This window comes from Sarcophilus harrisii, chromosome 1, assembly GCF_902635505.1.
Source record: "Sarcophilus harrisii chromosome 1, mSarHar1.11, whole genome shotgun sequence".
NCBI classification, from domain to species: Eukaryota; Metazoa; Chordata; class Mammalia; order Dasyuromorphia; family Dasyuridae; genus Sarcophilus; species Sarcophilus harrisii.
Window position 1 is genome coordinate 221,624,475 of NC_045426.1, and position 288,358 is coordinate 221,912,832.

Below are 288,358 nucleotides of genomic sequence, written 5' to 3' on the forward strand. Positions count from 1 at the left end.
CTTGATAATTTTTTGAAAGATGATGTCCAAATATTATTGTTCTGTAAGAAATGACCAGCAGGATGATTTCAGAAAGGCCTGGAGAGACTTACATGAACTGATGCTGAGTGAAATGAGCAGAACCCAAAGATCATTATATACTTCAACAACAATACTATATGATAATCAATTGTGATGGACGTGGCCCTTTTCAACAATGAGATGAACTAAATCAGTTTCAATAGAGCAGTAATGAACCAGCTACACCCCGGGAAAGAACTCTGGGAGATGACTATGAACCACTACATAGAATTCCCAATCCCTCTATTTTTGTCCACCTGCACTTTTGATTTCTTTCACAGGCTAACTGTACAGTATTTCAAAGTCCGACTCTTCTTATACAGCAAAATAACCATTTGGACACAAACATACACACACATAAACGCACACACACACACACACACACACACACACACATATATATATATATATATATATATATATATATTGTGTTTAACTTATACTTTAACATATTTAACAGGTATTGGTCAACCTGCCATTTGGGGGAAGGGGTGGGGGGAAAGAGGGAAAAAGTTGGAACAAAAGGTTTTGCAACCGTCAATGCTGAAAAATTATCTATGCATATATCTTATAAACAAAAAGCTATAATAAAAAATAATTTAAAAAATAAATAAAACCTACCTCAGCAACAATAACAACAACAACAACAACAAAGATGATGTCCAGGATCTTTTTTTTTTGGTCATGACTTTTGGGTAGACCAATAAATTTTAAATTATTTCTCCTGGATCTGTTTTCCATGTCAGTTGTTTTTCCAATTAGATATTTCACATTCTTTCCTATTGTTTTCTTTTTCTTTTGTTTTATTTTATCTTGATTTCTCATAGTTATTAGCTTCTATTTTCCATTAACTCAATTTTAATTTTTAAGGAATTGCTTTCCTCAGTGAACTTTTATACCTCCTTTTTCAATTGGCCAATTTGCTTTTGAAGCCTTATTTTTTTCTCATTTCCTTTTTCTATTACCTATTGTGCCATTCTAATTTTTCCCTTTCCTCTATCTTATTTGATTTTCAAAATTTCTTTGAATTCTTCCATAGCCTGAGATCAATTCTTATTTTTCTTGAAGGTTTCTGATGCAGGAACTTTGACTCATTATCTTCTTCTGAGTGTGTATTTTGTCATCATAGTAATATTCAGTGGTCAAACATTTTTCCTATTGTCTGTTCATTTTCCCAGCCTATTTTGACTTTTTACTCTTTCTTAAAGTAAGGGTTTGTTTCCAGGGTGAAGTGTTCATTGTCCCAAACTTTTTATAGGTTTATACAGATCTTTTTCAAAGATTTTTATGGCAACATGCTCTCTATTCTGCCCTAGAACTATTAGGAATGTCTCCATCCCACTGTAGATGAAAGATCTAGTGTGCTAAAGCCACAGAGTCCTGTAAAGTACCAGAGTTGAGACAAAGACTGGGGCCAGGACTGTGCAAGCATGCTCTGCCCTGGATTTGTGGACTGGCATGCCACACTATTGTCATAGACCTTTTTTGTTAAATGTTCAAGTTCTCTTTAATGTTTCTTGGCTGAGGTCTGAAAACCACCAGTACTGTTTCTGATTCAGAGGTCCCTAGAACAATCCCTGCTTTACTGGCATGGGACTGAGCATGGGCTACAACATGTACTAGGACTGCATGCTTAACTCCCACACTAATGCCACAGTCCCTTTTTCTGCTTATATTCTAGTTATCTTCAATTAGAAAATGTTCTTCTACATCTTTTTGATGGTCTGATGCTCTAAAATTTGTTTAGAGTCATTCTGAAAAGGAATTTGGAATGATATGGGGGAGATTTGGGAGAGTTCCTGCCTTTATTAACACCATTTTGGCTCTTCCTCTTTGTATTTTTTTTCAATAATGTGGTGATTCAAGTTAATTCCAATAGACCTGGAATGAAAAGTGCCATTTACATCCAGAGGCAGAATTATGTAGATTTACCTTTGTTGATGCTGTTGTTTTCTTGTTTGTTTTTCTTCCTTATGTTTTTTTTTCTTTTGATTTAATTTTTCTTGCACAGAAGATGATTATGAAAATAAGTTGAGAAGAACTGCACATGTTTAACTTATATTGGATTGTGTGCTGTTTTGGGAATGGGAGAGGTAGGGAGAGAGGGAGAAAAATTTGGAACACAAGGTTTTGCAAAAGTGAATGTTGAAAATTATCTTTGTGTTGCATTTTTGAAACACAAAATACTGATATAAGGAAATGCTGTTATATAAATAGCAATATAAACATAAGTTATACAAAAAGTATATATATAAATATATTTTATTTAATATATTATATATAATTATATAAATTTAAATTATACAAAAAGTAATATCACTATAAATTTATATTTACCTAAATATATATAATACATATAATGTATTATACATATATGCATATGTATATACATACATACATATATGTACATATATGTATATGTGTATATATATATATATATATATAATATAAATAAGGAACACTATTTTAAGGAGGAAAAAATTCAGGAAAAAGGTTAATTGACAGCCTCATATTACTCATATTTTCAGTTATCATTTGTATTAGAAGGTACATTTAAAATGCAAGACTAAATTGTTCAACTTCAAAATGTGTTGTATTAATCATATACAGAAGATGATTATAAATGGTTAAAGTGAGAGGCAAAATATGAGATTTTTAAGAAAAACAAAGTTAGCAAGTAGGTTGGATTCTAGCACATAGATTGTGTCCTCCAAGGATGTATGAAATGATATGAATGAGAATAGTAGCAGAAATGAAGTAATGAATAGATTTTGATTTTTTAACTATATCCATCAAGGGAACAACCACCAGGATTCAATTAAGGTGTCAAATTCTGACATTATTTATCTGACTTTTTTATTAATGCAAAGCTGACTAAAGGTATTAAAATCTTCTCTAAGTCACTTTCCCATTCACCAGAAAACAAAGAAATAAGAGATTGTGATAATTGAAATATACATGAAGTTTTAGCATAACCTTTTGACTTTCAAAAATAAACTTAATCAAGGAACTATATATGTGTGTGTGGAAAAATAACACTAATGTAATATCTCCTCTTTTTCAATTAGAAATAGGACTCAATATCTATATGAAATAGGCCCCTTGTATTTAATTTTATAATTTTAGAGTTCCTGAATAAACCTATCACTACATGCTTTTTAAACAATCACGAATTTAGACAATTCATTAAACTCATCATAGTGTTCACTCTTTAAGATGTTTGTATTAATATTATTGTTTTTTCTAATTAAATATATTTTTTATCTAAAATATTTTATATAGACTTTAACTCAAAGAACCAGAATTTGACTTTCAACAACCAATAACTATTCATTTCCATGTATAATGTCCCAGCTCTTTATAGGAGATTCATGTTTTAACACTGTCATTGCAAAGTATGCTTCTCCTTAGCTCTGAGGTAATGGCACTATTTGCTTAAATAATTATGAAGATATACACACAGGAGTGAATCTCCCAAAAGTGAATCTTCCCTCTCTTCACTGTTATTCTGGCAGATGGTTAACAATTTTCTTCCACACTAACTGCAACCTCTTTTCTTATTCCCTTCAACTTTGCAAAAGTTTGCAAACATTTTAATGAGCAACTAAAGACTCTGGAGATTTATGCTTTACAGCCTTGTTTGAAGGGGTGCTTGGAATAAATAAATACATTAAACACCATACAAGGCTTAGTCATCTATCTTAAGTTGCATAAGTCATGCTTGCACAATTGATAAAAACTACTGATTCTGAAAATGGAAGCATTTGGCAGAGGGATGAGAGTAGGCATGAGGGAAAAAGCCGTTCAGAAAGCATATGTCTAGTGATACTGAGGTGATAGCTGATGTGTAATGATTTACCAGGACAAAAACAAAACAAAACAAAACAAAAAAAACCAAACCCTGCAATGCAGATACAGCCTAGCTGTGTAAACTACAAAAGTATTGGACCATGTACAGATTGAGTGAGTGTGGAGAAACTAATTCAGGCCAAGTGGGAAATTATATTCACATAATTGGTCTGTTCCACTTTTGTGGAACTCGTTCCACATTTGTGTACAGTGATATTTATCTTTCTCTCTTAAGTTCCCATCATAGCCTGGGTCACTTCTGTCCTTCAGGCACTTTACAGCTGGCATTTTATTAGTGAAGAAAAAAAATATGACTTGCTGAAGTACTGAATCAAATGACTAAGTGTCACCAGGTAAAAAGTACTTCAGTGCAAACCAAAATAGTCTCATTGACAACCAAGACTTCTGTTACCTCTAAGTTGTTGTGATTTTAATTGGAAGCAGGGAATATTAATAACATTCTGGAAGTTGTTCTTTGCCTCCTTATACAGAAGACATGTCAGGACTTCTCTGATATGTTTTAGTCTGTGCCTATAATAGAAAGATAAAGAACTTGAAATGTTTTTCCTCTCAGGAGACAAATGCCTGTGATAGTGCCATTTTCTGCAAGAACTAAATTATTCTTTCTCTGTCCTAATTAGCTACCCTTGCAGGCATAACTGTTTATATCATATCTAGGACCTTTTGTTGATGTAAGACAAGTTTTGTTTGTTGTGGTGGTGGTGGTTGTTGTTTAGTTGTTTAATGGAAGCCTAGACATTATCTTTTTCTTATCCCTTTTAAAATTCAAAATCACATACCAGGGTTGTAAGCACACTTGTTAAGGGGTATACATCCATTAACTGATCAATTGGTAAGCATTAATTAAGCACCGACTAAATTAAAGTAAGGAACTCTGCCATGAACAAAAGACATGGAGACAAAAGGGAAAAAAAGAGGGAAAGATCATTAATCAGCTTTCTACATGAGAAAGAAACTAAGCTATTGTTGAAAGGAACAATCTCCTTGCAGAAGATAAAAGGCAAAGGAAAACAGTATAGAAGTGGAATGACAGATAACATTTTCAAAGGTATAGTGGTGAGAAGTAGAATATCAGGTTTTGGGGGACAGAAAGAATATGGTAAATACAAATATGTAAAACACTCTATAACTGCTACTATAACTATAGGTTTTTTATATATATGTTTATAAAGCTATATCAGCTGCAGAAAGGGATTTTCTTATGCTTATGTAGTTGGAGGTCTTAATCCTCTATTTTTTATGGAATAAAAATGAGGAATAGTAAGGACGGAGTCACAGGGCCAAAGAAAATTTTATCAATAGACTTCAGTGATTTTATGAGAGGTGAATTAGAAAAGATTCAGTAAGTAATTTTGGAACTTTAGATCCAGACCTTTTGTCCCTCTACTTTTCTGAAAGTGAGAATCATGTGGCCCTAATCATGTTGGAAATAGACTTGTTGCGACTCAAGATCTGCTGATGGAAAGAAAACCAATCAATTAATCAAAAACAAAAATTGTTAAGCATTTCTTTGTGACAGGCACTGTGCTAAGTACTAAGGGATGCAAAGAGAAGAAGAAAATAGTCTCTTCTGTCAAAGAGTTCAGAATCTAATGGCAAAAATCATGTGCCGACAAATATATAAAAACGAAATATATTTAGAATAAATAGCAAATAATTAACAGAAGTCATTAGAATTCATTGAGGTTGGGAAAGGCTGCCTGTAAAATGAGGGAATTATATTTGTGACTTAAAAGAAGTCAGAGGAGTAAGAAGGCAGAGATAAGGAATAGTACTATTCTGGATATAAAAGAGAGGTAGAGAAAATGTCTGGAGCTGAGAGAGTGTCTTCTTTGTGGAACATTTGGAAGGCTATTGTCATTGAATTGTACAATATGTGACAGGAAGTGATGTGTAAAAGACTAGAAAAATAGGACACTAATTTATGATTGAATAAATACCAAATAAATTATTTTGTATCTTATCCTGGAGATGATATAAAATCATTGGTACCTTTATAAGAGAAAGTGATATACTCAGACCTGTGTTTTAAGAAAACCATTTTGGTAGCTGGATATGCATTACAGTAAGACAAGACTTTGGGCAGGAGCCTGCACAAGAGTATTGACAATGTTAAAGGAGAGAAGGGGGTTATTTGAAATGTTGCAAAGATGACATTAACAGACCTTGGCAAAAGGATGTGATGAACAGTGAAGAGATGAGGATGACTTTTAGGATGAAAATCTGAGTGACTAGAAAGATAGTTTTGCCCTCTACCAAATAGGAAAGTTCAGAGTGGAATGCAGAAAGGTGTAAGGAGAAACAGTGAGTTCTGTTTAGAGCATATTTAATTTTACTGAATATCTAGTTTGAAATTTCTAAAAGACAATTGGTAAGGTGAGTTTGGAAACTGGCAAAAATCTAGAGCAGAATAAATAGATTTGAGAATCATCAGCACAAAGATGGTAATCAAATACATAGAAATGAATAAGATCACAAAGTGCAATAATATTGAAGTAGAAGGAAAATGGTTCCAGACCTGAGGCCTTAGGGACAATTGTGTTGAAAAAAGGACATGGTTTGGATAAGGATATAGCAATGGAGATCATGAAAGTGAAACTTAGGGAAGAATTCTTAGAAGAAGATGAGAATGAGCAAAACTTATGGACAAAAAGTTTCATAGTGAAATCACATGTATGAAAATGAAATAGCTAACATCAGAGTCCAAGTCAAGAAATGTGCCCTAGCAAACTTCTCAGAGGGACATAATCTAAAACTTCCCATCTTTCATTTTTTTTCAGAATAGAATGTATTAACCCCAAACCATCTCAACTTTTTAAACAATTTTTATATCTTTGTCAGTTATCCTACTTAAATAATTTGGTATGATTATATAGAATTAGTAGTTCTTTTTTTTTTCTCATCTTTTGTCTGTATATTGACTTTCCTATATATTTGATCCTTAAATGTATGCACCATAATTTGAACTTCTTATGAAATTTTCTTTAAATGTTCCCTATTTCTCCTTGTTTTACAGTGAGGTGAGATCTATTTTTTTTATTTCTTATATGGTTTTATTGATCATACTGTTTTACTGCCTTTGGTAAGATTTTATAATTATTCATGCACTAATGGTATTGTGATTGGCTACAATATATATTTGACAAATCAGGCAATATGTGTTACCTGAGATCTCTTTATTATAACAGTTGTTTACTTGGCTTAAATTCTGCATAAGATTTCTATAGTAGACATCAAAGACTTTTCCTCCATCTATATCTTATTCACAATAGCTCTTGTCAATAATGAATTATGCAAGTCAGATTCAATTTGGTTTGAATGCACATCCTATCCATTTCTTATTTTTTTAGTCTTTATATTTTATTTTGTTTGTTGCTTTAACTAGTAAAAAATCTGAATGTGCACTAATAGCTAACCTCAGAAAAGTTTACTTTCCTAGCTGCTAACCAGCTATATGACAAAATATAAGCAATTTATTTTTTGCAATATTATTCAATCTAGTATTTCCCAGATTTTATAAAAAGATATTAAAAATGTATGGGATAAGTCTTCCTTACAATCTTTGTAACAGTCTTTGACCTAGTTCATTCCTCATTTTTGTAACTCCACTTTGGTCAAATTCACAAATTCCTTTTGAACTAAGATAGCTAAATATCAAACTTTCTGTTGATATAATGTGTTTTTCTTTACCTGATTTATAGAGAAAAGAACATAGAGTCAGAATAACTGAATTTCAATCTTATCTTAAATATTTTCAAGTTATGTTACTCTAGGGAAGACACTTAATCCTTTTTATCTTCATATTTCTCATTTCTAAAGTGAAGGTAACAGTAACGGCAAACTCAGAGTTTTTGTTGTGATTATCAGGTGAGATAATGCACATAAAACAAATTTTAAAATGATACATAAATGTTAGCTGTTATTATTTTTGTGTTCTACAATAAATGCATAAACTGTAGTTATTTTCAAGGCTGTCTTTTTTGTTTTTAATCAAATACTTATCAGAAGCACTGCCATAAGAGAAGACAGAATATCCATAAAATGCTTTTTCTTTTTGGGATACATGATAACAAACAAATCTTCCAATTTGATTTTTTTTTTTTTTTGCCTCCACAGGGAGAATTTATGAGCCATCAATCCATTTAGCTGCAACTTTGTTTTGCTCTGAAAAGGATAAGCATTTATTAATCAATTACTACATGCAAGGATATGATGCAATTCTCTTTTTAACATGTCCTTTCATTGAATACTATATATAGATTTCACATTAATTTCATATTTAGTGTATCAATCTCTGGATTAATTTTTTTGGGGAGCATGGAGAGAGGTAACTGGTCACTAGCAGGGGAAATCATAATGACGATAGAATTGATAGCAATCACTTCCTCCACTCTGCAAAAATACGCAAGGGAAGGAGTTGGAATGACCAGCCTACATATGGTGAGGAGTTTAACACAGAGATTGAAAGGGTCTTGAGATAGTGGAATGCTATTCTAGGGGGAGAAATGTCATTTTAGTTCCTTTAGGCAAATTCCCAGTCAAATCATTCCTTCGTAAAGGCCCTGATGATTTTAGATAGTCAGCACCAAGGGGGATTCCTCATTTTATAGGTACCAAGAAGCTAGACAATGACTAAATAGGAAGAAGAGATGAAAAAAGAATTGTGTGTTGCTTTGAAAGGATGTGAAGCTCATTTTCATAAAAATCAACATTTAAAAATCAGGCAAGACATTCATGCTTTCACACATATCCCTCTGGGTTTGTTATTTTATCTCCTTTTAAAGTTATTCCTCTTCCAAGGCTGCTTTTATAATTCATTTTAATCAGATTTTGCTTCTAAGAAAAAATGGGCATGGTCTATATTAAATTTGAGATTTAATGTAAGAATAACTTTCAGAGGAGGAGAGAAATCACTAGTTGTATAATTTAACTTACTAAATGAGGACTTAATATTGTGAACTATAAAATTCAAATAAAAAATAGTTGCCCAGAATTTTCACATTAAAAAAAATAATGAGATGATAATGAACTATATAATGTTGTACCTTTGGTGTGTATATACCTAATATCTTGTTTATGATTGGTTGGATTGTTTTGATTTGGAATCAAGTAATAATAACTAGTTATGCTTTCTGGTCAAAATACTAAACAATTGGATCTGCCTTCATTTGAACAAAGAATTTTGAATCCAATATACACAATAAATTAAGCAATTTTCAATCAATTGTATGTTGCCAAATTTTGGGCTATAATTTTGAAATCTTTTTTATTAAGGGGATATTATTAGTATACTGATTTAGTTAAGTGAACATCCTTTAAAATTATATTGCTTTTATAAAGTAAACTTTTAGTGATTCCATGGAAAATTTCTTCCCAAATTATATACCTATAAATAATTTATTTTAAAAAGTGAGCCATTCTGCCATGCAAATTACATTTACACATTGTGATGTAAACATTTTAGAAATATCAAAAAGTCATGTATTTTATTTTAAAAACTGTAGCCATTTTTAATTATATTCAATAAAATTAAAATGGAGCCATGTCTTAAGAAACTCACCCTTCAAATGAAATAATAGCATTAGAATTTTTATCTTGTTTACTTTTCAGAGAAGCTATGAAAGCCTGTATGTTTAGAAATGATCACTGAATATAATTCAGATAGCTTCAGGAAGTAATATCTGTTCTTTAGAAGAATAGTACAATTATACAATTTAATATATAAAATATATTTGGTAGTAAATTAACAAGATTATTTCTAAAATTCACATATCTAAGAAAAATAAATTAAATCCTTATATTACTGTTGAAATGATTTATTGAACAATTGAATCAACTGTTAAACCAAGCCAATAGACTTTTATTAAGTGTCTCAGAGCCAGATATTCTATTAAGTATAGGAAATTCAGAGAAAAGCCAAAAACCAAAAACTTTCTTCTATCCGAATTTGCAGTCTAATTGAGAAAACAATAGGAAAGCAACTTATGCCCACACAAGATAAATTGGAGATAACCAATAGAGAGAACACAATAACAACAAGGATTGGTAAAGACTCTATGTAGAAAGTTGGATTTTTAAGTGTGTCTTGATGGAAATCAGGGAAGCTAAGAGAGACATGACAAGGGAACGAAATACAGAAATGGAACACGGCCAGAGAAAATGCAGTCTGGAGCTATAGTGTTCTAAGTGAACAATAGTCAGAAGGTCAAAGTCACAGAATAACAGATTCCTTTAGGTACAATTCAGGAAAAGCAGGAAAATTATGAAGGATTTGGAATGCCAAACATAGAATTTTATATTTATTCTAGAGATTACTACAGTTTATTGAATTGATGGTATTGTGGTAATAACATAGCTAGTGTAGAAGATCCATTTGTTAGCTGACTGGATGGTGGAGTAGTGTAAGGAAAAATCCGAGGTAGGGAAAATAAAGCAAAAATAATTACAAAAGTACAAATATGACATTATAAGTACTTGAACCAATATTAATACAAGTTTATAAACTTGATAAACTTCAAAAAAATCTAATAAGGAGAAAAAGCAAAATTGGCCAATGGGGAAAAAGCTATAAAAACTCACAGAAGAAAATAATTCCTTAAGAATAGAATTGAACAGATGGAAGCTAATGTCTTGAAAAATATAGATACAATAAAACAAAAACACCAAAACGAAAAAAAAAATAAAAAAAATGTGAAATATCTCATTGGAAAAACAACTGATCAAAAAAATAGATTCAGGAGACATAATTTAAAAATTATTGGTCTGAAAGTCATGATCAAAAAAAGAGCCTGAGCATCATCTATTTAAAAATTATCAAAGAAAACTCTCCTGATATTCTAGAACCAGAGGGTAAAACAGAAATTGAAAGAATCCACCAATCACTTCCTGAAGGAGATCCCAAAATCAAAACTCCCAGGAATATTGTAGCCTAATTTCAGAATTCCTAGGTCAAGAAGAAAATATTGCAAGCACCCAGAAAGAAACAATTCAACTATAGTGGAGCCATAGTCAGGATAACATAAGATTTAGCAGATTCTACAAAAGACAAAAGTGCCTGGAATATTATATTCTGGACAACAATGGAACTAGTATTGCACCCCAAGAATCATGTACCCAGAAAAATTTAATATAATCCTTCAAATGAAAGGTGGTCATTCAATGAAAGAAAATTTTCAAGGATTCCTCATGGAAAGACCAGAGCTAAATGGACAATTTGATTTTCAAATAGAGGACTCTGGAGAAGCATAAGGAGATAATCAGGAAAGTGATATCATAAGGGACTTAATAAGGTTTATCTGTTTACATTCCTACATGGCAGGATGATACTTGTAATTCATTAGAACATTCTTATTATTATGGCAGTTAGAAGAAGTATATATAGACAGTATACAAAAATGAATTGAGTATGAAGGGGTAAGACCTTTTCTAAAAAATGATGTAACTGGAGGCAAGCCAAGATAACTGTGAGGTACCAGTACACACCTTTCAATTTGGCTAAGATGACAGGCAAAAATAATGATGAATGTTGGAATGTGGAGGTGTGAACTGATTCAACCATTCTGGAGAGAAATTTGGAGCTATGTCCAAAGAACTATGAAACAATGCATGTCCTTCAATCCAGCATTGTCTATATTAAGTTTGTATGCCAAAGATATCATAAAGGAGGGCAAGGAACCCACATATACAAAAATGTTTGTGGCAGCCTTTTTGTAATGGCAAGAAACTGGAAACTGAATGGATTCTATCATTTGGAGAATGGTTGAATAAGTTATGATACATGAATGTTGTGGAATATTATTGTTCTAAAGGATCAGAAGGATGATTTCAGAGAGACCTAGAGAGACTTAGATGAACTGATGCTAAGTGAAATGAGCAGAAACAAGAAATCATTGTACATGGCAACAAGATTATGTTATGATCAAATATGTTGAATGTGATGAAGAGAGCCATCTGCACCCAAAAAGAAGATTGTGGGGACTATGGATGACAACATAGTCCTTTCACTCTTTTGTTGTTGCTTTCTTGCATTTTGTTTTCTTTCTCATTTTTTTTCCATTGGATCTGATTTTTCTTGTGCAGTATGATAATTGTGGAATATGCATAGAAGAACTGCACATGTTTAACATTTATTGGATTATTTTTGTCTAAGGAAGAGGATAAAAGGAAAGAAGGGAAAAAATTGGAACACAAGGTTTTGTAAAAGTGAATGTTGAAAATTATCTATGCATATGTTTTAAAAATAAAAAGCTTTGATAAAAAAAGAGATAATATTAAAAATCGTGAAATTAAGGGGTTAGAGAGAAATATATTGGGAGAAAGGCAAAAGAAGAAGTTGAATGGTGCAAATTATTTGCCATAAAAAAGAAGCAAGTAAAAAAAAGACTTTTATAGTATAGGGGAAGAGGGGAAGGAGAGAGTGAGTGAGCTTTAGCCTCATCAGAATTTACTCAAATAGCAACTATGTTTTAACTATAGATTTGAATACTTTCCTATAAAATGTTTTATCTAAGTTTATTTCTCAAATTCTAATCAGAGGAATTTTTTTTTCAGTATTGCAATAAATCAAGTTTTTATGAATATCTACCAAATTCTGAATATTATTTCACCAGCAGTGTAATAGACCAGGATGGGGGAGGGAGGGATGAAAACACATGTTTCCTGACATTTTGTTTATGATTTAGTTAGGGAGACAAGGTTATTCTCTCATGAACAAAAAGGGAACTATATTAATATACAAGAATGTGTTATGCAAATAATAAAACATATGTCATAATACATTATTAAGGAAAGTCGATGACAGTAAACAAGTTAGAAAAGAGGGGAATAACTTTATGAGCCAGTCAGTCAAGAAGGATTTAATAAGTACCTCTCATTACCGGACATTGTGCTAAATGTTAGGGATAAAAAGAAAGAGGGAAAATAATGCCCGATCTCAATAAACTCATAATCTAATGGATTTGAAAGGTTTGAAAAGTAAGTATTAAAGTAAGTACTGTTACTTTTTCTTCTTTTTCTCTTCCTCCTCTTCCTCCTCCTTCTTTTTGGTGAATATAACAATTGTCACAGAAATTAGAATTTATTGTGTAATCTATCCTCTGTGCAATCAGTTTTAGAATATACTAAGTCAATTTATACAATTAGCAAATTAGTTCATTTTTCTTCTAATGTCTTAGAAGAAATCCCTATTTCTATTTTTAAATGATTTCATCATGGAAGAGTCTTTAGGCTTCAATCAGGATGAAAGATAAACAAGTTGAAACTTAAGTTTCACTGTTTTCTCTTTGTAAGTCTGGTAAAACTTTCATGGGAAAGGAAAAAGAAACATAATAAAGTTAAACTGTCATTCACTTTGTGGATTTTACATAAATAATGCCAGATTCTTAAAGAATGTTCTTCTTGGTTATTTAAACATAAAATACAATTAGAAGGCTGAAAATTTGCAAGTTTCCTTCTGAGGAAATTGTTGAAACCCAAGCAATGTATTAATTTACTGATATATGAGTATTGAACTTTCCTGCTGCATTATACCTTTACTGACTGCATTGAGTGGACTTAGAGGTTCCTATGGGACAGTCACTTTCCTGAGAGCCGAGATCTTTTGAACTAACAGTCAATCCTTGCAATAAGGGGGATGGATGGCTTGTGAAGTAGCAATTCTGAATGTGAGAAAAAAGGTAGGGGTCTATAAATTTAAGGAAGACAATTAAGAACAAGTCAGCAAAAGATGGCAAGGTATTTTATCAAGGAAAACTAGTATGTCAAAGGGCAACTAGTGACATTTTATCAAAGAAGGACAAAGAAAAGCTTCAGTTGAATAGACTTTATATTTTTTAACTATTTGATTCAAAATATAACAATATATTTAGTTCTCTTAAAAATTATTTTCTGTTACCAATCCTTTTAAATATTTAAATAAATTATTGTTATTGCTGTTGTTCTTCAGTCATGTTCCACTCTTTGTGTCCCCATTTGAAATTTTCTTGGCAAAGATATTGGAGTAGTTTGCCATTTCCCATTCCACCTTATTTTATAGATGAGGAAACTGAGGCAAACAGAATTAAATGCCTCATTCAGAGTCACACAGTTAACAAGTATCTGAGGCCAAATTTGAACTCAGGTCTTCTTGACTCCAGACCCATACTCTATCTCCTAAGACACTTAGCTCATTACCGTTCTTTATTGAAGAGCATGATGAAGATAGCATCATGGTAAACTTTTGGGAAAGATTGTGTGTAAATTGCAACTCTGGGTGCCACAGCAAGTACTACAGCTCACTTAAGCAGATTAAAGACCTTTGTTTTGGTTATATTGATTACATTAAAATTCATTTTAACATATTGGGTGTCCCATTGATATCTGAAGACCCTGGCCCAGCCAGCCCCCATTTTGAGCCTATACACCTGATGCCAACAGGAATCCTTTGTTTTGTAGTCTGAGTTCAACTCTGTGGCTCAGTCTGGTGAGTGAATCTCTCAATTTCAGATCTCATGTCTCTCTATCTTTTTTTTTTTTTTTTTTTTTTATTTCTAAGAGCTCTTTGATGATACCTATATGTAACTTGATAACTTAGGTCTCCTCTGCCAGGTCCCACTAGAAAAGGAGGGCTGTAGTTAATAATTATGGACCATATATGGCCACTCCAAAGGGTTCTCAAAAGATGGCTGCCCAGCTCTGTTTTTAAATTATGGACTATATACTTGCAAGTACTTTGAACACTAACAGAATTTAATTAAATCTGATTCCAAACACTAATGGCAAAATAGGGCCTTTGTGGGGGGCTTATTCTTGATTCTGCTGGCCCTAAGATTTAGGGCTATGACTGAGATATCATTTCCCATTGGTTCCCCTTTCCTCTGACAAGAGACTCCCTCTATAAAAGACTAATTAGTGTGACTCAAACTGATAGGACTTTGATAATATATAGGGGGAGGTAATTTGTATTTACTAAAGTATTTTAAGAATCTTTAACATTACTGTTTAACATTATTCTCTGTCCTTGAGGTATGATATTTGTGTTAAAATGTTTTGTGTATATGTGTATGAATATTGTATGTGTGTATATATCCCTTTCCCCACCCACTAATTTGAAAAAAACCCTCTATCTTGTACTGAGTTATGAAATTCTCTCTACCACTAAAACCAAATTTTCAGAAAAGTAATTTACACAAAGTCAATTAAATGGTAATTAACACTTGATTGTTTTAATCTTTTAAGAAATTTGTTAGAACTCTAATTGGAAATCCATCTCCAATATTTGAAATTTAAATCTAAATTTATTTGAACCCTCACAATTTGGTTTTTGGGTCATGGTCAATTTTAACCTGGGGAGCTGTCTGGTTTCTCAGTCACCATAGTTTTAAACTGGGAATTATCACCATGTGTCTTTAAAATTAATTTTTTGATAAAAATAGGCTCTTTTTGAGCCCAACAATAAAACTATGCCAATAGTAGAATTATAAAATTTGGAAATATAGATCCATTCGTAATTGAATTCATTCTAGTCTTAGTGTAAGTGTAAAATTCTCTTAATATGCTTTTGAAAAGGCAGAATTTATTGTGATAGGTGTAATTAAAAGAAATTACTTTCAAATTTCATTGATCTGGAAATCAGTTAATTGCATGATTTCAAAACAAGTTACTTCAGTTTATCAATCTAACATGGATATCTGATAATTTTAAATCAATATTCTTTTGGTTATAGATCAAGCTGTTATAAACTCAGTTGTTAAAAGAATGATATCAAGAACAATATTTTTTTTTTTAACATTTACAGTGAATTTGAAATGGCAGGACTATCTTTAAGATGTCCCCATCTTAGCAGAGATCTAGGATCTTGCCTGTCCTACAAACTGTATTAGTACAATGGTTTGGTTTTGGTTGAGAACTAAAAATTGTGTGGGACAAAAGTAACAACTAAAAAATTTAGAGATCCCAGATTAAGTGTAGGAAAAAGTTTGTTTCTTTCTCTTGAAAAAGGGTGCCCAGTCTCTGACACATAAAGTTTGATTTTAGAGTGAGACATAAATACAAGTGAAGGGCATTTCTTTTTTTATAGCCAATTGAGAGCTTCCTTCCCTAATCCCCTAGCTTCTTTCCCCATTGGCTAGGGATTTCTAAAACTCAGCTTCTAAAAAATGAGGCAAGAAAGCCTGAGACTATAAAATGCTTTACAGTGTAGGGTGTTTCCCACCCAATCCAGTCCCTGTCCCCAAGGAGTTTCATTCTAGAAGAGGAAGATAACAGTGGAAAGGTAGGGGCAAAGGTTAAAAAATTCTTTTCAAATCTTGTCACCATCTATAAATACAAAACCCAGTCCGAGCCCCTAAAGGGATTACATCCTTATATTCTTTAGGGGGAAATAACCTCTACTCTTCATTACCCTCCCAAATCTCCCTGGGAGTTTTAATTTTCTAATTTAAGTTTCATTTCTCCAGTTTACTTTTTATAACTTTGGGAACCAAACAAATCCATTTCTCACAAAGTTAACAAGAGGAAAGATTGTGATGTAATGTGATTTTGTGGCACCCTGACCTTGGGAGGCTTCTCTTTTAATGGATCAGTGATCTTGGGTCTTCTGGCTTTAAAATCTGCCTCAGGAAACTCACATACCCAATATATCTAATTCTGACCACTCCTTAGCCAGATAGCTTCTGGCCTCAAGAAACTCCCATAGATCAAACTCCTGAGGCAATAGTGTATAAGACCACTCCAATTCATTGCTGACTGGTAATGATGGCCCAGATAAGCCATCTCCCAGTTTCTTAGGTTGTTCCATCTATAGGATTGAGGGGAAAAAATGGAGAGTTACCTGAAGGAGGGGATGAGGCCAGGGGAAGCCAGACTTTATCCATACAGGGCCACCAAGTATTGAGAATTAAAAGGAGACCCCAAGAAGTTGAGGTCACAGTTTGGTGCTTCAAGGTATCTCAAAAGAATTTGTAGACTTGAACTTATCCCTAAGTCAAGGGGCAAAGTTTATTGTAATTGTAACACCAATGGAAGTGGGCTAAGTTCCAAATGGATTTAGCAAAGAACCAGGAGTAAGGGAACAAATTTATGTAACTGATCTTTATGTAACTGATGTGATAATTTTATGGCCCAGAGGTAAAATTGAGGAGTGGTCTATTCACTATTGTCTCAGGAAGTTGATTATCTTTGACCAACAGATTATCTATCTGACAGTCAGCAGTGTTTGCTGGACTATCCTAAGGCCAGAAGATTTTAGAATCATTAACAGACATTGTTAGAACAAAAATACTCTGGCATCATAGGACCTCATCACTACTATGTTTCCCCTGGAAGCTGTATCCCCTTCAATACCCCATACCAAATTAAGGTCAAAATGGGTACATGATTTGGGCATAAATGGTGATACCATAAGGAAATCTGGAGAGCAAGGGACAATTTACCCATCAGATCTTTGTGATGTGAGAAAGATTCCTTTCTTTGTGATTCCCAACCCTTCTCCCCCTCCTTCCCCCCAGTTAATGTAATTACCCTTTAACTCACAAATCCTGGTCCCTTTGTATTCCAGTAGAAGATCTGGGCCTGTCCCAGCCCCACCAGGACCTGAGCCAACTTTGGGGCTATACCCAAAAGCCCCTCGAGCTAAATCTCCCATTATAAAAGGGACACGCTGGGACCCCCTCTTTGCAGAGGTCCCAAACATGCTAGCTGTGTGGTTCAGAAATGGTGAGGGATCACCATTTTAATAAAAAGCTGGAGAGATCTCTAGAAGCAAAGCAAAGTTTATTATACATGAACGAGATGAGGTCAGATCTTTCAAGACATTTGTGAAAATCGAATAAGGCTTCATCTGTTTCAAAGTTTGAGTAGGCCTGAAGGACTTTAAGCATTAAGTCAAGGGCATACTTAAGTCCCCTCCCTGCTATCCCCTAAGGGAATACTTAAGTCCCCTTCTTGTTATCCTCCTATGACATCAGTGTCTTTCTGTTTTGGTCAAATATGGGCAACTATGTACTTATTAGTCAAGTTCAATTTCTTGGGTAGTTTCTGCTAGAATGTAAGATCCTCAGCCAATAAGGATGAGGGTCAGTGGTGGGAGGGGGTATTTGCGTTAGGGATTAAAAGTGTTGACCCTGCCCCCTACTGTGCTTCCTCCCTTCGATTGTCTGCTGGATGGGTGAGATGCCCGATTCTCTCTAGAACTTATAATAAACTTTGCTTTGCTTCTAGAGATCTCTCCAGCTTTTTTATTAAATGGTGTCTGAACCACACATACATTCTCGAGAGAAGGGTAAAACTGGGAGAGGGTAGACTAGGGGGAAGTACAGGTATCAAGGCCATTATATGAGAAATCTCCTGGTTTCCAGCTCCCTTGTCCTTCTCATATGCTAATTTATTTCCCCCTTGCATCAAAAGAATTTCCCATCTACCACTCTAGAAGATCCATCTATAAACCAATTTACTCCCCCAGGCTTTGGGGATTCTTGTAAATCTAACTCTAAACAACAATATTCCTCTTCTGTTCCAGGAGACAAAAAGGAGGCAGGATTAAGATTATCAACATTCTAGGGGACACTTACTATAACACTGCCTCCAAAGATGAGCTTCCTAATCTCTTCTACCAAGAGAGTGGTAGCAGCTACTGCTTGTACACAGGCCAACCATCCTTTGGCTACCAGATCTAATACTTTAGAAAGGAAAGCCACTGGTCAGGAGCAAAGGATCAGCAATGCAACATGGGCAGCTGGAGTGAATTCCCCTTCATTTCATTTTCTCCTCGTATTTGATGGGGAATTGTTTGGGTGTCAAAAGTTCTCTTTCTATATACCCCCCTTCCCCTGCCCATGATCATGCAAAACATGAAAAATGCATCTAAAGACAATATAGATCTTTGATAAGTAAGTCAGGGGCCTAGGATTGGGGTTCCAGAGATAGCCCTGCCTTCCATCAACATATAATGTGTAAAAGGCTCTAGGCCTAAACCTTAGCCTAATCAAGGCTGATGAGATTCCCAGCTTTCCTCAAAGAACAAAATGCAAAGTGGGAGTGGCCCCAAGTACTTGGGCGAAGTAAGCCTTTAGAAACTCTAGCCCCAGGAAGTAAAAAGGTTAAAAGATTAATAGAGCAACCAAAGTCTGGAGGGCAAATTAAAATATCTATTTAAGGCAGTTTTACTTCAGGTAACCATCCTTAAGTTTTAACCATTCCACCTTATGACCTATGCAGTCATATCTGAATTCAAAACTCCCAGTAAATATTAGCTACAGTCCCAAAAGATTTTATCTCCTACAGCAATTATCATTAATCAAGGCTTCAGATGAATCTAGTTCTCAAGAATCATAGTAAAGGGTTCACAGTTTATACAACTTGTCTTTCTTATCTAAGTAGATAGTTCTAAGTTTAACATTACACAGATCATTTTGCCTTTAAAATACTCAAATACAAAGAAAAAAAATTCTAAATCTCATGTTGTCTATCCCATTTCCACATAAAAGAAACTTTTAGATCTTTCAGATTTAACATTAATACTCTCTTCATTCTAAAAAAAGAATTAAAATTTTGGAAATAACCCTATCAAATTATCAGATCAGATTAAAATCCTGCTGTAGATTTTTTATCATTTTCCTTAAACAAGGAGACTATCATGCATGTAAATAAGCATTAAATAATTTGCTTTAGACAGATGAGCTCTTAGTAGAAATAAATCGCTTTCAGGTAACTTAGAGTTCCAACAAACTTCTTAGAACAGCTATAGACTTGAAAAATAAAAATAAAACATTCAGTTATTAACACCATATAAATGTAGGCTGTTCCTTTAAACAGTAGAATCAATTGATATCCGAACCAGCAAGGTATTGTAGTTGTTAAAAAGCCACCATACTTAATGGGGAAGGGGGATTAGATCACCTGACAAGGTCCCTCTCCACGTGGCCGACCTTCCCCACTCCACCATACTTCCCAACCCTAACTTATCACAGCTAACTTTTTAGGGTGCCATTTCCACAGGATCCAATCTGCCAGCTCAAGACAGGCCCCAACCTCATGGGATCTATCTCCTTTTCCCATGGCAAATGGCAGATTCCCTTGGGAATTGTGCCTTTGTCTTCCCCATTTCTGGAGAGCTATTTTCCTCTCTTTCTCTCACACCATCTCTTCCTGTGCCATCTCTCTCCTTCCAAAGCTTACTTGCTTCAGCCTTCTCCAACATATGTTAAACACTCCCAAATCAATACTAGATGCTCCATTTAAACTATTAATTGCTTTTGCTAATCAATCTTTCTTGTCCCTTGTCTTTAAGTCAGAGAAAAAACAACTTTTAAACTACCAGCATTTTGTCTTAATAACCTATATTTTAACTTAAAATCCCAAACACGGCTTAAAATTCCCAATAATATAAAACCACTTTTGCCATCATATTTAAAATAATGAATTTCACCAAATAGCAGTTTCTTTCCCTTGGTCCCACATGGCCCTGCTGCAGTCAGGACCCATGGGACGGAAAGGAAAGAAGCTACCATCTTCACTCTCTCGATCCCACATACTTCCCCGATGTATAGGGTGATTGTGATCCCAATTGGGATCTGCGAAAGGGTATTTCTGGTTAGCTGAAACTACTCTTGCAGCTGGAGGGTTTCTCCTGTCTCACTCCTTCATAGTTGCACCTCTAATTAGTCCCCTTTCCTCTAGTGAGAAGAGAGAATTCAAAATAGACATAAATTCTCCTCCTGGCCCCGAGGGCTCTTGGAGGGGCTGATGAAATTAAATACTTTCCTTCTCTTTCAGGTACAAATTTAGTCTTTGGCACATCCAATCTTCAATTGAGACTTCACCAATTTTTATCTTTTGTCACCCCAGACAAAACAATACTTTATCATCTTTTTCTTTTTCCTTATATATTTTGGCAGTTCGTTCCAATTACTTAATTTATCTCCCAAGGGACTATCTACGGGTATTTTCTGATCATTTTTCTCATTTCTCTCCAAGAAGGCTGACTGGGACTGGGCCACACCCATTGAATTTTGGACTGAATCTAAATTCCAAAACGCCCAAACATGCCAATTGTGGCCTATCCTGTCCAGAAACCCAGAATTTAAGACTCCAGGCCTCATAGGGTCCTGTCCAGGAGACCCCTCCAGAGTTTATACTCAAGGGCCTCATAGGGGGCTTCTTATCCTGTCCAGAGACCCAGAGTTTAAGACTCCAGGCCTCACAGGATCCTATCCAGAGACCCCTCCAGAGTTTATGACTCAAGGGTCTCACAGGGGGCTTACCTCTGGGTTGTTGTGCAACAAATTGTTTTGATACCTGTCCTCTACTGAACTGGTCCAGATTTTTACCATGGACTTTCTCCCTTTGCTTTGCTCTGAGTTTCTCCACTTTGGGCCCACTTTACTTTGGGGAGTAAGGAGAAGCCCTGGACACTGGAGGGCTGCCTAAACCAGGGCAGGGAGTCATCCTGCCAACATCCCAAGGTTTCACCTACTCACCACAAGTAGTGTGATCTAGACTAGACCCCAAAACGGTGTAGTTCAGAAATGGTGAGAGATCACCATTTTAATAAAAAGCTGGAGAGATCTCTAAAAGCAAAGTAAAGTTTATCATACATTCTCATTAGAAAGGCAACCCACTCATGGAGTAGACAATTGAAGGAATAAAGCACGGTAGGGGGCAGGGTCAACACTTTTAATCCCTAATGCAAATACCCCCTCCCACCACTGACCCTCATCCTCATTGGCTGAGGATCTTACATTCTAAACGAGGGAACTACCCAAGAAATTGAACTTGACCAATAAGTACATAGTTGCCCATATTTGACCGAAACAGAGAAACACTGATGTCATAGGAGGCTAACAAGGGGACTTAAGTATGCCCTTAGGAGGACAGCAGGGAGGGGACTTAAGTATGTCCTTGACTCAATGCTTAAAAATTTTCACAACTGTCTTGAAAACTTGAAAGATCTCACATCATCTCTTTCATAGCCATGGGAGGACCCTCTGTCCATGTGCCCTCTGTCCAGTGTCCTCCTGCCCTCTGTCCAGTGTCCTCCTTATCTCTACCTTCACCTATCTCCTTAATTCCAAACCCAATGATAAACCTCTTTTATCAATCTAGCTCTTGGGCCAATAAATGCCTTTATTGGGGACTTGTGCCACTAGTAGACCTCATTTACCGCCATATCCTTGAGCCAAATCAAGAGGGTTGTAGGTGAGCTCTGTTTTACTCCCTGTACCCCAAACCTGCCACTGGACCTCAACTAAACCCTAATTTCATTTAGGTACCCCAAATCTAGACCTCAACATTTGGAGAAGGAAGTAATTTATGACCAAAGGAGAATTAGAGAACATTATGAAAGGCAAAATAGACAACATTGATTTCATTAAATTAAAATTTTTTACACAAACAAAACCAACACAGACAAGATTAAGAGGAAAGTATAAAGCTGGGGAAAAAAATTTTAATAGCCAGTTTTTCTGATAAAGATCTCATTTCTAAAATATATAAAGAACTTTGTCAAATTTATAAGAATACAAGTTATTCCCCAGTAGATAAATGGTCAAAGTATAAGAATAGGTAAATTTCAGATGACAAAATAGGTAAATTTCAGATGACAAAATTAAAGCCATTATAATCACATGAAAAAATACTCTAAATCACCACTGATTAGAGAAATAAAAATTTAAACAACTCTTAAGTACTATCTCACACCTCTTAGATTGGCTAAGATGACAGAAAAAGATAATAATAAATGTGGGAGGGATTGTGGGGAAACTCTAGCCATTCTGGAGAGCAATTTGGAACTATGCCAATATGGCCACAAAGATGGATTTCATCATCACAAGGCACTACATCATAAAGGAGGGGAGAAAAAGACCCACATGTGCAAAAATGTTTGTAGCAGCTCTTTTTGTGGTAGCAAATAACTGAAAAATGAGTAGATGGTAACAGGAAATCAATCATCAATTAAGGAATAGCTGACTAAGTTGTGGTAGGTGAATATAATGGAATATTTCTGTTCTGTAAAAAATGAATAAGATTTTAGAAAGGCTTCTAAAGATTTACACAAACTTATGCTAAATGAAACAAGCAGAACCTGAAATACATTTTACACAATAACAATAAGAATGTGCAATGATCAATTATGAAAGATTTGGGTCTTCTCAGTGGTACAAGGATCCAAGGCAATCCCAATAGACTTTGGAAAGAAAATGCCTTCTGCATCCAGAAAAAAGAATAATGAAGATTGAATATAAATCAACTCATTTTTGTTTTATTTTTCCTCTCCCATTTTTTTCCTTTTGTTTTGATTTTTCTCTTCTAACATCATTCATAAAACAGTATATATTAAAAATAAGTTAATTAAATTAAAAAACAAAAGAATTATAGGGAGGAATTACAGTTTAAATAGGTCTTTCATAGGGAAGTATAACTTCAAGGGTTGATATAATTTGACTTTAGGAGGGATTTTTGTGAACCCTAGGATTTGGATAATTTTGTCATTATAAGGACCAAAAGACCCTGCTTAAGAATAAATGACTATAGGCAGCTAGTTCATGCAGTGGATAGAACACTAATTCTGAAGTCAGGAGGACCTGAGTTCAAATCTGTTCTCAGTCACTTAACACTTCCTAGCTGTGGGACCCTGGGCAAGTCACTTAACCCCAATTGCCTAAGCCAAAAACAAAAAACAAAAAAAAAAAAACAAAAACAAAAACAAGAACAAATGACCTACTTACCTACTTATTAGTACCAGTGATCCTCCTTTAAATCTATTTAGCTGAAGGGTCTAGGATCTTCTCCACCCTCATGAAAGCTATGATTTATTTATAAATCAGCTTATAATTATGTTTAGCTGCATTAAAGTTTTGTCTTAATTGCTAAGTCTAAAGAAACCAATACTCTAATGGAGTTTTTAAGTATAGCCATCACAAGAACTTAAAAGTGCCCTGCCATACCAAATACAAGGCCATGTGACTTTGGTGTGCTTCTCGTTTTAAGGACGTAGGGAGCCAGCAGCCCTCCATCCATTCCCTATACTGTTTTGCTGCTGAAAGGCTAGTATATCTGGTAAAACTCCAGAATACTATTGCTGAGAAAATGCCATCATTCCTTATTAATTACTTGTCTTTTGTATAATAATCTAAGGTCTTGGTCCAGAAAAGACTAAGTAGAATGGCTTCTAGGTAGGATCAAAACCTGGGGAAAAGAAGTGGTCTTGCCAAGGTTTTCAGGAATATTGGGAACCTGCTGGGTTTACAACCCTGAACAGATAGCATAGAAAAGTAATTTCTCTCTTTTGCTTTTAAAACTTTTTTAAATTAAAAAAAAAATAGTCATTTTAAATGCACTAGTGAAATGTATCATCCTTCTACATTTGTATTATTCCACAGCTTTCTTCTTTACTATTTGCTTGTGATCTTTACATTTTCTTAATATTAGTGTTATTTTCCAAAGGGCAAGGCATTTTCTTTGCTCTGGTATATTATCTACTCTTATGGTTTCAACTATCTTCTCTATGCAAATGAGTTTTGGACTCATATCTCTGGCCCTGATTGCTCATTTTCAAGCTTTAGGCTCATATATCCTATAGAACATCTGCATTTAGATATTACACCACCAATTTAAATTCAATATGTTCAAAAATTGAGCCCATTATATTTCCTTATAATATCCCTTATCCTTCTGTCTTCTCTCTGTCAGTCACACAAATATTTAATTCATTGCTCATATTTTCACATTCATAATCTTTTAAGCTTTGGATAAAAAAACCTCATTTTATTTAACCTTTATTCTTTTTATTAATTTTTTTAAAATTTTCAAAATATATGCATGGATAATTTTTCAACATTGACCTTTACAAAACCTTGTTCCAAAATTTCTCCTCTTTCTTTTACCCACTCCTCTAGATGGGAAGTAATCCAAAATATATCTTAAATATAACATCTATACATATACAATATACAATTATCTTGCTGCAAAAGAAAAATCAGAATGAAAATGAAAAAAAAAATGAGAAAGAAAATAAAATGCAAGCAAACAAAAACAGAGTCAAAATGCTATGTTGTGATACATACTCAGTTCCAACAGTCCTCTCTCTGGGTGTAGATGGATTTCATCATCACAAGATCATTGGAACTGACCTCAAGCATCTCATTGTTGAAAAGAGCCATGGCCATCAGAATTGATCATCATATAATCTTGTTGTTGCTGTGTACAAGGATTTCCTGGTTCTGCTCATTTCACTCAGAATCACTTCATATAAGTCTCTACAAGCCTCTCTGAAATAATTCTGCTGATCATTTATTATAGAAACATAATATTTTATAACATTCATATGCCATAATTTACTCAGCAATTCTCTAGCTGATGGACATCAGTTTCCAATTTCTTGCTGCTACAAAAAGGGCTACCACAAACATTTTTGCACATGTAAGTCTCTTTCCCACCTTTAGGATTTCTTTGGGTTATATATCCAGTAGAAACAATGCTGTAATCAAGGGTATGCACATTTTGATAGCCTTTTAGGCATAGTTTCAAATTGCTCTCCAGAATGATTGGATCAGTTCACAACTCCATCAACCATGTATTAGCATACCAGTTTTTCCACATCCCCTCCAACATTTCCTGTCTTCTTAGCCAATCTAAAACGTATATGGAAATATGTCAGAGTTTTCTTAATTTACATTTCCCTGATCAACAATGATTTAAAGCACATTTTCATATGACAAGAACAAGTTTCAATTTCTTCATCCGAATATTGTCGTCATAACCTTATGCTATTTATTAATTGGAGAATAGATTGAATTCTTATAAATTTGAGTCAATTCTCTATATGTTTTAGAAATAATGCTTTTATCAGAAGCCTTAAATGTATAACTGTTTTCCCAGTTTATTGCTTCCCTTCTGATCTTGTCAGAATTGATTTTGTTTGTACAAAATCAGTATTATCTACTTTATGTTTAGTAATGAACTCCAGTTCTTTGGCCACAAATTTTTTCCTTTTGCACAGATCTGAGAGGTGAATTTTACTTTGTTCTAAATTGCTTATGATGCTTTTTATGTATAAATCATGAACTCATTTCAAGCTTATCTTGGTATATGATATTTGGTGCAGATCAATGCCTAGTTTCTGACACACTAATTTTCAATTTTCTCAACATTTTTCAAAATAGTAAATTCTTATCCCAAAAGCTAGGGTCTTTGGGTTTGTCAAACACTAGATTGCTATCGTCATCGACTATTTTATTCTTTGAACTTAACCTAATCTATTGATTAACTGCTCTGTTTCTTAGCCAATACCAAATAGTTTTGATGATTGCTGCTTTATAATACAGTTTTAGATCTGACAAAGCTAGGACACACTCATTTGCTTTTCTTTTCATTATTTCCCTTGAAATTCTTGACCTTTTGTTCTTCCAGATGAATTTTTTGCTGTTTTTTTCTAGGTCGGTAAAATAGTTTCTTGGGAATTTGATTGGTATAGCACTAAATAAATAGTTTAGATAGTATTGTCATCTTTATTATATTCACTTAAGTTTTCCAAGAGCCCTTGATATCTTTCCAATTGTTTAGATCTGACTTTATTTGTGTGGAAAGTGTTTAGTAGTTCCTGACCCTCCCTTAGCAGATAGATACCTAAATATTTTATCCTATGGATAGTTATTTTAAATGGAATTTCTCTTTGTATCTCTTGCTATTACACTTTATTGATAATAAATGAAAATGTTGATGATTTATGTGGATTTATTTTGTATCCTGCAACTTTGCTAAAGTTGTAGATTACGTCTAATAGTTCTTTAATTGATTCTCTAGAGTTCTCTAAGTATACCATATCATCTTCAAAGAGTGATAATTTGGTTCCTCATTACCTACTCTAAATCCTTTAATCGGAAAGGGACCTGTATGTGCACGAATGTTTGTGGCAGCACTTTTTGTAATGGCTAGAAACTGGAAACTGAATGGATGTCCATCAGTTGGAGAATGGCTGAATAAATTGTGGTATATGAAAATTATGGAATATTACTGTTCTGTAAGAAATGACCAACAGGATGATTTCAGAAAGGCCTGGAGAGACTTACACGAACTGATGCTGAGTGAAATGAGCAGGACCAGGAGATCATTATATACTTCAACAACAATACTAGATGATGACCAGTTCTGATGGATCAGGCCATCCTCAGCAACGAGATCAACCAAATCATTTCTAATGGAGCAGTAATGAACTGAACTAGCTATGCCCAGAAAAAGAACTCTGGGAGATGACTAAAAACCATTACATTGAATTCCCAATCCCTATATTTATGCACACCTGCATTTTGATTTCCTTCACAAGCTAATTGTACAATAATTCAGAGTCTGATTCTTTTTGTACAGCAAAATAATGTTTTGGTCATGTATACTTATTGTGTATCTAAGTTATATTTTAATATATTTAACATCTACTGGTCATCCTGCCATCTAGGGGAGGGGTGGGGGGGGTAAGAGGTGAAAAATTGGAACAAGAGGTTTGGCAATTGTTAATCCTGTAAAGTTACCCATGTATATATCCTGTAAATAAAAGGCTATTAAATAAAAAAAAAAAAAAAAAATAAATAAATCCTTTAATCTCATTTTCTTCTCTTATTGCCAAAGATAGCATTTCTAATACAATATTTCTAATAAATTCTCCTACAATATCTAATGCAATATTCTAATACAATAATTGTAATGGTGATAATGGGCAACCTTGTTTCACTCCTTATCTTATTGGAAATGGTTCCAGTTTATCCCCATTACATATGATGTTTGCTGATAGTTTTAAATACATAGTATTGATTATTTTAAGGAAAAGTCCATTTATTCCTATACTCTCTAGTGTTTTTAATAGGAATATGTATTGGATTTTAATAATTTTTCTTTGCATCTATTGAGATAATCATATGGTTTTTGCTATTTTGATAACTGATATATTGAACTATGCTAATAGTTTTCCTAATATTGAGCTAGCCCTGCATTCCTGGCATAAATCCTACTTGGTCATGGTGTATCATCCTGGACAAGATTTTCTGTAATCTCTTAGTATTTTATTTAAGATTTTTGCATCAATATTTATTAGGGAAATTGGTTTATAATTTCCTTTCTCTGTTTTTGTCCTACCTTGTTTAGTTATGAGTACCATATCTGTCATAAAAGAAATTTGGTAGGAGTTCTTAATTTCCTAGTTTTTCAAATAGTTTATATAGTATTGGAGTTAATTGTTCTTTAATTGTTTAGTAGAATTCACAGGCAAATCCATCTGATCCTTTTTTCTTTTTTTGGGGCAGCATCTGGGGATGACCGTGTCCCTGACTATCTGGACTGTAGATCAAGATAAGAATGAAGTTTAAGCTTTTCCAAATCTCTTAACTATCTGTCCTAAAGTTTTGTACTTAAAAAAAATTCTTTTGGGGGGTTTGAGAAGAGAGAGTAGGTTCCTTGGTGATAGAGTTCTCAAGAGTTCTTTTCTTTTTCTTTTTACATTTTTATGCTTTGAGTTCTATATTTGATAATGTATTATTTTTTTAACTTTTTTAATTACCAGCCCAATTCAATGATCTTATCTTTCTCTATTTTATTCACGGAAGCATTTAGACACATAAAACTTTCCCTAAAAATTGCTTTGACTGCATCTCATAGATTTTTAAATATTGTCTCATTATTGTCTTTCTCTTGGATGAAATTATTATTTGGGTCTATTATTTATTGTTTCACCCACTCATTTATAAGGATTAGATGAATTAGTTTCTAATTAATTTTTGGTATATTTTCCCCTGGAATTTTATTGCTTGTAATTTATATTTCACTATGATCTAAAAAATGCATTTAATATTTCTGCCTTTGTCCATTGATTTTGAGGTTTTTATGTACGAATACATTGTCAGTTTTTGAATATACTCCATGTACTGCCAAGAAAAAAGTATATTCCTTTCTCTTTCCATTCAATTTTCTCCAAAGGTCTACCACACCTAACTTTTCTAGAATTCTATTTTCCTCCTTAACTTATTTCTCATTTATTTTTTGGTTTGCTGTATCTAGTTCTGAGAGAACAAGGTTGAGATCTCCCACTAGTACAGTTTTTATATCTAATTCTTCTTGCCACTCTCTTAATTTCTCGGATGGTAGACTACTTGGTACATATAGAATTTGTATTGATATTACTTCATTATCTATGGTACGTTTTCTGTAAGGTGTGGTTTCCTTCTTTATTTCTTTTAAGTATGTCTATTTTTGCTTTTGCTTGATCTGAGATCAAGATTGCTATCCCTGCCTTTTTTTTTTTTTTTTTTTTTTTTTACCTTAGCTGAAGCATAATAGGTTCTGCTCTAGTTTTTTACCTTTATTGTAAATGTATCACTCTGATTTAAATTTGTTTCTTATAAACAACAAATTGTAGGATTCCTGCTTTTAATCTAGTTTCCTTCTGGCTGCTTGCAATATTTTCTCCTTGATGCAATAGTTCTGAAATTTAGCTACGATGTTCTCTGGAGTTTTCATTTTGGCTTCTCTTTAAGGAAGTCATCAATGAATTCTTTCAATTGCTAATTTAACCTCTGGTCCTAAGACAAGTTTTTCTCCATGATTTCCTAAAAGATGATGTCTAGGCTCTTTTTTTTTTTTTTTTTTAAATCATGGTTTTAAGGAAGTCCAATAATTCTTAGATTGTCTCTTCTAGATCCATTTTCCAGATCAGTTGTTTTTCAAATGAGGTATTTCACATTTTCTTCTATTGTTTTAATTTTTTGTTTTGTTTTGTTTGGCTGATTCTTGAAGTCATTGATTCATTCACTTCCATTTGTTTAATTCTAATTTTTAGTGAATTATTTTCTTCAGTTAGTTTTTTTTTTTTTTTTATTTCCTTTTGCAGTTGCCCATTGAATTTTTCAATGAGGAGTTTTGTTTATTGCATTTTTCTTTTTCTATTTCACAAATGCTGTTTTCCAACAAATTGTTTGTTTTTTCATATTTATTTTGTAAGGAGTAATATGCTTTTTCCATTTCATCAAGTCTATTTTGTAAGGATTTGTATGATTTTTAACTTTCACTGGGTCTATTTTGAAGTTTTCCTCAGATAATTTCTTTTTTTTTTCTTTCCTTTTCCAAACTCTCTTGTCAATTTTTCATTTCCCTTCACCATTTTTCTCCTCACTCTGTTTTAAGATCCTTTGTGAATTCTTCTAAGACAGCCCTGTGAAATGGGGATCAACTTATATCACCCTTTGAGCTTCATCTGGTGATGATTTGCCTTTAGGTTCCTCTGGTTCTGAAGTCTGTTCTTTTTCTCTGTTAAAGCTATCTATAGTTAGAGTTCTTTTTGCTTTCTTGTTCTTTTTTTTAACATGTTAAGATGCTCTTAAGGTGTTGTGTTATGGGAGCCACCTTCCAGTGGCTGCTGGAGGTCTAATTCAGACCTGTAGAATGGATCTCTTCATGTGAGAGGATGATAATGATACAAGAAGACTGAGAGACTCTGACCTCTTTCTTCTTCCTTCTTGCCTCTAATTTATTTCATTCCCAATCCACAAGGAACACCTACATAATTAAAGGCTGCTTTGCAACTCCTTCAAGTTTTATGATTCACAGCTGTGGAGGCTGTTAGAGAATTTACTTGCCCCTTCACCTGGTCCTTAACAATTCTCACTTTTTGTTTTATGGAAACACGATTATCTCCCCCACACAAACACACACACACACACACACACACACACACACAGCATGGTCAGTAAGTTTGTGCATTAACTGTTATCTGAGTTTACATGCTAAGATATCTGAGTCCACATGCTAAGGAGGGCAAACAGCACTATAACAGGTGTTGAATCTTGTGAGATGTCATGGAGGCAAACTTTCAAATGGAGAAGAGGACTATAGTCAGAACAGGTATTTTTCATAAGTTTCTCATCAGTCTCTTGGCTCAGACCTTTAATGTGTTAGCCCATTTAATTACCTCGACTAAAAATGTCTTACCAGGTCTCTTCTCCTTTTCTTTCCCCACAGGTTATTAAAGGAATTCTGGGAGGATCCTATTCATGAACAATTCTCAAGCGCTGCTGCTTCTTTGTTTCTTGTTTTTCTTATGCCCCACATTCAGACACCATAATGTAATGTCCTTCTGGATGTCCCTGTTTGGGCCCCAAAATGTAGTGTATTTTATAGAGCCCCCAAATTGAGGTGCCAAAATATACTATCCAGACTAGCTCTCTGAAGGATCTTGGGACTAGATTTGGTCTTAGTGGAGGAGTGAAGAAGGCAGGGAGACCCATCAGGATAGTCAAATATGGAATGTCCTTATTTCCAGTCTTCTCAGCCCTTAAATACCTCAATATAATTACATTATTACAGCACACTAAGCATATGCCAACTAGAGAACCACTATGTCATTACACCACATGGAGCAAGTGCTAACTATAAGCACCCTAATATGTAAATGCCTCTTACTGTATCCCTTGCTTTAAGTAGGACACAGGTGGTCACACCCTCTTTGACTTCTCAGGAAGGATGAGAACACCAAAGGGATGTGGGGAGTCAAACCAGACATTTTCAGCAGGTTTCCTCTGGGCTGAAGGGTCTTATACCTTACCCAGAATTTCCCCATTATCTGTGGCCCTCTACATTAAAGTAAGGGAACAACAGGCCCTTCAGTTTGCTCTGGGCTCAGTGCCGCTAAGTGACTTCTAGGGCTGGGTAGGTGTCTCCAGGTCTCATGTTCTTCTGGGGTTCAGGGACTCACTATTTGCTTTTTGTATTTGATTTGTGTTTCTTACAGATAATCTGATGATCCATTGGCTTGGAACCAGTAGAAAGTAGCCTAAAAGCCTTGCAGTAGATTCCCAGTGGATGCTGCATCAACCTGGCTCCCTGTCCCCTTATCCTGGGCTCCTTGAGTTTCATCTGCACTTGGCAGCCTCTCCTTCTTCCCAATTGAAACAGATCTTTCCTGAAGTTGTTCCAAAATATCTTCTTCTGGAAATTTGCTACACTCCAAATATTTGTGGATTCTGTCACTCCAAAACCTGTTCAGAAGCTTGATCTGGTATTGGTCTGAGGAACACTAGTAGGAGCTCAGATAAATACATGTCTACTCTCTGCCATTTTGTCTCCACCCCCTGAAAAGTAATCTTGAAATCAGGAACACCTGGGTTCAAGTATACTCTCTGGGATGCTTCCTTGGCTTAATGAATGTTTGACCAGTGACAAAATCATTTGGCCTTTCTTGTAAGTAGCAAGAACATTTTAAAAATCTAAAATTTATAGGCTTCTTTAATAGGCCAGGTTATACTTCATCGATGATATTGATGATCTGACTTGGACCTTGTGACACCCTTTTGCAACATGTTAAGGTACAAAGATATGTCCCTGTCAGCTGGCTATTTTTGTGTGTCCTGGTCCCATATCCATTGACTGTTCCTTTGACCTTATTATGTATCTCACTCCTGAAAGTAGAAATTGACCCAAAACCTTATTCCTTTCCAAACCATGTCAGCCAGTTTGGCTTCCTTCCAAAAATCCTCCTTAAAAGTTCCCCCATCTCTCAGCTATTTTGCTGGATCTCAGTTGAACTATCTTCTCTGAGTCTAGATTACTTTTCTTTTGAATTAATAAAGCTTTGTGACTACAAGATAATTTCCTGGTATATTTTAAGCCACCTCTGAACCATCTGGAGGGCATATCAGCTATATTTGACAATTGTTCTCAAATGCTTTGTTAAGCAAGTACTTACAATCAGAACAATCATATGCTATTGATTTATTGCACATACTAATAATGGCATGATAACTAAAAACAAACTTTAGTTTTTTGTATTAGTTTTACAGGTGTTGCAAGTTTCCATACTTCTATCATTCAAATGCTTTGTGCATTTGATACTTTTTTGTTGACATGTGCTTTCATAATAGGATGTTCAACTGGAATTTGTTTTATCATTATGTGGTATTTCTACTAAAGCATGTTTATGTTATTTTAATGTTTTATTTCCATTAATATTACTTCACCTCATTGCCTGATTTCCAAAGTTTCATAGTATTCACCTACTTTTTAAATATTCCCCTAACTTGCTTGCTGTTATGGTACTTTTAGGCAAATAGTACTTTCATATTAAGTGTGATATATCAGAACCAACCTTAATGAGGTATTTTCTAGATTTATTTTTTTTTCTTTTCTATCTAAAATGTATAGTTATTGATTAATTTCTAATAAAAATTGTAATTATATTATACCTTTAAAGCAAAATACTATGATTAACTTTCATCACTGCTTTAAGCAAAATAAAAAAAAATTATTTAAAAGACCATCCCCTTGTTAATTTAAGCTATGCTACTACAAAGGGATTGAAGAGATATTATATATTCAAATAATTTCATATTTAGAAAATATTACTTAAATAACATTCAAAATCTTTCTGCATTTTCATATTGACTTTAAAAGGGACAGTAAGCTTCTATAAGAACTTATTTAGATCAATATTTTGACATTAGCTGGGCTAATACATTGAAGTACCAAAATTCCTGAATCATTTCTTTGCTATACCCATTAATAGGGTTGGAGTTTACTACCATTAGCATGATATAATAATAAGGCATTTTAGTGACCATCAAAAATTTGGTTATGCCAGTGAAGATGCCTGCCTGTTGTAGTCATCTATATAGATATAGATATAGATACATAGATTAGTAGGTTCTTTATTGAATGCCTTGCAATAATTTAAAATAGAGCACAAGTACTGGGGTTCTAATTTTAATCATTAGCTTTCTTTTGATATATTCAAACAACTTCCTTACCATCAAGATTTCTGCTCAGATTCTACTGCTCAGACTCACTCATTTTTTTTTTTTTAATCTTAACTGTCTTGTTTCTCAGGACTCATTTTTCTAAGGACTTAATTCTGAATCAGGTTACTTTATAGTTGGAACCCAGAGAATAGGTCTATTGGAAAATGCACCAGCACAAAGGTTCCCTGAAGCCCAACTGAAATAGCTTCTACTAAATCCTTTTGACCAATTCTTCCAATGCAAAGTTAAAGGGAACTGACAGCTATGGAATATCCAACAACCAAGAGAAAAGAATCTGATTACTGCAGGGGTAACACAATTTCCCAAAACAATGATCTTGTAAAAAATATCCTGGTTATCCACTGTCTTCTGGACTAAAGTGATTAACTCAATATGTTCAAGCAAAACATGGAGCCTTTGTTGTTTTTTGGCTATCAATGAAATTCCAGAATTCCTCTTGACCAAGAGGAGGAAAAAAAAAAAAAAAAAAAACTCAGTTGACTAAAAACTGACTGAACCCTTGTTTTCTCTATTCCCAGGCCAATCAGTAACCTGGGACTGAGCAGAGTTTGTCAATTCCAGTCTATGATTATCTTGTGGATCTCCCAAATTCTCCTTTTCCATAACTTCCCAAGTTTTCTTTAAGGACTTTTTCTTGTTATTTAAAACAATTTACCTCTTGAAACTGAGAGATATGCCTAACAAGTCCCATCAGCAACTTATTTTCTCTGCTTTTGTACCCTATATAAATGCTGTTCCCAAACCCTTCCTCTTGTACTCCAGCACTCACTGTGTAGCACACTGACCTGCAACTCACTTGTCCCATTAAAGATCTCAATTTTTGTTATATTGACTATATAACTATATGCTCATATAATCTTCTCTTACTATAACATAATTATGAAGAGAAACTACTTATTTCATTCAATTTTTTCTGTATCTTTCTCCACTCCCTCACTTTAGTTTCTTTCCACTCTTAAAAAAAATAACAATTCTGGAGGTTTTTATTTTCTTTATTCTCTCTTTTACTCTTTAAGATGTTGATGGGGATTCTCATTAATGATAAAGATAATTCAAACAAAAAGTATTCCTTGTTTCATATCTGTACTGAATTCTGCCTAAACCCAGTCACTGGAATCTTCCCTTTCATCTTCCCTCCCCTCCTTCCCCCCTTATTGTCCTTATTAAGCTTACAGCAATTACAAAAGTTCCAAATGGTGAACTGGTTCCTAAACAAATTTCAATAAAAAGAGTTCTTCTGTGTTCAGTGAGGCTTCTACCTAAATCAGATTTTTTGAGGCTGGGAGCATCTCATGAGGTCAGCCATGTTCAAAAGGAATTTTATTAAAGCTTCCCCCATTGTTATAAGTAGAAGGTCTACAATGATCCATGACAATTCCAAAATGACAAAAAATGAAAAAGGCTATCAATGTCCAGAGAGAGAACTAATAAACTCTAAGTACAGAATGAAACATATTTTTTTCATTATTTTTCTTGCTAATTTTTGGCAACATGGCTAAAATAATGATTTGCATGATTTCACATGTGTATAACATATATCATTGTTTGGGGGAGGAGCAGAAGGGAGAGAATTTGGAAATGGAATTAAAAAATTTAAATATTTGCAAAAAACCCCCCCAAAATAGCAAACTATCACAGGAAACTTAAGATTCCCCCTGATCTTTTCAATCACATCAATAAGATAATTTTGCTTCCATACTTATAATATTCTCCTCAATCATCAAAAATTGGAACTTTGAGAAGTCAAAATCATCACCATACCTTTGTATTGTTGATATATCTTCGAAACCTTGATTATACTTCCTTATATTTTCTACTTTCTGGAATTTCTGTGTTTGAGTAGGTCTATTAAAATGGTCTGGTAATCAAGACTCTTAAATAATAGATTCTTAGCATCTTCCACTAGCATGGGGTTATTTTAGCTGGTCTAGGCATGTGCTTAACTCCCATAATATTTCAACTGGTCTTTAACTTATTTGGATGGTCCAAAAAAAAGTACTATTTCTCAGAAGGCCCCTTTCCTGTATTGCTGTCATCTTTTCCTTCATACAGATAGGGAGAATCAGCAAGTAATGCTCCTTATAGAATGGGTTAGTTTGGGCAGCCACTGCAACAGTAGTATGGGTCATTATCTTACCCAATTCTTTGAGCTTATTTGCGTTTCTCCTGTGAGATATGGGGTCATTTGAATAAGAAGGGTGATGAATGAACAGTCTAAGCATTTCCATTTTCTAGGGGTAATTGATATATATATATATATATATATATATATATATATATATATATATATATTGTCTATGGCAGTAATTTGGTCTGTGGATTCTTTGTAATTACTCAACTTCTGGTGTATAATTTCTTCTTGAAGGTTTGAAGATTTTGAAGTTAATTTCTAGACTTAAGAAAATGATGAAGAAAAAGTTATTAAAATTAAACTTAAAAATTGTATCACACATACTTTTTTTCCCCAGAATCAATTGCTAACATTTACCAGAAAACTCCTAGATGCTCACATAACTAAATGCTTTATGGATTGATTCTCAATAATTTTAAAAATTTTAAAGGGGTCTTGTAACCAAAAGTTTGAGAACCATTAAATTATAGTCAATCAATGAGCATGCAATTGAATATTGATTCCTTACTGTATATTGGGCACTCTTATTGAGGGAAGAAAGGATAGATAAATAATGGGAGAAAGAGAAGGAATAAGCGCTAGCCTCTAAATTTCTTTTTTTTTTTTTCATTTTTTATTATTATTTATTTTTAATAGCCTTTTATTTACAGCTTATATGTATGGGTAATTTTACAGCATTGACAATTGCCAAACCTCTTGTTCCAATTTTTCCCCTCCTTCCCCCCACCCTTCCCCCAGATGGCAGGATGACCAGTAGATGTTAAATATATTAAAATATAAATTAGATACACAATAAGTATACATGACCAAACCGTTATTTTGCTGTATAAAAAGAATCGGACTCTGAAATATTATACAATTAGCCTCTGAAGGAAATCCAAAATGCAGGGGGGCAATAATATAGGGATTGGGAATTCAATGTAATGGTTTTTAGTCATCTCCCAGAATTCTTTCACTGGATAGCTGGTGTAGTTCATTACTGCTCCATTGGAACTGATTTGGTTCATCTCATTGCTGAGGATGGCCAGGCATCAGAATTGTTCATTATATAGTATTGTTGTTGAAGTATATAATGATCTCTTTAGCCTCTAAATTTCTTAACCCCATCCTTTCACACCTATTGTGATAAGAACAGATATCCCTTTTCCTCCTTTCTCTTGTTTTTCCTGCTCAACCACACAGAGTATCTTTTATTAAAAAGGCAACAATGTTGGCCTTTACCTTGATATAGTATCTTGTTACATAAAAATGTAAAAAGTCCCAGGCAAATCCTGTCGCAGACCCTGTGACTTGTTAGATTCCCAAGAATTACACAAATTTCTATTGGCTACACATTATTCCATATTGAGGGTGGGGAGGTGGGAGAGGGAGTGCCCAAAGAAGCTAAGTCATACTTTATTACTTTTGCATATTTTTTTCTGTGTTATAGCAAAGGAAATATCTTTTTTGTTAATTGTTAAATGAATTATAAATTTCATAGACTGTATAACTGGTTTACCTACATCCTTTCCTATCAAATTTTTTTACTGATACTTTTCAATATAAAGCAAGATGAAAATCAATGTTCAGTAGACAAAATCATAAATTAAAAGGGTAAGCATTCAGTACCTATTTACAGTAAAAAATCAATTGCTAATTTTATATTTCAACTCACTATAACCAAATTATATGTTGATAATGTCTTATTCCATATATGTTAAAGACATTTGTTTTCAAAGATGAGACTACTATCAGTATGGGATTGGAACAGATTGGAACAAGGTATGATCAATAATAAGAACAGTTTGTTCCACACTATATATATGAAGTTTGTCTTCTGATTAATGGAGACGATGAATAGTTGGTAATTTAGAATTGCATAAGCTTAAAGATTTTAAATGTTTGAGGAACAATTTTAATTTCTACTTTGAAGAAAATGAGTTGGTCTTGCATGGAATGCATGATGGGAGATGAAAAGATAAATGAAAAGTGATATACATATTAAACTTTAAATTTAAAAAAAAGGGGCTCAGCATGAGATTCTGACCATATGTGAGATAAACTGCTTGTAAGATGATTGGTGGAGAAATCATGGGGTTCAATTGATTCAGCACAACAAAGAATAAGGACTGAAGTCTTTCTTTTTAGGACAGACAAGTCATAAGGTCTTCACACTCCATGTTGGTCACTGGATATGATTAACTAACATAATGATGTTAATAATGATGACCAGCCCAGAAGGTTGAGGGTCTAGGTCAGTTTGTTTTAAAAGACCTTTCTGTTAAGGATCATATCTGGGTAAAGGGGCAGGTCAATTCTCTGAGAGCCTCCACAGCTGTGAATCATAAAATTGAAGGAATTGCAAAGTAACCTTTGCAGATGTTTCTTGTGGATTGGGAATTAAATAAATTGGAGGCAAGAGGGAAGAGGAGAGAGATCAGACAATGTAATTGCCTCTCAGTCTCCTTGTATCATCTTCATCCTCTCACATGAAGAGATCCATTCTACAGGTCTGAGTTAGACCTCTAGTAGCCATTGGCTCCCATATCACAACACCTTTTTTTTTTCCCTTTAGAAAGACAGAGTCTCATTAGAACAGTGGTACAGAAAGTAAAATTGGAAAAATTATCCCATAAGAGGAAGGTTTAATTTGTCAAATATTAAGAAGATTTTAAGTGGAGAAATTGGAAAACCCCCCAAAATTTCTTTTGACATTAATTATCAAATTGTATAGTTATGAAATAGTAATTTTAAAAGATTTCAGAGATTATTTAATAGAATCCTAATCTGCAGTATAAATCTATTCAGAAACATCCTCAGCAAAATTTTCTGTTGTGTGACTGGAGCTTCATTTGATGGTGTTGAATAAGATTTATTTGATTTGATCTCTTTAAAAATTTTGTCTCTATACATCAGGTTGAAAAAAGCTACTTTAAACAATATTAATTGTTATAACAAACCAATTTATGTCATTAGAAATTACAGTAATTGACCTTAAATGAACAATTTAAAAGAAACTTTTCATAATCAATACTTATACTCTGTAGTCAGTTGAACTTACTAAAAATATAATCTAATAATGTTCCAATACAGTAGGAAATTTTCTTTCATACTAAATTTATATTTAAAATATTAAAAAGGTATTAAAATATTTAATTCTTCATCATAAAATAAATTTATATGGGAATCTTTAATGAAGCTTCATAGAATTGCAAATTTATTGATTTCTTTAATTTGCTTTATAGATTAGTTCTTAGTAAAGGAAAATTCCTGTTTTGAAAATAGAATTAATAAATAAATAATTCATTAATAATGTTAACTTGCAGTTAATGCAAACAATTCATGTACTATTTGGCAATTTTAAAAATTTACACTAAACTTGATAATTGAATTTATTAACATTTATTTCTGAAATAATTATGTAAGCATTCCTTAGCTTGAAGAACGATTCTGCCTTTGAGCTTTCCTCTTTATTTGCTCAATACTTAAATATTTTAAGTAGTCTTCCTTCTAACAATGTAATGTACAATCTCTCCACATCTCATCCCATGAGATTCTTATCTGTGTACTTCAATAAATTCTCCTTGGAACATTTACCCAATATTACTTACTAGGGGTCTATGTCTTTATGTCTACTTCTCTATTTCTACCTGAGAGACAATTAGTTAGTTTTGGGTAAAATGCATGATGGGAGGTGAAAAGATAAATGAAAAGTGATGTACATATTTTACTTTAAATTCAAAAAAAGACTCAGCATGAGATTCTGACCATATGTGAGATACACTGCTTGTAAGGTGATGGAGAAATTGATAGCGTTGAATTGATTTAGCACAACAAAGAACTTATTCTTTCCTTATTCAGTCCTTATTAGGACTGGGGTTTTTCTTTTAAGACAGACAAGTCATTAGGTCTTCACACACTCTATGTTGGTCACTGGATCTGTCAACCATCTGTGGGATCTAGCATAGAACTTGAGCAATTAAACATTTATTCCTCAATACTGATGTATTATAAGGTCATTTCTTTGATGATTACTTCCCCAAATTGCATCTATATCCTCTGCATGTGTTTGCATGTGTGAATATGTATGAATACATCTTGTACTGAAATAATAAAATATATCTCCAAATTAAAATTCAAACAGCACCCTTTTAAAATTGCATTCCTTAAAAAATGTTTATAGATTAAGGAAAAGAAGGGTATGTTTTAATTTTGATTGTAGAGTAATGATGAATGTGAACCATTCATTGCCTTTGATCAGAGGTTTTAGTTTTTTTTTTTTTTCCCATAAAGAATTTATTTTTGCAAAATGTGTTGATAAATTTACTTAGTGATTTCCCCAGTGAGTTTGATGGGGTCATAAGGCATGAAATTTTGTTTAGAGGAATCTAAAGGATATTTCCCATGTAATGTAGGTATGAACATTGATTCCTTGCTGAAAGCATTTAGAAAACTTATAATGATTGGTTCATTAAAACTTAGGGCCTGGACTTTAATTAGAGAAACTGCCTCTCTCCATGGTATATAAAATCAAAATGAAACTGAAACACTGTTTCTTTCTCTCTGTTTCTCTCTTCCACTTTCTCTCTCCTAGAAGAGACATATCAGCGCACAATAGAAGAGTTTTTGCCCACTTCATCCTTTATAAATGGCAAAGGTAGACATGTACTTGAATGTGCCCAAAAAGCACAATTTTTTTTTTCCTTACCAGGAACAGTTGGTGATTTAATTCATCAAAAGAAATCCAAAAGGAGAGTTATTGGACATCAAGTTTCTCATTACCTTCTACCTTTCTATTTCATTTTCTCAAAATAGGTCAAAATAGATCAGCGAGCATATAGAAACTTGTTATTTTATTTGTTTGTTTGTTTTTGTATTTAATAAAATAGAAGCAGCTAGGGCATTGGGGATGTTCCAACAAAATCATATGGCAAATGTGCAGAGAAAATGAACTTATGTAGCCTTAAAAAAATTAAGTCATGGACTTAAGTCAAGACAAAATCAAGACTCTGGGACTCATTCCTCAAGGGAATAAACATTTCATATCTCTGAAAAATAAAGCATCATCAATGTGGCTTCTGTACCTAAAGGACTAAAAGTAAGTCACAGGGGAGGCAAAAGATAATGCACCTTTTTTCATTCTTCATTCTTCCCATGCAATTACAATTAGCTACTAGGACAATGAGTTGTTTATTCAATAACCAATCCCTCTAAATACATGAACTTTCTTTTTTTTTCCAACTTTAAAAAATATACATTTTAAAATAAAAAAAATCAAATAGAAAAGAAGAAAAATTCCCATGTATATAACAGAACTTAAGAGGGGATTCAAAATATGAGAAAATAAATTTTCATTTCAAAAAAGAATCATATAAATAATGCATAATGTTCCGAATTGTCCATTTTTTGTTTGCTTTCTTATAGATTTTCTTTTGTTCTCTGCTATGCACTTTTTATTTTATTCTTTTGCCCCTTTTCTCCTTCCTACTTTTCCTAGGAAGGCTACAATTAAGTATACATATACATACACACATATACACATAAATACACATACACATACAGATATATAATTTACATACACACATATGTATGTACATGTGTGTATGTATATGTGTGTTTATATACATCTATATAGTATTTTCACATACTTCTTCATAACACTGTCCTATGTTTGTTTGTCATCTATTTTTCTGAAAGTGGATAACATCATCCTTTATAAGTTCAAGTCTTTCCCTATTTTTCTATATCTACCAAAACATTATTTCTTTCACTATGGCAATATTCCAGATTTATACTATTTAGTTATTTTTTAATAATCTAAAGCAATACTGATTAATATAGCTGGCATAGAATATAGTTTTCCTATTTTACTTTGATTAAACCTCTTTTAGCTTTTACTTTGAGAACAATAATTACTAGTCTTTTTTTTTTTTCAAATAAATTCTACTCCTGTTTTTGTTATTATGTTTATGTGTGTCTCATATGCCCTATCCTTACTCACTCTTGGTTTTACTTCTATCTATTACCTTGCTTTGCTATTATTTAAGCTACCCCTTTCCTCCCAAAGATCCCTGCTCTATCATCTATTCATATTTTTGTTTTTAGTTATCTTTTCTTGTTGTTAGCAACTTCCTTATAATAAAGGCACAAAATTATAATTTCTGGACTCAAAAGTATAACAGCTTTGGTAAATTTTCTTTCATAAATCTAAACTGTTGTTCAGGTTGTCTGCACTAATTTACAGTTCTACCAATGAACCTATTTAGTCAATTCTAATGTAAGATTTAGCTATTTTCTATCTTTTTCAATATTTGCCAGCTTGATGAGTTTGAAGGGATAAAATAATTGTTTTACTTTTCAATTCTCTAATTATTAGTAATTTGGGAAAAGTTGACAATGCATAATATATACTTCTTATTTTTAAACAATGTTCATATTTCTAACCATTTTTCTATTGGAAAATAGCTAAACAGTCCATTTTTTCCTCTTACATATAAGTGATCAGTTTAAAATCTATAAAACAATGTTATTTTTTCTAATCATCGGCCCCTTACCATTTTTATTGGATAGGATAAGTATGGCGAGAGAGATAAGAATAGAGAACACTCTAATCTGAGTATTAGTGTTAAAGTTTTCAAGTTAATTGCACTAAATTATTTCCTGTGTAAAGTTAGTTTTCCCACTCATTCCTAATATATAGCCTGTATATATTTATACTTTATAAAGGATTTACTAATCAATAGTTATTTCCTAAAATTATTTCTAAATATTGTTCTATAATCAAAATATTGAGATATATGTATGTGTACATAAATTTATGTAACAGAAATTACACATTACAATAATTTATAGTTATATAGACATTTTGCAATACAAAGCAGATATTGATTTTTTCAAATGGCAGAGGTTTCTTAAAACAAAAGAATAATATATGAGTTTTTCAGAAACATTTTGTAGAATCTGGCAAATAGAGAAAGTAACAAAGAGGGTATGCAATAATAATATATAAAATGCAGTTCTCCAAATGTGCTAATAATAAAAGAGATGAATAGAAAGGATTACCTGAAAGGATAACAATAAAGGAGGAAAAATTTGCACTTTGCAATCTTTTATGAAGGGTTACTCTTTGGTTTAGTCTTATTTAAAATTATTACTGATAAACAATGATAAAAAAAAGACATTCATTTTGTAAATGCAATAAAATCTGAAAGAATAGAAAACATTACTGAGAGAAACTATTTCAATAATTATACTTTATACAATTATCTATCATCTTTCTTCTGTTACCATGCATGCACCATTCTCCTCTGAGAAGTCTATTTTTCTTTTTTTATTTCATGGAATAAAAATACAGACTATACCTATTTATTTATATTTATCTTGATGCAGATACAAGCCAAGCTTTATTTGGCATTTGAAGAAGTGTCACCATATAAAGTCATTTTAAAATAAGTTTTTATTGATGTCATTTTTCTGCATCACCATAGTTTCTCCCATTATCCTTCTCCTTACCCTCTCAGAGAACTATCCCATGCAATATAGCAATATTTTGAAGACAAAATAACAAGAAAAAAATTAGCATAACTTGATTAGTAAGTTATATGATTCAAGAAAATATGTTGAATTTGTATTTATGGACCTCCCACTAAAATGGGAGTGTTTTCTCTAATTTCTCTTTTGATATATGCCTGTTCCATAACTAATATTCCACACCTCCCTTAGATCTAATAAGTTGAATATTGGCTTTATGATTCTATTAGTATCAGGAACTCTCAGGTGAAGAAAATCTCTCTGGATTGGATTTAGCTCTACATTCATGGTTCATTTTCATATACCATTTTGTTTTGTCCCTTCCTATTAAATTTACCATATATTATAAATATATTTGTATGTTTCTTATATAACTTCATCATTTCCTATCTGAAATTCTTTGGTATAAGTATCAAATACCCCTTGCTCCCAAAAGCTCTCTGAATGGAGCGTAGAACATTTCTCCAACTAATATCTAAACCTACTCCTCTGTACTTTTTCATCGTGTCCTTTCCTCCCTATTCTGCTTTCCAGTTTTTTTTTTTTAATTGTCTTTCTCCATTAGATTTCAAGCTCCTTGGAAGCAGGAAAAATTTTTTAAAATTCCATTTTATTCTCACATTTGTATTTTCAGTACTTAGAGTAGTGCATAGGACATAGTTGAGACATAATAAATGTTTATTGACTGAATTCCAGACTGTAAACTCCCTCAGGCCCAGATCTATGTTTTAGTTCAACTTCATATAGATTCAGCTAAACCTAAAGTAAATATTTCTTTTTTTTTTTTCATTTTTAAATTTTCAACTCCAAATTCTCTCCTTTTTACTTCATCTTCCCTCCACTAAGAAAGTAAGAAATACAAAATCCTTTATAAAAAAGGGGAGAATTAGAGGGGAGAATAAGAAATATAAAGAAAATGAATGGGAAAAAAAACTTGCTTCAATGTACTCTTAGAGTTCATCAATACTCTGGATAGGAATAGCATTTTTCAGCATGACTCATTTGGAACTGTTGATCATTATATCAGATCAACTAACTTACATATGATCAATTTAAAAATATTGACATTTTTATAATTTTGCTATATGTGTACAATGTTCTCCTAGTTCTACTCACTCTACTTTGCATCAGTTTGCATAAGTTTTGCAAGGTTTTTCTAAATGCAACCTGCTTAACATTTCTCATAACACAATTATATTCCATAATAATTATATATCAAAACTTGTTCAGTTATTCCTCAATTAATGGGTATCCCTTCAATTTTCAATTCCTTGCTATCTATTGATAACTCTTTTTAGAGCTGCTTTAAATATTTTTGAACAGATAGTTAAATTTTCTTTTTCTTTAATTACTTTGAGGTGCAGACCTACTACTAGTATTGATGGATAAATGGAGATATATACTTGTATAGTCTTTTGAGCATATTCCCATATTATTTCCTGTCCAGAAGTGCTCACTAAAAGATTTTGGTACCACCATGAATTCTGATCATGGGTGAGGAGTGACGGACAGAACTCACAAAGATGATCAAACAGGAGTCCATTTATTCAAAAATTTATTAGTCTGTTATACCCTAATATACACATACATAAGTATAGCTCACTGCCCATATGCTAGATATAGGTTTCTGTGCATGCAGGACCTCGTAAACAACTTGCTATTGTGTGTAGATATTTCCTTGCCACTTTAGTATAACTCTGATTTAATTACACCTCAGGTTTCAATGCCCCCTGACTTCCTAGGAAGGCTAATATATCCCTGGGGGGATATGGGAAGTCAAACCAGACATGTCATTAGGATTCCTTTTTTTTTTTTTTTTTTTTTTTTTTTTGACTAAAGGGTCTTATACTTCACTTAGGATTCCACACTATGTCTGGCCCTTTACATCTCTCTTTTGTTTTAGTTGAAGCAGGTATACATTAGTGGTTAAATCCATAAAACAAATTTCAACATGGGAGGAATCACACAGGGAAATAGGAATATAACAAGAAATATAGTATCAAGATATCAAGTATCAAGAATATCAAGATAAAATAAAAGACTTCCATGAGTCCCAGGACTGTATAGAAAATAACTATTAATTCACAATCATTCATATACTTCCTTCAGCAGCCAAGAGATAGGCTAAAGCCAATCTTATTGTCCATTACTTCATATGTAAGGAAATCCAATGATTCCTGCAGGTTTTCAAGTCCTACATCAGTCTCATTAGCAATTATTTTTATAGTCATGGTAATATATGTTAATCAATTGCCATACTCATAGGGCTAACAACCATACTATTTTAGTGGTAGACATAGTGAGAGATGGAACCACCTGATGTTTCCTGGGTCTTCTCTTTTGTTTCAAGGGTCTTCTATTTTTCTGTCTCTGATCAACAAAGAGAATATGGCATATTGGTACCCATTGGATTCATTCTCTATTTGTAGAGACATAAACAAACCCTCTGCCCCAAGCTGTTAACCTGTCTGGTCCCTTCCATTCACTGCTCTCCAGATCTCTTCACATCACGGGGCAATTATCTAAAGATACCAGAGCTGTTCACCCTGGACATTGCTTTTCAGCAGGTTATGAAACTTGACTGCGGTAGCCAGTGCATTTTCATTAAAAACCAAAAAATTAATAGTTTAAAGGGTTAAATTTAGAAGGTCTCAAGGGTTACCAGTGGCTCCCCCTCTCTTTTGTTTTTGAAGGAGCATCTTGATATCTAGGTTCCTCCTCTCTATTATTGCCTGTTCTTGAGGATTGAAAGGTATGCCAGTAGTGTGTGTAATCTGATACTATGTACAAAAGTGTGCAAAATGTTTAGAAGTATATGCAGGTCCATTATTTGTTTTTTTGCCTGTGGCATACCCATAACTTCAAAGGCCTGTGTAAGGAATTCAGTGACCATCCAGGACACCTCTTTTGCCACTGGTACTGCCCAAGAAATTGTCCACAGCAACATGGAAGAAAGACAGATGGCCAAAAGATTTATAATGAGTCACATCCATCTGCCAAATTTCACTGGGACTCAAATCAGGAACAATCTTCCCTGGAGAGAGTGTAGAAATGTGGAAAGGGAGGCAAGGTGTACAGGGTTATTACTATGCTCCTAGTTTCCTCTTTTGTTATCCCAAATTGCAGACATAAAGCTTGTGCAGCCTGCTTATATTTAGAATGATATTCTTGGGTGACCTGAAATAGGGAGTGTTGGCTAACATGGTGAGAAGGTGATCTACCTTTGATTTTCCATTTAAAAAAATAGGTCCTGGAAGACCAGTATGAGAGGGGACATGCAAGAGATAATACTTATCTGGGCAGTTTCTCACTTGCTCCCGAAGTTCTTTAAAAAGCTGAAATATGTTGGAGGATATGTTTTATTTGAGCTGAGCCAATTCTTTGTACAACCAATTCTTGTGTTGAATAAACTGAATCAGATATTATATTTACATGTCCTGGGTAATAAGAGCTAGAATTAATTACATACAACTCATTCTGCTGAATGACTGAAAGGAAGTTCTGACTATTCTTTTAATAGCTAAGTTAGGAGAATATGCAGCACAAATGTTATATTTGGATGCATCTATAAAGATGGTTGGTCCTTTAATAGGAATCTTAGAAACCTTTTCTTCAAAAACCCATGCCCAATTATATAATAGCCAGGCTATCTTTAAGGGGAACACATGCATAAAATTTGGAATTGTAGTTAATAAAAGTTGCCACTTTGGGATGGTTTCACAGCATACATTAATTTGTACATTGATATAAAAGTTATATATCTTGTTTGGCCCTATCCCAAATAATTGTATTACTCATTTAATAGCCTTTAACAAAATTCTAGCCACAAGCACTATATAAGGAATAAGGCTTTGGTCTGGTTGTGCTGTTTTTGCTATGAATTTCTAATTATTAGGGGTTAGGATTTCATAAACCAAATTTTCTAACAGTATTCTAACATAAGATGATGTAGACCCATAAAGAGTGCAAGACTTTTTCAGATTTTTAATAACTTCCAGATTAAAAGGAGTATGTCTTCTCTTGATTTGAGAGATTATAACAATTACCCCTCAATGCTCACTCAAATTCCATTACCTGTGGCATGTTAGATCTCATAGGGAGTGACAATTATTACTCCCAGACTTTAAATAAATTCTAGATGACTCCTAAATTGTAGTGCATAAGCTCGTATCACCATACTTCTTAAAAATTAGAAAATAGACTACAGATTGCTTAGCAAAGGCAATAAATCATTTCTCTCATGTGAAAAATCTACACCAATAACTCCCACTTGAAAGTCCATAGAAGAACACATGCAGAGAAAAACCCCACAAATGCACATGGGAACGGTATATTTGGGTATTTGCTTGTTTTGATGAACTAACAAGGCGTTTTCAAACACATGTGATTAAACTCTTCCACTGCCTAGACTATGACAGAAGTATTTTTTGTCTGATTATCTTGTTCTACATAGAAAATGCCACATGCTGAATTTACTCATCTCCTGTATCAGTTCCCTTCTTTTCCAACTCTCATCATCTCCCCCCTTTCTCTTTATTTTAACATGTACATTTTAAGTTTGATTCAACTAATATGAGTCACTGAGTTTATACCATAATAACTTTCATGTGTTTAGTAGTAGATGGTATCTAATCCTCCTTTCTTTTTACCTTGAGTCAGACCTAAAGAATGTGAACACCTACTCCCCACAGGGGATGCTAAGCAAACCTTTTCTGTAGATATGTGAGAATATATAAGTAAGGGAATGTGTAAGTTAACATAGCCATTTGTCATTTCTCTATGTATTCAGTCATCATATATTGACAAACAGAAAAATGTATTATAAATACAAAATAAATAAATAAATCATTTTCCTCATGTCAAGGACTAACACACCAAAAGACCTAGAATGCTGGAGGAGAAGAGAGAGAACATGAACTTACATTAAATCTAAGTGATATATAGATTTAATGCATATTCTTGATTAAACTAGTCCACAACTTGAGAATTTCAGATCTTTGATGGTGTTTCCCTCATGAGAGTTTTTTTTTTTAATGTTTGCTACATGTATCATTGTTCTTTAGTTGGGCTGGCAGTTATGATCAAGAGCATCATCTTTGTAATCTGGAAAAGACTAGTCTCAGTATGTAGGACCATGGCAAGTTCCTTACATTTAGCCTACATCAATTTTTTCATCTTTAAAATGGGGGTGATAAAAGTATATTATGTAATAATAATAATAGTTTCTACTTCCAAAAGTTATTTTGAGAACTACTTTCTGAACTACTTTCTATAATAGTAGGATAATGATTCAGGATCTCTTCATAAAGTTAATTTCCAAAATAGATAGGTGGTGCAGTGGATAGAGGGCTAGTCATGAAGTCAGAAAAGCAATTGCTGTATAATTCTGAGCAAGTTATTTAACCTCTTACTGCCTCATTTCTGTGAACTACAAAATGGGATATAATAATAGCATTTTATCTCACAGAGTTATGAGGATCAAATAAAATAACATTTTCAAAGTACTTAGCACACTGCCTGTTACCTACTGAATTTTTAAGTGCTTTTTCCCCTTTTTACTATTCCTCATCTCCAGCTTTGGGATATCCATTCTGCTGGTGTTGGTCTTAATAATTTCTTTTATTAATTTTATATCATGAAGTACTAATTAATTTAGATTATAAGTTGTGTTGCTTGTCTAAGGCCTAGCTTCTTTAACTCTGGGTTGTGACCCTATGTGGGGTTGCATAACTAAATGTGTGGATTGCAAAATTATTATTTATTATCATGAAATGTTAGATTTATAATTTCTTGGGTAAAAAGGGGTCACGATTGGGAAAAAATTAAGCAGTATAGATTTAAGGTACAAAAATTAAATTGCTAATTAAAACTATACCTTGAAAACTATATATATATGATCTGGAGAGATAGAAGTAGTCTGTGGCTTAAGTAGCATCTTCTTCACTCTGGATAGAATTCTCACTCAGGGTAATTGGCATTCATGCCTCTTCAGAACATGAAATTGCATTAAATTCTGACTTTCCAATGAGATCCTCCTTGTTTAAGCCATCCAGTAGTCCTAAATTAATTCTTTAAGTGGCAAACATGTTTTGCTTGAGATGCATTTCTTTAATTTTCCCTTTCCCTATCTTCTCCCAGGGTTGTTGAAAGATAAAATGAAGTAATATTTTTTAAAGCACTCGACAAAACTTAAGTTCCAAATAAATGGAAGCTATAATTATTGTTGTTATAATTAATTTAATAACTATTGCACAGAATCTGCCTAACACCTTGGTAAACAATATGCTATTGGGATACTTTGTCTTTGCCCTGATTTGGTGCTAGCCTTCACAGTACTTGATAAATAGTGATTAACTTGAGCTTTCTTGAGGGAACTAATATTTTGGAGCAGGATCCCATCTTCTGGCTGTATCATATAACAAGTTCAGGCAATATACTGTTATTCTTCTGAAATCTTCTCAGGTGGCATCATAGATAGTAGGCCATCTTCAACTGGTCTTTCAAATGACATGCTGGTTATAAAACTTTGTAACTCATCTTCAGAAACTCTAAACACAGGACTATGGTAATCTCTGATGTTTTATTCAATTTTCAATAGATACTGATTCAAGACTACCCCTTATTGTCATGTCTACAGCAGAATGAACCAAAAACAAGGTGATATATTAACATATCTTATTATAACCACTTTTGCTAAACAGAAAGATGGTGATGGTCTGTGGAAGATGGAAGAAGAAGGGTTATAAATGAGGAGAAGAATGAGAAGATTCATTCATATGTCTACAGAAGACAATATCTTATAGCAAACAATCAATAATATATATATGTATATATATTATAAATAAGGTTATACATGTACATTTGTTTTTACATGTATCTGTAAGAGTCATGTTGAGAGAGAAAAATCAGAACAAAAAATTAAAACCATGAGAAAAAAAAAAGGTGAAAATAATATGCTTCAATCTGCATTCAATCTCCATAGTTCTCATTTAAGATGCTGATGGATTTTTTGAATCCAAAGTTTATTGGAATTACTTTGGATCAATGAATTGCTGTGAAGAGCCAGGACTATCATATTTGATCATTACAAATCTTGTTGTGGTGTACAATGTTTTCCTAATTCTGTACAAGTACTTAAAAAGTATGCACGAGTCATGGTTTATAGTTAGTTTGAAAAAATTCAGAGATTCTCTTATGGTCACAAATGAATTAATTGATGCTATAAATAGTTGGAACAAACTTTGAGAGAATTTTGCAATTAGAAAGAATTTGGAGAGTTTTGTGTACTGAATTTGGGACTTCAGCTAGCTTGTTAATGATTTCCATGCACAGAGCAAGGTATAAATAAGGGAGGAGCCAAGTTGTCTTTTCATACAGTTAAGGAGATCTGATGTCTTTTAGTAAAGTATTGTTATTTATGGAAGGAGACAAGTAAGAAATCAAGATGTAACTTTTATAAAAAAGACAAATAAGAAGTCAGGATCAGGGGTTTACAGGTGATAAATAAGGAGCAACAAATTAGAGATTTTATTGCTCCACATTTCTTAGCTAGATGCAGTTTTGAGTAGACACTGGGCTCTGATCCACCATCTCCACCCTTTTTGTCATTTGGGGAAAGGAAATTCTGAGGACAAGGGCTGATGAACCATCACTTAGGTCCCATTAAAAAGAAAACCAATCCTTCTACCTCAGGCTGTTATCCCAATTTGAAATATCTTTGTACAAGACATTCACAAATACCTAGCCATTATTTTCAGTGGTTGTACTTCTATATAGCAAAGAAAATTTATGTTATAGATCAACCTAGGAATAGAGATTAGTTTTATGATATTTAATAACAAACTATAATATTAAAACTCAAATTATAGTCTGTATTTTAGGCTAGAGATTACTTTAAGTTTTCTTTCATCCTTCATGTAATTGCATGTTAAATAAACACTACTGCAAGTGTCTCTGCCACCTAATCCTTTGAGCCACAAAAACAATATATTTTGTTATATATGTTATATGTTATATATATTGGCATTTTCATGAATGTTTTTCATAACTATATAGCTTTTGTGAATAATAAAATAAAAATTCACTTAAAAGTGTAACCAAATCCATTTTAAATCCATTTTGTTAATCACCATATTAATAGGGAAACTACTTGTGTTGTGTGGCACTGCAAATCCCAAAGTTCAGATAACAACTTGGATCAAGTAATTAATTAATTAGCATTTATTGAGCATTTACTTTATACCAAACACTTTGCTAAGTGCTTGGAGATATAAATTCAAAATGTATAACAATCCTTAACCTCAAGGAGTTTAAAAATCTGCAAAGAGAGAGGTAATTCTAGGGTAGTGGTGGCTAGGAAGTATTGTTGGGTATTAGATAATCATCATTAATACTTGATTAAAAAAAATAAATGTTAACTCTCCCATCCCACAGTAGCAAATATCTTTGCTGAAAGAATGTTATCTATAAGATAAACTTCTATAGCTCCCTTTGTCCCTCCTGCCATATATTTTCTCCTCTGAGTTTTAGAATGTTGTTCTTTGTAGATGCTTGAGCTGTTATTCTCAATTTCCTTTGCTGGCTAACCATCTCTGTCTCTGCCCTTTATGTGTTGGTATTTCCCAGGGTACTCTTCTATTCTCCATCTACAACACTTTTCTTGAGTTAAACATCTGTGTGCAAATGATCCAAATCTCTGTGTCACTCCAACTCTTTCCCTAAGTTCTAACATTGCATCACCAACTCTTTCTTGGATACAAATTGACACAAATATATATATATATATATATATATATATATATATATATATATATATATATATAATTGGACAGGAATTATGCCACCTAATCTGGCTTCTTTAAATTTACTAATGAGAAAAATGAGTTTAAGGAAGGTTAAATCACTTTTCTGTGGTCCCACAACTAATAATGAGAAGAAATAAAACTCAAACACATTTCTCTGATCTTAAATTCAACAGACTTTTCATTGTAACACACTCAGAACTAATGAATGGAAGTTTCTCTGAATAGAAGATGGTGACATGATACACACAGAGAAAGTCCCTCAAAAGCACTCCATGAAGACTTAGAAATGTATCATGGTACTGGGTTATAGTCACCACATTATTTCTTTGCCAAGTACTCAATGCTTTATACTACAGTATTATTGTTATTCTCTTGGATTAAATTATGTATTTATTCTAAGATTTATTTTTAACCCATTCATTCATTAGGATTAGACTGTATAATTTACAATGAGTTTTTAGTCAATCATTCCCTGGCCCTTAATTGCATGTAATTTGTATTGCATCAAGATGGGAAAAGGATACATTTACTATTTCTGCTTTTCTGCATCAGATTGTAAGGGTTTTTTTATATCCTAATACATAATCCATTTTATGTAGCTGCCATATACTGATGAAAAGAAGGGATATTCCTTACTATTTCTATTCATTTTCTCCAGAGTACTATCATATTTAAATTTCCTAAAAATCTATTCACCTTCTTGATCACTTTCTTGTTCATTTTGTGCTTAGATTCATCTAATTCTGAGGAAGGGGGGGTTGAAGTTCCCTACTAGTATAGTTTTGCTGTCTATTACTTCTTGTTACACATTTAACTTCTCTAAATTTTTGGATTTTGTATTATCTGGTGCATATGTTTACTTTTGATATTACTTCAGTGTCTAGCATACTTTTTTTTTTTTTTACTGAGACAATTGGGGTTAAGTGACTTGCTCAGGGTCACACAGCTAGGAAATGTTAAGTGTCTGAGGCCAGATTTGAACTGAGGTCCTCCTGACTTTAGGGTTGGTGTCTATTCGCTGCACCACCTAAATGTCCCTCTATCATACTTTTTAGCAAGATGTAGCTTCCTTCTTTACCTCTTTTAATTAGATCTTTTACCTCTTTTAATTAGATCTATTTTTGATTTGACTTTGTCAAGATCAGAATTTCTATACTTTTTTTTTTTTTGCTAAAGGATTATATTCTGCTCCAGGTTTTTACCTTTACTATGTGTGTGTCTGTTTCAAATGTGTTTCATGTACTTTCATCTTTTTAATTTTTCATTTTTTTCTGATTATGCATATATATATATTAACTTTTTAAATATACATTTCTTTTTGAAACATAATGGAATGGAAAATCAGAAGAAAAGGGGAAAACCAGGACAGAAGAGAAAAAAAAAGAAAAAAAATGGAACATAGGATGTGTTGATTTACATATAGTCTCCATAATTCTCTTTATCATTTCTGCACATGTCAGAGCTTTTCTATCTAGTATTATTTCCTTGGGATACAGACCCAGTAGTGGTACTACTGGGTCAAATAGCATGAACTTTGGGCATAGTTCCAAATTATTCTTCATAATAGTTGGATCAATTCCATCAACAATGCATTAATATCACACTTTTTCCACATCGCTTCCAACATCTATCATCTTTTCCTCTCATCTTCACCAGTCTGAGAGTATAAGGTGGTATGTCAGAGTGACTTTAATTAGCATTTATCTAATCAATAATAATTTGCAGCATTTTTTCAAAAGATTTTAGATGGCTTCATTTTACCATCTGAAAAGTATGTGTTCATATCTTTTGACCATTTATCAATTGGAAAATGACTAGTATTCTTAAAAATCTGACACAGTTCTTTATACATTTTAAAAATGAGGCCTTTATCAGAACCTTTGAATGTAACTATGTTTTCCCAGTTTATTGCCTTCTAATCTTGTCTGCATTAGTTTTGTTTGTAGAAAAGATTTTTAATTTGACATATTCAAAATTTTCTATTTTGTAATCAATAATGATCTTTAATTCTTCTAATTCTTCTTTAGTTACAAATTCCTTCCTCTTCCACAGGTCTGAGAGGTAAAATATCCTATATTCTTCTAATTTATTTATAATTTCATTCTTTATGCCAAGATCATGAACCCATTTTGACCTTATCTTGGTGTATGATGTTAAGTGTGGGTCAATGCCTAGTTTCTGCCATTCTACTTTTCAATTTCCCCAGCAGTTTTTGTCAAACAATGAATTCTTATCCCAAAATCTAAGGTCTTTGGGTTTGTCAAAACTAGATTATTAAAGTTATTGACTATTTTGTCCTGTGAACCTAATGTATTCCAATGATCAACTAATCTATTTGTTATTCAATACCAAATGGTTTTGGTGACCGCTACTTTATATTATGGTTTTAGATCTGCTAGACCACCTTAATTTGAATTTTTTTCCCCCACTGGTTCACTTGAAAATCTTGACCTTTTGTTCTTCCAGATGAATTTTATTGTTATTTTTTCTAGGTCATTAAAATAGTTTTTTGGGAATCTGGTATAGCACTAAATAAATATATTAGTTTAGGTAGTATTGTCATCTTTATTTTATTCACTTGACCTATCCAAGAAGACTTAATATTTTCCCAATTGGTTAGATCTGACTTTATTTGTGTGAAAAGTGTTTTGTAATTTTACTCATATAGTTCCTGACTTTCCCTTGGCAGATACATTCCCAAATATTTTATACTATTGGAGTTACTTTAAATGGAATTTCTCTTTGTATCTCTAATGTTGGATTATGTTAGTGATATATAAGAATGCTGATGATTTGTGTGGATTTATTTTGTAACCTGCAACTTCGCTAAAGTTGTGGATTATTTATAATAGCTTTTCAGTAGACTTTCTGGGTTTCTCTAAGCATACCATCACATCATCTGCAAAAAGTGATGATTTGGTTCCTTCATTACCTACACTAATTCCTTTAATCTTGTTTTCAAATCTTTTTGCCAAAGCTAGCATTTCTAATACAATATTGAATAGTAATGGTGATAGTGGGCAACCTTGGTTCATTCCTGATCTTATTGGGAATGCTTCCAGTTTATCCCCATTACATATGATGTAAAGCATTATATTTCTAAAATACATGCACAGATAATTTTTCAACATTGACCCTTGCACGGCCTTGTGTTCAAAATTTTCATCTCCTTTCCTACCCTACCCCCTCACCTAGATGGCAAACAATCAAATATATGTTATACATGTTAAAATATAAGTTAAATCCAATATATATAAGCACATTTATATAATTATTTTGCTGCACAAGAAAAATCACATCAAAAAGGAAAGAAAATGAATAAGAAAACTAAAAACAAGTTAACAACAATAAAAAGAGTGAGAATGTTAGGTTGTGATCCACATTCACTTCTCATAGTCCTCTCTCTGGGTGTAGATGGCTCTTTTCATCACAAGATTATTTAAACTAGACTCAATCATCTCATTGTTGGAAAGAGTCACATCCATCAGAATTGATCATTGTATATATTGTTGTTCCATGTACAATGATTTCTTGGTTCTGCTCATTTCACTTTGCATCAATTCATGTAAGTCTCTCCATACCTCTCTAAAATCATCCTGCTAATAGTTTCTTATAGAACAATAATATCCCATAACATTCATATACCATAACTTATTGAAGCATTGTCCACTCAGTTTCCAGTTTCTTGCAACTACAAAAAGGGCTGCCACAAACACTTTTGTGCATGTGGGTCCCTTTCCCTCCTTTAATCTCTTTGGGATATAGGCCCAGCAGTGTTTCTATTGGGACTATATTTTTTGAGCATAGTTCTAAATTGCTCTCTAGCATAGCTGGATCTATTCACGATTCTACCAATAATGTATTCAAGTCCCAATTTTCCCACATCCCCTTGAACATGCATCATTATCATTTAATGTCATCTTAGCCAATCTGAGAGGTATGTAGTGGTATCTCAGAGTTATCTTAATTTGCATTTCTCTGATCAATCGTTATTTACAGCACCTTTTAATATGACTAGAAATGGTTTTGATTTCTTCATGTGAGAATTGTGTGCTTGTATTCTTTGACCATTCATTAATTGGAGAATGCTTGGATTTTTATAAATTTGAGTCAATTTTCAATATATTTTAGAAATGAGGCCTTTATCAGAAACTTTAAATGTAAAAAAAAAAAAACAAAACTATTCCCAATTTATTTCTTCCGTTTTAATCCTGTGTGTATTAGTTTTGTTTGTATGTACAAAAACTTTTTAGGTCAATATAATTAAAATTATTTATTTTGTGTTCAATTATGAGTTCCAGGTCTTTGGTCACAAATACCTTCCTTCTTCCAAAATCTGAAAGGCAAACTGTCCTATGTTCTTCTAATTTGTTTATAATATCACTCTTTGTGTCTAGATCATGAGCCAATTTCAATCTTATCTTGATATATGCTTTTAGGTGTGAGTCAGTACCTAGTTTCTGCCAAATTAGTTTCACATTTTCCCAGCAGTTTTTTTTTTTTTCAAATAATGAGTTCTTATTCCAAAAGCTGAAGTCTTTGGGGTTGTCAAACACTACTTTGCTATAGTAATTGACTATTTTGTCTTGTGAATCTAACCTATTCCACTGATAGACTACTCTATTTCTTAGCAAGTACTAAAAGGTTTTGATGACCACTGTTTTATAATATAGTTTTAGGTCTGGCACAGCCAGGCCACCTTCCTTTGATTTTTTTTTTCATTAATCCCCTTGAAATTCTTGATTATTTGTTCTTCCAGATGAACTTTGTTATGATTTGTTTTTCTAAAATTGTAAAATATCTTGGGAGTTTGATAGGTATAGCACTGAATACATGAATTTAGGTAGTATTGCATTTTTAATTTATTTGCTCAGCCTGTCCATGAGCACTTGAAATTTTTACAACTTATTTGATCTGACTATTGGTGTGGAAAGTGTTTTGTAATTCTATTCTATTCACACAGTTCCTGACTTTTCCTTGGCAGATAGATTCCTAAATATGTTATACTATTTTTAGTTATGTTGAATAGAATTTCTCTTTGTATCTCTTGCTGCTGGAATTTATTTCTTATTTATTTTGTCATTCAATTTATCTGATTCTTAGAGAGCAAGGTTGAGATACTTCACTGGTATAATTTTGCTGTTTTTTTTTTTTTTTTTTTTTTTGCACCTCTCAACTTCTCCTCTAGGAATTTGGATGCTATATCATGTGGTACATTTATGTTTAGTATTGATATTACTTCATTAAGTATGGTACCCTTTAGCAAGATCTAGTTTTCTTCCTTATATCTTTTAAATAGATCAGTTTCTTTAATGTGATCTGAGATCAGGATGTCTAAGCCTGCTTTTTTTTTTTTTTTTTTTTTTTTTTTTTTTTTTTTTTTTTTTTTTTTAAATTTCACTTGAAGCATAATAGATTCTGCTCCAGCCTTTTATCTTTAGTCTCTATGTATCACTCTGGTTTAAATGTGTTTCTTGTTAAAAAAAAAAAAAAAGAAAAAAAAACATATTGTAGGGTTCTGGCTTTTAACTGAGTCTACTATCCATTCCACTTTATAGGAGGATTCACCCCATTCACATTTGCAGTTAAAATTACTAATTCTGTATTTCCTGCCATCTTATTTACCCCAAATTGTACTTTTCTCTTTTCTTTTCCCCTTTTCCTTCTCCCCATTATTTTACTTATGAGCATCACTTGCCTCAAGCTGCCTTCTCCCTTTAGAGCCCTTCCCCTTTCTTTTACCTTTTTCCTACTATTTCTGTTTTCCCTTCTATTAGGCTATCCCTTCCCTTTTCCCCCTTTTCCTCCCAATTTCCTATAACATGAGATAATTTTGTCTGTGAAACCAAATATATCTAATATTCTCACTTTGAGCCTAATCTGATGAGAGTAAGATTCACACAATGTTCATTCCCATCCCCCTTCTTTAATTCAATTATAATAGTTTTTTTTTTTCTTCTTTGTTAGATATAATTTCCCTCATTTTACTCCACTTTCTCCTTTCCCCAGAACAATCCCTTTTCCACCTCTAGTTTCTTTTTTTATAACAGTAAAATCAAATTATACAGGCATTCTTTATGTATACCCATAACAGAGATACAGTTCTCAAGAATTTTTTTTTTCATTTTACCTTTTTATGCTTCTCTTGAGTTCTATATTTTTCAGGTCAAATTTTTTGTTCAGTTCTGGTCTTTTCATCAGAAATAAATGGAATTCACCTGTTTTGTTGAATGACCATCTTCTTCCCTAAAAATACTTAGTTTAATGGTGTAATTTATTCTTGGCTGCATTCCAAGTTGCTTTGTCTTTCCGAATATCAGATTCCAGGCCTTTCAATTCTTTAAGGTGGAAGCTGCTAGATCCTGCGTAATCCTTATTGTGGCTCCTTGATATTTAACTTGTTTCTTTTTGGATGCTTGCAATATTCTATTTTGGTCCAATAATTCTGAAATTCAGCCACAATGTTCCTTGGAGTTTTAATTTTGCAGTCTCTTTCAGGAGGTGTCTGGTGAATTCTTTCAATGGTCATTTTACTTTCTGATTCTAGGACATCAGGGCAATTCTCTTGGATGATTTCCCCAAAAAAATATTGTCTGGGCTCTTTTTTCATTATGGTTTTCAGGAAGTCCAATAATCCTTAGATGGTCTCTCTTAGATCTATTTTCCAGGTCAGTGTTTCCCAAGTAGGTATTTTACATTTTCTTCTATTTTTTTTCTTTTTTTTTTTTTTTTTTTTTTTTTTTTTTTTTGGTTTTGCTTGACTGATTCTTGATATCTCATTGAGTCATTCATTTTCATTTGTTCAGTCCTGATTTTTAGTGAATTATTTTCTTCATTTTTTTTTTTTTTACTTCTTTTTGTATTTGACCAATTTAATTTTTAAATGAGTTATTTTGTTCTACAGATTTTTTCCCTATTTCACAAATTCTGTCTTTCAGGGAGTTGTTTTCTTTTTCCATTTTGTGAAATCTATTTTTAAGGAGTTAGATGCTTTTTCCATTTCACTGTCTATTTTGCAATCAATCTTCAGATAATTTCTGTGTTTCCTTTTTCAAACCCTCTTGAAAAGTTCTCATTTCCTTTCCCCATTTTTCTTCTTGCTCTCTTTTAAGATCATTTTTAATTTCTTCTAGTAGAGCCTTTTGTGATGGGGACAAATTTATATCACCCTTTGGGGCTTCATCTAGAGACTATCTATTTTTAGTCTCCTCAGTTTGAAATCTGTTCTCTTTCACCACAAAAACTATCTATGGTCAGAGTTATTTTTGCTTTTTTACTCATATATATATTTTTTAAGTTGAGATCTGCTTTTAGGGCAAGGGACATTTTCCAAGCTTCCTCTACAAGCAGCAGTCGTAGGGCTGGGCCAGTGCTGACCGACTTCTGGTGTTGGGTAGGTGTGGCCAGGTCCCATGAGTTTGTGGCATTTCAGGGTTCATTTTTACCTTTTGTATTTGTGTTGGATATTTTATAAATTTTCTGCTGCACTATTGGCTTACAGTCAGGGCAGAGTAGCCAATAATACTGTACATTCCTTTCCATAGATTCTCCATGCACAGAGTCCACACTGCCCTGAGACTATGCACTGTCTGTATATACTTCTGTTCTTGGCCTGCTTGTGCTTGATCCACCTCCCACCATTCCTGATTGAAACAAACCTTTTCTGGCGATCTTTAAAATTGTCTTTTGTGGTAATTTGTTATACTCTCAACATTTGTGGGTTCTGCCAGTCCAGAATTAATTCAGAGATTAGATTTGCTAGTTTGAGGGTTGGGGGAAGATGTCAGAAATAAATGTGTGTCCTCTCCACCATCTTGGCTCTGCCTATTTTCCCATTTTTTGTTTTTGTTTGTCTAATTCTTGAAATTTTACTGAATTATTCACTTCAATTTCAGCAATTCTAATTTTTAGTGTATCATTTTTTTAAATTGCATCTTTTAGCTCCTTTTGTATTTGTCCAATTGAATTGATTTGTTCATTGCATTTTTTTCCCATTTCAAAAATTCTTTTTTTTCAATGAATTGGTATCTTTTTCATATCTATTTTAGAGGAGTTATAGGCTTTCATGAAATCTGTTTTTTTGTTTTGTTTTGTTTTGTTTTCCTTTTCCATACCCTCTTTCAAAGATCTTTCCCCTTCCCCATTTTTAAAACTCTCTTTTAAGATTCTTTTTGAAATCTTCCAAGAAAACCTTGTGAAATAGTGACCAGCTCATAACTCTGTTAGGGGTTTCATCTGAAATTGATTAACCTTTAGAAGACACAGGATTTGAGGTCTGTTCTTCTCTCTCTCCATAAAATGTGCCTACATTCCTTCCTTCCTTGTTTCCTTGCTTCTTTTCCTTCTTGCTTGCTTCCTTTGTTTGGTTTTTATGCTCATTTTTTAAGGGTTGATGTCTGCTCTTAACGCAAAGGAGTGGTAGGAACTTTAGTTTGCCCTGGGGCAGTTCTGTAATTGATTTGCCAGACCACCCACTTGTAAGCAGGACAAAGTAGCCTAAGAGACTCACAGAAGATTCCAGGGTGCAGGAGGCACAACACTCAGGCTCCCCACTCCAGCTCTTGCCTTGGGATCCCTGTGCTGCTGTCTGGGCTCAGCAGTGTCCCCCTTCCTGTTTGAAACATATCTGTTCTGAATTATTCTGAGGTATCTTCTTCTGGAAATGTGTTTTACTCCAAATATTTATGGGTTCTGTTGCTTTAAAACCATTTTAGAGGATATATCTACTATTAGTTTGAGAAAAGGTTAGAGGTCACAAAAAAGTTGTATCTGTTCTCCACCATCTTTCTGGTGGTTTTAGATAGATGCTGCTTATTATTTTAAGGGAAAAAAAAAATCTCTTTATGCACTCTATTGTTTGTAGAATTGATGTTGGATTTTGTCAACAGCTTTTTCTGCATATATTGAGATTTTGATATGATTTCTGTTGGTTTTGTTATTCATATGATTGATTATGGAAACAGTTTTGCTGATATTGAAACAATCCTACATTCCTGGTATAAATCCCACTTGGTCATAGGTTATTATCCTATTAAGAAATTGTTGTAATCTCTTTGTTAACATTTTATTTAAAATTTTTGCTTTGATATTCATTAGGGAGATTAGTCTGTACTTTTTTTCTTTGTTATTACTCTTCCTGGTTTAGGTATCAATACCATACTTGTGTTGTAGAAGGAATTTGGTAGGACTCCTTCTTAATCTATTTTTCCATGTAGTTTACATAGTGTTGGAATTAATTGGTCTTTAAATGTTTGATAGCATTCACTTGTCAATTCATCTGGCCCTAAAGATTTTTTTTTTAGAAAATTCATTGATGGTACGTTCATTCTTTTTTTTTCAAATGGGAGTATTTAAATAATATTGATTTCCCCCTCTGTTAATCTGGGCAACTTATGTATTTGTAAAAATGCATCCATTTCAATTAGATTGTCTGATTTGCTGATATACAGTTGGGCAAAATAGCTCCTCCTTATTGCTTTAATTTCTTTGTCACTGCTGGTAAATTTACCCTTTTCATTTTTGATGCTAGTAATTTATTAATCTTTCCTTTCCTTTTTCTAATCAAATTAATCAAAGATTTCTCTAGTTTGTAGTTTTTTTCCCCTTAATCCCCCTCTTATTTTTGTTAATTAGTTCAATAGTTTTCTTTGTTTTAGTTTTATTAATGTCTCCTTTGAGATTCAGATTTTCTAATTTGGTATTTAATTGTGATTTTTAATTTTTTTTCTTGCTGTTTTAGTTTCATGATCAATTCATTGTTCTCTTCATCTATTTTATTTATGTAACTATTTAGAGATAAAAAATTTCCCCTAAGAACTGCTTTGGCTATATCCTGTAGGTTTTGTTATGTTGTCTCACGATTGTCCTTCTCTTGGATGAAACTATAGATTGTTTCTGTGATTCTTTAGAATTCAATTATTTAATTTCCAATTGATTTTTTGAATATTATTCCCAGACCTTAATTTAATAATTTTTTTTATTGCATCTTGTTCTAAAAAGAAAGTATTTACTATTTTTGCCTTTCTGTATTTGACTGTGAGATTTTTATGCCCTAATACATGGACAATTTTTGTGTAATGCCATGTACTGCTGAGAAAAAGGTTCATTACTTTCTGATCCCATTCATTTCTTTTTCAAAAATCTATCATATCTAAGTTTTCTAAGATTCTATTAATCTGTTTCTTTCTTGTGGAATGATTTGTCTAATTCTGAGAGTTCCCCTGCTAGTATAAAACTAAAAAATTTGGCTGTGTATTTCTTCCTATAACTGGCTTAATATCTTCTCTATGATTTTGGTTTCTCTACCACTTGGTTCACATATATTTAGATCAATACTATTTCATTATTTATGGTGATCTTTAAAAAGATGTAGTTTCCTTCCTTATATCTTTTAATTAAATCTCTTTTTTACTTTTTCTTCATCTGAGATCAGAATTGCTACTGCTGCTTTTTTGCTTCAGTTGAAGCATAATAAATTATGTTTCAGTCTTTTACCCTCACTCCCTATGTATCTCTCTGTTTCACATGTATTAATTGTAAACAACTTATTATAGGATTCAATTTTTTAATCCACTCTGCTATTTGCTTTCCTTTTATGGTACAATTCATCCCATTCCCATTCACAAATTATGATTACCAGTTCTGTATTTCCCTTCATCCTATTTTTCTACCCAGTATATACTTTTGTTCTCTTTTTCTACCCTGTCCCTCTTTAGAAGTGTTTTGTTTCTAACCCACCCCAACCTCTCCCTGCCCTACCTTCTATCACCATTCTCCTTTTTCTTACCCCTTTCTTATACTGTTTCTGCCCTCCTTTCTATCCAGCTCTTAAATGTGTTTTTGTAAACAACATATTGTAGGATTTTTGATTTTTACCCATTCTATTTTCTGCTTCCATTTTATGGGAGAGTTCATTCCATTCACTTTCATGTTTATGATTACCAGATGTGTATTACTATCCATATTATTTTCTTCTTGGTTTATACTTTTTCTTATTTCCCATTCTATTTCTCCACACCATGTTTTGTTTCTGACTTTCATCCCTCAAGTTGCCCTACTTTTCATTACCCTTCCTACCTTTGAGTTCTGTTCTTTTTGTAAAAACAAAACAAGACAAATCAACCAACCAACAACAACAACAACAACAAACCAACCTGAAAGCATTTCAGTTCATCAAATATCCTTTTTTTCTATGCCCAGCTGAGCATGTGTGTTGTTTCTTCTTTGGGCCAAATCAGACATGATTAAGCTTTAGATGATGCTCTTGTCTTTCCCTTTGCTGTAGTATGTATATCGTGCTTCTTCATGTGTTCTAAAATTCCCCATTTTTCCTTCCTTTTCCTCTTTTTCTAGTATAATTTCTATAACCCTTGTCTTTTGAAACTATCATTGTATCAATGTCACCACACCCTCTGTCTATGTATACACCTTTTCTTGCTGCCCTAATAAAAGATATAGGTCTCAAGAGTTACAAATGTGATCTTCCCAATAGACAGAACTTTAAACCCAGGGTTTAACTCTAAGCCTTGCTCTTTAGCCATAATTTCATGTTTTCACTTAGATGTATGACAAAAAAAATCCATCACATTTTGTCAAGACATTTGAAATGGCTGGTCTATGTGGATATTTTTTGCATCAATAGAAAATGAAAATTTACTCTCTGAAGATGAATAGTTTGGTGAATGTTTAGTGTTTATCTTTGTGTTTTGAATGCCTAAAACAGTGCCCTATGTATAGTGAATATTTTTTAGTGTTTGTTTAAGGAATGGATTTCTTAATGCATCTTACAAAATAACTAATATTACAAACTTCCTGAAAATTAATCCTTTGTGGTTCTTCAAGTCAATGATAAAATAAAAAAAGACAAGTGGCACCCAAGGGCATCAGAATTTAGAGAATTTTTTTTATGAATTAAAAAAAATGCTATTTATTTTTTTTCCATTTACTTCTAGATAAAATTTGAATAAGATGGTATTCAAAATGATGGAAAATGGAGACTTATTTAAGAAATTCAAATGCACTATGTGAATTTCACTAACCTAAATATGTTGTACTTACTGTTCATATTATTTTCAAATCAAGGATTACAATGTAGATTAGAAGATGTATTTAATTCTAATTTTTTCCAGGCAACAAAACTGCTAGTTATATCCCAGCTTGTAGTTGCTTCAATAATGCTAAATAGCAACTTGGTAATTACCTACACACTAACTTTGTGAAATAAGAGCTTAATCTGTGTTTATATCATGATTAGTTCATTGAATTGACTGAAATAATCCCATTCAGCATGAATTCCTGTGCCCCCAACTCACAACAAAATTAAAAGTTTAGAGCTCATTACCATTTGAAAAACACCAAAATGATTCTCAATAAATTAGACTGATCAAATGTTGTAGTTCTTGTTTGATTTAATGGGCGGGGGGAGGGGTATATTGGCATGACTTTGAAAGAAGACTGTGTTGATTAGTCAATCAATAAGCATGTATTAAATACCTCCAGTGGTCTAGGCACAGTGCCAAATATTGAGATTACAAACACAAACTAATGAAGAGATACATCATGTTCACAAGTAAAAATATACATTATACACTCCTTCCAAAATACATAATCAATGGTGGTGAGGACATTAAAATCTATTGTAATAAGGAAAAACTGTGGGAAAAAAAATGATGGTTCAGTGGAGCTTTGAAAAGAGCCAGTCATTTCAACAATTACACAGGGAAAGGGATATTTTTTTTCTGCTTAAATAAAGATGTGAAGATAGTTTTTAAAATGCAGAATAATTAGCAAAAATGATAGATTGTTTGGACTATCCAGTAAATTTTATTCAATTCAATAAACATAAACTAAGTACTTATTGTGTGCCAGGCACTATGCTAAGTGACGGGAATATTTATACAAATAAAAAAAAAAATGAAAGGCAATTCCCTACCCTCAAGGAACTTGCTGAAAGCTGAAGAATGGGAAAAAAATAGAGGGACAAGCTGAAACTAACCAGAGCTTGTGAAGAAGAATGAAGAATTACTAAGAAAGTTCTAAAAGTTCACAACCTTCTATGAAAGAAGTTTTTCGAGGGATGTGGATTGCTTCACCCTGTAGTCCTCCAAGGAGATGCAAGAGGAAACAGGGGTTGAGAAGGAGCTGACTGTCAAAAACTGATTCTCTTAGCATGGTTATAATCCATTTATCCTCTTAGAGCATGATCTTCCATGGAACAGAAACAAAGTAGAAATTGCTGATGGGAAATGGAAACTTACCTGAGATGTTCATATATGAATTTTTAAAAGGGAAGGCTTTGGAGGAATTTATTGCTGTCCTTTGTATCACAATAAAGAGAACTGAAGGATTTGAGAAATTTTTAAGTATCAAAAGTCAAGTTAATCAGCCTAGTGTTTAGTTTTCACGTAAGATTAATGTGTAATCTGCTTGGTAAGAAAATTTGAAAAGAAATTGTGAAGAGCTTTGAAAACCTTAAAGCACTTCACAAATCTTTCAAAAAAGAAGGAAGGGCTTGGTGGAGATTTGAATCTTCAGTCATAATAGAGAAGAATGGAATCACAATTTTTTTAAAAAATAAAATTTGAATATCAATCAAGAAAGAGATGTTGAACTAGACATAGCCTGTAAGATTAGTTCTTCTTTATATTTTAAGTTTCAGTTACTCATTTTAACTTGAAATTGATTTTTTGAGAAAGACAGTTTTAGGGGCAGCTAGGTGGTGCAGTAGATAGAGCACTGCCCTGAAGTCAGGAAGACCTGTGTTCAAATCTGGCCTCAGACACTTAACATTTCCTAGCTGTGTGATCCTGAGCAAGTCACTTAACCCTAATTGTCTTAGGAGAGAGAGAGAGAGAGAGAGAGAGAGAGAGAGAGAGAGAGATAGTTTTAGGCAAAACCTAAGATTGAATCACTTGTCTAATAAACAGTGGGAAAAGAGTCCATTTCCCCCCCATTTTTATAGATAAAGGAAATGGGGAAGATAAAGAAGTTACTTATGAAAGGTTCACAGGAAATGGCAGAATCAAGACTTTAATCTCTATCTTCTTAGCTCTAGTCTGTGATGACGGCATTTAGCACCCAGAGTATGTTAAAATCAGCCAAAGTCAGAATAAGGGAAAATGCTTGATCTTTATTCTTTGCAGAGGTGAAGGGGAATAGTGATACGAAGTGAGAGCAATTGCAACATGAATCTGGCCAGCAGTTCCTCTGCCTCTCTCCACCCACCAAATTATCTCTGTCATCTCCTATACAACACATCAAAACTTGCACAGAGAGTGGGCGGGGCCATTCTTTCTCCAAGCATATATTAATAGAGTATTGTCCAATTGCTATTTAGTCTCATGTGCTTGGGACCTCAGTGCAACAACTCAGGAGTTCAGCCTAATACACTAGTTTTCTTTAACAGATGAAAGATACAGAACTCAGATCTTGGTTTAATAATCCAATTTCAGTGATTTTCTCATTGTACCATCTCTTATGTGAGATCAGTTGAACAAAAAATAAATAAACAAAAGTATATAGTAATCCAAATTCACCTAGCTATCACCAATGAAATGCTAACCTTAACTCACAAGGAATACACTTCTTAATATATACAGTGTTAAGTAGAATGGTGGTACTAATCTTATTCAACTTATATAATTTTAAATAATGTTCTGTGTATATAAAATTAAATAATTTATCTTTCAGTTCTTTTTTTTCAATGAAGCAATGAGTGACTTGCCCTGAGTCACACAGATAGTAAAATTTATGTGTCTAAGGTTCTATTTTTACTCAGGTCCTCCTACTCCAGGGTCCATATTCTAGCTGCCCTAAATTAAATATATTAAAGTATTACTTTGAAACATATATATATGGTCAACATGGAAAAGGAAAATAAATCTATTTCTAAGTATTTAAAATTTCAATTCACTCTATATACCTCTTTTAGAAGTTCTGCTTAATCACAAAATTTATCATTAACATATTTTCAACAATATATCATATTTCCTTTAAATTTTATTTACATTTTTCAAATCTGTCTTCAGCTATTTAAGAAAAGTTTTGCCTTATCCTTACATCACAAAGATATGGGTTGCATTCAAAAATGACTATCAGGCCAATTTTTTTTTAAAGCACATTCCATTGTAAGATGTTAAAATAAAAAAAAATAACAATTTGTACTGGGTTTTCATTTACAAATTGAGAAACTTAAATGGTCAATATTTCTTTTTGTAATATAAGGTTTGAGAAAATATGATTGGTATTGTAGTATTATCAAATAATTTGAAATTTTCTTCACCTAAAACTTTCAGAGCAAAAATAAAGGATTTGTCTTGAAATAGCTTTTTGCAATTGAACTTATATTTCTCTTTAAATCCTTAAATTTTTCAATAAGGGACTGTAGGTACATATTTATGTCTGTATGTATATGTATGTATGTCATTCACACATTGATGGACAGAGAAGAATGATTCAAAATTAAAATTTAATTTTTTTTTATGTTGGAACAATTTTTTTAAGCAAGAACAACTCACTTGCTATCTTTATCACTCCTGCCCCACCATTTTCTTCTCTATGAATTATAGTTCCAAAGTAAATCTCATTCAGTCAGCAGTTTCAGTTCTTGCACAATCTCTAAGCAGGTGCAACACCATCAGGATAGTATCAGGGAGTTTTTTTTTTTTTTCTGATTTTTACCAGCAAGAAAATATTGACACTCTGGCAAGAGAGAGAATAGTATAGTCTTTCCTGTGTCTTGTCATAGAAAAATACAATTACCTTGACTATTTATTATAGGATAGTATGAAAAGAAATTGTCTTCAATGTAGTTAAAATTTTCTGATATTTGAAGTTGAGTGATTTTTCTACTTCATCTATTACAGTGATTTTGATAAAAGGAATTTTGGGTTGATTAATAAATGCCAAATGGCTTATGAAGCCAAGTTCCCAGTATAAGTTGGTAATGGAGAGATTAAGATATTTGCATATTCATCATTTTGGGTAGTATATAATATAATTGCTGAGCAAATTTAAAAAATTAATATAATAATAGGGCCACAAAAAAAGCACATTATTGTATGACAGCTTTGATACTAGCAAGGGAGAGGGAGAAGGACAGATATATTTAAGATACTTTCCCCCTTTTTTGTTTTGTTTTGGAGACGTATTTTGACACCAAGGATAAGTGATTAACATGCCAAGGGAAGAAGTGATATTGATAAAAAAAATTGATATTGATAATAAGGCCCAAGGAAGGCTTTGAAGATACTGGATAGATCTGCTTTGACATTGAAAACCCCAAAAGGCTTTCAAAAGAGGTGTCTTGCAATCAACCGGCATTTATTAAGAAGCAGGGATTGAGAGACATTCTGGTGATACAGAGACACAAATGAAATGGTCTCTGTTCTCAAGTAACTTAATGTAGGACCTTTGGTGTAAATATATTCAGAATAAATTCAAAATAAACTCATGGTATATTGGGGGGGTGAGGGGAAGACACTATTGGGTGGGGTTAAGGTGTCAGATAAGCTTCATGGAAAGATGTTAAAGGTTGAATTTGCTGTGTTATAAAGAGTATTTTTGCTAATGAGAATACATATTAATGAAAGCATCAAAGTAGAGTCTGAAGTTTAAAAGTGAACTCCACAAAGAAAGGATCTAACTGATGTCTAGTGGAACAGCACTGATAATAAAAACAAGTTGAGCAAAATCAAATGCCAGAGAAATTATATTTCATCATCTATTTTCTGCAACCAAGATTTGACAATGCATTCAATAGGAGATCCACTGAGACCTCTAATTATTCTAGTTTCCCCTTCTTTGAGTGATATAGATCTATTGGCATCCCTTTCCTTCTTTCAAAATCTTAAGTCTATAGTAATAAAGACATTTTTAAGTAATTCTAATCTTGAGTCTCTTATTTGAAGTAATGCAGATCACATGAAGCTGAGCCTTGGTTTAATTCCCCCATCTGACTTTTACATTACCATAGACATATAACTAACCAAGAAAATTATTTAATAATGTAGACTGATTTCATTAACATTTAGTTATTATAACTCTGTCCTTACTATTTCATTATAATTATTTAATTCTTCTCTAAATCAATTCTTATTGTACTCCTCAGTAACTATCCCAAAACTTTTTTTTCTCTCTAAGCAACTAAATAGTTATATAGTGAAATGGATAGATGGGATTTGGAATTGGACTTAATTGGGATTTTGAAGTCAAACCCTACCACAAATCCTTGCTAGCTCTGTGACTTTGAGCAAGTCAATTATTGTTTCTTAGCCTCAGTTTTCTTACCATAAAATGAAGACAATAATGTGAGGATCAAATAAAACTTAAAAGCCTTTTAAAATTTAAAGTTCTATTCAAATGATCTTATTTTTTGAGTCATCTATGTAATCACTGTTCTCTCTCAGAAGATCATGTGACAATATTTCACTGAAAAACTGAGGTCATCTATCAGGAACTTCCTCCTTTCTCCTAAATTCTGTCCTGAAAATTCCTTTAACTTTATCCCCTACTATTTTCTCTTCTCTAATACCAGAAGCAGAATTTGAGTACAAAACAAACAAGCAAACAAACAAAATCAAAGAAAAAAAAAGGAGAATGATATAAGCCTTGGCAGCTAAATCTTAAAGAAGAATTTTGGGATATAATATTTCAAAAGGTCAATGTGCAGTCTTATAACTAATAATATTTTACTTGTGCTGTAAGACTGAATATTATTCTTTATGAGAAACAAAATGACTTTTAATAGAATATACTACTTTCAGATATTTCTGATAAAATGTCTGTGATTGATTAGAAATATTACAATGTTAATGCAACATTCTCAAGAGAAAAATAAAAAGGTGAGTAAATTTCAAAACTTGAAAGGGACTTATTGAAGATGAAATCTTTGCATTTTAATTAGGCAAATCTGCTAGTATCATCATAAGCAAAAAAAAAATGTTTATTCCTCTTTCTGGCCTAGTGTATCTAGAAATATAAGCAAAAGTACATCTAGTGAGGGTATATATGGACAAAGAAGCATAACCTTTTTGAGAAAGTCAAGTTTTCATGATTACATGGAGATATAAAGAACATGAGAGAAAGGGATTTAAAATTTATGAACATATTCAATGTCAATTTGACATTTTTGAATGTCAATGACTTCAAAGGTCACAAAATCAAACCCGGGGCCTACATTGTTTCTTTTTTGAAAAGTCATATTAAAATAAAAAAAAAAGTGTAACACTAATGACTACATTATGGAAGAAATGATAAAGAATAAAAGAATAATTTACTATTTCAAAAACAGAATGAATAAGAAAGACCATATATAAATTTGGAAGGTAAAGTAGGAGAAATAAGCATGACATAAATCTTACTCTTATCTATGTTTGTCAATATTAAAAATTGAAAGGTAAAATTCAAAATGGAAAATAAAGGATATGATTAGATATTATTTGTCCAATTAACATGAAAACAATATTGATAAAATTGAAATGGTAACTATTTCCAGGAATGTGAAAGACACATAAGCAAAGAAGATAAATGGATGAACAGATTGAATTAATCTTAGGAAAGCAGTTAGTTCACTATTGGTAAAGTTATTAAATTATAAATGATATTAATAAAATTAATATAAAATACATACATTCAAGAAATCAGTGAAATATTTTGGCAAAATAAAATACCTATTGTGGTGATTAAAAAATTCCAAGAGATATAGTTTCTGCATAATTAGTCATTTCATTAATAAGGACAGCATATCTATTTACAAAAGAATAGTCGTTTGACTGTCTTTCTTAAATGAAAGTTTTCTAATGGTGGTAGACTTACCATTTATATGTCCTTTGAAGAGTAGGCATTCCTGAGGTGTATTGATCTAATTGTGATTGGTTAACAAAATAGAATGTGGACTGTATTAAAATGGAAGTCTTCAGTTACATGACTTGGTCTAACAGACATCATTTTCTATATTACCTATCCAACAAAAGGAAGAATCAACATTTTTTGCCAAACCTTCCTGAACAAATAAAATAAACAGGAATATATTCATTAGCCCTAGAATTTATTTTACTGTGTGATGAGGTATTGATTTGGGTAAATCTTTTAGAGAGATTTCTCACATAGATTGGTTTCTGGATAAGGAAGTAGAAAGAGAGAAAACCTTGTTCCAAATACAATAATCATTTTATTATTAGTTATTGAATACAAGAGAGAAATATTAATTTCTCATACTTATTATGTTTAAAATTAATAAGTAAAGGAATAAGTAAGCATTCTCTTTAATATAAAAACAAACTTTTATCTACAATTAAGAAAATCACTGTTGTCCATAACAGAGAAGCAATCCAGTTTATTCCAATAAGATTATCCATTGTCATAATTATTATACATCTGGTTCTAGGAATGTTAGCCATAATAATAAGGCAAGAAAAAAGAAATTGAAAAGAGTAAGCATAGAAAAAGGGGACATATAATTATGATTTCTAATAGATAATGTGATTGTCAACTTAGCAAATATAATATATTTAAGAGAAATTATTAAAAATAATTGAAGTGAGCAAGCTACCTAGATATAAAATTAATTCACATAAACTAATTACCTTTCTGTTTATTATTAACAAATTCTGTCAGAAAGAGAAGATCTTGTTCATTCAGCATATCTTAGGCATGTGGAAAATATCTAGGATTTCAGCTATTACAACATATCCAGAAATGATAACTATAAAAGACCATTGGAGAAACAAACAAAAACAATAACAAAAATACAATTAAATGAAGTGAAACTAATTATGATTGAGCTGTTTGAATATTAAAAAGTCAATGATACTAAATTAGTTTACATATTAAATTTCATAACAAACTGCCAAAGGATAATTTTGAAGAATTAGAAAAATAATAGCAAAATACATCTGAAAGAGGAAAAGTTAGGCAGTACATTGAATAGAGCATTAGACCTGGAGCAAGGAAGATCTGAGTTCAAATCCAGTCTCAAATACTTAGTATCTGTATGACCTTGACAAGTTACTCAATCTCTATTTGCCTTAGTTCCTAATCTACAAAATGGAAACACATTGGAGAGAAACTGGGAATGAATACTAAAATTCTTTCAAGAAAACTCTGTGGACTTTTCATAGGATCAGGTTGAGTCAGACATGAATGAATGACTGAATAAAGACAGTATACGAGAGAACAAAATTTCAAGAATCTCAGGAGGAAAGTATAAGTGGATGGATGGATGGATGGATAGATAAATAGATAGATAGATAGATAGACATATTTATAGATATGTGTTGATATGTCCATCTAGCTAAAATTTTAAAGGAAGATGGATTACCAATTCTAGGTATAAATCTCAACAACAAAGCTGTAATCACCAATTTTTTTTTGGTATTGGTTAAAATATAGAAATATTGATAATTGGAACAGAAATGTAACAAGTAGAATAGCATTGGAGCAAATGTTTAAATTATGTTATTTTTCACACGTGAAAATATTCATATTTGTGCATGATTTCAAGTTTAGAATTATAAAAAAAACTTGCAATTAAAATTCAAATATATATGAATAAACACATGATTATTTTGTAGGGGAAATATTTTGTAATCAAGAAAATTCACATGAAGACAGAAATTAATCCAAATTTTTTTTAAAAGTACTGAAAAATATTTTGTATCCTAAGGATACATAGGAGATGTACATTTTAGACACAAGAGGTAACCTGTGGAAAACTGATTCTAGTAAAGCAAAAATATTGATTATTTAATCATGTGTACATAAAGTGATAAATGGTGTAGACAATATCATACACAACTATAATATTAATTCGCAAGATCAGCATTTGTGCTATTTCACTAATTATATTTTAAATTCTGTTAATATTCATTCTTGATATGTCACATTTAATCTTAAATCTTTTCATAGATTTTATTTGAAAACTTTAAAATTGCACTAAATGAGAATGTGTGGGTTATGTTCTTTTCCAATGAATAAAGAATGTGTGTATAAATATGTGTGTTTATATTCATTCTGTTAACAAATTTCAGATAACATGCATGCATGTTATCTATGGCAATTTGTTCTGAAAGCTTTACAACTTGTGAATAAAGAAAATTTTTCAATTTTCAATTGAATACTTCAATTTTAAAATGGATCAGTAATTTCATACTTGCATATATCTATAATCTCTATTTCTTTTTTACTTCTTTTCTTCCTTTCTGCCTTCCTTCCTCTCTCCTTTTCTTCCTCTCTCCCTCCTTCTTTCCCTTCCTTCCTTCCTTTCTTTGATCCTTCCTTCTTTCTTTCCTTTCTGGAGGAGACTTTCCATTCTAGATTTTAGCTGAATGCATAAACCTACGGTTAAATAATCAGGCCAGTTTTCTCAGAGCAAAAGGGAAATAGTAAATTAATTCCTCTCAATCTCTACAGACTTCCAGAAAACAAACTGTGACTGAGTAAAATAGCAATATATTGAAATTCAGGATAAGCTAAGAGACACAAATCTGAGTTAAGACTTTGCAGAGCTCATGAAAAGGAGGAAAGTGAATAGACCCCAAATCATATTATTATGGGAGCACTGCAACTGATCAGTTTGTAACTCCAACTGTGAATTAGTGTTTCAACTTTCCTATATCCTTCCAACATTTGTTACTTTTCTTTTCTTTCCTTTTAGCTTATTTGATAGTATAGAAGAATTATCTCCCATGTTTTTTGTTAGTTTGTTTGTTTTTGCTACTCTCTAATCAATAGTGATTTAGAGCATTTTCATATGATTATAGATAACTTTGCTTCATCTGAAATTTGCCTATTAATCTTTGATCATTTGTTAATTGGGGAATAGCTTTTTCATGTATTTGATTCAGTTCTCAACATATTTGGGAGAAAAAAAAACTTTGCTTTTTTTGGTTATGATTGTATATTCCCATCTATAATATTCCCACCCCTTTGTGCTACTCTCTCTCTCTCCTTTCACCTTTTCCATCCTTAAAAGAGTTTTGCTTCTGAGAACAATCTTCTCTTTTTTCTGTGACACTTTCTTTAACTTATCCCCTTTCCTATTTATTTTCTTATAAGGTAAGATAGATTTCTGTACCCAGTTTCATGTGTATGATATTGCTTCTTTAAGCCAATTCTGATAAGAGTACTCTTCCATCCTCACTTTCCCTATGTTTAACTTTAAATATTTCTTCTTTTATTTGACATAATTCACACCCTTTATTTTCTTTCTTTTTCCTCTTTTTTAACTTTTACTTTTTTTTTTCAAAAAAGATATTATTTTGTCATATTCAATGTATACTCATACCCTGTGGGTAAAGTCCTAACTGCCATAATAATGAGGAAGCAATGTTTCAAGTATTATTTTTCCATGTGGGAATATAAAGAGTTTAACTTTATTGAATTCCTTTCTGTTTTTTTTTCCTATTTACTGTTTTATGTTTCTCCTAAGTCAAATTTTTTATTCAGGTCTGCTTTTTTCATCATAAGTTCTTGAAAGTCCTTTATTTCATTAAATGTCTATATTTGGCTCTGAGCAATAATACTGAGTTTTGCTAAATAGGTGATTTTTTTTGTTATAATTCTAAATCCTTTGCCCTCTGAAATATCACATTAGATGATTTCTGATCTTTTAATTAATTTGCTATTAAATCTTTTGATATCCTGACTATGGCTCCACAGTGTTCTAATGGTTTCTTTCTGGCTGCTAGTAATATTTTCTTCTTGTGTTGGGAATTTTGGAATTTGGCTATAATATTCCTCCAAGTTTTCTTCTGATGATCTCTTTTCAGGAAATGACTATTGCATTCTTTAATTTTTTATTTTAACTTCTGATTCTAGAATATCATAACAGTTTCCATGAAAAAAACAATTAAAAGATGATGTTCACCCCACCCCACCCTTTTTTTGTCATGGCTTTCAAATCTATTTTCCAGGTCAAACTCTTGAAGCAATTATTAACAATAAATTGGGAATTAGATAATTTAATCCTAAAGAAAGAATAATTAGATTTAAAAATAAATAAAAATTAAAAAATTTTAAAAAATCAATAATTTAGCATAATGTAAATTAGACATCAATCATTTCATTAAATGTAATGAGAACAATTAATTAAACAATAAAATAAAATATGTAGAATTCAGTCCAAATAACAATCAGAGAAAAATATATCTCTAAACATTTTCATTAAAGGAAGAAAGGAAGAAAAGAAGTAAGGAAGGAAGGAAAGAAAGAAAAAATGAAGGAAGGAAGGGACGAAGATAAGAGTGGAGAAAAAAAGTGTGAGCAGATCATGGAATAATTAAGAAAATAAAACCATTTAGAAAAAAACAACAAATTAAAACACCCAACTAAATATTAATATGTAATCAAAAGGATTACAAAAATCAATGGAAACTAACAAAATTGAAGAGAAAAGAAACTATTAAATAGATAAATATAACTTCATCTTTTTTTTTGTTTCCTTACAGGTTTTCTTTGTTCTCTGTTGTTCATTTACTGCTTTATTCTTTTTTCCCTTTTCTCCTCCCCACATTTATATATTTACATAATAATAATATATACTATTATTATTTTATTATTTTGTGAAAGAAGAAACAGTTATTATATGTTAAGAACTTTTGCTTCTAGGCATATGCCTTTATCAGATGGCCATTTATGTAAGATGCAGAAAAGAAAAGCAATGTTCAGAGATGATTTCACAGCTACTAGCAATAATATATGAGAATGCATGGATAATGAACGAAAAGTTTATTAAGTACTTATTATCTTCAAAACATTATGCTTAGCAATGGAGATACAAATAAAAATGTAAAACAGCCCCTGCTATTAAGGAACTCTTACTCTAATAAAAGAAAGAACAAACATGGAAGATTTTAGATGCAAATCATATGGAAGGGTCCCAATGACTTTAAGGGTGCCATGGCAAAATACATGATATTAGCTTTTCTTTAATTTAATTTTCTCAGATAAAATCATATTAAATTGTGATATTAAACTACTTGACACAGCCAAGGGCTTTGGTCATAAGAACTTTCTTTTTTGAGTCTTTAATACATGTAGTATAGAACTTTCAGAAAGTTTCCAAGCTGAAGCTTGAGAGGAGTTATTTAATGGATGATGGTTTTGAATACTGTACTGAAAGGATTGATATACTTTTTCATGACACTTCCAAAAGATTGTGTGGGAAAAGACCATTTCAAAATAAGGAAAATAGCAAATTCTATAAAGTACATGGTAAATGGAAGTACTGTATTAATCCTTTACAAAATTATTTAAAAACAAATGTTTTGCTATTGAAAAGGTTTGGCAAAAAGGTCAAGAATTGTAGTATTTATACAGAGGATCAATCTCTCACAAAATATGCAAATAAAAATCTCACATTTTGTGAATGTTTAATTAGATAGAGAGTGTTAGCATGAAGATCTTACCAGAAAAATTATTTGTCTATTCAATGCTATTAGAGTATTCAGCAAACTCTTTTCAAAGTCTTTCTTCAGATATCAATTGAAATAACAAGTGGGGAAAAAAAAAACAAAAACTATCCATATAACTAAAGCAGAAGATTTTCTCACTTCACTTTTATAAATGTTATATGAAAAATTTTTTTCAATCTATGTTTTTTTTTTTTTTTTTTGAATGGTTATTTCACAGTGTGTGGTGAGGATCACAATTTGAAAGTTAGTGATCTTGGTCAGAAAATTTGACCTGAAGAGTTATTCTACCTACTTTGTAGCTCAAAAGGTTTACATAGGAAAATTTCACTAAATTCCATATGTTATTAGAGATTTTATAAATTAGTCATGATTTGAATCTTCATTGTTGCTATTTAAATGCTTAATAGATGTTATTGACTTGACCTGGATTTAAAATGAATAATTATCAAATCAAATCAAGAATAAGGGAAGCATTTTTGATTATGTGTCTAACTTAAAAGTTTACAATGTCTACAAACTTTTTTTTTTTACATTTTCAGGCCAATAATTGGATTATTTTATATTTTCTGATAATAAATTCTGGGAAAAAAGGAATGCAATAAAACATTAATGAAGACAAATATAGTAATTGAAGTTTCAAACACTGTTTGCCATAGCTTGTGCTTGATTGGTTTAAAAAAATAAGATTGCCAAACTCTAATTCTAAAAATGGAAATAATTTTAAACAAATGTTCTGTATCATTCTTTTTTAGCATGGTTAACGTTTTTAAACTACCTTGAACAATAGGTTAAATTTATACAAAGCCTGACAATACAGTTGATTGAATAAAGGAAGGTGTAAGTATTATTTTACTTTCTCTATTTGTTATTGCTTATTAAGGAATATGACAATCATCTATAAATTCATCACAAATTATCATAGAATGATATAAATTGGGGAAGAGAGAATTAGAAAAAGAAAAATATAATAAAGAAACATTTAATAGAATGTATGTTGCTCTATTCCATGTAACTACTCATATACAAAAATGTTTTGAATTGTATTAAATGAGAAGCATTTCTCATAAGGGAAAAGAATGACATTGCTATGGTCTAGAGGGGAGTGTTGCATAGGCTGACATGGGGAAAATAGAAATGATTAGGAAATGACCAAGAAAAGAAAAAAATAAAAATAATAATATAATATTAATATAAATAAAAATAAAATACTGCCAATAAAAAATTCTAGGAGAGAATAATTTCCAGTAATTAAAACTGGAAGCTTAAAAGCAATAGAATATCTACAAGAAATGTCTAAGGTCATTTGCAATGTCTAATAAAAAAAATTGGGAAGAAAAGAAAGAAGAAAAAGAAGGAAGAAGAATTGTAGGATAAAAGAAAGTGAGAGCAACAACAACAAAAATCAATTTAGTAAAGCCACAGTTAGAATCACACAATACCTAGAAACAACTGCACTAAAAAAACTGTAACTCTTGAAACTCTATTGAGAGCAAGAAAACTGAGATTTCAGTCAAAAATCTCACACTCAGCAAAGTTAAGCATAATCCTGATTCTAAGAAATGCATATTCAATGAATGTCCGGAATTTCAGGATTTTTTGTACATGACCTGAACTTAATAGAAAAATTTGACAAATAAGTTCTGAGAGATATAAGATAAATATCAAAGACTAATTTCAAGGGATTCAACAAGGACCAAAGACTGCTATTAATAATTGGGTAGTTTTGGACTTCTGGAATGGATAACTAAGATAGCAGAGTAAAGCCAAAAAGTTGCTCAAAGTTCTCCCAGTTTCCCTCAAAAACCGTGGGAAATCAAGCCTCTGAACAAAGTCTGACAGAATAAAATCACTCTCTAGCTCAAGATGAACTGAAAAAGCTTCGAGAAAGGTCCAGTCTCACTGGGATGAAAAGGGTGTTCAGACCAGTTCATACAGATTCTGGGAAAGTCTTATTCATAGCAAATCAGCAACTAAGACCCTCAGTCTTGGCTCAGGAGAAGAGCAGAGAAGTGAGACGCTTCCAGTTCAACCTGAGAACTCTGGCAAACTCTGGGAAATCAGGCAGTCTTCTGAAAAAAAATAAAGCAAGCCAAAGCTACTTTGAAAACACAAGGGGCACCTGTCCTCAAAGCTAAGGCTCAGAGATGCACAAGAAGCTTGGGACAGCACTGTCTTTACCCAGAAGCAGTGCTGTACCATAAAAGTTAAAAAAAGAGACAAACTAACAAAAGAAAAGCAAAGAAAATAAGCAAGAAACAGAAAAGACCCTTGATCACAGAAAGCTATCATATTGACAGGGAAGACCAAAACACCAACTCAGATGAAAACAAAATATTTACTGAAGAAATCTGAAAGAGTGATATGAATAGGTTTCAAGTCCAGATACTTCTTGCAGATGCTCATAAAAGACTTTATAAGGCAAATGAAAAGGTAAAAGAAAAAAATGAGGAAAGAAATTAGAGGTATGCAAGAGAGAGTCAACACTTGGAAGAGAAAGAAAAAAATAACTGAAGAAAATGATTTCTTAAAAATATAGTTGGCCAAAGGCAAAAAGAAAGAAAGAAAGGAAGAAATCCATGGAAGAAAACACAAAATCAAAAGTAGAAGTAACTTAAAGGAAAAAGAAAAATAATGGCTAATTGAAGAAAATCACACATCAAAAAGTAGAATGGGACAAATAAAAGCTAATGACTCCATGAGGGAGCAAAATCAGTCAAATAAACTAAAAATAATGAAAAAATGGAAGAAAATGTGAAATATTTCATTGGTAAAATAGCCAAGCTGCAAAACAGATATAGAAGAGATCAATTAAAAAGTAATTGCCTACTTGAAAGCCATGACCAACAACAACAACAACAACAACAACAAAAAAAAAAAAAAAAAAAAGAGTTTGGATAGCATTTTCAAGAGATCATTAAGAAAAACTGCCCCAATATTCCAGAACCAGAGGGAGAAATAGTATATTAAAGGATCAGAGAGCCTCAAATGCTATATTCCAGAAGGCAAAGGACCTAGCATTACTACCAAGCATTACCTAACCAATGAGAGTAAACATCATCTTTCAGGAGAGTATATGGATCTTAAATGAAGAAAGAAACTTTCAATCATTTCTATTGAAAAAAAGACAAATAAAATAGAAAATTTAATCTACAAACACAGGACTCACGAGAAGCATAGAAAGGTAAAAAGGAGAAAATATATTAGTTAAATGTAATGGGCTGAGGTTTGAGCTGATGCACTGAGGTCCCAAGTACATGAGGCTAGATAGTAATTGGGCTATACTCTATTAATATACATGATTGCCACACAACCAGCAGCTCGGAGTCTCGAACCCAGCCCAATCTCTCGCCACTTGTCTTCCTCACTCTCTCTCTGCCTCCACCCACCAAAATCGTCATTTCCTATACAACACATCAGGACTTGCACGGAAAGTGGGCAGGGACCATTCTTTATCCAATCATGTATATTAATAGAGTATAGCCCAATTACTATCTAGCCTCATGTACTTGGGACCTCAGTGCATCAGCTCAAACCTCAGCCCATTACATTTCCCGCTTTCTTTTATTTTAGAACACCGGTGGTCATGCCATCCCTGACTCCTCAGGGAGGTCAGAGCCCCCAAGGGGAGGTGATCACAGCCTCCCTAACTTCTCAGGGAAGGAGGTGAAAGCACCGAAAAGGAGGTGATCACAGCCTCCCTGACTTCTCAGAAAAGGCGGTGAAAGCACTAAAAAGGAGATGATCATGCCCTACCTGACATCTCAGGAAGGGAGATGAAAAGCACCAAAGGGAAATGGGGTTGCTAGGGTTTCTGGGCTGAAGGGTCTTATTATGCACAAACCCATCAGCATGGGAGGTATTACACAAGCACATAGCAATAACGCAGAGGCTATTAGGGATGACCCTCCCCTCAGTCAGTGCAGGCTCGATGTGGTGTAACAAAACATGAATTGTACACACAAGTAGCGGAATAGCAAACAATATAAATCAACATGGTGTTGAAAAAGATCGCCAGAAGTCCTAGAAGGTGGGTATGTAAACAACAGTCACACATACACCTTCTTCAGCAGCCAAGAGATAGTCCAAAACCAATCTATTGTCCATTGTTTCACATGTCAGGGAATCCAATGATCCCCCTGAGTTTTTGAAGTCCTGAAAAAGTCTTTTTATGTGTTAGGGAATCCAATGATTCCAGCAGATTTTGAAGTGTTGTAACAGTCTTATCATTTCTCAGAGAATCCAATGATTCCTGAGAGTTTTCAAATCCTATGTCTCAGAGAATCCAATGATTCCTGAGGGTTTTCAAGTCCTATGTCTCAGAGAATCCAATGATTCCTGAGAGTTTTCAAGTCCTATGGCTCAGAGAATCCAATGATTCCTGAGGGTTTTCAAGTCCTATGGCTCAGAGAATCCAATAATTCCTGAGAGTTTTCAAGTCCTATGGCTCAGAGAATCCAATGATTCCTGAGGGTTTTCGAGTCCTATGGCTCAGAGAATCCAATGATTCCTGAGGGTTTTGAAGTCCGACAATCTTTGATGTCCATGAGTCAAATGCCATAACTGCCACGCTCTATTCTTGCAAGAATGTAAAATAAGTTTTTCCTGCTTTCATCAGTGAGTCAGGGGAGTTTTTGTTCTCAGCGCCCAACCCAAGTTCAAAGGCTGATGGGAGAGAAAAACCCATGAAGAGGTTTGCTTGAAGGAAATTTGCTCAGTGGATGGGATCTTGGCTCACAGGGAAAGATGTTAGACCCTCTCTGGCTCTTTTTCAGCCTTCTGGCTGTGACTGCTGCTCAACTCTCCACTGAAGATATGGCTAAAGGATTTCTGGAAAATTTTACTAAAGCTGCGGAAGATGTGTCTTATCAAAGTTCACTTGCTTCTTGGAATTATAACACTAATATTACTGATGAGAATGTCCAAAAAATGAATGAAGCAGCAGCCAATTGGTCTGCATTTTATACTGTCCAGTCCAACTTATCCAGAGCATATCCTCTAAATGAAATTTCAGCATATCCTATCAGACTTCAGCTTAAGTCTCTCCAGGAGAAAGGAGCTGCAGTGTTATCAGCTGAGAAGAATGCACGGCTGAACACAATCTTGAATACCATGAGCACTCTCTACAGCACTGGAACTGTCTGTAACCCAAAGAATCCTCAGCAATGTTTGTTGCTTGAACCAGGTTTGGACAAAATTATGGAAGAAAGCCGTGATTATTATGAAAGGCTGTGGGTTTGGGAAGGCTGGAGATCTAAAGTTGGCAAAGAAATGAGGCCATTATATGAAGAATATGTGGATTTAAAAAATGAACTTGCCAAAGGAAATGACTATGAAGACTATGGGGATTATTATAGAGGAGATTATGAAGTTGAAGAATCAGTGGAATTTGACTATAGTCGTTCTCAGCTGAAGCAAGATGTGGAAAAGACCTTTTCCCAGATAAAAGAGTTATATGACCAACTACATGCCTATGTGCGGAAAAGGATGATGACCATCTATGGTCCTCTAATTAGTGAAACTGGGGGTCTTCCTGCACATTTGCTAGGTGACATGTGGGGCAGATTCTGGACAAATCTATATCCATTGACAGTGCCCTATTCAGAAAAACCAAACATTGATGTGACTCAAGCCATGAAGGATCAGAATTGGAATGCAAAAAGGATATTTGAGGAAGCTGAGAAATTCTTTGTATCTGTTGGCCTCTTTAACATGACCAAGGGTTTCTGGGAAAATTCAATGCTCACGGAGCCTAATGATGGCAGAAAAGTGGTTTGTCATCCTACAGCTTGGGATTTGGGAAAAGGGGATTTCAGGATTAAGATGTGCACAAAAGTGACAATGGATGACTTTCTAACTGCTCATCATGAAATGGGTCACATCCAGTATGACATGGCTTATGCTTCGCAACCTTTTCTGCTGAGAAATGGAGCCAATGAAGGGTTCCATGAGGCAGTTGGAGAAATCATGTCCCTCTCAGCAGCCACACCTACACATTTACAAGCCCTTGGTCTCCTACCACCGACTTTTCAGGAGGATTTTGAAACAGAAATAAACTTCCTGTTCAAGCAAGCCCTCACTATCGTTGGAACAATGCCTTTTACTTACATGCTAGAGAAATGGAGATGGATGGTTTTCAAGGGTGAAATTCCCAAAGAGAAATGGATGAAAAAGTGGTGGGAGATGAAGCGTGAGATAGTTGGTGTAGTGGAGCCCCTACCCCATGATGAAACCTACTGTGACCCTGCTGCTCTCTTTCATGTTGCTAATGATTATTCTTTCATCAGATATTATACAAGGACTATTTATCAGTTCCAGTTCCATGAAGCTCTTTGTAGAATTGCTCAGCCATCAGCTCTTCTTCATAAGTGTGACATCACCAACTCAACTGAAGCTGGGAACAAGTTGCTTACTATGCTAAGCATGGGAAAAGCAGAACCTTGGACAAAAGCATTAGAAAGTGTTGTAGGAAAGAAGACGATGGATGCAGGACCATTGCTCACATACTTTAATCCCTTATTAACATGGCTGAAAGAACAAAACAGAGATACTTCTGTGGGTTGGAATCCTGCCTGGAGTCCTTATTATGACCACAGCATCAAAGTGAGGAAGACAAGTGGGGAGAGATTGGGCTGGGTTCGAGACTCCGAGCTGCTGGTTGTGTGGCAATCATGTATATTAATAGAGTATAGCCCAATTACTATCTAGCCTCATGTACTTGGGACCTCAGTGCATCAGCTCAAATCTCAGCCCATTACAGTTAAAGATGAAACTGTTTACATTATTAGATAGGAAAATGGCATCTTACGTCTTGACTACTGTACTGCAGACAGAGGAGGTATCACATGGACTGCAAGTGTGATTGTAATGGAGTCTGATGTGATGATGTCAAAGAAAAAGGCATTAAGGGATGAAAAAAAGGTCTGTACTAAAAAAAAGATGAAAGTATAATTGGACAAATTAGATCATAGAAAGAGGTATAAAATGTGTATTATAATCAATGAAAAGAAGGCAGGGGGAATGAGCATTGCCTGAAGCTTGATCTCATCAGTTTTGGGTCTAAGAGGGAATAACTTAATTATTCATTTTGGTACAAAATTTTCTAACCTTATAAAGAAGAGGAGAAAGAGGAAAGAAAAGCGAGGAAGTGAGGGACAGGGGAGAAGGGAGGGCAGAAACACTAGGGGAAAAGTGGAGGTGGGAAGGGGTGATAGAAAATAAGGTAATGGGTTGGGTGTGTCAAAAAAAAAACTGCTAAGGATAGTGTGGAAAGAGAGAACAAAATTCTATATAGGGGAGAAAATATGATGGAAGAAAATCAGAATTGGTAACCATAGCTGTGAATATGAATGGGATGAACTCTCCCTTAAAACAAGCAAATCTGACAATTTAAAAGAAATGGAAAAATATTTACAAAAAATATAAATTTCCCAGATTAATAGAAGAGGAAATAAATTACTTAAATAGTCCAATTTTAGAAAAAAGAAATTTAACAAGCTAATTAACTTCTTAAGAAAAAAATTTCAGAGCCAGATGGCTTGACAAATGAATTCTACCAAACATTTAAAGAACACTTAATTCCAATCCTTTCTTAGGTTTTGCTGTGCACATGGATATTTTTTTCTTATTTTTATTTATTATTAACAAATAAAAAAGATAAAAAAGAAAGTGAAAGTGGAAGGAAGAAAAGTAGATTATGATTGAATAGATAGAAAAATACTTGATTAAAATTATAGATATGAAGTTGTCAAATATATAATTGAGTATGACATAATGAAGGAGAAAAAACTCTCATAATTTCATATATACAAAACCACTTAAAATTCAGAGTTTAATATTTCATTAAAATGAGAAATTAGAGGGAAATGATCAGCTTTATCTGATGTTTTAAAACCACAGCAATTAAAATATAACTTAATCCAACCATCAGCAATTGAAATGAAGCAACCTAATGTTTAAAAATGGTAATGTATAGTAACCAAATTCACAGTCAATAACATTTCTGTTTAAATACAACTTCTTACCCAAACCGTGTGACCGTGTATGAGTCACTTAACATTTTTGTGTTAAAGGCAGCTTTTTAGGAATGTAAGAGGAAGTAAAGGCAAAAGCTTGAATTAATAAGTGAAATTTCCTCACCTGGGATTAACTATATCAAAAATATCATGAGTTCAATTGCATCTCCTCCAACAAAAAAAGCATATGCTTAGGAGAAATAATTTTTAAAAATATATTTTTCTTAATTATACCATAGGAATGAAAAAAGCATTATTAAATGTTTTTCACTTAATTACACTGCATGTGACTGTCGAAGGGCTAGTAATTACAAACAGATCTACATGAAAATTTTAGAAAAATAATTGATTAAAAATAACATGGGGCACATTTCTTTTTCTCTTACAACATCAAATCAACATTTTAAAATTCATCAAAAATAGTAAAAACAGGAAGAAAAAATATCCTAGAATATAATTGTTACAGAAAAAGTAACAATCAGACCATCCATTTTTTCTCATGTATGCATGAAATTGGATCCTTCTTGAAGCTAGGGCAACTTCATTTTTAGGTAGTGCCTTTTAGTATCAATTCCTTATCTGTGCCCTAATATAAACATACTCCTAAGGAAAGAAATGAAACAATCTCAAGCCAGAAAGTAGAGAAAGTAAAAGGACAGATGTAAACCTAAGTGGCATCCAAGCACAGGGTAGAAATAATACTACTTGATGTTTTATGAAAGGATAAAAGTAATACTAGAAAGAGTAACAGAACACTAGAGACCCAATTACCAATGTTTCACAGAACTGTCTCTCAGCAGTATTCAGGGAAAACTTTTCTCAGAACTTTTATGACCAGTTTCACCCTAGAATCCAATTAAGGATTGAGGCAAATTAATTTCAGAGAAGGCATGTGTCCCAGAAGAGTAGAAACTGGCAATGTGGATAATAAGTCTATTCTTCATAAATTGTCACAATCTTCTTGAAATAACATTCAAAATGTTGAGTTTCAAGGCTCACAGTTATTGCCCATCACAGTGGACTAAAGAAAGAGAACAAATATTGAGAACTGAGGAAAAAAATTACACCATAGCTCAAACTTCTTCAGTTTGTCAGTTAAAACAATTATTGTCAGTAAAAACAAAAAATAATTTTAAAAAATGTTACTGAGAAAATAACAGAAAAATCAGAAAGTGCAGAATAAGTAAATGGATAGGAGACAAAAACATCCAAAGAAGAGACAGTTAAATGAGCAAACACATTAAAAGAATTTTGAGTAAGAAAAAAGCAAAACAAATTCTGCAAGCATCCTTTTAAAAAAAAAACCCTGAAATAATTAAGTGAAATCATTAAAGAAATACATAAATGAATACTTAAAAAAGAAATACTTCTAACAAGAGACTGGAGAATGTAGTCCCCAAATACATATATTATTTAAAAAAGTAAAATCTCTGAAAAGCAGAATCACAGAATTTCAATGCAACATATTAATGGATCCAGGAAAGCTATTTTCTTAAAATAAAAATATTGAAATAATACATGAGAATGCTACAAATAAGAAAAGTGTAATGAGTGTAATGAGAGGATGAGAAGAGAAAATAAGGATCATATACTTTCCAGGATAAAATAATGAGAAAAAGAAACCACAATAATACAGTACAAAAAATACATATGGCAAAATTGCTATGAAGTAGGGGAAACAGTCGCTAGAGTAAACTTGAAATAAAGCATAGAACAAGACAGGTAAAAAAAAAATCCCAAATTATTTCCACCAATTTAATAGTACTGATATCATATAAAACAAAAATTATTGCAGCAAACCAAAAAAACAAAACAAAGAACTTTTTTTATGTTTAGAGGAAAAAATACCAACTATTCTCAGTGGTACAGGATTTCTCCATGTTTCTGGTTATTTTATTTAATTAATTCTTCATCAATATTTTATTTTCCTCAGTTATATGTAAAAACAACTTTTAACATTCATTTGTAAAACTATGAGTTCCAGATTCTACCTCTTAATATCTTTCCATTCCTTCTGCATTCTCAATGAGAATTAATTAAGAAAAACATTTCCATAAGTCATGTTGCTATAGATAGCAGGCTAAATAGAAAAAAAAAAGTAATAGGAATAAGAATTATTGTTGAAGTAGTAGTAATAAAAGAAGACTTTTAGAAATAAAGTTTACAAAAATATAATTCAAATTGCATTCAGACACCATTCAGTTTTTTTTCAGGGTATAGATAACATTTTTCATCATAAGCCATTTAGAGTTGTCTTGGAGGAAAACTCAAGAAGACAGAGCCAAGATGGTGGAGAACAGACAGGTATCTATGCGACTTCCTGCCAACTTCCCTTAAATTAATTGTAATTGAGTGAAAGAGGGAAGAGGGATGACCATTGTGTGAATCTTACTCACATAAGATTTGGTTCAGAGACTATCAGACCTATTTAGATCAACAGAGAAACTAAATTCCCTATAGGAAAGTATGAGCAGAAGGGGGAAAGAAGCAGAGAGGCTAGAAGAGAGAACAGAAGTAAAAGGGGAAAGGTATAAAAAGGGGGGGGGGCTTCAAATTGGAGAGGGAGGGGACAATCATTGAAAAAATAATGGGGAGGAGGGAAATGGGGAAAGGAAAGAGAAAAGTACAATTGGGAGAAAACGAGATGGCAGGAAATACAGAGTTAGTAATTTTAACTGTGAATATGAACGGGATGGATTCTCCCATAAAACAGAAGTGGATAGCAGACTAGATTAAAAATGAGATTCCTATGATTTCTCGTTTACAAGAAACACATTTAAAGCAGAGTGATACATTCAGAGTAAATGTATAAAGCTTGAGCAGAATCTATTATGTTTCAGGTGAAGTAAAAAAAAAAAAAAAAAAAAAAAAAAAAAAAAAAAAAAAAAAGTAGGGGTAGCAATCCTGATCTCAGATGAAGAAAAAGCAAAAATTGATCTTATTAAAAGGAGGGAAACCACATCCTGCTCAAAGGTACAACAGATAATGAACTAATACAAATAGTAAACATAAATGCACCAAGTGGTATAGTATCCAAATTCCTGGAGAAGTAAAAACAGCTGCAAGAAGAAATAGACAGCAAAATTGTACTAGTGGGAGAATCTCAAACTTGCTCCCTTAGAACTAGATAAATAGAACCACAAAATAAATAAGAAAGAAGTTAAGGAGGTAAATAAAATCCTAGAAAAGTTAGGGAAGACAGACCACTGGTAAAAAAAAAAAAAAATGAATGGAGACAGAAAAGAATATATCCTATTCTCAGCAGTACATGGAACCTATATAAAAACTGACTATGTATTAGGGCATAAAATTCTCAAAGTCAAATACAGAAAAGCAGAAATAGTAAATGCATATTTCTCTGATTATGATGCAATAAAAATTACATGTAATAAAAGGCCAGAGGAAAATAAACCAAAAATAATTGGAAACTAATTAATAAACCTAAAGAATGAGTGGGTGAAGCACCAAAGCATAGACACAATCAATAATTTCATCCAAGAGAATGACAACACTGAGACAACATACTAAAATGTGTGGGATGCAGACAAAGAGAGTATCAGAAGAAACTTTATATCTCTAGGTGCTTACTTGCATAAAATAAAGAGAAGATCAATGAATTGGGCTTGCAACTAAAAAAAAATTAGAAAAAGAACAAAAAACCCCAATTAAATAACAAATTTGAAATCCTGAAAAAAGGAAGATTAATATAATTAAAAGTAAAAATACTATTGAATTAATAAAAAACCTAAGAATTTGTTTTTATAAAAAAGCAACAAAATAGATAAAACTTTAATTAATTTGATTAGAAAAAGGAAAGAAGAAAATCAAATAATTAGTATTAAAAAACAAAAACAGAGAACTTTCCACCAGTGAAGAAGAAATCAGAGCAATAATTAGGAATTATTTTGCCAACTATATGTCAATAAATTTGATAATCCAAATAAAATGGAGAAATACCTAAAAATATAGATTGCTGAGATTAACAGAAGAGAAAATAAATTACTTAAATAGTCCCATTTTAGAAAAAGAAATAGAACAAGCTATTAATCAACTCCTAAGAAAAATTTTTGGAACAGATGGATTTATTTACATGTGAATTCTATCAAACATTTAAAGAACAATTAATTCCAATACTGTGCAAATTATTTGAAAAAATAAGGAAAGAAGGACTTCTACCAAATTCCTTTTATGATTACAGATATTGTGTGAATACTAAATCAGACAGGGTGAAAACAGAAAAAGAAAATTATAGACCAATTTCCCTAATAAATATTGATATAAAAATCTTAAATAAAATACTAGCAAAGAGATTACAGAAAGTCATCCCCAGTATAATACACTATGAACAAGTAGGATTTATACCAGGAATGCAGGACTGGTTCAATATTAGGAAAACTATTTACATAATTGACCATATCAATAATGAAAATAATAAAAATCATATGATTAGCCCAATAAATTCAGAAAAAAACAATTTGATAAAATCCAATACCCGTTCCTATTATAGGAATAAATGGAGTATTCTTTAAAATAATTAGGAGCATCTATTTAAAACGATCAGGGAACCTCACATATAATGGAAAAAATTAGAACCATTCCCAATAAGATCAAGGATAAAACAATGTTATCCACTGTCACCACTACTATTCAATATTGTATTAGAAATATTAGCTTTGGCAATAAGAGAAGAAAAAGAGATTTAAGGAATTGAAGTTGATAATGAAGGATACAAAATAAATCCACAGAAATCATCAGTATTTTTATATATTAACAATAAAGTGCAGCAACAAGAGATAGAAAAAGAAATTCCATTCAAAATAACAGTTGATAGTATAAAATATTTAGGAACCTATGTGCCAAGGAAAAGTCAAGAACTATATGAACACAACTACAAAACACTTTCTATACAAATAAAATCAGATCAAATAAGCTGCAAAAATATCAAGTGCTCATGTGTAAGCCTGGCAAATATAATAAAAATGACAACACTACCTCAATTAATATACGTATTCATTGCCATACCACTCAAACTCCCAAGAAATTATTTTACAGATTGAGAGAAAATAATAACAAAGTTCATCTGGAAGAAAATAATTTCAATGGAATTAATGAAAAAAAAAGTGCAAATAAATGTGGTCTAACTAGGCCAGACCTAAAATTATATTACAAAGCAGTAGTAATCAAAATCATTTGGTCCTGGCTAAGAAATAAAGTAATTGATCTGTGGAATAGGTTATATTCACAGAACAAAATAGTCAATGACAATAGAAATCTAGTGTTTGACAAACCCAAAGATCTCAGCTTTTGGGATAAAGACACACTATTTGACAAAACAACTAGGAAAATTGGAAACTAGTATGGCAGAAACTAGGCATTAGCCCACACCTAATACCACATACCAAGATAAAGTCAAATTGGGTTCATGATTTAGACATGAAATGGATTATTATAAGAAAATTAGAAGAACAAAAGATAGTTTACTTTTCAGATCAATGGAGAAGGAAATAATATGTGGCCAAAGAATAATTGGAAATCATTATTGAGCAAAAAATAGACAACTCTTATTATATTAAATTAATAAGTTTTTGTACAAATAAAATTAATGCAGACAAGAATAGAAGGGAAGCAATAAACTGGGAAAACATATTTACATTTAAGGGTTCTGGTAAAGGCCTCATTTTAAAAATATATAGAGAATTGACTGAAATTTATAAAAATTCAAGCCATTCTCCAATTGATAAATGATCAAAGGATACGAGCAGATAATTTTCAAATGAAGAAATTGAAACTATTTCTAGTAATATAAAATGATTCTCTAAATCATTATTGATCAGAGAAATGCAAATTAAGATAAATCTTTGTACCTCTACACACCTTGCATAGTGGCTAAGATGACAGGAAAAGATAATGATAAGTGTTGGAGGGCATGTGGGAAAACTGGGACACTAATACAATGTTTATGGAGTTTTGAACTAATTCAACAATTCTAGAGAGCAATTTGGAACTATGCCCAAAAGGCTATCAAAATGTGCATGCCCATTAATCCAGCAGTATTTCTACAGGGTGTGTATCCCAAAGAGATATTAAAAGAGGAAAAGGAACCTAAATGTTCAAAAATGTTTATGTCAGACTTTTTTTTGTAGGGGCAAGAAATTGGAAACTGAGTGGATGCTCCTCAGTTGGAGAATGAGTGAATAAGTTATGGTATATGAATGTTATGGAATATTATTTTTCTATAAGAAACTATCAGCAGGATGATTTCAGAGAGGCCTAGAGATACTTACGTGAATTGATGCCAAGTGAAATAAACAAACTAGGAAATCATTGTACATAGCAACAACAAGATTATATATATATATATAGATCAATTCTGATGGATGTGGCTGTTTTCAATGATGAGATGATTCAGGACATTTTCACTGATTTTGCAATGAAAAGAGCCAGCTACAACCAGAGAGAGGACTGTGGGTACTGAGTGTGGATCACAACATAGCATTTTGACTCTTTTTGTTCTTGTTTGCTTGCATTTTATTTTCTCTCTCTCTCTCTCTCTCTCTCTCTCTTTTTTTTTGCTTTTTGATTTGATTTTTCATGTGCATCAAGATAATTTTAAAAATATGTATGCATATTTTGGATTCAATATATATTTTACCATGTTTAATATATATTGGATTACTTGCCATCTAGAGAAAGGGATGAGGGGAATGGGGGGTGGGGAATTGAAGCACAAGGTTTTGCAAGGGTTAATGCTGAAAAAGTATCTATGCATATATTAAAAATTATAGAGCTTTAATAAAAAATAAACTCAAAAAATACAATTGTCTTACATCATTGTGTTGCTGAGAATAGTTGTGCCAGTCTCAGCTGATAATATTGCAATGTTGCTGTTACTTTGTACAAAGCAAATTTCACTTTGTATCAATGCTCCTGAAAGTCTTTCAGGTTTTTCTGAGAGCATCCTGCTCATAATTTTTTTTTAAATTTTTAAAACACATGTAAGGAAGATTTTTCAACATTGCCCTTAAAAAATTTTGTGTTCCTTTTTTCCCTCCTTTTCCCCATGAGATGGCAAGGAACCAAACATATGTTAAACATGTTAAAATGTATATTAAATCCAATGTATACATACATATTTATACAACTATCTTGTCCTTTGAATCTAGGCCTATTCCATTGTTCAGCTACTCTGTTTCTTAGCCAGGATTAAATGGTTTTGATGACTCCTACTTTATATTAGAGTTTTAGATGTGTCACAGCTAGGCCACCTTAATTTGCATTTTTTTCACTGATTGCATTGAAATTCTTGACCTTTTGTTCTTCCAGGCGAACTTTGTTATGATTTTTTTTTTTTCTAGATTTATAAAATATTTTTTGGGGGAGTTTAAATGGTATAGCACTGAATAAAAGACTGAGGCATTATTGTCATTTTTATCATATTCACTCAGCCAACCTATGAGCACTTGATATTTTTCCAATTAATTAAATCTGACTATATTCATGTGAAAAGTGTTTTGTAGTTGTGTTCATATTGTTCCTGACTTTGCCCTGGCAAGTAGACTCCCAAATACTTCATAATAATATAATGCAAATTATTTTAAATGAAATTTCCCTTTGTGTATCTTACTGTTTGGACTTTGTTGGTAATATAAAAAAAAAATTGTGATTTCTTTGCATTTATTTTCTATCCTGCAATTTTGCTAAAGTTATGAATTGTTTCTGGTAATTTTTTTGTTGATTCTGTAGGATTCTCTAAGCATACCATCAGATCATCTACAAAAGTGATAATCTGGTTTCATTTTCTACTGCAATTCTTTCATCTCTTTTTCTTCTTTTATTGCCAAAGCTAATATTTCTAATTCAATACTGAATAGTAATGGTAATAGTGGATAACCTTGTTCACCCTTGATCTTACTGGGAATGATTCTAGTTTGTCCCATTTCATAAGATGATGGTTTAAAATAGATGGAAAACTCCATTTATTGCTATACTCCAGTGTTTTTAATTGGAATGGGTATTGAATTTTATCAAATGCTTTTTCTTCATCTACTGAGATGATCATATTTTTGGTTAGTTTAGTTATTGATAGTCAATTATGCTAATAGTTTTTTTCTAAAATTGAACCTGCATTCCTAATATAAATTATACTTAGTCATAGTGGGCATGCTGGGGATTACTTTCTGTAATGTCTTTGCTAATATCTTTTTAAGATTTTTGCATCAGTATTCATTAGGGAAATTGGTCAAGAATTTTCTTTCTGTATTTTCACCCTACCTTGTTTAAGTTTTCACACCATACCTGTGTCATAAAAGGAATTTGTAAAACTTCTTTTTTCCTGTTTGTTTTTTCCAAATAGTTTGCATAGTTTTGGAATTAATTGTTCTTTAAATGTTTGGTAGAATTCACATGTAAATCATTCTGGTCTTGGAGATTTATTTTTCTTAGGGAGTTGATTAATAACTTGTTCAATTTCTTTTTTCTAAAATAGGAATACTTCAGTTATTTATTTCCTCTTCTGTTAATCTGGGCAGTCTATATTTCTGTAAGTATTCTTCCATTTCACTTACAATATTAGATTTATTCACATATAGCTGTGCAAAATGACTCCTAATTATTTTTCTAATTTCCTCTTCATTGGTTTTGAGACTAACCATTTGATTTTCTTCTTTCCTTTTTCTAATCAAATTAAGAACGGTTTATCTAGACTAAAAACCATTACATTGAATTCCCAATCCCTATATTTATGCACACATGCATTTTTGATTTCCTTCACAAGCTAATTGTACAATAATTCAGAGTCTGATTCTTTTTGTACAGCAAAATAATGTTTTGGTCATGTATACTTATTGTGTATCTAAGTTATATTTTAATATATTTAACATCTACTGGTCATCCTGCCATCTAGGGGAGGGGGGGGGTAAGAGGTGAAAAATTGGAACAAGAGGTTTGGCAATTGTTAATGCTGTAAAGTTGCCCATGTATATATCCTGTAAATAAAAGGCTATTAAATAAAAAAAAAGAAAGGTTTATCTATTTTATTTTTTTTTCATAAAACCATCTCTTAATTTTTTTTTATTAATTCAATAGTTTTTTTTTACTTTCAATTTTATTAATCTCCTGTTATTTTCAGAATTTTGAATTTGGTATTTAATTGGGGGTTTTAAATTTGTTCATTTTCTATCTTTTTTTAGTTGTTAGATCAATTCATTGATCTTCTCTTTTTTTCTCTTTTATGTAAATAAGCATCTAGAGATATAAAATTTCCCCTAATAATTGCTTTGGCTGCATCCCAAAAATTTTGGCATATTGTTTCATTATTGTAATTCTCTTGGATGAAATTATTGATTGTGTCTAAGATTTGGTGTTTCACCCACTCGTTCTTTAGATAGAACATTTATTTTCCAATTAATTTTCTTATCTTTTTTTCCCTGGACCTTTATTTCATGCAATTTTATTGCATCATGATCTGGAAAAAATGAATTTATTATTTCTGCCTTTCTGCAGATTTTTGATTTTGAACTGATTATGCCCTAAGACACTATCAATTTTTATATAGGTTCTGTGAACTGCCAAAAAAAAAGTGTATTCCTTTTTGTCTCCATTCAATTTTCTCTACACATCTCTCATACCTAACTTTTTAAAAATTCTACTTACTTCCTTAAATTCTTTCTGATTTATTTTGTGGTTCAATTTATTTAGTTCTGAGAGAACAAGGTTGAGATCTCCTACTAGTATAGTTTTGTTGTCCAATTCTTTTTGCAGCTCTCAACTTCTCCTGTAGGAATTTTGATGCTATACCACTTGGTGCATAAATGTTTTCTATTGATATTGCTTCATTACCTATGGTACCCTTTAACAAGATATAGTTTCCTTCCTTATCTCTTTTAATTAGATCTATTTTTTTTTGGTTTTACTCCATCTAAGATTTGGATTACTACTCCTGCTTTTGTTTTTATTTCATTTTGTTTTGTTTTGTTTTACTTCACATGAAGCATAATAGAGTCTGCTCCAGCCTTTTACCTTTGCTCAGTATGTAGCCCTCTACTCTAAATATGTTTCTTTTTTTTTTTTTTAAATTTAATAGCCTTTTATTTACAGGATATATGCATGGGTAACTTTACAGCATTAACAATTGCCAAACCTCTTTTTCCATTTTTTCACGTCTTACCCCCCACCCCCTGCCCCAAATGGCAGGATGACCAGTAGAAGTTAAGTACATTAAAATATAAATTAGATACACAATAAGTATACATGACCAAAACGTTATTTTGCTGTACAAAAAGAATCAGACTCTGAAATATTGGACAATTAGATTGTGAAGGAAAGCAGAAATGCATGTAGGCATAAATATAGGGATTGGGAATTCAATGTAATGGTTTTTAGTCATCTCCCAGAGTTCTTTTTCTGGGCATAGCTGGTTCAGTTCATTACTGCTCCATTGGAAATGATTTGTGATCTCGTTGCTGAGGATGGCCTGGTCCATCAGAACTGGTCATCATATAGTATTGTTGTTGAAGTATATAATGATCTCCTGGTCCTGCTCATTTCACTCAGCATCAGTTCATTAAGTCCCCTCCAGGCCTTTCTGAAATCATCCTGTTAGGTCATTTCTTACAGAACAATAGATATTCCATAATATTCATATACCACAATTTATTCAGCCATTCTCCAACTGATGGACATCCATTCAGTTTCAGTTTTAGCCACTACAAAAGGGCTGCCACGAAACATTCGATTGCACATACAGGTCCCTTTCCCTTCTTTATAATCTCCAGGATACAAGCCAAGTAAGAAACACTGCTGGATCAGAGGTACTAATGCAGTTTGATAACTTTTGAGCATAGTTCATAACTACTCTCCAAAATGGTTGGATTCGTTCACAACTCCACAACAATGCATCAATGTCCCAGTTTTCCCACATCCCCTCCAACAATCATCATTATTTTTCCTGTCATCTTAGCCAATCGACAGGTGATGTAGTGAGTATCTTAGAGTTGTCTTAATTTGCATTTCACTGATTAATAATGACTTGGAGCATTTTTCATATGACTAGAAATAGTTTCAATTTCTTCATCTGAGAATTGTCTGTTCATATCCTTTGACCATTTTCAGATTGGAGAATGGCGTAATTTTTATAAATTAGAGTTAATTCTCTATATATTTTGGAAATGAGGCCTTTATCAGAACCTTTGACTGTAAAATATTTTCCCAGTTTATTGCTTCCTTCTAATCTTGTCTGCATTAGTTTTGTTTGTACAAAAACTTTTCAGTTTAGTATAATCGAAATTTTCTATTTTTGATCAGTAATGATCTCTAGTTCTTCTTTTGTCACAAGACCTTCCCTTCCACACGGTCTGAGGAGTAAACTATCCTGTGTTCCTCTAATTTATTAATAATTTCATTCTTTATGCCTAGGTCATGAATCCATTTTGACCTTGTCTTGGTGTACGGTGTTAAGTATGGATCAATGCCTAGTTTTTGCCATATTAGTTTCCAATTTTCCCAGCAATTTTTATCAAACAGTAAGTTCTTATCCCAAAAGCTGGGGTCTTTGGGTTTGTCAAAGACTACGTTGCTATATTTGTTGACTGTTTTATCCCATGACCTAACCTATTCCACTGATCAACTAATCTATTCCTTAGCCAATGACCAAATAGTTTTGGTAACTGCTGCTCTATATTATAATTTTAGATCTGTACTTAGCTAATACCCTTCATTTGATTTTTTTTCATAGAATTCCCTTGAAGTCTTGACCTTTTGTTTTCCATATGAATTTGTTGTTATTTTTCTAGGTCATTAAAAATAGTTTTGGGGGTCTGATTGGTATAGCGCTAAATAAATAGATTAGTTTAGGTAATATTGTCATCTTTATTATATTTGCTCGCCCTATCCAAGAGCATTTAATATTTTTCCAATTGGTTAGATCAGACTTAATTTGTGTGAAAAGTAGTCTGTAATTTTGCTCATAAAGTTTCTGATTTTCCCTTGGCAGATAGATTCCTAAATATTTTATATTATCAGTAGTTACTTTAAATGGAATTTCTCTTTGTAACTCTGACTATTGGATTTTGTTAGTAATATATAAGAATGCTGATGCCTTATGTGGGTTTATTTTATAACCAGCAACTTTGCTAAAGTTGTGGATTATTTCTAATAACTTTTTAGTAGAATCTCTGGGGTTCTCTAAGTATACCATCATTTCATCGGCAAAGAGTAATAATTTGGTTTCCTCATTGCCTATTCTAATTTCTTTAATCTCTTTCTCAGCTCTTATTGCTAAAGCTAGTGTTTCTAATACAATATTAAATAGTAACGGTGATAGTGGGCAACCTTGTTTCACTCCAGATCTTATTGGGAATGGTTGCAGTTTGTCTCCATTACATATGATGCTTTTCCTTAGATATGCTTTTCCTTAAAATAATCAGCAGCATCTATTTAAAACCAAAATGGTTCTAAATAGATGCTGCTGATTATTTTAAGGAAAAGTCCATTTTTTCCTATACTCTCAAGTGTTTTTAATAGGAATGGATGTTGGATTTTATCAAATGCTTTTTCTGCATCTATTGAGATGATCATATGGTTTTTGTTAATTTGGTTATTAACATGGCCAATTATATTGATAGTTTTCCTAATATTGAACCAGCCCTGCATTCCTGGTATAAATCCTACTTGATCATAGTGTATTATCTTGGAGATGATTTTCTGTAGTCTTTTTGCTAATATCTTATTTAAGATTTTAGCATCAATATTCATTAGGGAGATTGGTCTATAATTTTCTTTCTCTGTTTTCAGCCTACCTGGTTTAGGTATCAGTACCATGTTTATGTCATAGAAGAAATTTGGTAGGACTCCTTCATTCCCTATTTTATCAAATAATTTATATAGCATTGGGGCCAATTGTTCTTTAAATGTTTGGTAAAATTCACATGTAAATCCATCTGGTCCTGGGGGTTTTTTCTTAGGGAGTTGTTTAATTGCCTGTTCTATTTCTTTTTCTGAAATGGGACTATTCAAGCAATTTACTTCCTCCTCTGTTAGTCTGGGAAGTCTCTATTTTTGGAGGTAGTCATCCATTTGACTTAGGTTATCAAATTTATTGGGGCAAAATAACTCATTATTTCTCTAATTTCCTCTTCATTGGTGGAAAGTTCTCCCTTTTCATTTTTAAGACTACTAATTTCATATTCCTCCCTCCTTTTTCTAATCATATTTACCAAAGGCTTATCTATTTTATTGACTTTTTCATAGAACCAACTCTTAGTTTTATTAATTAGTTCAATAGTTTTTTTACTTTCAATATTTTTAATTTCTCCTTTTAATTTTAGAATTTCCAATTTAGTATTTGATTGGTGGTTTTTAATTTGGTCTTTTTTTAGTTTTTTTAGTTGCAAGCCCAATTCATTATTCTTTTCTTTCTCTGTTTTATTCACGTAAGCCTCTAAGGATATAAAATTCCCTCTTATTACCACTTTGGCTGCATCCCACAAATTTTGGTATGATGTCTCATCATTGTCATTATCTTGAGTGAAATTATTAATTGTATCTATAATTTGCTGCTTCACCCAATCATTCTTTAAGATGAGATTGTTTAGTTTCCAGTTACTTTTTGGTCTATTTGCCACTAACTTTTTGTTGAATGTAGTTTTTATTGCATCATGATCTGAAAAGAAAGCATTTACTATTTCTGCTTTCTTGCATTTAATTTTGAGGTCTTTATGTCCTAATATATGGTCAATTTTTGAATAGGTTCCATGAACTGCTGAGAAGAAAGTATATTCCTTTCTATCTCCATTCAATTTTCTCCATAGATCTAACATACCTAATTTTTCTAATATTCTATTTACTTCTTTAATTTCTTTCTTATTTGTTTTGTGGTTTGATTTGTCTAATTCTGAGAGTGCAAGTTTGAGATCTCCTACTATTACAGTTTTGTTGTCTATTTCTTCTTGCAACTCTCTTAACTTCTCCTTTAGGAAGTTGGATGCCATACCACTTGGTGCATATATGTTTAATATTAATATTGCTTCGTTGTTTATGCTACCCTTTAGCAGGATGTAGTTTCCTTCCTTATCTCTTTTAATTAGATCAATTTTGCTTTTGCTTGATCTGAGATAAGGATGGCTACCCTCTTTTTGACTTCACCTGAAGCATAATAGATTTTGCTCCAGCCTTTTACCTTTACTCTATATGTATCTCCTGCTTTAAATGTGTTTCTTGTAAACAACATATTGTAGGGTTCTGACTTTTGATCCAGTCTGCTATCTGCCTCCTCTTTGTGGAATTCATCCCATTCACATTTACGGTTAGAATTACTAAATCTGTATTTCCTGCCATCCTAATAACCCCAGATTATGCTTTACTTATTCTTGCCTCCCCCAGCCCTCTTTCCCCCTTTTAAACTTATGTACCCCTCTTGTATCACGATGCTTACCCTCTTTTATAATCCCTCCCTCCCCCGCTTTGAGTCTTTTCCCTTCCTTCCCTTATTACTCTTTTTCTTTTCCCTTTTCCTCTCCCCCGTTTTTAATGAGGCGAGAGAGAATTTTCTCTAAAACTAATGTCAATTATTTTTTCTTTGAGCCAACTCTGATGAGAGTAAGATTCACACAATGTTTCTCCCCCTCTCTAAATTCCCTCAGATATGATAAATTTCCTTTGCCTCTTTGTGGGATGTGGTTTCCCTCTATTTATCCCTCCTTCCCACCTTATTCTGCCATCATCCCTTTTCCATATCTACTTCCCTTTTTTATGTTATATCAGTACAATCAAATTATACATGTATTCTTTTTGTATATCCACATCAGAAATACAATTCTCAAGAGTTATTTTTACCTTTTCTGCATCTCTTGAGTTCTATGGTTGGAGATCAAATTTTTTGTGTAGTTCTGATTTTTTCTTCAGAAACAAATGGAATTCATTTGTTTCATTAAATGTCCATCTTCCCTGGAAGAAAATGCTCAGCTTAGCTGGGTAATTTATTCTTGGCTGCATCCCAAGTTCTTGTGCCTTTCGGAAAATCATATTCCATGCCCTTCTTTCCTTTAATGTGGAGGCAGCCAGATCTTGGGTGATCCTTATTGTGGCAACTCGGTATTTAAATGGTTTTTTTTTTGGCTGCTTGTAAATTTTTTTCCTTAATCGGATAGTTCTGAAATTTGGCCACAATATTCGTTGGGGTTTTTATTTTAGGGTTTCTTTCAGAAGGTGTTCGATGAATTCTTTCAATGCCTATTTTACCTTCTGATTCTATTACATCTGGGCAGTTCTCTTTGATGATTTCTTGTAAAATAGTATCTAGGCTCTTTTTTTATCATAGTTTTCAGAAAGTCCAATAATCTTCAGATTATCTCTCCTAGATCTATTTTCCAAGTCTGTCATTTTGCAAGTAGATAATTCATGGTTTTTTCCAGTTTGTCCTTTTTTTGTTTTTGCTTGACTGATTCTTGCTGTCTCAATGAATCATTAGTTTCTATTTTTTCAGTTCTAATTTTTAAAGAATTATTTTCTTCATTAGCTTTTTTTACTTCTTTCTGTATATGTCCAATTGAGGTTTTTAAATGTATTGTTTTGGTCTGTGAGATTTTTTCCATTTCACTAATTTTTTTTTTAGTGAATTATTTTCTTTTCAATTCACAGATCCTACTTTCTTGCGAGTTCTTTGTCTTTCAATTCACAAATCCTACTTTCTGAGTGAATTCTTTTATTTTTCAATTCACCAATTTTGTTTCCCTGCACTTCCTGGAATTTTTAACTTTTCCAATTCGTATTTCAGGAAGTTGTTGCTCTCTTGTAAGGCTTCTCTTTCCTTTCCCCATTTATCTTCTAACTCTCTTTTGAGACTTTTAATGGTCTCTTCTATGAGAGCATCATGTAAAGGAGGACAGTCTGATGCATTTTTGCTGTTTGATGTCTCTTCAGGTTTGCTGACCTGCTCTTTTTCCTGCATAGAAGCTGTCTATTGTTCTTTTCATCTTTTTATTCATGTTTTAAAGCCTTTAGGGTATGTCTCCTAGGCAAGGGGGTTACCAGCTTCCTCTGCAGAGCAGGGAGAGATGTAAACCGATTTCTGGCTCTGAGGTATGGGAGTGCTCTGAGTGAGAGTTTTCCCTTCCCCCAACAGGAAGTGGATTCAGCACTGGCCGAACTATCGAAGTGCCCAGTAGGGCTGTGTGGGTTAGCGATTGCCCTCGGCTAGAGACTAAGGGGTGAAAGTGTCACTGCCCCAGGCCAGAGCCTCTTGTGGGACTGTGAGTATTAGCAGCTGACCGCTGACCTCCATTCTACTGAACTCTGCTCCGAGCTCTGCCTGATGCAAATCGACCTTGGGAAAGCTCTATGGCCCCAAGCCGAGCCCAGCACTGCAGCAGATTGGAGGCTAACCTGGACTGTGTCCTCCTGCCGTGCAGGATCACAGCTGCCCCAAGGAAAAGCCCCATACTGCGGGTTGGATCTGCTTGTGCTGAGATCTGTGCTTTCACTTTCGGTTTGAGACTCTCCTCGGAACCTAATTTCTCTCCCAGTCTGCGCTGATCTCCCCCCTGGCCCTGGAACCAACCTTTTTTTGGAGAGACTGCAGATTTTCTTCGGCCGGTGAGTTGTTCTACTTCTTATCTTTATGAATTGTAGCAGTCAAGAATATTTTTGAGGCTCGATATAATATTGATAAAGAGGGTAAGAGAAGAGCTTAGAAAGTTGCGTGTGTCTTCTCCCCCTAAATATGTTTCTTATAAACAACATATTCTAGGATTCTGATTTTTAATTTATTCTGCCATCAGAATGTTTTATGCGAGAGTTCATCTCTTTCACATTCACAGTTAAAATGACTAATTCTATATTTCCCACTATCTTATTTATCCCAAGTTATGCTTTTGTCTTTCCTTTCCCACTTTCTCTCTTCCCCAGTATTATGCTTCTGACCACTGTTCCCCGAAACAGCACCCTCACTTTACAGCCCCTCACCCTTTTTTATACCTTACCCCTACTTTAGTTTCCCCCTTTTCTTTCCCCTTTCCCCTTCCACTTTCCTATTACATGAGAGAAGTTTCTTTGTAAAACAAAATAAGTTTGATATTCTCTCTTTGATCCAAATCTGATGAGAGTAGGATCACACAATGTTGATCCACCTCCCTTCATTTCTTCAATTATAATAGGTCTTTTTTGCCTCTTCATGAGATGTAATTAACATAATTTTACCTTAATTTCCCACTTTTCCCAGTATAATTCCCTTTCCACCTCTAATTTTTTTCATATTATCATAATAAAATCAAATTATACCTGTTCTCTCTAAGAATATCCATAACAGAAATATACTTCTTAATAGTTCTTTCCTTTTTAAATTTTTATGCTTCTCTTGAGTTCTATATTTGGAAATCAAATTTTTGTTCAGGCTGTGGTATTTTTATCAGAAATAAGTTAAATTTACCTGTATCTGTGAAGTCCAGATTAGCTCCCTGGAGGCCTCAGAATGAGCCAGAGTTAGAGTAAGCAAAAGTCCTTGGTCTTTAGGGGGAGAAGTGAAGGAGATCGACAAAACTGCCACACGTTTTCCACCAACCGACCTCCCTTCTCCTTATCCTCCTCCAAAATGATTCTGGCTTGTCTTACTCCACCCCCTAATCCCTCCTATGATTATCTATATACATCAAAAGATTGAGCCAACACGGAATAATGAAAAGGGCCATTTCTCCAAGCATATGTTAATAGAGTATTGTCCAATTATTAATTAGACTTAGGTAATTAGAGTTTTGAATTTGGGTAAATAGGGTTTTGAAGTCCTACAACAATCTTTTCATATCTCAGGGATTCCAATGATTGCTGAGGGTTTTGAAGTCCAACAATTTTTGATGTCCATGAGTTAATCACCATAACTGCTGTGCTCTTTCAGTGATGGGCAGTGAGAGACAGAACTACCTGAAGTTTCTTGGGTCTTCTCCTTCATTTCAAGAGTCTTCTCTGTTTCTCTCCAAAGGAAAAGGTGAATACAGCTTGTTGGAACCCAACTGATTCATTCTCCATTTGTAGAGTTATAAGCAAACCCTCTCCCCCAATCAGTTAGCCTATCTGGTCCCTTCCATTCTCCACTTTCTGGGTCTCTCCACATCACATGGTGATTATTCAAAGATAATGGAGCTGCTCACACTGGACACTGCCCCTCCTGTGGGTTATAAAACCTGTTTGCCAGAGCCAGTGCATCTTTGTCAAAAATCAAGAAGTTAATAGTATAAAGAGCTAGATTTAGAAGTTCTCTAGGGTTACTTGTGGCTCCCCCTTTCTTTTGTTTTTGGAGGAGCATGTTAATGTCTCTGTTTCTCCTCTCTCTTCTTGCCTGTCCTTGAAGATTAAAGGGTATGCCAGTGCTGTGTAAAATCGGATACTGTGCACAAAAGTATACAAAATGTTTAGAAGTATATGCAAGTCCATTTAGAAGTATATGCAGGTTTTTATTGTTTGTGGCATACCCATAATTGCAAATGCTTATATAAGGAATTCAGTGACCATTCAAGCTGTCTCTTTTGCTGCTGGTATTGCATAAGTGAATCCTGAAAAGGTGTCTACCACAACGTGGATAAAAGACAGGCGACCAAAAGATTTATAATGGGTCACATGCATTTGCCAGATTTCATTGGGTCTCAAACCACAAGGGTTCTTCCCTGGAGGGAGTGTAGGAGTATGGAAAGGAAGGCAAGCTGTACAGGTTTTTACTGTGCTCCTATCTTCCTCTCTTTTTATTCCAAATTGTAAACATAAAGCTAGAACAGCCTGATGATATTTAGAATGAGATTCTTGGGCTTCCTAAAATAAAGGTGTATTAGCCAACATGGTTAGAAGGCTATCTGCCTTTGAACTACCATCAAAAATAGGACCTGGAAATCCACTATGAGAGTGGACTTGCAAGATATAAATCTTATCTAAATGTTCTCACTTGCTCTTGAAATTTCTAAAAGAGGTTTTTGACTGTGGCAATTCTTTGTACCACACCTACTGAATAGGCCCAATCAGATATTATATTTATATCTCCTGGATAATAAGTAAGAACTAGAATGATTGCATACAATTCATTCTGCAGAGTGGATTGAAAAGGAGTTCTGACTACTCTTTTTATAGTTAAGTCATGAGAGTATACAGCACAAATACTATCTTTGGAAAGATAGTTGGTCTTTTAAGAGGAACTTTAGGAACCTTTTCTTCAAGAATCCATTACCAATTATGTAATAGTCAGGTTATCTTTAATGGAGACTCGTGTGTAAGATTTGGAGCTGTGGCCAATAAAATTTGCCATTCTGGGATGATTTTACAGCATACATTAATTTGTGCATTAGTATAAAAGGTATATATCTTGTCAGGTCTCATCCCAGATAATTGTACTGCTTGCTTAATGATCTTTAATAAAATTCTAGCCGCAAGCATTAAATAAGTAGTAAGGCTTTGTTCTGGTTGTGCTGGAAGGTTCACCCACTCTATCACACTGTCTTCTTGATGAAGGACTGCTGTGGATGCCTCTTTTGTAGCAAGAACTGATATTTCCAAGAGTTTTTGAGTGATTCTTTCAACCACATTGGATAAAGCCAGTTCAACTTCTATCAAAGCCTCTGGAGCTTTTTTTGTAAGCTGGCATTCTTTTTTTTCTATAACTTGCAGGATTCTTTAAGGCCAATTGTATTATGTTGTATATATAGAATCTTTACTTAGAAATTGGATCAGGACTTTTATCATTATAGTATTCACATAGTTGATCTCCTACTAGTTTTCAATTATCTGTCTCTGCATCTTCTTCCTTTAAGAACCAAAGGGACATGAATTCTAGTGTATCCAAGAGTCCACTAATCTGCTCCCAAGTTACAAGTAAACCTTGTCTCTTGATCAACTTAAATATGTTTTCTATAGCACCCCCTTGGGATGGGGGTGAAACTGGAGTTAGGGGAGAATCTTTCCCTAATATCTGCCCCATTTCAGTTAGAAAGGGTTACTAGTTTAGCCCTTAACAAAGTAAGTTCTCTGTCTATTAAAATAATCACCCTATTTCCTGATCACTGGAGACTTCTTCAGTGAAATTAGGGTCCTTGGTTCACAAGTTGGGTGCCAAAATGTGAAGTCTGAGTTAGCTCCCTGAAGGCCTCAGAATCAGTCAGAGTCAGAATAAACAAAAGTCCTTGGTCTTTAGAGGGAGAAGTGAAGGGGATCAACAAAACTGCTTCACATTCTCCACCGACCAACCTCCCTTCTCATCCTCCTCCAAAGTGACTCTGGCTTGTCTTACTCCACCTCCTAATCCCTCCTATGATTATCTGTATACACTAAAAGATTGAGCCAGCATGGAATAGTGAGAAGGGCCATTTTTCCAAGCATATGCTAATAGAGTTGTGTGATTCAGAAACGGTGAGGAGTCACCATTTAATAAAAAAGCTGGAGGGATCTCTCCAGCAAAAGCAAAGTTTATTATACATTCTCAAGAGAAGGTTGTCCCACACATCAAGCAGACTATCTGAAGGGAGGAAGCACCTCCTGAGGGCAGGGTTAACACTTCAATCCCTAACACAAATACCCCCTCCCACCACTGACCCTCATCCTCATTGGCTGAGGGTCGCACATTCTAAACACGGGAACTACGCAAGAAATTGAACTTGATCAATAAGTACATAGTTGCTCATATTTGATTGAAATAGGGAGAAAATGATATCATGGGAGGATAGCAGGAAGGGGACTTGGGTTTGCCCTTGGATCAATGCTCAAAGTCCTTCAGGCCTACTAAAACTCTGAAGATGATGAAACCTTACTCGAGTTTCCCAACTGTCTTGAAAGATCTCACTGCATCTCATTCAGAGTACTGTACAATAGGTAATTAGCCTCAAGTTCTCAATTGTTTCATTCCAGTGCACCTATTCAGAATTTCAGCCCTTTACATGTATCATCAAATATCCAGATTCTTCACTATTGAAAGATAGTGTTCAGTTTAGGTGGATAGTTATTTCTTGGCTGCAATCCAAGTTCCTTTTGCCTTTCCCAATATTACATTGCAGACCCTTTGATCCTTTAATGTGGAAGGTACTGAGCAATCCTGATTGTGGCTCCTAGACATTTGAATTGTTTCTTTCTCGCTGCTTGCAATATTTCTTCCTTGATCTGATAATTCTGAAATTTGGCTGTGATATTCCTTGAAGTTTTTATTTTGGTATCTCTTTCAGGAAATGATTAATGATTTCCCTAGCTATTTTACCTATGATTCTAGAACATCCAGGCAGTTTTTCCTTGATGATTTCCTGAAAGATGATGTGTAGGCTCTTTTTTTTTTTTCATCATAGTTTTCAGAAAGTTCAATAATTCTTAAATTGTCTCTCCTAGATCTATTTTTCAGTTCAGTTGTTTTTCCAATGAGGTATATTACATTTTCTTTTTCTTTTTTTTTCATTATTTTGATTTTGTTTGTGTGATTCTTGATGTCTCATCTAGTCATTCATTTCCATTTGTTCAACTCTAATTTTTAGTGGATTATTTTCTTCATTTACCTTTTATTAGTTCCTTTTGTATTTGGCCAATTGAATTTTTAAATGAGTTGTTTTGTTCAATGGATTTTTTTTAATTTCACAAATTCTGCTTTTCAAGGAGTTGTTTTGTTTTTCCATTTTATCAAATCTATTTTGTTAAGGAGTTATATACTTTTTCTATTTCACTAAATCTATTTTGTAAGGAGGTTTCTTCAGATAATTTCTGTGTTTCCTTTTCTAAGTTTTCTTGAAAAGTTCTCATTTTCTTCCCCCATTTTTCTTTTAACTCTCTTTTAAGAGATCCTTTTTGAATTTTTCCAAGATTGCCTTGTGAAATGGGGATCAATTCATATTACCCTTTGGGTTTCATCTGGATATGATCTATTCTTAGTGTCCTCAGGGTTTGAAATCTGTTCTTCTTTTTCTCCATAAAAAAAAAAAAACAACAAAAAAAAACTATCTATGGTCAGAGTTCTTTTTGCTTTTTTACTAATTTTTTAAATGGTTAAATGGTTTAAATGGTTTAGGGTAAAGGGGAGATTGCCCAGGCTTCCTCTACAAGTGACAGTGGCTACACTGGTTTGGTGTTGACTAACTTACAATGTTGGATGGGTGTAGCGAGATCCCATGAATTCTGGGTTTTAGGGGCTTACTATTTGCCTTTTGTACTGGCTTGCTACCAGGACAGAGTAGTCAACATTGCTATACATTCCTTCTTGTAGAATTCCTGGGACGTAGAGCCCACACTGACCTGTGTCTCTGCATAGCTTCCAGGGTAAAGGGAGGATACTGTTCCAAACTTCATGTATTTTATGAACTGTTTTCAGAGACACTTCTAGGAAACTGTAAGTTTTCAGTTCCTCCAGGGTATATGATCTAAAGACAGTTATGTTTAGTGCTCTCATGGTCTATGCTCTGAAATTTTGAGGAGTATCTCTGTTCCACTGTGGCTGCAAGCTGTTGTATATAGTACTTCTCCTCACCCTGAGACTTCTACCCAGGAGTATGATCCAAATTCAAATATTGGCAAAGCAAGAGTTCTCCCTCAGTGCTAACAAAGAGACCCTAATAATCACCATCAAACCAGTTGTTTGACCAACTTACCATTTGTGATGAAAAATTTCCAGAATTAGCAATTGATTCATAATTTTGAAACTGGAATGATGAAAATGACAAACATTTTGAGTACATTGGAGGCAAAGAGCCCTAAAGTTTTACAGAGTATCTTCAGGACTCTGTACTTAAAAAAATACCGATTCAAATATTGTAGAATGCATTGTTACAGGGAATTACTTGATTCTGTGAAAGCTGTGTTGTACAGAAAGGAACTATTTACCAAAAATCCAGCAAGGAAGGGGGAGAGAAGAGATAGTATTATTGCTTACAGAAAAAAAAAAATCCTATAAAAACCCAAAAAGCAAAAACAAAAAAACAAGCAAACATTTTCTATCATTTTATAATACTTGTTTTCTTTTTTTTAATTGTCAGAGACATAATGGCTTTCAAATTTCCCTCCTTTTCCTGAAAGATAAAGGCAAATTAAAAAATAATTAGTCTTCCTGGAAGTTCCATTAAATTGGTAGCAGTTCATAAGGAGAGCTTTACCTTTACAATGACTTAAGGTCAGTCAGTAAAAGCACCCACATTGAAGAAACTTGAAAAAAATACCTGAGTCATGTTTTTTAGTAGTATTCCATACTACTGAATGGTAAGTTGTTGGCTGTAATGTTCTGGATAACTCTCTGGTGGGCCTCGGGGTCAGCCTGAGGCCTTGGGCTGAGTGGGGGAGTGAAGTGAAGGAGGCAAGAGCAGGTCAAAGATGGAGTCTGGCCTCTGGAGTCTGGAGCCTGAAGTCTTCTCTGTGGCTGAGATCACCATGGCTGAGAGTCCTCTGTGACTCCTTTAAGTACTTCAGTACAATCACATCACTACCTCAAACAGAGTATGTCCAACTATACTTGATTATGAGCCAACTTGTCAAGAGAGTCATCACATCACCATATTACCTTAAGCATATATACTTGACTAGAGTGCATACATCAATAGCTTGAGAATTATTATCTCATCAACTAAATTGAATCTTAAATATACCTTTTCAGAGTTCCAGACCTCTACATCTCTCCCTTTCTTTTGTTTTAGAACACAGATGGTCATACCTTTTCTGACTGATCAAAAAGGTGAGAACCCCCAAAAGGAGGTGATCACTACTTCTCTGACTTCTCAGGAAGGGAGATGAAAAACATCAAATGGGAAATGGGGAGTCAAACCAGATACTGTTAATGAATTTCCTCTGGGCTGAACTTGAAACAGGATTATATAAATCAATCAGCATGGAGGTATTACATGTGCACATAGTAAAATAACACAGGCTAGTAGTTATGGTTCCCCCCACAGCTGGTGCAGTCTTAATGTGATGTAACAAACATGAATTATATATACAAGTATTGATATAACAAACAACATGAATCAGCATATTACCTTAAGTATATGTACTTGACTAGAGAGAATACATCAATAACTACAGAATTATTATCTCATCAACTATACTGAATTTTAAGTACCCCTTTTCAGAGTTCCAGCCTTCTAGAGTTGGCATCTCTTGCATATACTTCCTCAGTAGAAGAATGACATATATACAGATTTTATGCAGCATTATGTCAAAGGAGACGAGTGATGAGAAAAACATGTAAAGAACAAGGCAGTTTGTGTCAGACTTCCTATTTCTATAACACTCTATAACATTTTCCAATGCCTTCCTTAAGTTTAAATACTTTAGTATTCTAATCTAGAGTATGCTAGAAATTGAAAGGAGCAGTGAATTGTTTGGAAAGAAAGCAACACTTATTGGAAAATTTTATACAGTCATGTTTCTAATGGTGTGAATAAATTAGGTTGGTATCTTGAGCAAAAAGGTATACCTTTCATCTGAGCTAAGAAAAAGAGAGATAAATCAAACCAAAAGAAAAAAAAAGGAACTAGAAGCAGATGTAAATACAAGGAATTTAGGAATTTAGGATTGTATAAGCTAATAGGAAGACAGCAAAAGGAGACAAGATCCAAATCAAAATAATGGAAGCTAAGCAATATATGTTGATTTAAAGGAGGATTATAAGAGGGATGAGACAGAGAAAAAGTGAATGATAGATATTCCCTGTCTCTGTCTCTGTCTGTCTGTCTCTCTCTCTCAGAGGAACTGGAGTGTATCTTTCAGGAAATCTTCAATGAAAACTATCTTGATGTCCTGAATCCAAAGAGCATTGAAATTATCTACTGATTATCTCAGGAAATATACCAAAATGAAAATGTCAAGGGACAATACAGCCAAATTTCAAAACTATCAAATGAAGGAAAAATACTACAAAAGTAACAATACAAAAACCAGGGAATCACAATCAGGAATACACATTTGGCCATCACAACATTTAAGAATCAGTGGTCATAGAAAATATTCCATAATGCAAAGGAGCTAGAACTATAACCAAGAATCACTTACTTCACAAAATTAATCATAATACATCAAGGTAAAAAGTAGTGATTCAATGAAATAGAAGGAGTTGAAGTTTTCATAAGGAGAAGTCCAGAACTAAAGCAAGTAGTTGATCTCCAAAATCAGTACCAAAAAACAAACAAAACAAAACAAACAAAAAAAAAAAAACATGAATTGGTGCAAAAGAAAAATAAATATAAGGAATTTATAGGATTTATCCTATAGGATTAAATAAATTCCTATAGGATATTTATAGGATTTTATCCTATAAATCCTTATAAATAGAATTTATAAATAGAATTTATAAGGATTTATAGGATTAAACTGGTAACATCCATATTCAGAAAGATGACAATTTTATTCTTAAACATGTTGTATCACAAATAGTACAGTGAGAATACATATGCATAAAGGGTATGGGTATAAGGTGATTTTGAGGGAATCATTTTAAAAAAAAATAAGTGATAAGAAAGAAGAGTACACTGGATACAGAAGGAAGAGGTAGAATGGTATATATTATTTCCCTTGAAGAGGTCCAAAGGCTAATTACAGTGGAAGTGTAGTTCAGTGGAAGGGTGTTCAGCCCAGATCAGAAAGGATCTGGGAAAACCAGGGAAAGAGACTTAAACATAGGAGATCAGCAACTGAGATGCTCAGTCCTGACTCAATGCCAGAGCAGACAAATGGGGTAGTCTCCAATTCTGCTTTAAAAGGCAATTTCTGGGAAACAAGACTGTTTCCTGGGAAAAGCAGGTAGGGATACTCCCTGCTATGATCAAAGCACCAAACACAAGGACCCCTATACTCAAAGTCAAGTCTCAGAGTTGCACAGGAAGATTGGGACAATGCACTTTCTATTACATGAGCAGAGCTTGACCATAAAAGGCAAAAAAGCAAAACAAAAGAAAAAAACAAAAACCAGGAAATGTAAAAAAAAAAAAAGAAGGAAAAAAATGAGCAAGACACAGAAAAGAATCTTAACCATAGAAAGACAAAAATACCAACTCAGACAAGGACAATATAACCAGAGAGGAAATCTGAAAGAGTGATATCAATTTGTCTCAAACCCAAAGAGCCTGCTTGGAAATACTGATGAAAAAATTTAAAAGGCAAATAAGAGAGATGGAATTTTAAAAATGAGAAAAGAAACAAGAGATATGCAAGAGATAGTAAACTGCTTAGAAAGGAAAAGACAGAAATTGACAGAAGGAAAAAAAATCTGTTAAAAAAAATACAATTGGTCAAATGCAAAAAAAAAAAAAATCCTGAAGAAAATAGTACCTTGAATAGTAGAGTTATTCAAAGGGCAAAAGAGACGCAAAAGCTAATTGAAGAAAATTACACATTAAAGCCTAGAACAGAGTGAATGGAATCTATGAGTCATTAAGAATCAGTGAAATAAATTTTAAAAAATGAAAAATAGAAAAAAATATTAAGTATCTTACTGGAAAAACAGCCAACCTGTAAAATAGATTCAGGAGAGAAAATTTAAAAGTTATCCATCTGCCTGAAGATCAAAAGAAGAGCCTGCATAACATTTTTCAAGATATTATCAAGAAAAACTGCCCTGATATACTATAATCAGAGGGGGGAATAGTCATTGAAAAATCCATTGATCACTTCTGGATATAGAGGAGAATGATAATTGTCTGAAGTTTAATCTCAGTTTTGGCTTAGTTAGGGAATAACATAATCACTCAATTGGGGATAGAAATTTATCTTAACCTATGAAGAGGATAACAGAAAGGTAGAAAGATGATAAAAGTTAGGACTGGTAAATGGTTAGAAAAAAAATACTGCTAAGGAGCGACAGGATGAAAAAAGAGAATAAAAGTAAATATAGGGGAGTAAATAAGATGGAGTGAAATACAGAACTGGTAATCATTAACTGTAAATGTGAATGGGATGAACCTTCTCATAAAAGGAAAGGGAATAGCACAGTAGATTATAAAACATAATACTACAGTATGCTTTTTTACAATATAGTTAGAAAAATATCTGGAGCAGAATTTATTCTGCTTCAGCTGAAACAAAAAAAAAAGCTAGGGTAGCAATTCTAATCTCAGATAAAATAAAAGCAAAAATTGATATAATTAACAGAAACAAGGAAGAAAACTACATCTTGTTAAATGGCATTATAGACAATGAAACAGAATTGATATCAAGTGCATATACATCAAATGATAGACTATCCAAATTCTTAGAGAAAATATTAAACCAGTTTCAGTAAGAAATAGACAGCAAAACTATATCAGTGGGGGGCTCTCAACCTCCGCTTCTCAGAATTAGACAACTATAACCACAACATAAACAATAAAGAAACAAAGAACATTAATAGAATCCTAGACAACTTAAATATGATAGCTCTCTGAAGAAAATTGCATAGGGACAGAAAGGAATACATCTTTTCCTCAGCAGTATATGGTATATCTACATAAACATTGACCATGTACTCTAGCATAAAACCCTCACTATCAAGGACAGAAAGACAGAAATAGTAACTGCTTCCTTTTCTGATCATGATGGAATAAAAATTATAGTCAATAAATGGCTAGGAAAAGATAAACTAAAAACCAATTGGAAATTAAATAATCTAATTCTAATGAATGCATGGGTCAAACAAAAAATCACAGAAACAATCCATTATTTCATCTAAGAGAATGACAATAATGAGACAACATATCAAAACTTATGGGATATTGTCTGGAAAGGGAGAGCTATGGATGCCAGCCCCATGCCCTGATTCCTAGACAAGAACTGAAGAGGTGGGACTAAGCAGAGTTGTGAAAACAGGAGTCAAATTTATTCACGATTAGAACAGTGCTAATATAAATGTATCTAAGGTTTATGTAATTGGTAATAAATGCCTAAATTCTCAGTTAGATTATCACTACATCTGTATTTTAACAATAGTCAGTACTTTATACCAAAAGGTATTCAGAAAGCAGATAACATAATAAAATGTCTGCCAGATGTCTTCCAGACACATTTCTTTAGAAGTCAGTAATCCTACAAAGATTTTTGATACTAGAAATCATCAAGGTTATACACTTCTTCTAACTTATTGAGAAGGCCTGCAGGGAGGTGGGATGGGGGGAAGCTGAGTCAGATTTGATTTAGCAAAGTTCTCTGAAGACAAAAGGGTATTGTACCTTTTCCAAGGATCCCTTTATTATCAGTGACTCTTGACAGGATGCAGTCAAAGCAGTTGCTAAGGGGAAATTTTATATCTTTAATAGTTACAGGAATAAAATAGAGAAAGAGGAGATTGATGAATTGGACATGCAACTATAAAGTTAGAAGAAACATATTAATCCCTCCAATTAAATACCAGACTAAAGATTCTAAAACTCAAAGGGCAATTTATAAAATTAAAACTAAGAAACTATTGAACTAATTAATAAAACTAAAAGTTTGTTTTATGAAAATACCAACACAATGAATAAACTTTTGCTATTTTAATCTCCCTCTCCCAATTTTTAGTAAATAGAACAATATTTTGTGTAAAACATTTACTTGCAAAAACAATCAAGCAAGCAAATAAATAAAGATCTGTTGATTAATGCTTAGATGAATATATGAGATTCAAGTCAGAAATATCTCCATCAACAATTATTAAATTTAAAGAATATAACTTTAGATTTCTGGGGAAATTCCCTCATTCAGGGAAACCAATTTTTTTTTAACTATGCGGATAATCTTGATAGTACTCTGCAAGAAATCTGAAAAAAAATATTTTGACTTTCCATGGAAATCTCTTAAACTTCTCATGGAAATTTATATTTTCCAAGGATGTAATAAATATAGGGTGAGACACAACTCTCAGAATTTATAAATACATAAAATTTCTGGGACTTGACATATTTCTTACTAAGATATTGGACGAAAAACTATAGACATTTATCCACAAAATTAAATAATGACTCTTCTTATTCCAGATGTTGTCAAAAGGAACTTGATCCTCTTATAATTTGGTTAGAATCTTAACAGCTGCCCTAAAAGAATCTTTAAGATGATTATTTTGACTTTCTTTCCCCATCAATTTTTTTTTTCCTAACTATAAAGCATCCATAGTCACATAATGGATAGTATCTGACTATACTCTTCTTCAAACTTTTTCTCTCATTATTTTTTCCTTTAAACAAAGCTGGAGCAGGAAATGAAATTGCTTAATGTGGCATTTTGCATCTTGATAGTATAGGCTGATGTTTTGTTTCAAGCATTTCACAATAATTTTCCATGTAATTAGTCCCTTAACACCAGATGTTAAGCAAATACAATTTTAGACTTGGAAGTTTTAGGCTTCAGGAGCATGATGGTTAGTGCTGACTTCTATCTTCCCTAGAAGAATTGGTATTGGGAAAATTAAAATATTTCTAAAAATTTGAAGCCTGAAAATATTATATTTCTATTTTAATGTTGACATATATATATATATATATATATTTGTCACAATCATATAGTTTGATATTTGTTCCTTTAAATTATCTTTATGAAAATTAATTTGTCATTGAAACAGATTTTAAGTTAAGACATACTTGGTATCTTATCTAGTATAATTTGAGAAGTTTAAGACCAAGAAAAGTTTGTACTTGCAAAAATTCACAGAATTATTTTCTTTTTTTTTCTGTTCTTTTCTTTTTATTAAAGCTTTTTATTTATAAAACATATGGATGAGTATGACCCTTGCAAAACCTTCTATTCCAAATTTTTCCCTCTTTCTCCCCAACCCCTCCCCTATATGGCAAGTAGTTGTTATCTGCTGCTCTTGTGATTTACCTAGAATTGTTATCTCTTCTTGTGAATGAATGATGATGATACAAGGAGACTGAAAGGCAGTTGCTGTTCTCTGTCCTCCCCACTGAGAGGCCATTGCACTGTCTGACTCCCTCTTCCCTCTGCCTCCAATTTATTTTACCAGTCCACAAGCAACACCTGTATCAGTAAAGGCTGCTTTGCAACTCCTTCAGATGTTCACAGTTGTGGAGGCTTTCAGAGAATTGACCTGCCCCTTACAATGCACTTAGACATGGTCTTTAACAATTCCCCATTTTTTGTTTTAAACGTGATTATTTCCTCCCACAGCATGGATAGTAAATTTCTGCATGCTAGGAAGTGCAAATGGCACTATAGCAGGTGTTGAATCTTGTGAAATGACATGGAGGCAAACTTTCAAACAGAGAAAAGGACTATAGTCAGTACAGGCATTTAGGTCTCTCATCAATCTCCTGGCTCAGCCCTTTGATATATTGGCCCATTTAACTCCCCATTTCCCTTTTTGGAGTTTTCATTTCCCTTCTTGAGAAGTCAGGAAGGGTGTGATCATTTTTTTTTTTTTTGGTGTTTTCATTTCCCTTCTTGAAAAATCAGGGAGGGCCTGACCATCTGTGTTTTAAAACAAAAGAAAGCAGGAGATGCAAAGGGCTAGAACACTGAAAAGGTGTACTTAAATCTAGGTCAGCATGGTGCTTATAGTTAAGTACCTATTCAATGTGAGATAATGGTTCTCCATGGTGATGCAATGTTTGCACATGTTCAGTGTGGTGTAGTGATGTTATTGTATTTAAAGGCTGGGAAAACAGGGACATCCTCTCAGCCACAGCTCTCAGCCACATTCTCAGCCACAGGCACAAAAGAAGATGCCAGATTCCAGACTCCCTCTTTGAACAGCCACATGGCAGCTCTTCTGCCTCCTTCACTCCTCCACTAAGACCAAGGACTCAAGCTAATCCCAAGGTCCTCCAGAGAGCTACTCCAGACATTACAGGTAGTCTAATACATGTTAAGTATGCTTAAATGTATTTAAAATCCAATATGTGTATAGATATTTATAGGTATCTTGTTGCAAAAGAAAAATCAGATCAAGAAGAAAAAAATGAGAAAGAAAATAAAATGCAAGCAAACAACAGAAAGAGTGAAAATACTATGTTGTTGTCCACACTCAGTTTTCACGGTCCTCTCTCTGGATGTAGATGGCTCTCTTCATCACTGAACAATTAGAACTGGTTTGAATCATCTCATTGTTGAAGAGAACCACGTCCATCAGAATTGATCATCACATAATCTTCTTGTTGGTGTGTATAATGATCTCCTGGTTCTGCTCATTTCATTTAGCATCAGCTCATATAAGCCTCTCTAGGCCTTTCTGAAATCATCCTTCTGGTTGTTTCTTGCACAACAATAATATTCCATAACATTCATATACCATAATTTATTCAGCCATTCTCCAATTGATAGGCATCCATTCAGTTTCCAGTTTCTTGCCATTACAAAAAGGTCTGCCACAAACATTTTTTCACATGTGGGTCCCCTTCCCTCCTTTAAGATCTCTTTGAGATATAATCCCAGTAGAAACACTGCTGGGTCAAAGGGTATGCAAAATTTGATAACTTTTTAAAAATATATTTTATATTTTTATTATAGCTTTTTATTTACAAGTTATATTCATGGATAATTTTACAGCATTGACAATTGCCAAACCTTTTGTTCCAATTTTTCCCTTCCTTCTCCCCACCCCCTCCCATAGATGGCAGGTTGACCAACACATGTTAAATATGTTAAAGTATAAATTAAATACACTATAAGTATACATGTCCAAACAGTTATTTTGCTGTATAAAAAGAATCAGACTTTGAAATAGTGCACAATTAGCTTGTGAAGGAAATAAAATATGCAGGTGGACAAAAATAGAGGGATTGGAAATTCTATGTAGTGGTTCATAGTCATCTCCCAGAGTTCTTTCACTGGGTGTAGCTGGTTCAACTCATTACTGCTCTATTGGAACTGATTTGATTAATCTCATTGCTGAAGATGGTCATGTCCATCAGAATTGATCATCATATAGTATTGTTGTTGAAGTATACAATGATCTACTGGTCCTGCTCATTTCACTCAGCATCAGTTTATGTAAGTCTCTCCAGGCCTCTCTGAAATCATCCTGTTGGTCATTTTTTACAGAACAATAATATTCCATAATATCCATATGCCATAATTTATTCATCCATTCTCCAATTAATGGGCATCCACTCAGTTTCCAGTTTCTGGACACTACAAAGAGGGTTGCCGCAAACATTCTTGCACACACAGGTCTTTTTCCCTTTAAAATCTCTTTGGAATATAAAGCCAGTAGTAACACTGCTGGATCAAAGGGTAGGAACAGTTCAAGAACTTTTGAGCATAGTTCTAAATTGCTCTCCAGAATGGCTGGATGTATTCACAATCCCACCAACAATGTTTCAGTGTCCCTGTTTTCCAACTTCCCCTCCAACATTCCACATAATCGTTCCCTGTCATTCTAACCAATCTGACAGGTGTGTAGTGGTATCTCAGAGTTGTCTTAATTTGCATTTCTCTGATTAATAATAACTTGGAGCATCTTTTCATATGACTAGATATAGTTTCAATTTCTTTGTTTGAGAATTGTCCATAAGTTTGATAACTTTGTGAGTATAGTTCCAAATAGCTCTCCAGAATAGTTGGATCCATTCACAGTTCCACTAACAATGTTATCAGTGCCCCAGTTTTCCCACATCCCCTCCAACATTCATCATTATCTTTTCCTGTCATTTTAGCCAATCTGAGAGGTATGTAGTGGTATCTCAGAGTAGTCTTAATTTGCATTTCTCTGATCAATGCTGATTTAGAGCACCTTTCCATATGATTAGAAATAGTTTCAATTTCTTCATCTGAAAATTGTCTGTTCATATCCTTTGACCATATATCAATTGAAGAATGGCTTGATTTCTTATAAATTCAAGTCAATTCTCTATATATTATAAAAAAAATGAGTCCTTTATCAGAACTTTTGAATGTAAAAATGTTTTCCCAGTTTATTGCTTCTCTTCTAATCTTGTCTGCATTAGTTTTGTTTGTACAAAAGTCTTTTTTTTTTTAACTTGATATAATCAAAATTTTCTATTTTGTGATCAATAATGATCTCTAGTTCTTCTTTGGTCACAAATTCCTTCCTCCTCCATAGGTCTGAGAGGTAAAGTATCCTATGTTCTTCTAATTTATTTATAATCTTATTCCAAAAGTTTTATTTTAAATAAATGTTACAGAACTTGCATACTTTCTTGAACTAGCTAAATCTCTGTAATGAACAAAATGGCACAATCAACCTGTTCCTTGGCTTTTCTGGAATATTTGTAAAGTGCATCAAAATTCTATAAGAACATAATCCAGGAAATCTAATTTATTATCTTTGAATTATTTTTAATTGTAATGTTTCAGTATAATTGGTCTTGTTATTTAATGCGTGAACTTTTCTTAATGCAATTAAAAACATCATTTCAAAAGTAAAGGTATAGTTTTCATCAAGATGCCAAATAAGTGCTTGACAGAAAAGGGTAAAGAAATATTGCTTCAGATGTAATAGATTTCATTGTTAAGAAACATGGTTATATTTATACTTTGTGAATGTCACTTTGAAAGATTTATAGGGGAAAATATTGGAAAGAGAGAGATGTGATAAAGAGACCAGTTTCTAATTCTTTACTGTAGTAGTCCAAATAAAGTTGAAATTTCGACTAACATTGTGTTGATCTGGGAAGAAAGATGGAAAACTTTGTGAAACTTGACATCAACAAATAATCAGATTTGGCAGCTGATTGAGAGGTGGGAGGATGGAGAGTAAGAAGTTAAAGGTGACTCAATGGTTTTAAACTGGTGTAAGGGGAATGATCATAGTACTCTAAATAGAAAAAGGAACATTTGTACAAGAATGAATTCATATTGAAATGCCTATGTGGGGCTCCAATTTGAAATATCTATGTTCTTTTGAATTGATCTGGGAATTCTGGAAAACCATTTGTAACTATGTCAAGAAATTCAGTAAACCGTGTATATCATTTAAACCAGGGAGAACTCTATCCAGCTATATATAAAAGAAATTAGAGAAGCAATTATGAAGGAAGGAAGAAAGAAAGAAAGGGAGGAAGGAAGGAAGGAAGGAAGGAAGGAGATAAATTTTGCACACTAGCTCTTTAGAAGACTATTCAAATTTAGACCAAAATAACCTAAATATCACATTTAAGGGGAAAATACAATAGCTCCACATTTTGAATATTCCTCAAAGCAAATGAATTGAATTTTAAAAATTACTGTCAAAGAAGAATCCCATGCTTTAAACTATAAGACTTACATTGTTTAAATGTAACTATTTCAGTCACAGATACTAAGTTTTGAAAATAGTACAGTGATGAAAGATTTTCTCTTATAAAGAAATTCTAATCTAAGGAATATAGAATTGATTAACAATTTGAGAATCAGAAGAAGGGAAAGGACTAGTTTATTCTGAAAGGTAAAGAATATAAATATACAATTCAAAAATATATTCAGAAAGCAGAATATCTTCTTTATTTTTTTTTAAAAGAAAAAATGTAACTTTAACAAAATTCTGAGGTATTTGAAGAATTCCTTGGGAGAAAAGAAGCAAACAAAATATATGATTGTCAAATAGCCAAGAAAGTAAAGCATAAATAAATCCTATTATGAAGAAACAATAAGGAAAGAAATGAATTCTCTCATGCTTAATCTTTTCCAAAACAAATTTAACTGAATTATTAAATGAAAACAAAGGCAATCAGCTCATAAAGGGGCAAAAGTACAAAAGGGGTTGTTGTTTTAAGTAGAAATTAGAATAAAATGTGAAAGAGATGAATTAATCCTACATTAATCAAATCATGTAATCTCTAGGAGTAAATAAAACAGTGTTGTTGTTATTGTTGTTGTTGTTTTCCAATATGGGCAATAGTACCAGAACTTATATGAACAATGAAATGGAAGGTAAGAGTCAGAAGAAAATTGAAAATATATCCCCAATTAGTATATATGTTAAGATAAGAAAGTATAGTTATTGTTTTTAGTCTCTCCACAAAACTAGATGGTATTTTTAATCATATGAAAAAATGCTCTTTTCACAATTGATTAGCTAAATGAAAATTAAGACAACTTTGAGACACCACTTCAAACCTCTCAGATTGGCTAAGATGAAAAGAAAAATAATGATGCATGTTAATGGGGATGTGGGAAAACTGGGACACTAATAATACATTGCTGGTAGAATTGTGAACTGATCTAACCATTCTGGAGAATATTAGAATTATTTCCAAAAGCCAGTCAAACTGTGGAAATCCTTTGATCCAATAGTGGCTGTACTGGATCGGTATCCCAAAGAGATCATAAAAAAGGGAAAAGGACCCACATGTTCAAAAATGTTTGTAACCGTCCTTTTTGTAGTAGTTAAGAATTGGAAATTGAGTGCGTACCCATCAGTTGAGAAATGACTAAATAAGTTACAATATATGAATGTAATGGAGTATTATTGTTCTATAAGAAATGATCAGTATGCTGATTTCAGAAAGTCCTGGAGAAATTTACATGAACTGATGCTATGTGAAATGAGCAGAATCAAGAAAGCATTGTACATAACAAGATTATGTGATGACAAACTGTGATGGGCTTGGTTCTTTTAAAAAAAAATGAGATGATTCAGACCATACAATAAACTTGTGATGGAGAGAGCCATCTGCATCCAGAGAGAGGACTATGAAGACTGAATGTGGATTATAACAGTATTTTCCCCTTTGTTGTTATTTGTTTGCTTGTATTTTTCTTTCTTTCTCATTTTTCCCTTTTTGATCTGTGTGTGTGTGTGTGTGTGTGTGTGCGCAACATGATAAATGTGGAAATATGTTCAAAGGAAAAATATGTTCTTCTCTACATTCTCCCTATTGCTTTAAATTTATTACATATCTATTATACCAATTCCATATATGTTCCTTGAAATTTAGCTTTACTGATTAAATGGGGATTACCAGAAGACAAAAGCAAAGTCACAGAAATTAGGACATACATATGGTTGACACTTTGATGGATATATTATTTATATTTCATAGAAATGACTAAATCTTGTTCAATATTCTAAATTTTTAAAAAAGTATTCAAAAGTTATAGATGCTATATAAACATAGGATACAAGTGAGGAAAGGGTCTGGAATAGGGCTCAGTATGGAATGGAAAAAATGATAGCGTACCAACAGAGAACTGTTATTTTAGAGTATATACTTATAGGAGAGGTAGGGATATTAACATAAGTTTCCTCTAATGGAAATTCATATATTAGTCCACCTTTTAAAGGAATTGGTTGTACTTTTCAGGACTATATCTTGTTAAAGGAAAAGGAACATAATGCTTCACAAGAGAAACAGCATTAGTGGGGTTGGGAGAACATACAACCATAGATTTCATAGAGTGTGACAATAGTAAAGGTTGGCTATAATACAGGGAATAGATAACCCCTACAATAAGATATTATTTCCTTTATATATTGTTCAAGATTTTTTTTCCATGAATGGATATTTATGGAAGTGAGGAACAGCACAAAAATGGGCTAGTGAGCATAAATACAATGAAATAAAAATAGAATGAAGAAGGGAGTTCAAATTTGATATTACACAAGATCTACCCTCAAGAGGGATAGAGAGTAAACTAAAAAAAGAATAAGTGAGAGTGTTGCCCATAAAATAGAGAACATAATTCAGAGTAGACTGACAAAAGAAGGAAATATGAAGGTTAATAAATCAAAGAAAATCATTTGGAAAAGACACCATAAAAGAATAATTCTTGAATTATTATTTTTTTTTGTAGGAACAGCAATGTTTTGAATTATATACTTAGCATAGTGGGGAAGGAAAAGAATTGAAAGAAGGTAGAAATAAATTGAATAAAAAATAGTTTTAAAAGGTAGATAAATTTAAGGAATTGAGGATAAAATAAGTAAATTGAGACTTTAGGAGTGCCTATGAGAATACAGTTAAGTTAAAGTAGTATAAACAAAATTAATTGAAGAAACAAAACACTGACTAAATTGGATATAGGTGAAAAGCAAAGAGAAAAAAAAACATTATTGCAATAAAAACCTTAAAATTAAATGTCAATGGATGGAAGAACCAGATTAAAAAATAAAACAAACAAACAAACCCCAGCAATTTTTTAAATAAATGAAACATATCTAAAATATAAAGACATAGCAGATGAAAATGAAATTTAATTTTTCAAATATTTTTAAGAAAACTCCATCATTCTATTAGGCAAAACATAACCAAACGTGTGTGTGTGTGTGTGTGTGTGTGTGTGTGTGTGTGAAAGAGAGAGAGAGAGAAAGAGAGTAAGAGAGAGAGAGAGAGAGAGAGAGAGAGAGATGGAAGTAGGGAAATTTTAGAACTGACCAATTATCTGAAAATTTTATGTTGTATTCTGGATGACATTAAAGAATATACCTTGGGACTTCCGACCAAGATGGCGGAGAAGACATACACATCTACTTAAGCTCCACATTTTCTCTCAGAATTTATTTCACAACAAGCCTTGGAATTAGTGCTTGACTGGAAAAAAAACACAAATTATTACCAACAGAAGAAATCCTTGAAATTTGCCAGAAAAAGGTCTGTTTTTTTGCTCGAGGGTGGGGACCTGTAGACTGGGCACAGGCTGAGAGCAAGCAGCAGCAGTGAGAGCACAGCAGGCAGCTCACACTGAGCAGATTGCAGGGAGGTGGGGTGTGATCTCAGCCATCTCTATAGGGAGAGCTTTATTACATTATTGATTACTTTGCCCTGGCAGCAAGCCAGTAGACAAGCTTGCTGCCAGGGCAAAGTAATCAATAATGTAGTATTGCAGAGAAACTAAAACCACAAAGGGTGAAGACTATAAACCTGAAAAGCTAGGGTCTCTTGGGACCTGGCCACACCCATCTACAGTGTCTCTGCACAGCTGTACTGCTAGTGCCTCGCTGTTGTCCCCCACAGTCTGTAGAGGAAGTTCGATAACACCATCCAGCGTCCTCCCCCTGCCCCCCCCAAAAAAAAAAAAGCAGGCTGCATTTGATTTTTTTCTGCTAGGTTTGTCTTCTTTGATTCTTGTCTGACAAAATGAGCAAAAAAAAAAAATTGAACAATCCTTAACCATTGATAGCTTCTATATGAATAGAGAGCAGACTTTAATCTCTGAGGAGGCTAAAAACAGACTGTCTCCAGATGAATCACCAAAGGGGAATATGATCTGGTCCTCAACACATGAGACTCTCATAGAAGGTATTAAAAAGGCTCTTACAAGAGAGCTAGAAGAAAAATGGGAAAAGGAAAGGGGAGCTTGGCAAGAGAGTCTGGATAAGTCATCTCACTCATTTAAAGACAGAGTTGATAAAGAAATTAAATCCTTGAAAAACAGAATTAGTGAGTTGGAAAAAGAAAATAACTCTCTAAAAAATAAAGTTGAAAATAGTGAAATAGAAAAAAATTCCATTGAACAAAACAACTCAACTAAAAACTCAATTGGACAATTAGAAAAAGATATTTAAAAAGTGAGTGAAGAAAAGATTTCACTGAAAATCAGAATCAAACAAATGGAATTGAATGACTCGAGGTGACACCAAGAATCACTCAAGCAAAACCAAAAAAATGAAACAATGGAAAAATGTCTAATACCTTCTTGGGAAAACAACAGACCTGGAAAATAGACCTAAGAGAGACAATCTGAGAATTATTGGATTCCTGGAAAAATATGATGAAAAAAAGAGCCTGGACACTATTTTCCAGGAAATTATCAAAGAGAACTGCCCAGAAGTTATAGAAACAGAGGGTAAAATAGAAATTGAAAGAATTCATCAATCAATTACTGAAAGGGATCCTAAAATCAAAATACCAAGAAATATAGTGACCAAATGACAGAACTATCATTCAAAGAAAAAAATACTTCAAGCTACTAGAAAAAAATTAATTCAAATATAGAGGAGCCACAATAAGGATTACTCAGGATCTAGCAGCGTCCACATTTAAGGATTGAAGGGCCTGGAATATGATATTCCAAAAGGCTAAGGAACTTGGTATGCAGCCAAAAATAACTTACCCAGCCAAAATGAGCATCTTTTTCCAGGTAAGAAGATGGACATTCAACAAAATAAGTGAATTTCACCTATTTTTGATGAAAAAAATGGAACTTAACAAAAAGTTTGATCTACAAATATAGAACTCAAGAGAAACCTTAAAAGGTAAAAAGAAATCTTGGAACTATATTTCTGCTATAAAGATATATAAAGAACACATGTATACTTTGTTCTAGAAAATAGAAGTGGAAAGGAAATTGTACCCGGAAAAGGGTAAATAAAGTAGGGGTACTACATGTCACAAAGAGGTAATGGAAACCTATTATATCTGAGAGAAAGAATGGAAGGGTATGAATATAGCGTGTATCTTACTGCCATCAGAATTGGTTTAAAGAGAAAAATATTAGACATATTTCATTTATGGTAAAACTTGTCCCACCTCATTGAAAAGTGGGAGGAGAAAAGTGAACAGGGAAGGACTAAGCTAAGTGGAAGGGAATACAGAAATTGTGAGAAAAAGGAGTAAGATAGGGGGAGGAACTCTAAGGTGGAGAGAGGGATACTAAAAAGGGAGGGGTGTGAGAAGCAAGTGGTGCTCACAAGTTTAATACTGGAGAGGGGGAGTAAAGGGGAAGGAAAGGAGAAAAGCATAAACAGGGGTTAACAAGATGGCAAGTAATCATAATTGGTAATTTTAACCATAAATGTGAATGAGATAAACTCCCCCATAAAGAGGAAACAGTTAGCAGAATGGATTAAAAGCCGGAATCCTACAATATGTTGTTTATAGGAGACATACTTGAAGCAGGGTGATACATACAGAATAAAGGTAAAAAGTTGGAGCAGAATCTTCTATGCTTCAGGTAAAGTAAATAAAAGCAGGAGTAGCCATCCTCATCTCAGATCAAGCAAAAGCAAAAATTGATCTAATTAAAAAAGATAAGGAAGGGTACTATATCTTGCTAAAGGGTAGCATAGATAATGAAGCAATATCAATATTAAATATATATGCGCCAAGTGGTGTAGCATTTTAATTCTTAAAAGAGAAATCAAGAGATCTGGAAAAAGAAATATACAGGAGAAGTATAATAGTGGAAGATCTCAACTTTGCACTCTCAGAATTAGATAAATCAAACCACAAAATAAATAAGAAAAAAGTCAAAGAAGAAAGTAGAATACTAGAAAAGTTAGATATGATAGATCTTTGGAGAAAACGAAGTGGAGGCAGAAAGGAGTACACTTTCTTCTCAGCAGTTCATGGAACCTATACAAAAACTGATCATATATTAGAACATAAAAACCTCAAATTCAAATGCAGTAAGGCAGAAATAGTAAATGCATCCTTTTCAGACCACGATGCAATGAAAATTACATTCAATAAAAAGCCAGGGGAAAGTAAACCAAAAATTAATTGGAAACTAAAGAATCTCATACTAAATAATGATTGGGTGAAACAGCAAACCACAGAAATAATTAATAATTTCACCCAAGAAAATGACAATAATGAGACATCATACCAAAATGTGTGGGATGCAGCCAAAGCGGTAATAAGGGGAAATTTAATATCTCTAGAGGCCTACTTGTATAAAATAGAGAAAGAGAAGGGTAATGAATTGGGCTTGCAACTAATAATGCTAGAAAAGGAACAAATTAAAAACCCCCAGTCAAACACTAAACTTGAAATTCTAAAAATAAAAGAAGAGATCAATAAAATTAAAAGTAAAAAAAAAGAGCTATTGAATTGATTAATAAAACTAAGAGTTTGTTCTATGAAAAAAAAATAGACAAACCCTTAGTAAATCTGATTTAAAAAAGGAAAGTGGAAAATCTTGTTAGTCTTAAAAACAAAAAGGGAGAACTCGCCTCTAATGAAGAGGAAATTAGAGCAATAAGTAGGAGTTATTTTCCCTAACTTTATGCCAATAAATTTGATAACTTAAATGAAATGGAAGAATACCTTCGAAAATGTAGTTTGCCCAGATTAGCAGAGGAAGAAGTAAATAGACTAAACAGTCCCATTTTAGAAAAAGAAATAGAACAAGTTATTAACCAACTCCCTAAGAAAAAATCCCCAGGACCAGATGGATTTACATGTGAATTCTACCAAACATTTAAAGAACAATTAACCCCAATGCTATATAAACTATTTGAAAAAATAGGGATTGAAGGAGTGCTACCAAATTCCTTTTATGACACAGACATGGTACTGATACCTAAACCAGGTAGCTTGAAAACAGAGAAAGAAAATTATAGACCAATTTCCCTAATAAATATTGTTGCTAAAATCTTAAATAAAATATTAGCAAAAAGATTATAGAAAATCACCCCCAGGATAATATGCTATGACCAAGTAGGATTTATACCACGAATGCAGGGCTGGTTCAACATTAGGAAAACTATTAGCATAATTGACGATATCAATAGCCAAATTAACAAAAACCATATGATCATTTCAATAGATGCAGAAAAAGCATTTGATAAAATCCAACATCCATTCCTAATAAAGACACTTGAGAGGATAGGAATAAATGGACTTTTCCTTAAAATAGTCAGGAACATATATTTAAAACCATCAGTAAGCATCATATGTAATGGGGAAAAACTGGAACCTTTCCCAGTAAGATCAGGAGTGAAACAAGGTTGCCCCCTATAACCATTATTATTCAATATTTTATTAGAAATGCTAGCCTTGGCATTAAGAGTCGAGAAAGAGATTAAAGGAATCAGAGTAGGTAATGAGGAAACCAAACTATCACTCTTTGCAGATGATATGATGGTATACTTAGAGAACCTCAGTGATTCTACTAAAAAATCTGTTAGAAATAATTCATAACTTTAGCAAAGTTGCATGATACAAAATAAATCCACATAAATCCTCAGCATTTTTATACATACCAGCAAAATTCAACAGCAAGAGATACAAAGAGAAATTCCATTCAAAATAACTGTTGATAGCATAAAATATTTGGGAATCTATCTACCAAAGAAAAGTCAGGAATTATATGAGCAAAATTATAAAATACTTTTTACACAAATAAAGTCAGATTTAAATAATTGTAAAAATATTAAGTGCTCTTGGATAAGCCAAGCAAATATAATAAAGATGACAATACTCCCTCAACTAATCTATTTATTTAGTGCTATACCAATCAGACTCCCAAGAAACTGTTTTAATGATCTAGAAAACATAACAACAAAATTCATATGGAAGAACAAAAGGTCGAGAATTTCAAGAGAATTAATGAAAAAAAAATCAAATGAAGGTGGCCTAACTGTACTTGATCTAAAACTATATTATAAAGCAGCAGTCACCAAAACCACTTGGTATTGGCTAAGAAATAGGCTAATTGCTCAGTGGAATAGGTTAGGTTCACAAGACAAAATAGTCAATAACTATAGCAATCTAGTGTTTGACAAACTCAAAGATCCCAACTTTTGGGATAAGAATTCATTATTTGACAAAACCTGCTGGGAAAACTGGAAATTAGAATGGCAGAAATTAGGCATGGACCCACACTTAATACCATATGCCAAATAAGATCAAAATGTGTCCATGATTTAGTCATAAAGAATGAGTCATAAATAAATTAGAGGAACATAGGATAGTTTACCTCTCAGACTTGTGGAGGAGGAAGGAATTTGTGTTCAAAGAAGAACTAGCGATTATCATTGATCACAAAATAGAAAATTTTGATTACATCAAATTAAAAAGCCTTTGTACAAACAAAATTAATGCAAACAAAATTAGAAGGGAAGCAATAAACTGGGAAAACATTTTTACAGTTAATTGTTCAATAAAGGCCTCATTTCCAAAATATATAGAGAATTGACCCTAATTTATAAGAAATCAAGCCATTCTCCAATTGATAAATGTCAAATGATATGAATAGACAATTTTCAGATGATGAAATTGAAACTATTGCCACTCATATGAAAGCATGTTCCAAATCACTATTGGTCAGAGAAATGCAAATTAAGACAACTCTGATATACCACTACACATCTTTCAGATTGGCTAAAATGACAGGAAAAAATAATGATGAATGTTGGAGGGGATGCAGGAAAACTGTGACACTGATGCATTGTTGGTGGAGTTGTGAACGAATCCAACCATTCTGGAGAGCAATCTGAAATTATGCCCAAAAAGTTATCAAACTGTGCATACTCTTTGATCCAGTAGTGCTACTACTGGGCTTATATCCCAAAGAAATACTAAAGAAGGGAAAGCGTTCTGTATGTGCCAAAATGTTTGTGGCAGCCCTGTTTGTAGTGGCTAGAAACTGAAAAATGAATGAATGCCCATCAATTGGAGAATGGTTGGGTAAATTGTTGTATATGAATATTATGGAATATTATTGTACTGTAAGAAATGTCCAGCAGGATGAATGCAGAGAGGGTTTGAGAGACTTACCTGGACTGATGCTAAGTGAAATGAGCAGAACCAGGAGATCATTATATACTTCAACAATGATACTGTATGAGCATGTATTCTGAAGGAAGACAAAAAGAAGATCTAATCCAGTTCCAGTTGATCGATGATGGACAGAAGCAGGTACACCCAAAGAAAGAATACTGGGAAATGAGTGTAAAATGTTTGCATTTTTGTTTTTCTTCCCAGGTTTTTTTTTTTTTTTTTACCTTCTGAATCCATTTTTTCCTGTGCAACAAGAGAACTGTTCAGTTCTGCACACATATATTGTATTTAGGATATACCATAACATATTTAACATGTATAAGACTGCTTGCCATCTAGGAGAGGGAGTGGAGGAAGGGAGGGGAAAAGCTGGAACAGAAGTGAGTGCAAGGGATAATGTTGTAAAACATTACCCAGGCATATATTCTGTCAATAAAAAGTCACAATTAAAAAAAAAAAAGAAAAAAAAGAATATACCTTATCTTTTATATCTCAGTATTGTACTTCTTTAGTTAAATGGACCATGTGCTAAGCCTCAGAGAAATTATAAATAATGTTAAAATGAAGACATAAAAAATAACTTTTCCCCACCCCATTTCTCTTCATATTGATTAATATTTAAGATGCACCCTCTCCCTCAGCACCGATGCTTAATTCTTAGGTGGCTCATTCTCAACTTCTCTCTCACATTTTCCCCAATCTAATTTCTTGCCAAATTGTATTATTTATCTTTGATCTGTTTCTTGTATATGATCCCATCTCTTGTCAGTCATTGTTATCACCTTGAAGTAGATGCAAATCAAATCACTTTTGGATTATCAAAATAACCTACTACTTTAGCTCCCTGTTTCAAATGACCCCATTCCAATTCCATTTTCTCCTCAGCAAAAATTGAACTTTCAAGTATTACCATATCATTTCTCCTTTCCTTCCTTCCTTTTCCAATTCATTTAATTCCAGTGATTTCCTATTATCTTAATGATCAGTACAAAATCCTCTTTTAAAACCCTTCATTGAGTGATCCTTTCAAACTTTTCCTGTAGACTTAACATTGTATTTTGTAGAAGTTCTTTAATATATGCATGTCTGTATACAAACAAGCTATATAATACATATTTTTTTTTTTTGTCTATAGTCTGTTTGGACATATATGTTTGCAGGCTGCCTTTCCCATTAGACAGTAAGTTCCTTAAGAGAAGGGGTTATTTTTGTTTTTCTTTCTATTCCTTGCATCAGTAAAGGAACTGGTACTTATTAGTTACTTAATCAGTGTTCTTTGGCTTGTCTTGATCCTTAGTAAACCACACATCACTTTTTAAAGGAGTAATCAATAAAAGGAATAAAATCAAAAGACATAGTTTGAAATGGAAAAATACTAATTATATCTTGAAAAATGCCTGTGTCAAAGAATGAATTTTAAAATAAATAATGAATCAATATGTAAAAGAAAATATAATAAAATGCCATAATTTCTAGATCAAAAATAAAGCAATTTTCTAAGGAAACATTTTATCTCTTGAGACATGAATTAACAAAACAAAAGAAAAAATACAGAAAATTCATGCATTATATATGTATTTTTAAAAGACTAAAAATCAAAGAAATTCAAAATAACAAATGGGAAAATTTTGAAATTTGGAAAAGTAAGCTAAATAAAATAATGCTATAGAAAGTATGGTCAAATCTAAAAGTTCTATTGAAAAGAGCAATGTTATCAATACACCTTTAATTAAGTTCAGTAAAAAAAAACAATAAAATAAAATTAATAAAAATGTGAAATCCTTAAGTGTTTAAGTAAAAATGATCAAGAGAAACAATTACATTAAAATTCATACTTATAAAATAATGTTAATGAAATATATAATTAGCTTAAAAATTAAAAATATCTAATCTTTTATCATCTGAAATAGAAATTTAAACACTTTAATCAAAAAAAATGAAATTGAATAAACTATAAAGAAGCTATGAAGTTGAGGAGAAGGCAATCAGTCTAGTCAGATTTATAAATGAATTCAGACAAAAAATAAAAAAATAATTGAATGAGTATCTCAAATGATTTAGTTAAAAAAACTAAGAAAATCTTTTTTTTCCTTTGATAATCCTAAAACAAGGAGAAAGAAAAATGAAGTATAAATGGATATTACTGATCAATATTGATACAAAAATCTGAAAAAAATCTAATTAAAAGCTGACCCCTAAAGTGGGTCAGCTTTTAAAAGATAAAGCAGATCACAAATTATCAAAGAGATGATTTTCAGCATGTGAAACTGAAAAGCTTTAATTAAAAAAAAAAAAACCTAATATAATTGGAATAAGAAGGGAAACGTGTGGCAAAAACGTCTACATAAAATATCTTTGAAAACAATAAGATCTCCTAATTAATACAGGAAACTAAAACAAACATGAATAAGAACCATCTCTCATAAAATATGTTTTCAATATTATGAACAAACTATTTTAATTATTTTCAATTAATAGTGTTTTTCACTTAATATTTTCCAATTATATGTAAAACAATTTTTTATATTCATTTTTGTATGATTTTGAATTCTAAATTTTTTCCTATCTCTCCTTTCCCTTCCCACTGCTAAAGATAGGAATGTAATATAGACCACACATGTACAATCATATTAAACACATTTCCCTATTTCTTCTTCTTAAAAAAAAATAAAAGAATCAGAACAAAAGGGAAAAGTCGCACACACACAAAAAGTTAAGTGAAAATACTATGTTTTTATCTTCTCCGGATATGAATGGAATTTTCTATTCTAAGTCTTTGTTTTCTTGGATCATTGTATAGTCAAAACGAGCCAAGTCTATAATAATTGATCATAACACAACGTTTCAACTCATGTTTAAATATTCTTCTGGTCTGCTCACTTTTCTCAGCTACAGCTTGTGTAAATTTTCCTGGAAAATTTCTTAATACTTGCTTTGTTGACAAGGCCAAAAACCATTCCTTGGAGGATAAAACACGTCTGTTTCTGAAATATTTCCTCCCAATATTGGCACTCAATATTGTTATTGGTGGCTGCCCTAGTTGCCCATTTTATCTACACCTAATGACTCTTATCAAGCCTCTTTTCACTCCCCAACTACTATTTTCTTTTCAATTTCTGATGTATACAACTTATCCCCACTCCCATTACCTATTCTAAAACAATGATCCAATCAACTATCACTGCTGAAAATGATTTCTCATTTTATTTCTCTTCAGTCCATTCCTCATCCTTTGAATTTTTGAAACAATATATCTGTTCCCTGGTCATTTGTATTTTTATCCCCAGAATTTAGCATCACATTTGATAGATGGCAAGGAATTCTTAAATAAATTTTCACTTTATTCAAATGAAGAATAATAAATTATTAACAAAAGCATGTGAATAATTATTCCAAATCACTAAAATAAATGCAAATCAAAATAACTTTGGTGCTCTATCTTAAATTAAGCAAATTATAAAGAAGTTGTTAAAACTCTTGGAAATAATGAATATTTGAGAAGCTGAAGAGGCCAAATTTAAAAAAAAAATAATTGTTGAATTAGTGATGAAGCTGAAAAGATGTCAAGTTAGTTTTGAAATATTATTCCTTTTCTTCAAAGTTATTTAAAAATCTGTATTTGGTTTTGAAATCCCATGACTGATCATATTACTAATGTTAGACATAATGCAACAAAGTAAAAACTAAACAAAAATAAAACTATTTACAACACAGTAAGTGAAAAATTATTCAAAACATTATTTTGTGGTATTAAAACAATTGGAAAGACTAAATTGTGCACAAATTTGCTAATTGTTGAAAATTGAGGGTACAAAAATATTTAGTGTTCTATTTGATGAATTCTAAGAAAAGTTATATGAATTGATCCAGAATGAAGTAAGTAAAACCAGGAAAATAAAGCATGCCCTGGATATATGAAATGAATTTAAACAAAAATAATCAGATAAAGAAAACTGAACAATATCATTCTTATTAAAAATCAAGTTTAATTTCAGAAAAGGGGTTAGAAAAAAAATATTTCTTTCTTTATTGCAAATGTCTGAGGAGCCATGACTGGAATTTTGTAGGTGTTATAAAATATTCAAATTGTGTTTTACTTTTTCTTTTGAAATCTTCTTTAGAAAGGAAAAGTCTGTACGTGGAGGAGAGAAGAAAGATCTCAGGACACATATGTAACACAAAGGTCTAAAAAAGAGAAAGGTAGAGCATTATATTAGAAAGATGTAAGTTCTCAATTGCTTAAACTAAAACTAATTCAACTAGTTTTAGTTAACTAGTTTAATTAAATTAATTTAGTTAAAACTAAAACTTGAAACACAAATTAACTATGTAGCCATGAGTCTTACAATTCATAATGGACTCCAGACAATTCTCTGATAATAGAAACTAAAAACAAGTTATATGTTGTTATTATTACATGGAGTTTTCACATGAGGAGTCAACAATAGCAATGAAATCCCAGGTCCATAGATTCCTTTCTTACTCCTCTACTTTATAAAAGTGATTAAAGATAGTGAAATAATATATTTATTTTAATTGTGAAAGGAAAGATAATTTATTTCTCTAAAAGAAATGAGTTATTAGAAAAATCATAAAGATGTTTAGTTACATTGCAAATAAAATAAATTTGAACATTAAAAGCACTATTAAGAATGGAAATATTGGAATATATTTCTGGAAATATATTCAATACTGGAAATATTTAATATGAAAAAATCCTAACTTAATGCCTATAATATTAGATATTTTTGTTTTGTGTGTTTTGTATTCTATCATTTTTCAGTTTTGTCCAATTCTTTGTGATCCTACTGGGATTTTCTTAGGAAAGGTACTGATGTGGTTTACTGTTTCCTCCTTCAGTTTGTTTTATAGATAAGGAAGCCTAGGCAAACAGCATTAAGTTACTTACCCAGAGTCACATAAGTGTCTGAGACTAGTGTGAACTCAGGAAGATGAGCCTTCCTGACACCAGACGGTCACCTAACTGCCTTATTTAAAATATTAAGCAAGCTTTAAAATTTATAAGATGGCTTCTATTCTATAAGGAATGATCAGTCAAAGCAAGAAAAAAGATATAAGCAAGAAAGGTCCAACAGACATGTATACATATATTGTATTTAACTGATACTTATATAATTATAAGTATATACAAGTATAATAAGCTAGTATATAAGTATAACATGTATACATATATTGTATTTTTACTTATATTTAACATGCACTGGTCAGTCTGCCATCTGGGGGAGGGAGTAGGGGGAAGGAGGGGAATAATTGGAACAAAAGGTTTTGCAATTGTCAATGCTGAAAAATTACCCATGCATATATCTTGTACATAAAAAGCTATAGTAAAAAATAAAATAAAATAAAATAAAAAGAAAGATCCAAAAGATGACAACCAAAACATTTTGCCTGAATGATTGTTAATTGGATATATTCTGAACCACATGAATAAGATTTACTTCAAAATAATTTGTGGTTATATTTTCATAAAAATAATAATTTGAAGCAATATAATTCAAAATTTTTTTGATTATTTAGAAAAGATATTCATCATTGCTGAACAGAACTGCAACATAGTAAAAATATATTTGTTGAGCAATTTGGAGGTAGACAGTAACTGTTACCAAAAACATCTTTTCTTTTGACATGATAATTCCATTGTAGGAATACACTCAGAAAGTGTTATCAAAAACAATCATAAAACAGACTATCAGTTCAACAATTGCCACAGCAGCACTTTTCGAAAATTGAAAAACTGGAAAATGGTGAAATAAAGGCAGGTAACCCTGAGCTCTCCCCCAAACTCATACATATACTTTTAAATAATTACCTTAAACATATTCTAGAATAGCACTATCCACACCAAAAAAAAACTGATGTGAAATAATTTTTCAGCCCAGGACAATATGGAAGGTCAGCAGGAAAGTTTTGTTGACTCAGGGTGAGGCAACGTCCCCGTGGCACAACCCTGGCTCTAGCAGACCAGGAACAGACATCAAGGAGACTGAATCAGTGTCAAAAGTGGCAGTTTCTAGACCTCATCTCACCGATGCCAAAAAGAACTTAGAAGCTTGGCAGGAAAGATTTGTTGCACTTGGGTAAGTAAGCATAATCTGGCAGAACAACCTAGGCCCCCAAAACATGAAGTAGGCATTGAAAGCAGTATATGAGGAGCCACAACTCTAGCTTTTAGAGTTCTTACTACACAGAAGTTAAAGAAGTCAAACACCTGGTCAGAAAAAGATGGCAAGGTTCTCTTTGTTACATAAAGGACTCTGTTGCTTTTCCTATACTCTGGATTTTACTACTAGGTAGAGTCTTAAGGTTAGGAGCATCACTATCAGAGATTGTAGCTGCAGTGAAATAAATACCACCTTCTCAGTTTCAGGAAACTGGAAAAAAGGAAAAGAGAGCTTTTGGTCACTTAAAACTAGAGCAAAGGCCAAGAGAGTAGTAAACACAACGTTCCTTAGATCATATCACTTTGGAAGAACTGAAAACTTAAAGGTCTCTAGAAGTATCTCTGAAAATATCAACAAAAAACCCATGAAGCATGAGACAATGCATTTTCCTCCTTGGAAAAAGAACCCTACTTTGACAAAAAAATTAAAAACAAAGTAATAGGCTAGTAAAACAAGCAAACAACAGGAAAACATTCTGATGCTACAAAATTGCTATAATGACAAGGAAAATCAAAACACACATTCAAAAAATAACAAAGTCAAAGCTCCTTCATCCAAAATCTCATATATCTTAGAGGAAAAATTGGGAAGATAAATGAGAATGATGCAAGAAAACATGCCCTAACAAGTCAATGGTTTAATAAAGAGAGACAAAACTACTGAAGAAAATAACACCTTAAATAACAAAATCAAACAGTAATAGGAGTACAAAAAATCCAATGAGAAGAAGGACATAAAAAGCAGAATTTTCCAAATAGAAAGGCACAGAAGTTAACTGAAGGAAAAAAATATCCTTGAAAAGTAGAATTGGTTAAATAGAGTAAAAATTCACTGAAGAAAACAACTTCTTAAAAAACTACAATTGGGCAAATGGAAAAGGAAATACAAAATCTCAATGAAGAGAATCTTTAAAAATTAGAATTGAGGGGTGGAGCCAAGATGGCAGAGAGGACAGCATGCTTTTTTTCTGATCTTCGTCCATGACTCAGACTAATTAGCAAATCCAGCCTCTGAATTAGTTCTGGACAGCAGAATTCATGAATATTAGGAGTGCAACAAATTACCAGCAGAAGATAATTTCAAAGATCACCAGAAAAGATCTGTTTCAATCGGGTATAAAGGGAGGTGGGCCAAGTGTAAGGAGGCCTAGAACAGATACGGAGCACAGAGCAGAATACTGGGGTGGTGAGAGCTCAGCATGGTGGAGAATCTGCAGCAGTGTTGGCTATTCTGCCCTGGCTGCTAGCCAATAGATCATCAGGAAAGTTAGAAAACATCCAAAACAAACACAAAAGGTAAATAATAAAGACTGCAAATGCCAGAATCTCACAGGACCCAGCCATGCCCACCCAGCACTAGGAGTGAGTCAGCACAACCTCAGTGCAGCCAAAGCTGCTTGTAAAGGAAGCTTGGACAAACTCCCCTGCCCTAAAAACAGACCTCAACTTAAAAATGAATAATAAAGCAAAAAGAACTCTGACCACAGACAATTTGTATGGTGAAAGAGAAGCGATTTCAAACCTTGAGGAGAGTAAAAGCAGATTGTTTCGAGATGAAACCCCAAAAGGTGATAGAAATGGTCTACATCACACAAGGCTCTCCTAGAAGAAATTTAAAAAAGGATTTTAAAGGAGAGCTAGAAGAAAATTAAGGAAAGGAAATGAAAACTTTGCAAAAGGGTTTGAAAAAGGCATATAACTCATGAAAAGATAGCTTGATGAAACTGGAAACTGAATGGATGTCCATCAGTTGGAGAATGGCTGAATAAATTGTGGTATATGAAAATTATGGAATATTACTGTTCTGTAAGAAATGACCAACAGGATGATTTCAGAAAGGCCTGGAGAGACTTACACGAACTGATGCTGAGTGAAATGAGCAGGACCAGGGGATCATTATATACTTCAACAACAATACTAGATGATGACCAGTTCTGATGGATCAGGCCATCCTCAGCAACGAGATCAACCAAATCATTTCTAATGGAGCAGTAATGAACTGAGCTAGCTATGCCCAGAAAAATAACTCTGGGAGATGACTAAAAACCATTACATTAAATCCCCAATCCCTATATTTATGCACACATGCATTTTTGATTTCCTTCACAAGCTAATTGTACAATAATTCAGAGTCTGATTCTTTTTGTACAGCAAAATAATGTTTTGGTCATGTATACTTATTGTGTATCTAAGTTATATTTTAATATATTTAACATCTACTGGTCATCCTGCCAGCTAGGGGGGGGGGTGGGGGGGGGTAAGAGGTGAAAAATTGGAACAAGAGGTTTGGCAATTGTTAATGCTGTAAAGTTACCCATGTATAAATCCTGTAAATAAAAGGCTATTAAATAAAAAATAAATAAATAAATAAATAAATAAATTTAAAAATAATAATAATAAAAAAAAATAAAAGGCAAAAAAAAAAAAAAAAGAAAAGATAGCTTGATAAAATGGAAAAAGAAAACAAATACCAGAAAAACAGAATTTGTGAAACAAAAAAGAAAATATCTCCAAAAAAACCCCAGAATTTATGAAATGAAAAAAAAAATTCAAAGAACAAAACAAGTCATTGAAAAATTCAAATGGATAAATACAAAAAGAATTTTACAAAGTAAATGAGGAAATAATTAACTAAAATCCGGGAACGAACAAATAGAAATGAATGATTCAATGAGACAACAAGAATTAGCCAAGCAAAACCAAAAAAAAAAAAAAAAAAAAATAGAAAAAGTGTCAAATACTTAATTGGGAAAACAACTGACCTGGAAAATAGATCTAGGAGAGACAACCTTAAGATTATGGGATTCCCTGAAAACCATGATGAAAAAAACCAAGAGAGCACAGACAATATTTTTCAAGAAATTATCAAAGAGAACTACCTGGACGTCACAGAATCAGAAGGTAAAATAGCCATTGAAAGAATTTACCAAACACCTCCAGAAAAAGACTACAAAATATAACTCCAAGGAATATGGTGGCTAAATTTCAAAATTATTGGACCAAAGAAAATATTATAAACAGCCAGAAAAAAACAATTCAAATACTGAGGAGCCACAAATGATAACCCAGGATTTAGCAGCTGCTACCTTAAAGAAATGAAATGGCCTGGAATCTGGTATTGTGAAAGGCAAAGCAACTTGGAATGCAGCCAATTACCCCACTATACTGAGCATTTTCTTTCAGGCAAGAAAATGCACATTCAATGAAATAGGTGAATTCCATTTATTTATGATTAAAAGACCAGAACTAAACAAAAAAATTGGCCTCCAAATATAGAACTTAAGAGAAGCATAAGAAGGTAAAAAGAAAAGAACTCTTGAGAACTGTATTTCTATTATGAGTTTACAAAAGAGAGTGCATATATAATTTGATTTTACTCTTATAATACAAAAAAGAAAGTAAAAGTGGAAAAAGGATTGTATTGGAAAAAGGAGAAGGTGAAGCTAAAATGAGGGAAATTACATTTCAGGAAGAGGCAAAGAAAACCTATTATAATTGAGGGAAAGAAGTAAGGAACATTGTGTGAATCTTACTCTTATCAGATTTTGCTCAATGTGAAAATATTAGATATATTTGATTTCACCCAGAAACTTCTCTTATCTTACACAAGAGTGGTAGGGGAAAAGGGAAAAGGGAAGGGTTAAGCTTAATAGAAAGGAAAATAGAAATAGTCAGGGAAAGGTATAAGAAAGGGGAGAGGCAAGTAGTGCTCATAATTAAAATACTGGGGAAGAGGGAAAGGGGAAAAGGAAAGAGAAAAGTATAATTTGGCATTAATAAGATGGTAGGAAATACATAATTAGTAGTTTTAACTGTAAATGTGAATGGGGTGAACTCTCCCATAAAGTGTAAGTGAATAGCAGACTGGATTGAAAGCCAGAATCCTACAATATGTTGTTTATAAGAAACACATTTAAAGAAGAGTGATACATACAGAGTAAAGGTAAAAGGCTGAAGCAGAATCTATTATGCTTCAGGAGAAGCAAAAAAAAAAAAAAAAAGAAGGGATATCCATCCTTATTTTAGATCAAGCAAAACCAAAAATTGATCTAATTGAAAGATATAAGAAAGCAAACTATATCTTCCTAAAGGGTACCATAGATAATGAAGTAATACCAATAGTAAATATATTTTTACCAAGTGGTATAGCATGGAAATTCCTAAAGGAGGAGTTAAGAGAGTTGCAAGAAGAAATAGATAGCAAAACTATAATAGTGGGAGATCTCAACCTTGTTCTTTCAGAACTAGATAAATCAAACTACATCAAAAAAAAAATAAGAAAGAAGTTAAAAAAATAGATATAATATTAGAAAAGTTAGATATGATAGATCTTTGGACAAAATTGAATGGAGACAGAAAGGCACTTCATGAAGCCTATACAGATATTGACCATATATTAGGACATAAAGACGTCAAAATCAAGTGCAGAAAAGCAGAAATAGTAAATGCATTTTTTTATCAGATCACAATGCAATAAAAATTACATTCAATAAAAAGCCAGGGCAAAATGGACCAAAAAATAATTGGAAACTAAATAAGTTAATCCTATAAAATGAATGTTTCACCTATACTCAGGTGAAACAGCAAATCATAGACATAATCAATAATATCATTCAAGCGAATGACAAAAAATGAGACAATATACAAAAATTTGTGTGATGCAGTCAAAGTGGTAATAAGGGGGAAATTTCATATCTCTAGATGCTTAATTGAATAAAATAGAGAAAGAGAAGATCAATGAATTGGGCTTGCAACTAGAAAAGCTAGAACAAGAACAAATTAAAACCCCCCAATCAAATACCAAACTTGAAATTCTAAAAATAAAAGGAGAGATTATTAAATTGAAAATAAAAAAAATATTGAATTAATAAATAAAACTGAGTTGCTTTTATGAAAATAAAACAAAATAGATAAACCTTTAGTAAATTTGATTAGAAAAAAAGAAAGAGGAAAATCAAATTGTTAGTCTTAAAAATGAAAAGGCAGATCTTTCCATTAATGAAGAGGAAATTAGAGCAATAAATAAGAGTTGTTCTGCCCAACTTTATGCCAACAAATTTGAGAACCTAACTGAAAACTATAAAAATATAGGTTTTCCAGATTAACAGAATACGAAATAAATTACTAAAATAGTCCCATTTTAGAAAAAGAAATAGAACAAGCTATTAATCAACGCCCTAAGAAAAAAATCCACTAGATCAAATGGATTTACATGTGAATTCTACTAAACATTTAAAGGACAATTAACTCAAGTATTTGAACAAAATAGGTAACGAAAGACTCCTACCAAATTCATTTTATGACACAGACATGGTATTGATACCTAAACCAGATAGGACAAAAACAGAGAAAGGAAATTAGAGCTCAATCTCCCTAATGAATATTGATGCAAAAATCTTAAATAAAATATTAGCACTGAACTTGCTGAAAATTATGATGAAAAAATGAGCCTAGACACTATTTTATAGGAAATCATCAAAGAAAACTGCCCAAATGTAATAGAATTAGAAGGTAAAATAGGCATTGAAAGAATTCCTCAAACATCTTCTGAAAGAGGTCCCAAAATAAAAACTCCTAGGAGTATTGTGGCTAAATATTACAAGCAGTCAGGAAAAAAAAAATTCAAATACTGAGGAGCTACAATAAGGATTTACCTGCTTCAACATTAAAGGATTGAAAGGCCTGGAATCTGATATTCCGAAAGGCAAAAGAACTCTGAATGCAGCCAAAAATAAACTACCCAGCTAAGCTGAGCATTTTTTTCCAGGGAAGAAGACAGACATTAAATGAAACAGGTGAATTCCAGAGCTAAACAAAAAAATTGACCTCCAAATATAGGTATCAAGAGAAGCATAAAAGATAAAAAGAACTCTTGAGAACTGTATTTCTGTTATGTGCATACATAAAAAGTGCTTGTATAATTTTATTTTACTGTTATAATACCAAAAAAAAAAAAAAGGGAAGTAGAAATGGAAAGGGAATATTATCAGAAAAAGGGAAAAGGGGAGATAAAAAGATGGAAATTACATCCCATGATAGGCAAAAGAAACCTAACATATCTGAAGAAATTCAGGGAGGGAAGGTAACATTGTGTGACTCTTACTCTCATCAGATTTGGCTGAAAGAGAAAATATTAGACATATTTGGTTTACAGAAAAACTCTCATCTCATTAAAAAGTGGAAGAGGAAAAGGGAAAAGGAAAAGAGTAATAAGGGAAAGATCTAAGAAAGAGAAAGTGACTTAAGAGGAGTAGGAGGGATTCTAAAGAGGGAAAGCTGTGTGAGGCAAGAGGTGCCCATAAGTTTAATATCGGGGAGGGAGTTAAGGGGGGGGCAAAAAAAGAAAAGCATAATCTGGGGATAATAACATAGCAGGAGTAATAAGTAAGATGGACATTAAATGAATATCTTCTGAAAGATATCCCAAAATAAAATTACAAACATTAAAAGGTATAGGAATCAATGGAGATTTCTTTAAAATAGTAGCATTTATTTAAAACCATCAGCAAGCATCATGTCTAATGGTGATACACTGGAACCATTCCCTATAAGATCAGCAGTGAACAAGGTTGCCCACTATCACATTCACTATTCAATATTGTATTAGAAATATTAGCTTTGGCATTAAGAGAAAAAAAATTTAAAGTAATTAGAGTAGTTAATGAGGAAACCAAATCATCACTCTTTGCGGATGATATGATGGTATACTTAGAGTATCCCAGAGAATCCAACTAAAAAGTTATCAGAAATAACCCACAACTTTAGCAAAGTTGCAGGGTATAAAATAAATCCACATAAATCATCAGCCTTTTTATATATCACTAACAAAACCCAATAGCAAGAGATACAAAGAAAAATTCCATTTAAAATAATTGTTGATAGTATAAAACATTTGGGAATCTATTTGCCAAGGGAAAGTCAACCAGTATATTAGCAAAACTACGAAACAGTTTCCACACAAATAAAATCAGATCTAAACAACTGGAAAAATATTAAGTGCTCTTGGATAGATTGAGGAAATATAATAAAGATGACAATTCTACCTAAAATAATCTATTTATTTAGTGCAATAGCAAACTTTCAAGACACTATTTTAATGACATAGAAAAAAATATCAACAAAATTCATCTGGAAGCACAAAACATCAAGAATTTCAAGGGAATTAATGAAAAAACAAATTAAGGCATCCTAACTATAGATCTAAAACTATATTATATAGCAGCAGGCATCCATTTGGTACTGGCTAAGAAATAGAGCAGTTAATCAGTGGAATAGGTTAGGTTTACAAAACAAAATAGTCAATGACTATAACCATCTAGTGTTTGACAAACCCAAAGACTGCAGCTTTTGGAATAAAAATTCACTATTTGACAAAAACTACTGGGAAAATTGGAAACTAGTATGGCAGAAACTAGTCACTGACCCACACCTAACACAGTATACCAAGATAAGGTAAAAAATGAGTTCATGATTTAGACATAAAGAATGATATTATAAACAAATTAGAAGAAGACAGGATAGTTTACCTCTCAGATCTGTGGAGGAGGAAGGAATTTGTGGCCAAAGAAGAAGTAGAGTCATTATTGATCATAAAATAGTTTTGATTATATAAAGTTAAAAAGATTTTGGGCAAACAAAACTAATGTAGACAAGATTAGAAAGGAAGAAATAAACTGGGAAAACACTTGTATATTCAAAGGTTCTGATAAAGTCCTCATTTCTAAAATATATAGAGAAATGACCCAGATTTATTAGAATTCAAGCCATTCTCCAATTGATAAAAGGACAATTTTCAGATAAAGAAATTAACACTATTTGTAATCATATGAAAAGATGCTCCAAATCAATATTGATTAGAGAAATGTAAATTAAGACAACTCTGAGATACCACTACGCACCTGTCATATTGACTAAGAATACAGGAAAGGATAACGACAAATGTTGTAGAGAACATGGGAAAACTGGGACATTGATACCTTGTTGGTGGAACTGTGAATGGATTGAACCATTCTGGAGAGCAATTTGGAACTATACTCACAAAGTTATTAAATTCTGCATACCCTTTGACCCAGAAGTGTTTCTACTGGAATTATATCTCAAAGAGATCTTAAAGGAGGGAAAGGGATGCATGTGTGCAAAAATGTTTGTGGCAGCTCTTTTTTTGTAGTGGCAAGAAACTGGAAACTGAATGGATGCTCATCAATTGGAGAATGGTTGAATAAATTATGATATATGAATGTTATGGAATATTATTGTTCTGTAAAAAATGACCAGAAGCATGATTTCACAGAGGCCTGGTGAGCCTTACCTGAGTGGATGCTAAGTGAAATGAGCAGATCAGATCATTATACATAGCAACAACAAGACTATATAATAATCAATTCTGATGGATGTAGCTCTCTTCAACAGTGAGATGATTCAAACGAATTCCAAATGTTCAGTGATAGAGAGCCATCTACACCCAGAGACAGGACTGTGGGACCTGAATGAGGACTATAAGATAGCATTCTCATTCTTTCTGTTGCTGTTTGCTTGCATTTTGTTTTCTTTCCCCTTTTTTTGCCTTCTTGATCTGATTTTTCTTGTGCAACAAGATAACTGTATAAATATGTATACACATATTTGATTTAACATATATTTTAACATATTTATCGTGTATTGGACTACCTGCCATCTAGGGGATCAGGTGGGGAGTAGGGCATAATTTGGAAGAGAAGGCTTTGCAAGGATCAATGTTAATAAAATTCCCATGCATATTTTTATTAATAAAAGGCTTTAATAAAAATAAAAAAAAATTAGAATTGAGAAAATGAAAGCTCATGACTTTACAAGAAATTGAGAAACAAAAATCCAAAAGAATGAAAAAAAAATTGAAGAAAATGTAAAATATTTTGTTGTAAAAACAACTGATTAGGAAAATAGATCCACCAAGGATCATTTAGAAATTATTGGAATACCTGAAAGTCATGGTCACAAAAAAGTGGAAAAGGAGCAAAGATATCATCTTTCAAGAGATTATCAAGAAAAACTTCCCTAATATTCCATAACCAGAGGATTATAAGATCAACTGAAAAAGATCACAAATTGAAAATCCTCATGAATATTACTGGCAAATCTGAGTTTTCATATCAAGGAGAAAATATTGCATATAGCCATGAAGAAACAATCTATGTACTGTGAAGTCATAGTCAGGATGACACAAGTTTTAACAGTTTTTTTTTTTTTTCATTTAAGTTGCAGAGGACCTGGGAAAAGATACTCTGGAGGAAAAAGGATTTATAATTATAGAATTATAATGAAGAATGACCTACCCAGTAATAGTAAGTATAGTCAATTTTTTGGGGGGGGGCATGTAGGAGGATGGACATTAAATGAAATACAGTATTTTTAAACATTCTTGATGAAAGAACTAGAGTTGAATAGAAAACTTGACTTTCAAATACAAGACTCAAGAGAGTCATAACAAAGGTAAACAGGAAAAGGAAATTAGAAGAAACATAATAATGCTAAACTTTTCATATACCTACAAAGGAAGATAATACTTGTAACTCATAAGAACTTTCTCATTACTAGGGAAATTGGAAAGAATTCAAATAGATAGAGGGAACAGGTGCTAGTTGAATGTGAAGGAAAGAAACTAAAAAAAAAAAAAGTAGGGGTGAGAGAGAAATTTATTTGGTGAAAGGGAAAAGAAAAGGTAGAATGGAATAAATTATCTTCCATAAAAAGAGACAACAACCAAAAAACCTTTTACAGTAGAGAATAAGAAGGGGAGAGAAAGGTTGAGGGGAGGACTAAGCGAACTTTACTTGATCAGAATTGATTCAAAGATGGAGCAACATCCACACTCAATTAGATATAGAAATCTATCTTACTTACTAGATAGTAAGTGCGGAAGGAAATAGGGGATAGAAAGGAGGACAGATTGGGTAACACAGTAGTCAGAAGGGAGATTAAATTGGAGGAGAAAATAGAAGCCGAACACTTTTGAGGAGGGACAGGGTGAAAGGAAAGAAAGAATAAGATTAACAGTGGGATAATAAAATTAACAAGAATTTTGAAAAAAAAATTGAGGCAAGTTTCTCTGATAATAGCCTCAATTCTCAAACATATAGGAAACTATGTCAAATTTATAACACTAAGAACCATTCCCAAAATTGATAAGTGATCAAAAGATATAAACAGTTTTCAGATAAAGTAATCACAACTATTTATAGAAATAAGGAAAAAAAATGCTCTAACTCACTATTTATTGGAGAATTGAAACAATTCTGAAGTACTACTACATGCCTATTAGTTTATAAGACAAAATAGTGAAAATTACAAATGTTGCAGGGGTTGTTGGGTAAATGAGAAATTAATTGGTGGAGGTGAAAACTGATTTAATAATTTTATAAAGCAATTTGGAAATGTGTCTAAAGGTATATAAAACCATACATACCTTTGACCTACCAATATTACAAGTAGGTCTATATTCCAAAAGAAATTAAAAAAAAAAGAAAAAGGAACTATATGTATAAAATTTACATATTTATGGAACCTTTTTTCTAGCAGCAAAAAATTGGAAATTGAGGAGATGACCTTCAATTGGGTAATAGCTGAATAAATTGTGACTTGTTATTATGGAATACTATTGTGCTGTAAGAAATGATGAACAGGATGCTCTCAGAAAAAACCTGAAAAGACTTTCATAAGCTGATGCTAAGTGAAATGTATTATGTTCAAAGTAACAGCATTATAATATTATGAGTTGTAATTGGCATAACTATTCTCAACAATACAATGATCCAGGACAACTCTGAAAGACTCATGATGAAAAATGCTATCTACAGTCAGAGGAAAACCTGATGGTTTTTGAATGCAAATTGAAGCATTTTTAAACTTTATTTTTCTAGTTTTTTTGGTTTGGTTATTTTTGTGTGTATGTGTGTGGTGATGATGGTGGTGATTTTTTTTTATTTGTTTTATTTGCCATGTGTTTTCTTTCACAACATGACAATTATAGAAATGTTTTGCAGATATAATCTATATTAAATTACCTTCATTCTTAATAAGGGGCACTGAAAAGGGAGTAAAGGAGAGAATGTGGAAATCAAAGCTTTAAAAATGCATGTTATATTTAATATGTATTGGTCTACCTGCCATCTGGGGGAGGGGGGTGGAGGGAAGGAGGGGAAATATTGGAACAAAAGGTTTTGCAATTGTCAATGCTGAAAAATTACCCATGCAAATATCTTTTTTAAAAATTTCATTTATTTATTTATTTATTTATTTTTTATTATAATAATTTTTATTGACAGAACCCATGCCAGGATAATTTTTTTTACAACATTATCCCTTGCACTCACTTCTGTTCCAATTTTTCCCCTCTCTCCCTCCATCCCCTTTCCTAGATGGCAAGTAGTCTTATATATGTTGAATATGTCACAGTATATCCTAGATACAATATATGTGTGCAGAACCTCTCTTGTTGCACAGGGAGAATTGGATTCAGAAGGTAGAAATAACCCAGGAAGAAAAACAAAAATGCAAAAAGTTTACATTCATTTCCCAGTGTTCTTTCTTTGGGTGTAGCTGCTTCTGTCCATCATTGATCAATTGAAACTGAATTAGGTCTCTTTGTCAAAGAAATCCACTTCCATCAGAATACATCTTCATGCAGTGTCATTGTTGAAGTATATAATGATCTCCTGGTTCTGCTCATTTCACTTAGCATCAGTTCATGTAAGTCTCTCCAAGTCTCTCTGTATTCATCTTGCTGGACATTTCTTACTGAACAATAATATTCCATAACATTCATATTTACCCAACCATTCTCCAATTGAAGGGCATCCATTCATTTTCCAGTTTCTAGCCACTACAAACAAGGAGGCCAAAACATTTTGGCACAGGTCCTTTCCTTCTTTTAGTATCTCTTTTGGGGTATAAGCCCAGAGTAGATGCTGGGTAAAAGGGTATCAAGTTTATAACTTTTTGGGCATAAGTCCAGATTGCCTCGAATGGTTACTTCAAAACTCCAAACAATGCATCAGTGTCCCAGTTTTCCCCACCCTCCAATATTTTCTTAATTTTTCCTGTCATTTAGCCCATCTGACAGGGTGTGTAGGGTACCTCAGGGTTTAATTTGCATTTTCTGATTAATAGGATTTGGAACTATATGAGTGGTAATAGTTTCAATTTAATCTGAAAATTGTCTGTTCATATCCTTTGACCATTTACCAATTAGAGAATGGCTTGGTTTCTTATAAATTAGAGTCAATTCTCTACATATTTTGGAAATGAGACTTTTATCAGAACCTTTAACTGTGAATATGTTTTTCCAGTTTGTTGCTTCCCTTCTACTCTTGTTTGTATTAGTTTTGTTTGTACAAAAACTTTTTAATTTGATGTAATCAAAATTTTCTATTTTGTGGTCAATAATGGTCTCTAGTTCATCTTTGGTCACAAATTTCTTCCTCCTCCACAGGTCTGAGAGATAAACTATCCTATGTTCCTCTAATTTATTTATAATCTCATTCTTTATGCCTAAATCATGGACCCATTTTGATCTTATCTTGGTATACGGTATTAAGTGTGGGTCCATGCCTAATTTCTACCATACTAGTTTCCAGTTATCCCAGCAGTTTTTTGTCAAATAATGAATTCTTATCCTAAAAGTTAGGATCTTTGGGTTTGTCAAACACTAGATTGCTATAGTTGACTACTCTGTCTTGTGAACCTAACCTGTTCCACTGATTAACTAATCTATTTCTTAGCCAATACCAAATGGTTTTGGTGACTGCTGCTTTATAATATAGTTTTAGATCAGGTACAGCTAGGCCACCTTCATTTGATCTTTTTTTTTTCATTAATTCCCTTGAGATTCTCGACCATTTATTATTCCATATGAATTTTGTTGTCATTTTTCTAGACCATTAAAATATTTTCTTGGAAGTCTGACTGGTATAGCACTAAATAAATAGATTAGTTTAGGGAATATTGTCATCTTTATTATATTCACTCGGCCTATCCAAGAGTACTTAATATTTTTCCAATTATTTAAGTCTGACTTTATTTGTGTGGAAAGTTTTTTGTAATTTTGCTCATATAATTCCTGACTTTCCTTTGGCAGATACACTCCCAAATATTTTATGCTGTCAACAGTTATTTTGAATGGAATTTCTCTTTGTATCTCTTGCTGTTGGATTTTGTTGGTGATGTATAAAAATGCTGAGGATTTATGGGGATTTATTTTATAGCCTTCTACTTTGCTAAAGTTATAAATGATTTCTAATAGCTTTTTAGTAGAATTTCTCGGGTTCTCTAGGTATACCATCATATCATCTGCAAAGAGTGATAGTTTGATTTCCTCATTGCCTACTTTAATTCATTTAATCTCTTTCTCAACTCTTATTGCCGAGGGTTTTTAATACAATATTGAATAATAATGGTGATAGTGGGCAACCTTGCTTCACTCCAGATCTTACTGGGAAAGATTCCAGTTTTTCCCCATTGCATATGATGCTTACTGAAGGTTTTAAATATATGCTCCTGACTATTTTAAGAAAAAGTCCATTTATTCCTATACTCTCAAGTGTGTTTATTAGGAATGGATGTTGGATTTTATCAAATGCTTTTTCTGCATCTATTGAGATGATCATATGGTTTTTGTTAGTTTGATTATTGATATAGTCAATTATGCTAATACTTTTCCTAATATTGAACCAGCCCTGCATTTCTGGTATAAATCCTACTTGATCATAGTGTATTATCCTGGGGATGATTTTCTGTAATATTTTTGGTAATATTTTGTCTAAGATTTAACATCATTATTCATATTACTGTTCTGTAAGAAATGACCAACAGGATGATTTCAGAAAGGCCTGGAGAGACTTACATGAACTGATGCTGAGTGAAATGAGCAGGACCAGGAGATCATTATATACTTCAAACAATACTAGATGATGACCAGTTCTGATGGATCAGGCCATCCTCAGCAACGAGATCAACCAAATCATTTCTAATGGAGCAGTAATGAACTGAACTAGCTATGCCCAGAAAAAGAACTCTGGGAGATGACTAAAAACCATTACATTGAATTCCCAATCCCTATATTTATGCACACCTGCATTTTTGATTTCCTTCACAAGCTAATTGTACAATATTTCAGAGTCTGATTCTTTTTGTACAGCAAAATAACGTTTTGGTCATGTATACTTATTGTGTATCTAATTTATATTTTAATATATTTAACATCTACTGGTCATCCTGCCATCTAGGGGAGGGGGGGGGGGGGTAAGAGGTGAAAAATTGGAACAAGAGGTTTGGCAATTGTTAATGCCGTAAAGTTACCCATGTATATATCCTGTAAATAAAAGGCTATTAAATTAAACAAACAAAAAAAAAAACATCATTATTCATTAGGGAGATTGGTCTATAATTTTCTTTCTCTGTTTTCAGCCTACCTGGTTTAGGTATCAGTACCATGTCTGTGTCGTAAAAGGAGTTTGATAGGACTCCTTCAATCCCTATTTTTTCAAATAGTTTATATAGCATTGGACTTAATTGTTCTTTAAATGTTTGGTAGAATTCACATGTAAATCCATCTGGTCCTGAGGATTTTTTCTTAGGGAGTTGGTTAATAGCTTGTTCTATTTCTTTTTCTAAGATGGGACTGTTTAGGATATTTACTTCTTCCTCTGTTAATCTGGGCAAGCTATATTTTTGAAGGAATTTTTCCATTTCATTTAAGTTGTCCAATTTATTGCCATAAAGATGGGCAAAGTAATTCCTAATTATTGCTCTAATTTCCTCTTCATTAGTGGCGAGTTCTCCCTTTTCATTTTTAACCCATGCATATATCTTGTAAATAAAAAGCTATAATTAAAAACAGAAAGAAATGCATGTTAAATTTTTTCATGTAACAGAAAAAAATACAAAAAAATTAAAACTAGGACCAATCTATTTTGATATTTTCATGAAATTTAATAATTAAATTAAAGCTAGATACTACAGTACATATAGATTGCTCAGCTTGGGAGCAGGAAAACATATCCATCATGTCCAGTCTCAGATGCTTATCAGGTATATAACCCTGGGCAGATCATTTACCTGTTTGCCTTTGTTTCTCATGTGTGAAATGAGCTGGAGAAGGAAATAGCAATTCAGTCCATTATATTTACAAAAAAAAAAATAAATAAATAAAATAAAAAACTGCCAATGGGTTGATGAAGAATTGGATGCAAGCGAAATAATTACAAATACACACACACAAAAACACACACTTTGTAAACCCTAAAGCTCCATATAATACATATACAAATATACATTCATCATATATGTATGTTGCTTGTTCATTAATTTATTTAACTATATATATGTGTGTGCTTGTCTTTGATCCTTCCAAGATTTTTGTGAATAAAAGGAAAACAAAATATGTGAAAAGAATTATTCATGAAATAGTGCAAAGCAATAAATGAATGACTGAATTAATAAATTAATTGTTAGGAAGTTGAATAAATTAATAAACAAACAAGTGAATAGGAAGGGAGGAAGTAAAAGGAAGGATGCAACTAAGGAACAATAAAAAGAATGAAGGAGCAAGAGAAGGAATGAAAGAATGAAGGAGGGAAGACAGAATTTAAAAAGAAGACCCAGAAGAACAGTACACATATAGTAGGTAAAGTTAATGAAAAGAAATTAACAAACAATCTTGTTGAAAACTTAGTGGAAGTGATTGGAAAGTTATAAAATTTTATTAATTAACATATTCTTTTAAATATATACTGTTGAAAAGCTAAAATTTCCCCCCATATTTAAAAAAATACCAATATATTCTGAATTTTAGACTAACATATAATCAATTTTTCAACTGTATATAGAGAGGTAAAATGGATTAAGGAGAAAAGAAGAGGAAGAAGAGGATGAGAAATGACTAGCATGATTAATATTTTTGCAACATCCAAATGGAAACTAATGATTAAAGGTACTGCCATACATTGAAACAAAATGCTGACATAATAACAATTTTATATAAGAATCTAACTGAGATCATTGGAAATTTTACTATTGCTTTGTTGCTGTTATTTTTTGTTTTCATTTTGATTTCACTTATAGTGTAATTATTGAGATAGTCTTATAAAGAGCATAGCACAATATTACTACAACTTCCAAAGCTCAAAATGATTCTATGGAAAAAATGAGACTCATAGGAAAATGCATTTTTTTGTCTTCTTACAAAGCAACATCTCTATTACTTTAAGAAAACTTTTATGTATTTTCATTGCAATTTATTTAAAGGATTGTATTATATTGTCTGCTACATTATTACTAACCCAATGACATAACATTTAGAAGGGAAGGGAAAGAAAAAAAAAAAACAGGGAAGAACTATTATCAGCTCCTATTCTTTTCTTTTACTTCAGACACACTTTCTTTCTCAGAAAGTACATCTTTACATCAATGAACACCATATATCTTCACTATATCTACTTCCCTATATTCACTACTTTGATAGTTTGATTTCTATGGGCCTTAATTTTTGTGAATTGTTCTGATAATCTATGTTTTGTCATCCTAATGTGATTCTTCACTCTAATGTTCTATAAAATGTTCATAGTAAATCTAACTATCATATCTTTCTTCTTCTAAGTTATATATTTATTAGATACTAATGAATTACTCAGGTTGACCATTTATTGTTCCTTTTTCACTACTGGAATAGCCCACCATCTTTTTTCATGGTTTATGTTCTTTGTATTTTTCACATTTTTTTGCACCATTATTAATAACCCAACATCTCTTAAATTTATTGTATATGTTTTTTTCCATTACTTTTAAGGATACTTACATTTTTGACTCTTTTAAGATAGTACTATTAGATGAAGAAGAATAGAATTTTTATTAGAAGGAACTTCACCTATTCCAATTCATAGCTAAATGATATTTTGAACCAAATTATCAACAACTATTTATGCAGCATTGATTTGAAGGCTTATCAATTATTGGAGGTGATAGACTCCAAATATGACAAATATACTTATGAAAACAGGTCATCATAAAATACTGGTAGATTTATTCAAAATCATTTTAGTGTCTCCTCCCTCTTTTAATATGTAATTCTTTCAAAAAAAAAACCGTTTCAAATATCTTAGCAGTTTCTTTTTTTCTCAACTCATTTTTGTGTGAGATAATAATTTGTATTCATCAATAATTCTCTGCAATTTTTTTTTCAGTTTTGTGAATGAGAAAAAAATTTCACAACAGAAAACTGACAACTTTCACAATACAGTTTTGCATAAATAACTTGGGAAAAGAAATGTTTTTTATATGGCTTCATCATGTATTACCTGTCTTTGTATATGCTTTTGCTGACATGACTGACTTAGAATATTTGACCATATACACTTGATTGAACTAGTTTTCTTACTTTGAATAAGCTCTTTTTTTCAATCAACAAGGATTTATTAAGCACATAAAACATGCCAGGAACTCTTGCTAGGTACTAAATACAGTTAAATGCTCGATTTTGTTATATTAGTAGTCATGACAACATAGATCCTTAACTTTTGATGAAAAATGTGATTCACCTCCAGAAAAATAATCGATGCAGTCTGAATGCAAATCAAAGCATACTTTCTTTTAGTTGAGAGAAAGAGAGAATGCAAAAGTAAAAAAAAAAGAGAAGGAGGAATGGAGGCAGGAAGGGAGGGCGGGATAGAGGAAAGAGAGAGAGAGAGAGAGAGAGGCAAAGGAAGGGAGAGGGGGGAGAGAGAGAAAGAGAGAGAGGGAGAGAGGGAGGGAGGAGGAGGAAGAGAGGGAGCGAGAGAGAGAGAGAAAGAGAGAGAGGGAGAGAGAGAGAAGGAGAGAGAGAGGGAGGGGGAGAGAGAGAGAGAGAGAGAGAGAGAGAGAGAGAGAGAGAGAAAGAGAGAGAGAGACAGAGAATGGAAACAGATATGAAAAAATAAAGATATACAAACCTCCAGAAGGATCAAAAGATCATGTTTTTTCTTTATGAACTTAAAGGGAAGAAGTACTTACACATTAGGGAACCATTTGCTCTTAGGAGTTGTGTTGCACTATTCCTTTCTATGATCAATGATAATGTGCAGATCCAAAAGAAAAGCATAAGATTCCTGCCATTTATAGAATTTACTTGAGACTGTCCAAGTAAGAAAACAAATCTTCTTAACTATTGAAGAGGTAAAGTATCGATGTTGTCTTGTATTTTCTATTGATTTAAATAAAATCTACTATATAGTGAATATCTTTTTTAACCTGAGGACTCTCAAAGCAACTGAAAGGAATTGCATAGGAAAACTGGTCTTTTGAGAAACCTTGAGTGGGTAGACCAAGGAGGTCATTATTGAGAAAGAGTCCCCAAAGAAAAGCCAGTCTCTGATATGAAAACTTGTACTCTCATTAACACAAAATTTATACATTTTAATCATAATCATATTTAGTACTGGAAAGAAGATTTAAGGTCATCTAGCCCTTTCAAATTGCAACTGAAAAAAGAGACCCAAAAAGATTAATTAACTTTCTGAATGTTACGTAAGTAAAAACACAGGAATGGAATTTGAAGTCAGGGATCCTGGTCCCAGTACAGTTTCTAAAGCAGAACCCCACTTGTAGAGACTATGTATAGAATGGATTTGTGTCCAGACAATCTGAGTAGCTCTTAGGGAATATATGAAATTATAGTGTGTCTCTTTTGCTGAAGATGAACAAGTCTTAGAGTAAATAAGTGTACATGGTAATCTGTGAACAGAGGTTTCTAGAAGAAATAATAGCTATGGGAAAGGAGTTCTGGGTTCTTTGGCCATGAGAGATAAATATCAGTAGAAAGGTGGTGAGAGAGGCAATAGCAATTGCTTGATGATTGCTGATGACACTGTGGGTAAGTTAAGAACTGGTTCAGCTGTAGGTCTTATGGGGAGATGATAATGACTGATGAGAAATGGGTTCAAGAAGTGAAGATAAATGGTTAAAGGAAGCCATGAAATTAATGCTGAGGAAAAGGAAAGAGGTAATAGGGAGTCAGATACTCTAGATTGTCACAGGGAGCTGCATTTACCTTAAGCTACTATTGTAATTTCACTTTCTAATACAAGTTTTTGTTGTTGTTTATATTTTTTTAAATTATTTTGTTTTATTTTCCCTTGAATTGTGATGGGTTGAGAAAAGAAATCATATTTATCAGAACACAGGCCATTCTCTTCTGAACTTTGTTTGGATAGAAATATTGTTTTCTCTTTTTCACAGATTCTTAATAAATCTGTTCTATTAAAACAATAACAACAACAGATTTTAGAGGCATGATTATAAATAGATGGGAAGTTTGAATATAACTTAAACTGTCTTGAAATATTTTAAAAGATAGTATTTTTAAAAATCTACTTAATCACCTACACACACACACACACACACACACACACACATCTTTTCATTCTGAGAGTGGAATTAGTAATGCTAATAATAATTAAGTGATTAGTCAACATTTGGGATGGGGGCATTTTTTCATTCAGTGGTATTTCAGCCTGTAGTACTCTACTCCACAGTTTTTGGTGAGAAAAAAGGTCCTTGATCCCTAAAATTAAAATCAATCAATCAATCTGATGTTTATATAGCATTGTGTTATCTCTATTTTACAAATAAGGAAATAAAGGCAAACACAGGTTGAGTGACTTGCTCATAGTCATATAGCTAGTTACTGTCTGAGACCAGATTTGAATTCAGGTCTTCCTGCCCCCAGGACTGGTATGTATTCTCTGCCACTCAGAAGCCTAAATTTAGCCATCTGCCACCTTAAATACATGTTTTTTGCTACTGGCATGTTTTTGCTGTTTCTCAGAAGTAAATGAAAACTACCAGGTCTGAATACACTGTTTTGCTCCTTAAATGCCATCTTTTATATTTCTTCTTTCCCTGTAGGGGTCCTCAAACTATGGCCCACGGGCCAGATGCAGCACCTGAGGATGTTTATCCCCCCCATCCAGGGCTATGAAGTTTCTTATTTAAAAGCTCACAAAACAAAGTTTTTATTGTTACCATACAGTCTGAGGGACAGTAAACTGGCCCACTATTTAAAAAGTTTGAGGACCCCTGCGTCTAGGGTTTGATCATCTAGATATAGTTATCTGGGACTTAGCATAGGTCAGAGTCTGGGGAATCAGTTCCTGACAAAACACCAAAGTAGGTTCTTATTGTATCTCAACTGTTCTACTTTATGCTTTTGGATCTAGGAAAATAGACCAAACTTTTCACCGAAAATACTCAGTCAGCAATGATGTTAATTATGCATTCAAAACATATAAAACCTTGTCAAGGGATCTCTTGGGTTCATTTAATGCTCCCACAAAATCTATTGATGAATTAAAGTGAAGTTCAGCATGTTATCTCCTTCACACCAACAACAATGTCCTCAATTTAACCCTAATCTCCTCCCAAATAGAGCAACAGGCTTTTAGAAGGAATCTTAATCCTCCACTTTTTGGTGTCTTTGATCCCAGTGAGTGAGAACTCTAGTCAACACCCAACTCATTTTTTAAAAAGATGATTTGATATTATATCTTGTACTTCCTTGGGCACAGAAATTGCTATGGTTATATTATGTATCATGGGTTGTGTGAAGGTTTTTTTTTCAGTATAATGAATAATTTTTTTGGAAATTCCTCTATGCTTAAATTCCTAAAATTTCTAAAAAATCTAAAGATTAAGTATCTTTAAAACTATATGATGCCTTGTTTTCCATTTCCTCAGATGAGTAAAAAAGCAGAAAGAATAGGAAATTTCATAAAAAGATATGAAATAATTTTTAAAATTGATGGACAAAAACTTCCTTTGTCATTTTTCTGCCTATATATTAAATCTCTAAAATCATACAAGATGATAAGAAAAGCAAGCAAAGAAGGAATAAGGACAAGGAAAAACAGAACATTTCCAAAATATTGGCTCTTGTTGGAAGTCTTTCCCCCCACCTTTTTGTTTTTTTAAATTGATGAAACCATATAGATCTGAGAGAAGAATTTTGTGCAATTTGCAAGGAAAATGTTGGGGGGAAAGAGGCTGATCTCTATACCAATCAGAAGGAATCCACTGTTTTGTGAGAGAATAGTCATACATGAAGCTTTTTCTTAACTATGGATGGTAGATATTAGTAGAGGAAGAAAGAGGAAGAAAGAAAATGCAATGTCTCTTTTCCTACATGGGTGGGATTCCCTAGCTCCTCTTAAAAAAAAAAAAACCTTATTATTAATATCTTTCTGTTTTTATATCACCTTCCTTTTCAAATACACACTTCTGGTATCGCTCAGCAATATTCCATACACATAATTTCCCACAACAATAAAAAACAGAGATATTTATTTTCTGAACCCTTTTCTGGGACCAAGTTTAGCCTTTATAATTACAAGGTATTCAGTAAGATTATTTTTAAAAATATTTCCACTTAACATTGTTGTAACTATTGTGTATATTGTCTTCCTTCTTTTGCTTACTTTCTTCTGCCTCAATTAATATAAAAGAATTCATGCCTTTATTTTCAAAAGAGAAAAATTGTCCACCTTATAGGACTATCCCAATATTCTCCATTGTTCTTTGTAACAAATCTGGCATCCAGAAAATGTCTTAGAGCTTCATGCTCCATTTCTCAGTTGTCTTTGGTTGAGTGGTCAGGGTATTACAAACAATACATCTAGCATATTGAGTGCTTCCCTTAACATCATTTCCCTCAAGTACTGATGGATGTGCATGGCAACTACGTGACCTGTAGGTAGGCATAGGGGACTTCTTGGCACCATAAAATGCACATTCCCTGAAAAAGAAGGATGTTTTGTAAATACTCCAGTGACTGTGAAAAGAAAGAGCATGCCACCAGAGCAATATTTATCCTTTATTTCCATAAAGTTTGTAAGAGTTTTTAGAGAAAGAGGGAAAAAATTTAAAATCATTTCTGACCTGAGTCTGTTCTGTGGTTCTAGAAACCATTTGACTTTTAAACCAGCATGAATATATGAATAGCAACTAAAGTAAAACTATCTAGTAGAGCATTTCATGGATCATCAATTCATATACCTTAGTCACATGAGCTAATCATTACTTGTTGGCAGGAATAAATTATGCCTAGTAATTAAGGGCAAAGGAGGGCACTATTGACCACTCAGGGATAGAAGATTTAAATGGGTCTTTAAGCTGTTTTTACATAGCAATTCTAACATCTTCCCCAATTGCCTATTTGTACTAGAGAGAAAAACAAACAAACAAACAACAACAACAACAAAATGGGTGACTACCAGTCCCCAAAGAATAAAGCAGATGTTCATTAGCTATTATTATAAGGAATACCATGGCCTCTGTTGTGTTGAAATCATGATCACTAAAATAATGAGAGAAACAAGGAGCATTAGGGATTTCTGACTGAAAATGTAAAGTTGTTGGAACCTAAAAAGAAATCATTATTATATTTAATTAATTAATTAATTAATTATATTTATTTAATTATATTCTAAATTCCTCTCAAGATCACTGATCACTGACAAAATTAAATTATCCCCAGAGGACACTCAGAGCTTCCTAGGGACTTACAATTTAAATTTTATATATATCATTTTTATACTTATCTACTACTTATGGAACAGTATAAAGAACAGACTTTTGGTCTTGAAACCAAGACCTGGAATCAACTCTTTGAAAATCCTTACTAAGAAGACAAAAGGCAAATATGTTGCTAAAAATACTATCTATAGAATATTTGAAATCTGCATTGGTATACAGTACATAAACTAGTAAAAATGGGGAGCTATGGCATTTTATTTTTCATTAAAATTGGAGGGTTTTGATAGGGACAGTAATGAATTGTAATAAGTGATAATTTGGCAACATAGTGATTTGTCTTATCTCCTCTGTCAAAAGCAGTTCAATTTTACTAATTAGTTTAGTTTTACTAATTAATAAACATAAAATTTCTACTATGTCAATACCTTCAACACATATTTATGCATGATTTTTGTTTTGTTTTGTTTTTAAGAAAAATGTTTCCTTTTGATTTCATAGCATAAAATTTTCCCTTCAAATTTTTCTCACTCCCATTATTATTTTGTTGAGGCAAAACAAATAATAAACCATATAACTATCATACAGAATGATGCATATACAAAATGTTGCATATGTAGTACCTATTTCTCTATTTAGAGAAGAAAGGCTTGTTCCCTTATCTATTGCAAAGGATGATGATTTCTCATTACAACCTTCTCATTGTGAAAGGGTAAATTTAAGAGCCCCAACATGGTATGATAAATGTATATTATATATGTACATATATATAAATAATAAAATATTATATTCATATTTATATATAATTAGCACATGGCTAATTGTTTGAATTATGATTCTCATGCTTTCAGAGACAGACTCTAAAAATGGAAATGATCCTAGATATTATTTTAGCGAATCTAATACTTGAAAAAAAAACTCTTAAAAACACCTGAAAGGAAGACAAATTTTTGTTTAAACACTTTTAGTGAGGTCAAATTTATAATTTCTATGCCCTCTATACCACTTTTGATTAGTTTTAAGTTTTCTTTCCTAACAAATCTAAATTTGCCTTTTTGAGTTTTCTAGTTCATAGCTCTAAAGCTGAGAAATATCTCTGAGGTAATCTAGTTCAATTACTCCTTTGAATGGTGTGAAAAGTAAAGTCTAATGAGGGTGTAGTGTGTGTGTGTATGTGTGTTTGTGTTTGTATATGCCTATATACACACACACATACATGTGTGCTTATATATGTGAATGCATATACATGTATGTGAATATATTCTCAAAATCCTTTATTGTCTAATTTGATCCTCCTCTGGGCACTGTCCTTACCTTTGGGACCTCCAGATCTTTCTATGGTCTTGTGGTTGAACCTTGAAATTGTTTTCTCTCAGTTTGAGATATTCAAATGCAGGGTCTTTCTTTTTCTATTGGTATCCTTAGCACATGGCATTTTCCTTTATATCTAGTATTCATTTTTTTTTTTAAATTCAGCCTCTACTGTTTATCACTAAAAGGCAGAAGAAGAAATAAAAATAATACTCCAAGTGTGGGATGTCCAGGGTATACAAAAAAAATATATTAAATGTTTTAGATGTTTGGCCCTATGCTAAACACTGGGGAAATGAAAACAGAAGCAAAGACAATGTTTATTTTCAAGGAGCTTACATTTTAAAGAGAGACAACATATACTTAGAAATAGTACAGAGAAAATAATTATAGAATAAATGGAAAGTAGGTTTAGAGGTTCAACTAGGGTTTGCTCAGGAATGTATTTGGAGGCAGCACTTGAACTGAATCTTTAAGGAAACGATCATTTAATGAAGAAGTTAAGAGGACAGACATTTAAACCTGCAGGACAGCCAATTCAAAGTCAACGACCTGGAAGATATATATGTTGTGTGGAAAGAAGTCAACCACTATGACTATGACTAGACAATAGAGTGTATAGAGAGAATTAATAGTTTAAAGGATTGTAAATAGGAAGAAGGTGAGTTCTCAGTTAAGTTAGACACAGACAACTCAGGCTTCTTGATTGAATCAATCAATTAAATGTATAAGCTGAAAGAAACAAATTCTTAATTAATTTGGGAGAAATAAAGAGGGAGAAGAGGATAATGGTAGAAACACTTATGAATATTATCTCCTTTAATCCTCACAACATCTCTATGAGATAGGTGCTATTAGCATCCCCATTTTATGGTTGAGGAAACTGTCAGAGTGAAATTAATTGACTTATTCAGGATCCCATAGCTAGTAAGTATCTGAGGTGGGATTTGAACTCAGAGCTTTCTCAGTCTAAGTGTAGCATTGAATCCTCTGTGCCATTTAGCTACCCATCTAGATGCTTTGTTCATTAGATAAATATAAATATAAGTAGGAAATTAACAAAAAAAAATCAGAGATACTACTGAGTATATTATAGTTTAACAAGCCAGTTCAGATTTTTGTATTTTAGCAGCAGGTGGTTCAACTGATGGAACAGTTTTAGAAAAGGCTGGGAAGGACATGTTTGGGGCATGGGAAGGACATGTTTGGGGCATGGGAAGGGAGAAACAGGGAAAAGGAGAGTTTATCTCTCTGCATGCCTTCAAATAAGTGTGAGTTTAGGAAATCCATCAGAGTCACCAAAGTTCCTACCATTAGGCAGAAGTCATTAGCCTTGCCTCCTTGAGTATTAGTATCTGATAGCCTCATTCCATTGAGACTTGAAAGACCTACCAAGGATAAACTAGACACATTGAGGAAAAACAGCTTCCAGAACATAGGTAGAAACATTTTCAGAGCCCAATAGAGAACTTAATCTAAGGGGAACATCATGAAAACTCTTTAAGGGAGAAAGACTTCCAGTAAATAGGAGGCATGAATTAAATCTTTGACCCTATGTGCTTTCTAAATTTGAACCTAATTCTCTAGGATTTTAACACATAAGGGGAGAGTGTGTTGCTGGTTTAGGTGTATATTTCTGTAACAACTGTCCTTAATATAGCTACTCAATGCTTCCTGAAGCCTAATTAAATCTGGTAAATAATCAATGGAAAGCACAATGAAAAAATTTTTGTAAAGCACAGAACTAAAAATGTCATCCCCTCAAGGATTCTCCCAGGACCTTGAGGGGAAAAGTATATAGCTTTCATGTGTAGCTTTGGTGAACCAATATTTGTATGATTTGGAGAGGTAATCACAATATATATATTATATTATACATAATATAATGAATAGGAAGGGGTGAACTTCTGATCATGCTTTAAATGACAAAGGAGGTTATATTTTAACCTAGAAATAATTGAGGTTATTGGATATAGGTGTGACATCATCAAAACAACACTTTAGGAAAATCACTTTGGCAACTGTATGGAGAATCAATTGCAGTGGGAAAAAGGAAGCAAGGAGTTCAAACCTATTGTTGTTGAGCTAATAAGTGATTAGAGTCTGAACTAGGGTGGTGTTTCTGAGTGAGAAAGGGAACTTATGAGAAATGTGTGACAGAGCAAGAAATTACAAGTTCTGACAACTCAATGAATATATACAGCGAGTTAGAGAAAAGAACTGGTGATAACATGAGTTTGCAAAACTGTGCCTGCTAGGATAATGGTGTTTCAATAATAATAGAGAATTCTAGAGAGTTGGGTTTGAAAGGGGAAATAATAATGAATTTTGCTTTGGAAATGTTGACTTGAGATTTCTATAGAATCCATAAAATAAAATGCCTAAAAAACTAATTGATGATAAAGGATCGGAATATTTGGGATAAAGACTGTATATAAATGTATTGTGCCACAGTTTCCTTTTATTGTTTTGCCCCAGTTTCTCTAATTTTCCTGCTTTAGTTTCCCTAAATTATCCTGCCTCAGTTTCCCTAAATTGTTCTGCCTCAGCCTTTGAATTATTCTGCCTGAATCTCCCTGATTTCAATACCCCACTCCTGATCATTAGGGCTGATATAATTTAGGGCTGGCTACTCTAGGGTGATAAACTGCAAGTGTGTAATCTCAAGATAAGGGGGAGTTCAGACATCCTGACTCCTAAATCCTCCTAAGTTATCAAGCTTTTATGGTCCTCACCCCCCACCCTATCAGAACCGGATTGATGGTCCATTTCTGTAAATTCCCACATTTACCAGTGTTCAGACTCCATCTCTTTCTCTCCTGATCTTGGGGCCAAATAGATAAAAATCACTGGAATCTCACATTTGATGCTGAATTCTTTGAGATAAAAGTCTAATTCAGCCCTGAAAGGCAGAATGGATTCTGCTCTGCCTCCAGACTATCTCTCCCTCTCAGATATCCAAATAAAATATTAAAAACTCTCTAATCTCTACCTTGCCTCAGTTTCTCTGGAATGAAAGTTACATAGACTTTCATAGTATATGTAAGATCTATGTGTGGCTTAACTAAGCATATAGATGCAGTTCATGCCTGATATAAATCCATACAATTTTCAGAGAGTTGGTTTTGTAGCACAAGAGCTGAGCAAGGACAATTAAGCTTCAGATATCTAAGAGGAATAGCAATTTAGGATTATATTATATTCTACTTCTCAGGTTATTTCTAGTCTGGTGAAATGAGGTTGGTTTGAAGAGGAAAACCATTTCCTTTATCACTCTTATGGAAGAATGTAGCCATAAGTTTGCACTCAAAAGCTTAGGTTCTTGCTACCAAATGCTTGTTGCAAGTCACAATATCATACAAATCACTATATCACTCAATATCACAAATAAAAATGGCAAGTAAAGCAAAACAGTTAACTGAATTTGGGGAAATTTCACAGATTAGAGTACACCAGCAAGTACTCAAACCAAAACACCTCTCACAACCTAGTATCCATTCCCTAATCTTTATTGTTTCCATTATTAAAATGTAAGATCCTTCAAGACAGGGATAGGCTTTTTTTTAGAAGTGGTAATCCCCATGCTTAGAGCAGTACTTGACACAAAGTAAATTATTAAACAATGCATGTTAGTCATTAATTCATTCATGTTAATAAGGATACTGGAGATTTTGTAACACTGACAATAAACCATGAATAAATAGTTAGAACACACGCAAAGTATAAACACACACACATATGTTATGTATATATATATATATATATGTGTGTGTGTGTGTTTATATCTATATTTGTTTTACTTACTACATAGCAAATATTTGTCTACCACTACAGTTCAGTCTACCACCTCTGATTTTCTTAGCATCATCTCACATTATTTACAAATTATAGACATATTTAATTTCCTTTCCTTTGTCTTAACAACTTCCTTTTCCTTCTCAGATCTTATCCCTTTCCTAACACCCTGCTTTTTCTTCATCTTAAATAAATATTTTTCCCTTCAACCTAAGTCTTTCTTTGGTCCTTTTTCAAATTTTCCATCATTGAATGTAGTCTCTAGACTTCTTCCCAATTTTTTAAATTTTAAGTCTTCTTATCAATTTCTTTTTTTCTCTTTTTAAGCTCAAATTATCTTACAACTCCTTCTCCTAAAATATTGCTACTCATGCCAGAGAAGGAATGGAGAGTCACTCATCTGACTTTTGGGAAAAATCATGTAATATCACTAAGCATTCATTTCCTCATCTATAAAATGAGCATAATAATTATCTGAACCACTTTTTTTTTTACAATTATTGCAAAATAAATGCTTTGTAAGCCTTAAAGGATATTATATGAAATTATTTTTAATACTTAGAAAACATAGTCCCTTACCTCAGTATATTACAACCTAGAAGAGTAGAAAATAAGAAATCTACAATGAACATTGTCCTCTCTACTACTGAGTATATATTATCTTATGAGCTCAAATCCCACTAGAGTAACAAATTTGTGGCTTCATGTCTATTTTGCATTGATTATTGTGATAGAATTTACAGCTGCTGTTTGCAGGTCTTATAGCAATTTGATCAATTACAGACAATCTTGTTTTGTTTTCTGCCTTTTTTCCATAGTTCTTCAAAATTGGTTCAAATGATGATGACATAGCAGTAGCATATAGCTGAAACATTTTCCCTTTATGTATTCCCTGCACAGATATGGAACTTTCTGTAACAAAATTCAATCAAATTTATTCTATTATAACATTCTTCAAAAAATAACCACAGAATCATAATGACTTTCTGAAAGCAAAGGGGTAGATAGGTAATCCTTTAGGGCTGTACTATATGGTTGCTCTCTCTTGGTGAAGAAGAAAATATCAAAAAAGAAACAATAAAAGAATATACATAAAATCAGAACATTGATATTAAGGACATGAATTTCTTTCTTTTGTTTCTGCACAGCTATGTATCATAGAACAATCTGATACCTGGAAAATTGAAGTAATATGTTACCCCAAAGATAGTGGAGAGACACATGGTGTATATGTATTACTAGTAAAGGATCATGCTGAAAAAGGAGCAAAACAATATAACTAGAGAAGTTTAAGGCTAAGAAAAGAAGATGACTAAATGGTAAGAAGGTTGGATAACTGATTGAGAAGTCATATGCTTCTCTGATTTCAAAGTAATATTAGAGATCTATAGAATCACATGTGGCAAGAGATAGTTGTGGAGGATTTATTGGAAAATATAGCAAGGTTTCACTTGGATGAAAAGGCTTGAAAAAGTTATCTGGAAAAAAAAAGTATAAAAATATTTAGTGCAGGAAAGGTAATAAGGGGAACTTCTGATTTATTAGACTGAGGTAACTTCCATGGAGGTGTATGTGTACTCTGGTCATTTACTAAGAGATAGACACCTTGATAAAATAAATAATATAGCAGTATCTCATTAGACATAGAGGGCATTCCCAGACCATCAAACTGAGGGTTTCTCTTATATAATAATATTAAGTCAGAGGAAAAGAAATGAAAAATAAAACAGTGTTGGCACAGAGAACAGATGAGTTAATGGCAAAGTTACTAAATTTTAATTATAATTAGAATTAAAATCATAGTGCCTGATAATTTTATAATACATATGTAAAATCACTTTTCTCATAATGACTAGAACATTGATTAGATTTCCTTTAAATAAAAGGGGAATGCTTCTGCACAATACTCTTTTCCATTCTTGTGACATAACATATTGCAACCTAGCTTCCTAAAATACTCTTTCTGTAAGCTATAGATCTTTCAAATATTTTCAATTCACAGCTTTCAAAAGTCAACAGTCACTTTTGCAAATGGAACCGAGATCATTTAACACAGTTGGTATAGGATGACTTTATTGGCTTCGTGAAGAAAGGATTATAAAAGCTAAAGAAAATTTGTCAATGATTTGCTATATTATTAATGGAGCAATAATATTGATTGTGTATTGGCTTTTATAAGTGTTACATGGAATATAATTCTAAAACTTTTTCTCTTGACAAGAAAAGCTTGAAAAAGCAGTCATGACCTTCCAAGCTAGAAAAAACATTCAGGGACCCTGCCAGGAGGCATTCAGGCCCAGACAATAGTGCTTACTCTCCTTCCAAAAAGAAGAGTAGAGTAAATGATCTGTATGTAAGCACTAAGGAAAACAAAGAAAAAGAATCTTATTTTCTTAACTATTTTCAAGCACTTCCCACCAAACACACACACACACACGCACACACACACACACATAACACACACATACACACACACACACACACAAACATGACAAAGTCACAACTAAGTTTTAAGAAGATTAATCTTTTCATAATGTACAGAATGAATGTAGTGAACTTGAGGTAGAAAAAAAAAGTTAAGAATAGTCAAGATGGGAGTCAATTAATGTTTGGCTAAGTTTGATGGTACTGAAATAAATAAAAGGAGATTGTAGTAGGTTTTCTCTACTTGACTCAAATCCAGGTAGACGAAAATGAGACATAATTAGGTCAGTTAATAGGGCACAAAAGGATACATTTTTGATCATAATATGAAAAGGATATATGGCAAAGATTAACTAATTAATGTGGGTCTGTTTTCCCTGCCTCTGTTTTTGATCATTCTGGAATGCTAAATCAGAAGCCTGAAGGAAAAGCCAAAAAACACCTCATGCATAAAGGCCATTAGGAAGTTTTATTCATGTCTTGTAATATTAAGTCCCCAAGCCAATTAAAGCTTAAGAATATTTTTAAGGAAAAAAAAAATTAACCTGAAATTATGAGATAATGCTTTATAATATTGCTTCTTCATGTACTGAAGAGATTTTTGTCAGTGGAGTAATAGCAGAACATAGAATTTGTAAATAAAGTGATTACAAGGTTGCAAGTGAGGATGAGTGAAGCAGAAGAAAATGCTGAGAAATGAGGTAGAGTTAATAGTGGTTTATAAATGCATATTTTTAGCCTCGCCCCCCCAAAAAAAACTGTCTTAAGCTACAAATATTTACTTCAGTCTTTCTTCCTTGTTATTCAATCAATGTCTGAATTGGTATTTGCCTGAAATTAGACTCATAATATTTCTTTAAAAAATAGAACAACAACAACAAAAAAATACAACAAATATAATTTTCAAATTAGTTTTCTTTTTTTTTCTGTCAATGGCACAACCATGCTCCTTTATATGAATGTGTGTGTGTGTATGTGTGTGTGTGTGTGTGTGTGTGTGTGTGTGTGTGTGTGTGTGTACCTCCTGATTATTCTACTTGGACAGGACCATGATAGACAATGAACTAGAGGAAGAGCTTACTTTAAGATCTCATTTGAGCAGACTATATAAAACTTTCAATTATCTTGAACTACTGACTGCTGCAGAAACACATCATTTTCTTGGAAATCATAAATGCTTAAAAGTCATAAAATACCCCAAAATGATGTGATTTGTCCTAAAATTAAAAGAATCAGCAGTTCAGATAGTTCAAAAAAGCCACAGAAAAAGTCATTGAGTATATTGACTAGGTCCTTTATAAAATCAATTCTAATTTATGTGTGATAATTTTTGTAAATGATACTATCAAAGATGTATAGACTCAAAAAGGGAGTGTTCTGGATATATATTAATATTGAGGGGTGCATATAGGAAGTATATCACTGGAATATACAAGTTATTTTTTAAAACAGAAGAGGAAATTAAAAGAAAAGAAAAAAAAGTTAAGAAACTGGCTCTAGTGGGGTTCCTTTTAGCTTGGGAAATGACTGCACAAACTGTGTCATATGACTATGATGGAATATTATTGTGCCACAAGAAATGATGAAAGAGATGATTACAAAGAATTTCGGGTAGAATAAATTGATGTACATAGAAATGAATAGAATCCAGCAGAACTGTACATATAAGGACAACATTATTAGGGGAAAAAGCAATGAAAAAAACATGTCTACAGATGTATGATGAAGCATGTTACCACTCTCTTCTGAAATAGGCTGATGGATTGAAGGTGCAGAAAAAAACATACCACTATAAGACTTTAAACTGGTTGACTATTCTTATTTATTATATATTTTTCTTCCTCTCAATTTTTTTTTTATATTGTAGTGAGAGAGAAGGAAATCATCAATGGAAAGGGAAGGAAAGTTATCAATAGTGATGGAAAAAGAAAAAAGAGAGCCACTGAAATATTCTGAAAAATGCACAGTAAAAACCATAAACATAAATAAGATGGAAAGTTTAAGACTAATCTGCACTTTATTTTTGTAAGCAAATAGTATGAAATGAAGATTTGTGTATTTATACAGTATTCTCTTTTTGTTATTGTTGCATGTTCTATTTTTTTTTTTTGATGTTAAAGTTCAGAATAAACAAAAAACCCACAGAATGTCTCTAGCATGTTTGATGGAGCCCCTAGAGTATGAATCAAATGATATGGCTCAGAAAAGCATGAATTTGTACAAATGGAGAGGTATTTTATTTGCGATAAAACCATCATCATTATCACCACTATAGCTAGTATATAGATATAGATATATAATACTGAGAATAATAACATATACCTTCCAAGTGTTGTGGTGATCAAATACAAAAATAATTATAAATCACTTAGCACAGTGCCTGTCACATAATAGACACATAATAATTTCATGCTTGTGTCCTTTTTTCCTTGCAAATAACTTTACACATATTATCTCATTTTAGTCTCACAAGAATCTTATGAAGTATTTGCTATTACCTTTTTTTTTTTTCTGGCAAGGCAATTGGTATTAAGTGACTTGTTCAGGGTCACACAACTAAATGTTAAGTGTCTAAGGCCAGATTTGGACTCAGGTGCCCCTTACTTTAGGGTTGGTGCTCTATCCACTGAGTTATCTAGCTGCCCATAAAACCTCCATTTTTACACACTACAGACAGAAAGTAGTGAAGTTATTTGCTGTAAATCATAATTTACTTTCCCTGAGATACTATTTTAAACTCAGTTTTTCCTTACTTCAAATCTCAAATCATATCCTTTGTGCCACATAATTGTTTTATTGTAGATACATTTAAGTTCAAATAATTATAGTAATATTGAAATGAGATAAAGTATAACATGTGCTTTCTAAACTTTAAAGTATTATTTAAATATCTGTTGCTATCTCAAACCACTCCTGAGAGGTACTTAGAGTAAGTGTTGTAACTGCTCTGTCTTAGAACTTAGGAAACAGAATCAGAATCATAGCAGAATCAGAAATGAAAAGGGCCTTAGAGATAGCTTTAAAAGAAAATATCATTTATGATTCAATGAATGTCATAGAATCAGAGATTTAAAGTTGGAAAGATCCTTAGGGGTCATCTCATTCAACTTTCTCATTTACAAGTAAGGAAATAAAGACTCAGAGAGGATGTATGATTTAATCAAAGTTATATAGCTATTAAGTGACTGAGGTGATACTATAATCCCTATACTACCCTGCTACTAATAAGGTGTTAAATCATTAACCCAACATCTTGTTTGCATCTAGAACCAAGCATAAAATCATGTCTTCAGATTTCAAATTTGAAGCTCTTTTTGCTTTAAGATGCTACTCTCTCATATGTTCACTATATCAAAACTGTATTATAAAAAAGCAAAGATTCAGTATTAGTTGAATCAAAACTTACAAATTTCTTAAATATCTATTATCAGTGTATATCTGGATTTCAGCTTATTTTAATTTGCAATATATATTTTTTTAATTATGTGGAAACTTAATTCGTGGGATATTAATGACACTTACTTGTTGGATCTGTATAATGTAGGCAACCCATTTCAAATGAACTACTTTATCAGATTCAGCACTTCTTAAAGGATTGGTGTTCATTAAAAAAACACAAAACATTATTTATATTCATATGTATATATACACAGTATATACCAAAAGAGGAAGAGACATACATAGAGATAGGCAGGCAGACCAATGCCCTAAAGAGTATTTGAGAAGACTTTTTTAAACACAATCCTGAACTTGTTGGATTTAAGATTTGCATTTTTGATAAATTAGGCAGGGTAATCAAAGTGAATTGAATGGCTACTGACAATAGCCAGAGTATATTTAAGGCAGAAAAAGAAGATAGGGGGTCTACATTACCATTCAGTTCTACCATTGACGTACTCTGTTCTTAAACTTCAGATTTCACAGTTAAAACTTACGTAATAATATAATGGAAATTACTTTTATCCAAAGACTGTTAGTTATATTTAAGATGCAGAATGGGAAATAACTTAGAAAATATGGCTGACCAAATTGTTGCTATTCTTCTTGTATTTAATCTTTTATCAGAGTCTAGTTCAGTTTCTATAATATTAGTTATCTTCAAAGTCTCTGGAAAAGCCTGAGACCAGAAAGAAGAGCAAGAATGTTGACCAGTATGCCATGGTGCTTAAGCACTTGCTGGAGCAGTAGTTTTTTTGGGAAATGGCTGATTCATTCCATGACTACTTTGAGACAGAGTGGGTGGGGATGGGGAAGGTGTGTGTGTGGAAAGATTAGCAATGAAATTAAAACAAAACAAAACAAAAAACAATCTGTGTTAAAATTTTAGAGCCTGCCAAATTTACTGGAATATTGTGGTTGAACAAAGAATGTAGAAGACTTCAAATATCATAAGGGAAAACTAAGATATTAATTAGATACAAGTTTGAATAATCAAGGGAAATGTATAGCAATAGAGAGGGAAAACTAGGAAATTCTAAAAGTAGGCTCTTTTAAAAATTAAGATGTCCTTAGTTATGCTTTCAGAGAGAATTGTCTGAAAATCAATACATTAAAACAGAAAATCTATCTTTAGAAACTTTGATATTAATAGATTATTTTCCCCTCCTGACAAGATTTCATAATTCTGGAAAACTTCCTCAAAGAACCTAGATATGAAAGTGGTCTCAGAGGGTTGCTTTACAAAACAGAGGAAGGACCTAGTAAATCCTGTTGTGTCTCATTAATTTTGTCTTAATTCTTTAGATAACAGTCAATAGTCTTAATTTTAAGGACAAAGAGGGCACAATATTAACTGGAAAGAGTCACATATTTAATGAATAACTGAAGGCAGAAAAATTGACCTTCAGAATGTCATAACATCTATCCTGTTAATATGAGAGATTTACAAGATGTTACGTGATGGATTTTTAGACTCAATTGTTAAAAGTATATTCTTTGCTATGAACATATAGTTTTATAGTTAAATAGTTTTAAATAAATGCAACCAACAAAAAAATCTAATGATGCCCTAATAAAGGAGAAAAATAATGAGATTATCTATATCATTTAATTGATAAATATAAACTGTATTAAATTAACTTCCTTAAGGTTTTCTACCAAGAGATTATCAGCAAACAATATGAAATTCAAAACATGGCCAATGATTTATGGTAAATATAATTTTATTTTATTTTGGGAGGTTTTTTATAGCTTTTTATTTACAATATATATTCATGGGTAATTTTTCAGCATTGACAATTGCAAAACCTTTTGTTCCAACTTTTCCCCTCCTTCCCCCCCACCCCTTCCCCTAGATGGTAGGTTGACCAATACATGTTAAGTATGTTAAAGTATAAATTAAATATATATTAAATATATTAAATATATATGCATGTATACATGTCCATACAGTTATTTTGCTGTACAAAAAGAATTAGACTTTGAAATAGTATACAATTAGCTTGTGAAGGAAATAAAAAATACAGGCAGACAAAAATAGAGGGATTGGGAATTCTATGTAGTGGTTCATAGTCTTCTCCCAGAATTCTTTCGCTGGGTGTAACTGGTTCAATTCATTACTGCTCTATTGAAACTGATTTGGTTCATCTCATTGTTGAAGAGGGCCACGTCCATCAGAATTGATCATCATATAGTATTGTTGTTGAAGTATATAATGATTTCTTGGTCGTGCTCATTTCACTTTGCATCAGGACAAACATAATTTTAAAGAAATTATGAATCTCTATGTAAAGAACAAATGGTTTAAGCAAACAAGGAATGATGAGGTTAGTGGCAGGTTTGGGGTTCAGGGAACCAAATGAAAAGGTTTGGGGTTATGCCCCCCTAGGGCAGGGCAGGGAGTTGTGGGAATCCCCTTCTGGTGGCACAAAGGTCCTTCATAAAGGAATTTATGAACCCAAAAAGCTAGACTGGTAAAAGAAGTTTATATTGGCATTGGGAAGTCAGCCTTTGCTATGCATGAATAAAAAGACTGACTTCCTTGGTAGCAAGGTCCCAACAGAGAAGTAAAGTTTCTAGCAGAGAAATCCCTACAGAGAGGTATAAAGTCTTGTTAGGGAAATTGGTGAGAAAGAGATAAAGATGGGGTAACACTGAAAGAAAACATCATTTCAGCAGGCAGATGGTTGTTGCTATGCAAAGGGAAGAGAGAGATTACTTGGCATAGCATTGCATGGCATGTTAGGTCCTCTTCAAGGACTGAGCCCCAAATTGGCTCTTTTTATAATAGAAGCCTCAGCTAGCAGCTCTTGATGGAGGCTGAATGCAGTTTGAGCTGGAATCAGAATAAAGATTCTTGGAACTGAATGAGTGTCTTTTGGGCTAATCTCCAATTCAATAGTCCTGGACTCAACCAGTCCTTCCCAGATAACAGAATCACTTTATCTTGATTCCCTGGTGCATGTCTCTCAAGGCAGGCAGAGCTTCTCTGAGGGAGTTCCCAAGCTTTCTACCCAAATTCTGAGAGAGAGAGTGAGAGAGAGTTTCGGGGCTCCCCTCCTCAGGAAGTCTGAATTAACAACATGCTGAAAAGAGAAATTCCTCCTTCCATTGTGGAGGAATAGCTTTCTTTTAGGTCTCTCTTTCTTCTTTATAGCCTTTTCTTTCACATTCAGCCCACCAAAATAAATGTAAGTTCATGTGTAGGGTACTGTCCTTGCTACCTTGAAATCTTTTGAGTCTGTCAGATTTGTTCAAATACTATTCCTCACTGCTTAACAGTTTCACTTTACACTCTTATTAGCCTCTGATTAATTTTTTTAAAAAATCTCTATAGAATGAAGTGCTCTCTGTCTCTGTTTCTCTCTCTGTGTCTGTCTGTCTCTGTCTCTGTCTCTCATATTTCCATTCTATTTATAAATCTTAAATAAAATATACATTTTATTAACATTTCTGAAGAGCAGTAAAGTTTTATCGTAATTTTTTTTATATTTTCTTTTTTTAATTTTTTTTATTTAATAGCCTTTTATTTACAGGATATATGCATGGGTAAGTTTACAGCATTAACAATTGTAAACATTTGTTAATTTTTCCTCTTCCCCCACCCCCCCTAGAGAGCAGGATGATCAGTGATATTAAATATATTAAAATATAAATTAGATACACAATAAGTATACATGACCAAAACGTTATTTTGCTGTACAAAAGAATCAGACTCTGAAATATTGTACAATTAGCTTGTGAGGAAATCAAAAATGCAGGTGTGTCATAAATATAGGATTGGAATTCAATGTAATGGTTTTGTCATCTCCAGAGTTCTTTTTCTGAGCATAGCTAGTTCAGTTCATTACTGCTCCATTAGAAATGATTTGGTTGATCTCATTTGCTGAGGATGGCCTAATCCATCAGAACTGTCATCATCTAGTATTGTTGTTGAAGTATATAATGATCTCCTGGTCCTGCTCATTTCACTCAGCATCAGTTCATTGAATCTCTCCAGGCCTTTCTAGAAATCATCCTGTTGGTCATTTCTTACAGAACAGTAATATTCCATAATTTTCATATACCACAATTTATTCAGCCATTCTCCAACTGATGGACATCCATTTCAGATTCCAGTTTCTAGCCACTACAAAAGGGCTGCCACAAACATTCGTGCACATACAGGTCCCTTTCCCTTCTTTATAATCTCTTTGGGATATAATCCCAGTAGTAATGCACTGCTGGATCAAGGTATACGCAGTTTGATAACTTTTTGAGCATAGTTCAAACTACTCTCCAAAATGGTTGGATTCGTTCACAACTCACCAACAATGAATCAATGTCCCAGTTTTCCCACATCCCCTCCAACAATCATCATTATTTTTCCTATCTTAGCCAATCTGACAAGTGTGTAGTGGTATCTTAGAGTTGTCTAATTTGCATTTCTCTGATTAATAATGACTTGGAGCATCTTTCATATGACTAGAAATAGTTTCAATTTCTTCATCTGAGAATTGTCTGTTCATATCCTTTGACCATTTTCAATTAGAGAATGGCTTGATTTTATAAATTAGAGTTAATTCTCTATATATTTTGGAAATAGGCCTTTATCAGAACCTTTGACTGTAAAAATATTTTCCCAGTTTATTGCTTCCCTTCTAATCTTGTCTGCATTAGTTTTATTTGTACAAACTTTTCAGTTTGGTATAATCGAAATTTTCTATTTTGTGATCAGTAATGATCTCTAGTTCTGCTTTGGTCATAAAACACTTCCCTTTCCACAGGTCTAAGAGGTAAACTATCCTATGTTCCTCTAATTTATTAATAATTTCATTCTTTATCCTAGGTCATGAACCCATTTTGACCTTATCTTGGTGTACGGCGTTAAGTATGGATCAATGCCTAGTTTCTGCCATATTAGTTTCAATTTTTCCCAGCAATTTTTTATCAAACAGTAAGTTCTTATCCCAAAGCTGGGATCTTTGGGTTTGTCAAAGACTAGTTCTATGTTGACATGTTTTATCCCTTGAACCTAATCTATTCCACTGATCAACTAATCTATTCTTAGCCAATACCAAATAGTTTTGGTAACTGCTGCTCTATAATATAGTTTTAGATCTGAATACAGCTAAGCCACCATCATTTGATTTTTTTCATTAATTCCTTGAATTCTTGACCTTTTGTTTTCCATATGAGACTTTGTTGTTATTTTTCTAGGTCATTAAAATAGTTTTTGGGAGTCTGATTGGTATGCGCTAAATAAATGATTAGTTTAGGTAATATTGTCATCTTTATTATATTTGCTCGCCTATCCAAGAGCATTTAATATTTTCAATTGGTTAGATCAGACTTAATTTGTGTGAAAGTGGTCTGTAATTTTGCTCATAAAGTTTCTGATTTTCCCTTGGCAGATAGATTCCTAAATATTTTATATTATCAGTAGTTACTTTAAATGGAATTTCTCTTGTAACTCTGACTGTTGGATTTTGTTAGTGATATATAAAATCTTTGATGACTTATGTGGGTTTATTTTATAACCACAACTTTGCTAAAGTTGTGGATTATTTCTAATAACTTTTTGAGAATCTCTGGGGTTCTCTAAGTATACCATCATGTCATCAGCAAGAGTGATGTTTGGCTTCCTCATTGCCTATTCTTATTCCTTTAATCTCTTTCTCAGCTCTTATTGCTATGCTAGCGTTTCTAATACAATATTAAATGTAACGTGATAGTGGGCAACCTTGTTTCACTCAGATCTTATTGGAATGGTTGCAGTTTGTCTCATTACATATGATGCTTACTGATGGTTTAAATAGATGCTGCTTTGATTATTTTAAGGAAAAGTCCATTTATTCCTATACTCTCAAGTGTTTTTAATAGGAATGGATGTTGGATTTTATCAAATGCTTTTTCTGCATCTATTAGGATGATCATATGGTTTTGTTAATTTGGTTATTAACATGGCCAATTATATTGATAGTTTTCTAATATTGAACCAGCCTGCATTCTGGTATAAATCCTACTTGATCATAGTGTTATTATCTTGGAGATGATTTTCTGTAGTCTTTTGCTAATATCTTATTTAAGATTTTTAGCATCAATATTCATAGGGAGATTGGTCTATAATTTTCTTTCTCTGTTTTCAGCCTACCTTGGTTTAGGTATCAGTCCATGTCTGTGTCATAGAAAGAATTTGGTAGGACTCCTTCATTCCCTATTTTATCAAATAATTTATATAGCATTGGGGCCAATTGTTCTTTAAATGTTTGGTAAAATTCACATGTAAATGCATCTGGTCCTGGGAATTTTTCTTAGGAGTTGTTTAATTGCCTGTTCTATTTCTTTTTCTGAAATGGGACTATTCAAGCAATTTACTTCTTCCTCTGTTAGTCTGGGAAGTCTGTATTTTTGGAGATAGTCATCCATTTCACTTAGGTTGTCAAATTTATTGGCATAAAGTTGAGCAAAATAACTCCTTATTATTTCTCTAATTTCCTCTTCATTGGTGGAAAGTTCTCCCTTTTCATTTTTAAGACTACTAATTTCATTTTCCTCCCTCCTTTTCTAATCAGATTTACCAAAGGCTTATCTATTTTATTGGCTTTTCATAGAACCAACTCTTAGTTTTATTAATTAGTTCAATAGTTTTTTACTTTCAATATTTTTAATTTCTCCTTTTAATTTAAATTTCAATTTAGTATTTGATTGGGGTTTTAATTTGGTCTTTTTAGTTTTTTTTAGTTGCAAGCCAATTCATTAATCTTTTCTTTCTCTGTTTTATTCAAGTAAGCCTCTAAGGATATAAAATTCCCTCTTATTACCACTTTGGCTGCATCCCACAAATTTTGGTATGATGTCTCATCATTGTCATTATCTTAGTGAAATTATTAATTGTATCTATAATTTGCTGCTTCACCCAATCATTCTTTAAGATGAGATTGTTTAGTTTCAATTACTTTTTGGTCTATTTCCCTAACTTTTTGTTGAATGTAGTTTTTATTGCATCATGATCTGAAAAGAAAGCATTTACTATTTCTGCTTTCTTGCATTTTAATTTGAGTCTTTATGTCCTAATATATGGTCAATTTTTGAATAGGTTGCATGAACTGCTGAGAAGAAAGTATATTCCCTTCTATCTCCATTCAATTTTCTCAAGATCCAACATACCTAATTTTCTAATATTATATTTACTTCTTTAATTTCTTTCTTATTTGTTTTGTGGTTTGATTTGTCTAATTCTGAGGTACAAGGTTGAGATCTCCTACTATTACAGTTTTGTTGTCTATTTCTTCTTAACTCTCTTAACTTCTCCTTTAGGAAGTTGAGTGCCATACCACTTGGTGCATATATGTTTAATATTGATATTGCTTCGTTGTTTATGCTACCCTTTAGCAGGATGTAGTTACCTTCCTCATCTCTTTTAATTAGATCAATTTTTACTTCTGCTTGATCTGAGATAAGGATGGCTGCCCTGCTTTTTTGACTTCACCTGAAGCATAATAGATTTGCTCCAGCCACTTTTACTCTATATGCATCCCCCTGCTTTAAATGTGTTTCTTGTAAACAACATATTGTAGGGTTCTGACTTTTGATCCAGTCTGCTATCTGCCTCCTCTTTATGGGGGAGTTCATCCCATTTACATTTACGGTTAGAATTACTAAATCTGTATTCCTGCCATCCTAATAACCCCAGATTGTGCTTTACTTATTCTTGCCTCCCCAACCCTCTTTCCCCTTTTAAACTTATGTACCCCTCTTGTATCATGATGCTTATCCTCTTTATAATCCCTCCATCCCCTTTAGGTCTTTCCCCTTCCTTCCCTTATTACTCTTTTTCTTTTTCCTTTTCCTCTCCCCGTTTTTAATGGGCGAGAGAAATTTTCTCTAAAACAAATGTCAATTATTTTTTCTTTGAGCCAACTCTGATGAGTAAGATTCCACAATGTTCCTCCCTCTCTAAATTCCCTCAGATATGATAAGTTTCCTTAGCCTCTTTGTGGGATGTGGCTTCCCTCTTTTATCCCTCCTTCCCACCTTATTCTGCCATCATCCCTTTTCCATATCTACTTCCCTTTTTATGTTATATCAGTACAATCAAATTATACATGTATTCTTTTTGTATATCCACAACAGAAATACAATTCTCAAGAGTTATTTTTACCTTTTCTGCATCTCTTGGAGTTCTATTCTTGGAGATCAAATTTTTTGTTTAGTTCTGGTTTTTCTTCAGAAACAAATGGAATTCATTTGTTTCATTAAATATCCATCTTCTTCCCTGGAAGAAAATGCTCAACTTAGCTGGGTAGTTTATTCTTGGCTGCATCTCAAGTTCTTGTGCCTTTCGAATATCATATTCAGGCCCTTCTTTCCTTTAATGTAGAGCAGCCAGATCTTGGGTGATCCTTATTGTGGCACCTCGGTATTTAAATGTTTTTTTGGCTGCTTGTAAAATTTTTCCTTAATCTGATAGTTCTGAAATTTGGCCACAATATTCCTTGGGGTTTTATTTTAGGGTTTCTTTCAGAAGGTGTTCGATGAATTCTTTCAATGCCTATTTTACCTTCTGATTCTATTACATCTGGGCAGTTCTCTTTGATGATTTCTTGTAAAATAGTATCTAGGCTCTTTTTTTCATCATAGTTTTCAGAAAGTCCAATAATCCTCAGATTATCTCTCCTAGATCTATTTTCCAAGTCTGTCGTTTTGCAAGTAGATAATTCGTGGTTTTCCAGTTTGTCATTTTTTGTTTTGCTTGACTGATTCTTGCTGTCTCAATGAATCATTAGTTTCAATTTGTTCAGTTCTAATTTTAAAAATTATTTTCTTCATTAGCTTTTTTACTTCTTTCTGTATATGTCAATTAGGTTTTTGAATGTATTGTTTTGGTCTGTGGAATTTTTTTCCATTTCACTAATTTTTTTTTTTAGTGAATTATTTTCTTTTTTCAATTCACAGATCCTGCTTTCTTGGGAGTTCTTTGTCTTTTCCAATTCGTAAATCCTACTTTCTAATGAATTCTTTATTTTTTCCCATTCACCAATTTTGTTTCCCTGCACGTCCTGGGAATTTTTTAACTTTTCCAATTCGTATTTCAGGAAGTTGTTTGCTCTCTTGTAAGGCTTCTCTTTCCTTTCCCCATTTATCTTCTAACTCTCTTTTGAGACTTTTAATGGTCTCTTCTATGAGAGCATCATGTAAAGGAGGACAGTCTGATGCATTTTTGCTGTTTGAGGTCTCTTCAGGTTTGCTGACCTGCTCTTTTTGTGCATAGAAGCTGTAGATCGTTCTTTTCATCTTTTTATTCATGTTTTAAAGCCTTTAGGGTATGTCTCCTAGGCAAGGGGGTTACCAGCTTCCTCTGCAGAGCAGGGAGAGATGTAAACCGATTTCCAGCTTCGAGGTATGGGAGTGCTCTGAGTGAGAGTTTTCCTTTCCCCCAACAGGAAGTGGATTCAGCACTGGCGAGCTATGGAAGTGCCCAGTTGGGCTGTGTGGGTTAGCGATTGCCCTCAGCTAGAGACTAAGGGGTGAAAGTGTCACTGCCCCAGGCCGGAGCCTCTTGTGGGACTGTGAGTATTAGCAGCTGACCGCAGACCGCGGCAAACTCTGCCCAGCGTCTCTGCCTGATGCAAATCGGCCCTGGAAAAGCTCTATGGCCCCAAGCCGAGCTCCCCACTGCGCAGATTGGAGGCTAACCCGGGCTGTGTCCTCCTGTCGTGCAGGATCACAACTGCCCCAAGGAAAAGCCCTGTACTGCAGGTTGGGGCTGAGAGCTTGTGCTGAGAGCTGTGCTTTCACTTTCGATTTGAGGCTATCCTTCAGAACCTAATTTCTCTCCCTGTCTGAGCTGATCTCCCCCCTGCCCCTGGAACCAACCTTTTTTGGCGAGACTGCAGATTTTCTTTGGCTGGTGAGTTGTTCTACTTCTTATCTTTATGAACTGTAGCAGTCAAGACTATTTTTGAGGCTAGATAAAATATTGATAAAGAGGGTAAGAGAAGAGCTTAGAAAGAGGCGTGTGTCTTCTCCGCCATCTTGGTTCCGCCCCAAGTTTTATTATAATTAAAATAGATCTAAAATCAAAACAACGAATAGATAATCACCAAGGACACTTAGTTAACCAGAAGATTGATGAGATTCAGAGTAGTCAGGTGGGCCTTAGCAGAGCTTGAATCACTGTAATCAATCTGGAAGCCTAGGTACTCTCAAAGGCAAACTAGGAAGAACTTTAATAGGAATCTCTCAACTTTAAGTGGGTCTTTTGATCTTAAGTAGACCTTTTGTTCCTTGCATTGACAGAATTATCATAACCCCTAGGGTATCTAATCAGAAAGCCAAATTATGATGCAAAATCCTTGAGACTTTATTTTCCCTATAAAAGATCTACTCCTACTGTAGATCCTCCCTAACTTCTTTTTAGGGCTAGCCTACCATCTAGCCTATCAGCCTACCAGTGATGTAGTTGAGACTTATAAAGTCTTTCTGCTTGTTATAGCTAATTCCTTTTGGGGATTAATTATCTCGTTAAATATCACAATACTTAATTTCTCTATGAATTTAGCCTACTAGGCAATGATGTAATCCCTACTATAGCTAACTCATTTCTGGGATTAATCAGTTGACTTCTCTTGGAAAGGAACCCTTTCTTATCAGCTTAATAAAATCTTTGCCCCTTGGTTCAGAAATCTACACCTAAAAATTTTTTTGAGACACCTCAGGATACCGGCTTGTAAACCCCCTGTACTTTTTTGATATCTCAACAAATCCCTAGCAGATTTATTTTACCCCTTGGTTTGACTCTTACTTCCATTATAGTTAGAGATCCTGGTATTGCTGCTATTATGATGTCGTAGCACATGATCATAGACACATGGTATATCTAATAGCTCTTTGCTTCCAGTCTTAGCTCAAGTCCCTTCTTCATTAACTCTTTCTTTTTCAGAGATGAGTTGAGGAAGAGATTGAGTTTAGGAAACAAGTCAGTTCATCAAACAGCTAACATCTTCCACAAATCTCTCCACCCCAAAAGCAGGTTACATTTTAAAATAAACAGCTGATAAAATGATGGGAAAATGAGAGAAGCAGCATTAAGGGAAAAGAGAAATGGAAAATACATAGTTAAAAGAGAAATGTATAGTGAGGACAATAACAAGTAGATTTTTTAATCAAGGGAAAATATATAAGAAGATATATAGAGGCTAGGTAAATATAAGATTAAAAAAGAACAATGTAAATGTGATTAGTGAAGAGCAAGGGAAAATAAGTATGATATGAACAATGAATAAAAGATTAAAGAAGTTCAGACAGAATCAAATTGAAGAATAAGAGGAACATGGTTGAAATAATTTTCAGTTGAATATAGAAAAAGATCAAAGTTTCATAGTGGAAAGAAAGCTCACCTTAGGCTTCTAATTCTCTTTCATGTATTGGTTATATGACCCTGATCAAATTAGATAAACTCTCAGGTCTCCAGAAACTCTCTGCAATTACAAGTTGTTGAAAAGGTATTGACCTCTATTAGAAGAATCAATTTTGTCTTTAACAATGAAATCGCAGATCTGGTAGTTCTTTATACTAATAAAATCACCAATAAAATCTCCATGCCTATCTTATTCAGAGAAAACTAAAAATAATAATGAATTATGTATTTTTAATTTTAATATTTTCTTTTATTACCCTTCTTCCTCATCTCTATATGCTCTATATAGCTATCTCTTCTTCTTGGAATCCCTTCAGACTCAAAACAAATATTACTCCTACCACCAATTCTTCCTTAATTTTTTTTCTAGTTAAAAATATTTCTCATTTCATTTCTTGGGGGCACTTTGGGTTAGACATTGTGAGTGTTGAGATCAACAGCATACATTCATATTTAAGTAAATATAACCAAAAGATGAATGAGGAAGAAGTGAAGTGCCTGATTAAACCTTTTTTTTCCCTTTTTCAAATAGAAGTGATATATTTCTGTCAATTGCTAAATAGGAAGAGAAACTTTACCTATATCCAGCTGTGCAGCAGTGAACTTAATTATGTGTTGAAGGATAGAGCTCACTAAAAATATAGAAAAGCAAAAATATGAAACATATCACTAATTACAAAGCAATAAAAATATATTTATTAAATGACTTTTAAAATAATTTAGGAGTAATCAGAGACTAAAAAATAATTCAAAAAACTGGTAAATTAAAAATTATAGGAAAAATAAAAAATTTAGTCAAACAGAATTACAATAATAAGTCAGCATGTCAAATCTTAATGGATATAATCATTGTAGCTCTGTGGAGAAAATGTATAACTTTCACTAATTTCAAAAACAAAAGGAAGAGAAAATTGATTAACTATTAATTTTTTTTAAAAAAGAGCAAGAAATACATCTCAAATTAACAAAAGAAAAACTCTAAAAATTAAATAAACAACTGGTAAATTTTAAAATAAAAAACCCACTAAATTAATAATTTAAAGTTGGGTGTAATTTGGGGGAAGAGAATGAAATGCATAAACAGATAATCTAATTTTTAAAGAAAGGAGAAACCTAATTGTTGATATGAAAAAGGAGAACTCACAATGATTGTAAGGAAAATATAGGATATTATCAGGAATCATTTTGTCTAATTACATTCTAAAAATTAATAATTTAGAGAAAAAGTTGTATACTTAAAATTTAGAGAAAAAGTTTTATACTTGAAAATAGAAAATATATAGAAAAGATCTGATTTTTAAAAAAGATGTAATAGATTATATAATTAACTAAATATTATTTTAAAAAAAGAATGACCCCTAAAAAATCTTCCCAATTATTTTGACAAAATACAATCTCCAATTCTATCAAAAACTCTCGACTAAATGAACCTTTCCTTTGCCAGTGTTCATCTAAATCCAAGGGCATATAACATTATGTGTATATTTGTTTGTGTGTGGGTGTGTGTATATGTGCACATGAGATAAGTTATGAGATGTTTTGTTTTTTTTTTTCAAAAAGATCAGAGACAAAACAAATATACTCATCAGTATAAGTACTTTTAATTCTTCTAGAAATTAGATACAGATATATAATAAGAAAAAAAAATTGATGGGGCAAATATATGCCAAAAATTACAACTTTTTTTTTCAGATGGTATCATGTTGCAATTAAAGAACAATTAAAGCAATTAATTGCAATTAAAATAATTCATAACACATATTTTCATGATGCATAACAAATTCATATAAATCATTATCCTTCCAGTATATAACCAATAAAATCTAACAGGAATAGGAAGAAATAATTAAAGAAGGTTCATTGTTCATGGGTAGTTTAAGCCAACATAATGATGATACAACCAACACACACACACACACACACACATACACATGTATAAATATACATACACATGTGAGTGTGTGTGTGTGTGTGTGTGTGTGTGTTTTAGACTATCAAAATGCAAGAGGATTATTTTAAAAAGTTAGGAAAAATGTCACAATTCAATTCATTTGGAGCAATAAATAGTCCTGAATTTCAAGATTAAAAAAAAAAAAAGATAAGGATGAGAATCTAATTGCACTAGATTTTAAATGATGATATAAAACTCTAATTGACAAAACAAGAAGAGAAAGAAAGATAGACAGTTGCTAGAGAAAGAGATAGAGACAGAAAGAGACAGAGATAGAGACAAAAAGGGGAAGGAGGGAGGAGGGAAAGAAGAAAGGAGAAAGTGAGGAAGGAAAGGAGGGAGATAAGAAGAGACAAGGGAAAGACATAGGGAGGAGATGGAGAAGGAAAGTGTTGCTCGTAGGAAAAACTAGATATACAACAAATAGAATCATATAAATACAGCATCATAATCTTGTAAATTTCAAGGTCCCACTTAGTGTCAGGAAGAATTCACTATTTGACAAAAAACAAACAAAACAAAAACAATTTTGAAAACTGTACAGTAGCTTTACAGAAATTATATTTCAACCCCATTTACTAAGTTCCAATGGAAAGACATGCTCTAAATATAAAAATTTACATCATACATTAGAGGAGCAAGATAAAATTTTTCCAGATATATAGGTAGGAGAATACAAGAATAAATGGTAATAAAGATCACACAAAACATGAACAATTTAATTAGGCATACATATATGTGTAGTTTTAAACATTTTACATGAAAAAGTTAAAGTATTAAAATTAGAAAAGTAATTGGTATTTGTTATTTTTAATATAAATTTCTTTTTTCTTAAATAAGTAATTGATTCAAATTTATAGGGAAAAAAAAATTCTATTCTCCAATAGCTAAATTATAAAATGTAAAGACAGAGGAGTGAAAATTAAAACAAATTTGTGGTCCTACATCAGACTCATCTAGCTAGCCAAGATAACAAAAGAAGAAAACAATTTGTAGAGGAGCTATTGGAAACTAAGTATACTAGTACATAAGTGGTATACTAATATTAATTCTACCATTTAAGAAAGAAATTATGTATAAACATACATGTGCATATACACACATACGTATACAATATGACAGAGTACATGTCATTTGATCCATCTCTCACTATTAACCACATATTCCAGAGGTTAAATAAAGAGGAAAAAGATATATATATATATATATATATATATATATATATATATATATATATATAATATATACACACACGCATATATAGCTGTTCTCTTTGTGATAGCCAAAAATGGGAATATAACATCTCCCTACTGGGAATTTCAAAACAACATATGCTATATAAATCAAATGAAATGGTATTGTACCCAAATAAAAGAAAAATGGACAGTTTTTGATGAACCTAAAAAGACCTCTATGAACAGAACTGGGTATAATGAACAAAAGAAGTTATACAATGATTATACTATAGAGAAAAATCGAGTTTCAACAATTATAGAACTTGGAACATTGCAATGATAAAACATGAGTTTCAAAGAATTAAGATGAAAAATACCTTTCAACTTCCACTAGCAAAATGATGGACTCAGCACACAGAAAGAGACATACTTTTTCAGAGATGTCAAATATAGAGTATTTTTTGCTAGAGTACACACATAGGTGTTGAAGATTTCTTCTTTCCTTCCTAGTTTTTTCCTTCCTTTTTCCATTTCTTCTTTCTTGCGGAGGGAGCATACAAATATTGGAGGGTTATTTTTAATAGAAAGAAGACAAACTACTGTCAAGGAAAAAAAAAGATAAGTTATTTAACTGATTTCAAAATAATAAATATGGGTTATGGCTTTAAAATAGAGAAAGCTATGCATAATAGGGATTTGTGATTTTATATACAGACTGCTTTATATATGTCATCCTATAAGTAGAAATATCATCTCTTTATTGTTATTTGTCATATTAGAACAATAAAATAAAATATAAAAATATAAAAACATATATATCAATATATACATATATACATACAGATTCCTATATACACATATACAAATAATGTGTGCATGAGTCTGTATGTATATGTCTTTACACACATACACAGACACACACATATGACTAGGAGGTATTATGCTATTTTATTCCCAGGAAAAATGTTTTCCTTGCTTTTCTTCTGTTTAGTGTTTCATAGACATCCCTCTTGAAATATATTCTGTGTAGATTTTGACGATTCATTGTTCCAGCTCACACTTTGATTGTTCTTATTCTGGGGGGATGAATGAGCCATAAATGAGTCTTGAATTGCCCTCTTATATTAAGGTTCCCTTAAGACTGAATCTTGTTATGTGAATGTATCCAGTATGTTAGGTACCCTTTGTAGAGAAGGGAAAAGTGTATTGTCTCAATTCTTAAGACAAACAGTAGTCATGGACCATTAAAAAAAAAGGTTTTACCCTCTATTAGGGGAGACAACTCAGTTGATATATGTATCTCAGGATCTTTTTTTAAATTTTTAATAGCTTTTTATTTACAAGTTATATGTGTAGGTAATTTTACAGCATTGACAATTGCCAACCTTTTGTTCCGATTTTCCCCTCCTTCCCTCCACCCTCTCCCCTAGATGGCAGTATGACCAATACATGTTAAATATATTAAAGTATAAATTAAATACAAAATAAGTATACATGACCAAACCGTTATTTTGCTGTACAAAAAGAATCAGACTCTGAAATATTGTACAATTAGCCTGTGAAGGAAATCAAAAAATTCAGGAGGGTAAAAATATTGTGATTGGGAATTAAATGTAATGGTTCTTAGTCATCTCCCAGAGTTCTTTTGCTGGGTATAGCTAATTCAGTTCATTACTGCTCCATTAGAACTAATTTGGTTCATCTCATTGCTGAAGATGGCCAGGCCCATCAGAATTGATCATCATATAGTATTGTTGTTGAAGTATATAATGATCTCCTGGTCCTGCTCATTTCACTCAGCATCAGTTTGTGTAAGTCTCTCCAGGCCTTTCTAAAATAATCCTGCTGGCCATTTCTTACAAAACAATAATATTCCATAATATTTATATACCACAATTTATTCAGCCATTCTCCAATTGATGGGCATCCACTCAGTTTCCAATTTCTGGCCACTACAAAGAGGACTGCCACAAACAGAATATAAAAACTTTGATGACACGAAAAAAATGCTCAAAATGTTATTTCTAATTCTGAATTTTGAGTCCATTACTTCTCTGTCAGGAGCTATCCATCATCAGTTCTCTAGAATCATGGTTGGCCACTATATCTGAGTTCTTAATTTTTTCAAAATCTTTTGTATTTTTTTTACAATGTTTTTGTTGTATTAATAATTTTCTTTGTTCTAATAACTTTACTTAGTATCAGACTATACTAATTTTCTGAAATTCAAATTCTCATTCAAATCTCATCTCAAACACTTTTTGATTCTGTGACTACTAGTAAGTTACTTAATATCTCTCACTCTCAATTTCTTCATCAGTGAAATGGGTATAATAATAACACCTACCTTATGCCTGGGATTACTGTGAGGAACAAATGGAATAAGCATATACAGCACTTTACACTGCCAAACATTATGCATTAGATATATGGTACTGCTGTTGATGATCATAATGAACCACATGCCTTTTGATATCAATTACCCAAGAGCAAAACAAACGAAGGTTCCCAAACTACATATTGAAGGGGAAAAAATTACAAAAACTACAAGAATAGTATAAAGAAAACAATTCTATCTGCTGTTATAATAACTTTTGATGGTACAAAAGACCCCGTAGTGTTGTCTAAAAGAATTTCTTCCAAACAAATTTGGAGAGCAAGAGATAATTTACCTATCAGATCTGTGGAAAAGGGAGGAATTGATAACCAAAGAAGAACTAGAGAACACTATAAAATACAAAATGGACAACTTTGATTATATTAAATTAAAAAGATTTTGCACAAAGAAAACCAACAGAAATTTTATTAAAAGAGAAGTACAAATCTGGGGGGAAAGGCTTTATAGCTAATCTTTCTGTTAAAAGTCTCATTTCTAAAGTAGATAAAGAAGTGTTCAAATTAAAAAGAATAGTAGCCATTCCCCAATTCATAAATGGCCAAAGGATGTTAACAGATACTTTTCAGATGGTGAAATTAAAACCATTTCCAGTCATATGAAAAAATTATATAAATCACTAGTGATTTGAGAAATGCAAATGAAAACATGTAATGGGCTGAGGCTTGAGTTGATGCACTGAGGTCCCAAGCATGTGAAGCTAAATAGTAATTGGACTATGTGCTATTAATATATATGCTTGGAGAAAGAATGGCCCCCACTCACTCTCTGTGCAAGTCCTGATGTGTTGTATAAGAAATGATGATTTTGGTGGGTGGAGGCAGAGGGGCAGGAAGAGAGGCAGAGAGAGACTGCTGGCTGGGTTCTGGTCTCGTGGCTTCTGGTCTGGCTAGTTCTTGACTCAGCTGCACACATTGTTATTGTCAATTCCCCTTTTACCTCCGACCCTTTTTCACCTCTACTGAAAATAAAGATTGAAGATTTTCCCTTAACCTGAATTCCTGACTCTGGCTGATTTTAAAATGCGCAGTCATCACAAAAACAATTCTGAGGTACCACCTTGTACCTCTTAGATTAGCTAAAATGACAGGAAAATATGATAAATGTTAGAGGAAATGTGGCAAAACTGGGATTCTAGTCCATTGTTGATAGAGTTCTGAAATGATATAACCATTCTAGAGAGCAATCTGGAATTATGCCTAAAGGGCTATCAAACTTTGCATCCATTTCAATTCGGCAATGCCATAACTGAGTCTGTGTCCCAAGGAAATCATAAAGAAGGGAAAAGGATTTACATGTGCAAAAATATTTGTAGTAGGTCTTTTTTGTGGTAGCAAAGAATTATATAATGAGTAGATGCCCACCATTTGTGCAATGGATGAATAAGTTGTGGTATATGAAGGTAATGGGATATTATTCTTCTATAAAAATGATGAGCAAGCTGATTTTAAAAAGGTCTGAAAAGATTTATGCAAACTGATGTTGAGCAAAACAAGCAGAATTGCAATACATTATAAAAATAACAGCAAGAATGTGCAATGATTATGGAATTCTTTATTCTTCTCAGTGATTCAGTGATCTGAAGCAATCCCAATAGTCTATGGACAGGAAAATGCCATCTACAGCCAGAAAAAGAACTATGGAGATTGAATGTAAATCAACATATGCTATGTTTACTTCTTTTTACTTTTTTTATCCCATCTTTTTTTTTCTTTTGCTCTGATTTTTCTCTCCCAATTCAATTCATAAAACAATGTATATTAAAAATAAATAAACTAAGTGGAAAGAAAAAATGAATTTCTTTCAAATTTCAAAAAAATTTTGGCATCTTTTCCTTGTCTCCTGCTCTTAAATAGGGAGTATTTTCTTGTTTTGATAATAAATATTGCCATTTGCATTCCAAGTAGTTCCATTTTCTTTCTTGACTGATCCCTCTTTTTTTTTTTTCTATGCCACCCTCTCCCATGAAAAGTTTTCTTAATCTCTCCAAATTGCTTCAAAGTTCTGCAAATTGTCTACTTTAAGAAGGCCTCAGAGATTATACAAATCAAATCTTTACCCAAGGAAGCAGAATCTGTTAATCAACAAGAACAATATTCCTTAAATACTAGTAAATGCCTTTGCTTTGAATTTGGCTAAAAGCCAATCACTGATCCACGATCACCAAATCCTTGCTCATGGCTATATGTCTTCGGACACATTCTATTTCTTCGCAGTGAAATATACATCATATTATTCCCATATTTCTTTGAAAGCACCTCTATCAATATTCCTTATGACAATATACTATTCCTTTTAAATACCCAAATTTGATGCATCATTTCCCAATTGATGAGCAACCACTTGGTTTATAATTTGATATTAAAAAATAACCATTATATATACATTTTCACCTCTTTCTTTTGATCTCTTTGCAGTTTATGCCTGCTAGTTAACTTTTCACTCAAAAGATATGTACAGTTTAACATCTTTTGGGGAATTATTTCAAACAAAAACAAATATTCATTCAGTGCCTCTTTGTGAGAAGCACTGTCCTAGTTAGGAAAACAAAGAAACAAGAAATAATCTCTGCCTCAAAAGAGTTTATATCCTATAAGATGAAATATCAGGGGAAAATATATATACAAAAAAATATACAAAATAAATACAAGTTATTTATGAGAGAAGAGATTCACAAGTGGAGGATAGAGCATGAGCTGAGCTTTGTGCATGAGCTGAGTTTTAACTGAAGATATGCACTTTCAATCAGAGATAGTGAAGAAGGGTATTTTAGGTTTAATGAACAACCTATGAAAAGCAAAGCAATGGGAACTATAATAGGTAAATTGTTGGAATCCTTACAAAGTGTTGTCATTAGAACTGATAGAGACCATAATTATCTAATTTAGCATGGTTCGGTATGATTGATCTGATCCTACAAGGAGATGTTATGGGCCAGAATTTGAAAAAGGTACTAAGTGGAACTGAGGAGACAATGTTTAGATCTATTTTAGAATTGATTTAATCCTACAACAAATAATGTTTCCCAGTGATATAATGGTTGGTGTGTACTCAGTGTACAGCATATAAGCAAGAAACTCTCAGGGCCAAAGAGCACTCTGGGAGATTGAGAGCCAGGAGTAAGTGGAGGCCTCAGTTGAGAAGATTCAGAGAGAGCTGGGGGCAGAAGCTGGCAAACAAGCTGCAAGAGCTCATGCAACCAAGGAGGGAGATAGGCCTCTAAGAAAACTAACTGGGCTATATTGGAGACAATAAAAGATCTGAACTTTTAACACCTGACTGCATTTGGAATGATTATTACTTTGAACTGAAACTAAGGCTGCCTCCAGAGAACCTCCCCTGAGAAACCTGCTCCCAGAGAGAACAATCATATATTATAAAAAAGAAGAGAAAACTATAGTAAATGGCTGTAATTCTATATTTTTATAATACAGGTAATTTAATAATATTATTTAAGATGCCATATATTTAGTTATAGTGCTTAATATATATTTGGAAAGATTTAGTGTCATCCTTCAATCAAATCTGACAATTACAGTAATGACTTTACAACTTTAGATTCCTTTAAAACCAAGGTGATTTAAGCTCCCTTAAAATCACTAAATCTTATTCTATACACACTCAACTAGCTATCTAATGTTACAGAAAATAAAATATTTCATTGTATCCCACTGCTAAATCCCTGTCAATATTGGGAAAAAAAACTCTAAAGTCTATTTAAGAAACATAATTGATGGTATGTCATAGAAAAATCCATAGCTTAACAATTTATTGTACATGTTGCATAAAACGTTATATTATTTTTATAAGTCATGGCAACAAAAGGTCAATTGTCTCAGGGCAATATTTGTGAGAACAAATTCTTTCTAATCTTTCACTGACTTCAGAAGCATGATATAGGTAAACTCTTCCTCTCCCTGTCCCTGTCCCTGTCCCTATCCCTGTCCTTTCTTCTCTCTGGCTCTGTCTCTGTCTCTCTTTCTCTTTCTCCCTCTCCCCCTTTTTTGTTGGCTTTTCAAGGACACCAGAGTCATGATAAAAACTATCATAATTTGCATAGATTTACTCATTTTTCGCTGACATAAAGTAATGAAGGAAAGCTTAAGATAGAATTGCTCATGTCAGTTGAAAGGGAACACATGATTCCTCTCCTTTAAATTCCACATTTTACATATGACTATCCCAACAAACCAGTAAGTCCTAGCATAGTTTGTCATCCAGTATTATTGGCCTTCTTGGGATTGTTCAGATTTTTAGCAAATCTTTAACTTAGTTACAGCCATGAGACAATGCCTTTTTTAAAATGAAATTTAGACTTCTAGGAGCCATGATGGTGAAATAAGGCAGAATATCACCTGGACTCATCCAAATTCCCCTATTAAACAGCTGTAAAGCAATATCTCAAAATTAATTCTAGAATGGTAAAAACAAACAATCAAGCAAATGAACAAACAAAACAGGATGAATTTTTTTTTAACCCAAAACAACTTAAGTGATTAGAAGAAAAGGTCTGACAAGTTCAATAAATAAGAAAGGAATTCCAGACTAGACAGTATATGGGCAAATCAGCAGTAGGCCATGTCACAGCTACCCAGTGTGGGGCCTTCAGTCCCGGTACAGGTCAATGCCTTTTCCCAAGCTCTTGTAAAGCAACAATAGAGTGGGCACATCTCCTGCTCTATCCCACCTCTATAGTTACAATGCAGTACCAGGACACCCAAGAACAGGACCTGGTAAGTGGTCAGTGCCATCACCCTTGTCCCCCATCATGGCTTAATACAGCATCTGTCTGTCTAAATTCCACAGCCTGGTAAAGGAAACATCAAAAACCTCAAAAAATTACTGAAGAAAATAACTCTTTAAAAAGTGAAATTGGTCAAATGAAAAAAGGAAGTTAAAAAAGCTAACTGCTGAGAACAATTCCTTAAAAATTACACTCATACAAGTAAAAGCTCCATGAGATATCAAGAATCAATCAAACAACATCAAAAGAATGAAAAAATAGTTGAAAATAAATATTTCATTAGAAAAGTGACTGACCTAGAAAATCAATTCAAGAGAGATAATTAAAGAATTATTGTACTACATGAAAGTATGATCAAAAAATTATCTTTACATCATACTTCAAGAAATTATTAAGGAAAACTTCACTGCTTTCTAAAATCAGAGGGTAAAAGCCATTGAAGGAATCCACCAATTACCTCTTGAAAAAAATCCCAAAATGAAAACTCCCAAGACTATCATAGCCAAATTCTAGAACTCCCAAGTCAAGGAGAAAATATTTAAAAGCACTCAGAAAAACAAAAACAATATGAAATTTATTTTTATATAGGCCAATTTAAGTTGCTCTGTGAATAGAATAATGTGTTTGCTACATCATCATTCATCTAACTTACCCTCATTGAATTCTCTCTCCGAGAAACAGATTTTCTTGTGATTTCAGCCAATAACATGATTTAGTCTCAGTCCATCATTCTTATGAATAGCAATGTCATTTATCATTTATGGTTTAAAACAACCCTTTACATTGTAATGGAAAACCTTTCAGGTCAAGAGCTTCAGGAACCCTGGAGATGAGAGTAAGGTTCATTAAGTCCAATGGAGGATCATATGAATGAAATTCATCAGGTTCACTATTTGATATAATATATTTCTTTATTACCCTGATAGCGATTGTGAGAAATAAGACATCTGCTGTTCATAGTAGAAACTCACACAAGAAAATCATCATTAAAAGAAGTTAGATTGAGTTTGAAAAGTTATTTCTTTTGTACCCATCCAACTGGGGAAGAAGGTGGTAGTTCTATTCTTCCTTACCTTGCCCTTCCTCCCTCCCCCACATCAATAAAATTAGAGAATATCTTGTCTGACCTTGGATATTTCCTTTTTTCTATGTTTTTAAGAGTTCTAAGAGCTCAAAAAAGTATAAGAAGAATATAGGACAGAAAAAGATATGATTCAAATTAAGGGTAATCTCTTCTTTTCCAATTTTAACTAGAATTGACTCAAATCTATTTTTAAATTAAGCCAATGTCTATACGTGCACAAGAAATCTTGTTTTTGAGAAAACACACAAATTTATTGATTCTGAATAAGTTAGAATTGTACATGCCCACCTCTATTTGTACAAATCAAACTAAAACCTGTTTACATTGGTTTGTGAGGTGAAGAGTAGAAAGAACAATTTAGGGAGGTCTGACTGAAAATAGGCCTTATACATTCATCCACATGATGTAACTTTCACCATTTCAACCACTATAACCTGATTATGAATATTTACAAAATCATTAAAGGAATTTGAAAACATTTAACAGCATTTTAAAAAACATCATCAATGTTTAAGCATAAGAATGTTTAAGCATTGTTAAGCATAAGAACATCATCAATTATCCAGAATCCAGGCAAGGATTCCATAATGAAATTGACATTCATTCTTGAGGACTTCTCTGGGTAACAATATTTTGACATAATTTCCCATAAGCCCTAATGAGTAATAGTATCCAAGGCCTTGATCAGTTCTACAGATATTGTGATTTGTTTTCCTCCTACAATTTCTCCTTGAGATGTTGGGTTGTAAAAACTGTATCAGTACTCCTCAGCCCTTTCTGAAACCACACTAACTCTTAGGTACATGACTGTCTTTCAGGTGAAAGCTATCTTTCAGCCTTTCAAGAAAGAATATGGCAAAATCTTACCAGCAGTTCCATGCTATGAAACAGAAGCACTTCCATTTGACTTGTCCTAGGAAGATTCTGAAGATCACCTCTTAGGATAAGATACCAGACATTGAGGTCCTTTCTCAGATTAAACTGCTAAGTATTCAAACTCTACTGTAGAGAGAACAACTCCTATGGGAGGGCTAAATTGTTCAATTGCCAAATGTAAGCTTGTCAAAAAGACTGTTTTATGAGAACTCACACAACCCAAATGCTCACTTGATACCAGAAAAAGTGATAAAAGGATACTCAAATTTTCTTTTAAAAAGTTTAGGATTTATTGTGTGACATTGGAGACATTAGCACAGTACTGTTCAGCATGTCATGCTCACACCAGAGAAAGTGTTGTGCTCTATAACCAAAGCAGAACTGAAGTACATAAAAAGAAATGTGATATGCAAAAATTGAGAGAATCCACCCTAAAAGTGTACATGGAATATTTGTTCCCCAACTATGGTAGAGCATTCTGAGCTTATATAGTTCTTATCAGACACAGTCAGATGCATTATAGCTTGATTGATTCTCTTTGAGAATGAAGGACAATAACCAAGCAACCATAAAAACAATTTATGGTTTTTTAGATTTCTAATTCTTTGAAAATAAGGAATTGAATGGATAGTATATACTGAGATGCTATATTAACCATAACTTTTTATGATAATAGTATATATTATTTCCCCAATATTACACTTGCTTTCTTTTACTTCTTTGTTTTCCATATTTCACTAAGTATATTACCCAACACAGAAAATAAGAAAGGTATGGCAGCTCCTTGCTAGGCAGATTACGACAGAACCCAGTAAATATTCAAAAGCATTTACACAATTCTGCGATGTAACTATATATAATTGTCCCTTGGATCATGGCTATCAACATCACAGTTAATTGACATAAGGCAAAGAGTAGTAAAAAAGGAAGACACAGTAACTCCATAAAGAAGGACTTAGTTTTGCTTGACTGAGAACATATTCTTGATTATAGGCCACAGAAACAAAGCAACAGAGGCACTTGATAATGCATATTTGAAATTAACAAAGGTATTCAATCAGGTAAGGAAGGGGAGAATCAATAAAACCATCCTCCCAGAGAAAGTAAAAGATGAGAAGAACTGAGCTTGTAATGACCTAATTCATGAATATCATTATTAAGAACTAACAAGCGGGGCAGAGCCATGATGGTAAAGAGTAGACAGATCTTTGTCTGAGATCTTCCTGGTTTCCCTTAGAACCAACATCAGATCCAGCCTCTGAATGGGTTTTGGAGTAACAGAGCTCACAAATACTTGGAGTATAACAAATTTCTAACAAGATATTTTGGAAGAAGTTGAAGAAAGTTGTGTCTCAATTGGACAAGGGGAAAAGTGGTCAAGCACAGGCACAGTGCTGGGACTCGGGCAAGAAGGCCAGGACAAATTATTTCTTAACTCTGTTTTCCTCAGTTCCATCAGTTTCCATCTGTAAAATGAGCCCAGAAAACCCCAAATAGAGTCATAGAGAGTTAGACACAACTAAAATGGCTCAATAACAACCTTGCTCCTTTTACTCCATCTCTTCTAATCTTCTGTAGGCGTGGATGGGATGAAAAGAATCATTGGGCTCGAAGAATAGCAAAGGGTATAGTCACACAGCTCCATGTACTGGGGGAATATATTGGGTGTCTCTTAGTCAAAATAGAGCTGTATTGGCTACTCTGTCCTGGTTCAGAAGCCAATGGATCAGCAGACTAACTGTGATACCTCCAACACAGCAACAGAAGGCATATGGTGAGCCCCTGAAGCTCAGAATAATGGGGAGACTTAGTCATGCTCATTCAGCACAGGAAAAAAACCAAACATCAGCCCCAGGGTATCTGAAAACTATTGTCTCCCATAAAGAAAGCTTGGGATAATCTCCCCTTTGTCCTAAGAGCAGACCTCATCTTTTAAAAATGAGCAAGATAGAAAAAAGAGCTCTGATTACAGATAGCTTTTTTCGAGGTAGGGAAGTACAGAAGTCCCTAAAGACAAAATATCTTCAGATGAAGCCTCCAAGAGTGATATGAATTGGTCTTCAACTCAAAAAGCTTTCTTGGAAGAATTCTAAAAGGATCTGAAAAGAGAATTAGAAGAAAAATGAGGAAAGGAAATGAGAGCTTTGAAAGATAATTTGGAAAAGGAAACTTATCTGAAAAAACTCCAATTTGGCAAAATAGAAAAAAGAAAACAATTCATTGAAAAACAGAATTGGCAAAATGAAAAAGAAAAATAACTCCCTAAAAATAGAATTGGTGAAATGAAAAAAAAATGAACATAACTCATTTAAAAATTAATTTGGCCAAATGCCAAAGGAGATAAAAAAGTTAACTGACAAAAATAATTCACTAAAAATTAGAATTTAACAAATGGAAGTGAATGGCTCAATAAAACATCAAAAATCAGTCAAACAAAACCAAAAGAATGAAAAATATAAGAGAAGTTTTTTTTTTTTTTTTTTTTTTTTTCTGAGTCAATTGGGGTTAAGTGACTTGCCCAGGGTCACACAGCCAGGAAGTGCTAAGTGTCTGAGACCAGATTAGAACTCAGGACCTCCTGACTTCAGGGATGGTACTCTATCCACTGCACCACCCAGCTGCCCCAATGTAAGAGAATTTAAGATACCTTATTTGAAGAACAACTGGCTCAAAAATAGATCCAGGAGAGAAAATCTAAGAATTATTGGACTACTTGAAAAACACAATGAAAAAAGAACCTAAATAATATCTTTCAAGAAATCATCAAGGAAAACTCTTCTGATGTCTTAGAACCTAAAGATAAAATAACTATTAAAAGAATCCACTGATTACCTCTGGAAAGAGACCCCAAATGAAAACTCCTATGAGGAGAATCATACATATCTTTTGTTTGTTTTTGAATGTGAGTAAGTTAGTTGTATAGCTGTTGAATATATTAGTGGCAAGATTGTAACCTTGAGACTTCCAGAAACTTAAATTTGCTGAAAATCATTGCAACCATGGCATCTAGGGCTTCCAAAGTAGAAATCATTCTGAGGAAGATTATATTCCAAACTTGGAGAAAAGATTTTGACCTAGAGTTCGCCACTTTGGTGACATTTTTTTTAAAAAAATGACTTTGAAGGCTTGTAGCAATAGGAAGCTAAAAATTCTCCAAAGTGTGTCTCACAAAAGGAAAAATGAAAAAAAAAAATAGTTCCTTGTCTATATACCTATCCTACCTACCCTCGGTGTCACAGTAGATAAAAAGCAGACACTAGAGTCAGCAGGACCTGAATACAAATCTTGTCTCAGATATTTATTAGGCATGTGTCCTGGACAAATCACTTTTGTTTTTTGTTTTTTTGTTTTTTTTTATCTTTGTTTGCCTCAGTTCCTCATTTATAAAATAACCCAGAAAATCCCAAATAGGGTCACAGAGAGTTAGACCCAACTAAAATGGCTCAATAATATGGCTCTTACTCCACCACTTCTAATCTTTTTTAGGTTTTAGATGGGATAAAAAGAATCATGAAGCTCAAAGGAGAATAGCAGAGGGCACAGTCACTCCTTTAAAGTCCATATAGATAGTTTTTTTGCTTTTCATCAATTCTTTGTAATTCAGTTTTCCTGCAGAATATAAGGGGAGGAAGCACACTAAGGTCTAGATGAAGCCTTTAATTGCACATGTCTCAAAGGGAACTCCCCAAATCCACTAGAAAGTAATAAAAAAACTTACTTCTACTCAATTTCAGGTTTTCTAGACAATGTAAATGTGGTAGGGAATGAAGAAAAGTCTTGATTGACCCCATTTCATTAAAATTACAGCTTCTTAGCTATTTCAAAATATCAAAATTATCAAATAGTATTTAATTTCCTACCAAGTAGTTGCATGTGATTATGGAAATAATAATTTGCTCTCACCCCACTCCAGATAGAGGAAAAAACAGGTTTCAGACAAGCAAGAAAGAGGGCAGACACGTGTCATTTAATTATATTTATGTTTGCTTTTTGTTAACAAGGTTAGATTATCTTTATTCAAATTTCCTTATCCTTTAGAAGGGTTAAGGAATGTTTCCTTGGCCCTAAAATCTGATATAAACCTTGAACTGCAGATGTTTTGATGTTACATCCAACTATCAGGGCAGCTAAGGACCTGACACAAAGACTACATCAAGAAAGAAAATAATTCTATCCAAACAGAACTGGGGGTGATGACTTTAAAAGATATATATGTCTTCAGAGAAATGTGTCACCCCCAGTTCTGGTTGGATAGAATTATCTCTTTTGGTTGCCCAAATCACAACTGAGAGGGATGATCATAGAAGAGTCTAATGAACCTTCACCTTTTTTTTGAAATGAATATAAATTGGGAAAAGCAAGAGGCAATTAAGAAACTTCATATTATGAAATAGTTTACCAATCCCCCTCTTGCCCTACACCCTGTATACATTCTTCTTTTATATTTGCCACATTTCTTACTGAATTTTTTCTTCTTCAAAATCTACCTATTACTAAAACATCCTGTCATATTTCATAAAAAAAATGAAACTTGGAGTCAGGAAAATCTGTGCTCAGATCTCACTTTTAATAATTATTACAGACATCATTTGATCCTAGCCAAATCACTTAATATCTCTGGGTTTCAGATTATAATGCTTGTCAGGACAACTGATTCATGGTCTTACTTTGAGGTCCAAATTAAATAATAAATGGAAAATGCCTTCCAAATTGTAAAACAATATATAATTTCCAGTGATTTGTACATGTACCTGGATTAAAAACACATAGCCTAATATTTTATAGATAGACAAGACTATCTGTAACATAAAGTTTAGACTATTATAAATAAGAAAACTGAGGCTGTAAACCATGCTATCACTTGCCCAGTGCTAATCCCTTACAGATCTAGGACTAAGGTACCAAGTCTCTTTCCTCCCAGACTTGTTCCCTTTCAAGGCTACACAGAATGGTTTCAGCGAAAATTAAGGGACCAAAATGAGAGATTCTCAGAATCAGCTAAGAGGGTGAACTAGAGGATCCAGAACAAAATCAAGAAGATGTTCTCCTAACTGTAAAAGGGAAAACAATAGGGAATTACGTAATCTCTCACTTAAAGAAATACACAAATGCTCTATTATGTAGATATTTTGCTTGCAATTTAAGCAACTGAGAGTTTTGAAAACATGACATCACGTGACTATCATTTCATTATAACATTTTGACTTTAAACCCCTAGGCATTTAAATTATTTAATGTAAACTAAATATCAAGTCATGCACTCTGATTCTAATCACTGAGCCTCATACTGTTACCTTTCTCAAACAACTTAGTTGCCTTTATCTCATTTTTCATTGTCAAACAATATTTAAATTATACAAAAAAAAATACACACATCTCATAATGGATCAGAAATACATTTCTCATTCTACCAAGGTATAGACTAGATGATACTCTCAGTGTAGAGATGTACATTTAAAGTCAGTGTAAAAAAAAAAAAAGATTGAATTTGTGTGTTCACTACATGGTTGTGTTAATAACAGAGTGTTCTTAAACTTCTAATTACTCTTCCCACTAATCTGTGTATTTGTGGCAGAATGGGATCCTGATTTCTGGAGGAATTATTTCACAGCTATTGTTCTTAATATGACATTTTATATATTAAAAGCCTTTTCTTTGAATTAATCATACCTGTTAGCTAATTTTTGAAAGTAATCACAAAGAAAGGGTTTATGAACAATAGTTTTAGAATTAAATATTCCCAGAATATCCTTTGAATTCAAAGTATCAATTGCAATTCCAAAGCCATGTTGACAAACAATAAAAATGGGTATCACTAATCTGTTACATAAGGATCTCTGATATTGAATCAATTTTAAATGTAATATTTTCTATCTTTTGTTGCATTTTTATCATTTTTTTGTTAAATATTTCCCAATTACATTTTAATCTGATTTTGACTTTATTCAATGATGTTGCAGGCCTCATACAGTCAGGCTATGTATTTTATACCCCAGGCTATATGTTTAGGCTTTAAAATGCCTAATCTGAGATTGTAAGGTATCTGTCTGAATTTTTTAGTAAGTAGTTAATTGAATCTATTGGAAAGAGAACCATTGAGCTGCTCCAGGTTATATTTATGTGACCTATTTATTTGCAGGTATTCTTTGTATAGATTCTCCTTCTGTAATTCTCCTTCTTATATTTTATTTATCATCTGGAGAAAAATGACAAGTATATATGTAGCATCACAAGAATATTGCTGTTTAACAATGCATCTTGAAGCATCTAAAAGACTCCATGTGAAAGGAATATTTTATGGATTAAAGGACCAAGCTATTGAAATAATTCTTTTGAATGCTATACTTAGACTTTCAGGGAGATCTCTTAAAAGAAATATAAATGATTGCATTTTGGCAAATTGTACAAATGTGGATAATTCTAAAATTCTTAGGAAAAAATGGAATTCTAGAAAGGAAATTGAAGATAATTACTAGGCCAAAGTAGGATAAGATAGTATTTAGAGTCAAAAAAAGGTAGAGATCAGGTAGAAAGTATCTGATGATAGGGTATCAAAACTAGGATTGTAATGTTGGAGAAACTGAGTCAAGATAGAGATTAGAGCATATTCAATAATTTATTTAAAAGGAAGAGATTTGCTGGGACCAAATGGATCCATGGTTTGGTCTCAGGGCTGAATGAAACTATTGTCTCCAAGAATTCAGCAAACAATGTGAGTTCTCAATGACATATATACACATGGCTCATGGGGTATACCAAGTCAGAGGTAGAATCAGAGTGCTAAGAGCGGGAATGGGACTCTGACGGGGTGGGGGGAAGATACTGGAGATGACATCAAGGTGGGGGGAGGCACCCCAGAGATGGGCAGAGGCACCCCAGAAATGGGGGGAGGCATCTTGATGAGATGGTATCTGATATTCTGATAGCTTGGGATGGGGAGAGGCATTCTGACATTCTAAAATATAAGATCTTTTATCATTATCAAATATTCTGATGATTAAGAGGGAGGGGTGGTTTTGCAGGATTGAGCAGAACAATTATAAACTGAGTCAGAATAATTAGGAAAACTGAGTCAGGATAATAAAAGAGAACTGTGGCACAACAGGAGGAAAAGGTGAACTGAGTCTATATATCTCCTTCTATAAAGGCACCTATCAAAATAATTTGAGGGCCTCAAGAGAATAAAATATTATCTTTTCCTCAGAACAAAACCTTTTCATCAACTGAACAACCTTTTGGTACCAGGTTAAAATTTACCACTTAAATGTTATAAGGATAGCATGGGATTGAAGACGAGAAATGTGGGTGATTGTAGGAAAACTTTAAGAATCACCTTATCATGTGGCATGTATTTTGAAAATACAACTCTTGAATAATGTAGTATTATACACACATATACATACATAATGTATATACATGCATATATATACAAATGTTAGGTTAAAATATACAAAGTATCAATTATATCTATATAATTTCTATATCCTAGGAAGAAAGAGAAAAATTCTTTTATGTTAAGATTGGAGAAGTTGTGACCAAGGACCCTCATTAAAGGTTTCTGTGTCTGTGGAGAACACATACAATGCCAATTTGGCTTGGATTCTTAAATAGACAGTCTAGGATGTCTTTTTCTCACCTATTGCTACAAAAGGGAAAGCATTAGGCTTCCTGGTACTACAAATTAATCAATCTGTGGGGTAGAGAGAGGAGTCTATCAGAAGGGAATAACTGCTGAGATAACAGAAAGCTAACTTCTTGTATTTTCCTAAGTGATATCATTGAAGGTGAGTAGTTAACTTGAATTACCCAATTTCTTCATTGAAAAGAGACATTTCTATATGGAGACCATCTAAGAAACACACTCTTCCTTCTTCCTTTCTGGAAAAAAAACGCTTAGATAAAAACTGAATCAGCCTCATATCAAAAAAAAAAAAAAGTGTCATAATTGAGACAAGAAGATAGGGGAATATTTAGTTACAAATGCTATTTTAATGGGCACATGAGTCTCTGATACACCTGAGGGAAGAATGAAAAGTTGGTGTGCTTAAGGTTGAATTTAAAAAGAAATATTAGAAGCCCTGAATAGAATATAATGTCTAAAAGTCACTCAGGACTGCCTAAAGTCTAAGTGATAACCATTAGTGTAATGGGAGTCTGTCTCATCTGGACTTGTAAAACCCTATGCTATGTGTTGATATTGAATAATACGAGATGCAGTGCTCTCCTGGACAATTTAATAAAGGTGCTTATTGTGTTCTAGTCTATTTATGCAAAACATTTGTTAAGTAGTATATTGTGATATATGAAATGGATAAGACTCTATGAACTTAATGATACAGGTTACCCATACATGGAATCACATCAAAATAAGCTTAGTTTTCTAATGAATATATGCAAAACAAACACATATACATCTTGGCTCTGATATATTTAGATCCAAATAACATATTCACATTTTCAACTTACTTAATTGACAAATAACATACTATATAAAACAATCTGGGATCCCACTCATAAATATTTTTTTACTATTTATGCAGTCTATGCTAAAATCTAAAAGAAAATGGAAATAAGAAGCGGCAGAGATTTTCCTCATAGCATTTTCAGCACCAAACCAATTATCTATTTTTACATGTTTGAGAATAAACAAGGAATGAAAAGAAGGGGAAAAAATGAGAAAATTGATTATATTGTGCAACACTAAAAAGAAATATAAAAACAAATGTTTATCACAAACCATTTTATGTTGTGACAAGGTTTAAATGTAGCTATAAACAAAATTACTGATTCTTCATTTAAGTGTACCTCTACATGTTTGTAAGTTTTGTTTTCAGCATTTATTTGGGAGATAGAAATAAATTATTGTCTCATTAGTTCATATAATGCATTGAATACCTTTTAACACTTCAAAAAAACTCTAAACATGAGCCAAAACACAGGTGTGGATTTAATTATTTATCATACTATACATTTTTTTTAAATGTGGTTTATAGTATATATATATTTCTTCGCTAATATTTAATAACTTCTTTTTGTATTTATTTTGAGTTTTGTTTGTTGGGTTTCTATTTTTAGATGAATACTCCAATAATTTTCTATTTTTGTTGATGCATGATAATAAAGATATTATTTTCCTCCATAATTATAGATTTAATTTCATTCCAGAAATTTTTGTATACTTCATAATTGTCAGATTAATTTAGTTATTATTTCTTTCTAAGATTTGTTCTTTGATCCACTCATTATTGAGGATTTTATTGATAAATGTACATTTGTATTTGTAACTCCTATTTGTGATTCCTGAACCAATTGCTATTTGTATTATATTTAATAAATATATTTAAATATATTTTTATTATAAATATATTTAAAATATTTAAGAGATGTATTAATGTTCTGACCTTTCAAATGTATTTGCAATATTTCTATACTCTAATATATGGAACATTGTCTGAAAATTTTTATTTGATCCTGAGAAAAACATATTCTTTCCCAATCTTATCTAAAAGCTGCAATATCATTTGTACCTCTAGCTTCTCATTCAATTTATTTAATTCCATATGTTCTTATTAATTTATTTTCTATGGGTCATCTAAAACTGAGAGAATGGTATTGTTATCTCATATAAGTACTGTTACTATACACAAATGCATGCATACCCATATAGCTTAGTTATTCCTTTTTGAATATTATGGCATTTGGAGAATATGAGTGTGATACTTATTTTTTTTTCTGTCTGTATATTCTATCAGTGTTTCATAATTTACTTGCTTACTCATTTTTATGTATAGAGTTTTTGCTTTTTCTAAGAATACAATTACAAGTACTGCTTTTTTATTATAGCTTTTTATTCACAAGATATATGCATGGGTAATTTTTCAGCACTGACAATTGCAAAACCTTTTGTTCCAACTTTTCCCCTCCTTCCCCCCACCCCCTCCCCCAGATGGCAGATAGACAAATACATTTTAAATATGTTAAAGTATATGTTAAATACAATATATGTATGCACATCCATACATTTATTTTGCTGCACAAGCAGAATCGGACGTTGAAATACTATACAATTAACCTGTGAAGGAAATCAAAAAATGCACAAGGACAAAAATGGAGGGATTGGGAATTCTATGCAGTGGTTCATAGTCATAGTTCTTTCTCTGAGGGTAGCTGGTTCAATTCATTACTGCTCTATTTGAACTGATTTGGTTCATCTCATTGTTAAAGAGGACCACATCCATCAGAATAAATCCTCATACAGTATTGTTGTTGAAGTATATAATGATCTCCTGGTCCTGCTCATTTCACTCAGCATAAAGTTCATGTAAGTCTCTCCAAGCCTTTCAGAAATCATCCTGCTGGTCATTTCTTACAGAACAACAATATTCCATAACATTCATGTACCACAATTTACCCAACCATTCTCCAATTGATGGGCATCCACTCAAGTTTCCAGTTTCTGGCCACTAGAAAAAGGGCTGCCACAAACATTCTTGCACATACAGGTCCCTTTCCAGTCTTTAAGATCTTTTTGGGATATAAGCCCAGTAGTAACATTGCTGGATCAAAGGGTATGCACAGTTTTATAACTTTTTGAACATAGTTCCAAATCACTCTCCAGAGTGACTGGACAAGTACTGCTTTTTGATGGCATGGTAATTTTTTTTTTAGCCCCTCATTTTTGATCTATGTATGTTTTTGTTTTTATAAGGTGTTTCTTATAAACCAAAAAATTGTGGATACTATTTTTTTTTAGATAAATTGTCACCTTTTACATTATTAGGTTATTTAATCCCTTCACATTTAAATTTTGAGTTCAGTTAATAAATTCCTTCATTTACCCTGTGATATTCCTATTTTTTCTTCTTCTGATCCAAACAATATTATTTCTTTGTCTTTCTTAAGATAGTCCTGTTTACATTAGCTCCCTTTCCCTGACTCTCAAAAACAATTCATTACTTTCCTCTTCTTTTCAGGTGATAAGTGGATTCTTTCAATGACTATCTGCTCCTCTATTTCTAATAAATCAGGGCAGTTTTCCTTGATGATCTGTTGAAAAATAATATCAAAGTTCTTTTTTTTTTCCTTTGGTCATGGCCTTCAGGTGGATCAATAATTTTTTAGTTGTCTCTTCTGCATCTATTTTCCAGGTTGGCTATTTTTCCACTGAGGTATTTTATAATTTCTTCCATTATTTCATTCTTTTTAATTTGTTTGACTGATTCTTAATGTTTTAAAGAGTCATTATCTGCCATTTATCTAGTTTTAGGTTTTAACATGCTACTTTCTTTAGTTAGCTTTTTCATTTTTTTTCCAATTTATTAATTTCAAGATTTTTTTTTCAGAATTTTTTTTTTTTTATATTTGGCCAATGTTTTTAAAGAAATTGCTTTCTTCAGTGGATTTTTTCTGGTATTTGGCCAATTATATTTTTTTCAAGAATTGTTTTCTTCTTTGTTTTTTCTTTTCCAAACTGTTGACTCTCCCTTGCATACTTCTTTTTCTTCCCCTCTCTTATTTACCTTTTAAAATGTTTTATGAGCACTTCCAAGATGTCTCTTTGAGTTTGAGACCAATTCATAACACTTTTGAGATTTCCTCTGTAGACATTTTGTCTTCATCTGAGTTGGTGTTTTGTTTTTTCCATAGTAGTTTTCTATTGTTAAGGTTCTTTTGTGTTTCTTGGTCATTTTTTCTTTCTCTTCCTCCTCCCATATTTTGTGACTTTTATGATTAAGCTCTGCTTCTGGAGTACAGAGGACACTCCCTAGCTTATTCTATATCTCTGAGCCTTGACTTTGAACATGGGGAGTAGCTCTACCTGTTCTCTCCAGAAAACAGCCAGATTCCCAGACTGGCAATTTGCCTTCTGTGCTGGAACTGGAAGTTGCTCCACTGTTCTGCTACTGAGCCAGGATCAAAGGTCTTATATGCTGATCTGCTGTTTTTAAAACCCTCTCAATAGCTTTTGTAGACATCGTTTGAGTTGGGCTGAGCACCCTTTTGACTCTAGTAATACTGACCTTTCTGTCCTTCTAATTTGTCTTGAGATGAAAAACTGTTTGATTCTATCAGACTCTATGCAAGAGGTAGGTTTCATGTGGTTTTTAAGAGAAATTGGGAGAGTTCAAGCTGCTTCCTAGTTTCACTCTGCCATCTCAGCATCTAGCATTTTAGTACAGTATTGAACAACAGTGGTCATAATGGACATCCTTCTTTCACCCCGATCATATAGGAAATTGTACTTAACTCCATTGCACATAATGCTTGCTGATGGTTTTAAATAGATACTACTTATAATTTTAAGGAAAAAAAAACATTTATTCTTAAACTCTTTAGTCTTTTTAATAGGAATGGGTGTTATATTTTATCAAAAGCTTTTTCTGCATTTATTAATATTATCAGATGATTTCTGTTAGTTTTGTTATTGATATGGTCAATTATGCCAATAATTTTCCTTTTATTGAACCAGCTCTGCATTCCTCATATAAATCCCATGCCATCATAGTTTAATTATATGATGATAAATTACTTATTAATATTTAATTGAATTTTTGTTACAATGTTCATTAGGAAAATTGATCTATAATTTTCATGTTTTATTTTAACTCTTCCTGAGTTACGAATCAGTTCTATATTGTTTTATTCTACTCTGACTTTATGTTTTGATTTTCCCTATTGTGACAGTAGCTTTTTGTAGACAGGTTTCTATGTTGATTCTTTTTTTTTTTTAATTAAGTTCTATTCATGCGGTACAAGGGGTGCTGTCCAACTTTTGGATTTGGGAGAGAGGGGCCTGGTCACTGGCTTTCCACCTTGGAGCCTCATGTGCTTGCAGCTTGCCCATTGTGCTAGGGTGACACATACTACTAACACCTATTGTGTCAATGTTCTAAGTTTGGCAATTTTCCTTCCAAGCTGGGGCTAGAGGGCTTACAGTTGGCTTGTTGTGTCACTAAGTTGCTGAATAAGCACTGAGGAGCATTGGTTGCTGATCAGAGCTGTAGCTGAGAGCCATCGGCTGGGTTACCCAGACACCTAGACATAGTCTGCAGTATACTGTACTCTTCTTTTATCCAAGTGAGATAGACCTTTTCTGAAGTCCACCTCAATTATTTTAAGCTCCACCTTTTTGTGCATTCTGTTGCTTCAGAATGCATTTACAAGACTTATTTAATGTTTCCAAGGTAAACTGGGGAAAGCCCTGACAAATTGCTTAGCTTCTCTGCACCCATCTTGGCTCTGCTTCCCTTGAATTTATTTTTTATTTAATTTTTTTTCACATTTCTCTACAAAGGTTTATTTCCATAACTCTCTTCCTTTTTACCTTTATTTTCATGTATATTTTAATTTCCTATTTTTTGACTTTTAGTCTTTTTACTCATTTAGTCCTTCTTTTGGATCTGCTTTCCTTATGTAATTAAAAGTTTTGAGATACTTAGTTTTAGGATTTCTCTTCTAAATAGCATGTTATTTTCTTGTAGCTCTTACCCTCTTGCTCATGCTCTTCCTTCTATTGTGCCTTACTATTTAAAAAAAAAAACAATATTTACAAGTAATAAAGAGGTATTACATCTTGACTAGATTCTTCTTACAGCCCTGATTGCCTCATTCATCATTTTTTTTTCACCTATCCTTGATTATTTACCCCACAGAAGGCCTCAAAATCCATTCCCTGCACCCTTGCCCTTCAACTTTCCTGGGTGTCAGTTGTCCCCCGGAGATCTCATTCTATTTATCCTGAAACAGAATTAATGGTCTTTTAAGCATCAAATCACTGCAGATAAGATCCATAGTAATGCTTCATCATTGGTATCCTCTTCTATTACTAAAATAAGGTTTTCTTCTTTCTTTTCCCGCCATTCAAATTTTCTCTGATTTTTTATCCATGCTATATCTATCTCTCATTTCTAAGCGACTACAGAAATTATATTTCCTGAATTATTATCTTTTGACTTTATTAGGATATAATGCTTTTTCTTATCATCTCTTTCAATCTTATTTTATGCAGTTTCTTATTTTGTAATTTAGTCCTATCCACCCCTCCACACAAATCATGTTAGTGAGCTGTTGCAAGGTTTAATTCAAGATTTTTAAAGCCTCCACCATCACTTTTATTTGACTTAAACTTCACCCTTGTTTCCTCATATACATTTAGAAATATGTTTCTTAATGATTTCTCTGTTGTTAATTTGTAGTTGTTCTTCATTGATTTTTTTTCCCTTCTCATATTTTCAGAGTTTTTGAGAAGCACATAATCTCTTAAGATTTGATTTTCTTTCTAAGAATGTTTTAAAAGGCTCTTTATTGAACATCCATCTTTTTTCATTTATGGTTAGACTCAGATTTGCAGAGTAGGTCACCTTGTATTGAAATTTGAGCTCTACTGTTCTTTGAAATACATTATTCTATTTCTTCCTATGTTTCCTTTTGGGTACAATATAGTCTTATGTTACTCAAAATTTACTTGTTTTATATTTGAAAATCTTCCTTCTGATAGCAATTAGACTCTTGGTTCCCCTTCCCCCACACACAAACAGAGTGAAATCGTTATATTTAACTACTTTCTGTCTTGTAGTTGACAGGACTTTTTTTCCAGAGTTGACATAGTCATTTTTTGGCAATCTTTTTCTGTGTTTAGAATTTATAGGTAGTTTTTTTTTTTACATTATTTCTAACATTGTAATTTTTAGGATTTTTAAAAAAAACTTTTCATATACTCCTAAGAGACTTATAATACTTGAATTATCACTATGAAACTTATCTTGGAGATCAATATGATTTGTTTATATGGAGTTCATGCTTTCTTTGAATGTGATTGCTTTTTGCTTCTCTTCTTCCAAAACATCCTTTAATTCTGTATATTTACATTCCTAACCAATTATCCTTTCTTTTGTTTCCTTGAAAAAACTAATCACTATAGTTTTGAGGGTTGTTTTTCTTCCCTATTCTTCTGACTATTTCTGTTCTGAGAACATTAAATTAAAAACTTCTGAAGTTTGGCACAGTACCTCCCAGCCCCAAGGGAGCAAAGCCTAACTTTAACATAAAGTTCAAACTTTATAAATGAGCTGGAATATACAACAAAAGCAACAAATTTGATCATAAAAGTTACTATGGTGGCAGAAAAGAGCAATATATAAACTCAGAAGAAAACAACAGTGAATAGAACTACCAAAAAAAAAAAAAAAAAAACCTCAAAAACCAAAACAAAACAGAACAAAAACTCAAGTAAGGATATTAATTGAACCTATGCTCAAAAGAATTCCTAGAATAAGATAGGAGTAGTACGGGGGGAAATTGGGAAAATAAATGAGAGTGAGGCAAGAAAGAGAATTAAAAGCTTTGTAAAAGAGACACAAAAATACTGAAGAAATTATACCTTAAAAAGCAGAATTTGTCTAATGGTAAAAGAGAAACAAAAACTCGCAAAAAATTGATGCAGAATGTACATTGCTTGGATAAGGAAATGAAGTAGCCTAATGTGATGGATCTTCATAAGCACTTAAACCTTAGTTAAAAACTAAAAAAGAAACAAGAATAAATAGAAGGAAAAACATCATTCAAAAAAAATTGGGGAAGGAATGCATTACTTAGTAAATGCTAAACTATTCCCTGGTGCCAAAGCAAATTCTTTAAGTATCAATAATTTTCAGGTAACAGTGTATCATCCTGAAAACTAATATCCCACAATCATGGAACTTCACTCCCAAAGACATGGAAATATATAGCAAGTAAAACAAAATTCATTACAGTGATATTTATATTAAGGAAATGATTTTAAAATCAACACTGAGAACAAGAAATATAGTGCATCATTCATGCAGTAAGAGCAAGGAGTAAACAAAGCACATCTTAAGTATTGGAGACATAACCACAAACAATTGAAATACTTAAAGGAAGATCTACAGCATATTGATTAGATCCCTTTTTGGAAGCTTTATACAAAAAAAAGAGCAAGAATTGAATAGATTTAGAAACTATGGACAAGTTGCATTTGGCACTAATGGAAAAATTTCTAAATGTTGTAGAGTGAGATTAAGGATTCTCCAAAACAAATAAATAAATAAATAAATATATATATATATATATATATATATATATATAAAACAAATTAATATTATATTCTTTGGCAAATTCTAATCAATACATTAAAGTAATAGCTATATTCCAAGTATTCAATATGAGGATCTTAAGATATAGTTTACCACTCTCAACTGGCAAATAGGGAAACTTAGATCCAGAGTATTAAAATGGCTTCTTCAAGAATATGTATCAATATGTATGCCATCTAATTCCAAAGCTTTGGTTTATGCACCTGCTCTTATGTTTCTTTTTTCAAGAAGTCAGAAACTAGAAAAAGTCATTGTTAATTCCTGGAAATGAAGATTATGGATTATAGAAAATGGTTCACTATACTTATTCAGTATAAAAGAAAAATATGTTATATGAATATATAATTTTTCCTCCATTTTATTCTATTGATTTTCATCCCTATTCAACTCCCATTCACAAAATCTCATACATAGAAAGGAATTTTCTCACTGAGATAACACAAAGTCAAGATTGCTATAGAAAAGAAAACTTTTTTTTTTGTTTGTTTCCAGGGATGTATATTATGTCTTTCATCTTAGAAATCTGATGATAATTAAATTATCTTTAGGCTTGAAAACTTTTTGAGAAGTTGAATTGTACAAAAAGCAGCACAGTGCATGGGGAGTACTAGTGATGTGGACTTATTCTATGGATTTAACATGCCAATCAATGGCATAGCCAGGCCTTGTGGCATACCTCTAATAGATTCTTCCAAATTCCTTTCCTTGGTAACCCTATTTCTCTCCCATACCTATTTCATATTTACTACTCCTATTATCTATTTTACCTCTTATTTTTTCTGTAAACTCTTCACTGAAACAAATTTTTCTTATCAAAGAGAATGTCTATTGTGAGGTTGATACGTTTATTTCAAAATAGTAATTGCTACCCTGGCCTCATCATTAGGATATATTACATAACATGAAGAAACAATAAAACTTCCAAGACTTATCAAATTAAATATATATATATATATATATATATATATATATATATATATATTACTTATGATCATTTTTGTGGGCACAAATCATACTTCCAGAAGCCTAAAATATTTCTAATAATTATAAGTCTCAAGCAAGAATCTGAACAATAGAGTAGCACCACTTCTATTTTATACTTTATTGTCCATTGAGCATGAGGGTCATAGAAGAGAAATTAATTCAAAAAATAAATAGCTGAGTAAGAAGATGATGTCTGAGAATAAGGTTTGGATAGCTTCTCTTCCAATAGAAAGATGACTGATCTTGGCCAGAGATTGGATATGCTTAAAATTGGTAAACATGTATTTCTAGTATGTTGCAAACCTAAATCAAAAAAAACTTTAAAGTGATAAGGAATAGGGGAGCAGAAGGAGTTGAACAAAAATGATTCTGCCTATATAATAATGGTGAAAATAAAAGGAAATAACTACTTTTTTCCAGCCAAACTGCATACCATAATGTCTTTTGTGCAGAAAAATTGGCTATCTTCTTCATAATATCATTTGAAAAGTGACTAACTTGGAAAACAAAAGAGAATAAAATGAAAAAAATAATAATATGGGATCATTTTGCCAAAGCTACATAAGAAAAAAATAAATTTTTAAGATTTTTTTGAAATTGATTTGTTCTTTTATGTAGTGTCTAATTGGCTTATGCAATTATACAAGTTAAATAGCTCTCTTTTTTAAACACTTAATGCTATTCATAATTGCATAATTCATAATGCAATAACCTTTAACAACTTTTTCAACTAAAATATAAAATACTCCCTAAAATAAAAATGATGAAATTTAAAAAAAAAAAAAAACTGTGGTGAAAAGTTTGTTTGCAAAATATATGTTCATCTACTTAAAAATCACTGAAAAAGTTTTTTAAAGCTTTGCCATCAATAAGTTGCAGAATATTGATGTTCATCAATATGGTGAGTTGTTTTACTTTATCTTTTAAAAATAATTTCCTTAACTTAAAATCAAAAAAAGAAATTTTTCTGTTTGAAAAAGAGAACTATATGTGAAAATTAAAATAGAATGTATTGCTTTTCATTCATGTTTTTAAAGTATATAGTAAATGCAACATGTATTTTTCAAAGCTGTCTTGTTTATTATTTTTTTCTTTCTGAACTTCAGTTCTTTTTGGCATGTTTCAATAATTTGTTTTTCTTTTTTCCTATTTTTCATGAATGAATAACCATTTCCCTTATCATTATTCTGTCCTGATTTTCAAAACAATAAACACCTATTTGAAGTAAACAAACCAACCAAACAAACAAAAAAGCTAAGGAAAAATATCTAACATATAAGCACCAGGCAAAGCAAATACAAATCATTGCCAGCCATGTCCAAAAATGTCTATCTCATTCTGCACATTGAGTTTTTTACCTCTTTACCATAGAATAGGTAGCACACACATCCTTATCAATCCTTACAGTTCTCGTGGTGGTTGCATTGATCAGAGAGTTCTTAAGTCTTACAATAATTTTACAAATTTTAAGCAAAAAATAAGTTACTGGATAAATTTTCATTGGGATTTTTTAAAACATGGTTAGCTATCAAAGTCTGACTTGAAAAGTACAAAGTAATAAATGCTATTTGTTGGTACACTCTCTAAGAGCTGCCTGTTATTTTCCCCTTATGAAAAGGTTTGCACAGATAATATAATTATATATACACACACACACACACATATGCATGCATATGTTACAATGTTACAGACAAAATAAAAGCTATTGAATGCTCTACTTTAATTGAATAATAAGTGTTCAAGAAAGTGTATTTATGTGGTGCATAATTAAATGGAAAGTAAAACAATTATTTCATTGATGTGTTAAACTAAATTTGACATTTAAAATTAAAATTTTTCCAAAAAATACTTTACCTGGAACCAGTTTATTTTCACAACTTCCCCTTTGTTTTGTCTTAATGGCATGACAATGCAGTAAGTAAATTTATGCACTGCACTTGAATTCAAAGATATATACATAGATAGATAGATAGATAAGTAGATAGATAGATATAAATCTTTCTTGATTTTCCCTTAGCCTCTTAAGTAAATGTGTAATCTTTTAATGAAGTGCTGGCCATCTGAAGGTTTTGAGTTCCATCTTAGATAGATTTCAATTAATAGATTTATTTTTATTAATAAACCCATTTAATTAATGATGAAATACTTTTATTGAATATTTTTGTGATGCATGACATTGTTAGATGGAAAGTTTTGGAGAAAAGATAGAATGAATGCAAAGAGTATTTCATGTTTCTACTTAGGTTAATGGAAAGAAACAGATTACCCCTCTTTTTCAGTGTTTAGTCAAAGGTCACATCACATGACTCTCACTTATTTGCCATATGATCCTACAAATGCTTAATAATCTTATGAATAAATGTTATTGTTATTATTATTATTATTATTTATGATTCCCCATTACCAAACTTCCTTCCTCCAACCTGCTGATATCTTCCAATATCTATGTCAAAAGTCATCTCTTCCATGAAACCTCTCCTCATTCCCTTCTGTGAATTTCTTTCCTAGCATTTATTCAACACTCTGGGGTAGGAGGGAAAGCTTTATTTAAATAAATCACAAGGACACAAACAACACATAAAAAGTATCCCCAGCTGCTCTGACGTTGTGAATAAGCTGTCTTTTTTCAGTTATATATTCATCTGAACTACTTCATACTGCATCTTTTTTAATTTGCTGTGTGCAATGTGTTGAAGCCTTCTCATACACAACATACACCTCACCATTGCCCTTTAGGTGATTCTCATTTTCAGTTCTTCAGTAACTATAGTGTTCCATGAATCACAGTCATACAACAGTAGAAGAATAATGGTCCTATAAATTTTTTTGTTTCAGGAAGAAGCTTGGAGTTATTAAAAGAACTTTGTAATTCTCAAAGGCAATTAGGGCCTTACCAATATTATTTAACCATAGTTCCAAAGCAGATTATGATGGTTAAAACTAAAAGACAATTTAATTGACAAAAATTAAGGACTCTTCTAAGGTCCCAAGATTTCTGAAAATGCTTTAAAGATATAACTAGGGGAATGGGTCAGAATTTATTTCAAAAATTCATCTTTCCATTACAAGCCATTATTTTATATGTACAGAGAATTCCAGAATCTCACTACAATTTTAATCTTTAATAACTTAAGACTGCAATAAGACTTTTGGGACATGGAATGTAAACTATATTGAATGTCTTCTTTTCATGAATTTGTGAGCAAGGACTACGTCTGGAATTATCAGTGAATGTAGGTCAGCACATTCTATAACACAGCTTTGAGGAATTTAGAGGATAGTTGCAGGGCCAGGATAAAATAAATAATCAAAGGGGGAAACTGAACAAGGAATCCAGGAAGTTTCAGGATGTATATAAAGCAGAATTAAAATTAAGATAAACCAAGATCTTTAAATAGTAGAGGAAGTACAGAGGGTCTAGGGGACAAATGTGTGTGTGTGTGGCGGGGGGGAGGTTATTTCTATGTAGAATGATTTGAGTCTATATGATGTTAACTTTACAATTTAGCAAACTAGATTTGAGTTTCATCCCTGAATCTCTGAACTCTTAAGGCAAAGGAATTATTTGGTACTTAAAAGAATGACAGGCAGGGAGAGAAAGTAGATAGAGCAACTTGCCATAGAGCTAATGTTCCTCTGAAAGTTTTAAATTTTTGTTTTTGTCAAAGAAGTAAACCTGGGAGCAAGATATAATTCCCTGTCAATATATTTTTAACCTTTTTTCCCCTTAATTCAATAACACATTATAATTTTTATCCCATATAATATGTAACAATAAATACAGTTCTGGTGTGAAATAGATTGAGTCGACTTATCTTTGTTTTGGGAGAATTGATATGATAAGAAAAGTAATCATTGAAGATTACTGTACAAGGAACTCAAGGACAAACTGTCAAGCTATTCTTTATGCATGGAAACATAAACTGCATATATTTAAGGTTTTCATTAATAATTGGATATTTCAAAAGAAAGTTTGGTGTAGAGCTGGATATGATGTGATTGTATAAAACAAAATCATGTAGGAAAAGGTAAAAAAAAAAGAGTAATTATTTATACAAATAAAATGAAAAAGGAAGAGCTCACACAGAAAAAAAAATGATGGAGGAAGGCTGGTAGTTTTAGAACTCTACTCTGATCAGGAATGGATTAAAAAGGAAAAAATACATATAAATATACAAATACATAGAGAAGGGTATAAAAGTCTTCTAAACATAGGGAAAAAATAAAAAAAGTAAGGGGATAGGAAGGGAGGAAAGGATACAAGAGGGAAGTTTAGAGGGATTCCTACTGCTATCAAATCTGGGTTAAAGAGAAAACAATATATACATTTAGAAGAGAACAAAAGCCTTCTTGACTTTTAAAGAAATAAGAGTGTAATGGAGTAGGACAAGGTGTTATAGAAAGTGTGTAGATTAATGGGATAACATATATTTGAAAGGTTATAAAAATCTTCTAAATCAGATAGAAACAAGACAGCAAGGGGAAAAACTGCAGGGAGAAGATAAAGAAGGTATTTTTTGAGGGTAGTTTAAATAACTGGAGGGCAATAGTGGATAGAAGAGAATGGATAAAAGTAAACCAGAGGAGTTGAGAGATACAGGAAACAGGAGATACTAAGAAACAGAAGATAAAGAATAGAATTTATTATATAAAAAACTGGGGTAGTAAGTATGATCTCAGACAAAGTTGAAGCTAATATTTAATAGATTTTATCAAAAGAGAAAATCAGAGAAACCCCATTAAATGTCAGACATATTAATCAATATTGGTTTAGACTATTTAAAATAACTAGACAATATGAAGTTGGAATATTGCTGCTGTTTAAGAAATAATGAATTAATAGAATTAGAAAAATGTAGAAAAATCTCTTAGATTGGCTAGAATGACAGGGAAAGATAATGTTCAATGTTGGAGGGGATGTGGGAAAACAGGGACAATGATACATTGTTGGTGGAATTGTGAATACATCCAGCCATTCTAGAGAGCAATTTGTAACTATGCTCAAAAAGTTATCAAACTGTGCATACCCTTTGATCCAGCAGTGCTACTACTGGGCTTGTATCCCAAAGAGATACTAAAGAAGGGAAAGGGACCTATATGTGCCAAAATATTTGTGGCAGTCCTGTTTGTAGTGGCTAGAAACTGGAAAATGAATGGATGTTTATCAACTGGAGAATGGTTGAGTAAATTGTGGTATATGAGTGTTATGGAATATTATTGTTCTGTAAAAAATGACCAGCAGGATGAATCAGAGAGGATTGGAGAGACCTATATGAACTGATGCTGAGTGAAATGAGCAGGACCAGGAGACCACTATATACCTAAGTGACAATACAGCATGAGGATGTATGCTGACGGAAGTGAATTTCTTCAACAAAGAGAAGATCTAATTCAGTTTCAATTGATCAAGGATGGACAGAAGCAGCTACACCCAAAGAAACAACACTGGGAAATGAATATAAACTGTTTGCATTTTTGTTTTTCTTCCCAGGTTATTTTTTACCTTCTGCCAATTCTTCCTGTGCAACAAGGAAACTGTTCGGTTCCACACATATATATTGTATCTAGGATATACCATGACATATTCAACATGTATAGGACTGCTTGCCATATGGGGAAGGGGGTGAAGAGAGGGAGGGGAAAAGTTGGAATAGAAGTGAGTGCAAGGGATAATGTAAAAAAAATTACCCAGGCATGGATTCTGTCAATAAAAAGTTATAATAATAAAAAAAATAAATAAACAATAAACTCTAAGCCTACTACTGTTAAAAAAAAAAAGAAAAAGAAAAAGAAAAGAAAAATGTAGAAAGACCAGGATTTGAAATAAGGAAGATTTTAAAACCTTTAGAGAAACAGAGGACAAATAAGCATAGTGTGGTCTTACATAGATGTATATATATATATATATATATATATATATATATGCATGTATATGATTATATATGTTTATGTATAGGTGTGTGAATGCATGAGTGTGTGTATATATATGTGCATATGTTTATGTGTATCTATATATGTGTATGAATCTATATATATATATATATATATACATATGTGTGTATGTTTTGTCAGTAGCTGTATTTGATTGTAGTCTTCTGGGGATAAGGGGGAAGAAGCTGGAAAAAAAATAAGTAAAAAGTGAATAGCAGGTAATAAAAGAAAATGTACAAAGAAGCAAAAAATGACAACTCTAAACGCAATTTGTAGTATTTATTATATAGTCTTTCTTGAAATCGACATTTATAGCTTTATATTTTGAGTTCTTTCTTTTTTCTGCTGTGCAAATGACATTTTTCCCCTTCATCATTTTGCTTTTACATTTAAAATGCATCAATACATTTTTAAAAAGAAAAGTAATCAATGGAACAATTAATAATACTGTAATTACTGCATGAGGCCTTTTAGAATGATGTGTCACTTACAAAAGTACTATAAAAATGGTGTTTGTTGATGCTTGAAATAGTGGTTTGATTTTAATAAGAAATGAAAAAAAAGACAGGAGTGTGTTTGAGAACATAACTGAGTACATGCTTGTTCATAACCAGTATATTATAAAGGATAGACCATGATGATATTGAGAAACTATATATTAAGTGATAAATAAAATTTTGGTCCCCCAGTTCAACAATCAAAAGTTGACTTTAATTGTATCCTTAATTTCTGGATTTCTAAGGTTAAGAAATCATGTCATGCTTGATGATTTAAAAAGACTGATTGGAGAATTTAAGCACATAGAACAAAATATTCAAATACTGAAATGCTAGCTGCTATTAGAAAAAAATGTGTGTAAGTGACCCTGATTAAGTTTCACCCATCATTAAGTGAAACTCTCCCCATATAACATATACACAATCTGAATTAATTACTTAGTCTACATGAAATCTCACTCCACTAAAATTCCGGGCAGTTTCTTTTCTGGGCAATTAGCAATTGGTTTATTAATGAGAGCAGTAAATAATAAACTCATGGTCAGTGGGTTCTCTTGGTAAACAAAAATGAACCACAGATATCATCAAATGCTTAAATACCTTTAAAAACATATGTTTTCCTGGCAAGTTAGGATGAATATTGGCTGATGAACAAACATCAAAGGAGTAGACATATTAAAAATGTGATAAGGTAAAAGTCTTCAGTTTTTCCTCTTGAGACTTGATAAGGAAACTCAGCCTCCAGCACTCCAGAAAATAGAATCCATTTCCACACAAACCACTCACATTGAACAATGGAATTTCAAAGGTGACCTTTAGTATCTTAGTCCTGGAATTCATCTAGCTGAGATGCTATTTATACTTTGATCAGAAGTAAGGTCTTCTAGTTGTGTGGAGCCCTGCCCAAGAATGTTTTTGGGGGAAGGGAGAGGGAAGATTAGGCTAATCTCATTGTCATTCTTGGTGAGACTTCAAAGACTAAAGAAAAGAGCCTATTAATAACTAATGTACTAGTAATTGGTTATTTATAACAGAAAAATAATAATTTCTATTACTAATAAGACTAGGAATATTACAAGAGGTAACCTCTTTCAGATTTCTTGAAAATGCATCAGCATTTGAATTTAAGGCAATTTAAAAGAGAGAAAAGCTAGAATTTACTTTATCTTGTAGTTTTTAAAATATATATATATATTTTTTTTTTCTTTTAGCTAATTTTATCTATTAACAGATTGAAGACTTTAACAATGGAACATAGTGATTAATGCTTAGTGACTGTTAGGAAATATGTTTTGCTTCAGTTTTCTTTTCCTTAATATTCTTTTCTCGCATCCTATTCATTTAAAAATTAGAATACTAAGTACAATGTATGTAATTTTATTTAATTTTTTTCTAATTTGAACAAATTATTAGTACAGCTTTCTCTTCTAATTTATTTTGTTTGTTTTTATTTTGGAGGGCTTATCTATAATTCAGATAAGTGCTTATATTTTTATCATTTTTTTTATCTGCTACAATTTTAAATATTCTTTTTGGAATACTTTGTTTTTTCCAAATTTTATTTTTTTTCTTAAGTTTTGTTTAGTGCTGTTTTAGTTTCATAGTTATTCATTATACCATTTTCTAACTGATAGTACAAAAAATAAGTGCAAAAGTTTTGATGACCCTGACTAATTGCATTTCTCATGATTTTTATGAGCATAATTTGCTTAATGTTGTTTGAATGGTTATTTTTCTTTGTTTCATATGTTGATTTAACTATTTGCTTTTTAAAAAATGTACCACTTTTTTTTGCCAATGGCCATATGTCCATTGAATCAACATGATATAATTCTGTAAGGTTAGTGGACTTAATTTTTTTATTGGCTTTCTGAGTACTATAAATAAGGATTTGGAAAAACTGATCGTTTGTCAGATACTATTATGTTGTAAGAGTTTTGAAACTCTTAGATTTCTCCTGATAATACTATAGGAATAAATGTAACATAGGAGTCTGGAGATATTATTTAAAAATTGAAAAGTAATAAGAAAATTGCATCAAAAGTAATAAGAAAATTGCATCCAAAACTACCAAAAAGTTATGGGTTGCACAGTAATCTATGGTAAGGGAAAAAGAAAAAACATAAAAATCATGTATAATTTCAAAAATGATACCTTCCCTATGGGAAAGGCTAAGTCCAAATCTCTTTTATTAAAGCTCTGACATAAGTACAAGTTATGCATCTTTTCAACATAAACTCATATCCCTAAGTGGGGAAAAATGAAAAAACTGAATTAGCAAAGAGAAAAAAACAACACATATTGGCCTTGAACAATATGAGATTATTGATTCTTCAGACTCTAAAGTGGATCCAAAGAAATTTTACTTTAGTGACTCTTCAAAGCCAGAAGAATGCATTTGTTTTTTGATATGGAATCTCAATCAAAGTGAAGTTGTTTTCTAATTTCATTTGTGGAATATGGTATAAGCCAGAGGAACAACTCAGATAATATGTCTCAATAAACACCAGCGTTTTCTGTGAGTTCTTTTATCTGTAATGGAAGACAATCTGAAAAAATTGCTGGTTCATCACAGAGTACAGTATTCCATTAGTGTTGTATGTATCAGTACTGTCAGTGATGTTTCACTTTTTTATCATTACTAAAAGCAAAGGTATAGAAGTAAAATATATATGTAGATTATCAAATTTTGATGAAAATACAGAACAGCTCAATATTACAAGATACCCTGAACTATTTGTTAGACAACCAAGTTTTTTGTTTTGTTTTGTTTTGTTTGGCTTTTTGCAGAATTCACACACACACATATCTATATCTATATCTATATCTATATCTATGTCTATATCTATATCTATATCTACATATATATCTATATATCTAGACAAAACTATATTACTTTCATTAAGGAAGACACAGAAGACTAATTTTCTTTTCCATTTGGATTAGATCATTTCAAGTGTATGTCCCAAATCATGTCAGGTATATTGGCCACTTTCTAATGGGAGGCAGAAAAAGAAGTTTGATATGTGAATTATTTGGAACTTTTGCTGCATTTATATCATTTCATTTTCTTTGAAAACATACTCAAAGAACATGAGGAGAATATGTAAAATGTTTCATCAGAGAAAATTGATCTGAAACTGACAATTGATATGGCAGTTTTGAGAAGTGTCTGTCAAATATGTGTAAAATTCTATACACCAAAAGGTAAGCCCTAACCCAGAGAAGGTAAGAGTGTTTCTGAGTTGGCCATACAGAAAAAAATCTGTGAGATTTATCTTTTTTAGAGTTTGGTAGTTGTTTTCCCAAATTTGTTAAGTAACTATGCTGAGGGAAGGATCCATGAGTGAGGGAGTAAAATAAAAATAAATAACTCCACTGCTATTGTGAGATCATCTCACTCATGAACATATGATTTAAGGGAATGAGAAGCAGAAAAAAAAAATAATCAAATTGCTCTAAAACCTCTAAACTCATTTGGCCATCAATGAACAGACAAAGGTGAACAGGCTTCTCAAATTCACCTTTGTTGGCCTATTAAGGTTCATTCAAACCTTTTACACTTCATACAGATGTCAGCCTGGAGGAAATGGGAATGTTTTTGCCCCAAGAGAGAAATGATTACCAGAAATCAATTATTTAACACTAGACTAGACTTACTGACATTCACTATCATGCATGAATTGGTTTTGAGTCACTACAAATTTCAAAGACAATGTTTACAGAATCAATTTCTAAGTATGACTGATAATAATCCACTTATATATTATGGCCAATGCCAAATTAGATGTAATTTAACAGCACTAGCCAACTATGAATTCATTTCATAATGACAGTTATGAAAAATTAATAAGGATGCAGACATACTGTCATTTAGGTCATTTTATAACAAAACTGTGGTTGATATTTTGAAAAAGATAAAAGTCTACTGTGATTCCTCAGAGATCTGTGCTACTATCAGAAACTGAACTGAGATATAGAAAGCCAGAACAAAATTATGTACCATTGAACCAATCTTTTTTTTTTTCCTCTATTGTCTTTGATAATTGGCAGTTATTTGAAGAATGGAAAGAAGTGATACAAAAATTCAAGGAAATGATGCCAAAAGACTCAAGTTCCATTGAAGACATGTTAGTGTTAAAATGAAGTCAGAAATTTGAATTTTTCAATGGTATATTGCATCAAATAATGATTAATCTCATACATGGTTATGGGAAGCAGTTGTTGCTTCCCAGAATATATGGATGGATAGATGAATGGGTGAATAGATAGGTGAAAAATCATTAGTAAGGAAATATTGGACAGAGGACAAATGCTGGAGAGCAGACATGACTCTATGTGACCTCCTCTGATCTTCTCTCAAACCAACAGTAGATTAAGCCTTTAAACTGGTTTTAGAGTCAAAGAACCCACAGGTATATGGAGTACAACATATTTCCAGAAGATACCTTGGAGGAACTTCAGAAAAGATCTTTTTATAATGCACAGGGGGACAGTCTGCCAAGCCTAGACCACAGAACAAGGGAGTCAAGGAACTGGGATGGTGAGTCAGAGCATTGCAGCTTCCACATACCTGGAAAAGCCTCTCAAGCTACTCTGTCCTGGTTGTAAGCAGGTTTGGTAGATTTCCTATAAAAGGCAAAAAGTTTTATTTAAAAAAAAAAAGAATTTGGTAGACAAGCACCAGAATTTTGATTGAATAGTAGATATGGATTGATTGAATCTCAAAGGAGTTGTTACACTATGGTGTTAGAGAGAGTTCCTGGATGTGGTAATGAGGAGGAAGGTATCTTCTAACTCTCCCAGTTCAAGCAATGAGTCAAAGGAAATGAATGAATATATATCCAATATTGGAAAGGGAGTTGAGTCAGGTATCAATGTGAACCAAAATATGGAACAAGTGAGAACTGAAAAGGTTCAAGATAAAAACAACTTTTTTTTTCCTATGGAATGAATATTCCAGAGACTAAAGTTAAAGAAATGAGTAGTTGCCAAGTGGACCATTGGAGGTACAGTGTGACTGAGAAGAATCAGAATAAGGTTTGGGTGGTAAAGGACTAGTGAAGAAGATGTTGAACAATGGAGTTTGAATGACGAGAACTGATTATCAGAATCACTTGGATAGAGAGTGTATGATTAAAAGACATTTGTGTTTTGTTTTGTTTTTTTTTAATAATTGAGGAATGAGTTGGTAGTTTTTCTCTGAGCATTGTGAGAGGAGAATTACTTATTTCAACTCTACATTCTCCCTCTACCTGATGTGCTGTGTCTAATACACTGTATTTTGATTATAATAAGTACTTAATAAATGTTTGTTGAAGTTAAAATGAAAACCTCAAAAAAGTAACTCAGAGTCTCAGTAAAAAGAACTAAAGAAGGGCATCTTTGTGATCTCGGTGTTGAACTTGTCAAAAAACCCAAGGTTGGTATGATTAAGCTACCTAAATACTTTTGCCAAAAAGAATAAATCCTAGACAGAGACCAATTAATTAATGTCATTCTGAATAAGGATTTATGATTTTTTTCCACTGTGAAAGATCTGTCAGATAGCACAAGCTGTTGCTTTTGAAAGAGAATCTCTCTAAATAGCCAGATGACATAAAGGGGTGGATCCTTCAAGATGGTATACCATCTGGCCTGACTAGCACGTAAAACTAGCATCAACAAAGTGGAAATTGGCAAAGACAAATAGAATTGAATCTCTCAAGAACAACAGTGAAGACAGCTGGTGTGGCAGGTCAAAGCTGAAAAGTTCCAGTAGGAGATAAATGATAGCAGATGACCTATTAAAACCAGAAGGAACATGGCACTTGGAACTGAGCATGTGTTGAAGATAGTCAATCATATGGTTTTTAATGACTAAAAAAAATACCTCTTGGCCAAAAAGAGTAGTCATCATTTATCAACAAAAAGATGATGATATGAAGTGAGCAAAGGGATAATTTCAGTTTAAAAAGATCATTCATCGACATGTGAAAAATATATCTTCTCTCTCCCCAAAAGCAATGCAGATAACACCTACTCCTTTTGTCTAATATCTTTTTTCTGTATTCATATTTATTTTTTTCACAAAAATATTGGAAATCCTTTTTTATTATAGAATTTTTTGACCTTTTGCCACATTTATTAGAAACAGATGGTTTGAGCTCATTTCTAAAAAATGAAATAAATATATTTTCCTATGCTGAAATAATTTTCTAGACAAGTAACTATTTGGATAAAATAAATATTTACCTAAATAAATATTATCTTTTTTTTTCTTTTTTTTTGGAGCATGACCAGGTAAATACATTTTTCAATTCAACACATATGCACTTATTTATACATGGCATTTAAACAAATTGTAAACACATTAACTTCAGTAAAATACAAGAGCATATTCCAAGTGCTTGAAGATAAACATGAAGCTTAAAAAATAACTCTATGAATTAACAGACAGTTAAATAATCCAAACAAATATGTATTTTTTTCTTCAGGCAGTCAGTAAGCAAGGAATAAGCTTTTTACTATGTCAGTCACCAGCATTGGAAAGATAAAGATTATTTTTTTTGCCCTCAAAGAGATAAAATTCTAATGGATGAAATGATATGAAATCAACTAAGTATGCACAAGATATATACAGTGTAAATTCAAGGTTATCTCAAATGGAAAACATAAGAATCCAAGCAGAGGGGAGCAGGATAGGGAGAAAGGAAAGGGACCTGGAGAGCAAACATTTATTAAGGTCCTATTATGTTCCAGGTACTATACTAAGTACTCCACAAATACTAACTCTTCTGACAGTCCTATGAAATAGAAGCTATTATGATCTTCATTTCACAACTGAGCAAATTTAGGTAGATAGAGATTAAGTGATCTGCTCAGGCTTACCCTTACTAAATATGTGAGGGTGGATTGGACACAGACCTTCTTTACCCCAAATCAAACATCCTATCAGTTGTGCCACGAAGCTGTAACTTGAAAAATACCAGGGAAACTAGTACTTATAAATGGGAAGGGAGACCATACATGGCCTGGAGAGCATTGAACAAAAAATCATGGAGCCAGGAAGTAAAGTAAAACAGTGGAAGTAAGTAAAACATATTTTAAAATGATTTTGCATAAATGGGATAACAAACATTCAGGTTGAAGGTTATTGCTATTTCCTCAGTTATGTTTTATTGGTATTGATAAGGTTTCAAGATTTTGTGATTTCTCTGATAGTCTACTACCCTTCAGCTAATGTATGTATGTATTATTGTTTCATTTTCTTCACAACTGTATTCCAACTCAGATTCCCCTTTATAGATTTGTTCCAATCTAGTTTATTTTGCTGTCTTTACATTATTTAATTCCATTTCCCCTCCTACAAGTATACATAAAATTGTGATGTTAATGTCCTAAAATGTTTATTCTATTGATCTTGATAGGGAAAAAATATTACATGATTTTTTGCAAAACTTTCAACGTTTCCTTTGTCTGAATCTTTCTGTTTCTATGTTTAAATATTCATGGGATTGTTGGATATTTTGCCAAGCTTCTTTTTTAATTAAACAATTTTTATTTTTAATAATATCTTTTTATTTTCAAAATACTTGCAAAGATAGTTTCCAACATTCATCCTTGCAAAACCATGTTTCAAATTTTTATCCTTCCATCCCACCTATCCCCTCCCCCTAGACAGCAACTATTCCAATATATGTTAAACATGTGCAATTCTTCTAAACACATTTCCACATTTATCAGGCTGCACAATAAAAATCAGATCAAAAAGGAAAAAAAAGTGAGAAAGAAGAAACAAAGCAAGGAAACAACCACAAAAAGATGAAAATAATATGTTGTCATCCACATTCCTTCCCCACAGTCCTCTCTCTGGGTGCAGATGGCTTTCCCCATCCTGTCTATTGGAATTGGCTTGAATCACCTCATTGCTGAAAAGAGGTAAGTCCATCACAGTTAGTCTTCACATAGTCTTGTTCTCTTGGTTTTAGTCACTTCACTTAGTATCAGTTCATGCAAGTTTCTTCAGGTCTTTTTTGAAATTATTCTGCTGATTGTTTCCTACAGAAGGAATATTCCATTAAATTCATAGACCATAACTTATTCATCATTCCCCAACTGATAAGTAACCATTCAGTTTCCAGTTCCTTGCCACTTCAAAAAAGATTCTACAAACATTTTTGTACATATGGGTCTTTTCCCCTTTTTTATTACTTCTTTGGGATGTAGATTCAGTAGAGATATTGCTGGGTCAAAAAGTATGCACAGTTTGATAGCCCTTGGGCATAATTCCAAATTGCTCTCCAGAATGATGGGATTGGTTCATAAATTCACTAACAATGTATTTGGAGTTCTAGTTTTCTCACATCCCTCTAACATTTATATTTCTCTTTTCCTACCACCTTACTTAATCTAAGAGGTGTATAGTGGTACCTTGGAGTTGCCTCAATTTGCATTTCTCTAATAAATAGTGATTTAGAGCATTTTTCACATGATTAGAAATTACTTTAATTTCTTCATCAAAAAATTGTCTGTTCATATCCGTTGACTACATATCCATTGGAGGATTTGCCAAGATTCTTTAAACTGGTTCTACCCCCAACTGTTTTTTCTATGCTTTGACATAAAACTCCTCATAATAAGCTATTATTTCTCCTAAAATTTTGCAAATAAAATCACATTGTTACATAGTGTTTCTTTGATAGTTAATTTTCTACATTTTTCAAGTCAAATATTTGCTCATGAAAGTATTTTCTGAGCTTCTTTAATCTTTGTGTTAAATTTCATTGGTTAAATTTCCAGATAAGATCATTATGTTCATTGTTGATATCATATATATATATATATATATATATATATATATATATATATATATATATTATATTAATTTTTTCAACTAGTTATTCAAATTATTGAATTAATGTTTCAATTTTATATGATAGATTTTTTTTCTCCTCATCCCTTCTTATTCTTCTACTTTGTATTTTTTAAATTAATTCTCAGCAAGGAAGCAGAGCCAAGATAGCAAAATAAAGCAGGAACTCCTTTAGCTTTTTTAAATTTACCTCCAAACAACTATAAAATTCAGAGCAAAAAAAAAAAAAAATTATGGGGGCAGTTAGATCACAAAATGGATAGAGCACCAGCCCTCAAGTCAGGAGGACCTGAGTTCAAATGTGACCTCAGGCACTTAACATTTCCTAGCTGCTTGACCTGGGCAAATAACTTAATCCCAATTGTCTCAGAAAAAACAAAATTATGGAATACCAGAGCCAAGAAAAAGATGGGGTGAAACAATGTAATTTAAAAAAGTGGTGAGGAAAAATTTCTCATTTAAGTAAAAGGACAACACAATCAAGTGCAGATAGTATCTAAGGAAACCAGCAGCAGGCTCTGAGTCCCACCAAATAAGCAGGAGACCCTGAGGCCCAGCATAGGTCAGTGATGAAGGCCTGGGCACAGCAGACCACTAGCACATCATGGCAGCTATGAGATCTCATATCCCCAGTAAAAAGCCAGCAGCTAGATACCATTAACTTGGTGAAGCTTTGAAGCCTGGTGATATAGGTCAGTGACTAGCCCCTTGACACCCAATGCAAGAAACTTGGGATAGTATTTTCTCCAGTCCCCAGAAATTGAACTTGAATTTAAATATCACTAAATAAACTGGAAAAATGAGCAGGAGGAGAGAACCCGGTCATAGAAAATCACAGTGGGGACAAGGAAGATCAAAACACTAACTCAGAAACAGATAAAAATGTCAAAACACCCACATGCAAAGAACTCAAAATGTGGATTGAACTCATGTCTATTAAAGAAATCAGTCCTGGAAGGAATCATGTTTTTTTTTTTTTTTAATTAGGTAAGAAAGAGGAGAAAAATGGGAAGAAAATGAGATTAATGAAATTCAACAGCTTGATTAAGAAAACATAAAAAAGGAAAAAGGAAGCTCAAAAATCCACTAAAGAAAACAATTCTTTAAAAGGTAGATTTGGGCAAATGGAAACAGATGTGTGAAAGCTAATGGGGAAAAACAAGAAAACAAAAAAAAATCCCTAAAAATTAAAATTGGGCATATGGAAGTCATTGAGTCCATTATACTTTAATAACAAGTGAAATAAAATCAAAGGAATGAAGAAATAGAAGAGAATGTGATATGTCTCATTGGAAAAACAACTAATTTGGAAAATAGAAACAGGAGACAAGTTAAGAATTATTGGACTAGCTATGATGAAAAGAGAATGTAGGCATCATCTTTCAAAACATTACAAGAAAAATGGCATGATATTCTAGAACCGAGGATAACATAGAAAGCAAAAGAATCTACCAATCTCCTCCTGAAAGAAATTGCAATGTAAAAACTCCCAGCATTATTGTTGCTAGATTTTAGAACTCCCAATTAAAGAAGAAAATACTGCATGAAGTCAGAAAGAAGCAATTAAAATATCAAAAAGTCACTATTACACAGGATTTAGCACCTTATCTTTTAGATGATCAGAGGGCTTTAAATATTATATTCTGGAAGGCAAGGAAACAAGAATTACAAATAACCTATCCAGAAAAAGTGAGCATAATCCTTCAGAAGAAAAAATGGATATTCAATAAAACAGAGAACTTTCAAGCATTTCTGACGAAAAAAAAAGAGTTCTGAACAAAAATCTGATTTTCAAGAACAAGATGGAAGAGAAGCATAAAAAGATGCATAGGAAAGAAAAATTATAGCATAAATCAAGGTTAAATTATTTACATCCACATGCAAAAAAAAATAAGTATAAGCAGCAGTGAAACACATGACTAATCTGATCAAGACTGCTCCAAGACAATTCCAAAGCACTAATGATGAGTAATATCATCTGTATATATAGAGAGAACTGACATGTTCTGAATGCAGACTGAAGCATATTTTTATTTTATTTATTTTTATTTGCTTTGTGTTTTCTTTCCCAACATTTCCAATATGGAAATAGCTTTGGATAACTTTACATTTTTGGAACATCAATCACTTCTCCTTTTTCTGATGGATGAAACATAGTCTTGCATTACTAAAATATCTTTTCTTTTATATTTGATAATATTTTTCTTGATGGCTTATGAAACTTGTTTCTGAATTGATTATTAAATTTAAGCATTATGTAATTTGAAGCTCACAATTTTGTTTTGTTTCTTTTTTCCTGCCCATGGATAAACTGAATTATTTCATATTTCATTTTATACTATCATAGATATTGAAGTTATCTTCTATTATTTCATTCATTATGATAACAAGATTTTTTTTGTCCTCTTGAGTATTTCTGGGAAATTAATAATCTTTTGACTGTCTCTACATCTCCTATTTTGAGATCAGTACATTTTGTTTGTGTGATGAGCATGGATGGTTAGATTTTCTAAATGTTTTTCTTTCCTATCCTTTCTGAGGTTTTCTGTCATTTCTACGTATCTGCATTCCTAATCTATTATTCTTTTTTTCTTGTTTCTTTGGTGAGGTTACAATTACAAACTCATTTTCTGTTTGTTTGCAACTCATTATTTTTATGATTCAGAATATTTCATCAGATCTGATCATTCTCATTTATTTTTAAACCACTCAGAAAAAGCATGTTGTAGTAAAATATTTTCCTCAAATTCCAGAGGTTCTTCTGTCTCACCAAGTATTGGATCACTCTCCTTTATTTTACACTTTTATCCTTAGATGTCCAAAATCATTGATTAGATATGAGGCATTAATGACTATTATTGATTTATCTGTTTGTGTTCAATATCTTTGAAATTTCTGCTTTCTCAACTTTGAATACTTCCAGTATTTTTCCTGTTGTTTTCCTTATCACTCACTTCCTAATTCCCAACTCTCTGTTTGTGGTTCCCTTTGTGGGTGGATCTCAAGTACTTCTACTTCCTTTCATGCTAGATCACTTATGGTATTTTGTCCTGGGTCTCTGCCCCAAATTACTTTGGTCAAAAATTGCCAATATTGGCTCTATATGCTTTCCAACAAAATTGGTGGAGTACTATAGAGTCCAGAGCACTCAGTGGTCTATCTTATTGACCTATCTCACTAGTTCTATTCTTCAGTGATTCAGAATTAGTTATGCCCAGCGCTAGCTTTGCAGTATGCAATATTGATCTTTCCTAGTTGCAGCACCTGACAAGTTTTTGCTCTTTAAGGGCATTGACCAAGCAGACTATTGAAGCCGGAACAAAATTCTGTAGCCCAGAAATAGTATCTTCATAACACTGAAAAGAAGGGAGGACTGGTATAAAGAAGTGGGTTTCAATATAAGCTCTTATCATGTTTTTTGAGTTTGCTAGTGCAACCTTGCTGCCAGAAATATAAGAAGTCGAGGAGGGATACTAAGTGAGCTAAGAGTAATGGATATTAGCTCACCCTCCTTTTGAATTCTGGGCATCCTAATTCATGGAAACAAAGGAGGCTGTTCTACCTTTAGTATATAATTTTTGTTTTGGAAAACTTTAAGAGGATGTGGGCATTGGAGAATATGTCTCATTGGCCATCTTATTGCTGACATAACCTGAAAGTTCATATATTGCATTCTTTCTTTTAATATTTAGTCATTGTCATGTTCAGCATGAAGCAATTCTTTTCTTGAAGTTTTTTATCATATATTTCAGTGCCCAACATAATAAGCACTTAAGTCCTTTTTCACTATTGCCTGTCTTGGACCTAAACTAATCTATGATATTTTTCTATCTATCTGTCTGTTTATCTGTCTGTCTATCTCCCTATCATTACAATAACCCCTCAGTGTTCTATAATTAATTTGAAAATAAGTTGCCAATCTATAGTGATAAAGAAAGTTTCCTCACCCGGGAACTCTATATACTAATGAAATCACAAGTTGAGTAGTTAGCTATTTCTATTGTCTCTGATGGATACTGAAGGCAGATTTACTACTTTGAAAAGAGAAGGAACATGCTCAATGGACTTGTCTCACTAGCTTCCAGTAACTGCCAACTACTAGTTCAGTCTGTTCTCTATTCCAGGTGTTCTTGTCAGATATTTTTCAGGCTAAGTGCTCACATGTTTATGCCTGGGCAAAAATCTCATCCTCTAAAATATCTTTTCAAATCTCTTTAGAAATTCTCTTTCAGAATGCAATTCTATCAAACTGTCATAGTGACTCCTAGGATCTTTCTCTGATAGAAAGTAACTTTAATTCCCTCTAGAAAAGTATTCCTTCCTTTTGATATTTTTCTCAAAGATATAGCATCAGTGCCCAAATGCTGTATGGGAGACTATACTTCAACTAAAATACACTAGTAAAAGTGATTTCCAAATTTGCAATTTTATAGTTTGTGCAAAATAAAAACATTTATATCTTCAGTCCACTTCAGATGCCCCTTGTATATTGTGTGCTTTAGCGATAATGTCTGCAACAAACCATTTCCACCTGATGTAATACTAGTATTTGAGATTGTTCACATACATTCATGTTTCTGGAAGGATCAAAGTATGAAACACTTGCTCTGCTAGATTCTATATCCAGAGAATTATCATAACAATGCCAATTAGTATTGAATTGCAACTCTATGTTGCATATTCTTAGCAATAATTTAATTACTAGGTGAGGTTACTAACCCAACCAATTGTAATTGTAATGTATAATTAGGAAGTATTTTAGTGTTGCTGTAAAGCTTCCAAAATTGTCACAGTGATCTCAGGGAACATAGGTTCACTGTATATAACCCTTGCTTTGATGTTGACCCAAACCCTAAACCAAGTGTTTAAAATATGGATATTGGATTAGGCTTTTAAAAAGTTGTTTTGATACTAAAAATAATGATAATGATATAAGGACTGTAACTTCTATAAGGTTGTTCTTTACTATTTCATATTTTAAAATGTTTCAGAAAACTTTGGTCATCATCCAAAATAAAGAAAAACATTCGGTTATTTTTTTGTATCATTTGTAATTAAGTTATGGTGTCCTTGGACAGTAAAACAAGAAACAATTCTGTTTTCACAACTAATGAGATTGAAAAAGGAGCATCCTTGGACTAAAGCGTTGGACAAAGTGAAAGTGACCTACTTTCATATTTGGAGTAGTCACAAAATCTTTTCAGTAAAATTCATTCCCATTATTTGTCTTTCTATCAATACACTAGTGAAAACATACAATTATTGTTTGAGAAAGCTGAATGTTAATATTATTTCCTTGTGCAAATCAGTAGTTTAATACAATGAAAAGAAAACTATTATTTATAAGAGAAATTCTACACAGTTGAATTTTTGGGGAAATTCCATTTTATTTCTATCATATTTCTCATATGTGCCTCAAGGACAAAGCAAGTCCTTCAGTGATTTGACCTATGTTACTAATTCAAAGAAAATATATATGGAATGATATATTTGTGAAAAAAAAATCTTAAAGTTTTCCTTTGTGCCATGTAATAGGAAATTATAGTAGATAAGAACAATCTCTACTTGTTCTAACCTGATCAGTGTACTGGATAGCCAAATTTATATCTTGGACAATCAATTTCTTGGAATTACAAAGCTATTTAGGTCACTACATTGGCATTTTTTCTTAACTTTTCCCCCACCTTAAATAGACCTTCTTATTGAGTCTGTAATGATCCAATCCTTTGTAATTAAAGATCCCACTTGTCAACAGAAACAAAATTCTTCTTCCCTAGAAATTTCAAATGAAATATTTGCTTTATTTGTACAGAGAATAGGCATTGATTTACTTTTGCTACTATAATTAAATACAAGCTTCCAATTTTATAAGTAATAATAAGAATGAATAACAACAAAAGAATAAATGATTTTTGTTTTCAGTGAAAATACCTTTAATAATTTTTCATTAATTTATCAAATTTTTCCTGAGGCAATTGGGGTTAAGTGACTTACCAGGGTCACACAGCTAAAAAGTGTTAAGTGTCTGAGGCCGGATTTGAACTCAGGTCCTCCTGACTTCAGGGCTAGTGCCCTATCCAGTCTGACACTTAGCTGCCTCTTGATAAGTATATATATTTTTTTAAGCAAACAAACAAAAAGAAAAATGAAAATGGCAGTAATTCTCTAGGTTATTAGATTAGGTTATTAGAGTTTTACCAAAGGTTTGTTTTTAATTGAAGGGTTCTACCATTTTGGAAAAGTTTGAGACTGTTAGAATAGAGACAAAGATATCAGAAAGAAAACAAAAACCTGTAGCATCTCTCAGGATCTAGAACCGGGCGGATAAGGGCGGAGAAGTCCCGACTTTCTAACTCTTCCTTCCCTCTTTATCAATATTATTCGAGCCTCAAAATAGTCTTGACTGCTACAATTCGTAAAGATAAGAAGTGAAAACCCCGAAGAAAATCTGCAGTCTCGCCAAAAAGGTTGGTTCCGGGCCGGGGGATCAGACAGACCGGGAGAAATTGGTTCGAGGAGGTCTCAAACCGAGGGGAAGGCAAGATCTCAGACAAGCGGCAGCCCCAACCCCGTCGGGCCTTTGGGGGGGATCCCACGGCAGGGAGGACGGCGGGTTAGCCTCCAGTCTGCGCAGTGGGGAGCTCGGCTTGGGGCCAAACTTTCCAGGGCCGAGGATCAGGCGAGACACTCAGAGTTTGTGGCGGTCGCGTTCCCAATCAGCTAAACTCAAGTCCAAAGAGGCCCGCCTGGGGTGAACTTCACCACTTAGCCAGCCGAGAGCAACGATAATCCCTAGCCCCACTAAGAGTTTAATAGCTCGGCCAGTGCTGAATCCACTTCCTGTTGGGGAAGGGCCTCACCCAGAGCACTCCCATACCTCAGCCAAATCTTTTTACATCTTTCCCTGCTCTGAGGGGCTGGTAACCCCTTTTGGAGACCACCCTAAACTTTTCAAAATGAAAATAAAAAGATGAAAAGAAAATCGACAGCTTCTATGCAGAAAAGAGCAGGTCAGCAAACCTGAAGAGACCTCAAACAGCAAAATGCACGACTGTCCTCCTTACATAAGTTATAGAAGAGACCATTAAAGTCTAAAAGAGTTAGAAGATAAATGGGGAAAGGAAAGAGAAGCCCAAGGGAAGCAACAACCCAAAAACGAATTGAAAAAAAAAAACTCAGGAAAGTAAGAATTGGTTGGAAAAAAAGAATTCACTAGAAAGTAGGATTTGAATTGGAAAGACAAAGAACCCAAAAGAAAGAGGATCTGTGAATTGAAAAGACAAAGAAACACCAAGAAAGTAGGATCTGTGAATTGAAAAAAGAAATAATTACTAAAAAAAAAAATTAGTGAAATGGAAAAAAATTACAGACCAAAACAATACATTCAAAACCAATTGGACATATAAGAAAGAAGAAAAAAGCTATTGAAGAAAATAATTTTAAAATTAGAACTGAAAAATTGAAACTAATGATTCATTGAGACAGCAAAATCAGTCAAAAACAAAAATGACAAACTGGAAAACCAGAATTATCTACTCAAAAACGACAGATTGGAAAAAGATCAGGAGAGATAACAGGATTATTGGGACTTGAAAACTATGATGAAAAAAAAGAGCCTAGATACTATTTTAAAAGAAATCATCAAAGAGAACTGCCCGGGATGTAATAGAACGAAGGTAAAAAGGCATTGAAAGAATTCATCGAAACCTTCGAAAGAAACTAAAATAAAAACCCCAAAAACCAAATTTAGAACTACGATTAAGGAAAAATTTTAAAGCAGCCAAAACCATTTAAATACCGGGGTGCCACAATAAAGGATCAAAGATCTGGCTGCCTTACATTAAAGGAAAGAAGGGCCTGAAATGATTTCCGAAAGGCACAAGAACTTGAGATGCAGCCAAGAATAATACCAGCTTTTGAGATTTTCCAGGAAGAAGATGGAATTTAATGAAAAAATGAATTCCATTTGTTTCTGAAGAAAAAAACGAACTAAAAAAAAATTTGATTCCAAAAAGAACTAAGAGATGCAGAAAGGTAAAATAACCTTGAAATTGTATTTTGTTGTGGATATAAAAAGAATACATGTATAATTTGATTTATTTGAATAAATAAAAAAGGGAAGTAGATATGGAAAAGGAATGGCAGAATAAGGTGGGAAGGAGGGAAAAAGGGGAAACCACATCCACAAAGAAAGGAAACTTATCATATCTGAGGAATTTAGAGAGGGGAGGAACAGTGGAATCTTACCTCATCAAGTTCCAAAAGAAAAATAATTGACATTTGTTTTAGAGAAAATTTTCTCGCCTCATTAAAAGGGGGAGGAAAAAGGAAAAGAAAAAGAGAATAAGGGAAGGAAGGGGAAAAGACTCAAAGTGGGGGAGGAGGGATTATAAAGGGATAAGTACTATACAAGAGGGGTCATAAGTTTAAAAGGGGAAAGAGGGTTGGGGGAGGGAAAAGTAAAGCAAATCTGGGGTTATTAGGATGGCAGGAAAACAGATTTAGTAATTCTAACCGTAAATGTAATGGGATGAACTCCCCCATAAAGAGGGGGATAGCAATGGCAAAGTCAGAACCCCAATATGTTTTTAAAAAACACATCTAAAGGGGGATAATAGAGTAAAAAGAAAAGGCTGGAGCAAAATCTATTATGCTTCAGGTGAAGCAAAAAAAGGGGGGAAATCCTTATCTCAGATCAAGCAAAAGAAAATTGATCTAATTAAAAGAGATAAGGAAGGTAACTACATCCTGCTAAAGGGTACATAAAAATGAAGCAATATAATATTAAACATATATGCACAAGTGGTATGGACCAACTTCCAAAGGAGAAGTTAAGAGAGTTGCAAGAAGAAAAGACAACAAAACTGTAATAGTAGGAGATCCAACCTTGCCCTCAAATTAGACAAATCAAACCAGAAAACAAATAAGAAAGAAAAAAAAGTAAATAGAATAAGAAAATTTAGGATATTGGTCTTTGGAAAATTGAATGGAGATAGAAGGAATATACTTTCTTCCCGCGTTCATGAACCTATTCAAAATTGACCATATTTGGACATAAAGACCTAAATTAAATGCAAGGCGAAATAGTAAATCTTTCTTTTCAGATCATGATGCAATAAAACTACATTCAACAAAAGTTAGGGGGAAATAGAAAAAAGTAATTGGAAACTAAACAATCCATCTTAAAAAATGATTGGGTGAAGAGCAAATTATAGATACAATTAATAATTTATAAGATAATGACAATGATGGACATCATACCAAAATTTGTGGGATGCAGCCAAAGGGTAATAAGAGGGAATTTTATATCCTTAGAGGCTTACTTGAATAAAAAGAAAGAAAAGATTAATGAATTCTTAACTAAAAAAAAACTAAAAAAAGACCAAATTAAAACCCCCCAATCAAATACTAAATTGGAAAATTTAAAATTAAAAGGAAATTAAAAAAATTGAAAGTAAAAAAAACTTTAATAATTAATAAAACTAAGAGTTGGTTTATGAAAAGCCAATAAAATAGATGTTTTGGTAAATCTGATTAGAAAAAGGAGGGAGGAAAGAAATTAGTAGTCTTAAAAATGAAAAGGAGAACTTTCCACCAATGAAGAAAATTAGAAAATAATAAGGAATTATTTTGCTCAACTTTATGCCAATAAATTTGATAACCTAAGTGAAATGGATGACTATCCAAAAATACAGACTTCCCAGATAAAAGAAAGGTAAATTGTTTGAATAGTCCCATTTCAGAAAAAGAAATAGAACGGAATTAAACAACTCCCTAAGAAAAAACCCCGGAAGATGGATTTATATGAATTTTACAAACATTTAAAAAAATTGGCCCCAATGCTATATAAATTATTTGATAAAATAGGGGAATGAAGGAGTCCTACCAAATCTTCATAAAAATGGTATGATACCAAACCAGGTAGGTGAAAACAAGAAAGAAAATTATAGACCAACTCCTAATGAAATTGATGCTAAAATCTTAAATAAGATATTAGCAAAAAGATGAAAATCATCCCAAGATAATAATTGATCAAGTAGGTTTATACCAGGAATGCAGGGGTGGTCAATATTAGGAAAATATCAATATAATTGGCCTTTTAAAAATTAACAAAACCAATGATCATTTCAATAGATGCAGAAAACATTTGATAAAATCCAACATCCATTCCTATTAAAAACATTGGAGTATAGGAATAAATGGACTTTTCCTTAAAATAATACAGCATCTATTTAAAACCATCAGTAAGCATCATATGTAATGGAAAAACTGCAACCCTTCCCAATAAGATCTGGAGGAAACAAGGTTGCCCCTACCGTTAAATATTTAATATTGTATTAGAAAGCTATATAGCAATAAGAGCTGAGAAAAGTTAAAGGAATAAGAAGAAAATGAGGAAGCCAAATATCACTCTTTGCCGATGACATGATGGTATACTTAGAGAACCCCGAATTTCTAAAAGTTAAGAAATAACCAAACTTTTTAAAAGGTGGTTATAAAAAAACCCACATAAGTCATCAGCATTTTTATATCCTAAAAAATCCAACGTCAGAGTTACAAAAGAAATTCCATTTAAAGTAACTACTGATAATATAAAATATTTAGGAATCTATCCCAAGGGAAATTAGAAACTTTATGACAAAATTCAGACCACTTTTCCACAAATTAAGTCATCTAACCAATTGAAAAATATTCAAACCCTTGGATAGGGCGAAAATATAATAAAGATAAAATATTACCTAAACTAATCATTTATTTAGCGCTATACCAATCAGACTAAAACTATTTTAATGACCTAAAAAATCAACAAAGTTTTGGAAAACAAAAGGTCAAAATTTCAAGGGAATTAATGAAAAATCAAATGATGGTGGTTTTAAAGGATCTAAAATTATATTATAAGAGCAGTTACCAAAACTATTTGGTATTGGCTAAGGAATAGATTATTGATCAGTGGAAAGATTGGGTTCAAGGATAAAACAGTCAAAAATATAGCAACCTAGTCTTTGAAAACCCAAAGATCCATTTTGGGATAAGAACTTACTGTTTGATAAAAATTGCTGGGAAAATTGGAAACTAAATGGCAGAAACTGGATTGATCCATACTTAACATACACCAAGATAAGGTCAAAACCAAGACCTAGGCATAAAGAATGAAATTTTAATAAATTAAGGAAATAGGATAGTTTACCCCTCAGACCTGTGGAAGGGAAGGTCTTTATGACCAAAGCAGAACTAGAGATCAATGATCACAAAATAGAAAATTTCGATTATACCAAATAAAAGTTTACAAACAAAACTAATGCAGACAAGATTAGAAGGGAAGAAAAACTGGGGAAAATATTTTTACAGTCAAAGGTTCTGATAAAGCCTCATTTAAAATATATAAATTAACCTAATTTATAAAAAATCGCCATTTTCCAATTGAAAAATGGTCAAAGGATAGAAAGACAACCAGATGAAGAAATTGAAACTATTTCTAGTCATATGAAAAGATGCCCAAGTTTATTAATCAGAGAAATGAAATTAAGACAACTCTAAGATACCACTACACACCTGCGATTCTAAGATGAAGGAAAAATAATAGATTGTTGGAGGGGAGTGGGGAAAACTGGGACATTGATTCATTGTTGGGGGTGTGAACGAAAACCATTTTGAAGTAGTTTTGGATCCATGCTCAAAAAGTTATCAAACTGTGATACCCCTTTGATCCAGAGGTTACTACTGGATTATATCCTGAGATTATAAAAAGGGAAGGACCTGTATGTGCACGAATGTTTGGGCAGCCCTTTTGTAGTGGTTAGAAACTGAAACTGAATGGATGTCCATCAGTTGGAGAATGGCTGAAAAATTGTTATGAAAAATTATGGAATATTACTGTTCTGTAAGAAATGACCAACGGATGATTTGCAAGGCCTGGGAGACTTCACGAACTGATGCTGAGGAAATGAGCAGGACCAGGAGACTTATACCTTCAACAATACTAGATGATGACCAGTTCTGATGGATCAGATCCTCAGCAACGAATCAACCAAACATTTCTAATGGACGTAATGAACTGAACTAGCTATACCCAGAAAAAGAACCTGGAGATGACTAAAAACCATTACATTGTTCCCAACCCTATAGTTATGACACCTGCATTTTTGATTTCCTTCCAAGCTAATTTAAATAATTCAGAGTCTGATTCTTTTGTCACAAAATAATTTTTTTGGTATACTTATTTGTATCTGTTATATTTTAATATATTTTAAATCTACTGGTCATCCTGACATTTGGGAGGTGGGGAAGAGGGAAAAATTGAAAAGAGGTTTGGCATTTGTTAATGCTGTAAAGTTACCTATGTATATATCCTGTAAATAAAAGGCTATTAAAAAAAAAAAAAAAAAAAAAAAAAAGGATCTAGAAATCCTCATTATGCTTGTTGAAAAGGTAAAAACATGACTTTAGAAAATGTTTTAATAATTTTATATGAATACAGATTTATAATTGGAGGGAATCTTTGATATCACTTACTACTAGGGCCCAGTTCATTCTCTTAGTTTTACAGTTGAATGAAATGAGACTTAGTTTTTTTTTTCTTTTTTCATTTGATTGTTATGTCAATTTGGTATAATAAAAATTCCTATATTATTTAGTTCTTATCATCATTATATTATCTTACCTCAAAAATAGGGATAATTTTGTCTTTCTATTTTTGTTATCAATACCATTTATAGAACTCTATCAAATAAGGATGGAAGGGAATACTTGAAAATGCTATAATATCAACAATATGTTAGTGATGTTATATGTCCACATAACTTGGAATATCACATTTTTTAAAGAATTTGAAATAATTGTCATAAAAGAATATTGAGTGGCAGGTTATGGATGTCATCTGGCCTCACTATAAAACTAACAAGGAAATTTGAAGAAAAAGAAGGAATAAAAGATGTAAATGGAAAAATAGATGGTAGGAAGAAAAGATGAATTGATCAGCAAATATTTAGTAATTAAATGTTATATATTAGTCATTGTGCTAAGTACTTGGTATATAAAAAGAGGCAAAAGAAAGTTCTTACCCTTAAATTTATAGTCTAATGGAGGAAATGACATATTAACAAATATATGTATATTAAGTCAGGTAAAGGAGGCCATTCTGTGCCCATTTTTTACTCTTAATCTTAATTCTTAATCACTGAATGAATGTGGCCTCTGTCAAATTAAGACCTTAAGTTAAAAAGGGCAAAGTATCTCAGGGTTATCTCCACTGGTCCTGATCTATATTTGGCCACGGGATACAGATGGGTGTGGAAGAGAAAGTGAGGAAGGTGACCTTGCACAGTCTTCCCTCACTTAAATTCAATTCCCCCACATGTTAAGGCAGAATGTCTCTAATATCATGGTTCTCTTTGAGAATGAAAGACAAAAATAACCACAACAACATAAAGTATATACAGCACAAATAGGGAATAGTTAACTGAAAGAAAACTTTGGAATTAAATGAAAATTATCTTGTAGAAAATCTTGAGATTTTCATTGAGACTTAAAGGACCTACAGAGGTCAGTAGTTGGTCCAGAAGAGGAGGGATAACATTGTTAGCATGGGATATAGCTAGAGAAAATACTTAGAGCTGAGATGAAGTTATAGTGTTTGTGGAATAATTAGTATAAAATTGCACATCCTAAATTCAGTCCTTAATTATTTCAAAATAGATTTTTGGAGCAAATTTTATCAGATTAAAGTTGCAACTTAAAATGGCTACCACCCTGTTTCAAATCTCTAATTACTTTTCACCTAGACCTCCTTATTTTTCTTAGCTAGACTCCTTGTCTTCTCATTTCCATTTTCTTAACTCTAAAAGCCAATGTTCATGCAATTGTCAAATTAGTCTTCTCAAAACTCAGGTCTAATTATGTCATTCCCTGTGCTCAAATGTCCCCAGTGACTTCTTAGGATATTTCTACAATACTTAGGATGATCTATGTGATATTTTAACTTTATCTTGGATCTGTAACAAGCTGCTATAACAATTAACTCATTCTAAATTTTATATATTCTTTTTATAAGTTTGTTTTAGATAAAATGTAAGAGTAACATCAAAATCACTCAGATATCCCACTTGAAAAAATTAGTAAATTTTAAACAGAATTTTGGATTGCTTCTTTAATTTACACATATTTATCTCTAAATCCTAACTTCTGTAGTTGAAGAATATGTATGGATAATGAAGCAGCAAATTACTGAGTTTTGGATAGATAGGCTCAAAGAGAGGATATTTGGGAAAGAGCAGACTTTTCTCAAAACTTCTGACAGTCATTGAGTAAATGAGTACAATTGATGAAATCAGTTTAAATCAATTTCTTTGCGATTTCTGTATGGACAATGTGCTTTCTTGGCCAAGTCCATTCTTTCAATACTTATGCTCTACCTTTTTTTGTTGTTGTTGTTGCAATTGTTTTATTTTCTTTCTCCTGTTTGACTCTAGTCTTACAGTTCATTCAGATCTGTGGGACTCAAAATTCTCCTCTCCCCTTCTGTCCTTTTGAATCTCTTTCTGATTATAAGGTAGCTCCTAATTTTTATTCATATTCTTCCACAGTGACAGCTTTGACTCAGGGAGATTTATATACCTATTTACACCCATTTTTTACTGATTAATTCAATCAAAAGTTGTTTTCACCTTAAAAGATTTATAATTACTTTTAAATGAGTTGGAATAATCAATAGATCCTCTAATCTTACTTGTCTTTACCTTGAATATAATTCCCTAATTCTGAATTCAATCAAGTAATATGTTGACTCAGATTCAACTATAAATTAGTATGAGGAAATATTCTTCATCACTTAAAGTGAGTCCTCCTTCTAAGCTTTACCAATTTCCAATATTTCCTTATGTTTTCATTAGTAGGTAACTACTTCCTCTTTTCTAAATTCTATAAATGAGTTTTCCTTTTTCTCCAGATATTGTACAATATCCTCCCAATTCTGACAAAAAACTACACCTCTTTCCCTTTTACTTCCAACCATTTCATAGACTTCATACCTCATTAGGTACTCAGCACCTACCTTTGATTTTCCCCTGCTTTTCATTGCTCCCCTAGAGATGTCTTATTCTATCATTACACTCATATACCCATATAAAAATTACTAAAAACAGTATCACAAGCCAAGAGAAATATTTAATTGGCAAGATTTTTTTGAGCTATGTAAACTTTAGTGAACTAAAACCTCTGAGTACCAGTGTGGTGTGAGTAAATGATTAATATGAATGGCTCCTGAATACAAAAAGAATTAGATGAGGACTGGATAAGAAACAACTGGTAGAAATTGAGGGAAAAAGAGTATTTTCCAAAAAAAAGTAGACATGGGAGATAAGGTGTTTTTCTTCCCTTCTGGTCCCCAAGAAGAAACTAAAAGAGCTCTTCTTCAGGAAGTTATAAGGGTAATTAAAATATGCGTTGAATTAAAGGCCTCAGTGAATTTTTCCAATTTTGATTTTGAGAATTATCGTTTGCTACAGATATAGACATGTCAACTTGTTCCAGAATAGGAAAGGAACAAAACACAATGAAGTGTAAATGAAACCAGCAATTATTATATTTAACATTGTGATAATGATAATACAATTTTCAAGTGGGTCTTTTTGATTTTTTCAAAATTTCTTTGTAAAATACTTCTTGCATCAATTTAAGCCACAAGGATTTCAAAAATTTCTTTGAAATGATTTCTAAGATGAGTGAGACTTTGATATTTTTAGCAGAAAAAATATTAAGAAGTATAACATAAGATATTTCATTTATAATCACATGTGACCATGGTACCTAAATCCACCCATTAAATCGATAGGTTCATATTTTCTATTTTTGATTTGGTTTCTCAAAAATAATAGCTTTGGTGAAAATTAAAATATGCAGACAACTTTGAATTTGAGAAATATCAGAACATGTCTGCTGACCACATCCTCATAAAATATCTCTACAATATAAGTACACTCGTCAGAGGGCAGACAACTAAGCTCTAAAGTGCCTATGAAATATGATATATCTAGGACTGATTATGCCCAACTTTTCATCCTTTCTAGGGTAAAGCTGTTAAATGCATAAACAGAATAACATATCCAGCTTTGATATACATTGATGGGGGTGGAGGATAAGTTTCATTTTATTGCATTCTTGGAAGAATTTAGAAATAATGACCTTCAGGATGATCACCACTCATTAAATTCATTAACTTTTTTTCTTTGCTTTCATGTGGAAGAGAGAAAGATGTGGAGTCATGTGATGTGGAATAAATTTTATGAAGAAAATTTCTTACTCCATATTATCAATAAAAAACAAGTTATATTTCATTTAGTGTCTACTTAAACAAAGAAATATTTAGATCACTAGTAAAACAACATATTTCTTTGAATTCTTTTTTCACAAATATGATATTATGACAGAGCAATTGGCTTTTTCTCTATGAAATACCACTATTTTCTGAATTAACATTTAATTTAGTGGTGACTTCTCAGCTTTCTTTTTAATTTTTTACTTAACAGTACCTGGATTTTAGGTGAAAATCATAATCAAAGTAAGTTATAACAATTGCATGTATATATCATCCTGATAAGCCAGAGAATAAACAGCACATAAGATCACAAACCAACAAACACATAACTCAAGAACTGAAGTTCTAACAATAATCTGAAAGATAATACACAGAGGCTTATTATTCATGTGATAGTTAGGCATTTGAGCAGCTAGAAATTAAATACATAAAAATGATTTTGTTACAAGGGATTTATCTAATGATAATCAAGGCAGCAAGCTATTAGTAATGTCAAAATCTGGAATCGAGCTAATAAATATATAATTCATGTAGGTTTCAAAGAAACTAGTTACCAAACCTTCCATTATGTATCTCTTTCCCTTATTAATTTCCTTTCCAGGTTCAAAGAGCCTAGTATATACTCTGTGACACCTTTGAAATTAGCAAAAATACATAATCCTCATCAACCCTAAATGTGTGTGGAGTAATGAAATTTCTTTTCACATGAGGTGTGTGTGTGTGTGTGTGTGTGTGTGTATGTATGTATACATATATACATATACACACACACATATATGTGTGTGTGTGTGTGTATTGAGAGAGAGAGAGAGAGAGAGAGAGAGAGAGAGTCCACAATTCAAACATATTTTCTATTCAGTCTGCTGTGTCAGGCCAATTTGTCCTTATACACACCCCTGATTTTCAGTTAACTTTCTCTTCTAGTTAGAATTTAGCTTCTCTTCCCAGTCTAATTGCCTTTACTTCTTCCTCATGGCTATAAGTTGAGGAAATTCCTAGTTATGATTTTGTGTATACTCGGGTGTCTTTGCAAGCAATAAGTTTTGAAAGCTCAGAATTGATAATCTTTTGTGAACCTCTGTTGAGTCTCAAAAGTTTCCCTTCAAGATCACTTGACACTAGAAGGACTTTAGATGATGTGAAAATCCACATATTCAAGAATTGCTAAGTTGCATGTCAACATCTCCATAGAACGAATAATCATACTTACAGTAACAATAGGAATACAAAGCTTGTGAGAACACATTAATTATTAAAAATTGAGCCATCATGAATTATAAGCATCAATTATGATTTGGTTTTTACCTCGTTACTCACAACTTTTGACAAATCTGGAACTTCTGTACATCTCTAAGGAATCTAAAAAGAATACAATTAGACAAATGTTATCAAAAAAAATAGAATGTTCAATACAGAGACATATTTTAGAGCTTATGTAAAGCTCCTTATTCATTTGACAAAGAAAAAAGGAACATTTGACCAAAGAGCCCAAATTATTTGACAAATATCACAGCTAGAAGCAACAAATATGGGAAAAGAAAGGAGGTCTTCCATCTCTAAAATTATTGAGCTTTATATTCATGGGACCAGAAAAGAAAATAACCTAAAAGACTTAATGTATTTTACACATTTGTGTGTTTTATTTCCAACATATCAGTTTATTTTTTACAAAGCATTTGCTAGTGTCAGCAACAGACTAAACAAAAGAATCTATGATGGCCTTACTTGTAAAATGGGTTACTCTTCCTCTTAAAAGTATCAAATAGATACTTCAAATGGGAAAATAGTTTGACCCTCTTTAAAATTGTCAATACAATTTCTCACATAAAATCTTTGTTTCAATTTTGAAAATTCATTACTAAAACTTACTCAGAACCTAAATTCCTCATCAGAGACATTTGAAAGCCATAAGTCAATCATGTGAGTGTATGTGGGGTGTATTCATATGTGTACAAGTAAATATGTTTGAATGTGTACATATACATATATACAAGCATACATACATATATATGTGTGTATACCATAATTTCTTAAAGTTTACTACTGCTTTTATTTAGGAAATTTTGCATCTTTGTCTTAATTTGTTTTGGATCATTGTTTTAATTCCCCCGTTAGGATATCATCTTCATATTATCTTAAAAGAACAAAATATTTCAAGGACATAATTTTATATATGAATATGTTACTTCTACAAGCTCATTTATGTCGTTGCTTAGGATATAGCTTTATCTATCAATTTAAAATGAAAACCATAAAATCTTTTATACTTTCATCCTATTATAGTAGTGCAGAGGTATTAGAATATTGCAGCAATAAGATTCATTATTTAAAAAAAAATACAGATTTATCACCCATGATTAGAGAGATTTTCTACGAAAGGAAGAAACAGTGACATGGTTACCACATCAAGACTGGTCCTCCAGGAATAAGACTAAGAGCTCAGATTGACTTAACATAAGGATAATAAAATAAACATGTTTGGTTCTGTTTGATATCAGGTGAGAATTGTAGCAAAGTTTTTGGAAGAGCTGATCATATAGGAAATAAAAACATGGTTCACAGGGTATAATAACCAGGCTTGGAATTAATAAAGTAACAATTCTGTTTAAAAAGGAAACAATACAATGAGAAAATTTGGGGACCCTACTTTTGGATATGTCAAATTAATCCCTGCCCCAATTTAGCACAAACACAGACATCAGCCTATAGTAGTTTTTGGATCACACTGCCTTTGAATAGCTTGTAATATTTCTCTTTTTTTGCTGAATTAGAAGCAATGATAATTCAAACAGAAATACCCGAGTTTAAAACTAAAACCATTATCAAATTACAATCCCAAGAGATTTCTACCTCAAATAGCAAATTTCAATAACCATAGCTCAGGGCTAGATACAGCTATTATTACTCACATGTATTGCATGAAGTTAGTTAGAAATACAATTTTACCAGATCTTTAAAAAAAAATTCTCAACATTATTGCCTTCTAAGTTCTTACTTCTTCTCCAGTTTAAACTCATCCTTATATCAAAATCAATCATTACAAATAAAGAAAATAATTACATTCTGGAATTCCACATAGAGAGTAAATATATGACAGTTAACTCAATATTTCAGGGGGAAAATAGAGAGGCATGGACTAATAGTTATTTGTCTCTTAAGATATCGTACATTAATTCCTCAAGAAAAAATAAATCTTTAATATTAGAGTTTGCTGAGACTAACTTAGCTCAAGTTACAACTTCAATATATATTATTTTCAATATATATATTTTTATTGACAAATATAGTTTCATAAATTATAATTGAATTAGATGAAAATACGCTTTAGAGTAAGCCAGCTTGTAAATTATCCTTTTTTTTCCCTGTCAAATAGTGTGTGTAAATAAAAGAGAATCTTAATTTTTTCAATCAAACAATTTTTCTAATTTGCCAATTTACAAGTTATTTCACAAGATTGATATATTTTTATGATTTTGTCCAAACAGAATAAATTTGGCATGTTTAACAATAGGATATTTTACTTTCTCTCCCTCTCTCTCTGTATCTCTCCCTTTCTCTCTCTGTCTCTGTCTCTCTGACTCTCTCCCTCTTTCTTTCTCTCTGAGCTGTTTTATATATATATGTCTTTCTCTATTTCTCTGTTTCTCTTTTCCACAAATTAAGCAATTATTACACTTCCTTTAAAAACTACACCCAATTAAAAACTTAATAAGTTTTGATATTCTAGCAATAGCCTCTTATAAATTAATAATTTCACAATATCCAAATCAAAATGAGTTAAATTCTTCAGTGATACAATTTTATCATCATCTTAATTTTTATATAATGATTTCCCAGAATTTATAATGCAAAAAAATTTAGAAATGCAATAATAACATCCACAATGTCCTGAATTTAAAACATCAAAATTTACTAGTTTGATGACATCAGATCAGTCAAATGCATTTCTAAATAATTTTATATAAAAAATCATTCATATTTATCACTTTTAGCCTTTTTTGACTAATGACATTTAAAATTCAATATGGGGTTTCCCAGTAAGAGGTAATTAAATAAAGAACAATAATAACCTTTAAATAGTGTTCACCATATGACATATCTTGTGGTAAGTACTTCACAATCATGTGATTCTCAAAACAACAGTAGGAAATGAGTGCTATTTTTTTCTCTCTCTCATATATTAGTATAGTGAGATAACCAAAGATGAGATTGTTATCCTACAATACAGGGCCAACAAATTTCTCAGATTGGATTTTGATTCAAATTTTTCCTGGCCATCATTGTCTTAATGACAGGTAGCAAAAGTAAATTATATTAGCTTCTAATTTACCACAATTATCCCATTTAATTTCAGAACAAAATTTCATCCAATTAAAATCTGGATTTTTAATTGGTAAGGGTAATATTTAAAAATTCAAAAAAATTCCCCAAAGCTGATTAATACTTCAAAATTTAGAGCTTAGTGTTATCAATTAGCTCAATTTATATAAATGCTACTTTGATTTTAAGGAAAACTTCATTTATTCCTATAGTCTTTAGTGTTTTCAATAGAAATGGGTGTTGCATTTTGTCAAATGATTTTTCTGCATCTTTTGAGATAATGATATGATTTTTTGTTAGTTTGGTTATTGCTATAATCAATTATGCTTATAGTTTTACTAATATTGAAACAGCTCTGCATTCCTAGTATAAATTCTATTTGTTCATGGTGTATTATCCTAGTGATAACTTTCTATAAACTCTTTGCTAATATTTTATTTAAGATTTTTCCATCAATATTCATTAGGGAAATTGGTCTATAATTTTCTTTCTGTTTTGACCCTAATTGGTTTAGGTATCAGCACCATGTTTATGTCATAAAATAAATTTATTAGGACTCTTTATCTATTTTCCCAAATATTTTGCATAGCACTGGAATTAATTGTTCTTTAAATATTTGATAGAATTCACTTACACATCCATCTGACCCTGGAGATTTATTTAGGGAGTTTATTAATAGCTTATTCAATTTCTTTTTCTAAAATGGGACTATTTAAGTAGTGCATTACTTCTGTTAATTGGGATAATCTATATTTTTGTACATATTCATATATTTCACTTAGATTACCAGATTTATTGGCATATACGTAGGCAAAATAGCTCCTAATTATTGCTTTATTTTACTCTTCATTGGTATTGAGTTCACCCTTTTTTGGTTTTTGATATTAGCAATTTGATTTTTTTCTTTCCCTTTTCTAATCAAATTAACAAAAGTTTTGTCTATTTTGTTGTTTTTTCCCCATAAAACCAAAACTTAGTTTTTTTAGTTGAATAATTTTTTCTTTACATTTTTCTTTTCTTTTCTCCTTTTTAATTAATTGAATGATTTTGATATGCATTGTTTTATGAATCATATTGACAGAAAAGGGACAACCAGGGGAAAGAAAAACACAGAAAAAAGATGTCAACATCATGTATTGATTCAATCTTCATGGTTCTTTTTCTGGATGCAATTAACATTTTCTATCCAAAGTCTATTGGGATTTCTTTGGATCACTGAACCACTGACAAGAACCAAGTGTTTTATGGTTGATCATCACACATTCTTGCTGTTATTGTATACAATGTATTATGGTTCTGCTTGTTTCACTCTGCATCATTTCATTTAAATGTTTCCAGCCTTCCTAAAATCAGCTTTTTCATTATTTTTATTGAACAATAATATTCCATTACTGTCATATACCACAGATTATTCAACCATTCCTTAATTGATGAGCATCTATTCATTTTCAATTTCTTTGTTATTGAAAAAAAGCTGCTCTAAGCATTTATTTTTTTTTTTTTTGCACATTTGAGTCCTTTCCCCTCCTTTGCAATTTTCTTGGGATACAGACCAAGTAATGGCACCTCTGAATCAAAGGATAAATATAGATTTATAGCTCTTCAGACATAGTTCCACAGTGTTCTCTAGAATGGTTAGATCATTTTACAGATGCACTACAATGCATTAATGTCACAGTTTTCCCAAATACCTCCCAATATTTATCATTATCTTTTCCTGTCATCTTAGCCAATTTGAGAGGTGTGAATTAATACCTTAGAGTTGACTTAATTTGCATTTCTCTAATAGTAATTTAGAGCATTTTTCATATGAATACAGATGGTGTTAATTTAGTTGTCTGAAAATTGTCTGTTCATATGATTTTACTATTTATCAATTGAGGAACTGTGGTGTTCTCTTCTTTTGTATAACATGATGGTTCTCTGGGAACAGGTTTCTTGGGGAGGTTTTCTGGAGGCAGCCTTAGTTTCAGTTCTGTGTAATAATCACCTCAAATGCAGCCAACTGATAAAATCCAAATGTTCATTTTCTCCTTTCAAGTCTTTTCTCTTTCCTTGGGTCTGGTTAGGTTTCTTAGAGGCCTCTTTCCCTCCTTGGTTCCAAGAGCTCTTGCAGCTTGTCTTTTAGCTCTTCCAGCTTCTGCTCCTAGCTCAACTCTGACTTGTGGCTTCTCAATCTCCAACTGATGCTCCCCTCTCAATTTTTTCAACTGAACTCTCCTGACTGAACTCAGCTGTTTTTATGTTCTTTTAGAGGTGCAAACTCAGAAATTGACTCCTCCTCTGAGAGTGGGATTATGGGAGGTGTGAATTTGGATATCTCATACTGAACCCTGAAATCTCCCAAATGTGTGAACTAATGTGTGAGCTAATGTGTGAACTCTCAAAGGTGTTAACTTAAGCATTGTTTCTATCAATTCCATTGAGTTATCACCTTGTTTCAAGTTCTGGCTCATAACAGGGAATGATTTTTATTCTTATAAATTTGACATGGTCTTTATTTTAGAAAATGGACTTTATCAGAAAAAATTCCACCTTTGTAATTCCCTTTTAATTTTGTTTCTGTTGGTATTGTTTGTGGAAAGTCTTTTTAATTTAATGTAATCAAAGTTGTCCATTTTGCCTTTCATTATTTTTTTCTAGTTCTTTGGTCATAAATTCCTCTCTTCTCAAAGATCTAATATGTAAATTATCCCTTACTGTCTTACGTTGTTTGTGGTATCATCCATTATGCCTAAATTATATACCCATTTTGACCTCATGTTGCTCTGGGGTGTGAGATGTAGGTCTATGCCAAGATTCTGACATCATTTTCTCAGATGCTGAGTTGTTATTCAGAAGTGAGAGTGTATGGGTTTATTAATACTAGATCACTAGAGGCCTTGTTTATTCTATGGTATGTATCTAAACTATTCCACTGATCCACTACTCTTATTTCTTAGCCAGTGTGAAATGGTTTTTGTGACTGCTGTTTTATAAAATAGCTTTAGATTTGGTACTGCTAAGCCACCATCTTTTGTATTTTTTCCCATTAATTCCCTTGATATACTTGACCATTTTTTCTTCCAGATGAATTTTGTTATTTTTTCTACTTTTATCAAATAATTTTGGGGAGTTGGATTGGCATACTAACTGAATAAGGAGATCAATTGTCATTTTTATTATATTAGCTCAGCCTACATATGAACAATTGATATTTTTTTCCAGTTGTTTAGATTTGGTTTGATTTGTGTGAGAAGTGTTTTTACAATTGTGTTCATATAGTTCTTGGATTTATGTTGGCAGGTAGGCACTCAAATTTTTTTTAAATTAAATAACTTTTTATTGACATAACCCATGCCAGGGTAATTTTTTACAACATTATCCCTTGCACTCACTTCTGTTCCGATTTTTCCCCTCCCTCCCTCCCCCCTCTCCCCAAAGATGGCAAGCAGTCCTATACATGTTAAATAGATTACAGTAGATCTTGGATACAATATATGTGTGCAGAACCGAACAGTTTTCTTGTTGCTCAGGGACAATTGGATTTAGAAGGTATAAATAACCTGGGAAGAAGAACAAAAATGCAAGCAGTTTACATTCATTTCCTAGTGTTCTTTCTTTGGGTGTAGCTGCTTCTGTCCATCCTTGATCAATTGAAACTAAGGTAAATCTTGTCTTTCTTGAAGAAATACACTTCCATCAGAATACATCCTCATACAGTATCGCTGTTGAGGTATATAATGATTTCCTGGTTCTGCTCATTTCGCTCAGCATCAGTTCATGTAAGTCTCGCCAGTCCTCTCTGTATTCATCCTGCTGGTCATTTCTTACAGAACAATAATATTCCACAACATTCACATACCACAATTTACTCAACCATTCTCCAATTGATGGGCATCTATTCATTTTCCAGCTTCTGGCCACTACAAACAGGGCTGCCACAAACATTTTGGCACATACAGGTTCCTTTCCCTTTTTTAGTATCTCTTTGGGGTATAAGCCCAGTAGAGACACTGCTGGATCAAAGGGTATGCACAGTTTGGTAACTTTTTGGGCATAGTTCCAAATTGCTCTCCAGAATGGCTGGATGTATTCACAATTTCACCAACAATGTATCAGTGTCCCTGTTTTCCCACATCCCCTCCAGCATTCTGCATTATCTTTCCCTGTCATTTTGGCCAATCTGACAGGTGTATAGTGGTATCTCAGAGTTGTCTTAATTTTCATTTCTCTGATCAATAGTGATTTGGAACACGCTTTCATATGAGTAGTAATAGTTTTAATTTCATCATCTGAAAATTGTCTGTTCATATCCTTTGACCATTTATCAATTGGAGAATGGATTGATTTCTTATAAATTAGAGTCAATTCTCTATATATTTTGGAAATAAGTCCTTTATCAGAACTTTTGACTGTAAAAATGTTTTCCCAGTTTATTGTTTCCCTTCTAATCTTGCCTGCATTAGTTTTGTTTGTACAAAAACTTTTCAATTTGATATAATCAAAATTTTCAATTTTGTAGTCAATAGTGATCTCTAGTTCTTCTTTGGTCATAAATTTCTTCCTCTTCCACAGGTCAAAGAGGTAAACTATCTATCTCTTCCAATTTTTACTCATTCTTTATCTAGATCTGAACCCATTTGACTTCTTGGTGTAAGGTGTTAAGTGTGGGTCAATGCCTACTTTCTGCCATGCTAATTTCCAATTTTCCCAGCAATTTTTGTCAAATAATGAATTCTTATCCCCAAAACAGGGGTCTTTGGGTTTGTCAAACACTAGATAATTAAGGTTATTGGCTGTTTTGTCCTTTGAACCCAAGCTATTCCATTGATCAACTAGTCTATTTCTTAGCCAATACCAGATAGTTTTAGTAACCACTGCCTTATAATATAATTTTAGATCTGATACAGCTAGGCCACCTTCATTTGATTTTTTTCTTAATTCCTTGAAATTCTTGACCTTTTGTTTTCCATATGAACTTTGTTTTATTTTTCTAGGTCATCAAAATAGTTTTGGGAATCTGATTGGTATAGCGGTAAATAAATAATTAGTTTAGTAGTATTGTCATCTTATTATATTTGCTCAATCAAAGAGCATTTGATATTTTCAGTTAGTTAGATCAGACTTAATTTGTGTGGAAAGTGTTTTGTAGTTTTGCTCATAAAGTTTCTGATTTTTCCTTTGGCAGATAGATTCCTAAATATTTTATACTATCAGTAGTTACTTTAAATGGGATTTTCTTTGTAACTCTGAGTGTTGGATTTATTAGTGATATATAAGAATGGTGATGACTTATGGAGTTTATTTTATAACCAGCAACTTTGCTAAAATTGTGGATTATTTCTAATAACTTTTAGTAGAATCTCTGGGATTCTCAAGTATACCATCATATCATCCGGCAAAGGTTATAATTTGGTTTCCTCATTGCCTATTCTTATTCCTTTAATATCTTTCTCAGCTCTTTATCCATAGCTAGCATTTCTAATAAAATATTAAATAGTAACGTGATAGTGGGCAACCTTGTTTCCTCCTGATCTTATTGAGAATGGTTGCAGTTTGTCCCCATTACTATGATGCTTACTGCTGGTTTAAATAGATGCTACTGATTATTTTAAGGAAAAGTCCATTTATTCCTATACTCACAAGTGTTTTAATAGGAATGGATGTTGGATTTTATCAAATGCTTTTTCTGCATCTATTGAAATGATCATATGGTTTTTGATTTGGTTATTAATATGGCCAATTATGCTGATAGTTTTCTAATATTGAACCACCCTGCATTCCTAGTATAAATCCTACTTGATCATGGTGAATTATCCTGGGGATGATTTTCTGTAGTCTTTTGCTAATATTTTATTTAAGTTTTAGCATCAATATTCATTAGGGAGATTGATCTATAGTTTTCTTTCTCTGTTTTCAACCTACCTGGTTTAGGTATCAATACCATGTCTGTGTCATAGAAGGAATTTGGTAGGACTCATTCATTCCCTATTTTATCAAATAATTTATATAAGCATTAGGGCCAATTGTTCTTTAAATGTTTGGTAGAATTCACATTAAATCCATCTGGTCCTGGGATTTTTTCTTAGGGAGTTGTTTAATTGCCTGTTCTTTTCTTTTTCTAAATGGGACTATTCAAGCAATTTACTTCTTCCTCTATTAGTCTGGGAAGTCTATATTTTTGGAGGTAGTCATCCATTTCAGTTAGGTTATCAAATTTATTGGCATAAAGTTGAGCAAAATAACTCCTTATTATTTCTCTAATTTCCTCTTCATTGGTGGAAAGTTCTCCCTTTTCATTTTTAAGACTACTAATTTCATTTTCCTCCCCCCTTTTTCTAATCATATTTACCAAAGGGTTATCAATTTTATTGGTTTTTTCATAAAACCAACTCTTAGTTTTATTTATTAGTTCAATAGTTTTTTTTAGTTTCAATATTATTAATTTCTCCTTTTAATTTTAGAATTTCAAGTTTAGTAATTGATTGGGGTTTTAATTTGGTCTTTTCTAGCTTTTTAAGTTGAAAGCCCAATTCATTGACCTTCTCTTTCTCTATTTTGTGCAAGTAAGCCTCTAAGGATATAAAGTTTCCCCTTATTACCGCTTTGGCTGCAGTCCACAAATTTTGGTATGATGTCTCAATGTTGTCATTGTCTTGAGTGAAGTAATTAATTGTGTCTATAATTTGCTGTTTGACCCAATCATTCTTTAAGATGAGATTATTTAGTTTCCAATTACATTTTGATTTATTTACACCTAACTTTTTGTTGAATGTAGTTTTTATTGCATTGTGATCTGAAAAGAAAGCATTTACTATTTCTGCCTTCCTGCATTTAATTTTGAGGTCTTTATGTCCTAATATATGGTCAATTTTTGTGTAGGTTCCATGAGCTGCTGAGAGAAAGTATCTCCTTTCTATCACCATTCAGTTTTCTCAGAGATCTATCATACCTAGTCTTTCTAATATTCTATTTACCTCTTTAATTTCTTTATTATTTGTTTTGTGATTTGATTTATCTAAATCTGAGAGTGCAAGATTGAGGTCTCCCATTATTATAGTTTTGCTGTCTATTTCTTCTTGTAGCTCTCTCAACTTCTCCTTTAGGAAGTTAGATGCTATGCTGCTTGGTGCATATATGTTTAATACTGATATTGCTTCATTTTCTGTAGTACCTTTTAGCAAGATATAGTTTCCTTCCTTATCTCTTTTAATTAGATCAATTTTTGCTTTTACTTGATCTGAGATAAGGATGGCTACCCCTGCTTTTTTGACTTCACCTGAAGCATAATAGATTTTGCTCCAGCCTTTTACCTTTACTCTGTGTATATCTCCCTGTTTTAAATGTGTTTCTTGTAAACAACATATTGTAGGGTTCTGACTTTTGATCCAGTCTGCTATCCGTCTCTTCTTTATGGGGGAGTTCACCCATTCACATTTACGGTTAAGATTACGCATTCTGTATTTCCTGCCATCCTAATTTCCCCAGATTATGCTTTTCTTTTTCTTGCCCTCCTTCCCCACTTATTTAGTATTAAACTTATTGGTCCCACTTGCATCACCCAGCCCTCCCTCTTTAGTGTCCCTCCCTTCTCCTTTTGAATCCCTTCCACTTTCTTGTACCCTTCCCTTATTACTCTTTTTCCTTTTCACTTTTCCTCTCCCACATTTTAATGAGGTGAGAGAAGATTCTCTGTAAAACAAATGTGTCAATTATTTCCTTTTTGAGCCAACTCTGATGAGAGTAACATTCGCACAATGTTCCTTCCCCTCTCTAAGTTCCCTCAGATATGATAGGTTTCCTTTGCCTCATTGATGCATGAAGTTTCCCTCTTTTTATCTTCCCTTTCCCCTTTTTCTGACACTATCCCCTTTCCATTTCTACTTCCCTTTTTTATACTATATCAGTAAACTCAAATTATACATGTGATTTTTATATATATCCACAACAGAAATACAGTTCTCAAGAGTTCCTTTTACCTTTTTCTACTTGTCTTGAGTCCTGTTGTTGGAGATCAAATTTTTTGTTTAAGTCTGGTTTTTTCTTTAAAAACAGATGGAATTGCTTTCATTAAATGTCCATCTTCTTCCATGGAAAAAAATGCTCAGCTTAGCTGGGTAGTTTATTCTTGGCTGCATTCCAAGTTCTTTTGTCTTTCGGATATCAAATTCCAGGCCCTTCAATCCTTTAATGTTGAGGCAGCCAGATCTTGTGTGACCCTTATTGTGGCACCTTGGTATTTGAACTGTTTTTTCCTGGATACTTGTAGAATTTTTTCCTTAATCTGAAAATTCTGAAGTTTGGCCACAATATTCCTTGGAGTCTTTATTTTAGGGTCTTTTTCAGAAGGTATTCAATGGATTCTTTCCACGTCTATTTTACCTTCCGGTTCTATTACTTCTGGGCAGTTCTCTTTAATAATTTCCTGTAAAATAGTATCTAGGCTCTTTTTTTCATCATATTTTTCAGGTAGTCCGATGATCCTTAGGTTTTCTCTCCTTGATCTATTTTCCAGGTCCATTGTTTTTTCAAGTAAATATTTGACATTTTTTTCCAATCTTTCATTTTTTTGGTTTTGCTTGACTGATTCTTCCTGTCTCAATGAGTCAGTCATTTCCATTTGTTCAGTTCTCATTTTTAGCGTGTTATTTTCTTCATTAGCTTTTTTACTTCTTTTTGTATATGTCCGATTGAGTTTTTAAATGCATCATTTTGCTCTATGGAATTTTTTTCCATTTCACTATTTTTTTTTTTAGTGAGTTATTTTCTTTCTCCAATTCACAAATTCTGTTTCCCTGCACTTCTTGGGAGTTTTTTACCTTTTCCAGTTCACATTTCAGGGAGTTGTTTTCTTTTTCCACTTTGTCAAATTTTTCTTTTAGTGAATTATATGTCTTTTCTGTACTCTCTTGCATAGCTTCTTTTTCCTTTCCCCATTTTTCTTCTAGTTCTCTTTTAAGGTTTTTAATAGTCTCTTCTAGGAGAGCCTTTTGTATTGGGGACCAACAATTGTCTGGAGTCAAATATTTTATCTTGTCTATAGTTGTTTAGGGTGAAATTTATCTTTCCATCTTTTGATGATGGACTTTGTTCATAATGGCTAGAAATGCTGATTATTTGTGTGTGTGTGTGTGTGTGTGTTTTATATCTTGCTCCTTTGCTAAAGTTCTTGTTTCCAATAGGTTTTTAGATGAATTTCTAGGATTCTCTAAATATATCATGATATTATCTGCAAAGGATGATATTATTTCTTCATTGCCTACTGTAATTCCTTTAATTTTTTTTTCTTTTCTTATTGCTAAAGTAAATATGTGTTGTACAATGATGTATAATAGGGATAATAATAGGCATCTTTGGTACCTGATGTTATTCGGAATGGGTCCAGCTTCTCTCCATTACACATAATTCTTTCTGTTGATTTTAGATAGATACCACTTGTTAATTTAAGGAAAGCTCCCTTAATCCCTATGCTCTCTAATGTTTTTAATATGAATGAGTCCTGTATTTTGTCAAAACACTTTCTACATCTATTGAGATTATCATATAATTTCTGTTGCATTTGTTATTAATATGGTTGACTATGGTAATAATTTTTTCATATTGACTTATCCCTGCTTTATTGTTATTGTCTATCTAGGGGATGTATACCATTTAACATTTAAGTAACATACATATTTTTCCTCTGTTTGCCTTTCTATGCTTCTCTTGAGTCCTGTTTTTGAAACCAGTTTTTTCTGTTTAGTTCTGTTTTTTTCAATGATTGAAAATTTCTCCATTAAAGATCCATCTCCTCCCCTGGAAAATGGTGCTTAATCTCAATAGGTAGTTAATTCTTGGTTATAATCCCAGGTCTTTTGTCTTCTGGAATATGATACTCCAGGCACTCTGAATTATTATTGTAGAACATGCCAGATCCTGAATAATCCTCACTGTTGCTTCTTGATGTTTGAATTGTTTTTTTCCCACCCTGGCAGTCTGCAGTCTATTTTCCTTGAGATTGTATTTGTGGATATTTTAACAATGTTCCTTGGGGTTTTCTTTGTGGGATCACTTTCCAAAAGTGATCAATGGATTTTTTCAATGAGTATTTATGCCTCTGTTTCTAGAATATTGGAGTAATTTTCCTTGATGATGGATTTCAAAATGTTATTCAGGCTCTTTTTTTGATCATGGCCCTACAGGTATACCAACACTTTTTGAACTGTCTCTTCCAGATATATTTTCCAGGTCAACTATTTTTCTAATGATATATTTCACATTTTCTTCCATGTTTTCATTCTTTTTAGTTTGTATTTTCTTCCACTTTTAAAATTCTTTTTAGTTTGTTTGACAGATTCTTCATATATTATAATTTTGCTCCCATTTGCCCCATTCTATCTTTTAATATGTGATTTTTTTTAGCTTTTGTATCTCTTTTTCCATTTTGTTAATTCTACTTTTAAAGATGTTGTTTTCTTCAGTGGATTTTTTTTTGCAGTGGGACAATTGTATTTTTTTTAAGAATTGCCTTCCTTTTCTCTTGCATATCTCTCATTTCTTTTCTATTTTTTTCTTCTGCCTCTTTCATTTACTTTTTAAAGTCTTTTCTGAGTGCTTCCAAGAAGTCCCTTTAAGCTTGAGATCAATTCATATCACTCTTTGATATTTCCTCTGTGGACATTGTGTCTTCATCTGAGTAGGTGTTTTGGTCTTCCCTGTCACCATGATAGCTTTCTGTGGTCAAGGGTCCGTTCTGGTTTTTTGCTCATTTTCTTTCCTTTCCTTTTGTATATTGTCGTTTTCTTTACTTTTATGGTTGCGCTCTGCTTCTGGGATAAAGGGAGTGCTTTTCCAAGCTTCTAATGCAATTTTGAGTCTAACATTTTGAGACAGTTAGTCCTTGTGTTTGCAGGGGGTAGCTTTGCCTTGCTTTCTTCCCGATTTCCCAGAATTTGCCTCCTGAACTGTCACTGGAGGCTACCTCACTGATCTGCTCATCCACTGAGACAGAATAAGGGTTTTAGTTGCTTATCTTCATGTGATTAATACCCTCTCACTATCTTTCCCAGAGTCTGTTTGAGTCGCAATGAACACCTTCTTCACCCCAAGGGACTATCCTTTCTTGAAGTTTTTCCAATCTATCTTGAACTGCAAAGAGCTTTCATTTCATCAGATTTTATTCAGACATTTGGTTTCATGTGTTTTTTGAGGGAAACTAGGAAAAATTTAGTGGTTTTCTAACTTCAATCACCCATCGTGGCTCCACTCCCAAACTCAGTTTTCTTACATTCAGTTTTATTAATCTCCCCTTTTATTTTCAGAATTTCAGATTTGTTATTTAAATGGGAATTTTAATTCATTCTTTTTTCTAGGTATTTAAATTTCATGCCCAAGATGGCAAAGAAGGCACAGGTGACTTTCTAAGGTCCTCTCATACCCTCATGACCAATTATTAAATTCAGCCTAAAAATAGTGCTTAACTGACTCCTGTCACACAAATCTCTCATAAAAGAGACTATTAAAAATCTTAAATGAGAGCTAGAAGAAAAATGGGGAAAGGAAAGAGAAGCTATGAAAGAGAGTAACAATCTCCTGAAACATGAATTGGAAAAGGTAAAGAACTCCCAGGATAGTAGAGATTGTGAACTGGTAAAGATAAAGAACTCCCAAGAAAATAGGATTTGTGAATTGGAAAAAGAAAATAACTCACTAAAAAATAGTGAAATAGAAAAAAATTCCATAGAGCAAAACAACTTATTTAAAAACTCAATTGGACATATACAAAAAGAAGTAAAAAAAAGCTAATGAAGAAAATAACTCATTAAAAATCAGAACTGAACAAATAGAAATGAATGATTCATTGAGACATCAAGAATCAGTCAAGCAAAACCAAAAAATTGAAAAATTAGAAAAAAAACATTAAATATCTACTTGGAAAAACAACAGACCTAGAAAATAGATCTAGGAGAGATAATCTGAGGATTATTGGACTTCCTGAAAATTATGATGAAAAAAAGAGCCTAGATACTATTTTGCAGGAAATCACCAAAGAGAACTGCCCAGATGTAATAGAATAAGAAAGTAAAATAGGCATTGAAAGAATTCATCGAACACCTTCTAAAAAAGACCCTAAAATAAAAACTCTTAAGAATATTGTGGCCAAATTACAGAACTATCAGACTAAGGAAAAAAATATTACAAGCAGCTAGGGAAAAAAAAATTCAAATACTGAGGTGCCACAATAAGGATCACTCAAGATCTGGCTGCCTTCACATTAAAGGATAGAAGGACCTGGAATCTGATATTCCAAAAGGCAAAAGAACTTGGGATGTAGCCAAGAATAAACTACCCAGCTAAGCTGAGCATTTTCTTCCATGGAAGAAGATGGATATTTAATGAAACAGATGAATTCCATTTGTTTCTAAGGAAAAAAAAAAAGATCTAAACAAAAAATTTGATCTCCAACCATAGAACTCAAGAGAAACAGAAAAAGGTAAAAATAACTCTTAAAAACTGTATTTCTGTTGTGGATATACATAAAGACCACATGTATAATTTGATTTTACTGATATAACATAAAAAAGGGCAATAGAAATGGAAAAGGGGTAGTATCAGAAAAAGGGAAAAGGAGGGATAAAAAGAGGGCAGCTACATCCCACAAAGAGGCAAAGGAAATCTATCATATCTGAGGGGATTTAGAGAGGGTGAAGAACATTGTGTGAATATTACGCTCATCAGAGTTGGCTCAAAGAGAAAATAATTGACATATTTGTTTTACAGAGAACCTTTGCTCACCTCATTAAAAAGTGGGAGAGGAAAAGGGCAAAACAAAAGAGTAATAAGGAAAGGGTAAAAGAAAGAGTAAGGGATTCAAAGGGAGGAGAGAGATCCTAAAGAGGGAGAGCTGCAAGACAGCCTATAAGTTTAATACTGGGAAAGGGGGAAGGAAGGGTGAGAAAAAGAAAAGCATAATCTGGGGATAATAAGATGACAGGAAATACAGAATTAGTAATTATAACCGTAAATGTGAATGGGATGACCTCTCCCATAAAGCAGAGGCAGATAGCAAACGGGATTAAAAGTCAGAACCCTACAATATGTTGTTTACAGGAAACACCTTTAAAAGCAGAAAGATACATACAGAGTAAAGGTAAAAGGCTGTAGCAGAATCTATTATGTTTCAGGTGAAATTAAAAAAGCAGGAGTAGCCATTGTTATCTCAGATCAAGCAAAAGCAAAAATTGATCTAATTAAAAGAGATAGGGAAGGAAACTATGTCTTGCTAAAGAGTAGCATAGACAATAAAGCAATATCAATACTACCAAATGGTATAGCATTTAACTTCCTAAAGGCAAAGTTAAGAGAATTGCAAGAAGAAATAGGCAGCAAAACTATAATGGGACATCTCAACCTTGCACTCTCAGAATTAGATAAATCAAACCACAAAACAAATAAGAAAGAAATTAAAGAGGTAAATAGAATATTAGAAAAATTAGGTATGATAGATTTTTGGAGAAAACTGAATGGTGACAGAAAGGAGTATACTTTCTTTTTAGCAGTTCATTGGAACCTATACAAAAATTGTCCATATATTATAACATAAAGATCTCAAAATTAAATGCAGGAAGCAGAAATAGCAAATGCTTTCTTTTCAAATCACAATGAAATAACAACTACACTGAACAAAAAGTTAGAGGTAAATAGACCAAAAAGTAATTGGAAACTAAATAATCTCATCATAAAGAATGATTGGGTGAAACAGCAAATTATAGACACAATTAGTAATTTCACTCGAGATAATGACAACAATAAGACATCATATCAAATTTGTGGGATGCAGCCAAAGCAGTAATAAGGGGAAATTTTATATCTTTAGAGGCTTACTTGAATAAAATAGAGAAAGAAAAGATCAATGAATTGGGTTTACAACTAGAAAAAGACCAAATTAAAAACCCCCAATCAAATACTAAACTTGAAATTCTAAAATTAAAAGGGGAAATTAATATTGAAGGTAAAAAACTATTGAATTAATAATAAAACTAAGAAGTGTTTTTATGAAAAAAACAATAAAATAGATAAATCTTTGGTAAATCTGATTAGAAAAAAGGAAAGAGGAAAATCAAATTGTTAATCTTAAAAATGAAAAGGGAAAACTTTCCACCAATGAAAAAGAAATTAGAGCAATAATAAGGAGTTACTTTGCCCAACTTTATGCCAATAAATTAGATAACCTAAGTGAAATGGATGACTACCTCCAAAAATGTAGGCTTCCCAGATTAACAGAGGAAGAAGTAAATTGCTCAAATAGTCCCATTTCAGAAAAAAAGAAATAGAACAAGCTATTAATCAACTCCCTAAGAAAAAATCCCCAGGACCAGATGGATTTATATGATGACCGCATATTTTAAAATCAGCCGGACTCAGGAATTCAGGTTAAGGGAAAATCTTCAATTTTTATTCTCAGTAGAGGTGAAGAAGGATTGGAGATGAAGGGGGATCAGAGGTGAAGGGGGGATCATGATCACAATGTGTGCAGCTGAGTCAAGAAGTCAGCCAGACCAGAAGCCAGCCAGCCTTCTCTTTTTGCTCCTCTCCCCGCCCCTCTGCCTCCACCCACCAAAATCGTCTTTTCCTATACAACACATCAGAACTTGCACAAAGAGTGGGCAGGGGCTATTCTTTTTCCAAGCATATATATTAATAGAGTATGGTCCAATTACTATTTAGCCTCACATGCTTGGGACCTCAGTGCATCAATTCGAGCTTTAGCCCATTACAGATTTACATGTGAATTCTACCAAGCATTTAAAGAACAATTAGCCCCAATGCTATATAAATTATTTGAAAAAATAGGGAATGAAGGAGTCCTACCAAATTCCTTTTATGACACAGACATGGTACTGATACCTAAACCAGGTAGGTAGAAAATGGAGAAAGAAAGTTATAGACCAATCTCTCTAATGGATATTAATGCTAAAATCATAAATAAGATATTAGCAAAGAGATTACAAAATATCATCACCAAGGATAATATACCATGACCAAGTAGGATTTATACCAGGAATGCAGGGCTGGTTTAATATTAGGAAAACTATTAGCATAATTGACTGTATCAACAATCAAATTAACAAAATCCATATGATCATCTCAATAGATGAAGAAAAAGCATTTCATAAAATCCAACATCCATTTCTATTAAAAACACTTGAGAATATAGGAATAAATGGACTTTTCCTTAAAATAATCAGTCACATCTATTTAAAACCATCAGTAAGCATCATATGTAATGGGGATAAACTGGAACCATTCCCAATAAGATCAGGAGTGAAACAAGGTTGGCAGCTAACACCATTACTATCCAATATTGTATTAGATGTGGTAGCTTTGGCAATAAGAACTGAGAAAGACATTAAAGAAATAGAGTAGGTAATGAGGAAACCAAATTATCACTCATTGCTGATGATATGATGGTCTACTTAGAGAACCCCAGAGATTCTACTAAAAAGCTATTAGAAACAATCCACACCTTTAGCAAAATTGCAAGATACAAAATAAACCCACATAAGTCATCAGCACTCTTATATATAACTAACAAAATCCAACAGTTAGAGTTACAAAGAGAAATTCCATTTAAAGTAACTACTGATAGTATAAAATATTTAGGAATCTGTCTGCCAAGGGAAAATCAGGAACTATATGAGCAAAACTACAAAGCAGTTTCCACACAAATAAAGTCTAATCTAACCAATTGGAAAATGTTAAATGCTCTTGGATAGAGTAAGCAAATATCACAAAGATGACAATACTACCTAAACTAATCTCTTTAGCGTTATACCAATCAGACTCCCCCCAAAAAAACTATTTAATGACCTAGAAAAAATAACAATAAAGTTCATATGGAAAAAAAGGTCAAGAATTTCAAGGGAATTAATGAAAAAAATCAAATGAAAGTGGCCTAATTGTACCAGATCTAAAATTATATTATAAAGCAGCGGTTACCAAAACCATTTTGTATTGACTAAGAAATAGGCTAGTAGATCAATGAGAATAGGTTAGGTTCAAAGGACAAAACAGTCAATAACTTTAATAATCTAGTGTTTGACAAACCCAAAGATCTTAGATTTTGGGTGAGAACTCACTGTTTGACAAAAACTGCTGGGAAAATTGGAAATTAGTATGAGAGAAACTAGGCATTGACCCACCCTTAAACACCACACCAAGATAAGGTCAAAATGGATTCATGACCTTGGCATAAAGAATGAGATTATAAATATATTAGAAGAACAGAGGATAGTTTACTTCTCAGACTTGTAAACTAGAGATCATTATTGATCACAAAATAGACAATTTTGATTATATCAAATTGAAAAGTTTTTGTACAAAAAAAAAAAAACAAAAAAACCTAATGCAAACCAGATTAGAAGGGAATAAATAACCTGGAAAAACATTTTTACAGTCAAAGGTTCTGACAGAGGCCTCATTTCCAAAATATATAATTGACTCTAATTTGTAAGAAATCAAGTCATTCTCTAATTGATAAATGGTTAAAGGATTTGAACAGACAATTGTCAGACAAAGAAATTGAAACTATTTCTAGCCATATGAAAAGACACTCCAAGTCATTATTAATCAGAGAAATGCAAATTAAGACAACTCTGAGATGCCACTATATACCTGTCAGATTGGCTAGAATGACAGGGAAAGATAATGCAGAATGTTGGAGGGGATGTGGGAAAACTGGGACACTGATACATTGTTGTGAATACATCCAGCCATTCTGGAGGGCAATTTGGAACTATGCCCAAAAAGTTATGAAATTGTGCATACCCCTTGATCCAGCAATATTACTATTGGGATATTTTTTTATATATCCCAAAGAGATTTTAAAGAAGGGAAAGGAACATGTATATTCAAGACTGTTTGTGGCAGCCCTCTTTGAAGTGGTGAGAAATTGGAAATTGAGTGGATGCCCATCAATTGGAGAATGGCTGAATGAATTGTGATATATGAATATTATTGAATATTATTGTTCTGTAACAAATGACCAGCAGGATTATTTCAGAAAGGCCTGGAGAGACTTACATGAATTGATGCTGAATGAAATGAGTAGGACCAGGAGATAATTATATACTTCAACAATAATACTATATGATGATCAATTCTGCTGAATGTGGCCTTCTTCAACCATGAGACAAACCAAATGAGTTCCAATAGAGCAGTAATGAATTAAACTAGCTACACCCAGTAAAAGAACTCTGGAAGATGAGTATGAACCACTACATAGAATTTCCAATCCCTCTATTTTTGTCAGTCTGAATTTTTGATTTCCTTTATAGGCTAATTTTACACTATTTCAAAGTCTGATTCTTTTTGTTTAGCAAAGTAACTATTTGGACATGTATACATATATTGTATTTAACTTATACTTTTACCATATTTAACATTTATTGATCAACCTGCCATCTGGAGGAAGGGGTAGAAGGAAGGAGGGGAAAAGTTGGAACAAAAGGTTTTGTAATTTTCAATATTGAAAAATTACCCATGAATATACCTTGTAAATAAAAAAGCTATAATAGAAAAATAGGGGGGAATGAATATATTTATGATAGAGAGAGGCTGAGATTCCCCACTAGTATAATTTTATTTTCTATTTCTTTATGTAGCTCTCCTAACTTGTCCTCTGGGGATATGAATATTATACCACTTGGTGCATATATATTTAATATTGATATTACTTCATTACCTATGGTATGCATTAGCAAAATTTAATTTTATTACTTATCTCTTTGAATTAGATCTATTTTTTTGGTTTTGCTTTATCAGAGATTAGAATAGCTACTCCTGCTATTTTTACTTCAACTACAGCATAGTTGATTCTTCTCTAGTCTTTTACCTTCACTCTATATATATCATTCTGATATGAATGTGTTTCTTGTAAGTAACATCTTGTAGGATTCTGGCTTTTAATCAGAATTAAAGTCTGATTAAACAATATTTAAGTTTGCTCTCTGCTTTTGTTTTATGGGAGAGTACATCCTGTTTACATTCACACTTAAAATTGCTAATTCTTTCCTGTTTTGTTTCTTTTTTAATTTTCCGCAAGTCATACTTTTCCCTATTCTTTTCCACTTTCCCTTCTCTTCAGTGTTTTGCTTCTGATCACCACCTCCCTCAATCTGTCCTCTTTTACAGTCCCTTTCCCTTTGTAATACTTTTCCTTTTCCACTTCTATTTTCCATTCCATTAGTCTCCCACTTTCCTTTTCTTTTTCCCCTCCTACTACTCTATAAGGTGAGACAAGTTTCTATATCAAAGTATGTCTGATATTCTCTCTTTAAGCCAAATCTGATGAGATTAAGTTTCACACAATGCTCATCTCTCTCCTTTTTTTGCACCAACTAAAATATGTCTTTTCTGCCACCTCATGAAATGTAATTCACCTCATTTTACCTCTCCTTTCCTCTTCTTCCAGTATAATCCCTTTTACACATCTAGTTTTTTTTTTTTTGTATAATCACCATCAAGTCAAATTATACCTACAAACTCTTAATATACTCCTAACAAAGAAAGAGTTCTCAAGAGTTAAATATATCCTTTCCCTATACATGGATGTAAACATTTTAACTTTAAAAAAAAATCTATATTTTACCTTTTTGCCTCTTTATGCTTCTCTTGAATTCTGTATTTGAAGAACAATTTTTTTATTCAACCTTAGTATTTTCATCAATAATAATTGAAAATCCTCTATTTTATTGAATGTCTACCTTTCCCCTGAAAGATAATGCTTAGTTTTGCTGGGTAGTTGATTCTTGGCTACAGCCTAAACTCCTTTGTTTTCCATAATATCATATTCCAGGCCTTTTTTAAGCTGCTGGGTCCTGGGTAATTTTGATTATGGCTCTTTGATATTTAAATTGCTTCTTTTTGTCTGCTTATAATATTTTCTCCTTGATCTGATAATTCTAGAATTTAGCTACAATATTCCTACAATATTCTTTGGAGATTTCATTTTGGGGTCTTTTATAGGATGGGACTGGTGAATTTTTTCAATGGCTATCTTATCCTCTAGTTCAAAGACATCAGAAGAGTTTTCCTTGATTTTTTGAAAGATGTTGTCTAAGCTTTTTTATTTATTTATTTATTTATTTTCCAGCATGGTTTTCAGGTCATCCAATAATTATTGGAATTCAGGTCATCCAACAATCTAATGATTGTTTTTTCTGGATCTATTTTCCAAGTCAATTGTTTTCCCAAAAAATGTCTTTTACATTTCCTTTTCTTTTTTTATTTTTTGTTCATTTTAACTAATTCTTAATGTGTCATTGAGTAATTCCCTTCCACTTATTCAATTAGAATTTTTTGGTGAATTATTTTCATCAGTTAACTTTTTTACCTTTTTTTGCACTTGCCCAGTTGAACTTGTTCATTGGATTTTTTCCCCATTTCACCCATTTTATTTTTAGGGAGTTATTCACTTTTTTTCTTTTTCAATAATTCTGTTTTTAAGGAGTTGGGTTTTTTTGTTTGTTTTTTTGTTTTTGTTTTTGTTTTTTTACATTCCCCCAAATCTATTGTTTCCTTCAGATAAATTCTGTGTTTCCTTTTTCAAGCTCTCACTTTCTTTCCCCATTTTTCTTCTAATTCTCTGTTAATATCCTTTTTGAATTTTTCCAAAAGAGTCTTTTGAGTTGGAGACTAACTTAAATCATCCTTTGTTGTTTTATTTGGAGGTTTTTTGCCGTTATTGTCCTCATGGTTTGAAGTCTTCTTCGCTGTCTCCATAAAAGCTATTTGTAATTAGAACTCTTTTTTGTATTTTTCTCATTTTTAAAGATTGAAGTCTTTTCCTAGGACAAAGGGAAGATTGTACCAAACTTCCTTTACTGTTGGCAAGGGTTTTATGTTTCCCTGGGGTCAATGCTGCTGCCTTCCTTCCTGTCATTAAATCTGGCTTGTTATGTTGGATTTCAGGACTCGCTATTTACCTTTGGTAATTCCTTTGAAGGTTTCATAGCTAGTCTGCTGATCCATTGGCTTCTGAAGCAGGGCCAAGTAGCCATCACTGCTGTATTTTGGCTAAGAGCCTCTTACTACAATCCCTTGGCAACAGTAGACCTCTTCACCCTGGGCTGCCCAAACCTGTGTCTGTGGCATCTTCCCCTGACCACTTGAGACAGACCTTTCCTGAAGTTCTTCCAAAATATCTTTTGCCAGAAATGTGTTGTATTTCAAATATTTGTGGTTTCTGTCACCCCAAAATCCTTTCACAGGCTTAATCTTCTGTCGTTTCTAAGGGAAACCAGGAAAAACTCAAAGACCTCTGTATTCTCCACCATCTTGTCTCCTTCCTTTAGTTCCTTTTAAATCACTCCGCTCTCCATCCCAATCAAATCTTTCTTTTTTTGTTCACAATCTAGCTCTTACTTTCTTACCTGTCTTATTGGGGCTTTTCAGTTTAACTTTGGGCAAGAGATTATAAGAGGCTCTACTAGGTAGCTTCAAATTCCAATTCCTCCTCTTTGGAGACTTGGAATTTCTTGATGCAATTTTATTATTAAATTTTATATCATATTGAATAAACATATAATGATTTTCATATCCTGGTCTCAAAAGATAAAAAATCTTACTCAAATTTCTGTTTAAAAACTTCAAAGAACTTTTATTTTCAAACCTGAATTGTTTAAATTTTCTCTTTCTCATCTTCTGTATTCCTTTGATGGACTTTAATTAAAGCACTGAAAAGCTGAATTTATCTTATTTTTATTTCATATTCTGATGCACTTACTCTATTTCATAATCTATATTACCTATAAAATCATTTTCACTCCACTAAATTTCTCCTTTAAAATTTTAGCACAAGAAATTTTTATAGAACAATTTCAATATTGTTGTCTTTGTGGTTCTTAAAACCATGGTTCATTCAAATATCTTTTGCTAACTTACTTCTAATTTATTCAACCAATTAAGTTTTGTTACAGTATTCACAGAAGTATTACAATGCATTTTTCTAAATTAAATTTTACTCACATACAATTTGTTCCCTTAAAAGATCTTCTCTTTTTGTGGGCAAGGAGTAAGACTGTTCTTAAAATTTTGAATGTAAAATTAGTTTGAGATTTAGTTCAAACTTACTTTTTTTTTTTCAATCTGTAGTCTTGTGATGTAAAGTAGGTCTCTGGGATCCACCCACACTCATACAAAAACCCTGGGAAGTGGGATGGAAATGTTTGATAAAGATTTTCCCTTTTTTTCTTTTTTTTTTTTTTTTTTTGTCTCATATACATCTATAAGTGATGATCCTAATTTTGCTTATAATCTTCCCATGATACCTAAGCCAGAAAATGTAAATATATTACTTAATTTTGACAGGAATTGATAAGCAAAAATAGAGTTAATGATTTCTACATTACAAGGTCTGAGTAAATCTAACCTATATATCTTGCCAAAAACTTCTCCATAGTTTGTCATAAAAATGGGTAGGAGTTTCATTTTCTTATTGACAAGTCATTTAATTCTATTCTAATTAACATTCATATTTGAATCAGGGGATCCATTATGATTTACAGCAACATATCTTATTTCAAATTAAACACCAATTGAAAATTCTTCTAAATTGATTTGTGCTTAAGTTTTATTTGTAAAACTCCCAAATGTCTTTAGATGCACCCTTCTAATAAAACTCATTTACTTATTTGTTCTCTGATTTGCACAAAGTTTTTTTCTTTTCATGAACCAGGAAAGAGGTAATAATAGGCAGCTCCATAAGTGACACAGCTATTCCAAATGAAAACTGAAACTTTCATTTTTCTACATTTGGAGTTACATTGATACCACTTTCAAACTAGCTTCCATTTCCTTTTCTGTAATAAGAAAAATTACTTTCCCCATAGCCTAAAACAATAAATTGTCACTTTCCAGGCAAAAAGAGATAAGTGATTTAAGTGTTGTTTTCTTCCAACTTTCACAATTTCATTCTCATTTTTCCTTTAAATTCTATAGAAAATTAAAACTTATTTACATAAAGATGTATATATTTTTGTGTGCATGTGTGTGTGTGTGTGTGTGTAATGTATGTATAAGGGGAGGAAGCAACTTAGTAGTCATTTTTATCTAGAGTATAAACAAATAGTACATACATACACACATCTTTACCTGTATATTTTCTCCTCTAACATTATGTATTCTTTGAGAATAAACACTATGTTCACACTTCTATTTTTGCAGCACCACACACAATACATGGCAAACATCGCATTTTCAACAAATGTTGTTGATTAATAGATTAGTAATGATTCCAAATGGACATCATTCTATTCAGATTTATTATTTGAATCAGCCAGATTCAGTATCAGGAAAAATTATTGAGTCTTTAGTGAATAACAAAATATGTGATTATACTAATCTTAGACAGTAGACAGAAGAGCCTCAAGCTTTCTTCTGTAGATTCATTTAGCATTTCTCAGAGGATAGCTCATTATAAAATTACAAAATGATTAAACTAAGTAAAAATAATACACTGGTTAATTGGCATAGATATGATTTTCAAATGCATTCAAATTGTATTTTGTCTGAGGCCTATGTAAAAGAGAGCTTTAAAAAAATAAAAACAATGAATTCCTTGCTTTTCACAATTTTTGTTGTTGTTGAGGGAATTGAGGTTAAGTGACTGGCCCAGGGTCACACAGCTAGCAAGTGTTAAATATTTAAGACCAGATTTGAACTCAGGTTCTCCTGACTTCAGGGCTGGTGCTTTATCCACCGTGCCACCTAGCTTCTCCTTCAAAACCTTTACAAGGAATTTAAAAAAATATCTAGAATTTATATTGTCATTCTGCTAATCCCCCCCCCCCAACTTTGGGAACTAATACATTGACAAAATAGTAACTATTTTATTGTAATCATGAAAAAAATTATTATTCTGCATAATAATTCAAATGATAGTAACAAGATTCCAGCCTATCATAAATAGTATTTCTAGTCAAAAACTTAGAGAGAAGAAATTCACTTGAGAATAGTGGAGATGACTCAATTTTAAAAGTATTGAATTATCAATTTTCAATATGTATTTAGGAAGAAAATATATTAAATAAACAGAAGACAGAAAAGGCTATACCATCACATTTACAAAAAAGGAAGCAAATACAGAAGCATTTCATAACATTTTGTTACAGTATACTACATTTCAAATAAATTATAATGCATACATATTTATTAAGTTCTTATTATGTTTAAGACACCATTCAAAGTTTTAGAGCAAGAAAAATAAAAATGAAATAGCTCTTGCCCTTAAGAAGCTGACATCTTTACAAACACATGAAACAAATATAAGAATGAAATCAATTCTGTTCATTGTTTTTTTAATTATTATTTATTTTGTGTTTTATTTTCCCCAATTGAATTAAAAACAACTTTAACCCTTAATTAAAAGAAATTGAAAGGGGCAAAGCCAAGATGGTGAAAAATAGACAGGTCTTTGAGCTCTTCCTGGCTTCTATCAGATCAGCACAAGATCAAACCTCTGAAGTATTTTTGGAGTGACAGAATGCACCAATATTTTGATTATAACAAATTTCCAGCAGAAAATATTTTGGAAGAACATAAGAAAAGCACAATCAGGTAGAGGATAGGCAGCAAAACACAGACACAGTGCAGGAACCCAGGGCAATGTAGCATCTGGCACCTGGGGAATCTACTGGAAATCTCTTAAGCAAAATACAGCAGCATTGACTACTCGATCTTGGTTCAAAAGCCAATGGATCAGCAAACTAGCTGCAAGACATCCAATGCAACTACAAAAGGCAAACAGTAGCCCACTGAACTCCAGAATAACACAGGACTTGGTTATTCTGACCCAGCACAGGAAGAAAGTCAGCAACATCAGCCCAAGGCACTGTGAAGCTGCTATACCCTGTAGATAAAGGTTGGAAAGATCTCCCCTTTGACCTAAGAGCAGACCTCAACCTTTAAAAATGAGCAAAAAAAAAAATACAGTGAAAAGAGTTCTAGATAGCTTTTATTGAAATACTGAATAACAGACTTCAAACCCTGAGGATACTAAAGGCAAAACATTTCTAGATGAAGCACTCAAAAGCTGACCTGAGTTAATATCAATCTCCTGGAAGACTTCAAAAAGAATCTTAATAGAGGATTAGAAGATAAATGGGGAAAGGAAATGAAAGATTTGCAGAAGAGTTTGGAAAAGAAAATGCAGAAATTATCTGAAGAAAACCCCTTAAAATAGTTTTAGTGAAGTGGAAAAAGCATATAACTCCTTAAAAAATAGATCTGACAAAATGGAAAAAGCAACCAACTCCTTGAAAAACAGAATTTATGAAATGGAGAGGAAAAAAAAAACAATGAACAAAACAACTCATTTAAATGGCCAAATGGAAAAGGAGACAAAAAAATCTAACCAAAAAAAAATCACTAAAAGTTAGAATTGAACAAATGGAAGTGAATAACTCAGTGACATATCAAGAATCAGGCAAACAAAACACACAAAAAATGTTTAAAAAATGAAGAAAATTTAAAATACCTCATTGAAAAAACAACTGACCTGGAGAAGAAAATAAGGAGAGACGAACTAAGAATTATTGAATTACCTGAAAATCATGATGAAAACAAGAGTCTAGACATCTTTCAGAAAATCACCAAGAAAAACTGACCTGATATCCTACAAGCAGAGGATGAAATAGCCATTGATAGAATTCACCAATACCTCCTGAAAGAAACCACACCCCCCCAAATAAAAATTGGAGGGAATATCATAGCTAAATTTCACATTTATCACATCAAGGAAAAGGTACTGCAAGCAGCCAGAAAGAAACAATTCAAACATCAAGGATCCAAAATAAGGTTACCCAGAAACTAGCAGCTTTTACTTTCAAAGATCAAACAGCCTGAAATATGATATTCTAAAGGGCAAAGGACCCGGGATTGCAACCTAGAGTTAACTATTCAACAGAATTTAGCATTATCTTTCTAGGAAAAAGATGGTCATTCAATGAAACGGGTGAATTTCATATATTTCTGATGGAAAGACCAGAGCTGAACAAAAATTTTAATCATCAAATACAGAATTCAAGAGAACTATAAAAAAGGTAAAAAAAAAAAAAAATGTTAAAAAAAACTTTTCTAAAAAGGTAGTTTATATCCATATATAGGAGGATGACATGTTTTGCTCTTGAAAACTATATTGCTTTTGGGGTATATGTAGAGGGTGTAGGTATAATTAGATTATATTATGATGATATAAAACATAAACTAGAGGCAGAAAAGGAAGAAGAGAAAAGAGGAGGTAAAATGGGGTAAATTACATTTCATGAAGATGAAAAAAGACCTATTATAATTGAGGGAAAGAAGGGAAGAGGATGAGCATTGTATGAACTTTATTTCCATCAGATTTTGTTTAAAGGGAGAATATCAGACATATTTAGCTTTGTAGAGAAACTTGTGTCAACCTATAGGGAGATAGGAGAGGAAAAGGGAAAGGAAAATGGGAGGCTAATATAAAAAAGAATAGAAGTAGAAGAGGAAAAGATAAGAAAGGGGGAGGGCCTGTAAAACATAAAGAGTATTTGAGGGAGGTGGTGATCAGAAGCAAAACACTGGAGAAGAAAGAAAAGGGGAAAAGAAAATTTAAAAAAAAAGTATATAGCTTGTGAAAAATAAGATGGCAGGAAATAGTTAATAATTTTAGGTGAATGGCTTAAATTCTCCCATAAAACAGAAATCAGATAGATTCTGGATTAAAAGCCCAGAATCTTACAACATGTTGTTTATAAGGGAAAAAAAAAACATTTATGGTGCTGATACCTAAACCAGGTAGGGTCAAAACAAAGAAAATTATAAACCAATTTCTGCAATGAATATTGAGGCAAAAATCTTAAATAAAATATTAATAAAGAGATTCTAGAAAGTTATCATCAGAATATTACATTATGACCATATAGGATTTATACCAGGAAATCAGGACTGGTTCAATTTTAGGAACACTATTAGAATAATTGGCTATATCCATACAAAATTACATAAATCATATGATTATCTCAATAATGCAGAAAAAACATTGGACAAAATCCAACACCAATTCCTATTGGAACCCTAAAGAATATAGGAGTAAATGCAGTTTTCCTTAAAATGCTCAGTAGCATCTCTTTAAAACCATCAGTAAGCATCACTTATAATGCGGATAAAATAGAACAATTCTCAGTAAGATCAGGATGCAACAAGCTTGTGCACTATCACCATTACTATTCAATATTGTATTAGAAATGTTAGTTTTGGCAATAAGAAAAGAGAAAGATATTTAATGAATTAGAATAGGTAATGAGGAAACCAAATAATCACTCTTTTTAGATGATGTGATGGTATATTTAGAAAACCTTAGAAAAATCAGCTAAAAACTACTAGGAACAATTCACAACTTTAGCATTTTCATACATTACCAACTAAGTCTAGCATCAAGAGATACAAAGAGAGATTACATTTAAAAGAACTGTAGATAAAAATAATACAGAATATTTGAGAGTCTAATTTCCAAGGTAAAATCAGGTATGATATGAATACAATTACAAAACACTTTCCATACAAATAAAGTCAGATCTACTCAGTTGGAAAAATATCAAGTTTTCATGTGTAGGCCAAACTATTATAAAAATAATGACAATAAAACCTAATTTAATCTACTTATTCAGGGCTATACCAATCAAACTCCCAATAAATTATTTTAGGAGCAAAAACAAAAAAATAACAAAATTCATCTGGAAGAACAAAAGTTCAAGAATTTCAAGGTAATGAATGAAAAACAAAAAAACAAATGAATGTGACCTGGTTGTACCAGATCTAAAATGATGTTATAAAGTAGCAATCATCAAACCATTTGGTATTGGCTAAGAAATAGAGTGGTTGATCAGTGAATAGGTTAGGTTCACAAGACACAATAGTCAATGAATATAAAAGTCTTGTATTTGACAAACCCAAAGCCCCAAACTTTTGGAATAAGAACTCACTATGAGACAAACATAGCAGGGAAATTTGGAAATTAATATGGTTAAAATGATTCATTGATCCGCATCTAACAACTTATACCAAGATAAGATAAAAAATTTGTTCAGAACAAAGAATAGTTTATTTCTCAGATCTGTGTAGAAGGAAAGAATTTGTGGTCAAAAAAGAGCTATAGTACATTATTGAATGCAAAATGAAAATTTTGATTATATTAAAGTAAAAAGTTTTTGTACAAACAAAACCAATATAGACAAGAGTAGAAGGTAAGCAATAAACTGGAAAAAAATTGGCATCCAAAGGTTCTGATAAAGGCATCATTTCTAAAATTTATAGAGAATTCACTCAAATTTATAAGAAAGTATTTCTACAATTGATCAATTGTCAAAGGATATGAATTAGATAATTTTCAAATGAAGAAATTAAAACTATTTCCCATCATATGAACACATACTCTAAATCACTATGGATCAGAGAATTCAAATTAAGACAACTTTGAAATATCACTACATACCCCTCAGATGGGCTACAATGACAGGAAAAAAATCATGAAGAATGTTGGAGGGGATACAGGAAAACTGGGACACTAATATATTGTTGCTGGACTTGTGAAGTGATCCAACCATTTTCGAGAGCAATATGGAACTATGCATAAAGGGCTATCACACTTCTCATACACTTTGATTCTGTAGTGTCTCTAGGTCTTTTATTCTAGAGAGATCATTAAAAAGGGAAAATGAGCCGCATATACAAAAATGTTTGTAATAACCATTTTTATGGCAAGGGACTAGAAACTGAGTGGATACCCATCAGTTAGAGAATTAGGTGAATAAATTATGGCTTATGAATGTCATGGAATTTATTCTTTTATAAAAAATGATAAACAGGATGATTTCAGGGAGGCCTGGGGAGATTTATGTGAAGTGATGCTAACTTAAGTGAGTAGAACCAAAAGGATGTTGTACACAGCAACAACAAGATTAGATAATCAATTTTGATGGATATGCCTCTTTTCAACAATGAGGTGATTCAGGCCACTTCCATTGGTTTTGTGAAGAAGAGAGCCATCTGCACCCAGGAAGAGGACTGTAATGACTGAATGAGGATGAAAAAAATATTATTTTTTGTTGTTTGTTTGCATTTTGTTTTCTTTATTTTGTTTTCTTTTTTAATCTGATTTTTCTTGTGCAGCATGATAATTGTGGAAATTTGTATAGAATAATTGTACATGTTTAATATACATTGGGTTACTTTCAGGCTAGAGAATGGATTGAGTGAAAAGGAGGGGAAAAATTTGAACAGAAAGCTTTGCAAGAATGAATGTTGAAAGTTACCTATGCATATATTTTGAAAATTAAAAACTCTAATAATAAAAAATAAATGTATCTTCACACTAAAAATAGAATAATATAAATATTGTATTAGAAACGTTAGCTTTAACAATAAGAGAAGAAAAACAAATTAAAGGAATTAGATTATGTAATAAGGAAACAAATTACCATTCTTTGCACGTGATATGATGGTATATTTAGAGAATCCTAGAGAAAAACTAAAAAAAAAAAATAGTTCACAATTTTAGCAACTGCAGTATACAAAATAAATGCACATAAATCATAAGTATTTCTTATGTTATCAACAAATTCCAACAGCAAGAGATACAAAAAGAAATTCATTTAAAAACTCTGTAGATAATTTACAATATTTGGGAATCTACCTGCCACGACAAAATCACAAGATTTTGCAGGGATGAATGTTCAAAATTATCTATGCATATGTTTTGAAAATAAAAAAAAGCTTTTTAAAAAGTAAACTGAATTTTGTATTCTCTTTTCCCCCTTCTCTTTTTTCATTGAAAAAGCAATTTGATATCATTATCATGTACAATCATACAAAACGTATTTTTATATTAGTTATATTCTTGTCAAAAATACGAACAACACCAAGAAAAAATAAAGTTTAAAAGTATGCTTTTGAGTTCAAACTCTTGTCATTTCTTTTTCTGAGACTAGATAGCATTTTTCATCATAAGTTCTTTAGGATAGACATATTAATGTATTTTTGAGAATTGCTAAATAATTCACAATTGCTCATCTTTATTAAGATGATTAAGATCAATATATTTATTGATGTTACTGTGTACAATGTTCTCCTGGTTCTTTTCATTTCACTTTACATCAATTCATGTAAGTCCATTTTTTTTTTCTGAGAGCAACCAGCTCTTCATTTCTTATTACATGACAGTATTCTGTCACATTTATATACCACAATTTGTTCAGCCATTCCCCAGTAGATAGGCAATCACTCCAATTTCCACTTATTTGTCATATAAAAGAAATTTTGTCCATACAGATCTTTTTGTTTTCAATCTCTTTTGGATATCTCTACTTGGTTGTATTACTGGGTCAAAAGGTGTGCACGGTTTTATATTCCTCTGGGTATTGATCCAAATTACTTTAAACAATGAATGGTTGAATCAGTTAGTGGCTTCACTAACAGTGAATTAATATCTTAATTTTCTGGCATTCCCTTCAAAATTTGTATTTTTCTTCAGTTATTAAATTAGTCTATCTATTAGTGAGATGGAACTTCAGAATTATTTTAATTTTCATCTCTCTAATCAATAGTGATTTAGATCACTATTGATTAGAAAAATGCAAATTAAGGCAACTCTGAGATACCACTACATACCTCTCAGATTGGGTAAGATGACAGGAAAAGACAAGGATGAATGTTGGAGGAGATGTGGGAAAACTGGGACACTATTACATTGTTGGTGGAGTTGTGAACAGATCCTGACATTCTGGAGAGCAATTTGGAACTATGTTCAAAAAGTTATCAAACTGTGCATACCATTTGACACAGCAGTGTTTCTATGGGGCCTATATCCCAGAGAGATCTTAAATTAGGCATGGGCAAAAATGTTTATGGCAGCCCTTTTCATAGTGGCAAGGAACTAGAAACTGATAGATGCCCATCAATTGGAGAATGGCTGAATAAGTTATGATATATGAATGTTATGGAGTGTAATGACCATGCTAGCACCCAGGACACCCCAGAATCAGCCGGAGTCAGGATAAGCAAAAGTCCTCAATCTTTATTCTTGGTCCCCAGATGTAGGATTCAATAGGATGGAAACAGATTCTCCACAACCGCTTCTCCCTCGCCTACCACCAAGACTGTGTCCCTGGCTAGCTTTACTTTAACCCCTAGTCCCTACTACAATCCTCTATACACCAATCACTGAGCCAGTATGGATAGTGGAAAGGACCATTTTCCAAGCATATACCCATAGAGTATTGTCCAATCAGTAGTTAGCCTCAAGCGCTCAGCAGTCCCGACCCCAGTGCATTAACCCAATAGTTTCAGCCCTCTACAATAGAATATTATTTTTCTATAAGAAATGATCAGGAGGATGATTTTAGAAAGGGCTGGAGAGACTTAAGTGAACTGATGCTAAGTGAAATGAGCAGAACCAGGAGATCATGGTAAAGGACAACATCAATATTTTATGATGATCAATTCTGATGAACATGACTCTTTCCACCAATGAGATGATTGATGGCAGTTCCAATGACCTCGTGATGAAGAAACTACAACCAGAAAGAGGACTGTAGGAACTGAATGTGGATCACAACATAACATTCTCACTCTCCTTGTTGTTGTTCACTTGCATTTTGTTTTCTTACTCATTTACTTTCTTTTTTATCTGATTTCTCTTATGCAGCAAGAAAATTGTATAAATATGTTTTATACATATTATATTTAACATATATTTTAACATATTTAACATATATTGAATTCTTTGCCATCTAGGGGAGGGGATGGGCGGAAGGAGGACACAATCTGAAACACAAGCCTATGCAAGGGTCAATGTTGTCAAATTATCTGTGCATATGTTTTGAAAATAAAAAGCTTTATTAAATAAAAAAAAGTGATTTAAACACATGTTGCAACAGATAGCTTTTATTTCTTCATCTTAAATATTAGCATTTATCAATTGGAGAATCGCTGTTATTTTTATAAATCTAACTATATATTTGAAAAATAATTTCTTTAATAGAGACATTTGTTGTAATTTTTCTTCATTTATGATTATTAACTATTTTCCTCCATCTTATTTTACCATCTATTCGATTCTCTCTCCTTTCATCTTTTCTCCATCCTCAAAAGTGTCTTGCTTCTAACTACTGAACTTTCTTATCTCTCCTATTAATTTTCCTCTTATCAGTTTTCCCTTCCACTTTTCTGTAGAAAAAAAAAAAAACAGATTCCTATACCCAACTGAATATGTATCTTATCCCCTTTTTGAGCTATTATTGTTGAAAGTGTAAGTATTTTTCACTATCCCCTATCTTCCATTCTATCATCAAAACTTTCATGCATCCTTCATATGAGATAATTTGCCCCCCTCTTATCTTTACTTTTTCCTTCTCTACATGAGTTTTTTTTTTCTCTCCTTACTTTTGCTGTATTTAAATATGACCATATTCAAGTCATACCCATGCCATGTCTCTATGTGTATTCCTTCTAAATGACCTGATAATGAGAAAGTTCTTAAGCAGTACAAAGTATTATCTTCTGATTATGTTCCCATGTGAATAGTTTAATCTTAGTAAACCCCTGATGATTTGTTCTTTCTTTTTTATTGTTTTTATGTTTCTCTTGAGTCATATTTGTAAATCAAATTTTCTACACAGCTTTGGTCTTTTAAATCAGGAATGCATTAAAGCCCTCTATTTGATTATTCATCCCCATACCCAAAGGATTATATTAAGCTTTGCTGGATAGGCAATTCTTGGTTATAATTCTGGTCCCTTTGCCTTCTGGAATATCATTTGATACTTTGATATAGAAGTTGATCTTATGCTACCCTAGAAATGGATTCACAACATTTGAATTTATTTTTTTTTCCTGACTGCCTGCAAAATATTTTCCTTGACTTGGGAACTTTGGAATTTAACTGGGAGTTTTCTTTCAGGAGGTGACTGGTGGTTTTTGTAACCTTTGATTGTGGTATATCAGGACAGCTTTTCTTGAAAGAAGATATCCAAGCTTTTTTTTTTTTTTTTTTTTTTTTTATCATGGCTTTTAAACAGTCTAATAATCCTTAAATTATGAGATATTTCATATTGTCTTCTTTTCCCTCATTCTTTTGATTTTGTTTTTATTGTTTCCTGATGTCTCATAGAGTCATTAGCTATCACATTCTCAGTTCTAATTTTTAGGGAAGCATTTTCTTCATTGAACTTTTGTTTCCCTTTTTCATTTGGCCAACTGTACTTTTAAAGGATTTCTTTTTTTGAGTGATTTTTGTATATTTTTGCCATTTGGCCAATCCTGCTTTTTATTTTATTTTATTTTTATTATAATAACTTTTTATTGACAGAACCCATGCCAGGGTAATTTTTTACAACATTATCCCTTGCACTCACTTCTGTTCCGATTTTTCCCCTCTCTCCCTCCACCCCCTCCCCTAGATGGCAAGCAGTCCTATATATGTTAAATATGTCGCAGTATATCCTAGATACAATATATGTGTGCAGAACCGAACAGTTCTCTTGTTGCACCGGGAGAATTGCCAAACTTGCTTTTTAAAGCTTTATTCTCTTCATTGAATTTTTGTTCCTCTTTTACAAATGGAACTAGTTTTCATTAGCCCTGTTTTTTAAAGATATTATTTTCTTCAGTATTTTTGTGCCTCTTTTATCAGATGTTAACTCATTTAAAAAATATTCTTGCATGACTCATTTCTTTTCCCAACTTGCCTCTCCCTCTTTTATTTGATTTTTAGACTTTTTGAGGTGTTCCAGGTCTGAAAGCAATTGAAATTTTTCTTTGAGGATTTGGATGAAGCCATTTCAACTTTGTTGTCTTTTTCTTAGTTTGTGTTTTGATCTTCCTTGTCACCATTCAATTTTCTATAGTAATAATCTTCTTTTGTTTGCTCATTTTTCAGCCTATTTCTTGACTTTTATCTTTATATTAATGTTGGGTTCTTCTCCTGATGTATAACAAGCACTGTCCCAGGCTTCAGAATTTTTGTGCAACTATGTTCAGACGTAGTTCTGAAGGTGCCTAAGCTTCTAGTTCTTTCAAAGTAATATAAAAGGAAAGGTGTCTTTACTGCTCTTTTGGTTTATGCTCTGGTGTGTGAACAATCACAGGCACTCTTTTCTTTCCTGGCACTGTGATTTGAGTCTCAATTCCTCTGTGGCCACAAGCTCTGATGAGCTAGTGATTCTCCTTATCTTGATTGTGCCTAAGATCCAAGTATAAGCAATGCACCAGAGTCATTAAATAAAAGTTTTTAAATTACCCAGAAATTCTAGATAAAAATTAGTTTTATTAAATTATCTCATAAATTTTCTCATAAAAGATTATTCTATTGGAAAAGATAGGAAAATATATTGGGAAATGCAAATGACATAAAACCTGACAAAAGCAGCCTTTTAAAAATGTATTCTGTAATATGTGTTATGATATTAATTTCTCTTGGAAAGTCACTATGTTGGAATTATTTGATTTCAACAGTTAGGGAGATACAGAGGAGATAATTGATAAAAAAAAATGTCTAGCAAAAGTTGAAAAGTCTCCATGTAGAGTGCTAATGACCCATTGCTAATTAAGAACCTGGACAGTCAGAAGAAATATCTTGGAGGTATTCATCAGTAATATACAGAATCAAGAATTAAAATGATAGATGTCTTTACATAGGACATATCAAATAAATTGAAACTAAAGCAAAATAATTACTTGAAATAGTGTAGTATGAAGATTAAAATTCATTCTCCTCTACCTCTAGGGAGGCTATAACAACTTATTCAAATATTAGAATTCATTCATAGACTTTTATTATTTGGTGGGTATCTTACAAAGTAAGTCAACTCTTTTTTTTTTGGTTTAGATTTTAATGAGGAAAATGAAATTCAGAGAGGTTTTTTAACCTGTCCAAGTTCAGACAGCTGAAAAGTGGCAAGATATGTACTTAAATGTGTCTCCTACTCACATTCAATGCTCTTTTAATAATTTACTTTTCCAAAGTATTGTTTTTTATGATGGAACTATTTAATCTGGTTAAAAAGAAACCAAAAAAAAAAAAAAAACAATCGTGAAATCAGACTTAATTCTATTAATTGGCTCAGTGATGTTGATAATTGCTTTATCTCTTAGTTGATTCATGTCTAATATTCAGCCAAATTAGTGACTTCACAATTAACCAAAAAAAAAAAAAAACCTGTAAAAGAGGTATATAACACAGCATTTTCAAAGATTAAAAGAAGCTCTAAATACAGGAGCCATAGAATCTCATCACAGAATTAGAACTATCCTACAGATTACTTTGTCTAATTCCCTCCTTTTAGAGAAAAAAAATAAAAGACTGGGGCTCAGAGAGCCAGTTTGTTTAAGGCTTAGAATTCAGTATTAACATGATTAAAACATATATAATTCTCATGATTTTTGGCATGGTCTGATACTTTTTTTTTTTTTTTTGGAGTTTAAGGGGGTTCAACAATTTTTTTTAAATAACATTTTATTGACAGAACCCATGCCAGGGTAATTTTTTACAACATTATCCCTTGTACTCACTTCTATTCCAATTTTTCCCCTCCTTCCCTCCCCCCTCTCCCCAAAGATGGCAAGCAGTCCTATACATGTTAAATAGATTACAGTAGATCTTGGATACGATATATGTGTGCAGAACCGAACAGTTCTCTTGTTGCTCAGGGAGAATTGGATTTAGAAGGTATAAATAACCTGGGAAGAAGAACAAAAATGCAAGCAGTTTACATTCATTTCCTAGTGTTCTTTCTTTGGGTGTAGCTGCTTCTGTCCATCCTTGATCAATTGAAACTAAGTTAGATCTTCTCTTTGTTGAAGGAATCCACTTCCATCAGAATACATCCTCATACAGTATCATTGTTGAGGTATATAATGATTTCCTGGTTCTACTCATTTCGCTCAGCATCAGTTCATGTAAGTCTTGCCAATCCTCTCTGTATTTGTCCTGCTGGTCATTTCTTACAGAACAATAATATTCCATAACATTCATAAACCACAGTTTACTCAACCATTCTCCAATTGATGGGCATCCATTCATTTTCCAGCTTCTGGCCACTACAAACAGGGCTGCCACAAATATTTTGGCACATACAGGTTCCTTTCCCTTTTTTAGTATCCCTTTGGGGTATAAGCCCAGTAGAGACACTGCTGGATCAAAGGGTATGCACAGTTTGATAACTTTTTGGGCATAGTTCCAAATTGCTCTCCAGAATGGCTGGATGTGTTCACAATTCCACCAATGTATCAGTGTCCCTGTTTTCCCACATCCCCTCCAACATTCTGCATTATCTTTCCCTGCCATTCTGGCCAATCTGACAGGTGTATAGTGGTATCTCAAAGTTGTCTTAATTTTCATTTCTCTGATCAATAGTAATTTGGAACACTCTTTCATATGAGTAGTAATAGTTTTAATTTCATTATCTGAAAATTGTCTTTTCATATCCTTTGATGGTCTGTTACTTTAAAAATTAAATAAAATCACTTTCATTAAATTAAATTATTTTGTGGAAATACAATCTGTAGGCTTTAAATCTCAGACTTCTCTGAATTAAGATTTGAAAGACCTGTTGAACAATAGTACCTTCTAACTTAAATAAAATATGCTATTCTCTTTTAATTATCAAATTACCTCATAACTTTATTTCATGAAGTGATACTACATGAATGGAAGACTTACACTAATTTGTGAAGAAATACTTACTTCCCAGATTTCTCTGTCATAGACATATTTCTAAATGACGAAGAAATTTCATTTCATAGCTACTCAAATTGTCAGAGTTTTATAAAACGATTAGTTAGACTTCCTTGTGGTAAGAATTTATCATTTTTAGTAGAAGCCTCATATTGTGTTCTGTGAGCCCAACCACTGTTTAAAGTAGAAATAATAGATTTGATATTAATAACATAATCCAAATAAAATGCAAATTTCTTGGTGTTCAGGTTAATTTGTCCCCAGTTTTAATCTCATCCACGTGAAAAGTCAGACAACATAATATATTTGAGGATCCATCATCCATTCAACAACTATCAACCAATGAATAGATACAATATATAAAGCAATATTTTAAACTTTTTGGGAAAATAAAACTGAATAAATAAATAAATCAATGAATCGATGAATGACAAATTTATTAAGCAGTTATGACGTGAGAGGACTGTGCTAATACAAATAGAAAAATAAGACGTCCCTAATCTCACAGAGTTTATCTTCTAATGGCTGACCCAGAACACATGGATGCTTTCAGCTGCAAATCAATGGAAGGCCTCATAGTCCTTAGGGTGTAGAACCAAAGCCAATACATTGGTTTTTTTTTGTTTGTTTGGTTTTTTTTTTTTAACATCATTTCCACTGACAAAATCAATCTGTTATTGATGTTAAACCATTTGACAGTGTCAAGTCCTTTGATGGCAGGAGTTTCCTTTTCTGGGACTTTAATAGCTGTTGATGTACTCATAAGAGCAGTTGCCAGGCTGCCTCATCATAGGGTTTCTTCCTAATATTATAGCTCTGAAAATTGGCCTGGAAGAATCATCACTATTCTAAGATATTTTGGGTTCAGGATGGTGGACTTTTTCTATCAGGGTTAAAGGAGAGATCAAGTAATGGTGGTAGTTTGACTTATTTACACATGATGCCTCTTGTCTCTTAGGATTCTTTTTTAGCATAAGAATTTAGTTTTGACTTTGTGTATCGAAAAATTTTTATAGAATTCAGGCTAAAGACTTTTAAAGGAACACATATCCCATGAAAATGAAAAAAACACAACTGTTGTTTTATTTGTTTTAATACCAGCATTTTCTTATTCATGCCAATATAGTTATGTATCTCAGAGCATGGCAAATCTCAGAATTACAAAAATGCAGATGATTCCAAAAGGCAATAGAAAGTCACAATTTGAAGTGTAAGTAGATTGCCTTATAATACTACTAGTGACTTGTATGTAAGGGTAATTAAGATAATCATCAAGATCATCAAGATAATATATGATTGAAAAGAGAAAGGTGTAATCAAGTATCCAAAGTATAGACCAATAGAAAAACAACTTGGGTGCCACACTAGTACAGAGAAAACATTAAATTCCCATAAAGGAGGTATATCACATGATGTATATTTTCTCTGGAAAAATTATTGGATGAGGTGAGCACAAAACTCTTAGAAGATGTGAAAAACTACCAAATGTAAATCCATATATCAGTAGAAGATGTATCCATAAAGATGGCCACACAGATAAAGTAGTAGTAATAGGAAGGTGAGGAGAAGGAGAAGAATTAAAAGGAGAAGGAGGAAAAGGGGGATGAGGAGTAATAAGACTATATTTAGTGTATATTTATATAGTATATTAAGACTGACAAAGAGTTTCGAGTATGTTATCTCATTTAATGTTGATGATAATCCAGTAATATCGGAATAAGCATGAAGTGAATTTAAGCCTTGTGGGGTCTGTTTTGCCTATTTCAGTAATATAGAAAAATCCAAAATCACAAGACAGAAAAGTAAAATTCTGAGTCTAGCTTCAGGATATTTTCCTAATTATAGTATCATATATCCTAATGATATGGGCACAGATATAATCGATTTAGCAGAACAAACATTCTGCTTTGTGTTCTTTAATTTTTTTTATGTTTTAAGAGAATTGGGCTGGATAGGTGAATTTATAAGCTGGCAAATATATTTATTTTTTTCTCCATAACATAGTTAGTTTTGTCTAGTGATTTGTTTTTCTTTTAAACATAAAGAAAAGCAATATTTGAACAATATTAATGCTATATGGTGAATTTAAAGCTGTTAATGATTTATCTGTGGAATGATTGCACTATAGTTGGACACACTATACCTCCCATTTTTATTTTTAAAACCTTTCATATTTGCTAATACTGAAATTATTAAAGCAACCTGTCAATTATCATGTGTCTAATAAATATTTATCTGGGTATCAGATTTACATTTGCTAGGGAAACTATTTAGCCATTCTATAGGCAGAGATCCAACTCTTCTTCTAGAGTTTTAAATAATGTACTGGCACAAGGTTTTCATTTCTGACTTGTTAAAGATTTTATGGCTTTCTTACAGTAAATAAAGAGGCTGTAATGCTTTCTTAGCATGAAATATAACACTACTGTGTACATAACAGAATATTCACATTATTGATTCCATTTTACTTTTGTTAGCATGTTTACTCTTATACTGACAGTAGTTTGCTAATTGATGCACATAAATATGAAACTATATATCATTTTTCTTGGCCTCTAAACATCTCTCTGGCAATTTTATTGGGACAGTTTGAAAATTATAGTGGCAGACATAATCATATTGATGTTATATTGTTTTCTTTCTTTAATCGTAAAGTAATTATTAGTTTTTAACAATGTTAGATATCTACTTCTATCTTCTCAATAATACAGGGATAATGCAGTATTTAAAATTCAAGTTCAGGAAACACTGTTATTATCATATCCTATTAGCTAGACCTCTTGATTTACTGACAGTTTTTTATATATTTACTTTTGGCAGGAGTCAGTATTCATAATAATGATTCTAACTCACTAAAATAAGTTGAAAAATTGTCTTGAGAATCCACTGTACCACTGGCATGAGAAGCAGTGGAAAATATAGTATCTAGTAGTCACTCTCTCACTGTCAACACATGAGTAGCAATAATTTCTCAATCATACATTTCTTTTGATGATTTCTTTTATTCTAAATCCCTTATTTATTCTACTAGATAAAATGAATATTAAATTAGTTTCATTATGTTTATAATAAGCATATTAACATAGTGAAGCAGATAAGAAGATAATTCTAGAAGATAAGATAAGAGATAAGAATTCTAGAAGAGAAATTTCTAAATTGATGCCTATTTCTTTAATGATTCTGTATAATAAAAAGCACACTGTAAATTAGATATCCAAACATAATGAACCAGAGATATTATTTAATTATAATTCTCATTAAGTCAATTGACTAAGCATTTATTAAGCACCTATTATGTGGTAGATATTGTGAATTAGGTTAGGTGTGGATACAAAGGAGAGAGGCACATAAGCTTAATTAAAATGAAACAAATGATTTTAAAAATAAGAGTTAGGAGAGGATACACTCCAAACAGAGAAAATATAAACACATGGACAAAGAATACAATGAATCATTAAATAAACATCTATTAAGTTCTAAGAGCAGTGACACAATTATGCTTAAGTTAAATCTCTCTGGCAGTTTTGCTGAAGGACAATGGCAAAAGACCTGAGGCATGGAAATTAATAAGCAATATGTTAAAATAATATCAGTACAAAGAGATATGATTTTAACTAGTTTTTTTTTTTCCCTTACTTTTTTTGAATGGGGTTAAGTTGGTCATTTGTTACTGGTCAAAGAATCAAACAATAACAGCATCACAGTTTCATATTTAGTCATCTTTTTTATTCTCCTTTTATTTTAAAATGTTCATGCTTCTTAAGTGTGCAAATTTTATAAAGTTGTTTTATTTAAATGGTGATTGTAGCAAATTATGGAAAAAATATAATATCTCTCAATCAGGAAATTCAAAAACATTTGTAGTACATTACTATAACTGAATATTATTGTATTGTGAGAAAAAATGTATATATAAAAGATACATATAAAAACAAAAAAGCATGGGAAGACTTCCAAGAAGAGATGCAATGTTTGCAGAACTAGGAAAATACTATCAATACACACAATGAATACAACATTGTAAATAAAAACAAACAATCCACCCTCCAAAAAACCCAGCTTATTGATAAGAAAATATGACTAAACTTACAAAAGAAAAGAGAAGTGGTGTGTCCTTTCTTGAATTATGGGAGTAAGAGAATAATTTAGAAATAGAATATTACATAAATTTTAAGAATACGTCACTGTGTGTTGGTGGAGTTGTGAACTGATTCAACCTATCAAAATGTGCATAATCTTTGATCCAGCAGTGTTTCTATTGGGCTTGTATCCCAAATAGATCATAAAGGAGAGAAAGGGACTCACATGTGTGAAAATGTTTGTGGCATCCCTTTTTGTCATGGCAAGAAACTGAAAACTGAATGGATGCCCATCAATTGGATAATGGCCAAATAAATTATGACATATGAATGTTATGGAATATTATTTTTCTATAAGAAATGATCAGCAAGATGATTTTAGAATGCTTGGAGGGACTTATATAAACCGATGTTAAGTGAATTGAGCAGCACTAGGAGATCATTATATGTAGTGTTTTTCTTCTTTATAATATAATGGTTCTCTCTGGGAACAGGTTTCTTGGGGTGGTTTTCTCGAGGCAGCCTTAGTTCAGTTTCAAGTAATAATCACTCCAAATGCAGCCAGCTGATAAAATGCAAATGTTTATTTTCTCCTTCCAAAATAGCCCGGTTAGTTTTTCTTAGAGGCCTATCTTTCTGCTTGGTTCCAAGAGCTCCCTCAGAATGTCTCCAAATCCAAACGTTTGTCCTTCAGCCTCCAGCCAGCACAAAGGTGGAAAATGGAATGAATCTCTTGTCTCCTTGCCTGGGGCTGGGCAGCTTTGTGGAGAGCCTTTCAGACTAGCCTTGCTCTCAGTGGGGGAAGTGCAGGAACCCAGCCACCACAGTGGTATGAGATGAAGTGAATTTGGTTGCGCCTCTGAGAGAGGGCTTTTCCTGAAATAACTAACTTGAAGCTCTAAGAGCCTCTTTATATATGATCTCCCAAAGGTTGACTCCTTTGAGGGATGGATTAAGGGAGGTATGAATTCACAAAGTTACAAAGTTAACTTTGTGAATCCCCCATACTTGTGAACTCCAATAGGTACTTAAATATATTAGTGAGCTAGAGGATTTGCTAAGTACCATGCTAAATTACGCAGTTGACATCACTTTGTAAGGATTCACTCTAAGATGTGAACCAATAAACAGTGTATCAATTCCATTGCCTTAACACTAGGATTCTAACATCTCCCTTGAGTTATCACCTTGTTTCAAGTTGAGTTAACACTAGGATTCTAATTATACATGACAACAGCAAGATTATACAATGATTAATTCTGATGGACGTGGCTCTTTTCAACAATGAGATGATTCAAGCCAGTTCCAATGGTCTTTTGATGAAAAGAGCCATCTACACCCAGAGAAAAGACTGTGGGAACTGAATATAGACCACAACATAGCAATTTCACTCTTTCTGTTATACCACAGTCTCTTTTGAACTGTTCTACAAATTTTTCTAATCTCAGTCTCCCTAACTATTCTCTTAGTTGTAACCCCCTTTCTGGTCCATTAAGATTGGGAACCGTTTACTCTAAGGTTATACATTGTTAGCAACATAAACAAGAGAGTAGACCTCCTGACTCTTTCTGTCCTCAAGACCTCACTGATATCTTTATCTCTGTATATTCAGACATCCTGTCTCTGGGTTTTTAGGATTTATGGTCTCCCCCCATCCTGACAGAAGTTTTCCCACGCTTCTTACCCCTTCTTTGTTCCTAAAAGGTATTTAAGAAGTTGGTTTTTTCCTATTCATTGCTGGAGGCTGTATGCTAGATGCTGGATTCCTTGAGATGACAGTCTCCTCCAGCCCTAGGACCAACATGGATTCCTTGGTCCCAGTATATTTTTATCTCTGTCTGACTGGATAATTTGAGACGAGAGTCCTGTCCAGTCAATTATACTCTCCAATTAATAAAATATTAAAAAGCTCTCTAATCTCTCTCCTGCCTCAGTTTCTCCGGCATTACATTTCTGTTGTTGTCCTCAGTTTTGTTTTCCTTTGCATTTTTTTTTCTTTTTTGATCTGATTTTTCTTGTGCAGTATATTTGTGAAAATATGTATAGAAGAATTGCACGTGTTTAATATATATTGAATTACTTGCCATCTAGGAAAGAGGATGGGGAAAATGATAGGAAAAATTTGGAACACAAGATTTTGCAAAAATGAATGTTGAATATTATTGATACACCCATTTTGAAAATAAAAGGTCTTAATTAAAAAATGTAAAAGCTGTTATAAAAAAAATTATACATACACACAAAAGGATGTTAGTGTGGTAATTAGCTGTGGTAAACTACTTTTTTCCACATTAAAAATAAATCCTTAAAATGAGGAATAGCTTAAGGTGCAAGGGACAAGAGGGGTGTGTGTATATGTGTGTGTATGTGTAAATATTATGTAAAATATTAGTCAATATTTCAAACATTGGGAATAATTAAATAATTATTTATTACTTTATTTAAAAATTAAATTGGGAAATGTTTAAATAATTATCATTAAATAAAGAAAAGGACAAAGAAGAATTTGCTCTCAAAGTATTCTTCTATAGCCTATTCTCTTCTAAATGCCAATATGACTTTATTTTAGTTTTTTAAAAAATAATAATTTGATTTTAAAATACAACAAAGATTTGACTGCATGGTTAACTAAAATAAAAACTTCTTTATGGATTCTAAAAAAGAAAGAATGCTTCTACACCCTTTGGATGAAAACTGAGTTAATCATCCTCAGTTTCAAATACTTTTCTTTTTTTGAAATATCCACTCAGAATGTACCATATACTTTATGGAGTGAAAAGGTATTCACCTAAAATGTGAACAAGGCTTATCCTTTCAAATGAAAAATGAGACTGTTTTCCCCAACTGTTTCAACTCTAAAAGGTATAAAAACTTGATGCTACATTTTCTTTGTTTTAAATATTATTTATTTTTAAATTTTTTAAAAAAATATTGAGTTAAATTTTTCTCCCTCCCTTCATGCTCTTCCCATTCAGTCCAGCAATCAGTGATATGTGTAAAATCATGCAAACATATTTCTAAAATAGCACCATCATAAAAAAGCAAGAAAAAATAGATTGAGAAAGCTATACTTCAATATGCACTCAAAGGTCATCAATTGTCTCTCTGGAGATAGGTCAGCATGAGCCTTTGGACTCCTCTTGAATCATTCATTGATCAAAGTTGCTAAGTTTTTCACTGTTAATAATCTTTCCAATGTTGCTGTTCATGTGTAAAATGATTTTATGGTCCTTTTCACTTCCTTTTGCATTAGTTCCTGTTGCATCAGTGTTGTTGTTTCTGAAACCATCCTCATCATCATTTCTCATAGCCTAATAATACTACTTCACCATCATATGCCACAATTATTAGGCCATTCTTTAATTGATGAACTTCCCTCAACTTCCAATTCTTTTCCCAAAAATGATATCAATAATTTGTACATATAGGTGTTTTTCGTAAACATAAACATCCTGAAGTAGTAATGCTAGGCTAAATTGTATATGCTATTTCATAACCTTTTGGATACAGTTTTAAATTGTTCTCCACAATGATTGGACTAGTTCACTGCTCCTACAATAAATAGTTCATTGGCATACCTATTTGTTGTTTCTGAAACGTATAAAATGGTATGTTAGAGTTTGTTTTAATTTGCATTTCTCTAATCAGTGAGTAGGAACATTTTTCATAGCACTATAAATAGTTTTGGTTTCTTCCTCTAAAAATTTTACAATTCATATCTTTAGAAAAATAGATTGCAGAGAGACAGGCAGAGAGAGAGAGAGAGAGAAAGACAGAGAGAGACAGAGAGACAGAGAGACAAAGAAAGAGAGACAGCAAGGCAGCGAGACAGACAAAGACACACACACAGAGGGGGGGGGGAGAAATTAATCAATTGGGGAATTGCTCATATTTTTTGTAAATTTGACTCATTTTGCTAGGTATTTGAGAATTTGAGATTACTTCATTATCTGTGGTACATTTTAGCAATATGCTCCCCGATCATCCCCTTGAATTAGATCTATTTTTGCTCTTGCTTTGTCTGAGATAATTGCTAGTCCCTGCTTTTTTTTTTTTTTAATATTTCAGTTAAAATAGTCCCTAATTTTAACTCTGTTTATGGTCTTTTTTTTTTGTTTTATGTTTTGTGTCTCTTATGAGCAACATATTAATGGGTTCTAGTTTCTAATTCATTCTATCTGTATCAATTTTATGGTGACATCTTATTCAAATTCATAGTTATTTCTGTTTATTTTCCTCCATCTCACTATCTTGTTTAATTCTTTTCTCTCTCTTTATATCCTGTCCTCTCTACAAAAGTCTATTTTGCTTCTGATGACTGTCTCTCTCAGTTCTCCTTTTTATCACCTTTTTCTCTTTTCCTCTTCCCCTCATACTTCCACATTGTGTGAGACAGGTGTGTGTACCCAATTAAATGTG

At 32.6% G+C, this 288,358-nt stretch overlaps 1 pseudogene; it reads left to right on the forward strand.

Moving 5' to 3' along the window:
- The first annotated feature begins 81,156 nt into the window (after positions 1-81,156).
- Positions 81,157-230,264, forward strand: LOC116419637 (annotated as a pseudogene).
- The last annotated feature ends 58,094 nt before the right edge of the window (positions 230,265-288,358 follow it).